This window comes from Homo sapiens, chromosome 1 (assembly GCF_000001405.40).
Source record: "Homo sapiens chromosome 1, GRCh38.p14 Primary Assembly".
Lineage (NCBI taxonomy): Eukaryota > Metazoa > Chordata > Mammalia > Primates > Hominidae > Homo > Homo sapiens.
In genome coordinates, this window is record NC_000001.11 from 114,555,494 (window position 1) to 114,832,884 (window position 277,391).

General features: G+C 39.6%; 6 protein-coding genes, 2 long non-coding RNA genes and 2 pseudogenes across 18 annotated transcripts, besides 22 other annotated features; 3 read left to right on the plus strand and 7 right to left on the minus strand.

Annotated features, from left to right (window-relative positions):
• Window positions 1-12,063: 12,063 nt before the first annotated feature.
• On the minus strand, window positions 12,064-26,122 carry BCAS2 (BCAS2 pre-mRNA processing factor). Its single transcript, NM_005872.3, has 7 exons — window positions 26,006-26,122; window positions 25,806-25,898; window positions 21,195-21,265; window positions 20,097-20,258; window positions 15,207-15,257; window positions 14,499-14,579; window positions 12,064-12,763 (listed from the first exon to the last, which is right to left on the minus strand). Exons 1-7 carry the CDS (start codon window positions 26,096-26,098, stop codon window positions 12,637-12,639), a joined length of 678 nt encoding a protein of 225 aa, NP_005863.1. The 5' UTR covers window positions 26,099-26,122; the 3' UTR covers window positions 12,064-12,636.
• Window positions 26,123-26,349: 227 nt separating this feature from the next.
• Window positions 26,350-32,126, plus strand: LOC105378914 (uncharacterized). The gene is made up of 3 exons (XR_947719.4): window positions 26,350-26,906; window positions 27,032-27,145; window positions 31,267-32,126. It is a non-coding gene; the product is annotated as an uncharacterized LOC105378914 (long non-coding RNA).
• On the minus strand, window positions 27,357-114,556 carry DENND2C (DENN domain containing 2C). Of its 2 annotated transcripts, NM_001256404.2 has the most exons (21): window positions 114,490-114,556; window positions 99,012-99,268; window positions 89,955-90,066; window positions 69,686-70,695; window positions 68,014-68,150; window positions 67,494-67,606; window positions 66,402-66,572; window positions 62,893-62,989; window positions 55,580-55,624; window positions 53,193-53,380; window positions 49,429-49,538; window positions 46,632-46,701; window positions 46,015-46,092; window positions 45,327-45,467; window positions 44,711-44,859; window positions 43,781-43,958; window positions 40,339-40,380; window positions 38,980-39,085; window positions 32,223-32,459; window positions 31,894-31,980; window positions 27,357-30,138 (listed from the first exon to the last, which is right to left on the minus strand). In NM_001256404.2, exons 4-21 carry the CDS (start codon window positions 70,489-70,491, stop codon window positions 30,107-30,109), a joined length of 2,787 nt encoding a protein of 928 aa, NP_001243333.1. In that variant the 5' UTR covers window positions 70,492-70,695; window positions 89,955-90,066; window positions 99,012-99,268; window positions 114,490-114,556; the 3' UTR covers window positions 27,357-30,106. The 2 variants fall into 2 exon arrangements, with proteins under 2 accessions (NP_001243333.1, NP_940861.3); NM_198459.4 differs by lacking the exons at window positions 66,402-66,572; window positions 89,955-90,066; window positions 99,012-99,268.
• Window positions 44,336-45,535: an enhancer, noted in NCBI's record as "BRD4-independent group 4 enhancer chr1:115142450-115143649 (GRCh37/hg19 assembly coordinates)". NCBI's record gives its function as "activates an origin of replication core promoter dependent on BRD2, P300/CBP, MED14 and CDK7 cofactors, and independent of BRD4, by STARR-seq in HCT116 cells {active_cell/tissue: HCT116}" and the evidence as "EXISTENCE:reporter gene assay evidence [ECO:0000049][PMID:35650434]".
• Window positions 66,041-66,241: a silencer, noted in NCBI's record as "peak379 fragment used in MPRA reporter construct". NCBI's record gives its function as "represses an SCP1 promoter by STARR-seq MPRAs in K562 erythroleukemia cells {active_cell/tissue: K562}" and the evidence as "EXISTENCE:reporter gene assay evidence [ECO:0000049][PMID:32103011]".
• Window positions 114,560-114,649: a silencer, noted in NCBI's record as "silent region_1221". NCBI's record gives its function as "represses an Ori minimal core promoter by ATAC-STARR-seq in GM12878 lymphoblastoid cells {active_cell/tissue: GM12878}" and the evidence as "EXISTENCE:reporter gene assay evidence [ECO:0000049][PMID:35858748]".
• Window positions 114,770-114,929: an enhancer, noted in NCBI's record as "active region_1547". NCBI's record gives its function as "activates an Ori minimal core promoter by ATAC-STARR-seq in GM12878 lymphoblastoid cells {active_cell/tissue: GM12878}" and the evidence as "EXISTENCE:reporter gene assay evidence [ECO:0000049][PMID:35858748]".
• On the plus strand, window positions 114,918-115,461 carry LOC124904354 (uncharacterized). The gene is made up of 2 exons (XR_007066465.1): window positions 114,918-115,157; window positions 115,356-115,461. It is a non-coding gene; the product is annotated as an uncharacterized LOC124904354 (long non-coding RNA).
• AMPD1 (adenosine monophosphate deaminase 1) lies at window positions 117,605-140,053 on the minus strand. 2 transcript variants are annotated; one of them, NM_000036.3, is made up of 16 exons: window positions 139,957-140,053; window positions 137,943-137,954; window positions 133,068-133,248; window positions 131,252-131,417; window positions 128,706-128,871; window positions 124,766-124,985; window positions 124,086-124,215; window positions 122,840-123,034; window positions 122,417-122,548; window positions 121,858-122,021; window positions 120,384-120,510; window positions 120,037-120,200; window positions 119,259-119,379; window positions 118,416-118,589; window positions 118,146-118,256; window positions 117,605-117,779 (listed from the first exon to the last, which is right to left on the minus strand). In NM_000036.3, exons 1-16 carry the CDS (start codon window positions 139,976-139,978, stop codon window positions 117,621-117,623), a joined length of 2,244 nt encoding a protein of 747 aa, NP_000027.3. In that variant the 5' UTR covers window positions 139,979-140,053; the 3' UTR covers window positions 117,605-117,620. The 2 variants fall into 2 exon arrangements, with proteins under 2 accessions (NP_000027.3, NP_001166097.2); NM_001172626.2 differs by lacking the exon at window positions 137,943-137,954.
• On the minus strand, window positions 142,134-142,431 carry RN7SL432P (RNA, 7SL, cytoplasmic 432, pseudogene; annotated as a pseudogene).
• Window positions 147,341-147,541: a silencer, noted in NCBI's record as "peak381 fragment used in MPRA reporter construct". NCBI's record gives its function as "represses an SCP1 promoter by STARR-seq MPRAs in K562 erythroleukemia cells {active_cell/tissue: K562}" and the evidence as "EXISTENCE:reporter gene assay evidence [ECO:0000049][PMID:32103011]".
• Window positions 147,408-147,457: a silencer, noted in NCBI's record as "silent region_1222". NCBI's record gives its function as "represses an Ori minimal core promoter by ATAC-STARR-seq in GM12878 lymphoblastoid cells {active_cell/tissue: GM12878}" and the evidence as "EXISTENCE:reporter gene assay evidence [ECO:0000049][PMID:35858748]".
• On the minus strand, window positions 148,976-161,278 carry NRAS (NRAS proto-oncogene, GTPase). The gene is made up of 7 exons (NM_002524.5): window positions 161,165-161,278; window positions 160,557-160,684; window positions 158,307-158,485; window positions 154,076-154,235; window positions 153,038-153,161; window positions 152,661-152,699; window positions 148,976-152,557 (listed from the first exon to the last, which is right to left on the minus strand). Exons 2-5 carry the CDS (start codon window positions 160,665-160,667, stop codon window positions 153,042-153,044), a joined length of 570 nt encoding a protein of 189 aa, NP_002515.1. The 5' UTR covers window positions 160,668-160,684; window positions 161,165-161,278; the 3' UTR covers window positions 148,976-152,557; window positions 152,661-152,699; window positions 153,038-153,041.
• Window positions 160,974-161,073: an enhancer, noted in NCBI's record as "active region_1548". NCBI's record gives its function as "activates an Ori minimal core promoter by ATAC-STARR-seq in GM12878 lymphoblastoid cells {active_cell/tissue: GM12878}" and the evidence as "EXISTENCE:reporter gene assay evidence [ECO:0000049][PMID:35858748]".
• Window positions 161,084-161,283: an enhancer, noted in NCBI's record as "active region_1549". NCBI's record gives its function as "activates an Ori minimal core promoter by ATAC-STARR-seq in GM12878 lymphoblastoid cells {active_cell/tissue: GM12878}" and the evidence as "EXISTENCE:reporter gene assay evidence [ECO:0000049][PMID:35858748]".
• Window positions 161,423-202,491, minus strand: CSDE1 (cold shock domain containing E1). Of its 6 annotated transcripts, NM_001242891.2 has the most exons (21): window positions 202,432-202,491; window positions 194,328-194,714; window positions 186,034-186,180; window positions 184,199-184,397; window positions 182,470-182,579; window positions 181,978-182,070; window positions 181,265-181,362; window positions 178,949-179,030; window positions 178,496-178,624; window positions 178,239-178,364; window positions 177,111-177,323; window positions 175,015-175,155; window positions 174,765-174,929; window positions 171,490-171,597; window positions 170,718-170,893; window positions 169,728-169,840; window positions 168,390-168,509; window positions 165,046-165,224; window positions 164,086-164,249; window positions 163,120-163,252; window positions 161,423-162,723 (listed from the first exon to the last, which is right to left on the minus strand). In NM_001242891.2, exons 3-21 carry the CDS (start codon window positions 186,169-186,171, stop codon window positions 162,676-162,678), a joined length of 2,535 nt encoding a protein of 844 aa, NP_001229820.1. In that variant the 5' UTR covers window positions 186,172-186,180; window positions 194,328-194,714; window positions 202,432-202,491; the 3' UTR covers window positions 161,423-162,675. The 6 variants fall into 6 exon arrangements, with proteins under 6 accessions (NP_001229820.1, NP_001007554.1, NP_001123995.1 ...); NM_001007553.3 differs by lacking the exon at window positions 186,034-186,180; NM_001130523.3 differs by lacking the exon at window positions 181,978-182,070.
• On the plus strand, window positions 172,227-172,327 carry RNY1P13 (RNY1 pseudogene 13; annotated as a pseudogene).
• Window positions 185,121-185,321: a silencer, noted in NCBI's record as "peak382 fragment used in MPRA reporter construct". NCBI's record gives its function as "represses an SCP1 promoter by STARR-seq MPRAs in K562 erythroleukemia cells {active_cell/tissue: K562}" and the evidence as "EXISTENCE:reporter gene assay evidence [ECO:0000049][PMID:32103011]".
• Window positions 187,201-187,401: a silencer, noted in NCBI's record as "peak383 fragment used in MPRA reporter construct". NCBI's record gives its function as "represses an SCP1 promoter by STARR-seq MPRAs in K562 erythroleukemia cells {active_cell/tissue: K562}" and the evidence as "EXISTENCE:reporter gene assay evidence [ECO:0000049][PMID:32103011]".
• Window positions 201,888-202,207: an enhancer, noted in NCBI's record as "active region_1550". NCBI's record gives its function as "activates an Ori minimal core promoter by ATAC-STARR-seq in GM12878 lymphoblastoid cells {active_cell/tissue: GM12878}" and the evidence as "EXISTENCE:reporter gene assay evidence [ECO:0000049][PMID:35858748]".
• Window positions 201,888-203,036: a biological region, named in NCBI's record as "NANOG-H3K27ac-H3K4me1 hESC enhancer GRCh37_chr1:115300157-115301150".
• Window positions 202,043-203,036: an enhancer, noted in NCBI's record as "NANOG-H3K27ac-H3K4me1 hESC enhancer chr1:115300157-115301150 (GRCh37/hg19 assembly coordinates)". NCBI's record gives its function as "activates a minimal SCP1, AML or CMV promoter by ChIP-STARR-seq in naive H9 embryonic stem cells {active_cell/tissue: H9 hESC(naive)}" and the evidence as "EXISTENCE:reporter gene assay evidence [ECO:0000049][PMID:30033119]".
• Window positions 202,408-202,697: an enhancer, noted in NCBI's record as "active region_1551". NCBI's record gives its function as "activates an Ori minimal core promoter by ATAC-STARR-seq in GM12878 lymphoblastoid cells {active_cell/tissue: GM12878}" and the evidence as "EXISTENCE:reporter gene assay evidence [ECO:0000049][PMID:35858748]".
• On the minus strand, window positions 213,986-225,192 carry SIKE1 (suppressor of IKBKE 1). Of its 4 annotated transcripts, none has more exons than NR_049741.2 (5): window positions 224,894-225,192; window positions 224,617-224,722; window positions 223,649-223,791; window positions 220,853-220,966; window positions 213,986-218,879 (listed from the first exon to the last, which is right to left on the minus strand). NR_049741.2 is itself a non-coding variant. In NM_025073.3 (5 exons), exons 1-5 carry the CDS (start codon window positions 225,112-225,114, stop codon window positions 218,778-218,780), a joined length of 624 nt encoding a protein of 207 aa, NP_079349.2. In that variant the 5' UTR covers window positions 225,115-225,192; the 3' UTR covers window positions 213,986-218,777. The 4 variants fall into 4 exon arrangements, 2 of the variants coding, with proteins under 2 accessions (NP_079349.2, NP_001095866.1); NM_025073.3 differs by having other exon boundaries at window positions 224,956-225,192; NM_001102396.2 differs by having other exon boundaries at window positions 224,944-225,192.
• Window positions 224,378-224,944: an enhancer, noted in NCBI's record as "H3K27ac hESC enhancer chr1:115322492-115323058 (GRCh37/hg19 assembly coordinates)". NCBI's record gives its function as "activates a minimal SCP1, AML or CMV promoter by ChIP-STARR-seq in naive H9 embryonic stem cells {active_cell/tissue: H9 hESC(naive)}" and the evidence as "EXISTENCE:reporter gene assay evidence [ECO:0000049][PMID:30033119]".
• Window positions 224,945-225,510: an enhancer, noted in NCBI's record as "H3K27ac hESC enhancer chr1:115323059-115323624 (GRCh37/hg19 assembly coordinates)". NCBI's record gives its function as "activates a minimal SCP1, AML or CMV promoter by ChIP-STARR-seq in naive H9 embryonic stem cells {active_cell/tissue: H9 hESC(naive)}" and the evidence as "EXISTENCE:reporter gene assay evidence [ECO:0000049][PMID:30033119]".
• Window positions 224,945-225,574: a biological region, named in NCBI's record as "H3K27ac hESC enhancer GRCh37_chr1:115323059-115323624".
• Window positions 224,975-225,214: an enhancer, noted in NCBI's record as "active region_1552". NCBI's record gives its function as "activates an Ori minimal core promoter by ATAC-STARR-seq in GM12878 lymphoblastoid cells {active_cell/tissue: GM12878}" and the evidence as "EXISTENCE:reporter gene assay evidence [ECO:0000049][PMID:35858748]".
• Window positions 225,455-225,574: an enhancer, noted in NCBI's record as "active region_1553". NCBI's record gives its function as "activates an Ori minimal core promoter by ATAC-STARR-seq in GM12878 lymphoblastoid cells {active_cell/tissue: GM12878}" and the evidence as "EXISTENCE:reporter gene assay evidence [ECO:0000049][PMID:35858748]".
• Window positions 234,459-235,368: an enhancer, noted in NCBI's record as "NANOG-H3K27ac-H3K4me1 hESC enhancer chr1:115332573-115333482 (GRCh37/hg19 assembly coordinates)". NCBI's record gives its function as "activates a minimal SCP1, AML or CMV promoter by ChIP-STARR-seq in primed H9 embryonic stem cells {active_cell/tissue: H9 hESC(primed)}" and the evidence as "EXISTENCE:reporter gene assay evidence [ECO:0000049][PMID:30033119]".
• Window positions 235,369-236,276: an enhancer, noted in NCBI's record as "H3K27ac-H3K4me1 hESC enhancer chr1:115333483-115334390 (GRCh37/hg19 assembly coordinates)". NCBI's record gives its function as "activates a minimal SCP1, AML or CMV promoter by ChIP-STARR-seq in primed H9 embryonic stem cells {active_cell/tissue: H9 hESC(primed)}" and the evidence as "EXISTENCE:reporter gene assay evidence [ECO:0000049][PMID:30033119]".
• Window positions 239,731-239,948: a silencer, noted in NCBI's record as "fragment chr1:115337845-115338062 (GRCh37/hg19 assembly coordinates)". NCBI's record gives its function as "represses an EF-1alpha promoter that drives an FKBP-Casp9 reporter gene in an ReSE screen in K562 erythroleukemia cells {active_cell/tissue: K562}" and the evidence as "EXISTENCE:reporter gene assay evidence [ECO:0000049][PMID:32094911]".

Below are 277,391 nucleotides of genomic sequence, written 5' to 3' on the forward strand. Positions count from 1 at the left end.
GGTTGAATTTTGTGGCATAGCCTGTGGGCTGCAATCCAGAGAAGGAAGGTGTAATAATATGTGTATAGAAGCTTCGTGGAGGAAGAGAGTGGACTTGGGCTGGATTCAGATAGAGAAGAATAATGTGGGCAGAAATAAAGGTATGAGTTCACCTACCTGATAACTTGAAGACCTCGGCTGGGAATTCATGGGAAGTAAGGTTTTAGATAGGTAGCACAAGGCCTACCTTACTAATCAACTTATATAACTTAGTTGGGACTTAGAATAGACATGGAAGCAGTGGCGAGCTACTGTAGGTTGTTGGGCAGGTTTGTGATGTTTATTGTACGGGATATATTGATAGCTATTTTTATTGCACAAAATGTCTATCGCTATGATACGTTTTCCCATCGCCAATTTCACACTACAGTGGCTGCTGTGGTGTGCTGCCCAGATCACCTCGCTCCAGGTCTGATGCATGCATGCATGCCCCCACCTTCTGGGAGAGTAGACGGCTGGCAACTCTCAACTAAGTCCTTCTCCAGGACTTGCGCTCAGCTGAACAGAACCACTTTGCCTAATGTCCCACCACCTTACCAGGAGCAGTGCACATTAATGACTGGTTGATGAGCTTTACAAAGGCCCAGCCTCCCCACCCCAGTTCAGAAAAACCTTGAAGTGTCCTCCCCCTAGCTTCAGAGCCTCCTGGCTGAGGCCTTTGTTGCAAGTGTAGCACAGTTCATCTCCTGCTCAATCCTGCTTCCTTTGCTCTCAACAGGTGTTGATCCCAAGAATACTTCCTAATAAACTTCCTACATTCTAATTTCCATCTGTTTTCTGGGGAATCAAACTGAAACATACATGATAATTACGTTCACTCAACTTTTCACTCAACTTTTCATCTATGCTACTCAACTTTTTCATCTGTGGTACTCAACTTTTCATCTATGCTACTTAACAATTAAACTGTAGAAACATTTTATGAGCCCAGATTTTGGCGTGAGGAATGTTCTTTAACAATTTTGACATTTGTAGTTTAGAACACCAAGATCTACCTTTTATAAAACCTGCACTCTCTAAAATCGCACACCCATTTTGGCACTATACATTCAGTTCAGTTTTTGTGGAGACAGTAGTAGATACAAATAGCTAAGCATATGTAAGGAATATCAATCAAAAGGAAATAATGAATTGGTGGTAACTATGTCTTAGCAGGATATACCATAGGTTGATGGAGTGCATTGCTCAGTGTCTTGTATAGTAATACTCTTGGAGACACCAGGTACTCCACGGAGGTAGTCCACAACTGGAAATTTTACAGAGTGTTGTTTTGGATCACAAAGAAACTGTGACACCATTTGATTTTTTTTTTTTGCGTTTATCCAAAATATCTTAATCTATATACTTGGCACTTAGCACTACTTAAAAAAAAAATCACCAACTATGACACTATCAGGCAGCTCTCAGCTAAGCACATTACTCTCCTTTAGTTTAAAAGCTTTAGAACAAAGTTCAGAAATTTAAAACTTGGAATAAAAATGGGCAAAAAAAATTGTAAAGTTGGTGGTAATAAAGTGATCAGCATTGTTAGAATGGTTACCTCAGAGTGTTCAGAACATCAAAGTACCCCTGCAAAACATCTTGCTGAGACAATTGGTCTTGCAGCTTTTTTGGGGGGCGGGGGGGATGGAGTTTTGATCTTGTTGCCCAGGTTGGAGTGCAATGGCGTGATCTCGGCTCACTGCAACCTCCGCCTCCCAGGTTCAAACGATTCTCCTGCCTCAGCCTCCTGAGTAACTGGGATTACAGGTGCTGGCCACCATGCCCAGCTAATTTTTGTATTTTTAGTAGAGATGGGGTTTCACCGTGTTGGCCAGGCTGGTCTTGAACTTCAGACATCGTGATCCACCTGCCTTGGCCTCCCAAAGTGCTGGGATTACAGGCATGAGCCACTGTGCCCGTCTGGTAGCTCTTAAGAGGGAAAGATGAAGGGTGAAAAACGAGAAATTGTCCGTCTATATTTCCAATGGTCTATGTCCTTTTAAAATTTTTAATTAATTAATTTTTTTTTAAAGACAGGATCTTGCTCTGTTGCACAGGCTGGAGTACAGTGGCATGATCATGGCTCACTGTAGCCTTGAACTCCTGGGCTCAAGCAATCCTCCCACCTCAGTCTCCCTAGTAGCTGGGATTATAGGCATGAGCCACCCTGCCTGGCTCCTACATCACTTTTTTGTCCTTATGACATCGGTTTTTAAAAATGTCCTTTCCTCTGTTTGCAAAGGGCAAAAATAAAACCATAATAAAAAATAAAGTAAAATGTACTTTCCTCAACACGATTAAGAGATACAGTTTTAGAGACAAATAACATTCAGTGCTCACTGAAATTATCAAATTTTTAATATGGAAATAGATGGGTTTATATGGCATTCTTTATAATACAACAAATTCTGTAAAGGGAAATATATTGAAAATGCTGGGTCTGTAATTGACAGATTGCCAAAGAATAAATTATATCCTGTGCTGTAATTATGTATTCAGCAATAATGAATACTAGGAGAAAATAGCAAAGTAGTAATTATACCAATTACAATTGATTAGTTGGTATTAACATAAAAAGATGTGCTCATTGTGTTATACTCTATTATGTCACAAAAGGCTCTGATGTATTAAAGATAGTTGATTTCTTTATAAAGTCCCTTTTTATAATTGACTAAACTCAGTGAGTTTGGAAGGAAACTGGGAATTTGTATAATTACTCATGATAAAAATTTATTATGCTACAATTTTCATTGTTTTATGCTACTGTAGTTTCTAATTTTCTAATCTGTTTTTCCTGTGTTATTGGTATACTAGCACTGCATTTAAAAAAATGGAACAAAGTAATCCAAAAGAATTGTAATAACTAGAACTCATAAGTATCCACTATTGTTTATTTTTTGTTAGAAATTGAGATTTAAGGTGGCAAGGTAATTGCTACTCTATATAAAGTAGAGCTCTGTTTCTTTACAAATCTCCAAAGTGTGAATTTAACAATTTAGCAGGACTAATTATTTTAGACTTCTGGTGAGTTGGACGCACTTCATAATTTTAACAATAAAAGTGAAGTCTATGTGGGATTAAATTTAAACTCTGAAAAAAATGCAAGGATCCTTCAATATATGAAACATCAGAGTAAATTTAATTATCTCAATTTTCTCAAGTCATGTAATGGAAAGCAGGCAGGTATAAATTGCTGCTGCATGGGTAATTTATTTCACTTTTTAATGACCTTGTGCCCTCTATGGTCAAACAAGAATACTACAGGAAATAAGCAGGCCCTCTTTTAAAAGTAGGAGAGCATAATAGATAGCAGACTGAAAAGAAGATCTTGAAACTTAGTGAAAAGCCCAAAATAGAAAATAAGCCAAATAACATTTAAGTGTGACTAAGAAGATGTTCTTAGGGCTAGTTTTAGTGAGTGGTAAAATTTAATTGTAATTATAAGCAAAAGTCTAATATATATGGCCATTGACAGAATTCAATTTAAGACCACTTTGTTGTACACACATCAATAGCGTATTCCTTTGAATGCATTTAGTTGTAAAGTGTGGAGGAAGAAGGGAACACTGAGCTAAGATGAAGCTGAGCTTTTTATTATCCTGAATTATGTACCCTTAAAGTCCATATCTAAATTCCTTGACCAAATGTTTTTAAGATCTAGAGAAAAAAAAATATGTTAGAGAAACTGTTGGCTGAGTGTGGTGGCTCACACTTGGAATCCCAGCACTTTGGGAGACCAAGGTGGGTGGGTCACTCGTGCCCAGGTGTTTGAGACCAGCCTGGGCAACATGATGAAACCCCATCTCTACAAAAACCAGAAATATTAGCTGGGCATGGTGGCGTCTGCTTGTAATCCCAGCTACTCGGGTGGCTGAGGAGGGAGAATCACTTGAGCCCGGGAGATTGAGGCTGCAGTGAGCTGAGATTGTGCCACCACACTCTAGACTGTGCAACAGAGTGAGACCCCGTCTCAAGAAAAAAAAAAAGATTTCTGGTTGGTAAAATGTGGTAACTAAAAGCAGAACTTGAAAGTTGCACACATCACTTCAGTTCCTATCTCATTGGACACAACCTAGTCACACAGCATATGTACATGGTTGGATGGGAAGCTAGCAGTTAAGTTTTTAGTTGAGCATCCATATGCCCAGCTAAAACTTCTATTATTATAGGAGAGGATAACATATATTAGAGGGGCAAGTATGTAGTCCCTGCTACAGTAAGTCACTGAGACAACAAGTTCTGGGTTTACCCCTTTCCTTCTCAAAGACATGTAAAAATACAACCAAGTGAGATATGCATAGGGATCATCTTGAATCTGTATGATATATTTAGAAAGAAAGTTATTAAAAACTGCAGGTTTTGGCTGGGTGTGGTTCACACCTGTAATCCCAGCACTTTGGGAGGCCAAGGCGGGTGGAATACTTGAGGACAGGAATTTCAGACCACCCTGGCCAACATGGCAAAACCCTATCTCTACTAAAAACACAAAAATTAGCCAGCCGTGGTGGCATGTGCCTGTAACCCCAGCTACTCGGGAGGCTGAGGCAGGAGAATTACTTGAACCTGGGAGGCAGAGGTTGCAGTGAGCCAGGATTGCACCATTGCACTCCAGTCTGAGTGACAGAGAGAGACCTTGTCTCAAAACACAAAAACGAAACTGCAGGTTATTTATTTATTTATTCATTTAATTTTTTTTTTTTTAAGATAGGGGTCTTACTATGTAGGTCACAAGCTGGTCTCAAACTCCTGGGTTTCAGCGATCCTCTCACCTGAGCCTCCCAAAGTGCTGGGATTATAGGTGTGAGCCACCGTGCCCAGCTAAAAACTGCAGATCTTAAGTTACAGTGAATAACAAATTACTTGGCCCACATCTCTCAACAAACCACAATAGCCAGCTTATTGACTTTTATGGCTATTTCCCAGCACAAACTATGAAACAGACAGACCATCCCAGTTCTCCACTACTAAAATTATGCCATAATAAATATAACCTATTATATTTTTCTTTAGAAAGAAAAAAATCCTAGGGAGTAGTTGGGTGAACTGTTTATCATACTGGGCCAGCTAAGTGAAAGGGGTTACCTCTCTCTCTCTATTTTATAGAGACGAGGTCTTACTATGTTGGCCAAGTTGGTCTTGAACTGCTGGCCTCAAGTGATCTTTTCCCCTCCACCTCCCAAAGTGCTAGGATTACAGGCGCGAGCCACTGCTCCTGGCCAAGGGGTTGCCTCTTAACTCAGGTAAGATCCAGGGTGTAATAGACATGTTGTCATTATCTGCCCAACTACTTCCTCTCCTGATAGAAGCGCCATCCTATCTTACTTTGGGGAGCTATTACTCCAATCCAATCAACTGCCAAGCATAGTACTCTACCCTCAATTCTACAGGTATATGATCGATATCTGGCCAATCACAGTGCCCCCAAGTCCTAGCTATACTTCTGACTCTAAGGACTGAACGTGAAATTTAGAGCACATCAATCAAAATCCTCTGAAATAATATATACTGATATATTTGCTTCCTTCTAAGGCTGCTAAACTGAGATGATGTAAGTCTGGAGCTGCCTGTGGCTTTGGCCTCTGTTGTATAGAGGAAGCCTATTTGTAGGAGACAATATGGCCAGAAAGAGAAACAGAGAGATGAAAAACAGGACGACACGGGATCTCTGGAATTATTTTTTATATTTTATTTATTGAAAAAAAATTTTTTTTGAGACAGGGTCTCACTTTGTCACCCAGGTTGGAGTCAGCTGTGTGATCATAGCTCACTGCAGCCTGAAACTCCTGCCTGAACCTCCCCAAAGTGCTAGGATTACAGGCATGAGCCACCATGCCCAACTGGAATCCCTGGATTTAGTTGACGATGCAGCTAGTTCCACCTCTGTGCTTACAAATTAAATGAACCAATAAATCCCCCTTTACTGCTTAAGGTAGTTTTAGTTAGCTTTCTGTCACTTGCAAACAGACTTCTAATATCCAGAAATAGACTTCTAAGGATAGAGGAAGTGAAGTGGGTCTAATATAATAAATCTTAGTTCTCAGGGTAGAAAGCAGGGTGAAACAGAAATAGAAACTTCTGTTCATGAACAGGTTTACAGAGTGTCCCATTAGTCCAACTTATTTTTGATTCTATGGTATCCAACAAATTTGTATTGAAATTAAATGAAATGTGGTTTCTGTGTTCTTCTGGCACTAAATAAACATAGTACCTTGAGTGGCAGTCTTATGAATAATTTTCATTTTCTTTTTATCTGCATTTTCTGATTTGCCTATAATAAACATATGTAGATTTTTCACCATGTTAAATCAAACATTTATCATTATTCTTTATCAACTATTGTATTAGTTTCCTCAACATTTATCATCACTCTTTACCAACTATTGTATTAGTTTCCTATCAGTGCCGTAGCAAATTGCTATAAAGTGGGTGGTTTCAAGCAAAACATATTTATCATCTTACAATTCTGAAAGTCAGAACAAAGTGGGTCCGCAAAGCAGTTTCTCCTGGCCAACACTCTGATGGGAGATTTGTTTCCTTGCCTTTTCTAGTTTCTAGACACCACCTGCATTCCTCAGCTCATGGTCCCCTTCCTTCATCTTTAAGGCCTGCAGGTTAGCAACCTTTCTCCTCTCTAACCTTCCACCTTCTACCTCCCTCTTAAAAAGACCCTTGGAGGTCCACTCCAGACCCTGTTTGCCTGGGTATCAGCAGCAGTGGCCGCAGAACAGCAAATGGTGCTGCCTGATCATTCCTCTGGAAGTTTCGTCTCAGAGGGGTACCTGGCCGTGTGAGGTGTCAGTCTGCCCCTACTGGGGGGTGCCTCCCAGTTAGGCTACTCAGGGGTCAGGGACCCACTTGAGGAGGCAGTCTGTCCGTTCTCAGATCTCAAACTCCGTGCTGGGAGAACCACTACTCTCTTCAAAGCTGTCAGACAGGGACATTTAAGTCTGCAGAGGTTTCTGCTGCCTTTTGTTTGGCTATGCCCTGCCCCCAAAGTCTACAGTAACCAAAACAGTATGGTACTGGTACCAAAACAGAGATATAGACCAATGGAACAGAACAGAGCCCTCAAAAATAATACCACACATCTACAACCATCTGATCTTTGACAAACCTGACAAAAAAAAAGAAATGGGGAAAGGATTCCCTATTTAACAAATGGTGCTGGGAAAACTGGCTAGCCATATGTAGAAAGCTGAAACTGGATCCCTTCCTTACACCTTATACAAAAATTAATTCAAGATGGATTAAAGACTTAAATGTTAGACCTAAAACCATAAAAACCCTAGAAGAAAACCAAGGCAATACCATTCAGGACATAGGAATGGGCAAAGACTTCATGTCTAAAACACCAAAAGCAATGGCAACAAAAGCCAAAATTGACAAATGGGATCTAATTAAACTAAAGAGCTTCTGCACAGCAAAAGAAACTACCATCAGAGTGAACAGGCAACCTACAGAATGGGAGAAAAGTTTTGCAACCTACTCGTCTGACAAAGGGCTAATATCCAGAATCTACAAAGAACTCAAACAAATTTACAAGAGAAAAACAACCCCATCAACAAGTGGGCAAAGGATATGAACAGACACTTCTCAAAAGAAGACATTTATGCAGCCAAAAGACACATGAAAAAATGCTCATCATCACTGGCCATCAGAGAAATGCAAATCAAAACCACAATGAGATACCATCTCACACCAGTTAGAAGGGCCATCATTAAAAAGTCAGGAAAACAACAGGTGCTGGAGAGGATGTGGAGAAATAGGAACACATGTTGGTGGGACTGTAAATTAGTTCAACCATTGTGGAAGACAGTGTGGCGACTCCTCAGGGACCTAGAACTAGAAATACCATTTGACCCAGCCATCCCACTACTGGGTATATTCCCAAAGGATTGTAAGTCATGCTGCTATAAAGACACACGCACACATGTTTATTGTGGCACTATTCACAATAGCAAAGACTTGGAACCAACCCAAATGTCCAACAATAGACTGAATTAAGAAAATGTGGCATATATACACCATAGAATACCATGCAGCCATAAAAAATGATGAGTTCATGTCTTTGTAGGGACATGGATGAAGCTGGAAACTATCATTCTCAGCAAACTATCGCAAGGACAAAAAACCAAACACCGCATGTTCTCACTCATAGGTGGGAATTGAACAATGAGAACACGCGGACACAGGAAGGGGAACATCACACACCGGGGCCTGTTGTGGGGTAGGGGGAGCGGGGAGGGATAGCATTAGGAGATATAACTAATGTAAATGACGAGTTAATGGGTGCAGCACACCAACATGGCACATGTATACATATGTAACAAACCTGCACGTTGTGCATATGTACCCTAGAACTTAAAGTATAATAAAAAATATATATTAAAAAAAACCCAAAAACTTGATATGTATCCAAATTTAGCATGCACCATTTTCCTTAAACTTTACTATGAGATCCTGAAAAAAAAAAAAAAAAAGACCCTTGGGATTACATTGGATCTACCCAAATAATCCAGGATAATCTCACTTTAAGAGCCTTAATCACATGTGCAAAGTTCTTTTGCCATGGAAAGTAACACATTAACAGGTTCCAGGGATTAAGATCTGGACATCTTTAGGGGCCATTTTGCAGCCTTCCACAACTATCTACATGTAAATGAATATGAAAGGTAATTAATATAAAAACTGTGAAGTAAGCACAGCCTACCTTTGTAAATAAAAGGCACAATTTCAATGGTTGGATGAAAGCTCCCAAGGAAAAATAAGCTGGTCTGGCTTCAGCTTCCCTGACAGTCACAAAGCCTATTCTGGGGAAGTGAGGGAACAAAGCTTTAAGTGATTTCTTGGAAACAAAGGGCTTAATATTGTTGGGGTTTCTGGCCAGGCTGGAACATGCATTTGGCAGGCATAAATTCAGGGATGAACTCCTATGAATTTTCTACTTGCAAGCTCTCCAAGAGTAGGTACATAGTAGAACATTTCCAGCAGGTCAAAGAAGGAACAGGAACTTCATTAGAACACAGAACACAGTCTTGGGGACTCGGGAGAAAGGGTGGGAGTGGGGCAATGGATAAAAGACTACAAATGGGGTGCAGCATATACTGCTTGGGTGATGGATGCACCAAAATCTTACAAATCACCACTAAATAACTTACTCATGTAACCAACCACCACTTGCATCCCAATAACCTGCGTGTGGTGGGGAAGAACACGGTCAGATTGTGGGCCAGTTTTCCCCTGGGCTGTTTCTCAGTGTAAAATGATGGTACAACGATAGCAGCCATCTTTGTGATGACAGCTCTCATGAGCCACAGTGTTCCAATCTGAACCCGTTGCCTTCTACGGAGTGTACATATATAATCCTGACAGACAGCCCTTCACCAAGCTCTTTGGAAGAGTCCCGTCACTGCTTCCCTGTGTTTGGCTGGAAGAGCACACATCCTTCAGCAGCCCCTTGAGAAATGATATTCAGGAAGTAAATGCTTTTGAGATCTCATATATCTCCAAGTGTCTTTATTCTACCATAACCCTTGGCTTATAATTTGGCTATGTAAAGAGTTCTAGGTTGGAAATAATTTTTTGTAAGAATTCCAAAGGCACTTCTACATTATCTTCTTTCTAGCTTCCAAAGATGTTGTTGAGAAGCGTGAAGACATTTTGATTCTTGATCCTTTATATGTAACAATCCGCCCCTCCGTCCCCCCTACACGCCTGCAGAATCTTCGTGTGCTTGGGTGTTCTCATATCTCACAAGTAACATGCTCCGGAGTTGGTCTATTTTCATCCATTGTGCAGTGACCTTTTGACTCTGGAAATTCTATCAATCAATCAGTTCTGGAAAATTCTGAATTATTTTGATGACTTCTTCCCTCCTGTTTTCTCAGGTTATTCGGCTACTGACTTTCCAGACCAGTCCTCCTATTTTCTCTTCTCTGTTTTCCATGTTTGTCTTTGTTGCCTCCACTTTCTTTGAGTGTGTCAACTTTAATTCCTAACTTTCCCATTGAATTTTAATTCCTGCTACCATATTTTTTAATTTCGACAAGCTGTTTTGTTCTGTTTCTTAATAACATCTTATATATTATTATGGCTGCAGTATCTCCTCTGAGGATTTTTTTTTTGAGACACGGTCCGGCTCTGTCACTCAGGCTGGAGTGCAGTGTCACAATCATAGTTCATTAAAGGCTTGAATTCCTGGACTCAAGCAATCCTCCTCCCTCAGCCCCCCAAGTAGCTGAGACTATAGGCGCACAACACCATGTCTGGCTAATTCTTTTATTTTTTGTAAAGATGGGGGTCTCACTACGTTGCCCAGGCTAGTCTCAAATTTCTGGGCTCAAGTTATCCTCCCACCTTGGCCTCCCAAAGTGCTGGGATTTAGACATGAGCCATCACACCCAACCTGAGGATATATTTCTTAAAAACAATTTTTTTCTTCTTGCATCATCTATTTCTCCATAGTCTTTCCCAGATTTGTTTTACTCCTTATCTTTCACAATGTAGAACTGCCTTATCTGGTGATCCTCAACTGTCTATTCATGTTTAAAAGTCGGGAGCTAAAGCACGGTTTAGAAGCTGTGTTGGTTGCGGGGTGGTTTGTTGAGCCTCTCTGCTCTGTGTCCTGGCTTGGTCATTTGTTGGGAAACTCTCAATTTCAACAACTGTAGTAGGTCTTTTCTCTTAGGCTGGTCAGATACTCCACAACTCTTCCAATTTCCTTCTGAGAGAAGTTCGAGGGTGGGCAATGAAGAGATGGATGACAACACTCCATATGCGTTCATTCCTACAATCCCTATCTTCAACACAGAAATGTGGCTCTCGCTAGGCGTGGTGGCTTACACCTGTAATCTCAGCACTTTGGGAGGCTGACTTGGGCAGATCACCTGAGGTAGGGAGTTTGAGACCAGCCTGACCAACATGGAGCAATCCCGTCTCTACTAAAAATACAAAATCAGCCGGGCGAAGTGGCACATGCCTGTAATCCCAGCTACTTAGGAGGCTGAGGCAGGAGAATTGTTTGAACCCAGGAGGTGGAGGTTGCGGTGAGCCAAGATCAGACCATTGAACTCCAGCCTGGGCAACAAGTGCAAAACAAAACAAAACAAACAAACAAAAAGAAATGGGGCTCTCAATTGTATTAAGGTACTTTCGAAAGTACTAACCATTTATCAATATCACAGATCAAAAAGTTCTAGGTTTATTTTGTATTATAATGAACATCCTTTTATTTTTTCAAAATTGAAAAATAATTTTTAGATTTTTCAAATTTATATTTATCAGTTATTGAGATGAACACCTCTCAGTAATTTTTTTTTTTTGAGACAGAGTCTAACTCTGTCGCCAGGCTGGAGTGCAGTGGTGCAATCTCGGCTCACTGCAACCTCTGCCTCCTGGGTGTAAGCGATTCTCCTGCCTCAGCCTCCCGAGTAGCTGGGACTACAGGCGCATGCCACCATGCCCAGCTAATTTTTGTATTTTCAGTAGAGATGACGTTTCACCATGTTGGCCAGGATGGTCTCGATCTCTCGACCTCGTGATCTGCCCACCTCAGCTTCCCAAAGTGCTGGGATTACAGGTGTGAGCCACTGACCTTGCAATAATTTTCAGTCAGTCTTTATACATTAAGACTACCTTGCTTCGTTTGAGACAGGGTCTTGCTCTGTCACCCAGGCTGGCGTGCAGTGTCACAATCATAGCTTATGGTGGCCTTGAACTCCTGGACACAAGTGATCCTCCTGCCTCAGCCTCTCAAAGCACTGGGATTACAGACGTGAGCCACCACACCTAGCAACACTACCTTTTGATATGTTGCAAATATTTTTTCTGAATTGGGCAGGAATCTTTTACACAATTTAATTCCTTACAAGTAGAGAAGTAAGAACATTAACTCTGGAGCTGGACTATTGGGTTCAAAACCTGACTGACAACTTTCTATAAAAAAGCTGACACTTTCAGCTATAAAACTCTGGCAAGTTATGTTATTTAACTGGTGTCTGTTACATGTCCACATATGAGAAAAACAGTAACCGCCTCCTGAGGTTTTTGTGAGGACCAAATAATTTTTATTCACATACATCTAGTTCATCTACCTAAAGTGTTCAGAACAATGTTCAGCACATATTAAGCTTGATATAACTGTTACCTATGATGATGACGATGATGATGATAATGATAACTGTACAGTCACTGTCTTTCTGAAGTTGTTTGGTGATCAAGAATGTGTTTAGAACTATCTCTTTATTAGACAAAGTCATAAACCAAAAATTTCCAACTTCCTGTACATGTTGAAAGCTTTAAATAAGGATCCTTGGATACAAAATATGGTCCACATGGCTGAAAATTAATTCTATGACACAATATTATTCTAAAGTCATCCTTATTTTGAAAGCCTAAAGATTTTCTTTTATGGCTATAAAAATACCACCAAGCTAGACATTTTAATTCTGTTGAGATATACAAATAGAATTACCACAGCAGCCTACACCTTCTATGATTTCTAAACACTTAAACATCAATGGTTTTGGGAAGATGCTGTTGTCCTTCAAAGTTCATTAAAAGTTCAGATGCCTTTTGTGAAAGCCCAACTTTTCTTCTACCTGCTAAATTGTCTTTTCAGAAGTCTTGCCGGATGTTTTCTTTGTTTGCCTCTCCATGTTGCTGCTTAATTTGATAGATTTCATTTTCTAGCTGAACAATAGTCCGTTCAATCTCATAATTCTTACTGACCAGGGATACCCAACTAGAATGGGGGGGAAGAAAAGAAAAAAATTACTCAATGTAAAACTTCTCTTAGAAGATTTTATTTTAAATGTATACACATGTTCACCCAGAGCTATAACACTAACCTTCACTTTTTTTTTTTTTTTGAGACGGAGTCTCGCTCTTGTTGCCCAGGCTGGAGAACAATGGCGCAACCTCAGCTCACTGCAACCTCCGCCTCCCGGGTTCAAGGGATTCTCCTGACTCAGCCTCCCGAGTAGCTGGATTACAGGCACACGCCACCACAGCTGGCTACTTTTTTGTATTTTTAGTAGAGATGGGGTTTCACCACGTTGGCCAGGCTGGTCTCAAACTCCTGACCCCAGGTGATCCACCCACCTCGGTCTCCTAATGTGCTGGGATTACAGGCATGAGCTACCATGCCTGGCCTAACCTTCACTTTCAACTTTCCATTAAAAAAAAATCAAGGCACAATTGTGGAAAAGTAGGTAAAGGGTACATGGAATCTCTCTGTATTCTTTTTTTTTTTTTTTTTTTTTTTTCCAGAGACAGGGTCTTGCTCTGTTGCCTAGGCTGAAATGCAGTGGTGTGATCACAGCTCACTAGCCTGGAACTCCTGAGCTCAAGCAATCCTCCAACCTCAGCCTCCTGAAGAGCTTAGACTACAGGTGCATGCCATCATGCCTGGCTCATTTAAAAGCATTTTTTTGTAGAGACAGGGTCTCGTTATGTTGCCCAGGCTGGCTTGAACTCCTGGCTTCAAGCAATCCTCCTACCTTGGCCTACCAAGGCACTAGGATTACAATGTGAGTCACCACACCTGGCTCTCTGTATTATTTCTTACAATTGCATGTGAATCTATAATTATCTAAAAATAAAAGTTTAATAAAAAAGCAAATTAGAAACAGATGAGAGAACTTGCAAACCAGAAGAAAGAGGAAAGAGTGATGAAGATAGTATTTAATCAACAAAAAGGAAAGAGGCAATAGTTTATTAAATTGAGGAAAAAGCGTGAAAGGGTACCAACGAGACTGGTAAGACGTACATGGAGACGGTGGAACAAGAATGACTTGAGTAATGAAGGGAGAAAGGGAATGGCCAAGCAAAAAGGAAGAGAGAAATGACACAAATATTCAAGATTATATTGTATAAAGGTATACATGTGTGTATGTAAAAGAACATTTTTAAAAATGCATAAACCTGAGGTACAAAAAAATTACCAAGTATGAAATCTCCCTCCCTACAAGATTTTATAAAATAATTTTTTTCCTTTTTTTTTTTTTAAAGACTAGGTCTTGCTCTGTTGCCCAGGCTGGAGTGCAGTGGTGTGATTATGACTCACTGCAGCTTCAACCTTCCAGGTTAAGCAATCCTCCTGCCTCAGCCTCCAGAGTAGCTGGGACTACAGACATGTGCCACCGTGCCTATTTTTTTTTTTTTTCCGTTTAAAAGGAGAATAAAGGTAGAGTTCTATTCAAGGCCAAAAATACTAGACTAAAAACAGGGTATTCTAAGACCAGAATCCTTTAGCAATGGTTCAATTTAGCAAAGGATCCTTCGCCAATGGTTCAATTCTCGTTTATAGTTCTCTTTAACACCTTATAAAGAGGCAGAGACGGGGAAGGGTGAATTCAGAAAATAGCATTTCTTTGTTACCTGTGGCATCCCATTTGAATGCTATTTGAATCATATTATTGAATCGACCTTAGAAAGGGCTAAACAATTTAAAAGATGATGGAATTATAGATACTCACTTTGACTCCATTTCTCTCAATTTAGATCCAGCTGTGAGTTGCATGTTCTTTCTCTGCCAGTTTAAATCTTGAATATGTTTTCTGTAAAAAATTATTTATACAACCCAATTACATTTTAATGTAAGACCTAAATCAACAGAAAACTCTATAACACAAGAGAATATCTTAATCCCATGAGAACAATATTATGTACAGTTATAGGCTAACTGTAGAAATTACCTTTCTTCTAATTATTTTTTGATTACAAGTTTCATAAAACATGCTCATTGTGAGAAATCACACACACACACACACACAAGCACACACAGATTACAAGTCTCAAGTCCCCCCTCTCATGCATGTCTCCTTTTTCCTGATAACTCCTGTTGAGTTTTTGCTGGGTGTCCTTCCAGGCTTTCCTATATGTGTGTGTAGAAATTGGTTTTAAAAATCAGATTATATGTGTTATTCTGCAACTTTTCCCACTCTAAAAGTGCCTTTCTATGTTTGCAGACTTGCAAGCTGCAAGTGGCAGAGATGTTTTCAGACCTCAGGCCTATTTCTCCTCTACTTAGGTAGGGCAAACCCAGTGTCAGATGTTGAACAAAGAGAGTGGATCAATTGTTTACTTTCATCTGGCTGCAGTCTCTTTGCTTTCTTTTTCCTCCTATTTTCTATTTATTAAAGGTTCACTTAAACTTCATTCTGTAATAGGAAAAAACAATTTACCTTAACTTCTGAAGTTCCTTCTGTGCGTGTTCAATCATATGAACTAGATTTCTGAAGGAAAAGAGGAAAATCAGATTAAAATACATTAAAATAGTACCAATTAAAAGTGAACTTTTTCAAGTTTTTCTGCCAAAAATCATATTTATGGAGCTCTGTGCCAAGAACTATGTTGGACACTCCATAATCGAGGACTGTCACTCATGCTGGAATGCAGTGGTGTGATCATGGCTCACTGCAGCCTTCACCTCCCATGATCAAGTAATCTTCCTGCCTCAGCCTCCCAAGGAGCTGCAATCCTCCCACCTTGGCCTCCCAAACTGCTGGGATTACCATGCCCTGCCTGATCTTGGAGTACTTAGGTTACTTTTTTTTTTTTGAGACAGTCTCGTTCTGTTGCCCAGGCTGGAGCGAAGTGGTGAGATCTCAGCTCACTGCAGCCTCTGCTTCCTGGTTCAAGAGATTCTCCTGCCTCAGCCTCCCAAGTAGCTGGGATTACAGGCATGTACTGCCATGCCTTGCTAATTTTTGTATTTTTTTTTTTAGTAGAGATGGGGTTTCACTATGTCGGCCAGGCTGGTCTCGAACTCCTGACCTCAAGTGATCCATCTGCCTCGGCCTCCCAAAGTGCTGAGATAACAGGCGTGAGCCACTGTACCCAGCTTTTTTTTGCGGAGGGGAGGGACAGAGTCTTGCTCTCCTGTTGCTCAAGCTGGAGTGTAGTGGTGCAATCATGGCAGCCTCAACCTCCTGGGCTCAACTGATCCTCCCACTTCAGGCCTTCAAAGTAGCTTGGATTACAGGCATAAGCCACCATGCCCGGCTAATTTTCATTACTTTTTTGTAGAGACAGGGTTTCACCACGTTGTCCAGGCTGGTCTTGAACTCCTGGGCTCAAGCAATCTCCCCACCTCAGCCTCCAAAGTGTTGGAATTACATGTGTGAGCCACACGGCCTTTTGTCACTTCTTAAACTGTCATGACTTCTTGTCATAGAAAAGATGGAATATATCTGAGTACCCACTTATTTTATTTCTCAACCCCCTTTTATCTCTATATTTCTGCATATACATTCACCTTGTCATTCTCTCCTCCTGTCTACTGCTAACTAGAGAGAGGTGAGAAAAAGAAAACTGTTGTAGAATGAGATATCAGTCCATATTTGCATGTAACATATGCATAGCAAAATAAAAAATAGATACCAGTCCAGGTCAGCTGTAACTAGCACAGGGGAAAAGTTCAATAATACAGAGTACCATATAATTATTTTAGAGAAGTAATGAAACAGATTTTAATCTCTTTTTTAAGTTTAAATAACAACTTTATTAAGATATAATTCCACATCATATCAATTTCCTCTTAAGGCAGTGGATCAATCACCTACAGGGTCCATTTTTACCACATCTGGCCCTAATGTGTTCTTGCTCTAAATCTAATATTGTTTCCTGGCTTTTGTGACTCAAATTTTCTGTTGCTCACCTGAGTTATTCTCCTACCTCTACTGACTGGTTTCCTTGCATTAGCTGCAATTCTCTCAAGATTCAGTCTTTAAACAGCTGTGCCTCTCTAGGCTTTCCCTCAGGTCATCCCCCTTTCCTTGACTTCGACAATCACTCCATGCTGAGCACTATTGATTTTAGTGCTCTATTCCAGACTTCTGACCACTAACAGGGAGCTTTCCTTTGAATTGGCTCTCCCTGAAAGTTTAGTTTGTCTTCTCCCTTCTCCCACCCTTCCTCTTAAATATACTTTGATAAAATATAGTACATCTCCTCTGGAGAAGTGTCCACTGAATTTGGAGGAGACAAAATATGCTTAGGGGAATGTGAAGCACTATAGAGCACTTTGTGATTAAATGGAAAACAAGTGATGTGCACAATAATTCTGTGTATAGTTACTCAGAAGAGGGAGACAATACTAGAAGCAGAATTTCAATCAGGGAAGAAGACAAGTAAGCAAACTAGAGCTGAGCCCTAAACAAGCTGAATTTGGGTATAACAGGTAAAGACAAGGGCAAGTAAAGGCCCAGAGGCAGGATTTGCAATAATCACCAGAGAAAGGACTAGTTTGGGTTGAGTTAAAAGTCTACAGTTGAGGTAGTAAGGAAAAGCCCTTGAATACCACGTTAAAAAGCCTGGCCCAGCCGGGTGCTCACACCTGTAATCCCAGCACTTTGAGAGGTTGATGCTGGAGGATCACTTGAGGCCAGGAGCTCAAGACCAGCCTGGCCAACATGGTGAAACCCCGTCTCCACAAAAAATACAAAAATTAGCCAGGCGTGGTGGTGTCTATAATCCCACCTACTCTGGAGGCTGAGGCAGAAGAGTTGCTTGAACCCGGGAGGGTTGCAGTGAGCTGAGATTGTGGCACTGCAATCTAGCTTGGGCGACAGAGCAAGATTCTGTCCCGCCCCCCGCCCCCACCTCCAAAAAAAAAAAAAAAAAAAAAAAAAAAAACTTGGCCTCTACCTTGCAGGTAATAGGGAATTATTAAAGGTTTTCAGGTAAGTTGACAGCAGTGTTCTTTTCAATGTCATATTTTTTCCTCTGCATCTATGCTCTCCATTCCTGGAATGTTTTCCTTGTTTCCTTCTAAACATCCCAATTTCACCTTTCTTCAACAACCTTCAACTTAATGCCCCATCTTTTTTTTTCTTTTTTTTGAAACAGACTACAAGTGTGTACCACCATACCTGGCTATTTTTTTTATTGTTTTCTATAGAGACAGGGTTTCACTTACGTTGCCCAGGCTGGTCTCAAACTCTTGGCCTCAAGTGATCCTCCTGTCTCAGCCTCCCAAAGCACTAGGATTATAAGCGTGAACCACGCCTGGCAATGCCCCATCTCTTAACGCTTAGTTTACAGACCACAGCACACAATGTAGCACTTGCCCCCATATTGCCAAAAATGGACTATTGGTTACTTGGCATAAAACTTATTATCTCTTCCATTAGATAAAGCTTCTTGAGAAGAATCACATTTTTCCATTTTGTGAAACAGATTTATTGATGTCGCTTACATTTCTTAATCACCCTAATCCCATTCTTTCTTCTTTTTCCCCCCTTGCAATATATAGATATATAAAAGAAAGTTAGTTGTTGGCTTTGTAGAGTTTCCCAAATTCTGGATTTTGTCCACTGGATCATTTTTATGTGGCTACAAATATTAAATGCATAATTCTGAAGATTTGAGAAACAGTATTATCATTTCATGGTTTTGCTTTATTTTATATAGCTATGTTTCAGGAAACATACTCTAACGAAAGTTGTACATACTGTTATGAAGTTCAGTGGCCTTTTTCTCTTAAATTGTGAATAGACACTCAGGAAATTTTAGGGCACAAAGGGGCCATGCAGATAATCTAACCACGGAATTTTGCAAGCAAGGAATCTGAATTCTAGATAGACAATAAATACTAAAGCTAGAGCTAGTTACATGGAACAGAAACAGGATGTCAGTGGCTTGTTTTGACAACAAATACTTGCTCAAATTTATTTGTAATCCCAAAATTACTACTTGTAGTGTTTTGCAGTCATTCATGGACATGTGCACAGTGGTGAAAAATCTGAGCAGCTGAGCATGCACATTTTCAGCTGAGGATGAACAAGGAGGTGCTTTGCCTTCTTGTTTTAGCTCTCATACAGAAATAACCAGAGGATGAAGTTCAAGTTCCAAGTCTGGGATCTGTTAGTGGGGCAGTTTCAAGAAAGTTACTTTACATTTCTCAACTTTGTTTTCTCTTTTATAAAATAAAGAAGTCTACCAGGATGAGTTTATTTTAGGATTTAAGATTATAATCTATTTGAGAGATATGTATATGTGTGCACATGAATATGTATATATTTCCCCTAGGAGAAATGGTACAGTATTTGCTAATTCAGTGTTCATAGGACTTAAAGAACATAACCCATGACTAATGAGAATCAACTGTTTAAGCAACGCTTGATAACATTCTATCAAGTGGTGCTCTGCAAATGGGACCTCAGAACTAGTTTTGTTACAATATTATACAATAAATGTCGTAGTTTGGTTTAGGTCCTGTTAGTACTCTTGAACTTTGAGGTGGGTTTCAAAATAGTGGCCTTTCATATGGGTTGCAGTTCTAGAACATAATCCCAAGACAAAGTCTAGCTATATTATTTTTATCACACTTCCCCTACCCATACTTTGTGGGGTTTTTTTGTTTGTTTTTTGAGATGGAGTCTCGCTCTGTCACTGTGGCTGGAGTGCAGTGGCACAATCTCAGCTCATTGCAACCTCTGCCTCCCAGGTTCAAGCAATTCTCCTACCCCAGTCTCCTGAGTAGCTGTGACTACAGAAGCGCCACCATGGCCGGCTAATCTTTTTTTTTTTTTTTAGTAGAGATGCGGTTTTACCATGTTGGCCAGGCTGGTTTCAAACTCCTGACCTCAGGTGATCCACCCGCCTCGGCCTCCTGAAGTGCTGGGATTACAGGTGTAAACCACCGCGCCCGGCTTTTCTTTTTCTTTTCTTTTTTTTTTTTTTTTTTTGAGATAGAGTCTCATTCTGTCGCCTAGGCTGGAGTGCAGTGGCAAAATCTTGGCTCACTACAACCTCTGCCTCCCAGGCTGAAGCAATTGTCATGCCTCAGCCTCCAGAGTAGCTGGGATTACAGGCACACGTTACCATGCCCAGCTAATTTTTTGTATTTTTTTTTTTTGTAGAAATGGGGTTTCACCATGTTGGCCAGGCTGGTCTCGAACTCCTGACCTCAAGCAATCCACCCACCTCTGCCTCCCAAAGGGCTGGGATTACTGGCATGAGCCACTGCACCCAGCACCTCCCATACTTTTAAAATGTACTAAAACTTTGGGTGAGATGGAAAGAAAAGAGAAAAAACAAAAAAAACAGAAGATGAAGAAAAAGGTTCTTACTCATTGTATACTTTCCAGGCATTACATCCATGCTGTGACATTAGTTCCAGATTCTCAATTCTAACTGCTTGATGCTCTAACTGGGCCATAGAATTGTTTACACATTCTTGCCATGCAGTAATGTCATTTTTTTGACCAGAGGAGGGGGCTGGAAGCTCATATCTGAAATTAAACAACAAAATAAAATAAAACCATCTATACTGCCAAGCCTTTACATCTCTTCTCAGTAGAATGTCCCATGAGTCTCCATATAGTATAAAAACTACAGAAGACTAAGGATGTAAACCTTGCAATAATAAGAAACCGATATATGCTAACAATCAATTTACAAATATGATTTAGCACCATTATGTTCACTTCAATGTGAACTGGTTAAATAAGCAACATTACATTCACATAAAAGATTGTTACATTAGCTATTAAATGTTACTGAAGAATATTTAATAATATTAAGATGTCAGTAATATATTAAGGGGAAAAAGCAGTAGACAAAAAAGTTTGCTACCATTTTTGTAAAATACTCACACCCACCCATCCACTAACATACCCATGCGCCGGTAGAGAAAAAAATGAGAAGCGATATGACTCCTTCTATTCTCTCTTCATACTACCCAGTCAGTCCTTCAACACTGCCTCTCTCTCTCTCTCTCTCTCTCTCTATATATATATATATATAGTTTTTTTTTCAAGACTGGGTCTCCCTCTGTCCCCAACGCTGGAGTGCAGTGGCACAATCTCGGCTTGCTGCAACCTCCATCTCCTGGGGGGTGTCAAGCGATCCACCTACCTCAGCTTTCCAAGTAGCTGGGTCCACGGGTGCGTGCCACCACACCCAGGTACGTTTATTATTATTATTATTATTATTATTAATTATTTTTGGTAGAGATGGGGTTTTGCCATGTTGCCCAGGCTGGTCTCAAACTCCTGGATTCAAGCAATCCACCAGCCTCGGCCTCCCAAAGTGCTGGAATTACAGGTGTGAGCCACCACACCCGGCCAACACTGCCAATATTAGCCAGCAAATACATTCTTCACAAATCTCAGCTCATTACTGAGTTACTACAAACTAAATTTTAATTTCCATTTTAATATTCTTACCGTTTCATACTGAGCAATTCAATTGGTTGTCGAGCAGCCAGTCTTTCAAATTCATTTCTCATTATGTCAGTCTGATGTGTAAATCAGAAAAAAGATTTCTAAGATCATGTTGACAACTAAAAATTAACAATCACCAAAGAACAGATTTAAGCTACACTACCCATTATAATGAATTGTTTACCTTTCCCTAATTCTTCTCTGAGTTAAATGCTCTCTAGAATCTGAAGCACACACACACACACTCACTCACTCACTTCACATTCAGGAAAAGTGGCATGTATTAAGGAGCCCACAGAGAAAAGGATTAATCCTAAACCAGTGGTTCTTAATTCCAGAAGCATATCAGAATCAGTTCGACAGTGCTATGGTTTGAATGTTTGTCCCCTCTGAAATTCATACAGAAACTTAATCCCCAATGTAATAGTATTAAGAGGTGGGGTCTTTAAGAGGTGATTGGGTTATGAAGGCTCAATCCATTCATGGGTTAATAAGTTATCACCAGAGTGGGTATGTTATAAAAGCCAGTTTGTCTTTCTCTTGTGTGCCCCTACCTTGCCATGTAATGCCCTGTGCTGCTTCAGGACTGTACACCAAGTCCACACCAGCAAGAAGGCCCTCACCAGATGCAGCCTGTGAACCGTACACTTTCCAGCCTCCAGAAATCCAAGAAATAATTTATTTATTTATTTATTTTTTTTTTGTGAGACGAAGTCTCGCTCTTGTCCCCCAGGCTGGAGCGCAATGGCGCGATCTTGGCTCATCTCTGCCTCCCGGGTTCAAGCGATTCTCTTGCCTCAGCCTCCCGAGTAGCTGGGATGACAGGCATCTGCCACTATGCCTGGCTAATTTTTGTATTTTTAGTAGAGACAGGGTTTCACCATGTTGGCCAGGCTGGTCTCGAACTCCTGACCTGAGGTGATCGGCCTGCCTCAGCCTCCCAAAGTGTCTTTTCTTTATATTCACTATCTTCTCTAGCAATTTTACTGTTCGCAAGTAAATGTAGTATAGCTGTTCCTCTTTAGGGCCAACGTCCTAACCCATTTCCATTCTGCACATTTCCTACCCTGAGGATAAAGAACTGCTTAAAATATTTCTTTGTAGTAATACTTCGGTTATTCCATGTAATTTTAATTTTCTGAGGGTTTCAACTATCTTAACAATTAGACTAAATAAGTATCAAAGGCCTTACAGAAGCCTGCATGAATGTTTAAAAGTTTTTATTAGGCCGGGCGAGGTGGCTCATGCCTGTAATCCCAGCACTTCGGGAGGCCGAGGTGGGTGGATCACGAGGTCAAGAGATCAAGACCATCCTGGCCAACAAGTTGAAACCTCATCTCTACTAAAAATACAAAAATTAGCTGGGCGTGATGGCACGTGCCTGTAATCCCAGATACTCGGAGGCTGAGGCAGGAGAATTGCTTGAACCTGGGAGGTGGAGGTTGCAGTGAGCTGAGATCACACCACTGCACTCCAGCCTGGCAACAGAGTGAGACTTCATCTCAAAAACAAAAAAACAAAAAAACAAAAAAACAAAAAACAAAAAACAAAAAATTTCGTATTAAGCATTTCTTTCTGCAGAAAGTATTTTGCAGGGGCTACTGCTAAATTACACACAATCTTAAGAAAATGTAGTTACCTAGTTTCCTGCAAAAAAAAAAACCAGGGCATTCTAGCTAGAAAATTCTGCAGTGACAGACAAGGAGTAAACAGCCAATTAAACACGAGGCAGTATAAAAATGCAGTATAAGTAGTCTTGAGCCATGTAGCATAGGAGGAACCCTTAACTAACTCACATGCTCAGTAAGTGATAAATCTGGAATTTTAGCTCATCTCTCTCCAAAGACTAAGCCAGTGTTCATGGAGCGGCAAGGGCAATCCCTGCTCATGGAGTAGTCTCATCTTAGCTTTGAGAGGCCTTCCTCAACCACCCAACCTGGAGTCGCCCAGTCACTTTATCACTATCATTCTCTGTGCAGCATTTATCAACAATTTTTCTGATCTATTTATTGTCTGTCTCAACACTCTAGATTTTAAGGTTCATGAGTATGGACCCTGCCGATACTGTTCTCCAATACCCAGAATGGAACAGACCTTCGTAAATAGTTGTTAAATGAATTAATGAAAGAGTAATTTCAGAGGCAGTTTGAAGAACAGTTAAGGTCTTAGTCAATTAGCCTCTCTAAGCTGCAGTTTTCCCAGCTAAAAAATGGGGATAGCAAACATAGTTATATAGTTTATAGAGCTGTTATGTGCACCAAGTAAGACAGTGAACCCAGTAAATATTACCAACTATTACTAAGAAAGGATGCCAGGTGTGGTGGCTCACACCTGTAATCTCAGCACTTTGGGAGGCCGAGGCAGGTGATTCACTTGAGGTCAGGAGTTCGAGACCAGCCTGGCCACAATGGTGAAACCACGTTTCTACTAAAAATACAAAAATTAGTTGGGCATGGTAGTGCGTGCCTGTAATCCCAACTACTTGGGAGGCTGAGGCAGAAGAATGGCTTGAACCCAGGAGGCAGAGGTTGCAGTGAGCCGAGGAGTTGCACTCCAGCCTGGGCACCAGAGCAAGACTCTGTCTCAAAAAAAGAAAGGATTAAATAATCAGTAAACTAATTACAGGAGAATCACTTGAACCTGGGAGTTTACTAATTAAATCATCAGTAAACTAATTACAAAGGTATTTAAGAGAGAAGGAAAAAAACTGGCAAAAGTATTTTAAAAAGTCTGTGATTGAATGCAGTTATCTGAAACCTTCAGAAATCAGTCCAATAAGGAAGCATTACTGTACTTAGTTCTTAATGTGGTTAACATCTACACCTAGGTACAAATATTTAGAAAAAGCATAGGAAAACACGTTCATAGGAACATACGTCTTCTACTTAAAACTCAGCCAAGGCTGGGCATGGTGGCTTACACCTGTATCCCAACACTTTGGGAGGCTGAGGTGGGTGGATCACTTGAGGCCAGGAGTTCAAGACCAGCCTGGCCAACATGGTAAAATCCCGTCTCTACTGAAAATACAAAAATTACCCAGGCATGGTGGCAGGCACCTGCAATCCCAGCTACTCGGGAGGCTGAGGCAGGAGAATCACTTGAGCCCGGAAGGTGGAGGTTGCAGTGAGCAGAGATGGCACCACTGCACTCCAGCCTGGGTGACGTAATGAGACTCCGTCTCAAACAAAAACAACAACAAACTTAACTAACAATTTTTTCATGTTACTTTAATGTAAATAATATCTTTTTTTTTTTTTTTCCCTTTGAGACAGGGTCTCACTCTATTGCCAGGCTGGAGTGCAATGGCATTATCATGGCTCACTGTAGCAGTCTTGAACTCCCAGGCTCAAGTGATCCTCCCACCTTGGCCTCCTGAGTAGCTGGGGCTACAGGTGCATGCCATCATGCCTGGCTAACTTTTTAATTTTTCTTTTGTAGAGAAAGGGTCTCACTATGTTGCCCAGGCTGGTCTCAAGTGATCCTCACACCTCAGCCTCCTAAAGTGCTGGGATTACAGGTGTGAGCCACCACACCCAGCTAAATACTGCCTTTTAATAATACAATCCTTTCATAAATAAACGATTAGGTATAATGGGAAAAAATCCTCCAAGCTGTACATACTGAAATACTTGAATCCAATAATTTAGAAATGATATCTTACATTTCATTTAGCTAACTAGACCCTAACTAGAATCCTGGGTGTACTTCAAGGTTATACATTTAAAATAGTATCATACTCAATGTGTGGAGTAGAACAGCATCTGACTCCTTAGGCAATCATGGACACTCCCTTCTCTAATCCTCTTGTCCTTATACATACCCTCCGCTATAGGTCCTTTACATATTATTACACATTTATACATACTATTGTAAACTTTTTGTTTTATATATCTAGCTCCTCACTGTATTGTATTTTTCTGTATTCAGAAACCCTATCTTTTTTGGAGAGGATGTTTGTCTTAAATAAAGAAAAGAAAAATTAAAAGAAAACAAAATATATTAAAAAAGAAACCCCATATATCTCTATGATCTCAGAATCTAGAATGGCACCTAGCACTTGTAAAGTATTCATATCAGTGAAAATTATTGCCTACATTAATCAGAAATGTGTTAATAAAAACATCGGATAGATTACAGAAAAAAGGAGAAGGCTGAGAAAAAAGTAGTATACACTTGGATATGGTTTGTCCTTTCAGTCGTATCACATACATTTGGTAAATAACTAGACTTTAATATGCCACTCTCCAGTGGTTCTAAAGAGCTTAGGTAATTAGGCTTATACATATTAAAAAACCCTAGATCACTTGCTGTAGAGTGAATCTTGGCAGGAGAGGGTCCCTTTGAGAATTTACGCATGGATCCTATCTCAAAGAATGGTAGCCACAAATTTTTGCATTAAGTGAGTTGTGGAGCCCCAGAAAGTCTTCCTATGGATCTTAGAATAAGAACCTCGGAGAAGACTTATCTATCTAGTTGTTTTCAATAGACTGACACCTATACAGTAGGTAAGTAGTAGCTATGCAGGCAATGGTTAAAACTGGAATTTAAAGCTCTCAATCCAAAATAAAGGTTCACAGGAATTCTCGTTCACACCTAGGCTCAAGACATACTTACTTCAAAGGCAGAATAATCCGGGGCTGTCAGGTAGCTCAGGTAGTTCTTAGTAGGTCGGTATCTGCGAGTTTCCTCCTCCACCAGCGCTGCAGCCTAAGAAAGAGAATAGGGACCAGGGTAGAAGTGGCAAATTGTAACATGTTTCTTTCAGTACCGAGCCAGCTAGCAGTGAGTCAGCTACAAAGACACCCCGCACTCACCGCTTCCCGCACACCAGGGGCTTCATAACCTTGATCAAAATACGGCAGCGCATCCACCACAACCTCTCCAGCCACCAAACCTGTGCCCGCCATTCTGAGGACCTCAGGTTTGCCTGCGTTTTCTGCGTCTGCGTAAACTCAGTTATATTTAATTACGCCGGCGCCTGACACTGATGTAATCACGTTCCCTCCGTATTGACGTTAGTGCATGCTCAGTTGCTAATTTTGAAGGCGGGTCCGCCCGGTATCTAGAAATTGCCGGGCTGGTTTGTTTTGGGCGGACGTGACGTAACGTCTTGGCTTGTCTGCGTCAGCGAAAGGCCTCAATTTCCTGTCCTCTGCTTACTGCCCCTTTTTTTGCCTGCGAATGGCGGCGATTTGAAGTTGGGGCTTTTCGTTTCCTCCAAAACATTGATATCTGGAAAGGGAGCCCCTTAACACTTTTGGAGGGAACTGGCTGCAGCATTTGGCGGGGAGAGATAAACTGGTTTCCCACCTCTGCTTACTCCCACCTTCTCCCCTTAATCTTCTCTTCCTCTGTGCGAGACTTTTTTCCTTTTTTATTGTAGACACAGGGTCTTTGTTCTGCTGCCCAGGTTGGAGTGCAGTGGCGTGATCATAGCTCACTGCAGCCTCAACCCCCCGGGCCCAAGCGATCCTTCCACCTCAGCCTCCCGAGTAGCTGGGCCTAGAGGTGCACACCACCATGCCTGGCTAATTTTTAATTTTTTTTGTAGAGATGGAGCCTTTCTATGTTGCCAAGCCTAGCCTCGAACTCCTGGCCTCCCAAAATGTGGGGAATACAGGCGTGAGCCACTGCACCCCGGGTCATTCCTCTTTTACTTCCTTGCTGTACCCCAACTATCCTTCCCCCTCGGTGCCCTTAAAACCTTTGCATTGGGTAAGTACATTTTTTAAAGAGACTCTAGAATTGGGCGCCAGTCTCCAATTAAAATTGTGAAGCTTTATGGTCTGCGTATCAAAAGGAACCTCAGTTCCTTAAAAATCCTGTCATTTTGCCTTTAGGACTTAACGGTAATAGAATGGCATTCCTCACTGCCTCCGAACCACTCAAGCTGCTGCCCATGCACTCTCTTCTGCATGGCTCCTGGACTAAGCAGCCTCCCTTTGATTAAGCAGGTAAAAACCAAATAAAGTTGTCAGACTATATGCCCTGCCCAGTGTGCAGTCTAGACCCAGCCTTTGTCTGCCAAGAGCCTGGAAATGTTGACCTCCGTTATTAAGCCTGGTCAGTCTAAGACTAATTCTTATTACCGAAGTACCATTAGGTAAATGTGCTAGCTATAGATTTAAGTGACATAAAAGATCTTAAAGAATTCTCCAAGGGATCTGTGGGGGGTTTATGTATTTATTCATTAAAAGATCTGTAAACAACATTTTATACAAATCTTGATTCTTTTACAAAAATATCCAGAATTCCTAACACTTTACAGAAAACACAACAGACCTAAGGAAATGAAGCAGCTTCAGGCTGCGAGGATGAAGACACCATTGCTGAAGCAAAGGTCTCCTCCTAGAGGGATAGCCAGGATCCATCACAGTAAACCCTTTTACCCCCATTTTATAAACATCCAATTATTAACTGTTCCTGCTGGGTTGGAGTGTAAGAAGAGACCAAATGGAGAGATGTCTAGTAGAAGCCCCACTGGGGGTAACCTGCTTAACATTAAAAAAAAGACAGGCTCAGTTCTATTCCCTGGACCCACATCTGTAGGAATTATATTATACAGCACCAGTCTTAAATGGTGTTCTGCTTCAGATTCATGCATACCTGAATGGGTTGTAATGACAATACTGTACAAGTCAATAAACTGTATCACAATACAACTTACACAGTTTTGTAAGGTTGAATAAATACTTTCTGTGCCAGTTAAAACCATCAGCAGAAACTGAAGAAAACAAACTGACATTTGCTATAACATTAATCAATGAAAAGTGCACCATCTGAACTTGAATTTGCCCATGAGTTTGAAAACACACACACACACACACACACACACACACAGGCCGGGTGCAGTGACTCATGCCTGTAATCCCAGCACTTTGGGAGGCCAAGGTGGGTGGATCACCTGAGGTCAGGAGTTCGAGACCAGCCTGGCCAACATGGTGAAACCCCCGTCTCCACTAAAAGTACAAAATTAGCCAGGTGTGGTGGCGGGTGCCTATAATTCCAGCTACTCAGGAGGCTGAGGCAGGAGAATTGCTTGAAGCCGGGAGGCGGAGGTTGCAGTGAGCCGAGATCACACCATTGCACTCCAGCCTGGGCAAAAAGAGCGAAACTCCATCTCAAAAAAAAAAAAAAAAAACCGAAACAAAACACACACACACACACATACACACACAAAAAAAACACTGCACCATCACTGAAAACTTTCTCTTTCCAATCACTACTACTACTACTTTAGATATTAAAGGTCTGGATGACTAAGTGGTATATGTTCAAGGAATGTTCATATTTTGAGTCTAATTTAATTAGAGCAAAAATTTCAACATTTCTAGGGGAATAAAAAGAGTCTCATCTAGGCACCTATAAAGTTCCTTATCCTCAGAGCTGAAAAGTGGCTCTGGTACACTTAATAGAAAATTTTTATTAATAAAAGAAATAGCTATATAATCCTACTGAGATGAAATTTCCATCTGTAGGACTAACCAACTTTTTCTGTGTCCATAAAAGTCTTGGCTTCAGTTCTGTGTTGTACAACTTTGGGCAACGTATTTAACTTCTTTGAATTTGTTTTTTTCTTTTTTCTTTTCCTTTTTTCTTTTTTTTGAGATGGAGTCTCGCTCTGTCACCCTGGCTGGAATGCAGTGGCGCGATCTCGGCTCACTGCAACCTCTGCCTCCTGGGCTCAAGCGATTCTCATGGCTCAGCCTCCCGAGCAGCCAGGATTACAGGCACCTGCCACCACACCCAGCTAATTTTTTGTGTGTATTTTTAGTAGAGACAGAGTTTCACCATGTTGCCAGGCTGGTCTCGAACTCCTGACCTCAAATGATCCACTCGCCTTGGACTCCCATAGTGCTGGGATTACAGACGTGAGCCATAGCACCCAGCCTCAGTTTATTAGTAAAATGGAGATGCAAATATCTATCTCATAAGGTTGATTTAAGGATTGGTTGAGATGATATGCATACATATACCACAGTGCATGGCACATGGTGGACACTAAAAAATAAAGGTGGCTCCCATGCCCTTGAAAGGACATTTTCATATTAGCTATAATTTCACAAAGTTTAAATTTATTTACTTATTTTTAAAATGTTTTTGTAGAGATGGGATCTTGCTATGTTGCCCAGGCTAGTCTCAAACTCCCACCCTCAAACTCCTGCCTTAGCCTCCCAAAGTGGTGGAGATTACAGGTGTGAGCCACTGCATCCAGCCTCCACAAAGTTTAATGTTGACATGTGAGGCACAAGCAAACTACTCAAATGCCACATAATTTGGAGGAGGAGTTGCAAGATGTCTAATTTTATAAGGTACTTAATAACAGTACCTTATAATATTACAAGTAGGGCTTCCTCCTAAGTGAGATTCCCCTAGATATAATATAAGGCAAAACAATGGAGATATGTGATGAGTCTATTCCTTAGCCCAGGTCAAACAGCCCATGGGTTTAAAGGGGCCATGATAGTTCAGTGATGAGAATTATGTGTATAAGGCTAGTGTTCTCCATTTCCATCATGTCTCTCTACTACCTTAAACTCAGCATTTCTCTCATTATTCTCATCTTTGAGCTATTTTTTAAATGTAACAACAACAAGGCTTTTCCTTGTGAAACACAACTACTTTCACAGACAAAGCACAAAACAGAGAATGAGCCCAAGAATCACATAGAAAAGGCTGCTATAAAAAAAAAATGGAGACAGAGTAAAGATGGCATGGTGCCAGACCATTCCCAACAATTCTCCAGTGATTACTACAGCAGCAACAGGAGAATCCTCCTCTAACAGCCTGACTCGCTCTTTAACCTTTTAAAATTTCAAGAATTTTGTAGAATACTTCATGGGATCCTGACCCTTAGAAAAATATTTTCTTTGGCACTTTCTGTTGTATATTCAGGATGGAGACAATCAGAGATTTCATTTCTTTTGCAGAAATTTCATTTTGCTTCCTAAAGGGAAAGAAAAGTACAGTGAATGCTCAATTCATTTTTATTTATTGTACATTATTTGAGGTAAGGGATTAACAGGTCAGTCATTCAGAACAGCCCAAGAGTTAAGCTGACATCTCAAACTCAGTTGATGTGTTTAACCCCCAAAACAAAAACAAAAATGAACCCCAAACCCCATATGTCTAGTTAATTGTAGCGGCAGAAAAGAACTCAGACATCATGTAATCCAGTGGTTTTCAACCTTGACTATAGGTTAAAATCACCTGGCTTCTCCCCAGAGATTTCCTGGAGCCCAGGGGAAAATTTTTTTTAAGTTCTCTGGAAATTATAAAATGTAGTCAGAGCTGGGAACCACTGATCTAATCTAACCCCATTGTATAAAGATGAAATAACAGCCTAAGGCCTAATTTGTCCATGGTCTGTCAGCTAGTGAAGGACAGGGCCTAATTAGGGGGCATATATTTCAAAGACAAAATATAAATATCGTAGCATATAGGTTATTCATTATTTTAGGCTAGCCACACCCCTGTTCTCTTGTATCATACTAATTAACTATTACTGAAAAATCATAAATGTGTTTCTGTATGAAGTAGAAAATTAGAGACTTGTAAGAAATCCTCTTTTGCCTCAGAAGTCCCTCTAAACCAAGTGTTTTTAATCTGGAGTACCAAAGATAGACTTCATGGGGTATATGAGCAGCCTAAAATTATGTGCAAAATTTATTTATATGCTGTAAATACATTTTTCTGGGAAAAAGGACCATGGTTTTTATAAGATTCTCCAAGGAATGTGTCCTAGAAATGATTAATAATGATGATATGCAAACATATCATGAAATAAATAAACTTATATCAGGGAAGTTCATCTCTGGGAAATGGCCCCACAGACCACTCTGATGAGGGATCCCAAATTTTGAGAAAAATGCTGCTTTTTCTCCAAAACACTTTGAAACTAGCATCATGGTTTATGGTCAGCCTATTTAAGGCTATATTGCTGATCTGATTATAAAGCTTTTGTGATGAGGCCCACTTACTGCAAAGCTTTTTCAGCCACATTTATTTTTTATTTTTATTTATTTTTTATTTATTTTTATTTATTTTTTTAATTTTTATTTATTTATTTTTTTAGAGACAAGAATCTCACTCTGTCATCTGTGGCAAGATCATCTTACTGAGGCCTCAAACTCCCGGGCTCCAGCGATCCCCCTCGGGCCTCTCAGCCTCCTGCGTAGCTAGAACTACAGGAATGTGCCAGCATGCCTAGCTAATTTTTTTTTTTTTTTTGAGACAGAATTTTGCTCTTGTTGCCCAGGCTGGAGTGCAATGGTGTGATCTCTGCTCACCGTAACCTCCATATCCTGGGTTCAAGCAATTCTTCTGCCTCAGCCTCCCAAGTAGCTGGGATTACAGGTGCCTGCCACTAAACCAGGCTAATTTTTGTATTTTTAGCAGAGATGGGGTTTCACCATGTTGGACAGGCTAGCTAGTCTCGAACTCCTAACCTCAGGTGATCAACCTGCCTCAGCCTCCCAAAGTGCTGGGATTACAGGCATAAGCCACCATGCCCAACCATGCCCAGCTAATTTTAAAATTTTGTGTAGGGATGGGGTCTCACTATGTTGCCCACGCTGGTCTCAAACTCCTGGCCTCAAGCAAACCTCCTTACTTGACCTCGCAAAGTGCTGGAATTACAGGCATGAGCCACCGCGCCTGGTCTTCAGCCACATTTATCTAACAGGAAAACACAGCAACTAACCAAGACTCCGCAAAATTCTATTCATCCCACTGGGCTCCGACTCAGGAATTGTTTCCAAATACTGGATGGCCCGGATCTCAAACAAACCTACAAGGAAAAACTCATGTTGGTGAAACTGTGTAACACTCCAGACTGGGAATTACATAAAATTCTGTGCTTATAACCAGTGTATTATTTCCAGGGCTAAAACAATATTACAAAATAATTCTCATAATAAACAACTCAGATTTTAAGCCCTTGTCGCTTTACAATACTTTTTATTCATAATATAGTAAAATCTTTCAAGGTATTCACTAAATAGAGAGGGAGAACTTTATAATGAAACTGACCTTTAACTCCACTTTTCCGAAGCTCTCGGTCCTGGATGAATCCTGCAAACATCTGAGTTTCCATGAAGAGATCCAGGAAGTGGCGTACACTTCGGGAGGTGTGGGACTTACGGAATGGTTCCCTTTGGAAAACACGCTCCCCACGCTCAGTGACAGTCATGTTCAAAGAATAATGTCCTACCAACTCCACAAAAAACCTGACAAATGCTTCGGACACCAGAGAGTTGAGTGTCACATCTGCTGCAACATGAAAAAGAAAAAAAGAAAAAAATCTCCTCAGTTATCTGTATCTGGAAACACTGGCTCTGGTTATGGAAGTCGTGCCTAAGAAGTTATAGATTAAAGGACTGAGAATAAATCTAGGAGTGTTCATTCTTCACTTTCTTTCTGCACGACCTAGAAAAGGCTAATTGCTTCTACCCTTCCCTTCATTTTCTTCCCATACATACTCCTTCTACATCTTGCAACCTGGCTTGCACATCTGTTGATTTCATTTTAACTGCACTTTCAAAGGCCACTGGTGAGAGCCAGCCAAATTTAATCTGCTTTTCTATTTTTATCTCCTTTAAGCTCCATGCTGCATTTGTGCTAACTACCTCCTCATTTCTCTTGTCCCCTACAACTCTATGCTCTTCTGATTTCCTGATTCCTTTCCTGACTTGATGACAAAGCAGTTATTTTTCTCTTGTCCTTTCTTTCTCTTCCTGAGCATGGTGCTCAGACACTCCTCTTCAACATTCCCTTCCGTAAAGGGCTAACTGGCACAGAGATAGAGCTGGCTATGATAATACTGTAATTCCAAACCTTAGTTTTCCAGCCCTGTTATCTCATCTTCTACATTTTCAGGCTACCTACGGGTGGTTATTATTTGGCTGTCCCATTAGCACATAAGTTCCATCTGTCTAAAGGTCACTATATCAGGTTCTTTTTGGAACTTGGACTATGAATCAATTAAACAAACAATACATATCTAAAGCTAAACCCATTATATTTCCCCACCAAATAAGTTTCCCTCTCAATATTCCCATTTTTTTAAATAAAGATTTTTTTTCCCCAAAATACAGACAAGGTCTTGCTATGTTGCCCAGGCACTTGTCTCAAACTCCTGGGCTCAAGCAATTCTCCCACCTCAGCATTCCAAAGTGCTGGCATTACAGATGTGAGCCACCATGCCTGGCTGACATTGCCATTTCATACTGCACTATAATTATTCCATAAAAATAGTGATTTGAGTGCTAAAGGTATGTTGTACTGTATTAAGTGCTTCTACAAACATAATAATCTATTATTTTTATTTTTCTTTTACAGAGGAAACTGAGATGCCAAATGATTAAATAAATTCTCCAGGGTCATCCCACCTAGTAAGTGAAGATGCTGGACTCACAAGTCAGGTGATTTTTAATCCCTATAATATACTACATTATATTGCCTTCCAGGTCCCAGGCTCAAACTTCAGATTCGACTTACACTCCCTCTTTTTCTTCCATATCCAAATCGTCTTTTTCCCCCCGCCCTCTTCACACTGTCTCTTGCTCTTTTCCCAGGGATCCACACAGGATGGGAATCAGGAACCTAAATTTAGTCAGAGTTCTACCATAAAGCAGTTGCATAATAGTGGGTGGCTCACTTTTCTCAGTTGGCCTGTCCATATCTATGCAGCTAGCAGGGCTGACCAGGTGATTTCCAAGGTCTCTTTCTGAATTACATTTTGACTGTAATCTAGGTTTTTGTTATATTTTGTCCAACACCCTTCCTTCTCATCTCTTTCCTTCTGCAGCTGAGAATCCATGTTCATCACTGCATTTATCTTTTTTCTTTTTTTTAATTAATTTTTTTTTGTAGAGATGGGGTCTTGCTATGTTGCTCAGGCTGGTATTGAACTTATCCTGCCTTGACCTCCCAAAGTGCTTGAGATCATAGGTATGAGCCACCACACCCAGCCCCAACACTGCATTTATCTTCAACACTTTTGCCTCACTGCTACATCTTAATTTCTTTCTTTTAAAAATTATGTTTTTCTATAATTTCTTTATTCTTTCCTTTTTAATGTATATACTTTACATATTCTTTGATATGTATGAATATTTTATAACATCACAAGTGAAATGAATAAATTCTCTACCACAAACAAAGCTTAGAAACAGAACATTACTAATGTCTTTGAAGTTTCCTATGCGACTCCAATGGCATTCTTCTTCTACTTTCCAACAGAGTGACCATGGAATTTTGTATTTGTTATTCCCTTGCCCTGCATTATAGTTTCACTATACACACATAAAACCCCAATAGCATATTAGTAGGTTTTTGTATGTCTTTGAACGGTATACAAAATATTGTATTCTTCTGCAACTTACTGTTTTATTCAATATATGTTTTTAAGATTCATTTTTAGCTGGGTGCAGCTAAAATGGCTCATGCCTGTAATCCCAACACTTCAGGAGACTGAAGCAGGCAGCTCACCTGAGCCCAAGAGCTTAGGACAAGGCTGGGCAACATAGACTCCATCTCTACAAAAAATTAAAGAATTAGCTGAGCGTGGTGGCACAGAAGTGTGGTCCCAGCTACTCAAGAGGCTGAGGAAGGAGGATTGCTTGAGCATAGGGGATAAAGGCTGCAGTGGGCCATGATCACAACACTTGCACTCCAGCCTGGTTGACAGAATGAAACCTTATCTCAAAAAAAAAATTCATTCTTAAGGCTTTATTCTCCTGAAAATGGATATTCACCCTGCTTTTAGTTTTTGCTATCACATATAATGGCACTATAAAAATTATTGAACTTGGCCGGGCGCGGTGGCTCACGCCTGTAATCCCAGCACTTTGGGAGGCTGAGGCGGGCGGATCACGAGGTCAGGAGATCGAGACCATCCTGGCTAACATGGTGAAACCCCATCTCTACTAAAAATACAAAAAATTAGCCGGGCGAGGTGGCAGGCGCCTGTAATCCCAGCTATGCGGAAGGCTGAGGCAGGAGAATGGTGTGAACCCCGGAGGGTGGAGCCTGCAGTGAGCCAAGATTGCGCCACTGCACTCCAGCCTGGGCGACAGAGCGAGACTCCGTCTCAAAAAAAAAAAAAAAAAAATTATTGAACTTGTTTCCTAGTGATCATGTGCAAGAGATTCACTAGGGTATGTATTTACAAACTACACTGTTGGGTTGTAGGATATGTACACCTTTAATTTTACTAGATAATGCCAACTTCAAAGTGGTTGAACTACTTGACACATTCTTACCAACACTTGATATTGTCAGACTTAATTTTTTTTTTTGAGACAGGGTCTTGCTCTATTGCCCAGGCTAGAGTGCAGTGGCACCATCACAGCTCACTGCAGCCTCAAATTCCTGGGCGCAAGTGATCCTTCCACCCAAGCCTCCTGAGTAGTGAGACTACAGGCACACATCAACACTCCTGGCTAATGTTTTAATTTTGTTTGTAGAAACTGGGTCTTGCTGTGTTACACAGGCTCGTCTTGAACTCCTGGGCTCAAGTGATTCTCCCACCTTGACCTCCCGAAGTGCTAGGATTACAGGTATGAACCACAGTGCCTGGACAGATTTTTTAGTTTTTGTGAATATGGTGGGTATAAAAAATGGTATTGCATTGTGGCTTACATTTACACTTCCCTGAATGTAAATGATGTAGTGAGGTTGCATGTCTCTTCAATTATTTATGGGCTTATCATGTTTCTTCTTCTTTGAATGTTTGTTCCTATCTTTTCCTCATTTTTCTATTGGATTGTTTATCTTTTTCTTACTGATTTGCAGGTGTTTTTTAAAAAAATAAATTCTAGACACTATTCATTTGATAGTTATATATATTCAAGATATCTTCACCTAGTCTGTAACTAGTTTTTAAAATCTCTTTTCCATGGTGTCCCTTGACGAAAAGAAAATGTAAAGATTTAACACAGTCAAATTAACCTGTCTTTTCCTTTATGGTCTCTGCTCTTTGTGCCGTATTTTTAAGAACCCCACCACTGTTTTATTGACATAAAATATTTTCTTCTATTCTTTTAAAAATATTTTCAAAAGCTTTGCTTTTAACATTTAAGTCTTTAAATTCACTGGAATTAATTTTCTGTATAGTGTGAGGTGTAGATCCATATTCATTTTTTTCATATAGAGACCAATTGTCCTAGTATCATTTATTATTATTATTATTATTTTTATTATTATTATTATTATTTTAGACAGGGTCTTACTCTCTCACCCAGGCAGGAGTGCAGTGGCACAATCTTGGCTCACTGCAACCTCCACCTCCCGGGTTCAAGCGATTCTCCTGCCTCAGCATACTGAGTAGCTGGAATTACAGGCGCGTACCACCACACCCAGCTAATTTTTGTATTTTTAGTAGAGATGGGGTTTCACCATGTTGGCCAGGCTGGTCTCAAACTGCTGACCTCAAGTGATCTGCCCACCTCCGCCTCCCAAAGTGCTGGGATTATAGATGTGAGCCACCGTGCCCGGCCCTAGTATCATTTATTAAATGGTCCATCCTTTTTCCACTGATACACAACGCTGGCTCTGACACAAATCAAGTTTCCTTATGTATATGCACTCTGTATTCTTTCTATTGCTCTATTTCTGCACCAAAACCAAACTATCTTAATTACTATCTTTATAATAATTTTTGATGTCTAGTAGTGCAAGCCTTCCAGTCTTGTTCTTTTTTGAGTGCCTTGGCTATTCTTGGCCCTTTGTACATACAATTAAATTTTATGGTTGGGCGCAATGGCTCACCCATGTAATCCCACGGCTTTGAGAGGCTGAGGTGGGTGAATTGCTTGAGCCCAGGAGTTCAAGATCAGCCTGGGCAACATCGTGAAAGCCCGTCTCTACAAAAAATACAAAAAAACCAGCCAGGTGTGAGGGTGCACGCCTGTAGGCCCAGCTACATGGCTGGCTGAGGTGGGAGGATTGCTTGTGCTCAGGAGGTCAAAGCTGCAGTGAGCTATGATCGCACCACTGCACTCCAACCTGGGTGACAAAGCGAGACCCTGTCTCAAAAATAAAAATAAAAATAATAAATAATAAATTTTACAATCAATTGCTGAATGGAATTCTAATTCTGTCTTGAACCCTCTCCCATCTCACTTTCTTCCCCTCATTCCACTGAATCTGCTGTTATCAAGGTCTTCATATTGTCAAATCCACTGGTCAAATCTTAATCGTCGCCATACTTGGTCTCTTTGCAGCTGTAGGCATAATTGATTACTCTTCTTTTCATGAAGTATTCTCTTTGCTCAACTTTTGCAATGTCACACTCCTGTTTGTTTTTTATTTTTCTTTTCACTTTTTGTAGAGATGAGGTCTCATTATGTTGCCCAGGCTAGTTTGGAATTCCTAGGTTCAAGCAATCCTCCTGCCTTGGCCTCCCAAAGTGCTGGGATTACAGGTGTGAGCCACTGTACCTGCCCACACTCCTGGCAGTTTACACACATACTTTCCTGGTTTTTCTCCTTCTTTACTGGCTGCTCCTCTGTTGCTGGATAGTTCTCCTCCTTCCAACCTCCAAGTGTTGGAAATCTAACCACGCCATTTACAACCAACACAGGGCTCAATCCTTAAACCTTTGTTATTTTCTAACAATACTCACTCTATACGATCATCTCATCTGGTCCCACAGCTTTAAAACAGCAATTTCTAAATGTTTGCTTTTAGCCCAAATCTTTCTTCTAAAACATTTCCAGTTGGATGTCTGCTTAAGTATTAAACTTCTAATAGGTATCTCAAACTGTAACATCCAAAACTAAACTTTTTATTACTCCTCTAAATCTGCTCCTTCTAGGCCAGGTGTGGTGGCTCACAACTGTAATTCCAGTGCTTTGTGAGGCTAAGGCGGAAGGATTGCTTGAGACCAGGAGTTTGAAATCAACCTAGGCAACGTGGTGAGACCCTGTCTCTACAAAAAATAAAAAGATTAGCTAGGTGTGGTGGTGCATGCCTGTAGTCCCAGTTGAGGCAGGAGGATTGCTTGAGCCCAGGAGGTTGAGGCTGCAGTGAGCTATAATTGCACCATTGCACTCCAGCCTGGGTGACAGAGCAAGAAACAAAAAACAGAAAAAGAAAAAACCCAAAACAAACAAACAAAAAACGCTGCTCCTTCCCTAATGTTCCCTGTCAGTACATAGCCTTTTCTCATCTGTAAAATGAAGATTAAATAATGATACCTGCTTCATAAAGATAAAACAAAATGTATGTCAAGTGCTTAGCATATGCCTGATACAGTATAAACACCCAATAAATATTATTTGCCCATTTATTTAACAAGTATTTATTGAGTACCTATTTACCGAATACTGTTTAAAGTACTAGAGATAGAGAACAAAATAAAGCCACTGTTCTCACGGAACTTATGCTGTAGAATATGAGATAGTGCTAAGAGCCTTGAATAAAATTAAAGCAAAGGGAAGAGGATAAGGAGCACTAGAGGAATGGGTACAATTTAATATAGGACAGTCAGGAAGGGCCTCAGTGAGAAGATGATGTGAGCATGGACCTACAGGAAGAAAGGGCAGGAGTCATGTGGATATCTGCGGGAATAGCATTCTATAAATGTAACTGAGCAAGTGCAAAGGTCCTGAAATAGAAGAGGACCTGGCATACTGAGGATAAGCAAGGAAGCTGATTATAGGATTTTCAGCGCACAGGCAATCTAATGCTACTTTGGTATATCCTTTAACATAGTGCTGGGCATTCAGTAAATATTTACTACCTTAACCCTTAACCTTAAGTCCTTGGCTCACTTGTCTCATACCTTGTGAAAAATTCTGCTCCTGAGTCAAGATTTCATTTCGTTCTTCCAAAATCTGCATCAGGGCAGCTTGAAGTTTTGGTGGTAGAATTTCATCCTCATCAGATACCTTAAGAAGAAAAAAAAATGGAGATTTTTCTTTGTTTGAGATTTGAGGGATTAAGTCTCAAATATGCCCTAGTTATTTCTCCAAAATTCCACAAGTGACTGTATATATTTTGGCTAAAGAGTCAGTCTGAAGTCTCCTTCCCTACATGAAGAATCTTTCATGTTTATGGTGTATATTTTAACTATATTAAAAAAATATATACTTTGTAAAATTTTCTGGCACTTTTCCACCAGATCTCTCTCATCTACAAGTCTTCTGTTATATTATGAAGATCATCCACAAATAGTGTTTCAAACATGATGAGCTAATTGATTCTGAAAATGTCCTGGGAAACACTCTTCTTTTCACCCTGTGTTTCAGAGCTCACACTCCTACATACAGGTTATATGCGGAGGGCTGCTCTGAGGAGGCTTTATGAACTCTTCCTTTCCACTTCAATATTCAGAATAAATGGTCACTTCATTTTTGCTCCCACTGTACCTTGTACAAATTTCTATTATACAATTTCTAAAACTTTATGTGTGTCTGTTTCTCCCCATTAGACTGTAAGACCTGAGGGTTCAAACTGTGTCTTACTCATTTTTACATTCTAACAGAATATCTAGAAATAATCAGTGCTTGGCCGGGCATGGTGGCTCACGCCTGTAATCCCAGCACTTTGGGAGGCAGAGGCGGGCGGATCACGAGGTCAGGAGATCGAGACCATCCTGGCTAACACGGTGAAACCCTGTCTCTACTAAAAATACAAAAAATTAGCCGGGTGTGGTGACAGGCACCTGTAGTCCCAGCTACTCGGGAGGCTGAGGCAGGAGAATGGCGTGAACCCAGGAGGCGGCGGAGCTTGCAGTGAGCCGAGATTGCGCCACTGCACTCCAGCCTGGGCGACAGAGCGAGACTCCATCTCAAAAAAAAAAAAAAAAAGAAATAATCAGTGCTTAATAAATGCTTTTAAAATGTAATTAAATTAGAGGCTTATGTGTCGACCCACCTGGAGTTGAAGGGTGGTTTTACCTCTTTTGAGAATGAGACATTTATGTTTCCTCCTTCCTCCTTTGGGATAGGCAGCTATAAACTGAAGCCAAATTTTTCAGGTCAATCTTGCATGATTGGCCATGGTGTCAATTCAAGTATGTGTAGGAACTAAAAGTTTTGCCTGAGTCATATTCTCTAAGTACTTTCACATATTGTCTGTCCAATTATCTACAGTAGACATTTATCCTAAAACATAAGTAATTACCTCCTTTGGCACTCACCTCCTGTAAGAACTTGTCTGCACAGAGATCAACTATCAGCACCTATGAAATAAAGGAGCCAGGCAAGTTCAACCAGAGACATTCACAGACAAATACAGGCAATGAGAATAGTTTTAAACAAAATTTACTCAAAGTTTCAGCCCATTTAAAAGTTAGCCAATCAACACAACAAAAAATAAATTGCAAGTAAAAGAATGATGACATGCACACCTATAGATTAAAAGAGACTAAAAATATGTCAACTAAATACAGTGTGTGGGGCCAGGCACGGTGGCTCACACCTGTAATCCCAGCACTTTGGAAAGCCGAGGCAGGAGGATCTCTTCAGCCCAGGAGTTGGAGACCAGCCCTGGCAACACAGTGAGACCCTGTCTCTACACATTTAGCTGGGCGTGTAGTACACACCTGTAGTCCCAGCTACTCGGGAGGCTGATCTGAGAGGATCATTTGAGTCTGGGAGGTCAAGGCTGCAGTGACTGTGATTGCGCCAATGCACTCCAGCCTGGGTGACAGAGTGAGACCCTGTCTCTAAATAAACAAATAAATGAATAAATAAATAAGTACAATGTGTGGACTCTGTTTGGAACCTGATTTAAACAAATTATTAAAAGTTTATGAGACAACTAGAGATTTAAACACTGGATTTTGCTGATATCAAGGAATTGTTGGATATTTTAGGTGTGATAATGGTATTGAGTTTATGTTTAAATATGCCCTTATGTTATAGAGATTCACATTGTAATATTTAGAGATGAAATTGTGTCAGGATATCCTTCAAAATATTATGGGAAAGAGGAATGGGTAAGAGTAAAGACAGGCCATGACTTGATAAGTACTGAAGTGGGGTGACTGGTACACAAGGATTCATTTCACTCTTCTGTTTACTTTTACATATGTTTAAAGTTTCCAAAATAAAAAGTTTTTTTTTAAATTTTTTATTTTTTAAAAGAAGGACAAGGCAGCGGAGTAATGGGGAACAGTCTTTTCAGTAAGTGGTATCGACACAGACGGTTATCCATATAAAAACAAATGAAGCAACCCCTACTTCACATTATACACACAAAAATCAAGTTCCAGGAGGATTCATAATCAAAAGTTAAAGGCAAAATAATGAAAGGCCCAAGAGATGATATAGGAGGATATTTTCATGAAGTTAATATAAAGTAACTTAAGCAGCTCACTAAAAACACCATCTATAACGAAAAAGATTGATAATTTTAACCACATTAAAATTAAGAATTTCTGTGCATTAAAAAACATCATTTTTGAAAATGAAAAGGCAAGCCACAGACAAAGGGGCCAGTACCCAGAATATAAAAAGACATGTTAACGCCAGGCGCAGTGGCTCACTCCAGTAATCCCAGCACTTTGGGAGGCTGAGGCGGGCGGATCACCTGGGATCAGGAGTTCAAGACCAGCCTGGCCAACATGGTGAAACCCCGTCTCTACTAAAAATACAAAAATTAGCCGGGCGTGGTAGCAGGCACCTGTAATCCCAGCTACCTGGGAGGCTGAGACAGGAGAATCGCTTGAATCCAGGAGGCGGAGGTTGCAGTGAGCCGAGATCACACCACTGCACTCCAGCCTGGGGGACAAGAGTGAGACTTCATCTCAAAAAGAAAAGAGAAGAAAAGGAAAAAAAGGCATCTTGAACAATAAGAGAGTAGGGGCTGGGTGCAGTGGCTCACACCTGTAATCCCAGCACTTTGGGAGGCCGAAGAAGGCAGATCACTTGAGGTCAGTAGTTTGAGACCAGCCTGGCCAACATCGTGAAACCCCGTCTCTACTAAAAATACAAAAAATTAGCTGGGCATGGTGGTGTGCACCTGTAGTCCCAGCTACTTGGGAGGCTGAGGCACGATAATTGCTTGAACCTGGGAGGCAGAAGTTGCAGTGAGCTGAGATCACGCCACTGCACTCCAGCCTGGGCAACAGATTGAGACTCCATCTCAAAAACGAAACAAAACAGTAAGAGAGTAAACAATGTAGTGGAAAGAGACAAAGATTTTTATAAAAGATGATATTCAAGAGACCAATAAATAGAAGGATGCTCAACCTCAACAGGAATCAAGGAATGCAAATTAAACCACAATATGAATAACACTACGCACCCACCAGATAGGCTAAATTATACAACTGATGATAAAAAGTGATGGTGAAGACGTGGAGCAACAGGAACTCTCATACACTGTTGAAGGGAATTTAAATTGGCACAACTACTTTGGAAAACAATTTAACTTTATTTATTAAAGTTGGAGATATGTTTACCCTATGACTCAGCAATTCAATTTCCAAGTATATACCCATTGAACTGCATGTGTGTATGCACTGAGGGTCATGTATATTTATAGCAACATTATTCATAACAACCTCAAACTGGAAACAACTCAAATGTTCAACTGTAGAATGGATAAGAAAATTGTGGTACATTCACACAATGGAATCCTATATACAATTAGAATGATCAGACTATTGTTGACCTCATCAACATAGATTAATCTTACAGATATAATGTTGAGAAAAAGAAGCCAGGCAAAAATATATATACCATATGAATCTATTTATATCAAGCTTAAAACCAGACAAAGCTGAATTACATTGCTTAGGGAGGAATGCCAAGGGGTAAAACTATAAAGCAAAAACAAGTAAATGAATACCATAAAAGTCAAGATAATGAGTACCTTTGGTGGGGGATGGGGATGGAAACAGAAAGAGGCATGATGGGGTCTTCTAGGGGGCTGGCACTGATCCCATTGTGGTAATATTTCCATTCCATTCTAATGCTCATTATGTATCTGTACATTTTGCTTTAACCACTTATCTATATGTGTGTTATATTTGAAATAAGGTTTTTTGGGTTTTTGTTTTGAGACAGCGTCTCCCTCTGTCGCCCAGGTTGGAGTGCAGTGGCATGATCTCGGCTCACTGCAACCTCCACCTCCCAGATTCAAGCAATTCTCCTGCCTCAGCCTCCCAAGTAGCTGGGATTACAGGCATGTACCACCATGCCTCGCTAATTTTTGTCTTTTTAGTAGAGATGGAGTTTTACCATGTTGGCCAGGCTGGTTTCAAACTCCTTGACTTCAAGTGATCCACCTGCCTCAGCCTCCCAAAGTGCTGGGATTACAGGCATAAGCCACCATGCCCGGCCTTGAAATAATTTTTAAAGTTAATCCAGAGTAGTGTACCCTTCAGAATAACACAAGAATGAGCCCAAGGTTACTACTGTAAATAAGATACAGCTTTGGATTTATGTGTACTATCGAATTTTCCCATCTTAATACTAGAAGTATTATAAACAGCAATATTATAATAATTTAATAGAAATATTATAAATAGCATAAAATAGTAATAACTAAATTAATAACAATTCCACCACTCTTAAGATCACTTATTTTTACTTCTCAATGCTCCAATATTAGGTTCCATTCTTCTATCTCACCTCTTCAATGGGTAGGTCCTGGAGCTGTGGTAAGGAGCAAGACAGGATTCCAATAAGGAATGGTGTAGGTGAGCACACGATGTCAATCATAGATGCTGGCAGGACTGGGATATAGGTATGCTGCCAGGTGAACGGATACAGTGTAGCTACCACAGCATGGCCACATTTTGACAGGGTGCTAGCCAGAGGAGAAAACAAATGGTGTCATATATAGAGTAACATAAGGAGGACATTTCAGTTATTATGTTAAAGAATTAAAAATTGATGCTGGTTAGTGATCATAGATTAAAAACTATGCAAACAGTCATTAATTTTTTAACATTTTACTTAAAATTTAAACTTACTTTACTGAAAATGTTCAATCTTAATCCAGCTCATTTCCACAATTTCTCATGCGAAAAATTAGTGTACTTAGAAAAGTATTACCAACTTTTGACAATAGGGTAAGCAAAATGCATTTAAAAGGGAAATTTATTACAACCCACAAAAGTCATTGGTATAGCCTAACGCAAGTGGCTTTTTGATGATTTACCATTTAAAATTATCCATGCCACTATATACCACTAGATAACTGAGAGACTGATCCTACATTTCAAAAATATGCCCAAATTTTTGTTCTCACTCATAGGTGGGAATTGAACAATGAGAACACTTGGACACAGGGTAGGGAACATCACACACCGGGGCCTGTCGTGGGGTGGGGGGATGGGGGGAGGGCTAGCATTAGGAGAAATACCTAATGTAAATGACGAGTTAATGGGTGCAGCACACCAACATGGCACATGTATACATATGTAATGAACCTGCACGTTGTGCACATGTACCCTAGAACTTAAAGTATAATAGTAAAATAAAAAAAAATGCCCCAATTTTAAAATTTGGAACAAATAAAACACCAGTGTGAAGTAACATATTTCACTTATTTCTTACCTTAGGCTGTTGGCAACAAAGATTACCCTACGCTCCAAAAGGAGAGAGGCACAGACCCGGATGAGATGACACACACTCAGGCACTTAAAGAGACATTTAAAATCAACATGTTCCAATCGGGAATCTAGTGGTCGGCAGAGTTCAATGGACTGAAATGCAAGAAGTTGAATCAGGTGAGCTAATGTTGGAAAACAATCCCTAGTGCCAACGCTATGGATCCTGTTATTCTTATATAAGTTAAATTCAAGAAAGGTCTGCTACACGGGGTCTGTGAAGCTTCCTATACTAATGCCAGGACCCAACAGCTTATTTTTGTGCTGTAAATCAAGATCCTGTATTCCTTCTGACAATAGTATATACAGTCTTCATTTATCACATGAAATTGTCATTACAAAGGGACTCAGTCTATGTATGGTAGAAAATCTCTGGGTCCTGGGTCTAGGAAGAACTATGTCACAGATCAACTGGATATTTCTCCAGTGCTTTATGGAAATAAAACATATTCTTTACAGTTTATGGAAAAGGGAAATCTATCCCCTTGGGCTCTGGAAACTGCCTACTAGTGTAAGTCCTGCTTTTTAGTGCTATCAAATCTTTTCAAAATGAGCTAACTTACCTCATCTCCAGCCCCAGGGAGGTAACTCTTAACTGTGATGGTGCGTCCAGGAGCTGGGAAAGGAGCTTCCATGACACTTCGCATGAATGGGTAAACAAGGGCTGGAGACATTTCTCTTCTCTTCTCTACTTCATCCAGAATCTATATACGCAAAGTGTTATTTTATTATGGACTAAGTTAAAAAATATAAAAGAATGCCATTACAGGAACTGCCAAACCTGGTGTACAAACTTTAAAATAACCCAAATAAAATTTAAGACAGATAAGCTTCTGCAATCAATAAAAGTTAAATAAGCATCATATCTCTTGGGAGGTATCATTATACCCTGAAGAAAAGTTACTAACATAAATCAACTTATTTTTAAAGGAGAAGCCCCTTTTCATCTCACTAAGGGAGGGGCAAAGAAGGTGACAGTGACAATGATATCCTGCAATTTGGTCTAAGAAAGACACGAGACAAGATAAGCTTTGGACTATGTTCTCCCTTAAGCTGAAAGTTCTAGCAAACCAAAATGAAGATGATATAGCAAGAGCAAATGGATTAGAGATGTAAGTTTAAGCCTTCAGGCACGTGGTTCCTAGTTTACTAATAGGGAACCTTTCTGAAGTAACATGTTAAACTCTATGCCACTTAATATTAAGAGCTCAAAAAGGACACCATTTTTCATACAGCTCATTCTCCACTCACCTTTGAAAAAAGATTGAAGCAGCCTAGGCGACTAACCATGCAGTATACCTCAGGGAGTCGCTTTCCTTTGCCTACTGGCTAAAAGATAAAAACAACAACAACAAAAAAATCAAGCCGCATACATTTTTATTAATACTAATTTGGACTATTAATTATCTTTTACTACTCTTTAGTACGGAGCAGTAACCAAGGCTCTCATCTTTAGTGAACACTGAAAGATGTGAAAAGTGCTAAAAATGATAGCATGTTTTATTCTAGGTTTAGTGAAGCCACCCAAGCAAGAAAAAAGCCCTAATATGGTTGGTGAGTAACTCAGAGCTCCTTCGAGTAGCTCATTGTACTCTATTTCAAATATATCCAGACTGAGATTCAGCCACTATGTCATCAGTTACTTCCTCTATTATAAACAAATAAAATAAATCCATACCCCTTCTCTTCTAGAACACTCCATGGTTAACCCCCACCTTCCTCTTGCTGTTTAAAGCTAATACAGCTTCCTTAATACACAGATCATTGAGCATCCCTCAAACTCATCTAGAGATAGTGTTTCTGAAGTTCCTACTCTGACTCAATTATTCCTTGACCAACCCTGTCTGTAACACAAATCTGATACTTACCAAGAGCTTCTTACAGTAACCAAACCACCGGCTTCCATCTTCACCAGTCAAGACAAAGGAGAATGTTTCACTGAAAAAAGAGCCAATAGTTAGTTTAGGATCCAAACAATTACTTATGGCATTCTCCATGGAACAAACAATTGAAAACTAGAGTCCAACAGTAGTCATTTTGTGATCTAGTTAGGATCCAAACAACCACTTACGGCATTCTCCATGGAAAAAACAATTGAAAACTAGAGTCCAGGTTTTCAAGTGATCTAAGAGGAGGCATAATATTACATTCATTGCAAGTTACACTCCTCCTAAGGAATGCCCAGGCCTTAAGAATATCTTGCCTTGTACTGGAGTGAGAGAATAGGTATGAGATAAGCTGTTGATGTTGGTTCCTTTTGTTTTCTTATTCATCCACTCTAGGTATTAATCGGGTTATTTTCATTTAAATTTTATTTTTATTTTTTAAGACAGTCTCACTCTGTTGCCCAGGCTGGAGTGCAGTGGTGCAAACAGATCTCACTGCAGCCTTGACCTCCTGGGGCTCAAGTGATCCTCCCACCTCAGCCTCCCAAGTAGCTGGAACTACAGATGTGTGCCACCATGCCCCACTAATCTTTTAATTTTGTGTAGAGATAAGGTCTCACTATCTTGACAGGGCTGGTCTTAAACACCTGCGTTCAAATAATCCTTCTGTCTCAGCCTCCCAAAGTGCTGGGATTATAGACATGAGCCACTGTGCCTGGCCTTATTTTCCTTTTGTTGAATGCCCAATTTAGTCAAACAGATAGGTAAGCTACAAAGACTTTTGATACGTTATTTCTCAGTTCCAAATTCTTCTCTTTAGTTCTGAGAGGCTGTATAGAGCAGCAATAGGCAAAGGATTATATCCTTAATATGTAAAAATTATTAAGAAAAATATCAACTCATTAGAAACATGGGCAAAAGATATGTGTTGATAATTTACAAAATGAAAACCTAAATATACCCAAGAAAGAAACTCAGACTCAATAATCAAATAAGTCCATTTTTTTTTTTTTTCTGAGACGGAGTCTCACTCTGTCGCCCAGGCTGGAGTGCAGTGGCGCAATCTCTGCTCACTGCAACCTCCGCCTCCTGGGTTCAAGCAATGCTCCTGCCTCAGCCTCCCGAGTAGTGGGACTACAGGCATGTGCCATCACACCCAGCTGATTTTTTATTTTTAGTAGAGACGGGGTTTAACTATGTTGGCCAGGCTGGTCTCGAACTCCTGACCTCAGGTGATCCACCCGCCTTGGCCTGGGATTACAGGCGTGAGCCACAGCACCTGGCCAAGTCCAATTTTTTTTTTTTTTAAGAGACTGGGTCTCACTGAACAGAACTTAATTTTCTGAAGACATATTTATTATCTACCTTCTTTCCTCCCTCCCTCCCTTCCTTCCTTCCTTTTATTATTATTATTATTATTTTTGGACAGGGTCTTGCTCTGTTGCCCAGGCTGGAGTACTGTGGCACAATCATAGCTCACTGCAACCTTGAACTCCTGGGCTCAAGTGATCCTCCTGCCTCAGCCTCCCGAGTAGCTACTGCACACCACCGTGTCTGGCTAGTTCTTTTGGTATTTTTTGTAGAGACAGGGACTTGCTATGTTGCCCAGGATGGTCTCAAACCTGGCCTCAAATGATCCTCCCACCTTAGCCTCAAAGTGCTAGGATTACAGGTGTGAGCCACTGCACCTGGCCTAAATCCAAACTTGAACAATATATACATGTCTGTATTTGGCTAAAAATAAAGATTGGAAGGGAATATGACAAAATATTTACAGTGATTACTTTTGAGTAACCAGACTGCCAGTGATCTGTAATTTCTGCTTTTTATTTACTCTTCTGTGTTTCCCAAATAGTCTAGAATAAACATATATAACTTGTTGTGGGGAAAAGCCAGCCACAGAGCAGCCAGGCCACTATGAAAGCTGCTGTTTATAAAGGTAGCAGTGCAACTGACAACACAAGAGCATCAACAGTGATGGCTGAGAGATGAGAGTGTCAATCAGGCTAAACTGCTTATGAGAGATAGTAGCTTAGTCTGGAAGCAACACGAAGTTGAAGTGCAGAGATATTTAAGCAACAGCTGAGGCTATTATCCAGAAGGTCATTACCATGTGATACGGTTCAATGAATAAAGCTTTTCAAACTAAATGGCATCATCAATAATTATAGTTTTGAACAAAGCAGGCATCTATTAATATTTACAAGCAGAATTCAGAGATTATGATAGTTTATTAATTAAAAGTAGTAATTTCCTCTAGATACCTGGAAGAAATCCTTTAATAACTTCCTTTCTTAATATACTACACTTCCCAAACTGGAGCCTCCCTTTGTACAGGTTCCACAGAGGAACATAAAAGCTGGGCTGTGGATTATTCTGTTAATTTGAAGAAGAAAGAAGATAAAGATGAAGACACTGCTCTGTTTTATCTCTGTTTCTAGGTTGAGTCTCAAAATCCAAGTCTTTTTTCATTTTCTGTCCACTTGGGAGCATTTCTGATTGTATGTAAAATAGAACTTTTTTTTTTTTTTGTAGAACTGGCAAACTGAAGAGACTCTCAAATTTGTTTTCCTTTTGACACTGAAATTATTCCACGTTTTTATTTTTTTAAGCCCCACATAGGAAATGTTCTAGTTCTGCTTCTTCCTTTCCTCCTACCACATCCTTGACTTGCCACAGTATTCACATAGCTTCACTAATGGCTGTACCCATTTCTCAAATACTCTGATTTATTTTTGCAGGTCTAATGAATAGAAATCAGATAAATTAGCCCATTTACCTCTTGAGTTCTGAGGTTGGCATCCAGTCCTTTGAATCAGGAAAACAAAATTTTGGAATAACTTTAAGTCTCTCTTCCATGTCTTTGGACTGCTTATAGCCATGATCATCCTGAAAAAGATAACACCATAGGTGACTTAAATTATACTATGTAAGTGGGGAATAGAAATAAAAAACTCAGCCTTGTCTCAGGAAAAAAGGTCTCTGATAAGCCTGAGTAGTTGCTGATAAGCCTCAGCATGGTTTTGTACTGCTTAACTAAATTAAAAAGTCAATTCTGGAAATCACTGAGGATGCACTGAGAACAGAGTTACTAAGAAAAAAGAATCCTGTTTTTACTTAGAAATGGTATCTGTGGATATCTCAGCATCTACTGTAAGAGAGATTAGTGAAAAGTTTCCTATCAAGAGGTAAAATCTTAATTCAGGATTCACACACTAAATGGGAACCCAGTATTTTTATGAACCGTGGGGTATAAGATAAAAATCCATTCTTCAATGTACTGAGAACAAAAACCTAGTCGGCTCAAGACACTTTCCAAACAATAATCAAAGAAGCTTTGAAATGGTAGATGAATGTTATTTAGAAAAGATACGGCCAGATGCACTGGCCTGTAATCCCAGCACTTTGGGAGCCCAAGGTGGGCGCATCACTTGAGCCCAGGAGTTGGAGACCAGCCTGGGCAACATGGTGAAACCCCATCTCTACAAAAAATAGAAAAGTTAGCTGGGTGTGGTGGCACATGCCTGTAGTCCCAGCTACTCAGGAGGCTGAGAAGTGAGAGGATTTCTTGAGCCTGGGAGGACGAGGCTGCAGTGAGGCATGATTGCGCCTTGTACTCGAGCCTGGGTGACAGAGAGAAACCTGTCTCAAAAAAAGAAAACATAAAAGATACTATTTTGAGAATCCACCCCATATATAATCATTTCCTTTAGCATAGAATCTTTGCTACCTAATTGCTGGTTTGGAACTTCTTGTAAAATTTTAGCATAGAAGATCCTTTTGCATAAATCTGGTACTGTACTTATATGACAGTCTAAATTTCAGTAAACCAGACATTTAGAAATTAGTATGACCTGTCCTCTATAAAAACAAGCCCTTAAGTCTAATTACCATATTGCCTTCAGATAACTAATAACAATGATCTCCCTTTTAATTTCTTTTTTGTTGTTGTTGAGAAGGAGGTCTTGCCATGTTGCCCAGGCTGGCCTCAAACTCCTGTGCTCCAGTGATCCTCGTGTCTCAGCTGGCCAACTAGCTGGGATTACAATTATGTGCCACTGTGCACAGCTCCTTTAATTTCTTAAAAAAAAACAAACTATGTAGCCATTCTGGGTCACTTAACAGTGCTGTGACATTGTACTTTCAGGCTACATTGAGAAATTTTATAAGAAATTAAACTTACTGATTATTTACTGCAGGGATATTTTTGAGGACTTTTTGAAAATGAGAATCCATGCAGGAAATGTCTCTTAGATTCCAGTACAGTTGTACTTCACCAGCTTTTTTAGTGAAACATGTAACTCAGGGTTATAAACCCAACAGTCCTAAAGTGGCCAAGCAGATAACTGAAATGAAAGAAGTCGTCCAAGTAATAAGCAGGAGAGTGACTAAATGTCCCTATTAAAGGGATCACTCCTTACTAAGGAAAACTACATAATTCAGATAGCATAATGCAAAATGAAAATGTGGAGCCCCTTGTTCAAAAAGCAGAACAAATTAAATATAAAACATCTTTTTTCTTCTGTGGCCTCTGTAATGGAGTTTTTATTTGCTATTTAATGTCACACTCCCTCAGACATGAGGATCCTGGGGGATGACTGTAGACTCTCCCAGACACCCAGGTGCTGCAGTCTGCAATCCGGTACACAAGTGGCCCACAAGGTGCTGGGTTTCCTCTCTGGGTAGCTGCAGAATTGAGACTCTGTGTTTCGACTAGGGGTTGGGAAGTTAAGCCAGGCATCTCCCCTTCCCATGGGGGCCACCATTCCAACCCACAGCAGTTGAGCAATCCCCAAGTAGTCACCCACAAGTGGCACCACCAGCCCAGGCCAGGGAAAGCTGCCCCATGCCTTGCCTGGAGATGTTGCAGGGCAATGCTGGTCTGATCCTAACCCTCCCAATGCCTGTGCCCAGCCAGGGGGAGAAAGTGGCAGTAGTCACTGAGTAGGGGTGGAAAGGGCACTTACTAGGGCCCAGGGAATCAGGCAGTGGAGAACAGGACAACAAGAGAACTCATCCTAGGGAAGCAGCAGAAGGTGACACCATGCATGAACTCAGGCTTTAAGACCTTGGCACATGCCCAGTTTTCCTACCAGACTTCATTTACAAAACACAAATTCAAAGATAAAATTATTTAGCATTTCAAGATGGTGACTGCAGATCATTAAACCCTACACGCAGGGCCCTTCTGAGTGAGGGCCTTATGTAACTACACTGGTCACCTGCTCTGAAGTCCTGCTCCTTATTAAGCTTCAACCCATTCCTGACACTTAGGAATGCAGGCTGTGTTGGCAGTCTTTCCAGTTTCTCAGGAAAAGGCAGAAATACAGATTTGTATGTGAAATTTGATTGTTAAATGTTGGCAACAAAAATTATTGTTGTTCTTTTACACAAACACTATGCAAAGCAAAAGAAACCCAACCATGTCTGTGGGCTTAACTGGTTCACAGGCTCAATAAGCTCTGTGAAACAGAGACTAAGAAGATCTTTTTCAGTAGTACTCCCATCATCTAATCCTGGCAAATATTAGGTATTTTTAAAATATTTGATTAAAAGAATGAACAATTTTTTAAAAAAAGGTAGAGAAACCAAATATTATTGTTAATAATAATGGCTACCAAAAATTAATACCTACCATTTATTGAGTACATACTATGTGCCAGGGATGGCATTAGCACTATATACATTACCTCACTAAATCCTTACTGATAATGGATAACATCATATTCAGCTTACTATATGCCAGACACTGTTCTAAGTGCCTTATATAAATTAGCTTATTTAATCCTCACTATGACTCAGAGGGGTAGATACTATTGTGATTACCCCCATTTTACAAATTAAACAACTAAGACACAACGTGGTGGCTCACGCCTGTAATCCCAGCACTTTGGGAGGCTGATGTGGGCAGATCACTTGAGGTCAGGAGTTCTAGATCACCCTGGCCAACATGGTGAAACCCTGTCTCTACTAAAAACATAAAAATTAGCGGGGTGTGGTGGCACACGCCTGTAGTCCCAGCTACTCAAGAGGCTTGAACCTGGGAGGTGGAGGTTGCAGGGGTTGCAGTGAGCCAAAACTGCACCACTGCACTCCAGCCTGGGCAACAGAGCAAGACTCCATCTAAAAAAAAAAAAGAAAGAAAAAGAAAAGTAACTGCTTAAAGTCACGGAACTAGTAAGTGGGAAATGCAGAGCTTTCACACAGAGTCCATGCTCTAAACCACTACCCTATTCTGTCACATTTATTATTCCCCTCCTTAAGGATGAGAAAACTAAGGTTTTGTAACTTGTTAAAGATTATTAAATGGCAGAGCCAAAAATTTAAAAAACTAACTAGGAAAATGAGCTTGTTTTGTTTTGCTTTGTTTTGCTGGGTTGCAGCTCATACCTAACATAAGATGTTTTCAAAGCCACCAGATCCTACCACAAGAACAGTATTGGTAAAAACTTGTTGAGATAACAAAAACCAAGAGGACAGGAAATACATGTACACAGAGACACAGGAACATTCCTGAATGCCTCTTGGCCTCCTTGTGCCTACCTTGCCAGGGAATTGTTGTATGACCTGGGGAATATAGCTTATTCCTGATGGTTTCTTCTGTAGAGACACCACCACAAAAAGTTCAAACAGCTGCTGCTCCTGTAATTCAATAAGATCCCGCTCCAAGGTCTGGTAGTGAGGATTCCTCTTGGAAGACGGTTGCAGTTGTGCTAAGCGTTTATGGCGATCTGTAATGAAATCATGGAGAAATGTTTTTTTCTCTGTAGCCCTACCTTCCTTTCAGCATCCAGAGGTCATGACCCACATAGGATTAATCTTCACACAGTCACTGCTGAATGAATGTTGAATAACCAGCATCTGCCACATAGACATACCTGTTAAGGCTGTGACATACTAGGGGGAAGAAGTGCAGACCCTCACAAGTGTGCAGGGGCCTCACTCCACTTCTGGCCAGCAGTGGGACTGACATTCCATGTCCCAACCAATACTTATGTATGTCCCAACAAATAATCTATGCTATCCCATCTTTCATGGCATCAAACCAGGACACATGGAAAATGTCACGAAAAAGCGCTAGACTGACAACAGATGCTACTGCTGGGAATGCCATGAAATCACAGGGTGCCAGGTGGCACGGGGCAGGGGGCAGAGATCTGATAAAATAATTCAGTCCTAAGTACAGAAAGGGGGAGTTTGATAAATTAAAATAAAAATTTTCCTCACATTGAAGAAACTGTCCAGTTCCCTTCTCTCCTTGCCACATATTACTAACAATGAATATATACTTGTATCAGTAAATGGTGCTACACACAAGAGAAAAAAATTAAGTGGAAGAAGACATCCATTAGCTGACTTTCTTAAAAGAATAAAATTATGGAAGCATACTATTTAAACAGTCATAGCAATACCAATTAAAACTGGATAGCATCTATCCTCTATTCTCATTTATCTCTAAATTTTGAGCAATCTGGGGTGGTCCCCACTGAAGGAAACTGTGGACTTGCAGAAAAAATAGTCTACACGTCCCAGTGATTTGCTTATGTATAATTCCGAGCCACTGATAGACTCAACCTCTAATTGTCTTTCCTTTCTTTTTGATACAATGCATTCTGTCCCAAAAGAAGTTATACTATAGATCAAAATATTAAGAGCATTTTTAAAAAATGCATCCTGGAATGGCTCCCCGGAATTATCCAGTACATTCAGTGCTCTAGTCAAAGCTTTACTTACCTCAAAGGGCTGAGTTCAAGTCAAGAAAATTTTAGGTCCTGTTTCTCAGTAGTAACAGCCCTAAATTAGTCATCTTCACACATCTAGGCTGAACCTGATGATTATTAAATTTCACCTTCAGTCAGGCTACAGAATCAAACACCTAAAGCAATTCAGGCCAGTGGAGGGAGCACAAGACTATTAATCATAAAATTAGGGTGTCAGATTAGGAACTGGAACTGCCCTGTACTCAGCTTTGATAATGCATGTCTTCTACTTTTTCCATGGCTTAGTATGACAGTCACTTAAATAGGAAGTAGATAACTTGCTGTGATAACTAGAAAGCATCATCGTTAGATGAAGGATGAAGGCACCATGAAGTGCTTGGACAAAGAGAGTCAGAAATGCATGGTGCATTCTATATTCTACTAGAAAGTAAACAGCACAATAATCTGGAATATAAATGCCTATAAATAACAAATAGATATTTCCTTTTTCAATGTCAGAGATATCAAAGTTACTTAAATAATTACACTTGAGTGGCTATAAAAAATCAGACATTTGGCTGGGTGCGGTGGCTCACGCCTGTAATCCCAGCACTTTGGGAGGCCAAGGCAGGCAGATCAACGAGGTCAGGAGTTCGAGACCAGCTTGACCAATATGGTGAAACCCCATCTCTACTAAAAATACAAAAATTAGCTTGGCGTGGTGGCACATGCCTATAATCCCAGCTACTCAGGAGGCTGAGGCAGGAGAATTGCCTGAACCCGGGAGGCAGAGGTTGCAGTGAGCCGAGCTTGCGCCACTGCACTCCAGCCTGAGTGACAGAGGGAGACTCCGTCTCAAAAAAAAAAAAAAAAAATCAGATATTTACTGCTCAGAGGATGATTCACACACTCTGTTTTGGCTGCCAGGAAACTACTGCATATATGTCTGGACATGCAGCTCTCTGCCGCTCCCCTAAGAATATTCCATCATAAGAACCATACTGTTTTGCCTCACTCCACTATGGGAGACTTTAAATGCTGTCAAACATCTGACAGTGTTTAATTCTGACTGTTTAATTCTCCAAACCTCAACAGGCTCTGAAAATAAGGAAATCATCTACAAAATGGAACTTCATGTGGGAAAAAACATGCTTAGTCACAAAGGTAGGTGCCACTCCACCTAACCCATGATCATCACAACAACGGGAGCAGCCCCATTGACTCACTCACTCTTTGGCAGATACTCGGCATCACTTTCGTTCCCACTGGTTTCACCTGAAAAGAGAGAAGGAGTTTCCATTTGTATTGTCCAACAGTAGGAAGTACATGAGGATGAGAACAATGTAAACCCACAAACCTGGGGACTTGGAGTAAGGAATAATAAAGCTGCTGAGCCTTTCTCCAAACCACTTGGTTGTATCAAGTTGGGATAGTTACCAAAAGAGAGTAAAAAGCTCAAAGAGGAAACTCCTCTACTACATCTTCTTCCCATACCCTACTTCACTCCTCGGCTCCCCTCTCATCCCTAATTCTAGAAACTAATTGCATTTCAGACCAGTTTTAAGAGTCTAGTTCAGAGTGGATTCTATTTCTATATCCACATAGTTGTTTGTATATTCCAAATAGAGTATCAAAGGCAAACACCAACAGGGCTAAACAAGAATCTAAACACCAACCAGACTATAAATTTAGAATAACAGGAAAACATGAGAACTAGGAGAGAGATATTACCAAGTCAGCCTACCTCTTCTATGGTGCCTCTAAGTGCCTCTAAACTACTTCTAGTCCATATGGATCTTTACTCCAAATTCTCACAGTACTCATACTGCTTTGAACTATTCTTACTTTCCCCAATCCGATTTTAAGTATTTTGGGGACAAGGGGCTATCTTGTTTTCCCAAGGGAGTGTTTTTGTATAATTCTGAGAGCACAGGCAACACACACACACACACACACACACACACACACACACACAAAGCAGCTTTTAAAATAAAACATTTCTAGATTAAGTTTGAAAAGTTAAAGCAAAATAGAAATACAAAGAAAGGGAAAAAATAAGGCCTAGAAGTCATAAGTGAAATTTGATTATATAAACTTGTATCTAATTTAAAAATCAGTATTAAACTCAAAAAGTGAACAATAAACTGGGAAAATATTTGTAAACACATTGCAGACACAAGGCTAAGTTTCTTAATATTCAAAGAACTGTTACAAATCAAGAAGAAAAAGCACAACAGAAAAAGGAATAAAGGGTGGGAATAGGCAATTCATAGAAAAAGATTTATAAGTTGTTGATAAACATGAAAACTGCCCAAATTCATAACGAAATAAATGTAAATTAAAACAATAAACAAGACATACATTTTCAACCATGATATTGCCATAAAAAGCTTTAATAAAGCATAGTATTTATTGATGAAGATTATGGGGAAAGAGGTATTTTCAAATGATGTTTGTAGAAACAAGCTGTTACAATCTGTTTGTGGGACAATTTGGCAGCAGTTATAAATTTTTTTTTTTTTTTTTTGAGACAGGGTCTCACTCTGCTGCACAGGCTACAGTGCAGTGGCACAATCTTGGCTCACTGCAACCTCTGCCTCCCGGACTCAACTGATCCCCCCTACCTCAGCTTCCAGAGTAGGCTGGGACTACAGGCGTGTGCCACCACACCCAGCTAATTTTTTTTTTTTTTTTTGAGACAGAGTCTCACTCTGTCGCCCAGGCTGGAGTGCAGTGGCACAATCTCGGCTCACTACAACCTCCACCTCCAGGGTTCAAGCAGTTCTCCTGCCTCAGCCTCCTGAGTAGCTGGGATTACAGGCGTGTGCCGCCACACTGGGCTAATTTTTATATTTTTAGTAGAGACAGGGTTTCACCGTGTTGGTCAGGCTGGTCTTGAATTCCTGACCTCGTGATCTGCCCATCTTGGCCTCCCAAAGTGCTGGGATTATAGGCATGAGCCACCGCACCCAGCCACCCAGCTAATTTTTGTATTTTTTGTAGAGACGGGGTTTCGTCATGTTGCCCAGGCTAGTCTCAAACTCCTGGGGTCAAGTGATCCACCCGCCTCAGCCTCCCAAAGTGCTGGAGTTACAGGTGTGAGCCACCATGCCTGGCCAACATTTTAAATCCATATGTTCTTTGATTAAGCTCACTGCTAGGAACTTATTCTACAAAAATAGTCTTATATAGAAATATAAGTAAAAGATGCATTTGCAGCATTGTTTGAAGATTTTTATGTAGACACACACACTTTTAAATATCCACAGGTTAAATAAAAGGTTAGAAACAACTAAACTGTCTACTAGCTAAATAAAATTTTACATCTATGCAATGAAATACAGTACAGCTATGTGGATCTCTATGTGTTGATACTGAAAGAGCTCTGAAGTACATTAATTAAGCTTTTTTAAAAAGGCAGGCATACAAAGTCTGAATAGTGTAAGAGTATTTGTGTAGAAAATGTATTTGCGTGCACATGAAATTTTCTAGGTGTGCAAGGAGGAGGTTTGGAAAACTCTGGCTTTTCATTTTATAATAAGGAATAAGAGAACATTAAAATAAATGCTGCCTATTCTTAAGATAGGTGGGAAAGACACATAAGAGATGTTACAGAAAAAATGCTTATTTAAATATTGCATATTACATATGTTTTATAACTCAAAATTAACCACCATGACAAAAAGTATAGTGTGACTATAAAATATTATTCAGAGAAAGAAATAAACACTGTGAGCTCCTGGTCCTATCTATAGTCTTAGTACCAGGTATCTCTTAGAAACTTAGGAAGTGTTTGGAAAGAAAGAAAAGAGAGAAGAAAGGGAGAAAAGGCAATATAACTGGAAAAGCCCTTATAAAAGATCACTTAATTGGCTTAATATATTCACATCTATGGGTTTTGATGATGTGTATTCTAAGACAATGAATGAAGGTTAGTGGGATTATGAGCCAAGAGAAAAATCTACTGAGAATCCACAGGGATCGAAAAAGTACCAGATTGTCCTCTTTTAATATGAGACTTCAACACACAAAATTATAATGACAGAATTGAAGAAGGCTGATAAGTCATTTTGTAATACCTGAAAACTGAAAGTTAAGAAATATTTAGGGCCAGGTATGGTGGCTCATACCTATAATCCCAGCATTTTCGGAGGCCAAGGCAGAAGGATCGCTTGAGCCCAGGAATTCAAGACCAGCCTGGCAACATGGTGAGATTTTGTCTCTACGAAAAATTAAAAATTAGCCAGGTGTGGTGGGCATGAGCCTGTGGTCCCAGCTACTCAGGAGGCTCTGGTGGGAGGATCGCTTGAACCCAGGAGGTTGAGGCTGCAGTGAGCCATGTTTGCATCATTGCACCCCAGCCTGTGTGACAGAGTGAGACTCTGTCTTGAAAAAAAAAAAAAAAACTGAAGAAATATTTAGGTTGGAATATATTCAGTAAACTCTAGCAGGGACTTCACAGTAGGTAAATATAATTATCTATTGTATTAGGCATTGTTGATATACAGACAAAAGCTTAAGGAGGAAAATGAAAATCTGAGAACTGTGATGACAAAGCCAGGAGATCGTCAGGCATGAGAGAAATTCCTCTGGTGCATTGGAGGAGTTGGTCACAGAGGTAGGTAAAGGTAAATGCTTATTTTATTTGAGCCACAAGTGAAGTGTTACAATGTAGAGGCTGCTCCTTTTTTCTTTACTTTTGTTTTGGACAGCAGAAGTTGGCTAGAAGTTGGAGGATTTTTTTTTTCTTTTCAACATTAAAACAGTTAAAACAAATTTTTGGCTCTTCAAAAACTTGTCTTAGAACCAAATTTACTACAATGTTCCTAATCCATAAGGCATAGACATACAAATAAATTAAGGGCTTGGTAATAACCTACTTAGAAATACCTGGGCGCAGTGGCTCATGCCTGTAATCCCAGTACTTTGGGAGGCCGAGGCGGGTGGATCACGAGGTCAAGAGATTGAGACCATCCTGGCCAACGTGGTGAAACCTTGTCTCTTCTAAAAAAAATACAAAAATTAGCTGGGCGTGGTGACACACGCCTGTAATCACAGCTACTCGGGAGGCTGAGGCAGGAGAATTGCTTAAACCCAGGAAGCAGAGGTTGCAGTGAGCCGAGATCGCACAACTGCACCCCAGCCTGGGCAACAGAGCAAGACTCCGTCTCAAAAAAAAAAAAACCTGAAGAGAGTAGTTATGAATAGACTGCTGTTAATCTGAGAAAATGTTAATGTTTTACAAGCACTTGTCCTGGCCCCAGTATATGATAATTTATGTGATTTGCAATGTGTAATTTATTTCCTTATCTGTAAAATAATGAAAATACTATCTGCCACAGAGTTATTTAGAAAATTAATAATAATGCATCAGAAAGGATGCAGCACAATACCTGGCACGAGTTTTCATTTTCTATGTCTAGTTTTAAATAACACACAAAAATACCTTTGACAATACCATTGTTGAAGATAAAAAATACACGGAAAAGAGATGATTAAACTGCTAAAAATCAAGATTTATGAGAAAGTTAACCGTTGATGATAGAAAAAGATAAGCTATGTGGAGCCATGCTCCTTGATTCAAATCTATGCTTCCTCCTCTGTCTTAGCTTCTTTGTTTGTAAAATTATAATAGTCCCTACCTCCTAGTGTTGTCATACGTTATACATGAGATAAAATATGTAAAGAAACTATTACTTCATTCCATAAATGGTAGCTACTATTAATAACAATGACCAAAAGTATTTCTTCCCCAGAGAAGATTGAAACATGTTTTAGTAATTGCCTCTCAAATTATGAAAACTCACGTTAAAAACAGTGACCAGTTGATTTTAATCAGTACATAGCAGGAAAGAGACTTAAGATGTAACCCAGAAGATTTTATTTTCATATAGTAAGTTGTTAGAATATAAAATAGGTTTTTAAGGGTAATTAAGAAAATTCTGGCTGGGGGCCGGGCGCAGTGGCTCACGCCTGTAATCCCAGCACTTTGGGAGACTGAGGCGGGTGGATCACGAGGTCAGAAGATCGAGACCATCCTGGCTAACATGGTGAAACCCCGTCTCTACTAAAAATACAAAAAATTAGCCGGGTGTGGTGGTGGGCACCTGTAATCCCAGCTACTCGGGAGGCTGAGGCAGGAGAATGGCATGAACCCGGGAGGCGGAGCTTGCAGTGAGCCGAGATCGCACTACTGGACTCCAGCCTGGGTGACAGAGCAAGACTGTCTCAAAAGAAAAGAAAAGAAAAAGAAAAAGAAAATTCTGGCCAGGTATGGTGGCTCATGCCTGTAATCCTAGCACTCTGGGAGGCCCAGGCAGGTGGATCATTTGAGGTCAGGAGTTCAAGATCAGCCTGGCCAATATGGTGAAATCCCATCTCAACTAAAAATACAAAAAATTAGCTGGGTGTGGTGCCGTGTGCCTGTAATCCCAAGCTTCTCAGGAGAAAGAGGCAGGAGAATCACTTGAATCCAGAAGGCAGAGGTTGCAGTGAGCTGAAATTGCACCACTGCACTCCAGCCTGGGTGACAGAGTGAGACTCTGTATCCAAAAGAAAAAAAAAAAAGAAAATTCTGTCTTTAGAAGTCTGCAAAAAGAAGAAACATTCTCCTCTGCTATGACTTAGCTGGTGTTTCTCACTAAGGAACTTATAAACAAAAACTGCTAAATTCTACATATTTGCCAGATGCATTAGTCCATTTTCACACTGCTGATAAAGACATACCCAAGGCTGGGCATGGTGGCTCATGTCTGTAATCCCAGCACTTTGAGAGGCTGAGCTGGTGGATCACCTGAGGTCAGGAGTTCAAGATCAGCCTGGCCAACACGATGAAACCCCGTCTCTACTACAAATACAAAAAATTAGCCGGGTGTGGTGGCAGGCACTTGTAATCCCAGCTACTTGGGAGTCTGAGGCAAAGGAATCCCTTGAACCCAGGAGATAAAGGTTGCACTGAGCCGAGATCATGCCATTGCACTCCAGCCTTGGCAACAAGAGCAAAACTCCATCTCAAAAAAAAAGACATACGTGAGACTGGGAAGCAAAAGAGGCTGAATTCGACTTACAGTTCCATATGGCTAGGGAGGCCTCAGAATCATGGTGGGAGGCAAAAGGCACTTCTTACATGGTGGCAGCAAGAGAAAATCAGACGAAGCAAATGCAGAAACCCCTGATAAACCCATCAGTTCTCGTGAGACTTATTCACTCTCATGAGAATAGCACGGGAAAGACCATCCCCCATGATTCAATTACTTCCCCCTGGGTCCCTCCCACAACATATGGGAATTCTGGGAGATATGATTCAAGTTGAGATTTGGGTGGGGACACAGCCAAACCATATCCCCAGACAACCAAGTTAAGAATCTTGCGTAAGTTTTTAAGAAAGTTCTAATGATTTATTATGAATGTTGACAATTTCTTAATTAACAATGTAAGTTTTATCTAGGCATCTGAAGGATAAAACTTATTATTTTTTTTCTTTTTTGAGATGGAGTCTCACTCTGTCACCCAGGCTGCAGTGCAGTGGCGCGATCTCACCTCACTGCAACCTCTGCCTCCTGGGTTCAAGTGATTCTCCTGCCTCAGCCTCCTGAGTAGCTGGGATTATGGGCACACGCCACCACGCCCAGCTAATTTTTGTATTTTTAGTAGAGACAGGTTTCTCTATGTTGGTCAGGCTGGTCTCGAACTCCTGACCTTGTGATCTGCCTGCCTCAGCCTCCCAAGTGCTGGGATTACAGGCGTAAGCCACCACACCTGGCCAGGATAATACTTATTAAATGACTACAAGTTGAGTACCACATACCTTCAGTCAAAAAAAAAAAACCAGATAAATCAATATAAATTATCCAGTCTGAAGAACAGATTGAAAAATTTTAAAATATCCTCAGAGAAAAAAAAAAAGACTAATGTTTTCCTAGCTACAACAAAAGAGTCTATACTGATAAATGATTATAAATCAAAGTAATAGTGATTCAATTTGTCTATGAAATTTAGTCTCAATGGTTTATGATTATTTTTTCATTCATTTATTTGTTCATCCAATAGTTATTACTTGGCAGAGAATAAAATAAAATGGATTTGAGAAACAATCCCTTATCTTAAAGAAGTTTATGCTTAAGTGGGATAACAGGAAAGTAAACCAAATTTTTTTTTTTTTTTTGAGATGGAGTCTTGCTCTGTCGTCCAGACTGGAGTGCAGTGGTGCGATTTCAGCTCACTGCAAGCTCGGCCTCCCGGGTTCACGCCATTCTCCTGCCTCAGCCTCTTGAGTAGCTGGGACTACAGGCGCCCGCCACCACGCCTGGCTAATTTTTTGTATTTTTAGTAGAGACAGGGTTTCACCGTTTTAGCCAGGATAGTCTCGATCTCCTGACCTTGTGATCCACCCGCCTTGGCCTCCCAAAGTGCTGGGATTACAGGTGTGAGCCACCACGCCCGGCCCCAAAATTTTTAATACACATCAAACATTAAGTTATATGGTGATTCTCCTCTCATATCCTGACAGCTACAGGATAGCTGGAACGAAAAACAATTCTTACCTTTTGTCGGAGGTAATTCCTTTCCAGTGTAAGAATGTAACTTTACCTTCTTCTTCCCTCTTTTAGATTCAAATATGTCATCTATTTTCAATACAAGCTGAAAAAAGACCAGAAAAATACAAATTAAGACCAACACCCAAAAGTTTCACAGTTTGATGACATTAATCTATTAGGGATTCTTATTCAGAGAAAAGACCTATTTTATAAATAGAAACCTTTACCTTTTTGAATTTTGGATTTAAAATGATGATCTTTAATTAGATGATATGTTGTTCTAATACCAAGTTCACATAACATGGGGAAGGAAAGCAGGAAAGGATATTGGATGAACCCAGCACAGGCTTTTAGATTCCTTGTCACTCCATGTCACAACATGCAGGAAATGTGGCTATTGCCCTTTGTATAGTGATCAAGCCTTTACTATTAAACTCAAGTTTTCACTTGCCTGGAGTAGGAAGTGGAACACTCATTTATCTGAAAGGCAGGGTGAGGTATAGTTATTTCTGCTCCCAGAAATTCTTCCCAAGGAGCAGATAAACATACTTAGAAAGCTTTTGTCAAAGGGAATATTCTAAGAGTACTAACATTATAATTTATTTTAGAAATATGTCATAAAATTAGGAGAGCCAAATATACTCAAATACAAAAACTATGTTTTTTCTTCCACTCATCAATCTATTTCTCAAGCAAGTAAAATCCAGACTATTTATTTTTAAATTGTTATATAATTGCTTCTCTCCATTTCATAAGTATTACTCATTAGAAATTTTTCTTTGCTACTGGGAGAGATGTGTGTGTGTGTAAGAGAAACAGACAGGAGACACACACAGAATGCGGTAAAAAAGAGGAAAGATTCGGAGCTGATCAACAGGTACTTTTAAAAGGAGGAATTGATCAGTTTTTCCATAAATACTTTTCTTTTTTTCTTAAAATTCCAAGCTTTTCTTAAGTATTAGTCCTGATTTAACATACTTAATGCCTAGAATTACAATTGTTAGGAACATTATATATGATAACAACCAATAAAGTTGCCCGAGAAAAACGCTCTTGTATTCTCTTTTGTCCTTGTTTCTCTAGCCATCCTGACAATCGACAGGCAATGAATCAGTCCAGTGCAAACCACTGTCCCCTGCCAACCACTCACCCCCCAAAAAACATGCAAGAAACATATGCTTCCAAAACACAGATTATTACAACATTTTTGGATGAGTTTGTGCTCTTAAAGATTTTTATCACTGCAATTCAAGTGAAAAATTGCCAATGTTCTTAAATATTACTATTACAAAAAACAAGAGAATCTAAAATAAAAAAGTACTAAGGGCTATAGGAAAGATGTATGGAAATAAATATATATTTGGGTTACATAATGACCCAAAATAGCATAATTATTAATTTGCATTTGAAAAGTAGAATCAAAAGTATATTCAAGTATAAAGGAAAGATAACTGTTCTAAAACTATGCGATAAAGTGATAAATTTAAATTTCTGTCATGAGCTAGGAAGAAGAGCCTTCTAGTTACAAGAAATACTGTAGAATATTCTTCCTAAGAAATGACGGAAATCATACTGCTGTACACACAACACAAACAATAAAGGTAGTAGGAAATGTACTCTAGCAAACAATCCCACACAGGCTTCCACAGCAGGGAAGGAAAGGAAGAGTGGGGAAGAGGCAAATGGACTAGATCAGTGAGGTGAAACTGTGAAGCAGTTTCCCTTCCAGGGACAGCTGGAGGCATTAAAGGGGAAATAAATGAAAATGGACTTTCTTATAGAATGTTTTCTAGAAGATACTCCAAAGCCAAAATTTGTATTGCATAAGGGACATCCTAAAAAGATTCAATCCAAGGAGGGTCACAGGTAGAAATGCTGTCATGGCTTGTTCCTGCCTGACAATTAAGAATTCATAATCATTTTTTTCTCCTCACTTCTCCAAAAACCTTCAGAAAAAATATTAGAAAGGGAAAAGTTAGATCCTATCACCTACAATCAGATACAGAACAAGTTTTGAGTACTTGAGATCCATAATACATAAAACATTGAGGCAAGAAATCGAAAGCACTATAAAGCTTCCCTGGGTCTCATTAAACTCTATAATCCATAATTCCTAAATATTTGTTAATGCCATTATAAGAACCACATCTTAAATGCAATCCCTTAAGGTGTTTGCATTCTTCTCCCTATTAACACACAATTTGTTGTTGCTGGGCCATGTGGGAGGCTGCTTTGTTGTGCCAACATGATCTACCAGAGGGCGCAGCTACTGCAAGATGCCTGGCAGTTCTTTAAGACTCTTTTTAAAAAAATATTCCTCATGATGCACAGAAAGATAAACAGTTACATTTTTTTTTTCACTAAGAGAGATCAGTTTAGCTTTAAAAAACCTCTATGTCTTTAACTTTTCACATAGTAAAGAGGAAGGGGCAGAAAACTGATAAGAATTAAAACTGTGGAATAGAATATTTCCCAAGGAACAAATCAACAGTTACTAACCCAAGAAACAGATGTGACTTTTGTTTAATGTTAAAATCAGGTACAAAAATTACATGTTAAATGAACACATATAGCTAATTCAGATGGGATTAAAGAAGGAATAATATTTAAGTGATCTGATTTCTTCACTACAGCAGAGTATGTGCATAGTATTTTGACAATCCTGAAAACACCCTGCATTACAGAAGAACAAAGTAACAGAGAAAGTTTAAAATTTTTTCATATAATTTCTTAAGTGTTTCTCCCAAAAGAAAATGTCTATTAGTCAGGTGCAGTGGCTCACACCTGCAGTCCCGGAACTCTGGGGGCCAGGGCAAGAGGATTGCTTGAGGCCAGGAGTTCAAGACCAGCCTGGGCAATATAGCGAGACTCTGTCTCTACAAAATAAGTAAATAAATAAGAAAAAAAAATATATGTCTGCCTGCAAGCAATCTCAATTTCTTCATTTTGGTTGCAATGCTTCTAGTAGAGATGATGTACAGACTTACTGCCTTTTCTCCCTTGAGGGAGAAGTCATTTATTTATTATGATTGCTGATAATTTCCATTCCCAAGTAATAGATTTGTTTTTTTCTTTGGAAATTTTTGCCCCAAATAAATGGCATATACTTTTTCATTACTGAAAATCTGTAAACTCAAGCACAAAACTGAACTCACTTTGGCAATCATATGAATGAGTGAATTAGAACAACACTGAAGCCATCCTGAGAGAACGCCCTTTTATATAAGATTCTGGTGCTTCCTTGAAATAGGCAGACGATTTTAATGAGAGCTAAGGTAACTGAAGTGAAGTCCCCATCTAAATCAATTTAAAAATCCACAACGAAACTCTGGCAAAAGCCATTCATGCACTTCTCTAGCATGAGCAAAAATTTAAAACATAACGCTGCCTTCTAAGTCTTCTAATCCCAGTAGGTCAGTTCTAACCTATTATTCATTTCGGTCTAAAGTTTACTTATTCTCATTCATGGAAATGCTGAAGTAAGAGTCAAAGAATGAAAGCACTGGAGTCTTTACCCTTGGAAGATTTTTCCTTTTCGTGTTTGCAACTTCACCAGCTCGGAAAAGCTTCCATTCCGTTAAAGTGACCGGCAAAGTTGTATCTTTTGTAAGCTTTGACCGCAAATAAGCCTGTGAGTTCTTTACTTCCATAGTCTTCCGGTGAAGGAACTGAGGTTTTGGAGGGAGCTAAAACAGGAGAAGATGTACTGGTAAGATCACCTAGTTTTGCTGTTGTTGCTTGTTTGTTTGTTTGAGATGGGGTCTTGCTCTGTCGCCCAGGCTGGAATGCAGTGGCACGATCATGGCTCATTGCAGCCTTGATCTCCTGAGCTCAAGTGATCCCCCCACCTCAGCCCCTTGAGCAGCTGGGACTACAGGCACGTGTCACCACATCCGGCTAATTTTTTCTTTTTTTTGGTAGAGATGGGGTTTTGCCAGGTTGCCCAGGCTAGTCTCAAACTCCTGGGCTCAAGCAATCCTCCCACCTCAGCCTCCCAAAGTTCTGGGATTACAGGTGTGAGCCACTGCACCTGGCCAGCATCATCTAGTTAATGCCTGTATTATCATACAAAGTCAAAGCTATTCCAGAAATGTATTTATCCTATATTTAATTTAAAATCATTTCAAATGAAGATAACATAATTTCTTTCTCACCATTTGTAAAGAAGTTTCTCAGGTTTCTAATCCAAAGTTCCACTACAAGGTAATCAAATTCCCAGAAAACAATGGCTCACAGTTTTCATGAACTCTAGGGAGCCTTTGCTTCTAGGCGTCTCACATACTTTCAGGGACTAGGAAGGTAATTTAATGGCCAAAGATTGATGTAGACTAATAGGGGGAGTGGGAACTATAGTAAACTGAAAAGTTCATGGCTGTCTAAAGGCATATATATTCAATTATTTTTGAAGTGTTAAAACAACAACCAAAAAAAAAAAAAAGCTGTATGTTATCCCAAAAAACAAAACAAAAATTAAAAAAACTACCACCAACATTAAAACTTACATTTCAGTGCCTCTTAGTTCTGGACCCAGTTAAATCCCCTTAATCTTTTTGTAGATACCATGAATAAGATTCTAATGTTTTCTTCAATTCATTATCTGGTTATACCTTGGGTGCTTTAAAAGCACTTTTAGCGGGTGGTAGCTTCCATGCTGAAGGGGATCTCCACATAGGTAAAGGCTGCACTGGAATATCTTCATATGGATTTTCTTTGGTGGGATCTTAAAAAATAATTTAAAAAAATGTTTACATGAACATAATTAAATGCAAAGATAACCACAGCTGGCAAAAGAAAGAAAAAGCTAACTATGTTCAGCTTTCTTATTCTACATTGCTGTAGGGATGTGGGTTTCCAGATCAACAGCAATTTAAGCTTATGGGTTCAACAGAGCTAAAAGAATTCTCAAAATAATATATTATAAACATGTACTTATAAGCTGAGCAGTCTATCACATTAGTTGTAAAATTCATTAGAGAATAAAATAATTTATACACCAAACGTTTCCATGCTAAAGAGAAAAACCTAGAGCAATATATGCTTGATTATAGAAGAAAATACCATCCTACAATTAAGGGCTTCACCAAATATATAATCACTAAATTTAACTGCAAAGTTGTCAACACCTACATATGATATCTTCATAGATATTGTCCTCAGACTGTGTGTAATAAAGTGCTGACCCAGAATTTCTTCCAAGTTCTTCACGAATCGTCTGTGAGTTCCGATTTCGAAAGTGCTGAATATCCTCAAATTCAAAGGATTTCCTTAAAAAAGGAGATATATTTTAAAGTTATATCTTTCAAAACTCTAATCTTTATTTTTTAAAATTTTTATTTATTTATTTGTTTGATTGTTTGTTTTATTATTATTTTTTGAGACAGAATCTCAGTCTGTTGCATAGGCTAGAGTTCAGTGGCACAGTCTTGGCTCACTGAAACCTCTGCCTCCCAGGTTCAAGCGATTCTACATTGCTGTAGGGATGTTGCACCTGGGATTAGAGGCGCGTGCCACCATGCTCAGCTCTTTTTTGTGTTTTAGTAGAGATGAGGTTTCACCATGACCGCCAGGCTGGTCTTGAACTCCTGACTTCAGGTGATCTGCCTGCCTCGGCCTCCCAAAGTGCTAGGATTACAGAAAATTCTAATCTTCTTTAAATTGGTATGGGAGACAGAAATAAATAAGTACAGAACTAGTGTGCAAAATTACAAAGGTGTTTTATCAGAGATCTAAGAATAATGAAGTAGGCTGTGCCTTACGAACACCATGAGAAAATTGGATGCTTGTAGCCAATCACATTCATGTTCTTCATTGGGTTCCTTTATTAAGCTCACTTTGTAAGGAAAAGTGGGGCTGAGGCCAGCATGCCCTAAATGAAGTGGAAGAATGTTACTGCTTCCCTACAGATTTTTTTGAATTTAATTTTTATTTTATGTTATTTTAGAGGCAGGGTCTCATTCTGCTGCCCAGGCTGGAGTGCAGTGAAGTGATCATGGCTCACTGTAGCCTGAGCTTTTGGGCTCAAGTAATACTCGCAAGTAGGTAGGACGACAGGAACACATCACTACACCTGGCTAATTTTTTCTTTTTTCTTTTTTTTTATAGAGACAGGGTCTCACTATGTTGCCCTGTCTAGTGTTTGGCTGGTCTTGAACTCCTGGCCTCAAGTGATCCTCCTGCCCCAGCCACCCAAAGTGCTGGGACTGAGCCACCACACCCAGCTCCTATAGATTAATTTTCTTTTTTTCTTTTTTTTTTTTTTTGAGACTGAGTCTTGCTCTGTCAGCCAGGCTGAAGTGCAGTGTCACGATCTCAGCTCACTGCAAGCTCAGCCTCCCAGGTTCAAGCGTTTCTTCTGCCTCAGCATCCCATATAGCTGGGACTACAGGTGCACACCACCACGCCCAGCTAATTTTGTATTTTTAGTAGAGACAGGGTTTCACCATGTTGGCCAGGCTGGTCTTGAACTCCTGACCTCAAGTGATCTGCCAGCCTCAGCCTCCCAAAGTGCTGGGATTACAGGAGCGAGCTACCGTGCCTGGCGCTGGCCCAGATTCTTAAAGATATATTAATAAAATGGAAGGTGTTCTGATGCTCTTATGTCAACAGATTATCTTAGCTATTACTACATTTCTACTTTTTTCACTTCTTATTTTCCTTCCACATTAATCAACACCTGCATGTTCAAAGCAGGGGCATCACCTAAGCTGGGAAATGGAAACTGGTTTGAAAAGGAAAAAGAAGCTCAATAATCCTGTAAGGAAAATACCTACAAGTCTTTATCTGTAGGATAAAAACATACCTTTTAGATCTTCCTCTGATTTTTCCACCATATTTCTTTGGTTCAGGTTCCTGAGAAGAGGCCAAAGAAGATTGTGCACAAGAGTTATTTTCACAGTATTTTTTGTCACAGTTTCTTTCTTTATACGGCGTAACACCAGATTCGGATAAATATCTGAATGTCCTACGAGGTTTTGGCAAAGGATTTATGGAAGGTCCACATTCTTGCCCCTCAGGTTCAGAGTAAATATTTTCTAAGCTCTTGGTTATTCCGTATGAACTATCCAGAACTCTGAAGTTCAGTTCTTTTTCTGAAGAGTCACAATGTTCTAAAGCCAAATTTAAGAGTTTATCTGGGGGAAGTGCTTCTATTTTCTTCCACAGTATTTGTGAGGTATAGAAGTTTCCTGGAGGTAATGAAGTCTCTGGATCTAAGACATCTTCTTTACAGCTTTCAATTTCTTTGACCCGAGAACATACCCAGTTGGATTCTGATTCATTTTTAAAGAAGTGTGTATCGTCATATTCATGTTTCTTATTTTCATTCTCACTTTGATCATGGCTTTTGGTATTTTCATTTATATCTAGACCCACATTTTCACGGCTGGTTACATCCAAGTTTTTGCTCTTTCTCTCAGCTATAGGATTTTTCTTAAGACGGATCTCTTGGTGACAGTTATATCTCACTCCAAAGTCCTTTGGACACCACTTTTCTGGATTAGATATACCATTAGCCCTTCCTTCCCATTGAGAAATTTTTTGTTTGATGTTTTTGCAGTGGCTTCTTGACAGTGTCTGAACAGTAGTACGAGAAAAACCAACATCCATGTTCCCAACTGGGTGAATGACAAGTGATGAATCTTACAAAGGTTCCATTACAAGTAAATGTGAAATATTGTATTCTTTATCCTGTCAGAATCCAAATGATTCCAGTATTTTCCCTTCATGTTTAACTTGTAAATCTCTTTGTAAAAAGAAAATTTTGATCAGTGATCCTTGTTGAAAATGGCTACAACCTGATCTTGAATAATCCTGTTAAAATGACACAAAAATATGTTAACACATTTTATAATTTCCTAATTTAAAACTCCACTAAAACATTGCCCACCTATCCCTACATAATTCATATACATTGCATATGTAAAAACATACCTGTAATCTATTAAGTAATTCAACTACATAAAGGCACTCCTAAGATGGTGAGATAATAATACTAACAAAACATTATTTGTGGTATTTTTCAGATTGTCAGCTTTAATGTTCTGCCATATTTAATTTCCTAAAGTTAGGTAGAATGAGGTTTTAGAAGAGATTATACATAGCAGTATACAATATTTTTGTAATAAATTAATTCTTTTTTTTTTTTTTTTTTGAGACAGAGTCTCGCTCTGTCACTAAGTCTGGAGTGCAGTGGTGGTGATCTTGGCTCACTGCAACCTCTGCCTCCTGGGTTCAAGTGATCTTCCCCCTCAGCCTCCTGAGTAGCTGTGACTACAGGTACATGCCACCACACCCAACTAAGTTTTTGTATTTTTCGTAGAGACGGAGTTTCTCCATGTTGCCCAGGCTGGTCTTGAACTTCCTGAGTTCAAGCAATCCACCCCCTTGGCCTCCAAAAGTGCTGGGATTACAGGCATGAGGTACCGCACCCAGGCATAAATTAATTCTTTATGAAACCTTCTCTTAATGAAACAAGGAGCATATATATACACAGAATTACATCTCAAAACCCCCCCAAAATTTATATATGTCCACAGCAAGAGCCAGTTAGCATGGAAACACACCAATAGCCAACTTTCTCCTCCTGTCCTACGTTGATTAATAATATCAGCCCATCACATAGCCTATTTCAACTTTACTATTAGCAGCACAGGATTCCATATACACTAAAGACAACTCAAGGTGCCCATGAACTATCAGTTGCCTTAAAATGTAATAACCTATTTGACGACTGGACTTCCCACATCTATGCTACCACACCCTTGACCCAAATCAATACAAATACTTACAGCCACTGTCACATTCCTTCCTTTCACACAGAGGCTTCATTCAGGCCCATAAACCGTTTCCTTATATGTAAGCTTCAGCGGAAAACTTTTCCTACCAACTGAGTGAAGACCTGATCTCAAGTTCTACTGTATACTTGTTAAAAATAGCAGTTGATTCAAAACTTCCTGAGGCAGGGATCATCCTTCCTTGAGCTTTGTCTGTGTGGCCTTGATTAACAGGCAGGAAAATATCTTAGCCCAGCTCTGTCAGTATAGCTGACCAAAACTGTTATATACAGAAAGCACACAAAAGTGTTATTCTTGGCAGAGCAACTGCTAACTAAGAATTCCATCAACTTTTATTTAAACCATTCCTACATACAAATTTCTGGGAAAACCAGCTTTGCCAGCAAATAAACTTTGGTGATAGTCTGACGCAAAAAAAAAAAAAAAAAAAATCCAAAAAACTTTAAGAAATTAAGCTCATGTGGATGAAAAAAAATAACTATACCCAAAGCCCAAAGCACCAAAACTGTTGCACAGAACTCTTGATAAAAAACTAATGCATACAATTTAAAGATCTAATCTGCTACTGTTGATTATTAAAACTGAAAATTCTTTTCTTGCTTCTGGTATTTATAAGGAATTCCTAGGATTTTAGGGTGTCTTTGAGACTCAGGTTTTCTTCACTATAGACAAGACAGGACTTTTTTCTCCAGCTCCTGGGAAGTCCCTAGAGGTTTTTGGTGGTCCTGGTTAACCCTTTCTTTATTTTTCTCTGGTTAATGTGTCTTAAGTGTGAATGGCTCAAATTGAGAAAAAAAAATGAAAATTGTCAGGGCTAAAAAAAAATTTTAACTTGAAAATTACTAGCAACATGGCTGGGTGTGGTGGCTCATACTTGTCATCCCAGGACTTTAGGATGCTGAGGCAGGAGCATCACTTGAGGCCAGGAGTTTGCGACCAGCCTGGGCAATATAGTGAGACTTCATCTCTACTAAATAAATAAATAAATAAATAAAATTAGCTGTGCATGGTGGCATGTACCTGTAGTCCCAGCTACAAGCTGGGAGGCTGAGGCAGGAGGACTGCTTGAGCCCAGATGTTGGAAGCTGCAGTAAGTTATGATCACAGCATTGCAATTTAGCCTGGGTGATGGAGCGAGACCCCAACTCAAAAAAAAAAAAAAAAAGGTAAAAGTCAAATGACTGGCAACAAATGGCTAAATCTACGGAATTCACACACAAATATAAATGATGTGTACTGATGGTGTTTCAGTTGAACAGAGTAGCACAGCAGGGTAAGACTCTCCTAAAATATGTAGGTATTTTCTTTCTCCTAAATGTATGCTTTAATACATGATAGCTTTCGAAAAATGAACTATTTCAAAAATAAAAGCACTTTAATGAATTTTAACTAGATCTATGACTGTTACTGATAACACAGAAAATCTTTCTTAGAGCTGATTTCACAGTCCCAATTTTTGCCAAATTAACTTATACCCTTTATAATGTGGCTTGCGTGTTCTCACATACAGGTTGTGATTTTGTCCCGTGTAAAAATAAGAGTTGCTCACTTCAGTTATTTTCTTACAGGAACCTCACATCTGTCCCTTTAACCTAATTATATTCTGAGCCACCTTGCTCCTCAGCGCCTCCTCTCCCATGGCTCTCCTAGCCTGCAAGATCTTATTCATCCCATTCCTCATCTTCCCAGTTTCTTGCCTTAACCTCCATTATTGGTAGACATCCTAACTCCTAAGTGCTGGCCCAACTTTCAAATCCTAGATCTCTCCCAAGATTTATCTTTTGAAAACTTCCTAAAGCCAACTTATTTGTATACTTGTCCTAGAGACTGCTTTCTCAAGCTTGCTTTAACAGTTCCAACAGAAACAGAGGTTGAGAAAATCTAACAGTTTCAACAATTTTAAAAATCATTTTGTCTTTTCTTTTAACAGCAGGAAATGAGTCAGAGACTTTTCCAGCTATTAAAAACTATTGAAGTCAGGTAGGATTCACAAAAAGAGAAGGTAGAGCACACATAACCACAATGGACAATCTCAACAAAAGAAACAACAGCGGTCATTCAGTTCCTCACCTGAACAATAGAAGTATAAACATAAAAACTCAAGCATGACTTTTTTCTTTTATGAGATGAAGTTTTGCTCTTGTTGCCCAGGCTGGAGTGCAATGGTGCAACCTCGGCTCACTGCAACCTCCGCCTCCCAGGTTCAAACAATTCTCCCGCCTCAGCCTCCTGAGTAGCTGGGATTACAGGTGCCCATCACCACACCCAGCTAGTTTTTTATGTTTTTAGTAGAGACAGGGTTTCACCATGTTGGCCAGGCTGGTTTCGAACTCCTGACCTCAGGTGATCCACCCGCCTTAGCCTCCCAAAGTGCTGGGATTACAAGCGTGAGCCACTGTGCCTGGCCAAGCATGATTTTTAGAAGCATAATCAAACAGCATACTTGGAGATGACTCTTAATCATGTCCCTTTCTTTTTATTTTCTATTGCTCTTCTGTGTATTTATTTTCATCCAAGAAATATACCAACTGTAGTTTATCAGCTTAAAATATAATTTATAACATAACCTATCATATATAGAATTCTGTGTTTTTAACATATTAAGAGAAACCAATCTGAATTCACTCCAGTAAATTAAATTCTCTTTGGGAAAGAGGATACTGATGTTCTATTTTACCAATTCAAGTCTTGGATAGGGCAAGTTTCTCACTCCAAATCTTTTAAAATATTTTATTTGATTAGATATAAGCATCTGGAAAAATAACTTGGAAGAATTTGGAACATTCTAAAACCTGATTTACAAAATAATGAAGGGGTACACTGTAAAAATAGTGAATTTTACCTTAATTAAAAAGAAAACTGGCTGGGCGTGGTGGCTCACGCCTGTAATCCCAGCACTTTGGGAGGCTGAGGCGGGCGGATCATGAGGTCAAGAGATTGAGACCATCCTGGCCAACACAGTGAAACCCCATCTCTACTAAAAATTAGCTGGGCATGGTGGCATACGCCTGTCATCCCAGCTACTACTCAGGAGGCTGAGGCAGGAGAATCGCTTGAACCCGGGAGGTAGAGGCTTCAGTGAGCCGAGATCGCGCCACTTCATTCCAGTCTGGCGACAGAGCGAGATTCGTTCAAAAAAAAAAAGAAAAGAAAAGAAAAGAAAATTTATGAAAGGGACCAGGGAAACTTCACTTCTGGCCATGATGGAGTAGCTGAACTAGGCTTGCCTTTCCCACATCAATAACTATAAAACTGGAAAAATATATAAAATAAGTGCTTTCAGATACTGGATAACAGACAGCTTAAGATTGTGATCCCTGAAAGAAGAGAGGAAAATGAGGCAGGTCCTATGATGGCCCAGCTTTCTCCCTGGAAACTCCAGAAAGTAGGGTCAGGAGGGAGAACCCAAACAGACATGGCAACCTTACCGAGTTGAGGATAACAAGATTGGAATATGGAGACTGAGGCAAATGGAATTTTCAGGGCACAGTATCAGAAAAGAGAGCAACATAGAGAAAAAGCTCCAGAAATCTACATAGAGTCCCCTTGAATCTTTGGTTGAATACTAAGTTGCTAATGCATAGGATAATACTACATGAGGCTAGACAACAAACAACTAGTGGAGAAAGAAAAACTATGGGAGATTTTTAAGCTAACCCAGGGTTCACTAGCTCTGGGAAACCTTCAAAGTCCAACAACAGAGGAGCAACCTCATTGAATGCCCAGGTAATTCAGAAGAGAAACAAGAGGTCATGATTTACCAGCAGGATGAAATTAACCCTAGAGTAAAGACTATCTTAGAGCCACCCTAACAAGGATTAAGTTGATTCTTATGAAATTTAAGTACTCACAAAAACAAAATTCAATAATTTTTACATGAAGACAACTAAATCCAGACACCCAGCAATGTAACATTTAAAATGTCTGGGCACTGTGGCTGATGCCTGTAATCCCAGCACTTTGGGAGGCCAAGGTGGGTAGATCACCTGAGGTCAGAAGTTTGAGACCAGTCTGGCAAACATGGCGAAACCCCATCTCTACTAAAAATACAAAAATCAGCTGAATGTGGTGGCACATGCCTGTAATCCCAGCTACTGGGGTGGCTGAGGGAGGGGAACTGCTTGTACACAGGAGGAGGAGGTTGCAGTCAGTCAAGATAGCACTCAAGCCTTGGCGACAGAGCAAGACTCCATCTCAAAAAATAAATTAAAAAAAATAAAATGAAATAAAATAAAATGTCCGTCATCTAATCAAAATTACTAAACATACAAAGAAACCTGAAAATGAGACCTATACCCAGGAGAAAAATCAATCAATAGAAGTAGAACCGGGCCAGGCGTGGTGGCTCACGCCTGTAATCCCAGCACTTTGGGAGGCCAAGGCAGGCGGATCATGAGGTCAGGAGATCGAGACCATCCTGGCTAACACGGTGAAACCCCATCTCTACTAAAAATACAAAAATTAACCGGGAGTGGTGGCGGGTGCCTGTAGTCCCAGCTACTCGGGAGACTGAGGCAGGAGAATGGCCAGAACATGGGAGGCGGAGCTTGCAGTGAGCCGAGATTGTGACACTGCACTCCAGCCTGGGCAACAGAGCGAGACTCTGTCTCAAAAAAGAGAAAAAAAAAGTAGAACCAAAATAATACAAAATAAGAGAAATCGAACCAAAACAACAGACATGATGGAATTGGCAGACAGGGACTTCAATTCAGCTATTATAAATATTTTCATAAATTTGAAGGAAAACATGAACATAAGTAGAGTAATGGAAGATATTTAAAAAAGACAACAAATAAAACTTCTGGAGCTTAAAAATATACTATCTGAAATGAAAAATTCACTGGATGTGTTGAATAGCAGATTTTAGTTGTTTTAGAAGGAATGACCAATAAAGTTGAATAAGTAGCAATAGAAACTGTTTTTAAAAAGCCTGAAGCACAAAGTGAAGAAAAAAAGCTAAAACAAAGATGAAAAACAGAGCTTCACTGGGACAACATCAAGTGGTTTTGCTTTACCCTACATATAACTGGAGTCGCAGAAATGAAGGGGTCGGGAGTGGGGACAAATATTTCAAGTAATAACAGATGAAAATTTTCTAAATTTGATGAAAACTCTAAACCCAAAGATCCAAGAGGCTCAACAAACCCCAAACAGGATAAACACAAAGAAAGCCACAAGGAAAACCATAACCAAGTTGCTAAAAACCAGTGATAAGGAGAAAATTCTTAAGAAGTCAGAGAAAAAAAATATATATACAGGGGAAACAAGGTAAGCCAGAAAACAAGGAAAATTTTTAAAGTGCTAGGAAAAAAACCAACAACTGCAAATCTAGAATTCTAGACACAATCTTCAAAATGAAGGTGAAATAAAAATGCTTTCAGTTAAACATAAGCTGTAAAAATTTGTCAACAGCAGGCCTGCATTCAGAGCCAGTGACATAATTTATGAGTCCAAGTACAAATTGAAAATGTGAGATCCCTGTTCAAAAGGCAGTAAAAGTGCCTTTAAAGGTACACATAAAGTTTTTTCTTTTCTTCTGCAGCCTTGCTTTCAACTTGTGGGGTTTTTTTTAAATTTTCTATTTAACATTGTTTTAAGTAAACAAAGAAAATTATGCTATTAGCAGAAATTTTACACTTATCTGTATTTAGTGCCCATTTTAAATGCAAATATGAGCACATTCAACTCGTATGCAGGATCACGTAAAAATTTTAAAGTTCTTCAAGTTGAAGAAAAAATGATACCAGATAGATATCTGGATCTAAAAAAGGAATGAGGAGAACAAAAAATGGTACTTGTGGATAAATATACAAGGCATATTTTTTTATTAATCTCTTTAGAAGATGACTTGACTAAAGTAAACATAATGCACTGTGAAATTTACAACAATGTGGAAATAAATGTAAGACAAGGCATAAAGGTAGGGATGGAAAATTGTGTATGGTGTTGTAAGTTTCTCTAACCCACAATGGAACTGAATTAAAAATCACTTTATGCCGGCGCGGTGGCTCACGCCTGTAATCCCAGCACTTTGGGAGGCAGAGGCAGGTGGATCTTGAGGTCAGGAGTTCAAAATCGGCCTGGCCAACATTGTGAAGCCCCGTCCCTACTAAAAATACAGAAACTGGCCAGGCGTGGTGGTGCCTGCCAGTAATCCTAGCTACTCAAGAGGCTAAAGCATTAGAATCGCTTGAAGCAAGCGAGGTTGCAGTAAGCCAAGATCGCACCACTGTGCTCCAGCTTGGGCAACAGAGTGAGACCCTATCTCAAAAAAAAAAAAAAAAAAAAAAAGAAAAAGAAGGAAGGAAGGAAGGAATGAAGGAAGGAAGGAAGGAAAAAGAAATCACTTTATATATGATATGAAGTGGTACTTTATACATAATTTGAAAGTGATGTGTTAAAGTTGTGTTATAAACCCTAATGAAACTATTAAAAGAAAAAAAAAGGAATGGCTAAGAAGTCAACAAAGAAAGATGAAATGGAATTCTAAAAAAATAATTGATGCCAAAAAAGCAGGGGAGTTGGAGGGGGAACCCTAAGAACGGTAACAACAATAGTAAAAAACTCACATGGAACAAACAGAAAATGAATAGCAAGATGGTACACTTAAATTTGACTATATCAATAATTATACTGTATATAAATGGGTTAAGCTCTAAGTACAAGGCAAAGATTATCAAACTTAATTTAAAAAGCAAGACCTAACTCTATGCTGTTCATAAAAAAATGCACTTTGAATACAAAGAGATAGATCTGTTAAAGAGACATAAACAGTAAACACTATCATAAGAAAGCTGGATTGTCTATGTTAATATCAGACAAGGTAGACTCCTGAGCAAGAAATAACAGCAGTGATAAAGAAGGACATTACAAAGAAGGTAATAGGTGCAATTCATCAAGAATACCTAGCAATCCTAATGTTCATGCACCTAATAAGAGTTTCAAAAATGTAAGAAGCAAGAAAATATCAGAACTAAAAAGCCAAATGGACAAATCCACAATTTTAGTTGGGGATTTTAACTTTTCAACAGTAGTTGATAAAACATATAGACAGAAAATCAGTAAATATATAAAAGATTTCAATATCACTATCAATCAACTTGACTTAATTGACATTTTAGAACACTTTACTCAACAAACATAAAGTACATACTCTTTTCTTTCTTTTTTTTATTTTTTTGAGACAGAGTCTCACTCTGTTGCCCAGGCTGGAGTGCACTGGCACAATCTCGGCTCACTGCAGCCTCCGCCTCCTGGGTTCAAGCAATCCTCCTGCCTCAGCCTCCTGAGTAGCTGGGACTATAGACGCGTGCCACCAAAAATACTCTTTTCAAGTGTGCATGAAACATTCACCAATAGACCATATGTTGGGCCATAAAATAAGACTCAATAAATTTTAAAAGACTGACATCATACTGAGAATGTTCTCTAGCCCAAAATGGAACTGAAAGAGAAATCAGTAACAAAAAGATATCTGGAAAATCCCAAATTATTTGGAAACAAATCTTTTAAAATAAAAAAGTTTAAAAACAATAAGTGAGGATACTACTTCTTGATATTTGAAACTGGAACACGGCCGGGCATGGTGGCTCAAGCCTGTAATCCCAGCACTTTGGGAGGCCGAGGCGAGCAGATCATCTGAAGTTAGGAGTTCAACACCAGCCTGGCAAACATGGCAAAACCCTGCCTCTATTAAAAATACAAAAATTAGCCAGGCGAGGTGTCATGCACCTGTAATCCCAGCTACTGGGGAGGCTGAGGCACGAGAATCGCTTGAACCTGGGAGGCGGAGGTTGCAGTGAGCCGAGATCATGCCACTGCACTCCAGCCTGAGTGATAGAGTGAGACTCCGTCTAAAAAAAAAAAAAAAAAAGAAAAAAAAGAAAAAAACTGGAACACACTTTACCTCATAAAAGTTTCAAATTACTATTTTAAATTTCTCTCTAGGTTAGGTGCTCTACCTTAACATTTGTTTAAATTGTCCCATTGCTAATCCTGCATAAAATGTACCAACCTTTTCAACATTGTGGTCTTCAACATTCTATACTGAAATTTGAGTGTCATCATTCCACCTAATAATATCTTTAAAAAGATCAATATTTAAAGTTCTCCCTTAAGAAGAAAAAAAGCATAAACCCAAAGAAACTGGAGGAAAATAAAAAATGAGTATTAATGAAATAGATGAACATAGGATAAAAATCAATGAAACAAAAAACTGCTTCTTTGAAAACATTAGTAAATTGACAGATCTCTAGGCAAAGCGAACAAAAAAAGAGTCTCAGGCTGCAGTGGGCTATGATTGCACCACTGCATTCCAGCCTGGGTGACAGAGCAAGACCGTCTCTTAACAAAAAATAGGAGAAGAAAAAGAAATAATACCAATCATATACAAACTCATTCAGAAAACAGAGGAAGTAGAAACAATTTCAACTCATTTTATGAGACCAGCATTACCTTACCAGGTAACTGGGCAAAAAACTTAGAAAAGAAAAATACAGAATAATATAACTCATGAACATAAATGCAAAAGTCCCTCTAAAATATTAGTAAGTCCACTGGGCGCGATCACTCACACCTGTAATCCCAACAATTTGGGAGGCTGAGGAGGGCAGATCACTTGAGGTTAGGAGTTCGAGACCAGCCTAGGGAACATGGTGAAACCGGTCTCTACTAAAAATATAAAAAGTAGCCAGGCATAGTGGCGTGCACCTATAATCCCAGTTTCTTGAAAGACTGAGGTAGGAGGATTGCTTGAACCCAGGTGGTGGAGGTTGCATTGAGCCAAGATCACGCCTCTGCACTCCAACCTGGGCAACAGAGCAAGACTCCATCTCAAAAATAAATAAATAAATAAAACATATAAAAATATATAATATATATATAAGCAAATCAAACTCATAAATAAATATACAGAAAGGATACCAGAATGCAAGGTTGCTTTAACATTAAAAGTCACCATGTTTATGGGATAAAGAAAACTATGTATTTATCTTAATAGATGAAGAAAAAGCATTTGAAAAAATTTACACTTTCAGCAAATCGGAAATAGAAGAGAATTTCCACAATCTGATAAAGTATCTATAAATAAAAAAACCCACTGCTGATATCACAATAAGTGGTAAAGACCAAATACTTTTTCCTTAAGAATGGGAAAAAGGCAAGGATGTCTCCTCTTACCACTTTTATTCAACATTGTAAAAGAAGTTTACAAAGGCCAGGTGCAGTGGCTCATGCCTGTAATCCTAACACTTTGGGAGGCCAAGGAGGACAGATGGCTTGAGCTCAGGAGTTCAAGACCATCGTGGGCAAAGTGGTGAATCCAGTCTCTACAAAAAATACCAAAATTAGCCAGGCATGGTGGTGCGTGCCTGCAGTCACAGCTACTTGGGAGATTAAGGTGGGAATGGGGGGAGGACTGCTTCAGTCTGAGAGGTCGAGGCTGCAGTGAGCAGATCTCGTCATTCCAGCCTGGGTGACAGAGTGAAACCCTGTCTCAAACAACAGCAACAAAAAAAACATAATGAATAAGGCAAGAAAAACTAAGTAAAAGGCATAGAGATTGTAAAAGAAGTAAAGCTGTTTTTTTTTTCCTGCAAACAATATGATTGTAAATGTAGGAATTCCTAAGAAATCTATGTTACAAGATATGAGAATTCATAAGAGAATTTAGCAAGGTCTCAGAACACATGGTCAGTATAGAAGAATTAACTGTGCCTCTATATACTAAGAATAAACGATTGGAAAATGAAATTCAAAATAACAGGTACAACAGCATAAAAACATGAAACATTGGCCAGGTATGGTGGCTCACAACTGTAATCCCAGCACTTTGGGAGGTCAAGGCAGGCAGATCACTTGAGGTCAGGAGTTCGAGACCAGCCTGGGCAATATGGTTAAACCCTGTCTTTACTAAAACAAAACAAAACAAAAATACAAAAAAAAACCTTAGCTAGGCGTGGTGGTGCATGCTAAAAGAGACTAAAATGTGGTTTTGCCATGTTGCCCAGGCTGGTCTTGAACTCCTGGCCTCAAGTGATCCGCCTGTCTTAGCCTCCCAAAGTGGTAGGAGTAGCTGTAGTCCCAGCTACTCAGGAGGCTGAGGCACAGGAATCGCTTGAACCCAGGAGGTGGAGGCTGTAGTGAGCCAAGATCGTGCTACTGTAACTCTAGACTGGGCAACAGAGCAAGACTCTGTCTCAAAAAAAAAAAAAAAAAAAGAAAAGAAAAGAAAAAGAAATACTTAGGGATTCAAGATGTGTAGACTGAAAACCACAAGCTAATGTGGAGTAAAAAATAAAGAATAACTACATACACAGATATTACACATTAATGTACTGGAATATTCAAGATTTTTTTTTTTGTTGAGACAGAGTCTTGCTCTGTCGCCCAGGTTGGAGTGCAGTGGTGGGATCTCGGCTCACTGCTGCCTCAACCTCTCGGGTTCAAGCAATTCTTGTGCTTCAGCCTCCCAAGACTGCAGGTGTATGCCACCACACCTGGCTAATTTTTATATCTTTAGAAGAGACTAAAATGTGGTTTTGCCATGTTGCCCAGGCTGGTCTTGAACTCCTGGCCTCAAGTGATCCGCCTGCCTTGGCCTCCCAAAGTGCTAGGATTACAGGCGTGAACCACTGGGCCTGGCTAGGAATATTCAACTTTGTTACTATAAAAAATTATCTCAAAATTGATCTACAGATTCAACACAATCTCCAGATTGTTGAATCTGTAGATTCAACAAAATCACAGCAGGTTTTGCTGTAGAAATTGACAAGTTGATTTTCAAGTTTATAAGGAAAGGCAAAGAATCTAGATTAGCCTAAATAATTTTCAAAACGAAGAATAAAGCTGGAGGGCATAGACTACCTGATTTTAAGACTTATAAAACTAAGTAATCACAACAATGTATATTAGTTGACAGGACAGACAAAAGGATCAGCAGAAGAGCACAGAGTCCAGAAATGAACCCACATATATATAGTCAATTGATTTCCACAAAGCTGGGGAAAGAATAATCTTTTCAATAAATGGCATCAGAACAAATAGGTATCTATCTGTAAAAAAAAATGAACCTCAACCTTTACCCATAACATTTACAAAATTTAAGTTGAAATAGATCATAAACCTAACTACTAAGAGCTAAAACCACAAACTTTCTGGAAGAAAAAAATCTTCACGACCTTGAGGAAGAAAAAGATGTCTTAGGACACAAAACACATTAACCATAAAGAAAAAGAATGGATACATTGGACTTCATCAAAATTAAAACCTTCTGCTCACTTAAGACATTGGCTTAAAAATTAAATGGAGCTGGGTGCAGTGGCTCACACCTGTAATCCCAGCACTTTGGGGGGCCCAGGTGGGAGGATCATTTGAGCCCAGGAATCTGAGACCAGCCCTGGCAACATAGTAAAACTCCGTCTCTACAAAAAATTTTTTAAAAAATTAGGCGGGCATGGCGTTGTGCGTCTGTAATCCCAGCTACTTGGGAGGCTGAGGTGGGAGGATTGCTTGAGCCTGGGAAGTCAAGGATGTAGTGAGCGATGATTACACTACTGCACTCCAGCCTGGGCAACAGAGCCAGACCTTGTCTCAAAAAAAAAAAAAAAAAGAGAAAAAAGAAAAAAAAAGAAAGAAAAGAAAGAATATATAGACAGAAAATCAGTAAATATATAAAGACTTGAATATCACTATCAATCAACTTGACTTAATTGGCAAGAAACAAAGAAATAAATGGCAAGCCACAGACTGGGAAAAAATATCTGCCATACATATATCTGATGAGGACTTAAATCCAGAATAAAAAATTATTACACCTAAAAAGTCAAACAACACAACTAAAATATGAGTAAGATTTGAACACTTTACAAAAGATTTATGAGTAGCCAATAAGCACAATAAAGCACATGAAAAGATGCACACCATCCTGAGTCACCAAGAACATGCAAATTAAAACACAAGATTCTAAAATTACACACCCACTAGAATGGCTAAAATTTAAAAGAATGACAATACAAAAGATTGGAGCACCTGCAACTCTCAAGTATTGCTAGCGTAACATGGTGCAACCCCTTTGGAAAGCAGTTTCTTACAAAATTTAACATATAATTGCTATATGATGAAGCCATTTGGCCAGGCGCGGTGGCTCATGCTTGTAATCTCAGCACTTCGGGAGGCTGAGGCCGGTAGATCACGAGGTCAGGAGTTTGAGACCAGCCTGGCCAACATGGTGAAACCCCACCTCTACTAAAAATACAAAAAATTAGCTAGACTGGTGGTGGGTGCCTGTAATAATCCCAGCTATTTGGGAGGCTGAGGCAGGAGAATTGCTTGAACCCATGAGGTGGAGGTTGCAGTGAGCTGAGATTGTGCCATTGCACTCTAGCATGGGCAGCAGGAGGGAGACTCCATCTTGAAAAAAAAAAAAAAAGAATTTTTATTTCAGTTATTATATTTATCAGCTCTTAATTTTCTATTTGGTTCTTTTTTTCTTCATATTCCAACTGTATTTTGAAATATTCCATCTCTTCATCCATTATATTAATTTTTTTTTTTTTTGAGATGGAGTTTTGCTCTTGTTGCCCAGGCTGGAGTGCAATGGCTTGATCTCGGCTCACTGCAACTTCGGCCTCCTGGTTCAAGCAATCTGAAGTGCTGAAATTACAGGCATGAACTACCTGGCCACCACTGCCTTTTTAATTCTATCAATATTAAGCTGGAAAGAGCATGGCTGCAGTTTCACATAGTTTTGGTTCACCTCTGTAATCAACTCTGGCAGGGCATTACTGCATAATATGTGGGACTGCATAATATGTGGGACTACACAATTTCTTTGTATCTCTCCTGTCCTCCTTCAATGCTGCTTTTGTAGCAAAAGCTGGGAGAAAGAGGACACAGCAGATAATTCCTGGGCTAAATGGTTTGTTTTTCCATTTGAGATTCTTCCAGATTCCAATCTACATTTCAATTTCAACGATTTACACCATTAACTAAGGCTTGTCTGATTTTCCCTTGGCTCCATAAAGTCTTACCATCTATGTCAGAGCTACTTAAATCCAGATCATGTGCTTGTCCCAGGTGTAAAAGTTCCTGTGGCCCTCTGCTCATTTATGAGAGGCTATTTTTACTTTGAAAATCAGTTCATGAAAGTTTATTTGCATCCACTGCTAGTCACTAGCCCGAGAGAAATATATGATTTTTATTTTGTCTAGACTGTTCTTGTTACTATCAGAGCAAAGGTATTTTTATGTCCTTCTACATCCTAAATGGAAGTCTTGAAATAATCAATGAAATAAGATAGTGTAGAATAGAATACATCAGAGTACACTGCATGTAAGTATTGCTTCAGAAATGTTTGTTTCAGAGGTGTGTGCATGTGTGTGTGACCATGGTGGGGTATGGTCAGAAACTTGTGGAAAGCGTCTGTTCTAGAGACATTAAGGTCCACTTCAGTGCTAAGCAGGAGTTCAGAGAAAAGATGCAAGGACACGAATCTTTAAAGAAAATAGTCTACAGCTAGATCAACTTCATGCACTGAAACTGTTCGGAAACCCGAAGGCTTTTACACATCAACACAGAACAAAGTCAGTCTCTGGAAAAATACACAAAAACATAAATTTTTTTTAAGTTTTATCACAATTTAACACAAAACACAATTTTAACATAATAAATAACTGCTGTTAAAGAGTAAAACACATGCAGATATTTTAATAACAAACAGCCTTTGATTTTTTAATTAAAGCTATTTAATAGTTTGAGTGCCTGTGTACTAGTCTCAATTTGTCTCAATTTATTGCTTACTGATTGCTATTATTAGCTTGACAATGCACAGAAATTCTGAAGAGAGAATATGTTCCTGTTATGTTTGGCTTCCTTAAAAAAAAATCTTTCTAAAATCTGTTTTTTAGAGAGCAGGAAAGAGATAAGAAGATTCTCTGAAGGTAGGAAAGCCATTCCTAGGTGAACAGAATAAATCACTTTGGCCGGGCATGGTAGCTCATGCCTGTAATCCCAGTACCTGTTGGGAGGTCAAGGTGGGAGAATTGCTTGAGCCCAAGAGACCAGCCTGGGCAACATAGCGAGATCCTTTCTCAAAAAAAAAAAAAAAAAGAAAAGAAAAAGAAAAAAAATCGCTTTGAACTCAGCAATTAGAGGCAATACTAACATAATGGCAAAACAAATATATAGCTGATACAGTTTGGATATTTGTCCCCTCCAAATCTCATGCTGAAATCTGATCTCCAATGTTGGAAGTGGGGTTGAGTGGGAGGTGTTTGTGTCACAGGGATGGATCCCTCATGAATGGCTAACTGCCCTCCCTAAGGTAACAAGTGAGTTCTTGCTCTATTAGTTAACACAACAGCTGGTTATTTGAAAGATCCTGGCACCTCCTCTCAACTCTCTTGCTCCCTCTCTTGCCATGTGACACGTCTCCTCCCCCTTCACTTTCCACCATGATTGTAACCTTCCTGAGGCCTCACCAGAAGAAGATGCTAGGGTCATGCTTCTTGTCCAGCCTGAAGAACCATAAGCCAAATAAACCTCTTTTCTTTATAAATTACCCAGCCTCAGGTAATCCTTTATAGCAACGCACAATGGACAAATACAATAGTCAACAAATACTTATGAAACAATTGGGAAAAGCCAACTGCACAGTTTTAAACCTATTTTAAAATGTCGTAGGTACACAAAACTTGTGTTTTTATGATGCATACAAAAATAAGATCATAATTTTGCCACTAAACTAGTTTCCGGTATATATCATATATATACACACATATATGTATATATATATATTTTTTTGAGATGGAGTCTTGCTCTGTCACCTTGGCTGGAGTGAAGTGGCACAATCTCAGCACACTGCAACCTCTGCCTCCCGGTTCAAGTGGTTCTCCTACCTTAGCCTCCCAAGTAGCTGGGATTACAGGCATATGCCACCACGCCCAGCTAATTTTTGTATTTTTGGTAGAGACGGGTTTCACCCTGTTGGGCCGGCTGGTCTCAAACTCCTGGTCTCAAGTGATCCGTCCGCCTCGGCCTCCCAAAGTGCTAGGATTACAGGTGTGAGCCACCGCGCCCAGCTAATAAAATTAAGCAGGTAAATATTTCATGGTGTGCAAGAGATAAGATAAAGTCTATACTCCTTAATATGACATATAAGGTCTTTCACCCTCTAATTCAAGCTCTGACTCTTGCCACTTGCCTTACTCACCAGCTACATATTTTCCAATAATGCCAAATAATCTGGAACTATTAGCAGTCCAAAGTTAGAATGTTCGAGTTAGAATTCAAACACTAACATAGATTTGGTTCTTGGTTGTAAATCATTAGTCCAATTAACCCTTCTAAGCTTGTTTTCTTATCTGTAGAATGATCACAATGTTTACAGATAATACTTACTGAGCACTTAATATGAGCCAGGCATAGCTCTACTAACTTTAACCATATTAACTCACCTAATTCTTGTAACAACCCCATGAGGTAGATACTACTGTTAATCTCATTTTACAGATAAGGCAATGAGGCACCAAGAGGTTAAGTAACAAATACATGTCTTAGCATCCTTTGGCACAACAGATACAGATATTTATTTTATAAGGTTGTGAGGATTAAATATCAGATAAAGTAAATAAAATGTTTAAGACAGTGACTGGAATACAGTAACTGCTCAATAAATGACAGGTACTATAAATTTCTCTCTGAATACACCATGTACTTTCAAGATCAGTTGAAAGTTTTTCCGTGAAAGCTTCCTTAGCCCTTTCCCCAGAGTTAATCACTCCTTTTGTGTGCTTCTATTACACCTATTTGCATATTGTTATACTTTTACAATTCTGAATTTGCCTTATAGCAAATACCTGTGTATGTCTTTGCCATGACCTCAAGACTCTTAACACTCATTCTTGCTGGAGACACTTAGAAAAAGAGGAAAGTCAGGGATAAGACTGAAGGGGAGGTAGTATGAATAGTGACAAGTAAATGCTTCTGCAATGCTGTCTTAGAAGACTTAAAGTAAACCTCAATCTCAGAATGTCACTCCTGAACTTGTTACAGCAGAGGATGCTAAGGCTTGTGTCAGGGAAAAAAATGAACAACATAAATTCTGCTCAGGAAGTTGGGTGGGAACTTGCACTGTTCGCATTATTTGGTTTTTCAAATTTCTATTACATTAACACATTATTTAATCGAAAGCCTCAATACATTTTTAATAAAGCCCACAGGAATATATCTTGCATAAGATTCTTCATTAAATGTGGCTAAAAATATTTTAAAACAAATAATAAAGGACCAGACTAATAGGGAAAAAAAGTGTCAAACAGGCTTCTACTTTTCAAACCTCTATCATCTTGTTGACTGTTCCTTGAATAACAAATCTTCAAAGCAAGCACATACAGGATACCAGCCTTTTATCTCACTCCTATCAGAGGAAACAGCCTTATAAGTAACTAAAAATGGTTCCCAAAATAACAAAGAAACTTTAAATAAACTCCTAATATTGCTTATAACACATAATATAAATTTCTCAAGCCATTACTGTGCCTATTAGTAAATCAAGAAATATGTAAGAATCTTTAAAAAATAAATTTAATTCTTTAACAGTTCCATCAAGTCTGTTGAGATATTTGTCATGGAAATTTTTTCAGGTTTTTTAAAATGAAAGAATGAAAAATGATAGCTGACATATGCAGATTATATTCAGAATTTTGAGGCATAAGCCAAAGACTTAGAATAATGCTAATTTCATGATTGTGTTACATGGTTGGTTATCCGCACTATTCATAAAACCTTCCAAATGACTACAATTCCTTTTCTTTGCTGTTTACTGATTGTAACGGGTACTACTGGAGGGTTTATTTGCCACAGCTACATGACCCTAGGTGTTATCCCCATAACTAATCCAATGGTAATTCCTGTTAACTCCACCTTTAAAACAAATCAAATTCCCACCACTTATCATCTTTACTGCTAACACACCAAACCAGGCCACCATCACTTCTTCCTCTCTCATTTTCTATTTCTAGTCAATTTTCACCTTCTGTGTTCATTCTATCTAAAATAAAGCTCCTTTTCCAACATGATTTTCTATGTCTTCACTCTGCTATATTTTCTCCATAGAACTTATCATTTATCTGAAATTGTGTTATTTATTTGTTTACTTCTCTCCCTCACTGGAATATAAGCTTTTTTACTACTGTATCCCCAGCACCCAGAAGAGTATGCACCATACAGTAATCCCTCAGTAAGTATTTGTTGAATGAATGACAAAATCCTAAATATAAGAATGCTTAAAAGGAAAAGGCTTACGAAAAATCTGCAGTGCCTATTACTTTAAGTGCCTCCAATGATTTGAAGCTGCCCCATTTGTAGAATGGGGAAGCTTCTTAGAATAGTTTAAGAATACGAGTAACACCAAAATAACTTATTTAAATAATTCACACCACAATAAGAATGTTTTTTGTATATTTACTATTTGCCAAGCACTACATGCATAATCTCATTCTATCCTCATAACAATCCTTAGAGGAAGATATCTTCATTTTCTAGATGAGGAAACTGAGGTTTAGCAAGTTTCGATGGCTTTCTAAGGTCATATACGTTGTTACAATTTGAAAAGCATAATTTAATAGCACATAACATACTACCTTCAGGATAGAAAGACATTTTGAGAAGGGGCAATATCTAAGTCAGGGGTCTCCAATGAAGAAAATAATTGATTTATATGTATTTATTTATAAATTGTAAACATAAAACTATAATAATATCATGAACATTATAAAGCATACTGAAACTAAAAATTTAAAGGCATGAGATTTAAAAAATCATTTTACTAGTTTAAATTAGTAAAAATTAAATATGTAAAAGGAGGGTATAGTAACCATTTCATTCTCACTGAAGTTTAACTACAAATATTTTGAGTAAGAGCAATGTGATTAAACGTGGTTTTTTTTGATACAGTGATTCAAAGATTTAGTCCAAAACTCAGTTTATTTCAATACTTGGTTCTAAGGGTGTTATAGATCGAACCGTGTCCCCTGAAAATTCATATGTTGAAGTCCTAACCCCCAGCACCTCAGAATATGACTGGATTTGGAGATCAGGTCTCTTGAGAGGTAATTAAGTTAAAATGAGGTCAGTAGGGTGGGCCTTAATCCAATGACTGGTGTACTTCGAAAAAAAGAGGAAACCTAGACACAGACAGACAGAGGGGAGACCATGTGAAGACACAGGGAGAAGACTGCTATCTACGAGCCAAGGAAACAGGCCTCACAAGAAACTTACCCTGTTGGCACCTTGATGTTAGATTTCTACAGCCTCCAGACTTGTGAGAATATCAATCTCTGGCGTTTGAACCACTCAATCTGCGGTATTTGGTTATGGTAGACCTAGCAAACTAATACAAAAGGCCACAGTAATAGAAAAAGATAACTCACCACAAATACATGGAAAACAATGAAAGAAGAGCTTCACTGACTGAATCAGAATACTTATTTGTCAATTCTATTCACCTTAAATTAAGCAAGGATTTTTGTTGAAATTTGACTAGTAAATTTTCATCTTCTCTAATGTTTATCATCTGTACTTTCAAACTAACTGAACATTTAAAAATTTTTAACAAACTGATTCAAAATCTAAGTGTGTAGATAGGAGAGCTTTACAGATAACACATTCTTTGTTTTGGGCAACATTAAGTAATAATTGATATATTATGAAATATCAAATTTTGTCTGCAAATCATGTTTCTTTAGAAAAACAATTTCTCATTCTTTTTTTTTTTTGAGACAGAGTCTCGCTCTGTCGCCCAGGCTGGAGTGCAGTGGCGCCGTTTTGGCTCACTGCAAGCTCTGCCTCCCGGGTTCACGCCATTCTCCTGCCTCAGCCTCCTGAATAGCTGGGACTACAGGCGCCCGCCACCACACCCGGCTAATTTTTTTGTATTTTTAGTAGAGACGGGGTTTCACCATGTTAGCCAGGATGGTCTCGATCTCCTGACCTTGTGATCCGCCTGCCTCAGCCTCCCAAAGTGCTGGGATTACAGGTGTGAGCCACTGCGCCCGGCCTGTTATTCATTGTTAAAACATCATGTTTACCTCGTAGGGACACACTGAACATGTTTAAGATAATTTTTTGCTGACAACCACTTGTCATTACAGAAAATCAACAATTTTAGAACACTTTTCTTTGGAAAAGGAAAATGGTGTGACATTTTAAGTTTTGCAACTTTAAAAAATACTTTTCCATAACGTAATCAAAAAACTAGTGTGCGATATATTTTCATGACTGTGACACTTCTCATTTTCAAAGGATTATAATGATTCTATTATTTAAGATATAATCTGTAAATCCACCTACTTGGACACATATGAACTGCTCTATGTTGCAACAGCTAAAAGTGCACAAACAAGTGAGGATGTCACCGCCAACTCCGTTTTGTTTGAGGGAATGTCTACTCTTCCCTTGGGGATCATTCCTTATATAAAGTCTGATCCAGAGAAAGCACCAGTGTCAAACTGTATATTAAATATTTAGAAAAGCTTAATTTATTTTTAGATGAAAATGAATACAAGTAGCATTTCTAATGCTTTTTTCACATCCTAATGTACCATCTTGTGTACCTCTGGTAGATCATGAGTCCATAATAAGGTATTCTGACTTACACATGCATTAGCTTTAATGTTCACCATTTCACCTAGGTAAACAGAGAATATTTAGGGCAGGCACGGTAGCTCATGCCTGTAATCCCAGCACTTTGGGAGGCTGAGGTGGGAGGATCACCTGAGGTCGGGAGTTTGAGACCAGCCTGGCCAACATGGCGAAACCCTGTCTCTACTAAAAATACAAAAATAAGCTGGACGTGGTGGTGCATGCCTGTAATCCCAGCTACTCAGGGGGCTGACGCAGGAGAACTGCTTCAACCCTGGAGGCACACAGGTTGCAGTGGGCCAAGATTGCACCACTGAACTCCAGCCTGGGCAAAAGAGTGAGATTCTATCTTAAAAAAAAAAAGAGAGAGAGAGAGAGAGAGAATATTCAGGGGTCTGCTAAAATAACCAGGTGGCCAAAAGTTGTATGAATATATAATGTAAACAACCCTTTCCTTTGTTTACTCAGAAGAAGGAAGAATTATTTCTTTTTTAATTTTTATTTTTAACTGATCAATTCCAATTGTGTATGTTTATGGAGTACAATGTGATTTTTTTTTTTTTTAGACAGAGTCTTGCTCTGTCACCGAGGCTGGGTGCGTGATCTCGACTCCCTGCAACCTCTGCCTCTCGGGTTCAATAATCCACTATTGTACAACCTGGTGACAATAGTCTCTAATATTCTCCTGGTTTCTCAAGCCATTTAGTTGGCTTCTAAATCACTTCTTTATACCATTAGGTAATGTTTGTGAAAGGAATGCACTGCCAAGTCTGGCTAATTTTTGTATTTTTAGTAGAGACGGGGTTTTGCCATGTTGGCCAGGCTGGTCTGTGACCCCTAACCTCAAGTGATTCGCCTGCCTCAGCCTCCCAAAGTGCTGAGATTACAGATGTGAGCCACTACGCCTGACCTGTATAGCATATATTTTAAATAATTATTACTTATTAAGTGTTTACATTTGCCAGGCACCATGCTATGTATCTACTTTCATTACTACTTTTAACTCTTTTTTTTTTTGAGACAGTCTCACTGTTGTCACCAGGGCTAGAATGCAATGGCGCCATCTTGGCTCACTGCAAACTCTGCTTCCCAGGTTCCAGCAATTCTCCTGCCTCAGCCTCCCGAGTAGCTGAGATTACAGGTGCCCTCCACCATGCGCAGCTAATTTTTGTATTTTTAGTAGAGGCATGGTTTCACCATGTTGGCCAGGCTGGTCTCAAACTCCTGACCTCAGGTGATCCACCCGCCTTGGCCTCCCAAAGTGCTGGGATTACAGGCGTGAGTCACCGCGCCTGGCCTTCATTTAATTCTTACAACAACCCTAACAGATAGTTACTATTACCTGCAATAGTAGAAAGTTTTATTATTTTGTGAATGGGGAAGCTGAAGCTGAACTGGTTAATTACCCAAACTAACACAAACCTAGTTCTACTTTACTCCAAAGTTTGTGCACTAAACCACTGTATATTATACTACTTGTTAGTTGGTAGACATAACAATAATATAAACTAATGCAACAGGATGTCAAATGCAACTTTTCCTGTGTTCTCCGAGTTTCAGCAGGGCCTCAAAGGCCAAAACCAAAACAATAGGAGTCGAATACCCCCATATTCTAAGAAAAGTGCAAGGCTTAGAAAGTGAGGTTGCCAAAAATTGGCTCTGCTGACATTAGTTCACTACCCTTAAGGCTGTATAAGAGAAGAATTACAATTTATTAAATTGTGAGGATTACAAGGGACAACAGAGAGGACTTCTTTAAGGAAACTAGGTGGTGTGTTTCCCTGCCTCCTACAGGGAAAGAGGGATATACCTCTTGCCTACCTCAAGACAGGGACTGAAACCTCAAGACAACCACTCAAAGTGCTTGAGGCATATCCCCAGACTTAGGGAAGTACAGAGACACAGGGACTGGTATCTGACTCCCACCTGGTGGATAAAAAGAGCTGACATGTAGCTAAATTTTAAAGACCACTCAGGCACAACAGTCAAATGAGAAATTTCAGCAGAAGTTCTACAAAATGCCACAGTGTGGAAAATGGCACGTAAAACTAACTTTAATAACATTAAGCTTTTAGAATTTAATTATATTAATGCAATGTTATTAACTGTCCATATAATTAAATAAAATGTCTCTTTTCACATAATTATCCTTTTTTTTTTTTGAGACAGAGTCTCACTCTTGTCGCCCAGGCTAGAGTGCAGTGACGTGATCTTGGCTCACTGCAACATCCACCTCCCAGGTTCAAATGATTCTCCTGCCTCAGCCTCCCGAGTAGCTGGGATTACAGGCGCCTGCCACCATGCCTGACTAATTTTTGTATTTTTAGTAGAGACAGGGTTTCAGCATGTTGACCAGGCTGATCTCAAACTCCTGACCTCAAGTAATCAGCCCGCCTTGGCCTCCCAAAATGCTGGGATTACAGGTGTGAGCCATTGCACCCGGCACTTTTCACTTAATTATCCTTTTAAAAATCCCCTTCAAAGTAAAAAATAACTGTCCCAAACTAGAACTTTTCAGCTACACAAATTGCTTCAAAACAACTTTAATGTAACCTAGTGTTTTCCTAGTGTTTTTGTTTTGTTTTGTTTTTGAGATCGGTCTCACTCTGTTGCCCAGAGGCACGGTGTGATCATAGTTTACTGCAGCCTTGACTCCCTGGGCTCAAGCAATTCTCCTGCCTCTGCCTCCCAAGTAGCTGGGAATACAGAGCATCCCACCACATCTGGCTAATTTTTAATTTTTTTTTAAATAGAGACAGGGTCTCGCTGTGTTGCCAGGGCTGGTCTTGAACTCTTGGGCTCAATCCTCCTGCCTCAGCTTTCCAAAGTGTTGGTATTATAAATTTTGAGCCAATACGCCTGGACAATAAAACCTAGTTTTTAAACCACAAATTCAGACTTGGTAAATTCTTAGCAAGACACTGAAAAATAAAGGCAGCAAAATCATTACTAAAGTATTCAAAGGTTGAAGAAATTTTCCAAAAGCTAAAAAGAAGCAATAAAAAAAAGTTTTAAAAGTCACAAAGTAATACTACTACTTTTCAGAAATTTTGAAAATAGAGGAAACAGGAGAAAAATACCCGTAAGTCTACTACCTCCAACATGGTCACTGGGACATTTTGGTGTATCTTCTGTTTTTTAAGCACATTTTTATACAGATGCAATTACAGTGTATACATAATTGTATCCTGCTTTTTTTCATTCAGAGTTATATAAAATGATGCAATTTTGGCCAGACTCGGTGGCTCATGCCTGTAATCCCAGCACTTTGGGAGGCCGAGGTGGGTGGATCACCTGAGGTGAGGAGTTCAAGACCAGCCTGGCTAACGTGGTGAAACCCTGTTTCTACTAAAAATATAAAAAATTAGCCAGGCGTGGTGTTGCACGCCTGTAATCCCAGTTACTCAGGAGGCTGAGGCAGGAGAATCGCTTGAACCCAGGAGGCGGAGGTTGCAGTGGGCTGAGATCATGCCATTGCACGCCAACCTGGGCAATAAGAGCGAAATTCTGTCTTAAAAAAAAAAAAGATGCAATTTTCAAGAATTTCAGCAATTTTCAAGAATTTCAGACTATGGCTGGGTGCGGTGGCTCACGCCTGTAATCCCAGCACTTTGGGAGGCCGAGGCGGATGGATCACGAGGTCAGGAGATCGAGACCATCCTGGCTAATGCAGTGAAATGCTGTCTCTACTAAAAATACAAAAAAAAAAAAAAATTTAGCCAGGCATAGTGGCGGGCGCCTGTAGTCCCAGCTACTCAGGAGGCTGAGGCAGGAGAATGGCGCAAACCCAGGAGGTGGAGCTTGCAGTGAGCTGAGATTGCGCCACTGCACTCCAGCCTGGGCGACAGAGCGAGACTCCGTCTCAAAAAAAAAAAAAAAAAAAAAAGAATTTCAGACTACAGACATAACAGGCTTTCTTAAGAAACACACATTCATAACAATTGTACAATGTAACTTTCTATTTCATTCTAAAGCTTAAAATCCAGAAGATGTATTTCTCAAATTTTCAAATGACATTACAAAATTATATATCCTTTGCATATTTTATCTCATTTGACAATAAAAGAGCAACAAAAGTAAAACTGCAGTAACATGGACATTAAATACATCTCGTATCCTTCACAGTGCCATTTAAAACACAGTAAGGGCATTAGCTGGGTGTGGTGGCAAGCGCCTGTAGTCCCAGCTACTTGGGAGGCTGAGGCAGGAGAATCACTTGAACTCAGGAGGTGGAGGTTGCAGTGAGCCGAGATCGTGCTGCTGCACTCCAGCCTGGGCGACACAGTGAGACTCGAGACTCCATCTCAAAACAAAACAAAACAAAACCAACAACAAAACATAGTAAGGGCTAGGCATGGTGGCTTACACCTGTAAACCCAGCACTTTGGGAGGCCAAGGCAGGAGGATCACTTGAGGCTAAGAGTTTGAGACCAGCCTGGGCAACACAGTGAGACCTTCCCTACACATACACACACACACACACACACACACACACACGCCAAGTATGAAACATGTGCCTGTAGTCCCAGATACTCAGGAGGCTAAGGCAGGTGGATCACTTGAGCCCAGGAGCTGGAGGCTACAGTGAGCCATGATTGCACCACTGCACTCCAGCCTGGGCAATGGAGCAAGACTGTCCCTAAAAATAAAAAATAAAAGTAAAAAGTGCCTGTAATCCCAGCACTTTGGGAGGCTGAGGTGGGCAGATCACCTGAGGTCAGGAGTTCGAGACCAGCCTGGCCAACATGGTGAAACCCCATCTCTACTAAAAATACAAAAATTAGCTGGGCATGGTGGCATGTGCCTATAATCCCAGCTACTTGGGAGGCTGAGGCAGGAGAATGACTTGAAGTTGGGAGGCGGATCCTGCAGAGCTGAGATCACGCCACTGCACTCTAGCCTGGGTGACAGAGTGAGATTTTGACTCAAAAAAGAAAGAAAAAGGAAAAGTTATTTCCAACTCTTCTTCCTGAACAATTTGGCCCTAATTAGGCAAAGCAGAGTAAGTAAGGCAGGCACACTTGCCTCATGCTAAGGAGCAAGGTAAGGAGAGCATCTGTGTAGGAGGGCTGCCTACTGTGGAAGTATCAGAGCCTAAACAAGGTAAGGAGTGCAGTCCCACAGAGGGGTAGCCCAGCATGGGATGTTAGAGCTTCAGCAGAATGAGGAGGGTATCCAGGCTGATAGATGGCCTGGTGCGGGGTTGTAAGAGTCAGGACAAGGTGAGGAAAGCATCCTAGGAGGGAGCCGACTGGCACAGAGTATTGGCAAGTGGACCTTGGGCTTGATTTCAGCTCCTTGGCTGGATGCCTGTGTGTAATGCACAAACTACCCAATCAAACACAGCACCCTGACTGAATGCTATGCAACTATTAAAAAGGATGAGGTAGAGATCTGTATGCAGATATGCAAAGATGTCCAAAATAAAAGTGGGGAAAAGCAAGTGGAAAAACAATTTTCAATACACTTTTTAAAAAGGATATACATATATCTATATACCTGCTATACATACATCTATATACAAGCCCTCCCCTCACACATGCACTGCAATAATGTGAATTTGAAAGTTACACAATTGACTCTTATTCTCTGTCCAGCCCCCTTTTCTCAAATGGGGGGTGGGCAGGCTATAGTTCTCTTCCTCAAATTGTAGGAGATGGGTAGTTAGGAAGCAATCATTTTCTGACCATTTGAACTTTTTCAATTCAGTATAGTAATCCCTTGGTATGTGTGGGGATTGGTTCCAGGACCTCCTTCGGATACCAAAACCCATAAAGGCTGAAGTCTCTTATATAAAATGGTGTCGAATTTGCATCATAAAACCTACTTACAACTTATAGCCTTACATTTACTTTTTTTTTTTTTTTTTTTTTTTTTTAAAGAGGCAGAGTCTCCTCATTGCCCAACCTGAAGTGTAGTGGCTATTCACAGACACAATCATGGTGCACTACAGCCTTGAACTCCCGGGCTCAAGTGATTGTCCCACCTCAGCCTCCCAAGTAGCTGGGACTACAGGCCCCATGCCTGGCTCTATCTCCCACATGCTTTAAATAATCTCGAGATTACTTATAATACCTAATGCAACGTAAATGCTATGTAAATTACTATTATACTGTATTGCTTAGGGAACAGTGACAAGCAAAAAAAAGTCCATACGTGTTCAGTACAGATGCAACCATCCAGTTTTTTCTGAATCTTTTCGATCCGTGATTGGTTGTATCCACAGGTGCAAAATCCATGGATACAGAAAGCTGACTGTATATGATCAGTTGTACCAATAAAGTTTTTTTTAACTTCACATTGGTACTTTTTTTTTTGAGACAGAGTCTCACTTTGTCGACCAGGCTGGAGTGCAGTGGTGCAATCTTGGCTCACTGCAGCCTCTGCCTCCTGGGTTCAATCGATTCTCTTGCCTCAGCCACCCGAGTTACTGGGATTACAGGTGTGCACCACCACACGGCTAATTCTGGTATGTTTTTAGTAGAGATCGGGTTTCATCATGTTACCCAGGCTGGTCTTGAACTCCTTAACTCAAGCAATCCGCCTGCCTCAGCCTCCCCAAGTGCTGGGATTACAGGTGTGAGCCACTGCGCCCAGCCTCCTATTAGTACTTTTTATACTATTAATATCAAACCATATTTTTAAAATGTTTTTTCATTATCCTTATAACAAGACTCAAGATTTTTATAAGATTGAATTTTTTGGTCCCCATTTATTAAATTACGGTGGTTATGCAAGAAATTGTCAACAATGGTACCAGTGAGAGAACTTGGGGTAGGGAAACAAGTTATTTACTTTTTATTTTATAACTTTTTATAATGATTAAACGTTTTGTGTTTTTTGTTGTTTTTAAATGTTATAACAGGATCTGAATGGTGGAATAATGGACCTTTTAAGTGGTATTTGTTGTATTTTTCTATATTAAGTAAAACCCTAGTAAATGTTTTTTAAAAATGAACACATATGATGATGCAGAGATATCACTTCCAATAATTTATCCTAATGAATTAAGTAGACAAATTGACAAAGATATATGTACAAGAGGAGATTTAGAATATTATATAACTGAGAATAAATTTCCAATAGGTGATGATTAAATGTACCATGGTAAAGCCATACTCTGAAATACGATGAAGTTGTAACATGATCAAGATCTATTAAGTAAATGAATGTTATAAAAGGTTGTGTAATATAAATTAACTTTAATCTGTAAGAATAAATAGAATTTATAGTTAATATGGATACGCACCAAAAAGCTAACAATGATTATCTCTGGGTGATGTAACTATGGTTGAATTTTCTTTTGGTTTATCTGTATTTTCTAATTATAAAAAATAAACAGGCCAGACACGGTGGCTCATGCCTGTAATCTCAGCCCTTTGGGAGGCTGAGGTGGGTGGATCACGAAGTCAGGAGATCAAGACCATCCTGGCTAACATGGTGAAACCCTGTCTCTACTAAAAATACAAATAATTAGCCGGGCGTGGTGGTGGGCACCTGTAGTCCCAGCTACTCAGGAGGCTGAGGCAGGGGAATGGCATGAACCCGGGAGGCAGAGCTTGCAGTGAGCCAAGATCACGCCACTGCACTCCAGCCTGGGCGACAGCCTGGGAGACAGCCGTCTCAAAAAAATAAATAAATAAAAATAAGCATAAATCACTTTTATAGCATTTGTTTCAAAAGGAGATAACTTACTTTTTAAAGATTCATCAAATACTTATTGAACACCCACTTCATACAGAGTATTGTGAGAATTAAAACAGCAAGAACAGTGATTACACTTCATTAAATATTTTGTTAAATACTATGTGCCAATCACTTCAATCACACTATCACAATTAATTTTCATAGCACCTCTTTGGGGTACTATATAAGATTAAGTTTTGGTACATACAGCCGGAACTGGAAATAGCAAGTGGTTTAAGCAATACCGATGTTTGTTTCTCTGCCACCTAAAAAAAAAAAAAAAAAAGACAAAGTAGGCAGTCTAAGATGTCATCAGGTCCCCAGGTGCCTATATTTCTGCTATGCCACCCTCAACATATGGATTCTGTCTTCAAGATCACTTCATAGTTCACACACGGAGCTCCAGCTATTACATCCACATTCCAGGAAGCAAAAAGGAAAAACGCTCTATTTAAGCAGCCTTCCTGGAAGTCCCATATAACACTTTTGCTATGGCTTATTGACCAGGACTTAAGTCACATGTACAAACTGCAAGCCAGGCTGGGAAATATAATCTTTAATCATTTTATCCTGCAATGTGCCTCAGGTAAACTACTGAGTTCTATTACTTAGAAGAATGGATATTAGATTAGGCAAAAAATCTCTGCCACAAGCAGGTATTATTATCCTCATTTGCACACAGAAAACAGAGGTACAGAATCAAATGGTTAAATGGCAGAGCATAATTTGAAAGCTGTCTATATACCTTTCACTACACACTCTGTGTCCCATTAGAAAATTATATGCATCAAAATAAAATATAAGCACACTCACAGGACATTTATATATGATTAAAGGCAGTTTATTACTAAATGAGATTATTGATAGATGAGAAGTCATCTACAAAATGAACAAAACTAAGAGCGCATTCCTGGCAAATGGAACATCAGCAACAAATTATTTATGAAGCACCTATGATGCACCAAGTGTTTTCAAAAACCTATAAAAAATTTTTTTGTTGTTGTTTGAGATGGAGTCTCGCTCTGTTGCCCAGGCTGGAGTGCAGTGGTGTGATCTCGGCTCACTGCAACTTCCATCTCCCGGGTTCAAGTGATTCTTCTGCCTCAGCCTCCCGAGTAGCTGGGATTACAGGCGCCCACCACCATGCCCAGCTAATCTTTGTATTTTCAGGAAAGACGGGGTTTTGCCATGTTGGCTAGGCTGGTCTTGAACTCCTGACCTCAGGTGATCCACCCACCTCGGCCTCCCAAAGTGCTGGGATTATAGGCATGAGCCACTGTGCCCAGCCCAAAGCCTGTAAATGTTTTAAAATGTAACATACATAAAGCACATAAAGTCCACTAATCTTACATGTACAGCTCAAAGAACTTTTATATATATATGTATAAATATATATATATATATAATATGTATGTCAGTCATATTGTTGCATATAGCAGTCGGTTTTTCTTCGTTTCTGTATACTATTTCATTTAATGGTAATGCCAGTATTTATTTATCCATTCTCCTGTTGACTGATATGTGGACTGTTTCCAGGTTTTGGTTATTACGAAGAAAGCTGTTCTAAACAATTTTTTTCTTTTTTTTCGGAGATGGGGGTCTTGCTCTGTCATCCAGGCTGGAGTGCAATGGTACAATCACGGCTCACTGCCAACTCAACCACCTGGGCTTAAAGTGATCCTCCCACCTCAGCTTCCCAAGTATCTGGGACCACAGGTGTGTGCCACCATGCCTGGCTAATTGTTTAAAAACTTTTTTTGTAGAAATGGGGTCTTACTATGTTGTCCAAGCTGGTCTTAAACTCCTGGCCTCAAGCGATCCTCCTGCTTCAGGCTCCCAAAGTGCTGGGATTACAGAAGAGAGCCACTATGTTCAGCCTGTTATAAACATTCTTTTTCTTTCTTTCTTTTTTTTTTTTTTGAGACAGAGTCTTGCTCAGTTGCCAGGCTGGAGTGCAGTGGTGCGATCTCGGCTCACTGTAACCTCTGCCTCCTGGGATCAAGCGATTCTCCTGCCTCAGCCTCTCAAGTAGCTGGGACTACAGGCATGCACCACCACGCCCAGCTCATTTTTTGTATTTTTAGTAGAGACGTAGTTTCACCGTGTTGGCCAGGATGGTCTCGATCTCCTGACCTTGTGATCTGCCTGCCTCGGCCTCCCAAAGTGCTGGGATTACAGGCATGAGCCGCCGCACCCGGCCTAAACATTCTTATATGTATCTTTGATAGACACAATCACACTTCTTTTGGGTATTATCTAGGAGTAGAATTGCTGGGTTATAGAATAGGCATATGTTCTGGGGCTGGAACGCAGTGGTGCAGTCTTGGCTCACTGCAACCTCCACCTCCTGGGTTCAAGCAATTCTCCTGCCTCAGCCTCCTGAGTAGCTGGGACTACAGGTGCATGCCACCACACCTGGCTAACTTTTGTATTTTAGTAGGGATGGGGTTTCCCCATGTTGGCCAGGCTGGTCTCGAACTCCTGACCTCAGGTGATCTGCCCACCTTGGCCTCCCAAAGTGCTGGGATTACAGGCCTGAGCCACCGCACCTGGCCAAGTAGGCATATGTTTAACTTAAGTGGACACTGCCAGAGTTTTCCAAAGAGGCTGTACTAATTTACACTCTCACCAGCAATATATGAGGTTGCAGTCACTCCTCAGTCATACTGGAATTGTTAGTCTTTTTAATTTTAGCCATTCTGGTATGTAGTAGCATCTCACTGTGGTTTCCATGTCAACTTTTCAAACTCATTTTTTTCTTTTGTTTGTTTGTTTGTTTCTTATCGTACCATATTTATTTTTACTTTATTACTGTACCATCATATTTTATTTTTTAAGATTATTTTTATACATCATCATGTTCTGTTAGAATTGAGCTTTATAAACTCCAAAACATTGGTAATCAAGCGTAAGTCAGTTCTCAGACATTTTAGGTAAGTCCTCATGTATCACAGATGGCAGTTTAAGTCACGAAAGTAGACAAAAGATGGTAGAAGTACTATCAATGTGTGGAATCATGGAAGCCAAAGGAAGAGACTCTATCAAGAAGGAAAGAGTGGTCAACAATTGACAGATACATTGTCAAAAGGTCAAGTAAGATAAAAACTGCAGTGTCTGTTGGTCATTAGGACTTGGACAAGAGCAGGTTCAGTGGCATGGAGGCTGAAGGAAAATAAGTGAATTGAGAATTGGATGAGAAAAAAGAATGCAAATATCAACTGTAGACAATCCATTCAAGGAGTTTATCCAAATAGACGAATAGACAATAGAGTGGAGCTGGACAGGAACGTGAAGTCCAGGAAATCTTTCTAAACTTGTTTCTTATACAAGTTTAATCTTGTTCAAACACCAGTGGGAAGGAGTCGCTAAAGAGGAGAGAAGAAAAGAAACAAGGGTATAAAGCAAAGACCTAAAGAAGGAGAGAGAGCATGGGCCTCCAATGGGACCGGAAAGATTATCAGCATCTGCCAGGAAGAGGGACAGGTCTTCCACTGGAACTGAAGGTAAATGATAAAAGAAAGATAAGAGTGCAGGTAAATTTCCAGGTTTAGGGGCTATACACTGATGAACTTTCCATCTGATGGCTTCTATTTTCTATTTTAACAGCCACAGTTATCTGCTGAGAGTAAAGTGAGAGACAGAAAAGCCAAAGGTTTAAGGAGAAGGAAGAAGGTTTAAAATAGGAAGTGTGAGGAGAAAAGGTGCAAGAATACACAGGTTCCCTAAGCAGAGAGTTTTCAGAGTTATGAAAAAAACCTTTGAGAATATTCATCATGATTAGGGACCATAGATAAGAAGAAAAAGCATCAGATAAAGAGTGGGAGAAAGACTGGTGAGAGGTAACAAAACCAGGATAACATCATGAGAGGAAAAAATTCTAAAAAGAAAAGAAAGATGCAAACCAGTGTCATACAAGTAAGGAGAATAAAAACTGAGAAACGATCCTTGCATTTGGTAAGAGGGCATTAAATAAATGGTTTCTAAAGGATGGTGAAGGCAGATAACAGCAAAAATTAAAAAGAAAATTAGTGAGGAAATGGACAAAGTATGAAGACAACATTTATTTGAAACTCAGTAAGAGGGATAATAAAAACAAAAAGAAGATGCAACTTCAAATGAAACATTTTAAAGTTGGGGAAAATCGATATTTTTTAAAACTGCAGCAAAAAATAATGAAAGATATAATAAATACATGGAAGAGGGAGGAGAAAGTCTGATGGAAGAAAGGTGCTACGACTCACAAGAGGGTCAAAAGAATGGCAGTACTACTTTGCAACAGTTCTTTAGTCTTAATACAAAATGATAACTTAGGCAGAGGAGGATTGCTTGAGCCCAGAAGTTCAAGACCAGCCTGAGCAACATAGTGAGACCCTGTCTCTGTTTTTAAAATTTTTTAAATGATGATAAGCAATGTCACTTAATCATTCTTCAAACTAAAAGAAGAACTAAGCTGCAAGAATTCATTCTCTTTTTGGAGTGCACATTAAACTCAGTTATTGATGTGATGCATCGCTTCTCAGTCTTCTGGCTAAGATCAAGTGTATTGATGTGATAGGGCACAAATGAATCTCTTGGCCAAATATTTTTCTTTAATGTTTCAGGTTTCTCTTCAGGAAAATAACAACTGAAAGTCTGGTAATAGTAATAAGAACTAACAATCTCTCTATATTTTATTTTGTTCAAACTTTCTTCACTGATAATGCCATGTTCAAGATGCAGTAGTGGCCAGGCGCGGTGACTCACGCCTATAACCCCAGCACTTTGGGAGGTAGAGGCGGGTGGATCACTTGCGGTCAGGAGTTCGAGACCAGCCTGGTCAACACGGCGAAACCCTGTCTCTACTAAAAATACAAAAAATTAGCCAGGCATGGTGGCCGGCACCTGTAGTCCCAGCTACTTTGGAAGCTGAGGCAGGAGAATCACTTGAACCCAGGAGGCAGAGGTTGCAGTGAGCGGAGATCCCACCACTGCACTCCAGCCTGAGCTACAGAGCTAGACTCTGTCTCAAACAAAACAAAACAAAACAAAAAAAGTGCAGTAGTGATGCTTGAAAGATACAGTAGCCAGATATAGACAATAGTACCAAGTGTCATTTGTCATAACAATGTCTTTTGGAACCCTTCAGCATATAGCTTCAAAGGTAGTTCACTAGACTGCCAAAAGCAGCAACTTTGCAAATTTTGTTATTCTAAAATATTGAAAAATATCTGCCCAAGAGATTCCTTTCCTTTCCTTTCCTTTTTCCTTTCCTTTCTTCCTTCCCTCCCTCCGTCTTCCTTCCTTCCTTCCCTCCCTCCCTCCCTCCCTTCCTTCCTTCCCAAGGTCTTATCCTCTTGCCCAGGATGCAGTGCACTGGCATAATTGCAACTCACTGTAGCCTCACTCTTTGGGCTTACGCGATCCTTCTACCTCAATCTCCCGGATAGCTAAGACCACAGGAACACATCACCACGCCTGGCTAATTTTTTTATTTTTAGTAAAGACTGGGTTTCGCCATGTTGCCTAGGCTGGTCTCAAACTCATGGGCTCAAGTGATACTCCAGCCTCAGCCTTCCAAGTGCTGGGATTAAAGGCATGAGCCACCATGCCTGACTGAGATTGCCTCTCAGCTAGAAAAATTCTGGATTCATAAAATCTGCTTAGCTCCTTATCTCAACTATCAAACTCCAATGTGATATAGTAAATAGGTACAGTTAACTCTGAATATTTTAAAATGTTGGTTACTCAGCAAGCTTCCTTTAATATAATTAACAACTTTCAATATATTCATGAGATTCAGAAAGTTTTCTGTGCATACCAAAGCTTTGCAATATATAAAACAGCAGTTTCAAACACCATTCTTAGCCCTTAGAACAAACAGGACAGAAACGGAGCCCAGCAGTGACTTGCTGGACAGTATGTTCACCCACACCCAGCCTATTGTTTTTGCTGGAGGGAAAGCTCCAAGCTTTCCTGCTGCCCTGGACATTCAGAAGAAAGCAGGAGGATGTCTATACTTTCAGCTGTATTGTTTTGACTACTGGCTGTAAGTTTGCCTGTCTCTAATTCCCTCCCTCCCCTTGAGTGTTGGAAGGTGCTTTGAGGAGATACTCATTAAAACACACTGTGAGACTTGCACGGGAGGCTGGACAGGGGGAGGGAACACTGTTAGTAGCAGCTTCAAACAATGCTTAAAATAACTGCTTTATATTTTCTAACCACATTTGCTATTCAATTGCTCATAATTATTTAATAGTTTTTTCCCAGTTTAATTTCTGAGGATCAACAATTTATTTTTTAAAATTCTGTAAATATACCCATACAGCTGTGGTTAAATTTAAACAACAAGAAAATCCTGCCGGGCGTGGTGTCTCATGCCTGTAATCCCTGCACTTTGGGAGGCCGAGGCAGGCAGATCACAAGGTCAGGAGTTTGAGACCAGCCTGACCAACATGGTGAAACCCTGTCTCTACTAAAAATACAAAAATCAGCCGGGCATGGTGGCTCGCACCTGTAATCCCAGTTACTCAGGAGGTTGAGGCAGGAGAATCGCTTGAACCCGGGAGGCGGAGGTTGCAGTGAGCCGGTATTGTGCCACTGTGCACCTGGGCGACAGAGCGAGACTCCGTCTCAAAAAAAAAAAAAAAAAAAAGAAAAGAAAATCCTCCTTATTATCTTCACTACCTAAAAGCACAGTACAACTTACAATATCAGCGACCCCATCGATTTGGATTGCAAAATCTGCACCAGACTCTACCCATCTTGCAAGCACTGCTGAAATGTCCAATAATGGTAAAGAATAGAGCTATGTCATCACTAAGAAGTATAATTTTTAATTTCCAGCTGATTTAGCATCAAAAATCATGAGCACAACTTCCATGAATTATAGATGAATACTTTTTTCAAGAGATATGTAGCCATTTTTCCCTTATGCCACTGATACACAACTAAATGAGACAATAATCTTTCTCAGGAATGATTCTTGAATAAATAGGAAACTGAGATAACTTTATCTCTTTTTCTTTCTTTGAAAATATTTGAAAGGGCTTATTTAAAAGTCCAGTATGCTATGTTTCCAAGAATCTTTTTAACTTTAAAGGTTTTTAATTTTCATTTGCAACATTATATGAAGACATGGGTCTGTCATTTTACTCAGATTTTGCCCATTTGACAAAGCCATATTTTAAATAATCTTCATTGAAAGTCTTAATAGTTTTTCTCAGGTGACCATTTCCCTCAATATTTTTGTTCTTCCAGATCCAGTCATTGCACATACCTCTGTATTTTTTACTTCGTTTTTTTCTTCTAATAATGAAACAACAAATTTGAAAGGCAAATTGATCCAATTTGATTTAAAAATACAATTATCACCAGACTCTTGAAAATATCACACTTGACGAATGCAAAGTTCAAAAATAAAATTTGGTTCAACGACTCACCATTTTTAACAACAGCAGACAAAATTCTCCCACTCTTTGCTCAACCCTGATTTATGTCAATAAAACTATACATTGATAGCTATCACATTACACTCATGATTAAATTGACCATCACTCTAATTCACATAATTTTCCCCTTTTGTTCCAATTACCCCTTATAGTTTAAATAGGGCCCAGGGAAAAGGAAATTTTCAGTAAATACTGTTGTGGAGCAGCCTATGTCATTTCCTCACAGAAGGCTCTATTATTATAGCCTTAATAGATCCTTATTTAATCAGAATATCAAAGAGTACAGATAAATATTTAAATACAAAATTATGCTTTACACTGCTAAGTAACCAATTCAAACACATCCCACACAGCTGGGAGATTTTGTTTTTTACTCCAACAGAAAAAAAGACAGAGAAAAATGCAAATCCCTTTTAAGTAGCAGCAAAAATAACTCTCTCTCTCCCCCACCAATCTGTCCCTGAATTTTAACATCCAAACAAAAAATCCGCAAATATGTCATTTCTATGAATTCAAACTTGAAGGAAAAAAAATAATAATTTCTCTCCATATCCTTTGTTGTAAATATTTATCACTGCTATGAAAACTACGAAAGTTAGACATTTAACTTTAAAAAGTACAGCACAACCTTCAAATAATATAAATGGATTAATATTGCCAGAACTAAATGCTAAAAACTCTGTTTTCACGCCACTAACCAGAAGTCTAAGATTCATAAGAAAAAAAAAAAAATCTTGAATTTATTCCTCAAAAATAGGGGCCAGGCATAATGGCTTCGTACCCCCAGCGCTTTGGGAGGCTGAGATGGGAGGATCCCGAGGTCGGGAGTTCAAGCCCAACCTAGACAACGTATTGAGACCCCATCTCTACAAAAAGTTTTTTAAAAAATTAGCCAGTCTTGGTGGCGTGCACCTGTAATGCGAGCTAACTGGGAGGCTGAGGTGGAGGGATCGTGTGAGCCCAGGGGTTGGAGGCTGCAGTGAACTATGATTGTGCCACTGCACTCCAGCCTGGGTGACAGAGAAAGACCAAGAAAAGAAAAGGAAAAGGAAGAAGGAAGAGGGAAAAGGAAAGGGAGGAAGGAAAAAAATGGGTAAATACCTGGAATAGATAGATGTGAAAAAGTCAGTCCTTTAAATTTTTTTCTCTTATCATCATCTACTTAATCCTTCAGTCTTATAATTTGCTATACTGCTTATAAAGTGAAGACATTATCATGTTTTCTTTTCTTTAGGATAAAACTTATTCATTCAGGGCAGAAGAAAAAGAGAATAAAATTCCATCCTGTCCAACCCTCTGGGAACCAGTGCAGAATACCCCTTCAAATTTATCTTTTATTTCACCCAGGTTTCAATGTCCCCACTTTCACTGAAGCGAAAAGATCAATGTTTTATTGATTCAGTAAAGAACACTGAATATCAAAAAACATTTTTCAAACATACTTTTTTATTCTGACTCTGTACAAGTTAATCTATTTCTCTGTATCTAAAGTTCCAAACCAGTAAAGGGAGTATTTTCCATTTAAATGAGAAATGGGGGATGAATGAAAATGTTTTAATTATTTTAAGAAATGTACTAGAATTTAAAAACAGGAGGTATGATTTCGAAGAACCATGATTTTTTTTTTCTAAACCAAGCTTACGAATTCAAATATTTCAAAGATCCGTTAAGGTTGGCAGACTATGGCCTACCTGTGGGCCAAATTTGGCCCACTGCCTGTTTTTGCAAGGCCTCTGAGTTAAGAGTGGTTTTTACATTTTTTAATGGTTGGGTGGAAAGATCAAATAAGTATAACATTTTGTGATGTGAAAATTATATGAAATTCAAATTTCAGTGTCCATAAATAAAGTTTTATTGGAACACAGTCCATGCTTATTCATTGAAGCGTTGTCTATGGCTGCTTTTTGGCAGAATTGGGTAGTTATGACAGAGACCGTATGGCACACAAAGTACAAAATATTAATATTTGCTATCTAGCCCTTTACAGAATATTTGCTAACCCCTGCCTTAGAAGACCATACTGCTATTCTTTTTTTTTTTTTTTTTTGTCTTGTCACCCAAGCTGGAGTGCAATGGCACGATCTTGGCTAACTGCAATCTCTGCCTCCCGGGTTCTAGCAATTCTCCCACCTCAGCCTCCCAAGCGGCTGGGACCACAGGCATGTGCCACCATGCCAGCTAATTTTTTAAAATTTTTTGTAGAGACGAGGTCTCCTTATGTTGCTCAGGCTGGTCTAGAACTCCTGGGCTCAAGTGATCTTCCCATCTTGGCCTCCCAACGTGCTGATTATAGGCATGGGGACACAGTCTTTTGTTGTTTTTTAAGCTTTGTCTATGACTTCCAAGAACTAAAGATCCAGTGATGGGATAGGAATATGCTTTCGAAGCTTTGATTGATTGTGAACGGAAGCTGGGCACAGTGGCTCATGCCTGTAATCCTAACACTTGGATAGGCTGAGGCAGAAGGAGTGCTTAGGCCCAGAAGTTTAAGATCAGAATGGGCAACACAGTGAAACCCCATCTCTACAAAAGAAAAAAATTTATGTATTTATTTATTTATTTAAATTTTTTTGAGATGGAGAGTTTCGCTCTTGTCTCTCAGGCTGGAGTACAATGGCACAATCTCAGCTCACTGCAACCTCCACCTCCTGGGTTCAAGTGATTCTCCTGCCTCAGTCTCCCAAGGAGCTGGGACTACAGACACGCGCCACCACATCCAGCTAATTTCTGTGTTTTTAGTAGAGATGGGGTTTCACCATGTTGGCCAGGTGGGTCTCAAACTCCTGACTGAAGTGACCCACCGCCTTGGCCTCCCAAAGTGCTAGGATTACAGGTGTGAGCCACTGTGCCTGGGCAAAAAAAATTGTTTTTTAATTAGCAGGGGGTCAGGCCGGGTGTGGTGGCTCACACCTGTAATCCCAGCACTTTGGGAGGCCAAGGCGGGTGGATCACCTGAGGTCAGGAGTTCGAGACCAGCCTGATCAATATGGTGAAACCCCATCTCTACCAAAAATACAAAAAATTACCCAGGCATGGTGGTGTGCGCCTGTAGTCCCAGCTACTTGGGAGGCTGAGACAGGAGAATCACTTGGACCTGGGAGGCAGAGGTTGCAGTGAGCTGAGATCACACTACTGCACTCCAGCCTGGGCAACAGAGAGAGACTCTGTCTCAAGAAAAATAAAATAAAAAATAAAAATTAGCAGGGGGTGGTGGTGCATGCCTGTAGTCCTAGTTTCTCAGGAGACTGAAGCAGGAGGATCCCTTGAGCCCAAGAGGTCCAGGCTGCAGTGAGCTATGATTGCATCACTGTATTCCAGCCAGGGTAGCAGAGCAAGACCCTGTCTCTTGAAAAAAAAAAAAAAAAAGTAAATAAGTTATATGTGCCATGCAAATAAAGAGACAGAAAAACAATTCCATAATAAAGCCAGAAGATCTACGTTCTTGTGTAGCTGTGAATTTGCTATAAAGCTTTTTACAAAGAGAAGCTCCAATAATACTTTGGGCAATACAGACAGTCCCTGACTTAATGATGGTTTAAATTAACAATTTTTCAACTTTATGATGGTGCCAAAGCAGTATGTGCTCAGTACCCTCCTTAACTTATGATGGGGTTACATTCGGATAAACCCTTCGTAAGTTTATCACATGTTGACTAACAATATTTTCAACTTATGATGGGTTTATTCAGACATAACCCTATCGAAAATTGAGGAGCATCTGTACTTCTGGAATAAATGAGTGACTTCCAAATGAAATTTTAAAAGAACAGGACTCATTTGGATGTAAAAGTTGTTCAACTTTCAATTAAAATCCATTTCATTGCTTTATAATAATAATTTGTTGGACAAAATTAGCATAGATAAATAATTCCTTCTACTTACATAAAGCAAATCATTTATTCTTGGCCCTCTTCTCTTCTAATTCTACATACTCCCTTGAGCAATTTCATCTGCTCTTACGGCTTCAATTAACACTTACTGGCTACCTCTGAAATCTGAATCACCAATTTTAGCCTGGCTTCTGGACTCTAGATCCTCTCTCGACATCTCCACTTGAATGCTCCAAAGACAATTCAAACTCAACATGAATTCAAAATGGAAACAATTATCTTCCTCCAATATTAAAAAATAAAACAAGACCCTTCATCCAAACAGTTTTCCAAGCTAAAAAACTAAGTCATTTACTTTTCTGTTCCTCTTTTGAGCCAATTGATTTTAAAGCCCTGTCAAATTCTACACCTTCACTATCTATCCTCTCCTCTCCATCCCTATTACTATTTTCCTACTCCAGGCCCCTATCCTCCCTTATCTGGACTATTTCAATAGCAACAGCCTCCTAACTTATCTCCCTACCTTTTGTCTCTCTTCATCCAATTCAGCCTCCAAACCATTTTCAGCTTATCTTTCCTAAACACCTATATCTAAAATCCTTCACTGGCTCTCCATTGTCTTTAGAATCAAGTCCAAAGTCCTTAGCACGATACTCTGGCTCTTCAAGACCTAGCATCAGAAGACTTTTTTCCCTCTTTTTCTGAATCATAACTTTTTTTTTTAAAGACAGTCTCACTCTGTTGCCAGGCTGGAGTGCAGGTGCACGACCTCAGCTCACCGCAACCTCTGACTCCCTGGTTCAAATGATTCTCCTGCCTCAGCCTCCCAAGTAGCTGGGATTACAGGCACACGCCACCACACCCGTATAATTTTTGTATTTTAGTAGAGATGGGGTTTCGCCATGTTGACCAGGATGCTCCCGATCTCCTGACCTCTTGATCCACCTGCCTTGGCCTCCCAGAGTGCTGGGATTACAGGCATGAGCCACCACGCCTGGCCCTAAATCTTAACTTTTTACTTACCTAAGTCTGTAATGTTATCTTATATCTTGTACTTCAAAGTATTAAAAGTACCTTTAACACCATATTTTTTAGTGAAACATTCTGCCAAACTGAACTAATTACTCATTTCATTGTTCCAAATGAAGGGAAGTGAAATACCACATTACCTAGCAATTTTAGTGATCCTAATGCAATCAGCAAGGAAGCTTTGCAATTTTATTTTTTCATCTTATTTCCAGGCACCATCTCCTTTAGCCAAACCACCCATTTCTACACACCCTGGCCTTCAGTACAATGGACTACAACACATTCCTCAAACATACCATATACTTGCACACTTATCCCTGGTTTTCATTCATATCTCCTGTTTCCTGACCCAATTTCAGCAAACTCCTATTCATCCTTCAAAGCCAAATTTAATATCTTCTCTCTAATCGTCCTCCCTACCACACGCAGAATGATTTTTCCTCATCAGTGGTTAAATTCTATCTATACTTCTTTCTTTTTCTTGCAACTCTTCAAACGTACCTAAATCTATACTTCTTTACAGCTCTTATCATGCTGAAATTGTAGAGCCTTATTTACATGTTGGGTTATAAGCTTCTTAAAGACAGGGAAGCATTTTCTCTTCTTGAATCTAATACTTAATTTACAGTCTGAGAACAGATATTTTTAACTTCTTAATGAAAGAAGTTATGAGGTGCTTTTTAATGAAAAATAAGCACCTCATATTGTTAAGATAATGCCATAACTGTTGTTACTGAGGGACTGAGAGCTTAGAATCATCCCCATGTCATTCACTGGCAACAATAACAAAAAAAGGGTTCCCACAGATAAACTATAATTACATCGTTTTAATTGCAATAAAACTGGTATTGCAATACCAGTTTATTTTTTCCTCTTTCTTTCCTTCTTTTTGAAATAGTTTTTTATAGACCTCTTTTTAAAATACCTATTAGATGTCATTTGTATCTCACTCACAGAATTTGAAACTCAGTATAGCGCAAAGGTTACAATCAGGTCCTTGGAGAATGACTGATTTGAATCCTACTTTTGCTATCTAGGTTGTCTAATCATGGGCAAGTTACTCAACCTCTCTATGCCTCTTAATGAGATAATCATAATAACATCCCTCATGGTGCTGTTGTGAGGATTAAGTAAGCTAATACATGTAAAGAATTTAGAATACTGCCTGGCACAGACTAGGTACCAATGAATGATAGCTGATGTTGTTATTGTTACCATCCGCTTTAAAAACAGCTTTTGTTTTTTCAGTACTTATTTTAGCCCACTTGGTAGAATGGAATCTCCTAGATGACAGGAATTACATACTGCTCTTACATAAATATAATCTTGTGCCTATTGTGTAGTAGGCCCTCAAAAAACAATGTGAATGTAAGGTTTCAGACCTCCAAGATCAAGAAATTGTAAATCACAGAAAAATTTATACATGGAGTACGTTTAAAACTCATGTTTTAAAGTAGCTTCAAAAGACCCATCCTCCACTGAATTGCTGAAACATGTTTAAGTAAAACTTCTAAAGCAACACACACAAAAATTACATTCACTAGTAACTTTCCCTCTACTACTTCATTTAATTTGATCTTGGTATCCAGTGGTCTAAAATTCTTGCCTATAACTTAAGACTCACTACAGACCATTTAAAAGTAATATAATTTCCAGCTTTAGAAAACTGCTTATTGTCATTAAGAAAAATAAATATTCTTCCTTTATTGCTGCATTTAAAAAACGTACTGCCACATTCAACACACACACACACACACACACACACACACACACCCCAACTAATGAAAGACCAAGACACATAATTACTACATTTCCTGGTTTCTGCCTGGCAAACTCAGAACAGGCCTACAAGTATCCCCAGCAAAAGCCTACAGGTTACAAAACTGCCATTTTCTTTTTTATTTCCCATCTCCCCGCTAAAATCCCTCGCACACATATCCATAGTAAAGAACAAAAACGTCTATAATAAAGGCTGTATGAAAAAATATGGCTATATATTAACAATATTTTGGAAGATTTAAATCTTCCTATAAGCAGCCCGTCAATTCACAAAAACAAATTAAAGTCTTGATTTGGAACAATATTCCCAGCTTACTTTAGCAGGTATCTTAAACTACAACTATTTAGCTAAGACAAAGAAGTAGATTATTTGATTGCTACAGACTTCGCGGTAAATGATTCAGCAACAGTGTATAGATAACACCACTGTGCTATTCTAGAAAATTTCATCAATCATTTAAAAATAGGACACACTCAAACAATGGGGGTCACTTTGTGGGAAAAGTTTAAACAACTTATTTACACAGTAAGCAAGGATCTATCACTTTATCTAAAACACTGCAGAAGAATCACTAGCTTTAGGGTAAACGTTTGTAAAGTGCCTACTATGTACCAGGCAAGTAGTAGTTGCTTCACAGAATATACACGCTCCACACGCACGTTCAAATATCTGACATTTGTAGAATACTGTCACTCATCTGATTTGACCCTGAGAATACCCATAGGCATGAACTTGCCAGTTTCACAGTTACGGAAAGAGAGGCCCAGGAAGTTAATTTGGCCGAGGTATCACATCTGGTTCCGCGGGTTCTGGCCCTAGACTTGAGCCTTTTGACTCATAATCTAATCATCAGCTGCTATACAGCTCTAGTTACTCAAAAGCTCTTAGGTGTTCCACTGTCAGACTTTTAAATTAAAATTCTACTTGACAACTTTCGGTATTGTGCGTATTAGATGCTGTTAAGAATCAAAACACCAAAAAAAGCAAAATATTGTTTGGAAGTGCATCGTCCCAGCATGTCGAAGTTCAAGCTCACTGGCTAATTTTGGAGAAAGCCCGCGTTTCCCCAGGCTGCCGGGCGCTCCCTCCCTCTTCCCCAGCAGAGAGCGGCGCCCAGCCTAGGGGTCCCCAAGCCCCTGAGGTAGCGAGGAGGTCTTCAGCCAGGCTCCGCCACAACCCGTGCGGCCACGAGAGGACGTCCCAAAGCTGGGCCCAACAACCGGTTGCTCCTCCGGACGGAGGAGGTGCCGAGACAGCGGGGCGCGGAGACACCACCTCCGCCAGCTCGGCTCGCACCGTCCGAGGACTACGCCGCGGCGCCACAGCCCCGCACCCGACGCCCAGAAGGGTGATGCCGACAGCCCCGAGAGTCCGAAGCCCCTGCGGCTTAAAACCCCGCGCCGAATCACCCCGACTCTTACCTGTCTGTACCTCAACGTTGTCTCCTGTGGCCAAGCTAGTCTCCCGGGTATCACTCGGGTCCGCTCCGTCCCGCCCCCGCAGGCCCTGCCGAAGGCCCCGTCCCGGCTGCAGCCCCACCCCCTAGCCCCGCCCTCCCTGGCAAGGCTCAGTTCTTATTGGCTCCTATTCCCACCCCTCACGCTATGCCCGCCTCCGACACCGCCCCGGCCGGCGGTGAGGGGAACCACCACGCCTCAAGTCCGCTGTATGGCCAGAACCTTGCCAGGACCTCGGTCACTGCAGTTCCAGCAGGCGGGCGACCAGTGTCACCGTCGTCCGGCCAAGCCCTCGAGCCAGAGCTCCATCGCCTTCGCCTGCCGTCGCATCGGCCCCACGGAGACGGCCCTATGCTTCATGTGAAGGTTTACTCTTCACAACTACTCAACAAGATAAAGCCTGGCTTAATCAGGGAATCCAAGCACTGTTTCCTAGGCTGACCTCAGTGAGCAAACAATTGCACTACGGTGCCAACTTGAAACGTCAAGAGAAGCAAATAACTCTCGCGGCACCTCAGGCTTGGAATCTCAGAACGGGGGTGCCTTGATACTCCCAGTGCGTGAGGTCAGCCCCCACGCCCTGTTGAGACACACATGCCTAAGCGCTCCGCCTGCAACACGCTCTTGCTTAGGTATGTGCGTGGTGTTGTGCCTACTGCAAGCTGTAACCCAGTTTCACCGAGGCTGCGGGACAAGGATCAGTTGAGCCTGTTTCCCAGGCACTCGCTAACCACCCCACCCCGCCTCGCCCCGCCCCACCCCACCCCACCCCACCCAGCCAGAGCCTCTTGGGTCTGGTGACCAAACTCTTCCTACATTTGTTCACACAGAGGTACCAAAATAGAAGACTACCAGAAAGAGAGGTGTTTAGTTACGTATCACGGATGACTGTCACAAGCAAACTTAACCCAAACAATAAAGGTAGCATATCCCAAACCGTTGTGAAACTATCACCTGTAGACAGTAAAACAGAAATTACATTCTATGATGGGGGAAAAAAAAGTAATGACATACTTAAAAAAAATCATGTCCCAATGAGGAAATAAATGTGGATATTGTTTGTAGTAAATTTTGCACACTGATCATTATGGGCTTCCCCCACCAAAAAAAAAAAAATTCTTATATAATGTGTCTATCTATTTATTTATTGAGACAGGGTCTCTTTGTGTCACTCACACTGGAGTGCGGTGGCCCAATCATAGCTCACTTGAAGTCTCAACTTCCTAGGCTCAAAGAATCGTCCCACCTCGGCCTCCCAAGCAGCTAGTATTATAAGCATGCACCACCACCCCCGGCTAATATTTTTATTTTTATTTTTTTGTAGAGACAGGGTCTCGCTATGTTGCCCAGGCTGGTCTCCAACTCCCGAGCTCAAGCAGTCCTCCTGCCTCAGCCTCCCAAAGTGCTGGGATTACAGACATGAGCCACTGCACCCAGCCCAGAAATGTATTTTTTGACCCCTGCATTCAGGAAGATTATTTGGCAAAATAAGGCAGGTTGAATTCCAAGTATCACGTATGAAACCAAATTTATAGATTAATAAATGAATTCACATGTATGTATTCTACTGCCCTCTCATGGGTAAGATGGAGATATACATAATGGTAGTTAATGCCCTTTGAAGTCTGAGAATACAGTGTTTAATGTAGCAATTTGTACTATTTTGATGATGAGGAGGCCAAGGTAAAATAAAATCTGGTTCTTTAAAGGGTTCACAAATACTCAACAAACAAAACTTCAACTTCAGAAATCAGGAAGAGATTCTTACACCAGAGCTAGTACAAACATGCCATCAGGGTTACACCTATGCTTATGGCTGCATGTGTAGAATATAGAAACGTGCAGAAATTTGCTTTCAATTTTTTTTCCATTTGAAAGTTCAGGCTGGGCACAGTGGCTCACGCCTGTAATCCCAGTACTTTGGGAGGCCAAGGCACATGGATCGCTTGAGCATAGGAGTTTGAGACCAGCTGGGGTGACATGGTGAAACCGCGTCTCTACAAAAGGTTCAAAAAAGTAGCTGGGTGTGGTGGCATGTGCCTGTAGTCCTGGCTACTCGGAAGTCTGAGGTAAGAGGATCACCTGAGCCTGGGAGGCCGAGGCCGCGGTGAACTGTGATTACACCACTGCACTGCACTCCAGCCTGGGTGACAGAGCAAGACCCTGTCTCAAAAAAAAGAAAAAAGTTCATTACTTTTGAAGACATTTCACAAAATTCTATTTTTTACTTGTAGCCACACTATAACTTCATGCTGAGGACAACTAGAGGATAGGAATGAAATCTTATTCTGTATACCTTTGGTGTTTAGAATAGTACCTGATAATTTAGCTATTTGATCAATAATTGTTTATTGAATAAGTTGAATGAAATGTCAGCCCAGCCACTAGATGCCAACACAGTTGTATGTGTGGAAGTATCATCTGCCCATTTGGAATTTCACCTGACCTTAAGTAATAGGCATGCTTCTTAAAAGTTATATGTACATTTTACTTTGGTAAGCAAAATCATTTAAAATGTACCAGTTTAGCTCACTATAATCTTATTGTCAATTACATCCTTAAAGCTAAGAATCCTTTTGTAAGATAAATTCTCCCTCAATATAATAACTCATAAATACTGATTTTCTATATTGAGGTACGCCCTCTGGTTTTGTCTAAAAAAGCCACTATTCACTTATACCTTGTCAAAGAACTTTTTAGTGGTTCTAAGTGCCTTAAGCAAATTTCATGCTATAAACCAGAAGCCTATCTCCCAAAAAGTCATTTGCTTGTATTTTTGCCCAGCTTTAATAGATATTTTGCCTGAAAGTCATAGAGACTGCAGTCAGAGAAACCCACGTTCCCACTGCTACCCTTCACCAGGTATATCCTTGTGCAGGTTATTAACCTTATTAGCTTTAGTGTACTAATTTCCCCCAAAATGGAGATAATAATATCTACTTTATAAAGGTTGTGAGAAGGATTAAATGAAATAATTTCAGTGGAACATCTAATACTTTCCTTGGTTTATAGTAGGGACTCAATAACAGGTAACTATTATTATTCAAACTCTACAATGAAATTCTCACTCATATTATTATTTGGTTTACTTTTTTTTATTCTGTTGATTTAAGACCCTCAGCAATTAAATTGAGTTCATAACACCAGGTTTCATAGCGATAGGCCATGCGGATTTGGGCTACATTTGTCCTCCGGATATCATTTCCAGCAGGGCCTTCCTCAAGGTAATTGTCGCCCAGAAACTTTACTTTCTCCTATAAGAGAAAAGGATGGCAGAATGATTGTTGTCTCTTTTCACCCTGGTATAGACAATAATTGCATTCTTTACAAAAATTCCTTCCTTATGTTAGCCACTGACAAAAGAATAATAATAATAGACCATTAAAAGCACCCATCTAGTGCCTCAGTGTTCACAGTCTGCTGAGAAATCAAGTGTATTTTACTTCCCTGGCCCAAAAGGCACAGGCAAAGAGATAGAATAATCCCTTCTAGTCCCTGTCCATAGTAACTGCATATGATTCGTGGAACAATTTTTCTACATGTGTTTCCCAACTACTTTTTCGGTATTCAAGTTAGCAGACCCTATACTCAGAAGGGAAGCCATTTGAAGACAGGTCTACCTCATGAGAAATTCCACACTGCAAGACACTGTTCCTTGCCACTTCGCACATATCACAGGTGCTCAGCTTGAAGACTTGTGCAGCAATAGCATATTCTTCCATTAGGGGCTCCTGCAGTTATATTAAATGAGGAAAAAAGAGGAGTGAATTAATAAATAATATGCATCCTGCCTGAAAAAATAATGAAATACCTTTATTTGACTTTCAAATTCTGGACGGGAAACAACAGTCCAGCAAAATATGCTTGTATTGCCCAAGTCCATACTATACCTTGGTAAAGTGGAATTGCATTGGGTCATCTGTAGACAGTGAGATCATTAGCCCTTTCTGAAGGAAATCCAAAAAAGGATTTTTGGCATACTCTAGAAATAGGCTATTGTTACTTAGTGGTGACATGGCGATGGGAATTTGGGCTAAGAAAAACAAGTACTGTAGCACGGGACTCTGAAAAAGAAAAGTAAAAAAATATTTAAAGATGTTGAAAAAGGAATACAAACTAGAAACACTACAATCTCATGGTCTGCCTTAAGCTTCAGCTTTCAACAAAATTATCACTTGTTCTTCAAGTCTCTTAGTAAGGAGAATTTAGGAGTTTTTCAATGTAAATGCTATTTAGAATAAATGTACTTAGGATACATTAATTTTCAGAAACATTGAGTCAAACCAGATTGTTTATTTGATCTATAATGGCCTACGTTAGATGGTCTGTCTCAGGCAAAAGACTTTGCCTTGAAACATTATTTTTTCTCTCTCTCTCTACAAGAAAGTTCTGACTCTCACAAAAAAACATCTTGAAGCATGCTATAACAAGAAATCTGGCAAAAACTAGCTTAAGGAAAGCCAGGCCATCTCTGAATTATCCCTTGTCAGGATTCTAAGCTAGAAGTCAGGAGATCTGCGTTAACTTTTATCTGACAGCAACTAGCAAGGTAATCTTGAGCAAGTCCCTTTACTTCTTTCTGTAGAATGAACTGCACTAAACTAAAAAATCTTTTATGCTCTACTTGATTATGATTGCAGTGTCGATAATGACTTGTGACAGTATGGTTGGTTAAGGGAAAAAAGATTCCTCTAGCTCCAATGTAAAAGTTAAGAAGAGAGCTTCCAACTCACCTTTTTTAAATTTAGGCCATGAGAGATATCATCTGCTATCATGAATGCTGTCATGAGATGGGTGAGGGCTCCAGCTTCTCCACAGTGAGGTCGGAACAGAAACGTATTCATGCCTCGTTCCCTGGGGAAATAGAACTGCTATTGGAATCGCAGGTTCTGGGTATGGAGTGATTCACAAGAAAATTCAGTAGAAAAGTGAACACTCTGGAAGGAAGTAAGCCATCCAAAGGATTCAGCAAAACAGTCCCAAATCATAATCTTAATTCTTGCTAAATACAAAGTTTCCAAAAAGAGGCAGCAGAGGATATGGGGGTAAGGAAGCAAATAAAGTGTTGATTGCCTGGATGGAAATACGTTCAGTCTCAATAGGAAATTTACCAATATCAACATCTCATCATTTATTCTATTCTATTCAAATTTTAAGGGAGAAATGTTTCCAGAAAACTCCAGTATAATATTCCTCTACTTATTCCTTACCCAAATATATCAAGAAGGGCAAAATATATGAAGTTTTATCATTAATTGCACAATGATTAGTATAAATTCCTAAACTTCCCAAAAAAAAAGGAACTGTGAAAGTTATTGAAAGCATCGAAATACCGATTTCTGCCCCAAAATAAATAAACTGAAGAAAAAAGTTAAGAGAAAGAAATTTCTGATTTGGGCCAATTGGAACCATCACAGTAATGCATGAGGCCCCTGACCACCTTAATTGCCAATATATGTGGAAAGAGCTGTGTCAAATAGACCCTCCTAGCTCCAGCTGTCTCCTACTTACTTTCTCAGGCTGTTGAGCACCATGATGTTTGCATACATGTAGTAGGCATAGTAAGTGTAAGATGGATTCTTTTCCAATGTCCACTCCTGGGGCTTGGGACTCTTGGAGGAGAACATGTGGCCACTGTGTTTGGACTCATCATCCACACTGTCAAAGCCAGTGATCTGTTAGGAAAAGTGAGCCATGCAATGGGTTCAGTCCAACTTCAGGGTCCCAGTCCTCACACAAACTTTCAGGTCCAAAGGCACAGACCAAACATAAAGAGATAAGCACCAAGAATTAGTCATGACCAGGTAGGAAGGCTGGTTCATGAGCAGCAGTATGAAGGCCTGAAGGGTCATGCTTACATGCTTGAGGAAGACACTGAGTTCTGGGTCAGCCTGGGGGTTGATGGTGGCCTCAAACACTGGCATGAAAATATTCTCCAGCATTTTTCCAAAATGTGGAAGGAAATTCTTGGAACGGAACACATCACTAGAGGCAAGAATGAAGAGAATTTAGGAGAAAAAAAGATTTTTAGGACTGATAGCCCCAGTATGAGGGAACCAGAGAATCGAATGTCATGCACAGGAAAAGACGTGGTATATCTATCCTAGGTCCATGCTCCTCATACATTCTTTTTGGTCCCCTATAGAGAGGGATTCAGTTTGGGCAGCACATAGGAAATAAAAATTTTTTGGTGGACCCTATGTCCCCATCTTTTTTACAAACCTTTGTCATAAGAAAACTAAACCTTCACAGCTAAGTCCTCATAGAGGAATATGCAATTACGTCATAAAAGCTTCAATATATGTGTGTAACTACAAGACAGTGAACAGGAAATGATTACCAAGAATACCTCTGATCTGCAATTTAACAAACTCTGATATAGCATTTAATATATTCCAAGCACTCTTCTAAGTGACCAGAAATATTAGCTAATGTAATCCTCATAACAACTCAATAAGTTAGGTATTGTTTTTAACCTTGTTTTAGAGATGATGAAACTAAGGCACAATGGGGTGATATAACTTAACCCAAGGTAACACAGCTAAATGGTTGTGTTACCTTGATTTAAGTATTGCCAGGATTCAAGTATCACCACTCTGGGTCCAGAATCTATACTCCTAACCAACCTACTGCCTCTCTGCCTATTAGGAAGTATTATCCCAGTCAAAAAATTACTTTTTTTGGTTAAAGAGACAGGATGAAACTCTTGCATTGCAGTAGGTCACACAGAACACAAAGACAGGTAGCCAGAAAACATATAAACACCCAAGTTAGATAAAAGATCAATGATACTGAACAAACTGAAAGAGAAGCCATCCCTGAAGGCGATGAATGATAGCAGGTGGTATGAAAGGGAGATGATGTCCTCAGCAATACCATTGATAAATACTCATTGATTGTGGAGAACTTGAGCACTTGTAGGTGGGACAATTGACAGACAGTAGTAAAGGTTCTGATACAAGAAAGCCACATCCCAGTAGAGATGAGCATGGGAAGGAATGGACTTGACACAGAGAAGACCAGGTGAAAGAAAATGTATACCAAACTGTACATAGTTCTTATTCTATCTTAGTTTTAATCATTCTCAGTGAGTTATTTATGATCTTCATAAAGCTAGAGGACTGATCCGAAATGATCTTCTTAACTCCTGTCTGTGGTTAAGAGTGCTGTACCCAGAGTGGACAAAACCAAGCATGCAGGACCCGATAGTGAATGCTGTTTTAACAAAGCTGATTTATTTCTAGATGGGCAACACGTTCCTTGTTCATACAGGGGACTTGAAGCAGATGAGACAAGGGCAGGCTCTAGAGTTTCTGATGGGCAGGTACATACTAGATCCTGGGAACCTGGATCATCCATGTCATGTTGGGGCAGTGGATGCGATTGCAGACGAACCAGGAGGAGAGTTTGCTCCACTCATCAGGACTGCGGCCATAGATGGACAGGCGGGGCTCAGCATGCTGGTACTTGGCCTCCACCAGGTCCGCACCTACCTCCTGCAAAGCCAAGAGAGAAGTCCAAGCCAGGGATTCCCACAAGTTCCTCTGGGGTTCTAGGGAGAGGAGATTCCCTTTCTAACTCTTCCTTTCAGAATCTGAAAAGGCTAGGTCCTTAATCAATCTCAAAACCACACCCTTAATTTCTCTACCTTAGCAATAGAGGTCTTCAAAAATCATTAGAGTGGATGTGTCAGAGGAAATCCTTATATTCATTTGTGTAGTGTTTGGCCCCAGGGATCGCTCCCTCCCTCCCTCCCTTCCTTCCTTCTTTCCCTCTCTCCCTCCTTCCTTCCTTCCTTCCTTCCTTCCTTCCTTCCTTCCTTCCTTCCTTCCTTCTTCCCTTTCCTCAAGAACCATGCCAGATACCATAGATGTGATTGGTTCCGCCTCACCTTGATGATAGTGGCAAAATATTCCCCATTAATGTAATTGTCTGTCTTCAAGTAGAGGTCCCGTAGCTCACTTGCTCCTACAGGATTATATTTGTCATTGAACTTATCAAAACGCTGGAAGGTCTGGCGTCCCTGAATCAGGAAAAAAGAGCAGAGATGTATTATTACCAGAGCTGTCTGGACAGAGAGAGCTAGGAAATAGTCAAGCAGAACTGGGGTCTGGTAGTGGGGGAGGGCATTGGGCTCCAAGAATGGAATTTGGGACAGGTGACAATGAGCAAACTTCAAAATTGTCTGTGGTGCTTTCAGGCAGCGTGGTAAGCCAAGATGGTTAAGAGACCTCTGAGAAGGGAGGGCTTGTAGGAGAAAGACATGTGGGGTTCTGAGTATTAGAGTGAAACTGACATTGCCGTTTCAACCTACAGCATGAACATCCAGAGAATCAACAGTCAGGTCATAAGGATGCATTTTTAATTTAGCAAAAAGTTCCTTTAGGGTCAGATTCTTCTCTTTGGTGCTATAGACCACTCTGTCAGCATCAATTTGGTAAGATTTCTTAATAAAACGCAGCAGATGTTTCTGGTTCATGCAAGCGGCTGCATGGATATGGGTGTCCACCTGTATGTATATTCAAAGAAAGAAAAAAACATCAATCAGCCTTAGTTATGCTACTCTGTTTAGAGGATATGGTGCTGCAAATCCCACTGCGTTGGGACAAAGTGAATAATGAGGATGTGAGCTGACAGTTGGTGGAGGTGGTCCAGCAATAAAAAATCCATTACAACTGTGGCGTGCCCATGCAAGGATGTGAAAGGTTAGGCTAGAGGCAATAAGAATGCTTGCTTCTTCTGTATATCTGTACATCCAATTTATTTCCTACGTCTGATCCACACATTCTTCTGGACCATTCTTCACTCCTAAAACACAGCTGGAAGTGAAGTAACTACCATAACTTTCAGCCCCTAAGGAGAAAGGATTGAAATTATGAAGCCATGACACAGTGATGGCTTTTATGAGGTAGATATTCTTATAACTAAATTTTATACACTGAAATTTCAGCAGATTAAGTAATTAGTCCAAAGTTGTATAGGCAGCTGAGCCAGGATTTGGGCCTGAATCTCTGCTCATATATTTCCTATTCCCACTTCCTTGTAATCATTTTAATGGTCAGAATACATCTTGGAAGTGTGTCTAGTTTATTGGATTTCACAATCTCTAGGCTAGCTCATTTGATATTCACAATCCTCACGTGAACTGGATTGTGCAGGTGTAGTTCCCAATTTGACAAATGAAGACACTGAAATGAAAATATGTCATCCCTTCCTCCAAGGTCTTACAGTCAGGAATTCAAAGAAAAAGGACTAGAAGGAAGATCTTTCAAATTCTAGAATGGTCATTTTTGATGTTTTGTTGTTGTTGCTATTTTCGTTGTTGAGGATAACTATAATTTTTTGTGCCAAAAATGTGGCAAACCTTTCTATGGGGAAAACGATAGAAATGGCACTTAACCCTAACCCATTGGACATAATCTATTATCTGTTTTTACTAAAATCCACTGAACCTGTAGAAATCTTAGATTAATCAGAAACACACTCTTTTCTTGTGCTTCTCAATAAATAATTGAATTGTTTTTGCCCAGGAATTACCCCTGAGCAACTAAAATGTTTACCTTCCTGCAGTTATAAAAATCTCGGTGGGGGTTGTTTTTCAGCTCCTTTAACTCGTCCATCTCGTTAAGCATCTGATGGACCTGGAACTTGGAGGAGAGGAACTTCAGGCGCCGGTGGGTATAGGTCTTACTGTGAAAAATAAAATCACATAATTCCAAAAAGTTTCAGGCATTCAAGAAAAACAGTCACAATTTCAAAACTATCAGGACCTTTATCATTCATAGGAAATAATTGTTGGAACAAACCTTTTAGTTTACTCTGCAGTTAATCCCACTGAGAAGTAGTGGGCTCCAAAGGCTTAATCTTTTCAATAATGTTGGACATAAGAATGAGGGAGAACTTGGAAAGGTATCTTAAAACTCAATGGAGAGAGTGTTATTCAAAGTTTGGGGTCAGCAGATTCGAGTGTGAATCCTGGCTCAGCCAGCTGTGTCACTTTAGGCAAGTTACTTAAGTCATCAAAGTCTCAGCTCATAAAACTGGAATTATGAAAATAACCACCTCACAGTGAAAAGTGTAAGCAATAAAAGGAACAATGTGCATGAAGGGCTTAATACAGTGTTTGAACATAGTAAGCATTTAGTAAATACTTAGTCTCACTATCAGTAGAAGTAGTACTAGTTGTTGTTTAGGTCTTGTAGTACTAGTTGTTGTTGTTTAGGTCTCACTAAACACTTACACAGGTCCTTGAGCAATTAAAGCAAGTAAAAAATTCATATCGTCTAAGAAGGTGTCCAGATTTGGGTAAGGAAGTGGCTTAGGCTCATCTTTGCTGACTGCTGCTTCATTAGGATAGACGTAAACTACACCGTCCTTCATTTTGAGGTGATAGCCCAGGTTTTCAGGAAGGTTGTCTGTTCGGAAGGGGTCCTCTCCCTTCTTCACAGGAGGAGTAAAGACTTTTTCAATCAAACACAGAGTAATATATTAGCACATAGGATGAACGACCACATAAAAATAACCAAAATGTGAAATACTACAACATCTCATTAGCTTGGAATCCGGTACTTAAGTTGTAATTATCTGGAATTAAGCTAACCTTTATTTTTGCATTATTTTTTAAAGGTGACATAATAGTATAAAATAGCTATAAAAATAATATATTGGCCAGGCGCAGTGGCTCGTGCCTGTAATCCCAGCACTTTGGGAGGCCAAGGCAGGCAGATCACCTGAGGTCAGGAGTTTGAGACCAGCCTGACCAATATGGTGAAACCCCGTCTCTACTACAAATACACAAATTAGCCAGGCTGTGGCGGCGTGTGCCTGTTACCTCAGCTACTCAGGAGGCTGAGGCGAGAGAATCATTTGAATCCGGGAGGCATACGTTGCAGTGAGCTGAGATAGCACCACTGCACTCCAGCCTAGGCGACAGAGGGAGACCCTGTCTCAAAAAAAAGAAAAATAAAATAATATGTTGTCTAGTGTAAGAATGATTTTTCAAGTTCTTTGGAAGAACTATTTACATAAAGTAATCGATATACTACTTACAAACAATCTTCATTATTTACTGAAGTTTGTCATCAAAGGCTTTCTGTTTAGAGCATATTATTAGCTCTTAGATAATAACATAAGAATAAAAGTCAAACTACAGTTAAAAAAATAGAGTTTAGATCTTTACCTTATTTAAGCCAATCCTTTTTATTAGGCGTAATTTAGAGTGTTTTTTGAAATAAGCTTTTAAAGATCAGTCTTGGGTTCCCAGTAAAATAATTGAGTAGAAAATGCCGTTTCCAGGCTGGGCACAGTGACTCACGCCTGTAATCCCAGCATTTTGGGAGGCCAAGGTGGGTGGGTCATTTGAGGTCAGAAGTTCAAAATCAGCCTGACTAACATGGTGAAACCTCATCTCCACTAAAAATACGAAAATTAGTTGAGTGTGGTGGTGTGCGCCTGTAGTCCCAGCTACTCAGGAGGCTGAGGTAGGAGAGTCTCTTGAACCTAGGAGATGGAGGTTGCAGTGAGTGAGTTTGTGCCACTGCACTCCAGCCTGGGTGACAGAGTGAGACTCCATCTCAAAAAAAAAAAAAAAAAGAGAAAAAGAAAAAGAAAATGCAATTTCCCCACAGCCCGTTACCCACACAGGCACAGCCAGTCTCCACTCTAGACATCCTGCATCAGAGGGTCCATTTGTTATAATAGATGAATATACATTAACACCTTGTAATCACCCAAAGTCCATAGTGCACATTAGGGTTCACTCAAAGCCTATGGGTTTTGGCAAATGTATAATGACATGTATCCACCCTTATAGTATCATACAGAATAGTTTCACTCCCCTAAGAATCCTCTGTGCTCCACCTAAAGTGGTTTTAATGTAAAAAAGAGATATAAAATAAATTATTATTGTAAGAGTGATAATTCTTATGAGAATTATTTTTCCCACCTTTTAAAGCACATACAATTTCTGCTAAAGGAACTGAGAAGAGATTAAGTGGATGTGTTCCCTTCTTTCCACTGCTAGCGATTTCAGCCTAAGGAAGCCATGAACACATTTCGCACCGTCAGAGCCTTTAAGAATTCATCCTTTTGACTTTCAACAAGTATGGTCATTTATGCCTCTTCACTGCTGTGCCCGAGGAAGGCATCAGAAAGCCTCCTGTTTACAAGTGATGCCCACAGCAGCCAAAGTGAGAAAAATAGCATAGGGAAAAAAAACAGTCTGCACATTTCCTATTCAAAATTGGGAGATAAGGAACATAAGAGAAGTGAAACAGCGTGTTACTACAATATTTGTTACTACTATCAAATATTAATTTTGAAATCCTTATACTTAAGGATTAATAACTCACTATTAATGATATAATTATTATTGAAGCGTAACTTAGGAGAAATAAAGACAAGACAAACTAAATGTCTATATTATAGAGGATGGGAAAACCACTGTTATGTGTTACCAAACTGGAGACATGTTTAATATGATTTTAATATTAAAAGGAATTACAGACAGGGAGTTGTAGAACTGGAGATCTTTAATAATATTACAATTTGGAACTTCAAAAATCTTTTTTTTTTTTTTTGAGACGGAGTCTCCCTCTGTCGCCCAGGCTGGAGTGCAGTGGCGCGATCTCAGCTCACTGCAAGCTCCGCCTCCCGGGTTCACGCCATTCTCCTGCCTCAGCCTCCGGAGTAGCTGGGACTACAGGCGCCCGCCACCACGCCTGGCTAATTTTTTGTATTTTTAGTAGAGACGGGGTTTCACCGTGTTAGCCAAGATGGTCTCGATCTCCTGACCTCGTGATCCGCCCGCCTTGGCCTCCCAAAGTGCTGGGATTATAGGCGTGAGCCACCGCGCCTGGCCTCAAAAATCTTAAATATTTGCCTCCCCAGAAATTTTAGTTCTAGGAGTGTAATCCTAAAATTGTAAGACAATTACAGGAAGATGTGTATATAAAGATGCTTATTGTACCTTTTTTAGAAACAAGTTTTAAAAAGTCAGAAATTTAATTGCCTAAAAATAGGAATTAAGTCAATTATGTTCCAGTTATATAATAGAAATCTGTAAAATTATTAAAATCTGATTGTTGAAAAATACGTACTTAACTTTCTACAAGGCAGAAGGTAAAAACTGAGATAAGTAAATAAAGTGCTATGGAAAGTCAGAACATGTAGTTTACATCTATCCAGAAGGCAAGAAATGATAGTATTTGGGCTGCCTCTTGAAAGATTGGGTTGGCTCTGGAGACTTGGGCATGTGGTGAATAAGTGAGGGGAAGGACAGCCTGAGCACAGGGAAGCAGAGCAGCAATCCAGGAGCAGGAAGGTGTTGAACTATGTAGGGAACGAGAAATATTTCCAACCAGAACCAACAGTATAAAAATGGAGCAGAGAAAGTAAGTTCAGAAATAGGTTGAGTGTGCAAGTTCAAAAATAAACAGGCCGGGTGTGGTGCCTCATGCCTGTAACCCCAGAACTTTGGGAAGTTGAGGCAGGCAGATCGCTTGAGGCCAGGAGTTCAAGACCAGCCTGGCCAACACGGGAAAACCCCATCTCTACAAAAAAATACAAAAATTAGACAGGCATGGTGACACACACCAGCAATCCCAGCTACCCGGGAGGCTGAGGCAGGAGAATCGCTTGAACCCAGGAGGCAGATGTTGCAGTGAGCCGAGAGGGTGCCGCTGCACTCCAGCCTGGGCAACAGAATGAGAGCCTGTCTCAGAAAACAAACAAAATGTAGTTAGGGGGCCAGAGGGTGTGGGCCTCAAATGCCAGGCTAAAGACTGGACTTTGCTTTGTAGGTAGCAAGGAGCAGCTAAAGGTTCTTGTCAGGAGAAGGATGTGCTCAGATCTGTGTTTTAAAAATTAGCACCAAAGTAAAGATGAACCAAAAGAGAGGGAGACTGAAATTTTGCAGAGTAGTTACGAAGCTCTTGCAATAATCTGGGCAAGGAGAAGGATAAGCCTGAATGAGGGTTTAGGGAATGGTGAAGAGAAAAAGTTCAGAGAGATGTTGTGCAGACTGAATCAAGTGATTGGACACGTGAGGAAATGGGGCCAAAGATGATTATGACTATGATATTTTTAGACTGGATTACTTATAATCTAGAGGCATATTTTAAATTTAATATTTAGTAGTTTAAATAAAATATGTTTCATACATTATGTAAGAGAATTGTTACCTGGATAGAAGCTCTCATTTGCTACCCAAGCCTCACCATCAATGTTCCGCAAGTATTTGGAAGGGGTTTTAGGGAACCTCTGAAACGACTTCTGCATGTATTTCTCACGTATGCATAGTGCCCGATACAGACCTTTGCAAACAATTTCAAAATCTTCAACTGTAACCTGCCAAAAAAAAAAAAGTCAGCATATCAGAGTCAATCCCACGAAAAACTGAGAAGTGAGTAAAGCTTATCCTTGGCACCTCCCAGCTCTCCTGTGTATCGCAGCCCATTCTGAGACTCACCACTCACCTGGCTGCTTCTTAATTGACTTGGGACCTGGATCTCCCTCCCAGAGCAGGTCCTGAAGCTTTTCTAGCTTCTTTATTTCTACCAAACTTACCTGTCCTACTAGTCTTTCCCTTGTAGTCCTGTATTTGTTTGTTTCTGGTTTTTGTTACATAGCAGGGATTATCTAGCAAATAGGATTAAAAGAATCCATTCCAACATGGTATATACTTTCTTCCTTCTAAGTACGTGTGAACATTTTAAGTACAAGACAATACCTCAACTGAAAGACCATGTGACTCAAATTGTGAGAATTCAAACCACTCGGTCAGTGAGGGAAATATTTTGGGATGAATAAGGGGTCACAAATCTCTCAAACCCATGCACGGCTTTCTTCAGCTACGATGGATCACAACATCATTCTGTGAGAAGTTAGTCGTTTAGATGATTTTAAAGAGAATTTTATTTCTGGGTAAAACTTGAGAGATTCTAGAGGAAAGCTTTATTAGAGCTGCTGGAAATTTCCCCTGCCCCCATTCCCAACTCCTGGTTGGGCCAGGCATGCCCAAGTAGTTATAACTTGAAATCACTGAATGTTCATTATCAGAACCCAAAGACTTTTCCTGTGGGACTACCATATGCTTGTCCCCAGTAGTTTAAGGTCCAGATATTGATCCTGAATTAGTTTAACTATTTTAAAGACCTGCTGTCCTTGGCCAAAAGCGTCTGGCACAGATGCTAGGTCTGGGGGTCTGCTTCCCTGCTTCCAATGGCATGCGTAGCTCATTGCCACCTAATAGGCCACTAGTCTATCAGGTCCTCAAGAATGAGAGCTGGGTCTTATTCACCTTCATGTTCTCAGCACACAATGCCTAGCACAGAATAGATGCTCAATAAGACTGATTAAACTGAATCGAGTGTTTACCAGGAATTAATAATCTTGAGAACTGAGCCCTGATTTCCTCTTTGCCTCTCTGTTTAAATTACTAGGGTGAAGACTAATTTGGGTACAGACTACAACCAGGTAGAGCGTAGAGTGTTGCTCAGCAGCCCAGCCACATTCAGCCAACTGGTAGAGAAACATACTTCGTTTTTCCCAGTCTCCAGGTCAAGGTTTCAGGTGCCCTCCAGCTTTCACAGGAGGAGAAGTACTCCTTGACTTGTGTACATTTTGTTCGTCCTCCTAACTTCTTTGTTTTTATTCTTGTTTTCATTTCTATCAAGCATGCAGGTATGAAGTTTATCTCCAAATGTTTATGTTATTTTGAATTCTGGAGTTCTCCAAACTGTGTTTCCCCTGTACTCATCTCTATTAGGCATTTCCTTTTAGTTATTTAGTGTCTAAACCCCCTGCCATTTAGAGAGCACCCATGTTATACAGAAAATGAATAAACAAGAATGAGGTGCATTTAATTGCCTTGTCACTTTTAAGTATCTTAGGACTGACCCTAAGTGGGTCAGTTACATGAGAAGGGGACCCAGCACTGGTCATTAAAACTATATTTGGAGCATCGACGGACGGCTGCACAGCAGTTTCACCAATATGATGCTGATTCTGCAAGTCCATGTGGCAGAGATTTATTAATTGACCAACTGTTCTGGATGAGACAAGCAGGTCAAGTTGTTTGTGACATGACTTTACTATCCCTGTGGCATCCTAGAGTCTGTTCCAAGTAATGATCTACTGTGTAACCATCTGTAATGAAATTGGAGAGTTCAGGTCGTCAAAAAAACAATAGCCTCGTTAGGATTTTCTAACCTCTCTCTCATCTTCCTTCTTTTCTCTGGTTCCTTCTTTTTTCTCTTCCCTCTCTCTTTCTCTGGATCTGTTTTCTTTGGTTGGTTTATGCTATCTGCAACCCTTCTCACTATCCTAGGTCTGCTTGGGTCCTTCTTTTCCCCAGAGACTCCGTGCCTCCCCAGAGGCTCCCTTTTCTGATTTATGACAACATCAGTGAGACTTGACCACTCTACTGCTCTCTTTGGTCCTTTTTGCCAAAATCTGTCCATTGTATTCTGTAACATACACACTGCATTCTACTCCATATTCTCCATGTGCAAGCAAATGAGATAGAGGATAAATTATGTGGGATGATAAAAACAACAGAAACATAAGACATACCACCATATTAGTATTGAAATGCAATAATGAAGTGTAACAAAGGACAGGTGAGCTAATACCTCCCTCAACAGGAAAGAGAAGAAGGCAAGGAGCTAGAACTGTCAAGCTGAATGGCTTCCTGGTTGCTAAGTCTGAGTGGCAAGGACCAACTCACCCCAGAGGCATAGTCACCAGTAATCTGCACTCTCTGAAAATCAGGCACGGTCTGGTAGGTTGGAGATGAGGAAATGTATTCATCAATGTGGGACAGTTTGGTGGAAGATGTTTCACTTAGTGGAATGGACAAATTAACAGTCTTCCGTCCTTGGAAACGCTTTTTTCTGGGTTCGAAATTTAAAAGTAAGAGTTAATTTTGTCTTCATCAGGCGTTTCATTGTGATAGATAGATGTTTCTCTATACAATTTTATTCTGAGGACAAAAAGTAAAAATTAAAATGTGGTTGGGTATCAGAAACAGGATCCAAGCATAGTGGGAGGAGAAATCACTGAAGACACATGACCTTGTGCCCCTCTCCCTGGTCTACCTTGGAATGGCCTTAGCAATCCTACTAGAAGACCTTCACCATGACACCCTTCTTCCCAGGCAGTCCACTCCCAGCAGAATAGGCAGTCTAGGAACTACAGAAAACACAGGCTATGTCAGTTACTACCTGTATCATTTTATTCATGTTCCTTAAACATGGATAAAGGAGCTCCCATCTACCCATCTAAAACAAATGGTGCAAAAATGACTACCTTATAGGATTTCTATGAGATTTAATGTATATAAAATGCCTAGCACAGTACCTGGAACTTATAAGGTATTTAATATTATTTTCTCAAATCAACAAGTATTTGTTGAGTTTGACCCAAGTTTATTGCTTTGACCCAAGTCCTGTGTTAAGTCCTATGGGGGACACCAAAGGAGATGGATTGCTGTTCTTTCCTTAAAGATGTAAAATCAAGAGAAAGACAGCAGAATAGTCTTTTCCCCATGAAGCTGGTGGGATGGGGGGAGGACCTAAGGAGGGGGTTCCAGCAAAGTAGTTAGTATAGGTTTGAGGTTTGGGGACTAAAGTGTGGCTGGTAGTGAATCCTAGAGTGGTTCAAATAAAGGAAAATAGACTTGGTGGAGAGGGATTTTCAAAGACTGCTCGGGGGAGGCAGCAAGTATGCATCATAGACATGGGATGGGCAGGTCATGAGGGCAGAATTGGAGAGCAGTATTCCTAAGGCCAGGAGGTGGTCAGACTAACTGGAGGGCAGGATTCATGTCAGGGAGCATAACACTAAGGTTGGCTAGGGACAGAGTCTGAAGATGAAGGCTCTTGAGTCCCAGTTTATATTACCATTGTGTGTAAATTGAATATGTTCACAGCAGCCATTTGCCCACTTTGGTCTGAAATAATTCTATGGTATCTCGAAGTCCTCTTGCTTAGATGGGTAGGGAGGCTTCAATCAAGGGAGATATGGACGAGATAGGAGGCCCACTGCTTTCTTCTTTTTTCATCATTGGCCCCTCACTCTACTCACTCTAGCATATACAGTGTTGGGGGGAAAAGGAATTTTTTTTTTTGAGACAGACTCTCGCTCTGTCACGCAGGCTGGAGTGCAGTGGGGTGATCTTGGCTTACTGCAACCTCCACCTCCCAGGTTCAAGCGATTCTCCTGCCTCAACCTCCCAGGTAGCTGGGACTACAGGCATGCACCACAGTGCCTGGCTAATTTTTGTATTTTTAGTAGAGACAGGGTTTCACCGTGTTGACCAGGCTGGTCTCAAATTCCTGTCCTCAAGTGATCCACCCACCTCGGCCTCCCAGAGTGCTGGGATTACATTTGTGAGCCACTGTGCCCAGTCTTAGGAATTGCTAACTCTGGCAGAGTTCTTCCTCTGAGTTGAACCATCATTTGGATAAATTGAACCATATCTTCCCTGGCAGATACCCCTCCTTAGGTGCCAATATACTAAGCACTCCCCTTACACCACTTACCTCCTGGCTTCTGTGGAGGTGGACAGAGTCTCCAGATGGAATATGTGTGCTTGCATCTCATGATGAGAAATCGGACAGATCTCATCCACATCAAAGGGGGAAATCTCCTGACGACCTCCTTCATCTTTGACTTCAGAGGCAAACACTTTTTCAGCAAAGTTGCGCATTGCATCATCAATTTCTAAAAGAGGTTTTCACATATTAGTGTTCAAGCCCCTTTTCAAAAGTCAGCTGAGAGTTTCTGCTATGTGTAAGGCATGGGACAAGGACTGTGCTGCGTGCATGGCTCTCCTGCTTTCCAACCAGGGTCCAACACAGAGCTCAGTGCCTGCTCTCCTTTTAGTGGGTTTCTGTGTGGGTACCTTGAAAATATGCTCTCAGAAACATGGGTCAGATTCTCATAGCACATTTCAGAACAGTCCTAAAGATGGTCCTAAAGATGAGACCGGGCTGTTGTAGGACTAGCACCTCAGTAAGATCACCTGTTTCTGGCAAGGCTAAGTTTGATTTCATAGTTTGAACCATGCAGCACAGTTCTTCCCATTAGGTTGGTGGAGTTTTTCTGATGGTGTTAAATATGTGGATAGGGTTATTGGTCCTTGGAGTTTTTCTTGCTAAGGAGAACCAGTGATTCCGGTGATCTAAGTAGTTCTGAGAAATAAATGTGTACTGTAGGGCCTTTCTTCTACTTAAGACAGATACTGTGTTTCTCTCACACATCAAACCTTGTTTTTTCAAATCCAGACAACTTGGTGATATGCTGCTGTATGCAGGGAGGGGACCACTAACATTTACTACCAAGTGCTGGAAGTCCCATTTCTTGTGGACATAGGCCTCAATAATGAATGAACCTTGGAAGGCCAATTTTACTTGTACATACCCTAATTTTCCCATTCTTAAAATGGGGGGAAATGATGCTTCTTAGTTTGGCAATGAATAACCCCAAGACCCTCAGGATATAAGAAAACCAGTGTCTCTGGGCACACTGGCTCATCCCTGTGATCCCAGCGCTTTGGGAGGGTGAGGAGAGTGGATCCCTTGATGGCAGGAGTTCGAGACCAGCCTGGCCAACATGGCGAAACCCTGTCTCTACTAAAAATATGAAAATTAGTTGTGCATGGTAGTGCATGCCTGTAATCCCAGCTACTCAGGAGGCTGAGGCAAGAGAATCATTTGAACCCGGGAGGCAGAGGTTGCAGTGAGTTGAGACTGCACCACTGCCCTCCAGCCTGGGTGACAGAGCAAAACTCTATCTCAAAAAAGAAAAGAAAACCAGTGTCATCATATAGGATGGTGATGGCCATCAAGTATCTGCCTTTCTGTTAAGTTCCACTGTGTTCTCCAGATCCTCAGTGTTTTCTGTCTGAATAATTATTACCTCTAATACTTTTCCTGGTATTTCCAGAAAAGAGCTGGTAGCAATAATGACAATGGCAAATAGCTAGCTATTTGGAGCAACAGTAGAAGACAGAAACATTCCCCACAGGATGACAGAGCAAACTGTATGTAGAGAGAAAGATGCCCCCAGCTATTAATGTCTATACAGACCTGCAAAAGTCCATATTTTCTATTCTAAATTAAGTAGATGTCATGTGTTCAAGCTCCCTGCTCTGCACTTAACACCTCCTACATCTTCCTCTATTTCCATTTCTTAATCTGTAAAGTGGGAATACTAATACCTACCCAACCTCGCTGGCAAGGCTGTTGTGACACTAAGTGAGATAATGTATGTGGAAATGCCTTAAGACAAATAAAGCACCAGATTAAATTGAATGATGTAATGTGTAGCATTGGTCAAACAGACATTTGGTGTGTGGGGTTAGCTTTGGACTATGAATGAGATAATACATGATATGACTTAGTACATGATGAAATGTACATTGGAGATGACAGGAATTGATTCATAACTTCCCCAACAATAACAGTCAGGTCAGCCAGTTTTTAAAACCTGGTTTGTTACAGCAAAGTTAACAGAGAAGCCCACTATGTTGGCCAAACTTCATGCATCTATTTGCCTTGTTAAACTCAAACAACTGAAACCGAAAAGCATCTTTGGATGCTATAAGTAGTTCTTTGGCAAACATCATGATCCATGAAGGAACAAATGGAACACCAAGTAAATGCATTCGATGGCCTGATAATGCCTCCACACCCTACTGCCAACTGATCCCCAGAAATAATGTCACTACTTCCTAAGCATCACGAGCAAGCACATGCATCTCAAGGGAGAGTGGCAAGCAGAAGTTGGAAGAGGCTGCATGTACCATGAAGGGCAAATGGAAACAGGACAGTTGGTTATAAAGATGAGAATGAGGATGATGATGAAACTGGTCAGTCATGCTGGGTCTGCAGCAATAATGCTGGAGGCCTCAGGAAGGACAGTATGGAAATGGATGCCCAGAAACCAAATCCTACTTGCTTGGTATCTGGCTCTTCCAGAACAAGCATTCATTGTCTGGGACTGCACATTTCTATTTGTTTCCTATTTTAAAACAGTATTGTTTTTACTAAGATTGTATCTCTCTAAGCCACTGTAGACAGTTGAAAATTAGAAACTCTACTCTTAAGAAGCAGCTTACATGATGACCAGAAATTATATGGTTGATATTTCCTTCCACTGAAGCAACCACTTGTTTTGACTTCATGTAACCACAGCTGAAATTTGACTCTTAATTCAAGAGTTCTGCCTTTCAAAAATACCTCGGGGAGTGGGCCTGGCATGGTGACTCACACCTGTAATCCCAGCACTTTGAGAGGCTGAGGTGGGAGGATTGCTTGAGGCCAGGAGTTCAAGACTTTGGAGCCTGGGCAACATAGTGAGAACCTCACCTCCACAAAATTTTTTTTTTTTTCAAAAATTAGCCAAGCATGGTGGCATACGCATGTAGTCCCAGCTACTCAGGAGACTGAGGTGGGAGGATCGTTTGAGCCCAGAAGGTTGAGGCTGCAGTAAGCCACGTTTGCACCATTGCACTCCAGCATGGGCGACAGAGTACAAACAAACAAACAAAACAAATTTCAGGGAATGGTGGTGATTATAGAAAGGAAAGAGTGAAACTTATATTTCAAAAGATAAGTAGATAGGCTGGGTGCGATTTCTCATGCCTCTAATCCCAGAACTTTGGGAGGCTGAGGTGGGCGGATCACCTGAGGTCAGAAGTTTGAGACCAGCCTGGCCAACATGGTGAAACCACGTCTCTACTAAAAATACCAAATTAGCTGGGTGTGGTGGCACGTGCCTGTAATCCCAGCTACTCCAGAGGCTGAGGCAGGAGAATTGCTTGAACTCGGGAGGTGGAGCTTGCAATGAGCCGAGATTATGCTACTGCACTCCAGCCTGGGCGACAGAGCAAGACTCCGTCTCAAAAATAAAAATAAAAATTAAAATTAAAAAAAGAAAATGTGTGTATTAACAGCTGGATGGCCTTGGGCAAACCACATAATAACTGGGAGCCACAGTGTTCATCATCATAAAGGGGAATGTTAATAATAATAACGTCAACTTCAGAGAATTGTTATGAAGATTTAACAAAAAATACTTTAAAACTATGCAGTACTGTCCAGAAGTTGGAGATTACTATTATTAACACAGGAAGTGCAAGACTCTTGAGAAGATGAATATCATGCTTTCTTCTTAACAGGTCCAGAAAAACATGCTTGTTTCTCAGCAGTGCTTTATTAATGTGTAGGAAAGACAAGGTTGTAGGCCTTCGTCTGCCACATTTCATCTCCCAAAGGAATTCAGAGGCAGACCTACTATCAGTCAGCAAAAGGACAAGTCTAATTTGAGATTGAGGGGAATATACAACCAAAGTTATAGTTTTATCTCAAATAGGTTTTTAAGGCTGGGCACGGTGGCTCACGCCTGTAATCATAGCACTTTGGGAGGCTGAGGTGGGTGGATCACTTGAGGTCAGGAGTTCGAGACCAACCTGGCCAATGGTGAAACCTCGTCTCTACTAAAAATACAAAAATTAGTCAGATGGGTGGTGGGCACCTGTAAACTCAGCTACTCAGGAGGCTGAGGCAGGAGAATCACTTGAACCCAGGAGGCAGAGGTTGCAGTGAGCTATCGCACCACTGCACTCCAGCCTGGGCAACACAGCAAGACTCCATCTCAAAAAATAAATAAATAAACAAACAAATAAATAAAATAGGTTTTTATTTTATCTGGTCACAAAAATGAACAACAATTTTTTTTTTTTTTTTTGCGCTGGAGTTGCTTTACTAAGGCAAGATTCAATAGGCCCCTTTGGCTAATCTATGTCATTTATTTCAAAATATTAAACAGGCTGGGTGTGGTGGCCCACACCTGTAATCCCAGCACTTTGTGAGGCTGAAGCGGGCAGATCACTTGAGGTCAGGAGTTCGAGACCAGCCTGGCCAACATGGTGAAACCCTGTCTCTACTAAAAATTAACCAGGTGTGGTGGTGTGCACCTGTCATCTCAGCTACTCGGGAGGCTGAGGCAAGATAATTAGTTGAATCCGGGAGGCAAAGGTTGCGATGAGCAGAGCTCACACCTCTGCACTCCATCCTGGGTGACCATCCATCTCAAAATAAATAAATAAATAAATAAATAAATAAATAAATAAATAAATAAATAAGTAAAAGCACTGCATGAGGTTTTCTTTTAAAAAATTATATATAATTATATATATATATATGTTTATACACACACTAGAATCCAGAAAAGCCATGAGCTTATTTGCTATGCTATGGGATATCTATGGTCATTATGAATCTTTGTTGACTTTCAAGGCTATTATTTAATAAACACTGCTGAAAAATAGCCATGTTTCTGAATTAAGGAATAGTATCATTTTTTTAAATTGATACTCTGACAAATGGCAGCAAAAGTAATGCAATACTCACGTTTCTCTTCAGCTGTATGAAGTAAAATAAAACAAGATAAAATATGTGAACAACTTTCTGTAATCATGGTGGCTATTAATCACTGCTTTGGGGTAGACACATGTAGATTGCTGTTATTTCAGCTCAGCCTTCCAGCTTGTCTACAGTTTTCTGCCATCAGAAAGCTTGGGAATATGGTCATTATACAGCTCTTCATTTTCTTTTCTTTTCTAATATGTCTCTTAACATTTATAAGTATACTTTTTAAAAGGCACTCTCTATAAAATATGATTTTTAAAAATATCTGATGAAGAAAGATGGGAATGCTCATATGATGTTGGTAGTAGTAAACTTAAAACAGCTCATTTGGTAAACAATTTAGTAACACCTACCAAACAACCATTTCTGAGAAGCTATCCTACGGAAATCATCCTTAAACATGGAAAAAGCTTTAGGTGTCAATATTGTTATCAGAACATACTTATACTTAAAAAAACCATAAAGAGGCCGGGTGCAGTGGCTCACGCCTATAATCCTGGTACTATGGGAGGCCGAGGCTGGCAGATCATGAGGTCAGGAGATCGAGACCATCCTGGCTAATACAGATATTCACTGTGTTATATGTGAAACACCGTCTCTACTAAAAATATAAAAATTAGCCGGGCGTGGTGGCAGGCGCCTGTAGTCCCAACTACTCGGGAGACTGAGGCAGAATGGCATGAACCCGGGAGGTGGAGCTTGCAGTGAGCCAAGATCGCACCACTGCACTCCAGCCTGGGTGACAGAGCGAGACTCTGTCTCTAAAAAAACAAAAACAAAAACAAAAACGAACAAACAAAAAAAAACCCCCAAACCATAAAGAACCTAAGGGATTAATTAAGAAAATAGAATATGCAGTCTTTTAAAATGGTTTTTAGGAAAGGTTTGGGATACCATGGTAAAAGGATAAGTTGTAAAGTTAAGCCAAAACATTATCCTGCCAAAAGCAGGATATAAAATTACATGTGCAATATAATAACAGTGCCTTTTTAAAAAAAACTCTTTAATTTTACACAGAAAATAGATTGAAAAGAAAAAAAAACACTAAAATGTTAAGAGTGAATATCTTTGGATAATGGATGTGCAGATTTTTAAAATTATTACTTTTGGCTGGGTGCAGTGGCTAACACTTGTAATCCCAGCACTTTGGGAGGCTGAGGCAGGCAGATTGCTTGAGCTCAGGAGTTTAAGATGAGCCTGGGCAACATAGCGAAACCCTGTCTCTACAGAAAATACAAAAACTAGCTGGGCGTGGTGGCAAGTGCCTGTAGTCCCAGCTACTCGGGAGGCTGAGGTGGGAGGATCACCAGATCCCAGAAGATTGGGGCTGCAGTGAATCGTGATCGTGCCACTGCACTCCAGCCTGGGCAACAGAGTGACACCCTGTCTCAAAAAATAAATAAATAAGTAAAAAATAAAATTATTACTTTTACTGAATTTCCCAACTTTCAAAACGAATGTTTATTACTTTTATTTTTTCAGCACAATTTCTATTTCACATGAAACATGTATTGCTTTTATCATTTAAAAATTATAACATTATTATTTTAAAAATTACTCTGCGTACAAACCTGGACAACAGAAAGCTATTCTCGTGAACCATCAGAATACACACATGGGTTATTTTTGTCATGTTCATGATTTTCAGCCAATACCATAGCTAGAGTCATTATGTAGAAGCCGTCTCAGAGCTATGGCAGCACAGGTTTTGTTTAGACTAGCAGAATAGATATTAAATATTTCACAGAGTTTTCTACTGGGATCATCAAAGATGCAATATACATGATAACAGTTTTAGAAACTTACCCACATCCCAAAACTAAAAACAAACAAAAAACCCTTGAAAATATTTTGTGTTTTCCTGAAATGTATGTTAAAGCTATCACGAACCCTAAATGAATGATCAAAGCTGATATGGTAGCTAAAGGAACAGTTGCTTGTCAAAAAAAAAAAAAAACAACAACAACTGAGCTCTCCAAACACTTTGTACACCTACCTGGGAGTTTGAACAGAGGCATTGTTGCTGAAATCCTTGATTCTAGGATAGCACAGTAGAAAAGAAGAGAGAGGAGACTGTGGGGTGACTGACTGACACTATAAAATATCCTGACATTCATTTTATTATTTTGCTTTGCCCCCGGAAATTTGATTCTTCTCTGCTAAGTGGAGAGAGATGAGCTTTGGACCTATTTATAGCTTGAGGCATTTGATAGTGAAAAACAGGTGAAGCTTTCAGTCTTTACTTTGGGATTAGAAGATATCTGTGGTGGGCCAAAAATTGCATTTCAATACTCTCTAAATCTTCTTACAGACTGGATCTTTGGCAAGTGTAGGACCACTGATGGTGATATCCCACCCTAGTGAAATACAGTGAAGTCTTTCCGGTTTCTGAAGCTATGATCCTCAGGGTTTCACATCACGCAAACAGCTTTCTGTGGTTGGTGAATATGCTGGTACATTCATCAAGCTCTCAACAGACACACACGCACACGCACACACGCTCAGGAATGCATGTTTTTATTAGTAATGTGTCTGACTTAGCAGAACTTCAGTTGACAGTTTAATGAATTAAGTGTTAAATTTACTTCAAGTCTTTTACAGAAACTCAACTGTCCTCCAGAGTATCCAGTTACCACTTCTCTACCTATTGTTATAATAAGAACAATAGCTTTGTTTTGTATAACATTTTATTGTATGTAAAACATTTGGCAAACATTATCTATTTGATACTAATTACAATCCTGTAAGGCAAGTAATACCTTATCCCTGTTTCCCAAATAAGAAAACTGGGGCTCTGACAGGTATCTTGCTCAAAGTCATTCTGTTCATCATAAATGGCAAAGCCAAGGCTCTCTGGACCCAAATCTCACGCTCTTTCCATAATAACACACAGTCTTAGTTATGACTGTATATATGTGTGTGTATATATATGTATATATGTATATATATGTGTATATACATATATTTTTTTCGAGACAGAGTCTCGCTCTGTTGCCCGGGCTGGAGTGCAGTGGCGCGATCTCGGCTCACTGCAAGCTCTGCCTCCCGGGTTCACGCCATTCTCTTGCCTGAGCCTCCCGAGTAGCTGGGACTACAGGCGCCTGCCACCATGCCCGGCTAATATTTTTTGTATTTTTAGTAGAGATGTGGTTTCACTGTGTTAGCCAGGATGGTCTTGATCTCCTGACCTCATGATCCACCTGCCTTGGCCTCCCAAAGTGCTGGGATTACAGGCGTGAGCCACTGCGCCCGGCCAGTTATGACTAAATATTTGATAGTTGCTGCTAGGTAAAGAAAGTACGCTGCTAGACTCAGCAGAAATTTTAAATTATAACAGCTTATATTGAAGATGAGCTTGGCACTTCAGATTAGCAACAGAATTATGGGCATAGACCAAATGATCTTTTTACTATTAACTATTTCTTTTTGAAAATTGGGACAAGCCTTTTTGTTGGCAAAACTTAACAATATTTTAGTGCTTAGCCTTATGGCCAACCTCTCAATCAACAATATTGCAACACATTACAAAGGTGTTACTGAACCAAAATATTTGTTCATTTCTTTCCAACTCCTTTTTGTTACATTTTTACCTGGATTTCCCAACAGTATCCACAAATTGATACATCCAAACCAAGCATCTTCCTCCATGAACCTGCTTCTCCTTCAGTAATTCCTATCTTTATATAAGTTACACTCCAATTTTCTCATTCCAATTGTGTAAATACCCTAGTTGCCTACCCAAAGATCATTTTCCCTACCTTTCTTACAAACAAAAACTTCTTTGGTTTGAGCATTAATGTGCTCAGCCAAAAAACAGCATTTGCTAGAATCCTTTGTGGCTAGAAGCGGCCATTTGACACAGCCTGGCCAAAGTGATGTAAGCAGAATTGCTGGGTGGGATGTCTCCAAAAGTTCTTTTAAAAGGGACCAGCTCAGCTGGCATATGTTTTGCCTTTTGCCCTTCCTCTTCTTCCTGCCTGAAAAAGGAAATATGTGGATAGGGGCCTCCAAACCAACCATTGTTTTAACACAAATGGTGAGCAGGACAAGAGCCACATGAAGACTATCTGAACAGAAACAAATAATTAGGGTCCCTGATGGCATCCTAAAGCCACCATATTAGTCCAGGACTTCCCATATTTAGAATTCTTGTTTAATTAAGGAATTTTTTTAAGAGACAGGGTCTCACTATGTTGCTCAGGCCAGGGTGTAGTGGTTATTGACAGGAGTGATCCTACTACTAAAATCAGCACAGGAGTTTTGACCTGCTCTGTTTCAGACCTGGGCTAGTTCACTCCTTAGGCAACTTGGTGGTCCCCCGCTCCTGGAGGGTCACCCTGTTGATGTTGAAATTAGTGTGGACACTTGATCAGCATAGATTGCTATAGCCCAGAACTCCTGGACTCAAGTGATCCTCCTACCCAAGCCTCCTGAGTAGCTGGGAGTACAAACATGCATCACCATACCCAGCAAGACTTCTTGATACATAAGAAAAATGGTTGGGCGCAGTGGCTCATGCCTGTAATCCCAGCACTTTGGGAGGCCGAGGCAGGCAGATCACGAGGTCAAGAGATCGAGATCATCCTGGCCAACATGGTGAAACCCCGTCTCTACTAAAAATACAAAAATTAGCTGGGTGTGGTGGTGCATGCTTGTAGTCCCAGCTACTCGGGAGGCTGAGGCAGGAGAATCACTTGAACTCGGGAGGTGGAGGTTGCAATGAGCTGAGATCACACCACTGCACTCCAGCCTGGTGACAAAGCAAGACTCCATCTCAAAAAAAAAAAAAAAAAAAAAGGGAAAAGTAAATTTGTTTTAGTCACTGATTAGTCAGTTTTTTTTATTATTAGAAGCCAATGTAATTCTACCTGATAAGTCATGAGTTACCTCAAAGTTGGATAATTGTAATAGATTCCTAATTATTTCCCCTGCCTCCAATCCATATTGCATAATACCACCAGGTTAAATCTTCTGAAAAACCACTTGATCATTATATTCTCAGTTCGGAAACATTCAGTGACTCTTTTTTTTTGAGATGGAGTCCTGCTCTGTCACCCAGTCTGGAGTGCAGTGGGGTGATCTTGGCTCACTGCAACCTCTGTCTCCTGGGTTCAAGCGATTTTCCTGCCTCAGCCTCCTGAGTAGCTGGAATTACAGGTGCACGCCACCACGCCTGGCTAATTTTTGTATTTTTAGTAGAGACAGGGTTTCACCATGTTGGCCAGGCTTGTCTCGAACTCCTGACCTCAAGTGATCTGCCCACCTCGGCTTCCCGAAGTGCTAGGATTATAGGCATGAGCCACCGTGCCTTTATTTTTATGACTTTCTTAAGAAAGTTTTTATGTAAGTAATCAAAAATGTAGTTCAAGAATGTTTATTGTAGCTAAACATTTATAATAGTCAAAAGGTAGGAAAAACCCACACGTCTACAATAAAAGATTGAATAAAGCATGGTATAACCATAAAATAAAATGCCACACAATAAAATAATGATGTAGATGAATACATATTAACATGAAAAACATTCACAAAATGTTATTAGTGAAAATAATATTACAACAATGTATATATAGTATAATCTTGTCTTTGTAAAAAAAGAAAAGTATTAATTTACATATCACTCTAGGCATTGAAAGCAGCTTGTGTAGTTTACACTCTTACTCTTTCTGGGTAGTGTGATGATGGTGATTTTTACCCCATTCTTTTGGCTTATGTACATTTTCTGCCATGAACAAGTATTATTTCTATCATCAGGAAACAAACTCTAAATTTAAAGGAAAACAATAATAAAAATCTCAATTGTATCATCATCCGCAGCCTTCAAGGAAAATGCCCAGAAATTCCCTCTAATGGGAAAAGTCTATCTACTCATTCTTTTTCTCTAATTAAGCATGCTTTTCTTCAGGCACCAGCATATAAGATAAACTAGCCTCACTGAATTCTATTTTTGTTTTAGTTTTAGCAAAAATATTGTTTTCTATGTCTTTTTTTAAAATTGTACTTTAAGTTCTGGGGTACATGTGCAGAACGTGCAGTTTTGTTACATAGGTATACATGTGCTATGGTGGTTTGCTGCACCCATCAACCCGTCACCTACAGTAGGTAGTTCTAATGTTATCCCTCCCCTAGCCCCCCACCTGTTTTTTATGTCCTTTAAAATGATTGGTGTGCAAATATTTCAGCTATATCATGGACCACATCAGTTGGAGCTAACCTAGGGACTTAACCATTGTTTACAACATTATTTTAGTGGAAATCATTCTAAGATCCAAATATCAAATTTACAAAGGTACTTTTTAAATAGGAGATTTCTTGTAGTTCATTGAGTTGGAGATACCTGAGGCTCTGCGGGAAGCAGATGACGCTGTACAGGACTTAACTGTACACAGATTACTGTGCCTGGCTCCTTGTTGTCCAGAAAGCCTTTACCTCCATTCTGCTATAGCAGGTCTCTCTCCTTGCTGTGAAACTTGCTGGGGCTCCCACCTCTTTCCAACCTGTTCATCACCCCACATCCTTCAATGCCTCAATGCCCACAGTAAGTTGTGGTTGAGAAGACAGCATACCCAAGAGTTCTGTGGGGCTGAGGGTGACCATCGGTAAACTGCCAGCTCCATTTTTTTTTGTTACATTGCTTCAGTGGGAGCAGTTCTGAGTTCATTACAACTTCCAGTTTAGGAATAGAACTGGAACATAGTTGCCAGCAGCAACTATAGGTTTTGTCATCCTCTTAGAGGTGTGTAACAATTCCTTTATACTTAAGGAATGCGTTTTGGTTTGGAGCATAACCAAACCTGTGGAATGATGAGGAATTTTATGCTACTTTACTGCATTCAGTCTAATTTTCCTGTCAGTAATAATTTCCCACACACGCCTAAAAATAAAGAAGTCAAATTTTTGAGACACATCCTTTTCCGTGAGACAAACTGACTTTATTTCCTGTCTCTGGAATGGAAATGAAATTCAGCAATTTGCTTTAAACAAAACAAGCTGTACTTCAGCAGTGTACTATGTTCTGTTAGAGGAGAGAGGGAGGGAGGCATACTATGGGGTCCCTGCAATAAAAACAGTGTTAGATAGTGTTCTAAGTTATTGTTTCTTGTTGATGTTGTTTATACTATATATTATTTATACTATATATATATTCATACTATATATATATTATTTAATTTTCACAATAGTCTTTTGAAGAACTATTATTTCTTCCATGTTACAGTTGAAAAACTTCAGGTGTGGAGAGGTTGACTTGCTCAAGGTCATACAACTAATAAGTGGTAGAAGTGGCATTCAAGGCAAGGTATTCTGGCTCCAGAGTGGGGGCTCTTAAGCACTGTATTATACACCATCTCACTATTATGTAGAGTGCAATGAACATGATTGTGTCTATAGAATATTGGGATCTGGACTAGACATGAGGATGTGATCTAGTGATTCCCAGTTTGATAGATGGTTGTAGAAGTAGATTGGTGAAGTCAAGTGGTTTTCATAGTTTTACGTATGAAATCTTTTTTTTAAACTAAAGATTTTTTCCCCCCACTAGAGACAGGGTCTCACTCTGTGGGCCAAGCTGGAATGCAGTGGTGCTATCATAGCTTACTGCAGCCTCAAACTCCTGGGATCAAGTGACCCTCCTGCCTCAGTTTCCTGAATAGCTAGGACTACAACAGGTGTGGGGGTAGCTAAGTTTTAAAACATTGTAGAGACAGGGTCTTGCTATGTTGCCCAGGCTGGTCTTGAATTCCTGGCCTCAAGCGATCCTCCCACCTTGGCCTCTCAAAGTGCTAGATTCCAAGTGTGAGCCACCATGCCCAGCCTCAAACTAAATCTTGAATGAAAGCCTAAAATGAAAGAGATGAACGTGGAATTAATCTGGTGTGAAACTTGTTGGGAACTCCCACTTTTTCCCAACCTGCTCTTCACCCTACCTCCTCCTCCTTCCTTGAAGTTGGGGGACAAGGGAGGAGGAGCAGAACCACAGCCGTTCAGCCTCTCTGCAAAGTCTTCTTTACACTCCAAGGACTTTGAACAGCATGGTTTAAAAACTACTAGTGGCTGGGCATGGTGGCTCATGCCTGTAATCCCAGCACTTTGGGAGGCTGAGGCAAGCAGATTGCTTGAGCTCAGGAGTTCGAGACCAGCAGGGGCAACATGGCAAAACCCCTTCTCTACAAAAAATCAGCTAGGCATGGTGGTGCACCTGTAGTCCCAGCTACCAGGAAGCTGAGGTGGGAGGATTGCTTGAGCCTGGGAGGTGGAGGTTTGCAGTGAGCTGAGATGGAGCCACTGCACTCCAGCCCGGGTGACAGAGCCAGACCCTGTCTCAAAACAAAAACAAAAACCAAAACAAAACAAACAAAAAAACCTACTAGTGAATCAAAAAAAGCAGATTCTGGAAATCGGGAGACCTGGGTTTGAATTTTAGATAAAATCAATACATTTTTAGGGGATTCAGTTTTCTCATCAGTAAAATGGAGATGATTCCTACTTGATATGGATGTGAAGGATAAAATAAGATATGCAAAAGCACTTTGACATTTTTGAAGCAATATAAAAATATTGGTTTCTGTTTCTACATAGCCTTGACTTGAAAAGGAGAGGCCCAAGTAGCAGTGAGTTGTGAGTCAGTATATGCTGCATCTTGGATAGCCAAGAGGACTTGCAGGAAAATCAGGGAAGGTGACTATGGACAGTGTCCAGAGGTCAGCAGCCAGAACACTGAGGTTAAACGAGCTATATCAGAGTAAACACCGTCCTTCACCTTTGAAATAATCACAAAATTGCAATTAAGAAATTTTGTTTTAGAGGTTTCTGGGGAGACTCAGTAGAATATAAAAGATTCATAAGGAACCAGTATCTGTCAGATTCACTGCTGTATGCCCAGAGCAGCACAGGGGCTAGATACATAAATAAATTAGGTAGGAAAGTCTTAAGGAAAATGTACCAAACCAGTGTAACAAAAACATTTTGTTAGGGCTTATGGCTATGCCTCACAGGGGATCCAAATATGGTTCTCTTAGAGAAACACAGGCCTTGGTAATTCTACTTCATATGCCATGCTAGTTTTATTTTGAACTTTAATAGTAAATGTCAAACCCCTCAGCTTCACAGCCAAAACAAGCATACACTTAAAAGATCTCTTCTTCTAACTTTCAACATGTCTTTACACTTCATACCATTGATTTACAAAAATATTCCTATCAGGAATGTTGGGTCTCAGTTATAAATGTGAATTGATTTATAAGAAAATGTTTTAAAATCAAGTGCAAGTTTTCTTTCAGACTTAACTACAATCCACACATTTCAAGCTCCTACAGAAAGTATCAATAGCGCCAATTGTACCATGTCCACAGCATCCATTCTGGAAGATTGCTTTTCCTAACCTGGGTATTTCAGGCTGCTGCAAATAAAGAAGCCTGCTAGTAGGCAACTGCTAGCTACAACCACATCCTCCCCTATGAGACATGTAGCTACGTGCCTCTATCTTTAGAAACATTTAATAGCACGCTAAGTCCCAGTGTTGCAGGTGCTACCCATTTTTACTTCATATGGCTTCTACAAGTTGATGGTAATCTGAATTTATACTAGTTAAGAAACTAAGTTCATTCCTCCCCTTCATTCCCCATTCCCACTCCCGCCCCACCCCCAACACCAGTAGTTTATAATAGACTATTTCGGTGCAAGTGTGAAGTAAATCATATGGTAGAATTCAACTGCAAATAAGAATGGTCAACTCAACTCTTGGTTCATGAATCTGAACCCTCTTATGTTCCTTTTGCAACTGGAAAGAATATTTCTATTTTGTATGTTCCTGAAGTTCCAGCTGTCTTTTATTAAGGTAAAGGGTCACATTTCACTGCCCAGTTACTTTTAAAAGCATTACAAAGCATACCCTTCCCACTTGGAAACTGGACAGTGATTCTCTCTGTGCTCTCATGGAGCTGGACATCCTCAGACAGTTTTGCGAAATGATCACTAGCAAGGCCTCTTGGCCTCTTCTCATGTATTTATGGGTATCAAATAACTCATGCAACTATGTTGGCCTTTCAGTGACCTTAAATATTGCTTATGAGAACAGAAACCTTAATAGCACAGAGATGCACAGGTGGTTCCCTCATATTCCAAATAAACAAGCTTCTTTAGGTACCTTCTCATTATTTGTTTCTGTAGCTTTATTTTGCTGAACAGAACAGCAGTTCTCACCAGAAAACATCCTTTCCTCTTTTCCGTTATTAGAGGGTCAAACATTAGAACAAATTTTTGTAAAATGTATATGAAAAAGAAATAGAACTGTGGACTTTGTATGTTTCTCTCTCAAACTATCACCTAGGTCTCTATATGAGGTGATAGTTTGAAAGATACAAATTCCCTAATTCTATTTCTTTTTCAAATACATTTTATAATTAAAATATTTACTCTTTCTAGTTGTCCTAGCTAGAAAAAATATTGTCATTTAAAATTGGTTTTCCCAAGCTTACTTCAGCCACATGTTAATGACCTACCTTCCCTGCCTCCTTTTCAAGAAAAAAAAGTGAAAAAAAATTTTGATGTCTTTGGTAGAGTAAACCAAGGTCTCCAAAATTAGTATTCCAGTGTTAGTTGAAAATGCCTAGGTTTGATATTATTCTTTTTAAAGTCTCCTTAAGGTTGGGAAATCTGATATATCCTAATTCAACTCTTCTATTTTGCAATTGAAGAAACTGGGCCGGCGTAGTAAAATTATATCGGGCCTCAAGTTCTCCAGCCCCTAGCATCAATGCTCCTCCACCTATACCAAGATGGCTAGATTGTGCAGTAATGCAAAAACGAGACAAAAGAGCTCCAATGGCATCTTAATGTATGCAAATCTGACAAATAGCTATGAATCATCCCCAAGGTAATACTTTAAAGCAGGCTTTGATATATTTGATGTTATGATGAAATGAGGAACTCAGATATTCCAACACTTCCAAATGTCACATCCAAAAGTTTGAAATTAATATTAGCATTCTATAAAGGCACTTCAGTGAATATAAGAATTATGACTAAGCCAAGAACTTCCAGTTTTTATTTTTTAAACATCATTTAACAAGAAAAAACATTCAACCAAATTAAAAAGAACTAGGTTGGATTAATTTACAATAAAATAATCAACTTAAAATATCGGCCCTTCCATTTAGGGCCAAGGAGGCCAATAGTTCCTGTTTAAACAGCAGAATTGCACAATTATTTTTACCTATATTTGATGGCACAAAAAAATAAAAGTCTTACAACTTCCACGGACATCCTCCCCTCCCTCCAGAGCAGAGTTCATACAATTCCATCTTAGGTCAGTACTCAGGCTTTTAAAAATCATCTTACGTTTTGAAATATAATACAACTACTCTGGTAACAAGAATACTTTTAAAACAATTCTTATAGAAAACAAATACCTTAGATAATTGTGTGGCACATTAGACTGCTCAAAGAAACAGCAAAGATGAAAAATAATGTACAAGAATTATAGTCCCTTGTTTATAGAAACCATCCAAATAAAATATTTTCCCTAATTTTCCTTGCTTCTTATAATTTATTAGCAGAGATGAATTACAAGAAGCAGAACGCACCATTTTTTGGTTCTTGGTTGTAGCTGCCAACTTAGGAGTTCATGACTATAAATATAAAGCAAATATGATTATGCTCACAAGCTCTGGAATGGTAAAAAAACCCCACATATCTCTAAAGTGTTTCTCTATCCTTGCTTTCAAGTCATGACAAAAAAATTCACAGCAGTTTAAAGGATGGTGAAAGACTAAACATGGGCCCACTAAAATAGAGATTAATTTTACCTATTACACTCCTATAGTAAAAATTGTAATAAGTATGATATTGTATTAAGTAACATTCTATAGTAAGCCGTTGGAGCAAATACAGCATTTAACAGGTTCATTTACAGATCCGGCATGGTAGCCTTCAGACAGAACATCTTATTTTCACTCTTGAACATGTAACCTTTAAAAAAACCAAAAGGAATATGTAATTTATGACAGCTGGCCAGGCACTTAATTTGGGGAAAGAGAAGGATTTTGAGGTAAACTAGAATTCTTTTCAGCAATCACAAACATAGCCTAAAAACCACGTTTTATACCACACTGAAGTTATTCAGCTTTTAACTATAAGTTTGTCACTCCTTTGTGCCAAAATTCACACCTAGGTGTAACTTTTTTTTTGGAGACAAGTCTCTCTTGTCACCCAGGCTGGAGTGCAGTGGCACGATCTCTGCTCACTGTAACCTCCACCTCCTGGGTTGAAGTGATTCTCCTGCCTCAGCCTCTCAAGTAGCTGGGACTACAGGCACGGGCCACCATGCCCGGCTAATTGTAACTTCTTAAGGTATTCAAAGAACATACTCAAGTCTGAATTTTGGCCCCATTTAGAAACTTCTGTGCTTAGAACATACTTGGAAAACTCTAAGTACATACATACAAGGGCTATTGGCACAAGAGCCCAAGATGAGTAACTATCTTTCTCCCTAATTTGACATCAAATTTAATAGATTTTTAAGAAAAAGAATCACTGCCAGTCACAGACATTTAAAAAAGAAATGACTGAGGTGATAAGCCTCAGGAAAATTACAGAGTAGCACTGCTCCAGAAGGAGCAGAAACAGAAAAGCAGAATTTCCATTTACAAATGATGACAGTACTGTGAAAGCTCCCAGAATTAGCAGTAAGAAGCACAACTCTGCAGGTTCATTATACTCTGGACACAGTATATGTTTCTTCTCTTCTGAATTTCAAGGTAATATGACATTTGCTTAATAAATGAAAATTCATAATATAGAAGATGGAGGACCTCAGTAAGTATTTAGATATTAAAGACAGGAACAAAGTGGCCATTTTGGAATTAGTCTTTTATCAAAAGTTATCCAAGTCTATTTTTCATGAGAATTACCAGGGTATTATCTGCAAATTAAAATGCCAAGCCTCCAAATCCTCATAGGTATCAATTAATTATATTTTCCATTCCTGTCTCAACAATTTCAACTTCCTGTTTTGAGCAAACTCATCAGCTTAGATTTATCAACATCTTGTTTTAAACCCTTCAAAGAACATTATGAATAAAGAGAATTTAAAACGTTTCTCAGCTGAGACATCCTCATTCTCAAATGAGAATATTGGCTTAATTTAGAGTTTCTACATGGCTAAAAGAAAAAAAAATGTTTAAATACGTGATACTGAGTTTTCCAGTCATGGTAAAGGGTTTGTGCTAACTGACCTCTTCTTTCCTTGCAGGGCTAACTGCAGCTACCTAGCAAAATTACTAGCTGGAGTTACTGGTGCAATGAGCAAATGCAGAAGAATTTCTTTCTCTGTGATGCTAACTGGATTGTTCAAGTTTTGAAACTGTGACCCTGGTCCATTAGCACCATGCTTTACTCAACTGAAATAATCAAGCCCCTATTGCTGTGGGGGAAGCTGTAGAGGGTGGGGTGAGAAGGGGATTGAAGGCAATTATATACATCATTAAGATACCATGATATACAGTGAAAATGTAATTTGTTAATATACTATATTTGAGGTTTGAAAATCACTGATCACAGCTATTAAATAACAATGCACCAAAGTTTTACAATATTTGAACATCTGCAAATGTAGAGCTTTCTGGTATGACACAAATTTGAATACAAATGGAAGTTCATTGAATATTAGGTTTATCAGTAAGCTAGGGGAAACAAATTACATACATTGTATAGGTAGTAACCTATGAAAAAAGTGGAGATTAGGTAAAAATTATTAAGTGAAATTATTCATGTGCTTTCAGTTTCATCTTTCTCCTGGGAAAGCCCCAAAACAGGCCTCTGGAAAACCAATTTCATACATGTACAAAATGGCATCTGCTCTCAAATAGATATAGCTTTCCTTCAATGGTAGATAAGTCACAGACGTATCTCAGACATTCATTTCATGCATAAGGATTTTTGAGACATCTATTCCACTGAAATATTATAAAGGAAGTCTACAAACCACTTCTAGGAAAAAGGCACTTCACTGTGAAAGTTGGATTTAATTACGTCAAAGTTGTGAAGACTAGGATAGACTCAAAATTCAGTATTCATTTTTGTATTTATGAATCTAGAGCAGATGCCAGTTTAGAGAATAGAGCCGATAACATTATAAACAAACCAAACAGCAATAATAACTATATTCTTGGCAAAACAGTAATTTATGACATTTCTCCAAAAATTAGCATAGTTCTAAGTTCAACAGTAAAAAGAAAAAAAAAATCACCAGCAGTTGCTACTTTAGAGCTCAAGACACTGTTTTCAATAGAATTTCACGTTTGCGGTTTGGTTCTCTGTTTCAGACATGAACTGCTTTTCAGATGAAAAACCTGGGGTGGCAGAGGTGTGTTTGTGCTGTGGAAGAACCCAGGGCAGAAAAATAACAGGGAGTAACAAGAGGTGCATTCTCTGGTCAGACAGCCAAGTGAGGAGGTAGTTATTCTGAGAACTTCTCAAATAGAGATTATTGTACTAAACTACTGAGAGCTGGGGAAGTAGCAGGAGCTTCTCTGTGAGACTGAAGACAGCAACAGGAATACTTCTCCTCCAGGGAAGTCAGGACCAGGGTGTCAGTGCAGCTGAAATAGAAACAGAATTTGTATAAGTGACACATTCAGAGTATAAGAAAAACAAATATACAAAATTAACAGGAATGAGAATACATTTCCAAACTTGTCCTACCTTGAAAGTGGCTCTTTTCTGACAAAACTTTAAAAGTATCTGTAAAAAAAGAACAGAAACCATGTCCTTATTAACTAGTTTCAAAGTAGTGATCCTTCAAATTCCTGGTCATTGCCAGGAATAGGGTATGCCTACATTTCATAAATAATGTCTTATAATTTCTAATGTTACCAAAAATATAAAGATACCTGTGGAATAATCAAATGTTTTAAACACTTTAGACCTCAGTACTTTCAGAAAGGGTGTCATATGGAAAATGTGCAGAAGAGGATAGGCAGAAACTCAAAAAACATATAGACAATAACACCAGCACTCCTCCAAATTGCCCAATACTATATACTAAGATTTGTAATTATGCCAAGAAACCATATGCTCACCTTGTTACATCACCACACATGGCAATCCCATACAACCCTGAGTCCCATCATCACTGCTGTTGAGTTTTTTCATTCGGTACTGGCGTATTTCTCTTACCAGTGTGTAAAAAGCATCTTCAACACCCTATAAAAGGAAAAAATGAAAAAAAATGAGAGAGCTAGCTCAACGGACACAATCCAAATTATAAGCTCTCTTGCATTTGTATCTCTTTATGTGGACATAAGATTCCAATTACTAAACGAATAGCTGATAAAATAAAATATGGTGATTTAAGGAAGAGAACACTAAATTTCACATTCCTATTGAATCACAAGAACAGGCTGATATAAAAATGGCACATTTTGCCAAATAAACATTCATGCAAAGGAAAAGGGTAATGTGAGAAACACGGAACAAAACTACATTAAACTAAAGACTCCATTCAGGAGGCTTAAGCCATAAACGGGCTGGTGTTGACAGAGAAATAACTAATGTTTATAAATATTTTTAGTCAAGGATCTTCCCAAGAAATATTTGTGGATGTTAATGCAGGAGTAAACATGCCATAACAGAATATTAGTAAGTTCATTTTGGGTTTAAACAAGCGTTAAGAAAAAGAACACTACTAAAAATGCCTAACAACAGGCTGGGCGTGGTGGCTCACACCTGTAATCCCAGCACTCTGGGAGGCCCAGGTGGGAGGATTGCTTGAGGCCAGGAGTTCGAGACCAGCCTGGGCAACATGGTAAAACCCTGTCTCTACTAAAAGTACAAAAATTAGCCGGGCATGATGATGTGCCCGTAGTCCCAGCTACTTGGGAGGCTGAGGCAGGAGAATCACTTGAACCCAAGAGACAGAGGCTGCAGTGAGCTGAGATCACACCACTGCACTCCAGCTTAGAAGATAGAGTGAGACTCTGCCTAAAAAAAAATAAAAAATAAAAAAATAAAAATGAAAAAAATGCATAACAACAAAGAATATGAATATGGATCACATCTCTACCAGAGTTAATCAACTGATGCAAACTCTTGCACAAATGCTGAAAGCTGTACCATACCTGTCTGGTCTTGGCTGAGGTTTCAATGAATGGAATCCCGTAACTCTTGGCCAGTTCGTGGGCTTGTTTTGTATCAACTGTCCTTGTTGGCAAATCACACTTGTTTCCCACTAGCACCATAGGTACATCATCCGAGTCTTTTACTCGCTTAATCTGCTCCCTAAAAACGGGAATATATTATCAGAACATAAGAAAAACAAGATTAGGCTGGGTACAGTGGCTCATGCCTGCAATCTCAGCACTTTGGGAGGCTGAGGAGGGCAGACTGCTTGAACCCAGGAGTTTGAGATTAGCCTGGGCAACATGGCAAAACCCGGTCTCTACAAAAAAATACAAAGATTAGGCTGGGTGCAGTGGCTCATGCCTGTATTCCCAGCACTTTGGGAGGTTGAGGTGGGCAGATCACAAGGTCAGGAGTTGAAGACCAGCCTGGCCAATATGGTGAAACCCCATCTCTACTAAAAATACAAAAATTAGCCAGGTGTGGTGGCAGGCGCCTATAGTCCCAGCTACTCGGGAAGCTGAGGCAGGAGAATCGCTTGAACCTGGGAGGCGAAGATTGCAGTGAGCCAAGATCACGCCACTACACTCTAGCCTGGGCGACAGAGTGAGACTCCATCCCCCCCAACCCCCCCCAAAAAATATATATAAAATATATAAAAATAAATATATATTATATATATTATATATAAATATATATTTATATATAATTTATAATATATAAATATATATAATTTACACATATAAATATATATTTATATATATTTATAAATAAAAAATATATATACAATATATATTATAGCTGGGTGTGGTGGCGCATGCCTGTAGTCCCAGCTAATTGGGAGACTGAGGTGGGAGGATCACCTGGGTCCAGAAAGGTCAAGGCTGCAGTGAGCCATAATTGTTCCACTGCACTCCAGCCTGGGCAACAGGAAAAAAGAAAGAAAAGAAAGGGAAGAAAGAAAAGAAAAGAGAAAAGAAAAAGAGAAAGAAAGTGAGAGCGAGAGAAAGAGAGAGCGAGAGAGAGACAAGATTTCAGGAAGGAATAAATGGCTAGGGCAAAAAAGAAACTAGCAAATTTTATGTAGCCCTATTAACTTGTAGTATTTTTGCTTTTTTCTACCACTTAGAGAAGACATTGTATACTAAGGAGACTGCTTTAGACTTGTTGCAGCAGCCATCAGGAAGCCATAAGTACAAGCTCACCTTCTAATGGGAGTGGATGGGTATTTTATCCTGATACATGACCTAGTGAGGCTCCTGGATTCTCCAAAGAGCTTGGCTCTGGATTTAACTGGCAACTAGAAATCACCCTTTAGATTAAGGTCTAAAGTATAAAAAGTGAAGCTCACTGCTGCTAAATAACTAGGTGTGACAGTATTTAATGGAAGGCAGTCTATCACTTTTCAAGATGGGTGGTGCTCAAACATTTTCTTCAAATAAATTGTAGATGAAGCTGGGCATGGTGACTCCCGCCTATAGTCTTAGCACTCTAGGAGATTGAGGTGGGAGGATCACTTGACCTAGGAGTCCGAGACCAGCCTGGGCAACATGGTGAAACCTTGCTTCTACAAAAAATACAAAAATTAGCTGGGCATGGTGGCACATGTGCCTGTGGTTCCAGCTACTCAGGAAGCTGAGGTGGGAGGATCCCTTGATCCCTGAGAGGTTGAACCCTGAGAGTGTCATGCCACCGCACTCTGGCTTGGGCAACAGAGGGAGACTCCATCTCTAAAAAACTAAAACAGGCCGGGCACGGTGGTTCACACCTGTAATCCCAGCCCTCTGGGAGGCCGAGGCGGGTGGATCACCTGAGGTCAGGAGTTTGAAACCAGCCCGGCCAACATGGTGAAACCCCAAGTCTACTAAAAATACAAAAAAAATTAGTCAGGCATGGTGGTGGACGCCTGTAATTCCAGCTACTCGGGAAGCTGAGGCAGGAGAATCTCTCGAACCCGGGAGGCGGAGGTTGCAGTGAGCCGCGATCGCACCACCGTACTCCATCCAGCTTGGGCAACCAGAGCAAAACTCCGTCTCAAAAAAAAAAAAACAAACAAACAAAAAAAACAAACCTAAAACAAAACATTGTATCTGGAAGCCCAAGCGATAAAATAGAAAACATAAGAACTGCTCTTAGTAAAGGGAGGCTGAAGCATCTAGAACTCCTGACAGCACCCCTTTCAATGACATGTAAGGCACACCACACAGCACACCTGGGAAACAATTGCTTTAGATTGTCTTGACCAACACAATCCAACAGTACTTTATGTGATGATGGAAATGGTCTATATCTGTACTGTTCAACATGGTACCTACTAGTGGCTATTGAGCATTTGGTAGTCAAGGAACTAATTTTTAAATTTTATTTAATCTTAATTAACTGTAAATAACCACATACTGCACAGTACTGTTTTAGTCTCTACCCCTGGATTACCCACAAAGTCATGTATCTGAACTACATTCCACTGGCTATTTGCAAAACTGTGCTTGATGGTAATAGCCTACATTAAGGGATAAGACAGCCTAAAGTACCTGGACCATGTCACTGTCAGGTTACTACTGATTTTTACATTAAACAAGCCTCTTTGAGGATCCATGGGAAAATTTCCTTCTAGTCCGAGCAACTTAACGGCTTTCAGCATACAGATACTGAATCTTTCAGCTGGCTACTTTCCTTTTCACAACAGTGACCAAATTTGTAGTCCACCTTTAGAAAGCCACTGGAACTTCATGCACAATCACAGAATATGCTCACTCCTAAATTTGTTTATTTTACCCTTATTTTTTTGGTCTCACTTAAGCCTATTTTTCATTAATCTTATCTTGCTCTACTATATGCATTTTCATAAGATGTTTTAAATACTCTTTGGTTTGAGCTAAGGCATATAGAAAAATGAATAAATTTCTTGTAAGAAAGAAGAAAAATGACTTCTAGAAATTCAAAAAACATTTATTAGATGCATGCCAAGTGTGGGCATTTTATTAAGTACTGCTATTACTTTTAGACAAAAAAAAAATGGGAAGTACAACAGGTTAGGAAAAGAACACTTGAATTCAGTGTTGGACCAATCTGCTTTTGAGAGCAGACATCTTCACATGGATAGAAAATAAGCCAAGACTCAAGCCTTTAGGCAGAACACTTAAGTAGCATTTACTGTGTGCCAGGCACTATTCTGAGTGATTTGCGTATTTATTAAAACTGTAATCTTCACAACTCTATGAGGTAGGTATTATTATTTCCATATTATAGGTTAGGAAAGCCACATAGCCCCTGAGTCACGTCGCTAATAAACAGAGCTAGGTTTCAATCCAGGCAGAGTTCTCATTCTTAACCATTATATTATTCTGTTTAAGAACACTGTGCTAAGAAAAAGGAGCTTTGGGTTTTTGGTCCTGGCTCTGCTACTAATAACAATCCTGACTCCAAAACCTAACAAACGACATTCTGAACTCTGTTTCTGATTCTGCAAAATAAGAATATTGTACTAGAATTTTTATGGTCCAATCTAGCTTTGAAACTTTATGGTTCTATGGACAAAGTCTATCTTTATGTTCCCTTGCTTTGTTTTCATCTTTATGGACTTCCTATTTGCTTACTCCTATCATTTTATTTTTTATTTTTTTTGGAGACAGAATCTTGCTCTGTTGATTAGGCTGGAGTGCAGCAGTGCAGTGGAGTGAGCATGCCTCGACCTCCTGAGCTCACGTGATCCTCCCACCTCTGCCTCCCGAGTAGCTGCCACCATGTGTGACTAATTTTTTTATTTTTATTTTTGTAGAGACAGGGTCTTGCTCTGTTGCCCAGGCTGGTCTCCAACTCCTGGGCTGAAAGTGATCCTCCCGCCTTGGCCTCCCAAAGCACTGACATTCCAGGTGTGAGCCACTGTGCCTGGCCTATCTTTTCCATTACATACTGAAAGATGTTTCTTGGAGATGTTTTCCTCTCTGAAATTCCTTCGTGATCTCTAATTACAACAACTCTGGTTCCAAGTCATTCCCAGTAGCAAGCTTCACTTATGTATTATCAAACTTTATAGTAACAGTATATTATGTAAAATAAATTCCAGTATTAACTTTCAGTAATTACCCTAGATTCTCAATGTCAAACAACCTAAAACCAACTCTTCCCATAATTAAAAAGCTCTATCTTCCCTAGTGTGGTAACCTCATTTCCCCATAAAGATTCAGAACACAAAGATCATCCTTTCAGAGAAAATAATGCTCCTAGTACCTGTAGAGGTTAATATCCGCAAATGACTTGCTATTATTGATGGCAAATACACAGAGGAAGCCTTCGCCTGTCCTCATGTATTGGTCTCTCATGGCACTGTACTCTTCTTGTCCAGCTGTATCCAGTATGTCCAACAAACAGGTTTCACCATCTATAACCACTTGTTTTCTGTAAGAATCCTGGGGGTGTGGAGGGTAAGGGGGCAGGGAGGGAGGGAAGTTCAATTTTTATTAAAAACCACAGGGAATGCAATGCTATTGCCAAGGTTAAATAAGCATCTAACTATTCAAGCCCATTTCTGCCTATCTGGTTTGTCCCTCAAATTGCTAATATATAATCACAAACAAAAAGTATCCAATATCACCCTACATAAAAGAAAACCCACCAAATTCTATATGCCTGCAGAAAAGAAATATGGTCACTGTGTTCCTGGAAAAGATTAAGAAAACACAGTAACTCAAATGACAACTCTACTGCAGCCAGGAGGCTACAGATTAAGTACCCAGTGTATTTCACTAAGCTATGAACTGGACTGTTTTATTTGTGCTGTTTATTTTACTTAAAGAAATCTAAACATACCTCCACCAATTATAACCTGGCCCTATATACATCATTTGTGTTTATGACTAAATATACAAATACCTTTGTTTCAGAGAAGGTTTTTTTTTTATCATGACAGATGTACCTTTGGGAAATATTCCTGAATCAAATTCTTAAAGGTTCCAAACAAGGTATAGTTATGTTTAATTTCTCAGGAAGACAAACATGCATAGATCATATAAAAAATACTTTCATTTTGGTTTTATGGCAACAGGACTTTTACTTGTATTTTAATGTCATCACACTTGGAGAACTCTCTGGAGTACTGGAAGTGCTCTATACTGTTATCTGGGTGGTAGCTACATGACTATATAGAAACGCAAAAAGCACTGGGCTGTAGACATAAAATTTATGTATTTTACTTATGTAAATTGCTCAATAAATCAAACATTTAAAAATATTTAATTAAAATATTAAACATTTCATGTAAAATATTAAAGCTGTTAAGCTCAAAATAAAGATTTTGCCAAGGGTTAGCAACCAATTTTTTATAGTGGCTACATTAGAGTTAGTTTTCATCAATTAAACACGAGTAGCCAGATGGTAGGGAGGCCAGGTGTTGATTAAAATAATCTCTAAAGTTAGGCATTTCTAAACTGAACAAAATTACAAAACCCTTTATTTATTTATCTATTTATTTATTTTTTGAGACGAAGTCTCGCTCTGTTGCCCAGGCTGGAGGTCTGTGGTGTGATCTCGGCTCACTGCACCCTCTGCCTCTGGTTCAAGCGATTCTCCTGCCTCAGCCTCCTGAGTAGCTGGGATTACAGGTGCCTGCCACCACACCCAGCTAATTTTTGTATTTTTAGTAGAGACGGGGTTTCACCATGTTGATCAGGCTGGTCTTGAACTCCTGACCTTGTGATCCGCCTGCCTCAGCCTCCCAAAGTGCTGGGATTACAGGCGTGAGCCACCGTGTCCGGCAAAACCCTTTATTTAAAGAGCCTTAGGTGCCACTTACTGAAGACAATCTGTACCATGAACTCTCATAATAACAATAGAATCCCTAAGTACTATTACATAGTGCTTTACCATTCATAAATAACTTAAATATATTATTTAACTTTCCATAACATCCCTGTGTGGTAGGCAGGACAAGTTTATGGTAATTTAAAACATGAGGAAAATGAGGTTGGGAGAGATTCAGTTGCTCAATATCACACAACTAAATAAACTGCAAACAGGGACCAAAATCCTAGGCATAAAGACTAAAAATCTCAAGTTCTTGCTACTCCAATCATCTGGTCTCAGCTGCTTCAACTAGCTAATAAATAAATATTGAAGAACACTCATCTCTGAATCCTTTATCTCCATCCTATTATCTCCCATACAATCAGACAGTCTCGCTACTATGGCCTGTGTTTCTCATGTAATAGAGCTGTTATATATGAAGAAACTCATGAATGAACTCAACACTGAGTTTGCAATAGTTTACAGAACTGTTAAAAACTGGACAGGTTTTAGAAACTTCAGCAGCTAATAAAAATGAACTGTTCTCTATAAACACGTTAAGCTTATTGCATAACTGAATGTATACCCAAAATAACTTTTTACTTTCTCTCCTCTTATTCCTTTAATACAGAATATGGGTAAAGATGATCCGACAAGTGAGAGACAGGATCAGGTCAGCGGGCTACCACTGGGCCTCACCTCTATGGTGGGATCATATTCATCTACAAAGTGGTTCTGGATTAGCTGGATTGTCAGTGCGCTTTTCCCAACACCACCTGCTCCAACCACCACCAGTTTGTACTCAGTCATTTCACACCAGCAAGAACCTGTTGGAAACCAGTAATCAGGGTTAATTGGCGAGCCACATCTACAGTACTTTAAAGCTTTCTATAATCAATGGAAATGAAAACCCTAGTGTGACCTTCCATTTGGTTCTTAAAGTGACTAGAGAACGCAAAAACACCGGATTAATATCGGCCTCACACTTCTGGAGTAGTTTTCTAGCAACCCCCATCCTTAGCTATTTTTCAACAGTCCTTGGGCCCCGCCCTCAGCCTAAGCAATGGAAATCCCCCTTCCTATTACTCCCCGAAGGCTTCTCAGCTCTAGCAGGAAGCCTCCAGGCCGCAACTCCTTCCCATTCTCCCTTCTGTCTCCAAAGATCTCCCCACGTAGGCACCAAATGGAAGGACCCCCGCCCAAGGCCTTTGTCTCCAGCTGATAGATTCTGCTCCATTTCTGGCATCAGTGAAACGCCTGAACATTCCACAGCCCAAAGCCGAACACTATGCATGAGATAAACTTACCTCAAGCTCCACTGCCTCTGCTTTGGACAGATTTAGGACCACAGCCGGGAAAAATGTTGGAGACCCCGGAACCGCCATGAACAGCCCCCACCAAGGAGCGGCACTTCCGGCCCCGCCCGCTACGTAATCAGTCGGCGCCCCAGGCGCCTGAGTCCCCGCCCCGGCCACGTGGGCCTCCGAACCACGAGTCATGCGGCAGGCCGCACCCAGACCCGCCCCTCCCACACGGGACGTTTCAATAATGAAAGCGCTAGGTGCTAGTGTCTCAAAAATCAGTAAAACTTTATTCGCTTCCATTCTTTCGCCATTAACAGAAAACTGGAGAAAGCAAAAATGTTTCGTGTTTACAAAGATAAACGGCCTCTTTACCCAGAGATCAAAACCTCAAACGACAAGGGGGAAGATAAAACCGCCCTCCCCCACATCCCCTGAGCTGACCCTTGTCATCTTAGACAAAGCCTTCAGTCCACTGGCCAGGGACCCTGTATATGGCCAATTCAAGAAGAGGGCCAAGAAATCAGACCCATCCATTCCCGTGATATAAAGTTGAACAGAAGCTACACCAAGGGTCAAGTGTCTGTATTTTACAGGACACAGTAACCAGGCGGCTACTTATAAAAAAAAACAAGATTCATTTCAGGCACAACTTTTTTATTTTTTTTTGTTTTGTTTTTAAATCAGTAAAAGAAACCGGGTCCTAGAAGCTGCAGTGATCTAAGCAGCAGCAAGTTTGTGCATTCATTTTTTTTGTTTTTGTTTAAATATGTTTAAATTATCACACTGCTGGCACTCCTCATTTGCATGAAATTCTGCACCATACTTACTAATTGTAGTAAAGTTACCCCCCAACCCACGAAAAAAAACCTACTCTGGAAGAAAATTTTCACTGAAATATAACCAAACTTCTTTAAGTGGATTGTGACAAGATTATAAATGATATGAAAAATAACATTTTAAAATTTGGCCATCAACTTTAAGAAATGGTTTGCCTATACAAATTTTTGTAATTTTTAAAAGATAATATATTCTACCCTCATATGGTCCTCAGAATTAAAGCATAATGAACAGGAAGAAAAAGGAAAAGAATGCAACTGAGTGCTAAGGCAGAACATCTTGCCAGAAGTAATTAATGAAGGTAGAGTATATAATGAAAAGTGCAGAATTTCATAGGGCCAACAAGATAACAGTCTATATTTTTCACTTACACAGGCAAAGTGGATTCTGCAATTACCAGTTGCGTTAAATGCACCAAATAAAGCTCCTAAAATTGATACTATAAGGCGCCACCTTAAGTTTTTCCAGGCTGCAACTGTGCATTATTTAAAATGGTTTTCTTAAATTTATTTATTTTTTTAAACATAACACGAGGAAGGTGTTAAAACTGGTGTAATAGCTCAATAGAATAAGTATTCCAGATTTCGGGAGGGATGAAGAGGGAGATATTCAGAACCCTTCACCAGATTCCCCCCAACTTGATCATAGTGGATTAATGGTGTGCTTTGTGGATGTGGTTAGTCAATGACACCAGCTTGACGGATCTTTCTTTCTGCACCAAACCCCTGTGGGGGGGAGAAAAAAAAAACCCTGCAGTTAATGATTTGAGCGCACAACAATCATAGTACATTCACTATTCCGAAATGAAACTACAAAAGCATTATTTTTAATCATCTTATGCAGTACTAATTCTTTCCTAGAGGAGAAAATCCACAGTAAGCACTCCTGACCCATTCATTACCTAAACTGTCTTCAAAGCATCAAGAAAAGAAATGTGCTTCTTACTGTAAGCAACCATTAGGTTAGGGGGCTGAACCAATGTGTAGAAAGTCCTAACTAGTTATAAGCAATATGGAAGTCTCCCTGCTTCATTAAGTTTCCTGACCTATTGTTTAAATAGGACCACATATTTTATGTTGGTCTATCAGTTGGCCTCCCCCAAGCCTTGTATGCCCTCATACCATTGAGTTATCTGGTCCCCTTGGCTGACGAAGAACCATTAGGCGAGGAGCACTGGCATCATCCAGAGTGATATTCTTCAAGCGATTGACCAACCGATCAGGTCGAGGAGCTGCAACAGCCTTGGGGCCCTCACTGTAATTAAGTCAAAAGATGAGAAGAAACCACACTTGGTGGGCAGACAGCAAGCACTTGCAAAGGAGTGTGTTTTCCACCTAACTGCCCAAATGACTCACTTTTTATGATGGGACTCTTGCCTCATATACCTAGCTAGAAAGACAGGACAGACAAGTTTGTTTATGTATTATTATCCCCAACTCAAGGTCCCAACTTAATAGGAATGGAAGGAATCATTTGCAGACCCTAGACTTGAATGCAATCAAGAGTGACCAGTTCCACAGATGCATAAAAAAACAAGGTAGCAGATGTGGTAGCTAACACCTGTAATCCCAGCGCTTTGAGAGGACAGGGCAGGAGGAACACTTGAGCCCAGAAGTTCGAGATCAGCCTGGGCAAAACAGTGGGACCATGTCTCTACAAAAAATAAAATTGGCTGCATGTGGTGGCGCATGCTTGTAGTCCCAGCTACTGGGGAAGCTGACGTGGGAGAATTGCTTAGGCCCAGGGGGTTGAGTCTGCAGTGAGTCGTGATAGCGCCTGGGTAACCGAATCAGACTGTGAGACTGTCTCTGGGGAAGCAAAGCGGCATTATGAATCAGCATGGCTAAACTATTAGAATTTTAAGTAGCATATAACCTAGAAATGACTTAATGGAAGAAGAAGAATTTGGCAAAAATTTTAAAAAACATGTACTAAACAATCTTTTTGTATTCAACTAGAAGTAGGAAGTATCAAGAAATAATAAGTGGCAGAAGACAAGGCACAGAAAAGTGATGTGACAAAACAGAGACTATAAAGTTGAGACACTCCAGGGTAGTTACTAATCAAACCACAACAACAAAACTCACCAGACTCGCCAAACATTACAGGCGCTGCACTTGCCAGTGCGCTGATTAAGAATCACTGAGAACTCCACCTCATCTCCTGCCTGTAGCTCAATGCCATCCTGAACTTCTTTCACATGGAAAAAGAGCTTCTTGCTATCTCCTACTTCATAGTTAATGAAGCCAAACTGAAAAAAAAAAGTAGGTAAAAAAGAGAGGGCATGCCACACCTCACTCTGAATGAAGCACAATGCCTGCCCCTATCTAAAAGGATGTATAAAACATGGTATTAATGTTGATACTCCAGTCCAGCTGCCTGTGGCAAAACCTGTCAGGGAAGAAATGTATCTCTGAAAGTGCCATTCACTATATCACAAACTTGAACCAAACAAATAAAACTTGCCTTGTTCCTTCGTATATTATGAACTAAGCTTTTTGAATTAAGCAAACTCATCAGGAAGCTGTTACTTCAACATATATATTGTTTGGATCCCCTCTAGAATTAAGCTGGGTTATAGTAGCAGCCATACAAAATGTTATTATTCTCTGTACTGATGAAAAACATTCTGAGGACTCAGATTTCCCTGAGATCTCAGGAGTAAGACTAAGTTTGTTTGCCCTAAGCTTATTTTTTAAGTACTTTTGAACGTGGTTTCTGTGTTTGTGTGATATGCAAAAGAAGCTCTAAGCAAAAGTGTACAAAACCATATAGTCCTTCTATTCTGGAAATCTCACCCCTAACTTATTTTCCCCATTGCATAATATTAGTTACTAATACCAATCTTACTTTCTCATTGCTAATATAGTCACTTTTTGTGTAGTTTTCTGTTTTTATTAAGCTACCTCAAATGACTGAAAAAAGGTGAAGTAGAAATAAAAAAACGAATGAATGTTGATGATTTCCCCTTGGCTGAAAATATTTGAAGGTTTTGGTTACCAACTCATAGAAGGATCAAATTCAGATACAGAGATGCTGGCACTTACCTGATCTTTCACACATTCCACTGTGGCCCTGCGCAGGGGTGTGATGTTGTAAGCCATAGTTTGTGCATTTTGGCCCAGGACACACAATTGGAACTTGACGCTCTCCCCTTTCTGCAGGCAATCCCCTTTGTTGGCCATCCCAACGATGCCAAATGGATAGACCTCACCTTTCATATCGCCTGTAAAACAGGTACAAAGTCTAAAAGCTAGTATTTCACAACAGTCCTCTGCTGATGACCCTAGGAAGTTTATATAACTGCTAAAAATGTGTTATGTTACTTAAAATATATTTACATTTTCAGTACTCAGAAGTTTCACCTTAAAGCTTAAATGAAATCCTAAATGTTAAATACTACCATGGAACCAAATGAGAATGTCACAGCTCCCATCAGTACTTTATTAGCTGATGAACAATTTTAAACTGCATTTATAAATTAAAACAAAAAATACTGTCATTTACAATCCCATTGCCTAAATTTTAAGCACTATGGGTTGCCAATATTCACAGGACTATCTTCTTCCCAAGTTCACAATATGAGCCAACCAAAAATACTTTTGTCCCATACTCAATGAGCCAGTAAACAACTAGGCGGGCACAGGCAAAAACAATTTAGATAAATTTGACACCCCACCTCCTTTTTTTTTGTTCGAATTCTGGCTCCCTCACATAGGTTCCTTTTTCCAGATCAGAGACCAAAAACCATTTTCCTAAAGGGCCGGAGAGTATTATTTTAGGTTTGCAAGTCATCCTGTCTAACCAACTCTGCTGTTGTAGTGAGAAAGCAACGAAAAACAATATGTAAACAAATGGTTGTGGCTGTGATCACAAGAAAAGGCCACCATATATGCTGAGCCCTGCCCTACAGTATGAAGTTGCCTGGAGCCCGGTGCAGGCTACAGATAAAAACTATGCCAAAGAATTCAGCTGCCTAACAATTTTCAGCATCCAGGCAAATGTACTCAGTCAACAATAGTGGAAAACATGAGAAAAACAGGTGGGAAGCAGAAGCTTCTAACCATCCTCTTGATGATTACAGGGTAAGTGAAGAATTTTTGTCATTGTTATTGTTGAGACAGGGTCTCGCTCTGCTACCCAGGCTGGAGTGCAGTGGCGATCAACGGCTCACTGCAGCCTTGATTTCCTGGGCTCGGGTGATCCTCCCACCTCAGCTCCTGAGTCGCTGGGACTACAGGCACACACCATGACTGGCTAATTTTTGCATTTTTTGTAGAGACAGGGTTTTGCCATGTTGCCCAGGCTGGTCTCAAACTCCTGGGCTCAAGTGATCTGCCCACCTTGGCCTCCCGAAGTGTTGGGTTTACAGGTGTGAGCCACCACACCTGACTTTTTTTTTTTTTTTTGAGACGGAGTCATGCTCTGTTAACCAGGCTGGAGTTCAGTGGCATGATTCAGCTCACTGCAACTTCCGCCTCCCAGGTTCAAGTGATTCTCCTGCCTCAGCCTCTGAAGTAGCTGGGATTATAGGCACCCACCATGATACCTGGCTAATTTTTGTATTTTTAGGAGAGACAGGGTTTCGCCATGTTGGCCAGGCTGGTCTCGAACTCCTGACCTTCAGGTGATCTGCCTGCCTTGGCTTCCCAAAGTGCTGGGATTACAGGTGTGAGCCCCTACTCTCGACCCCAGCTGACTTTTAATTTTAAATACAGGAACCAAAAAACTTTGAGGAGATAATCCAAAGAGATCAAGTCATGGGAAGAGTGATTAGAGGAAGCTGGTCTGACCTCATGCAATATCAATAATTACCATTTATGATGCACATACTGATTCATACTTTATAGAACCATCTAAGGCTGAAGGTATTACCATTTTAAAGATGAAGAAACTGAGCTAGCAAAGATTTAAGTTATTTGTCCAAGATTATATGCTAGAACGGTGTCCAGATCTAGGTCTGCCCAACTTCAAAGTCTTAGTATAAGTTACAGTTGTGTTCCTGAATAAAAGAGCTAGTTCTTACCAAGTGGGAAAATGTAATCTGTCTAGTCCCGGGCTTAGAGATGCCTAAACAAAACCCTTGCTTTGGACTATATCCCACCAGGCTTAGAGATGCCTAAATAAAACCCTTGCTTTGGACTATATCCCACAGCCAGTGCTGAAGAATGAGTGGACTGGGAAGTGGGGATGGAAAAGGAAGTAAAAGCAGCACGTTAGGAGATGGAAGGGCAATTTGATATCATATTATGAGTTAAAGTTAGTAGTCCATACTCCCATGGCCTTTTTAGGGGTGTGATGTCATGGCATTTGTTTAAAAATTCATATTTAGAGGTGGGAGAACAGTGGTTTTATGTAGAACAGAAATTCTAAGAATCCCATGTGGTAAAGGAATAGGTTATCAAGGTTCATTTCCTTCTCCCAAATGACCTGCTATTCAGCACTTTATGTTCGCTGACTCTTAGATGATGCAAGGACTTTATTCTCTTTGTAAACCAAGCCATCATCTTTTCTTTTTAAAATTTTTTTATTATTAGTTTTTTTAATAGTAGAGACGGGGTTTCACCATGCTGGCCAGGCTGGTCACGAACTCCTGGCCTCGTGATCCGCCCGCCTCAGCCTCCCAAAGTGCTGGGATTACAGGCGTGAACCACCACGCCCGGCCTACCAAGCCATCATCTTTGGTTGGAATACTCAAGCCCTCTCATCTACTCCACATCATGTAATTCTGCTATCCTAATCATCTACAGAGTTCTCTCCTATTTCTATCATGTATTTATTTTATGCATACAGATCATACAAAGTTGGCCTTTCTGATGGTGACTGTTGGGGGAACAGCGGCACTGGAACTCTGGGAATTCTTGAAGATAGATGGGGAAAAAAGAAGAAGAAAGTAGAGAATGAAAGGAAGCCTGAGCTAGAAACGAGAAATAGGATCCTCATAGAACTCTAGCTATTAAGAAACAGATTATGTACATATGTGTAGTGTAGGGGGGAAAAAAACAGTAAACTTTTACAGGAAGCAAAAATACAGAACTGAATGCTTACTGATTTAAATACTAATGAAGGAACTGAATATTTGATTATCATACACTCAACAGTAAAAGCTTTGGTTATCAGAGTTTGTTGTTAAGTCTATCTCAATATAACTCATAGTTGCTCATGTATCAGTCATGTGCTCACAAAGCAGTCACGTTTTCACTATTTAAACCCAGACTGACCTCATTTTCAAGGGGTATAAAAATAAAAAGCAAGCATGAGAGAGGTCACTTTTCCTTAATTCAGTTTTAAACCTAAAAACAACTGCAATAAGCACCATATTTTAAAACTTTATAGGTGCTCATCTGAAGTTATGGCAAATTTCAAACAGCCTGATAGTGATGATCCTTACCCTCCTCCACAATCTCAATCATTCCTTGGTACTCAGTCTGTGTTGGATCAACACTCCTCAGGGGGCGAATTACTTTGCCAGAGTAAATGGTGGGATCAGCTTCCTCAGTAATGCCATTCACTACAAAACAAAGGCAGGTACATCTTTCAATTTTATTTCATCTCTACTACATAGAAAGACAAGTAAGCAAAAAATAACAGCACAAATGTTAACAGGGTAGGTTGGCTGGCTGCTATTGAAATGGGGTAGGGAACCTGAAGCCAAGTTCTATTTTTAGAACAGCTGCTGGACTTTAAATACTTCTAAACTACCAAAATGCCTGCTTTTCCTAAATAGAATTGTTTAAATAAAATTGTTTAAGGAATTAATAAGTATTCATAAATAAAACATGCCTTGATCTCTTACTTTTTCCAGGTGACCATATGTCATTTTTTAAGAAGCCTTTCCTGGTCTCTAAAATGTAAATCACAATACTTACATACTGTCCTGATTCATCTTTATTACATGTATTGTTGTCTTTCTAAACATCATATACAGTATTTTACTCCTCTAGTCTGCCCCATATTTTCCACCAAAAAATAAGGTCAATGAATACAGGGATGTATCTGATTTCTTCACTGCTGTATCCCCAGTGTCTAAAACATAACACACACTTAAGAGTTCAGATGAGAGCCAAAAATAAGTTGCAGGTCTTTTAAAGTCAGAGATCCAAGATCCTAAATTACAATTAATTTTTTTAACTTCCCATTATTTTTCACATTTAGATTCATTCTTCTTCAAAACAATCTTCTAGGGAAATGCCTCTCTTCCCTACTCCATGGTGATGTATACATATCTTGGGGTTATTTTTGTTTTTTTCAGACAGTCTTGCTCTGTCACCCAGGTTGGAGTGCAGTGGTAGGATCATCATGGCTCACTGCAGTCTCAACCTACCAGCACAAGCGGCCCTCCCACCTCAGCCTCCCAAGTAACTGTGACTACAGGCATCCACTACCACAGCTGGCTATCCTGGGTTTATTTTTCAAAAGAAGACAATGAATTGAAAATATAAAGCAAATTTCCTAAAATATCTAGGCCAATCCTTCTCAAACTTCAGTGTATACCAGAATCACCTAAAGGATTTATTAAAAAAGAATGCCCACTCACAGAGTTTCAGTGGGTATGGGATAGGGTCAGAGAACGTATATTTCTAACAAGCAACCAGGTGATGCTGCTGTTCTATGGAATCGCACATGAGAATGACTGATGTAGAATAATTAGGCCTCATCTCCCTCTACTACTCCATCCTTTATCTCCCACTTAAAAGCACAGGCTGAATAAGAAGTCACAATTTATTACCTGAGTGTGTTTTGTTCACTTTTTCTGCACTGACTTTGTTGCCTTTGCCTTTGGACAAGCTATACTCGACCATGTCCCCCAGTTCCAGGCTATCAACATCACCAGAGAACTCACTAAGGAGAAAGGAAATGACATTTAACTAAACATTACCATAAACATCAACAGTAACAGGCAGTCTTTATTTTACAGTAACAGTCATGGCATGGCATGCTTATTTACATTAGACACCATTTTAAGTAATTTCTATGTATTGACTCATTTAATCCTCAAGAATGCCCCATGAAGAGGTAACATTATCCCTAACTTCAGGATAATGAAACTAAGATACCAAGAAGTTATTTGGTAAAAATTACACAGGTATAAAGTGGCAGGGCCTGGATTCAAAAACTGAACTGTCTGGTTCTAAGAACCCTTACTTTCTATTTTTTTTTTTGAGACAGAGTCTCACTCTGTTGGCTAGGCTGGAGTACAGTGGTGCGATCTCAGCTTACTGCAACCTCTGCCTCCCAGGATCAAGTGGTCCTCCCACATCAGCCTCCTGAGTTGGTGAGACTACAGGTATGCACCACCATGTCAGGCTAATTTTGGTAATTTTTGTGGAGATGGAGTTTCACCGTGTTGCTCAGGCTGGCCTCGAACTCCTGGGCTCAAGGGATCCACCTGCCTCAGCCCCCAAAGTGCTGGGATTATAGGCATGAGCCACCACACCCAGTCAGACCCCTTACTCTTACACTACATTATACACCAAATGGCCAACTCTATGGTACCAACACAAAAAATAAGGTGGCACAGGCCTTTCTATTTCTTTTGGCCACAGGCTCTGTATATAGTAAGATCAGTGATTAACTTCAGTTTATATCTTGCCATAATTCTACCAATATGAAATCTGAACCTCAACAAGTATAATCAATCAATACTAAATGTTTTTTATTCCAACACCAAAGAATGGATGGTAAGTTAGCTGTAAAGTTCCTGAAAGTCACGCCTTACCTGTAATGGAAAAAGATTTCCTTATCATGATTGGCTGTTTCAATAAATCCAAAATTATCCTTCAGAGTTGCCACATAACCCAAGAGCCTCTTGGAGTTAGAATTACGACCTAAAAGTCGCACACAAGTTGCAACCTGCTGTCCAGGCCTCTGTTTGTCACTAATACTAAATTCAACCTGTGAAAATTAAGGATGCTCATTAACACCATATCACTTCCACACCAATCTCCTTAACTCAGAAAACAAGACCTATAACTCCCCCAGCGCATGCTTTTCATTCCAAATATCCTTTGTTATTACTTCAATGAAATTGATTTTCACCAAAACATTTATGTCTCATCCCACTTTTCACAAAGGATCAAACTTTTATCTTTCAGTCTGTATTCCTTATAGATTCTGAATTTCTCTAGAGGGCTATCCAAAAACCAAACATATTAAGTATGAGAAAAAATGAACAACAACGTAAAATCTTTGGTGTGCTTTTACTTTGATAATGTTTCAGTAGTAACTGTTTTAACTTTCTTACCAATAACGATTTTATTAAGCATGTTTTATCTAACGTTTAAACAGCTAGATTAACAAGGCTTTGATTAACAAAGAGCTTGACAGACACTTTTAATAAGCTGCTTTCAAATACAAGATATTCATGTATTTCTCTTAAACACAAAATATATTTCAGCAAAACTTGATAAAATTTGAAGAACCCATCCTGCAGGATTTATGATTAAGATGACAACTCTTAACCCTCTCTCGAATGAGCAGAATTATCTTGCCTTATCTCCTATTTGAGGAGAAGTAGATCCTTCCACATCCTTGGCTTGAAAAGCAATAGTCAGTTTCACCCCACAGTCATCATAAGCAATAATGCCATCCTCAGCCTCCTAAAGAGATACAGTCAAAAACAGAATGAAAACAATCTCAAGAACAAAAACCAATAAAAACAACTATAGTTCTTACATATTCTTGTGCCAAAGGATTGGTACAGCTGTAAAAATGTCTTATTCCAGCATTTTCTAAAAGATTATTCATATGAATAAAAGGTAGTCTTGCCTTAAGCCTAGCTCAGTCTGCTGTAATTTTTAATTGGTCTTTCAATCTTAAGAATCTAATTTTTGCTATTGAGGAGAAAAAAGCTTACTGAAAATGTTTAATACACCTGCGCTCCTCATAGCCAATCAGAAATTAAACTGGGCATGTTACTTCCAAGGAAGTGGAAATTCTATAAGGGCAAGAAGCTTTAGTATTTCCTAAAGAAGCTGCTGAAGTATCCTCTTTTAGTAGCACACAGCACCTTGCACAGTATTTAATATATAATGTCAATCAATATACTTAACAATGCAGGATAATTTGGTGTATGATCTAGCACAGTTCAAGTACTTGACATAAAGTAGATGATTAAAAATTATGACATACTAGTATTTCAACAATTTTTTTTAATACCAGACTTCAAGGAGAAACAACATTTCAGTCATCGTACGTGTAAGAATGATTAACTCTTAAAAAATCTAAGGGCTGGTCTGAAGGTAGTGGGTTATCTCGATTGTTCAGTCAGTTACAGATCGAACTTCCTTGTTCTCCTCTTTCCCCCCTTCTCACTACTGCACTTGACTAAAAAAATAAAAGTCTAAGAAAGTTCAGGTGTGTCGTATTGAATCACACCGTTAAGTAATGACAGTGTACAGCAACTACATAAATTATACTGATTTTATGGTTTCAACATTTCTATGAAGATAATGCCCATGTCCCTACTCTAGCCCTGACTTCCTTCCTAAACTCCAGTCCTCATTACAAACTACGATATATTCAAAACCAATTCATTTTCCTCTTCTACCAATCACATTCCTTCCATAACTGCTATATAATAATTTATTGAACACTTACAACATTACCAGGTATTATGTATTATCAAATTAATCTTGTACAAAATCATCTCCATAGTTTCTCTTTTCCCTCATTTTACAAATTGGGGAAATCTGAGGAATTAAGTAAACCTTACCAAGGTTACAAAACCCAGCGCAAAATAATCCAGAGGATTTGAGTTTGGTTAAGAACAATGTCAGTGAACTCAGGTCTGACTCCAATGTCATCAACTTTTCCACAACCAAACTCAAAAGCTTACTGTTCACCTTTTGCTCTTAACTCACCAACTTCAACATCAACAGCTGACAATATACTATACATCAAATATATTAAATAGAGATAGGAGAATCCCTGCCCTGAGGGAGTCCAGTGCAGCAGAGACAGATTCATTAACAGGTAAATGTTATATACTGTAAGAAGCATGATGACAGAGGATTTACTAGGGTACTGTTGGACTAAGAAAGAAAAAAAAACAAAAAATGGCAGGGAAAGTCTCACACAAAGGCTCTCTTCATCAAGCCAGTTTTGCCAGACACATTTGGGAAGCAGAGCATTCCAAGAATTAAAAGTTATTAAAAATAAGCCCAACTGAAGTGTATTTTTATTTTTGTTAACAGTATCATCTGTCACATGCGAAATTCCTATTATGAGCTAGGTACTTCGAGGGCTTTTTAAACTATTACACAATCATTTTTGAAATTTAAAAACTGAAGCTCAGAGGTGAAATAATTTCCCAAGCTACAGTAAGTGATAAGCAAGATACTAGCCTTGCTCTTTCTGGCTAATAGCAATTATTAAATTATAACATGACTTTCCAGTATCTCTCATGTACCTTCACTTGTCTATAGTCACTATCTGTGTGCCTAGTTCAAGGACTACCTTAACTATCCAAGTAATTTCATAGTAATCCTTTTCATCTTTTGTCTTTCTCCATCCCATCTAGGCTTCATATTGCTGCCATTACTCTCCCAAAGCACATACCTGATGTCATTATCCAAAAGAAATCTTTTCCTTGAAGTACAGAACAAGGTCTAAATTTTTTTTTTGGAGACGGAGTCTCACTCAGTCGCCCAGGATGGAGTGCAATGGCGCCATCTCAGCTCACTAAAAGCTCTGCCTCCTGGGTTCACGCCATTCTCCTGCCTCAGCCTCCCGAGTAGCTGGGATTACAGGTGCCCACTACTATGCCCGGCTAATTTTTTTGTATTTTTAGTAGAGATGGGGTTTCACCATGTTAGCCAGGATGGTCTCAATCTCCTGACCTCGTGATCCGCCCGCCTCAGCCTCCCAAAGTGCTGGGTTTACAGGTGTGAGCCACCGCACCTGACAATAAGGTCTAAATTCTTTAGAGCAGCAATCAACACCCTCCCAGTCTAGCTGGATCCTGATTTTTCATCCTTATTTCTCCTAACCTCCCTCACCAACAAAAACCCACACACAAAACCAAAAAAAAAAAAAAAAAAATTCCTGTCGGACTAGTTACTCATTGCTTCCTAAAGAAACCCTGAATTTTTCTCATCTATACTTTTACTCTGTGAAGAATGCTCTTTCCTGTCTCCATCTGTTAGTAAAACCATCACATACCCTACCAGTTAATTTTCACCAGAGCACTATCGCTGACCTTCAATAGCAATATTTTATATTCTATATGAATTACTTGTTTCTATAAAACTCTCAATTTGTTATTAACTTGAAAGGAGAATTCATCTCAGACATCTTTCTATTTCCTATTTAGTGGATTTTTCAATAAATGAAATTTAAATGTGTGAACTGAGGATACACCCAACTTTGAAAGTTTTAAATTGCCTGGAAGACAGTACTATCATTTTATATAACTAGTTCTCTACTTGGAATGAGTTTGCCTCCCAGGGGACATTTGGCAATGTCTGGACACATTTTTGGCTGTCACAATGGGAGGCAGGGAAAAGGGGTCAGAATACTAACTTCCAGTGGGTAGAGGCCAGAAATGCTGCTAAACATCCCATCCCCCACAGTAAAGAATCATTCATCCCAAAATGTCAATAATCCCAAGGTTAAGAAACCTTACTTTGTTTAGTTCACTGTTAATATGACAGAAATTCTGAAAGAGACAAACTTCCGCTGATTATATGTACTCTATTACTATGTGCTGTTAAAGCAGAAGAGAAATAAACAGCTACAAAAATCATTTGGATTATGCAAAACCTACCTTCTCTTTGCCTTTATTTGGGCTAGTGGTTTTAGGATTGGAAAAAGTGGCTTCTTTTTCTACCGTGCCCAGAAAACGGTGATCTGAATGGGAATGAAATGAAACCGTGCCCTTGGGAAGTTTTTTAATCCTAATAGCATGATTTCTTTGAGCAGAGAGCATATCCTAAAAATGATAAAACAAAATTAACTTTCAATTGAAAAAGAAAGCATCAAGAAACACCTCCCAACTTTTCTCAGAAACAACTCACAGGAACCACAGTAAACTCTACTTCATCTGCAATATGGAGCTGGTTCCCATCCAGAATTTCACTGAAGTGGAAGAACATACGAACATCACGATCCACACACTTGATGAAACCAAAACCATCTCTCATGGCAGCAATCACACCCTGAAACCCAAATAATATTTTCACTGGCTGTGAAACTTGTCAAGAAGGCAACATTCAACTTTACAACCACCATCAAGTTAAATTCATCAGGAATTTTCTCTGATGTGACACAAATACTGTATCCACATTTGAACTGTTCTCACTTAAGTACAAACTCATTGCTTTCAACAAAGTAACTTAACCTGAGCAATTTTCTAAGACTCTCCAATTGCTACTTCCTGGCAAATATGCACTAGAAAAAATTACCACATGTGAACGTAAACACGTGAACACAATGTATTTCATAAAAGCCCAAGTCTAATGACAATATAATCTCCAGAAACTTCACTAATTTACAGACCATAATTCCAAAGTAGACAAAGGCACTTCTCCAGTCTCTACCTCAAAAATTGCATGAGTTTAGGCCCAGGAAAGAGTTAAAATTTACATCTGAAGAATAAAATATATGCAATCTTTTCTCTTTTTTTTTTTTCCTTCTTACTAAATTATCAGCTTTGTAAGGCTTACTGTATCAAGAGTACCTGGAACATGGTAGATACTCATGTTTAATGAAACAATGAACACAAATTATCAATCTGCTATTGTATTACATACTACATATCTGCTCACTGCAGAAGTGATTCTGTAAGTTTTAAATATGACCTAAACAATATTTTGACATTTAATCCTTGCCAAGTCCTGACAGTAGCCAAGTTATATTTTCCATACCGTAAAGCAAAACAGATCTTGCCTTTGAAAATGTAAAAAAAAAAAAAAAAATCACACATTCAGACTTACAAACTTTTAAAGTTAAATACACTGTGTCAAATACAACCAGTTCTTCAAAGGCAAAGGATTAAAAAAAACTCAAGAAACTTAAATTTTCATTCAATGTACCCAGTTCCACTGGCAACACTGAGTTATAGTGTAGATGATATGATCCCAAACGTAACTAAATGCAAATTATGTCTGAGAAAATGAGTTCATAAAACATGTTTGGGAAAAAATCTGGTTGGTTTATGCCACTCCCAGACACAAACTCTTAAAAAACAATTTGTGAAGTTCTGCCAAAACAAAACCTTTTTGACTCTGGTTTAATTGCAAGCTTGTCCAAACCATGGCCTAGGACAGCTCTGAATGTGGCCCAACACAACAAATTGTTAAACCTTCTTAAAACATGATGAGATGTTTTTGCAATTATTTTTTTGAGACAGTCTTCCTCTGTCACCCAGGTTGCAGGGCAACGGCATGGTATTGGCTTACTGCAACCTCTGCCTCCTAGGTTCAAGCGATTCTCCTGTCTCAGCCTCCTGAGTAGTTAGGATTACAGGTGCCCACCGTCACACCTGGCTAATTTTTCTATTTTTAGTAGAGACGGGGTTTTACCATGTTGGCCAGGCTGGTCTTGAACTCCTGACCTCAAGTGATCACCCGCCTCAGCCTCCCAAAGTGCTGGGATTACAGGTGTGAGCCACCGTGCCTATGATTTTTTTTTTAAAAAAGCTCATCAGCTATCATTGCTGTTAGTGTATTTTATGTGTGATCTAGTGTCTAGATCATGGGTGTTCAATCTTTTGGCTTCCCTGGACCACACTGGAGGAAGAATTGTGTTTCCTAAAAACAGAAACCACTAATTAAATGTCTTAGGAAATAGTTTGGGAAAATCTACTTTCTACAATGATGAACTTGAATTTTCTTACTCTTCATATTAAGGGCCTGAGAATCACTGACTCTAAAAATATCTTAGTAATCCTGTCCAGATTTCCATTCAAAAAATTTTTTCACATATATTTCCAAGATAACTGCCAGAGATAACCCAGACTGACTCAAATGTGTATGATTCTTAATCACCTTAACAAGGTAAATGCCCATTAGGGTCATTTAACTTAAGAAAAATTTTAATTTAGTAGTATAAACTTGAATATAACATTGGCTTTCGCATATTAGATACATATCCAGTAATATCCAACACTTACCATTTCTCGGGCTTCATTAGTGAACTGAAATGTATTTGACAGAACTTCTATATTGGTTGCTCGCTCTAATTTGTCACGTCGGTCTGTTGAAATATTAAACCTAACATGGTCACCTTCCAGCAGGGTCACCTTGGATTTCGTATCTTTGTCTCCAAAGGGAAGTTCTTTAGGGATCACAAAGTCAACTTTGATGCGTCCTGGCAATGGGTCATTCTGATGAGAAGGAAAAACGATTTTAGCTGGAGATTTCTCATCCTTCCTAGTTCTAAGTCAAACAAGAAGAACACATAGTAAACCCATGTTATTTTTAACTTAGTTCCCTGAAGCGAAAAAAGGTGTTGACAACATAAGTCCAATGTGAAAGCTTCATGGTCTATGGTCACACGAGTCAACCATAAAATTACAACAATGCAATTAAGACCCAGCACTCTGGTACCAAAAGATTTTATTTAAGGAATTTTTCCAGGAATGACACCACTTGTGTCCTCACCTTCCCCACAAACTGGAGGGGTAGGGCAGGGGCAGAGGAGGGAACAAATGTACACCTGAACTGCAGTCTAATCCAATCAGGTGCTTTCCAATTTAATTAGCATTTTCTTCTTTGGCCTTTTTTCATCACCCAGTAAAAAAAAATACATATTTGGCTGGGCGAGGTGGCTCATACTTGTAATCCCAGCACTTTGGGAGGCCAAGGTGGACAGATCGCAAGGTCAAGAGATCGAGACCATCCTTGCCAACAGGGTGAAACCCCGTCTTTACTAAGAATACAAAAATTAGCTGGGTGTGGTGGCATGCCCTTGTAGTCCCAGCTACTTGGGAGGCTGAGGCAGGAGAATCGCTTAAACCCGGGAGGCGGAGGTTGCAGTGAGCCGAGATCGCGCCACTGCACTCCAGCCTGGCGACAGAGCGAGACTCTGTCACAAAAAAAGAAAAAAAAAAAAAAAAACACCATATTTATGAATATATAAATCTGGTTTCTCTTTTAGTTTAAATATACGTAACAAGAGGTCCTTAGTTGTTCCACTACCACATTATATTAACTGAATAAGATAAAATCTCAGTATACCACACCATATTATTCTATTACTACTGAGGCGAAATAGGACTCTCCTGAAAAAGATTATTTACCTGGTTTTTACTGGGTACTTTTGGGATAACTTTGGTTACAGTTCCTTCAAAATGTTCAATGCTGATATCTTCAAAAATGACTGTTCCTTGAGGCAATAGTCTGACATCTGTTGCAACTTCTTTACCCTAAATCAGAAGGGGTTGGAGGTGGTGGGGGGACAGAGGAAGGAAGAATCACATAATTTTAAGTGTTTCTTAAAAACATAAACCAACTCTGATCTTAAAAGGCCAAAGATCAAGTTAACTGACTGTCTTACATTTCTGTCCTTGATTGTGAATTCCACATCATCGCCAGGCTGTAAGGTTTCTAAGTCACCCTTAAATTCACTATAGTGAAAGAATATCTCTTTTACAACATCACCTCTTTCAATAAAGCCAAATGCCTCCTGAAGCAAAATAAAAAACCAAGAACATTATTACCACTCTGTACAAATTTATGATTACAACTTAAAACCAGTAATTTTTGTAAAATTATACTGTAGTCACAATAATATAATTTGGTACAACCTAATATTATCAATTAAACAGCCAATTTTAAAGAAGATAATGTATTAGCAACCAAGGAATTTTAAGAGACTACTTTTGAGGTTAACAGTGAAATATTTTAAAAGGGTAAGATAAAAAAGAAAAAAAAAAACAAAGGCTGGAGTTTGAAGTACAACATTTCAAGTGGCCAAAGAAAACTCAAGTTTCTCAAATTTAACACTTACCTTCATGGCACAAACTACTCCCTGACAGCGGGCTTGTTTCTTTTTCAACAGCATAATGTTGCGAGCACTTACAGCACCAGTACTAGAAAAAAAATAATTGCAGGGAGGAGGAATGAAACAGGGATTAAAAATGTATTGGCCTGCTTAGATATGAGTCTAAAGAAACTAGTTTCCTGGGGCTTTAAGAATTCTATCATCACTAAGAATAAATACAGGGTTTATGACATTTGATTATTTTCATATGGCTTTATATGCAAAGGACTTTAACTCCTTAGCCTTCTACGTTTGGCAAATATATATATAGGTCATCTTTCTCTGGGACTGTTGTTGGAAGATTTGCTTTTTTACAAACTTACACATGGGTGCGTGATGTTCTACTCTGTTTTTCTATTTCAACAAAATAACTGAAATAAAGCCACAAAGCGAATGCTACCAAAGGTGGGGAATACTAAAGTCTTATAAAGGTTATTCATTAAACAAACATTTGTGTAGGTATAATCTGCGGCAAAGTAAGGTACTGGTGATACAGAGATAAATAGGAGATGGTCTCTATTTTCAGTGAGTGCTAAATTTAGTAGCTATCTCATTAATTATTTCTGAGTAAACAGCCATAAAAGTTGAGTAAATGAAGTGACTTTAAGAGAACTTGCTATGCTTTTAAAAGTAATGATATCCACCTCCATTGGAGAATGGAAACAAGTTAGAGACACCACATGTTGCTTTTATGCCTTCATATTTGTGTAGCAGCGATGTAAATTCAATTTTGTTTTTAAGATAACATAGACTGTATAAGACATAATGGTACTGTTAGTCTAAATGTTTTAAGAAAAGACCTATACACCAAGCAATTACTTCCCTTAATTTTTCACAGACAAATAACCCAAAATGTGCTTTTTATTTAAAAAAATGTTACAGACTAACAAAGACACCAGAAAAATTCTACCTGTTTTTGTAACTTACTGCAGTGAAAACGCTTTAGAGTCAGATGGGAATTTAAATGCCTGCTATTTAAAAGCAGTATGAACATCGACAAGTAACTTTGTGAGAACTTATACGTCATTTTACAGATGAAGAAACTTACCAGGTAAGGCTGTTCTGAGATTAACAACTATATAAATTGAGGCCTTCAGACTGTAACTAATAATAACCACACCTACAACACAATCTGATTCCTTCAAGGCTTGCCAAGAAAGAGATAAGGTTCAAGGCAGATAATCCCAGACATGCTCTTAGGACTTTTCCCTCCACATGCTACTGGAAGGTACATTACTAGCACTTTCTCCAACTTTCTATTTTAATTTCCTTCTCCTCTTGCATCTCTCATCTCTCCTATGCCAAGATAAAAATAATATTCTCCCTGGGCTTTCTTAACTACATTTTCCTTAACTGTGTATGCTGATGAATTCTACAGCTCTATATACTTCCCCTATAGGCAGGAAATAGACCTTAGACTTAATAGGTCTAAGTCTCAGACCTATACACGCAACTGTAGATTTGATATCTCTACCCAGATATATCACAAACATCTCACACTCAAAAATTGCCAAGATAAGTATGATTCTTTTCCCACCTTGAACATTCTCCTTATGTCTCCTTAGCCCAGTTTATGGTACCATCATCTGCCCAGTAGGCCAGGCCAGAAAAACAGTATTTGGGACTCCCTTTAATTCCAACCCCACCTTTATCAAATCAATTAAGATTGATGATTCTATCTTCTCAATATGACTTGACTCCTCCACCCCATCCTCTTAGTCTATCCATATCAGGCGGTCATCTTTCACGTTAACTCTCACATCACTGCCTCTGGTCAACAGCATCCCCACCTTTCAAAAGTCTACCACTTCCACCACCTCCAAAGATCTAAACCAATCACACTTCCTTGTTTTAAACAACGCAGATTCCTACATAGAAGAATGCTCAAACTTTACCTTCTGGTCAGTTCGACCAAACTTTTGGCCATTTTCCCCCAACATGTCATGATACTTCTAATCATAATGCTTTTTTCTCACCTCTCTATAGTGACTATACCCCTCCCTCAAAACTTACCTCAAAGCACTATTTTTTGAAAAACCTTCACTGATCTCTAGAACAAGTCCTTAAAATGCCTAACAATGTTTTAATTATCATCTTCCTCTGAGACCCTGCATCATGGCTGTAATACAATATTCATAGACCTCAAAGCATTAGTTGATGAATTGAAAGTTCATGAAAACTATCCAGACTTACAAGTTAGGTTTTTAACTCTATTCAAATTTCTTAATGGAGGGGGGAAAAAAAAACCGCTTAGGTGAGAAAATTTAAAAAAAAAGAACTTACTGTTTATTGTTATCAATTACAAAGTTTATTTTATCTCCAGTTTCCAGCTGAACGTTCCCTTCGACATCTTCAGGGGTGTAAGTCAGATAAAACACTTCCTGTGAATTAATAAATCATTATTACTATTTTGGCAGGATGCATATTCACTGTATACTGTGATTTACTTACTTAAAAACCTCTTATACTGGCATTTTAAGCCAAATTTCTTAAAATTAAATGCTTTATGACAAGTCACTTTATTCATATAAACACACACTTCCCCTCCATGGTGCTGATGACTTCTGCGAGTCCACAGCTGAGCAGCAATCCAACTTCAAAAAGCTTACACACGTGGAAGCATTTGCCCAGAGACTATAGTTACATTTCAAAAAAACAATTTTATATAAGGCATTCCAAACAAAAAAAGCTGGTGTTAGTGCTTAAAAGAAACCAGAAAAAGATCCCCCCCACAACCCCCAAAAAAGTGATTAAAAGGAACATTTTACCTTAATGTTCTAACTAAGGTCATACTTGGGCAAACTAAGACACTTGGAAGTCCTATGGAATTTTTCTTTTTAAATTTTTTGATTATGCTGCATTTGAAGCCTCTTAGAAACCAAATTTAAAACTGATTTTAACAATTGCAGCTTACGTTTTCTATTTTGAATTTTAAAGTACGCTTATAGATCACATGGTGGATCAGGCAAAGGTTTAAGAAAAATACACAAGTTTACCCCATTACGTTCGTAGCATACACTCCCTGTTGGACTCTGACCCGGGGCAGCTGGAGATTTACTCTCTAAGTTGTGAGGAACAGCGCACACAACCTACCAGTCAAAAAAAAAAAAATTTCCATTGCTAATCATTTCAGGAGCAGCACTGTGCAATATAAACTGAATTTTAATATCCTCTATACTATATACAGGGATGCATTTTAATATGATCCACAAGAGGATGTCATGCTGCCAAGTTTCAAACTTACAGTATGTAAATTGACTGTAAGCATTGACTCAGGGTTATATGTAAAAACCCAATTGAGTCTTGACCATATTTTTATTTCAGGTCAAGAAATGCCAGTGCTTTTGATTAATTTTAAAATAGTAATCTTTATATACTATAGCTCTCTTTCGTGCAAACTGAGGAGATGGGGAGAATCTTCCTTTTCTAATGTGAAAGATATGCAAATGCAGGGCCCTAAAAAAACACAAAGCATCAAAGTCACTAACTTGTCCATTCATTCGTTCTTCAGGGAGGATTTCTTGTTTTATCTTCACCAGTTTAACAGCAATGGGTTTCCCAGTCCGTCGGTCCGATGATACTTCAAATTCAACATCATCTAAAAATAAATAATGTGTTATGTTTGTTGAACTGATTTTTGCGAAACGATATATTGCTTCCAAGCTATACTTAACATAGCATTTGAATTGCCTTAGACCAGTGGTTTTCAAAGTGTGGTCCCTGGACCAGCAGCATTAACATCACCTGGGAGCTTAAAAGAAATACTGGGCCTAACTCTAGTCCTAGCCAAAGACAAACTCTGGGGATCAAGTATAGCAATCTGTGTTTTAACAAGCCTTCCACTAATTCTGATACACACAAATGTTTCAGAACCACCATCTTATGCTAAGATAGCCATGTCTTAATCTTAGTTTTTATGGCATTTACACATACTACAAATGAGATGACTTAACAATCATAACCTTTGGCGAGTTTTTTTTTTAAACTCCTCTGTACCTCAGTTTTCTCTTATGTAAAAGGAGAATAATTCCTAACAGGACTGCCATGAGGATTAACCAAAACAATGTTCCTATAGCATGCATCTTGTTAGCTATTATACTGACTCTTTTCTCAAACGTTTTTTAAAAATGCACAGAGGCCTCATAATTTCAGTCCTTTAGTAAGCCAAACACTTCACATGTAAAAACTTTTTTTTTTTTTTTTTTTTTTTTTTTTTGAGACAGAGTCTCCCTGTCACCCAAGCTGGAGTGCAGCGGCACGATCTCAGCTCACTGCAACCTCTACCTTGCGGGCTCAAGCGATCCTCCCACCTCAGTCTACTTAGTAGCTGGGACTACAGGCACATGTCACGTTCCTCAGCTAATTTTTGCATTTTTTGTAGAGATGGGGTTTTGCCATGTTGCCCAGGCTGCAAGCTGGTCTTGAATTCCTGAGCTCAAGCAATCCACTTGCCCTGGCCTCCCAAAATGCTGGGAATACAGGCATGAGCCACCATGCCAGGCCTGTGAAATAATTTGTATGGTGTCAGCCACAATGAATTTCCATATAATCTAAGAGGTGACTTTTTTTTTTTTTGAGACGGGGTCTCGCTCTGTCGCCCAGGCTGGAGTGCAGTGGTGGCATCTTGGCTTACTGCAAGCTCCGCCTCCCAGGTTCACACCATTCTCCTGCTTCAGCCTCCCGAGTAGCTGGGACTACAGGTGCCTGCCACCACGCCCAGCTAATTTTTTGTATTTTTAGTAGAGACGGGGTTTCACCGTGTTAGCCAGGATGGTCTCTATCTCCTGACCTCGTGATCTGCCCGCCTCGGCCTCCCAAAGTGCTGGGATTACAGGCGTAAGCCACCGCGCCCAGCTTCTAAGAGGTGACACTCTAAGGATTACTTTTTTCAGGTACTACCCAAAATAGTACCTGACAGAATAATCATAAGTAACATTACAAAAGTTCAATATTCGTACTGGCTTAAAATCTTACGGGTAAACAGTCATCATTATGGGGAAAAACAATGAAATCTTCCAAGCATTTATTGTAAATATATGCAAATATAATCTTTCAAGGATTCTGCTGGTTTATACAGATATTCTTCACTAAACAGTACAACTAAAAGTCCAAAATGTTTTAATTTACATAAAACTTTTTGAAAAACACTCATGAACAAATTGATATGCAAGACAAATTTTGTGATTACATTTTTACAAAGGAGAACTGACAGATTACCTCCTACTTTTAAGTCTTGCAGGTTGCCATTATACTGTGAACAGTGGAAGAAAAGTCTAGCTTGACGTTCTGAACACTGAATAAATCCGTAAGAGGTTAACAGTTTTTCAATAACCCCAGTTTCACGCAGTGCTGCTGAAGTACCATTAGGGTACCCATTATGTCCATTGTTGTGGAGAAGGTTTGGATCAAAGCTCATCTGTTTTAAAAAGAAAAAGAATATATACATATCTGTACATTATCTCCATAGCATATTAAGTCTGGTTAATAAGTCACTAAATCTTCCATATAAAAACGCAAAAAAAAGTAAAATGAAGGGAAGATTATAGACTTTATTACTGCAGCATTAATTTAGCTAATAAAACATTTCAGAGGAAACAACTTATTATATTGGGGAATTGCCCCAAATTATGGTAGAATTTCCACTTATCAGACAAAAATAGAATTTCTGGGGTTTAATATTAAGGTATAGCAACTACATTAGCAAATGCTGCCTTTACATGAAGTGAAAATTACTAAAACAACAATTTCAGAACAAAGGTAATTAATATTAAGAGACAGCGACCACAAACTACCAAAGACTCTTAAGAGATTTGGTAACGCTATTTTGAAACTTCAGCCAATACCTTAATACTGTTTAGTAAGTCATGCATTTGGAAGGCATATTTCAAGTTAGTAGAGATTAACACAATAAAATGAACTTTCTATGCAATACTTAAACTAGAAAATTTCAGAGTAATTCATGCTTAGGTCCTTTAATGAAAGACTATCCAAAATAGTGCAGTAGAAAACTTCTGAAACAACAAAACTCCAAGACAGCAAAAGCATTTCCATTTTAAAAATGCTGAATCATTTCACAGGTACATTTAAAGAAATCTTTACCTAAAAGAAACCCTTCACTTTTTACATACTGATGAAATCTGTAACTATCACTTCGTTCCCATTCTTTAGTGAAATAGGAGCTATTTAAAAGCAATATAATGGAATCTGCCTAGGTCATAAAATACTATCACATTGGATGTTCCATTTCCCTTCTTTGAGTAAAACAACAAAAACTATAAGTGAAGCACAAAACAGGACGAAATCCTTAGCAAAGCCTAGGTCTATAATTTACCACAGTAATGACATTTCTAAATCATTACAATTATGTTTTAGACCCTTTCACTGAAAATCTGATTTATAAGTATTTCCATTTAAGTGGAATGTTGGGCATTATTAATAAAAAGGATATATTTTCACTAGGAAAAAAGAGTAACAAATTCTAGAAAGATAAACCAAAGTTTGAGTCAACGATATGTGTGATGGTCAAATCACGTAAATCAAAGCCACCACACCTGTAGGTGGTTACGTCCTAATTCTTCTACACTAGCCACTGTTCTGTGTTTAACATATATTAACTCATTTAACTTTCACAAAAGCCCACAAGAAAGTATTGTATTCGCCTCATTTTACCAATGAGAAAACAGACACAGAGAAGTTAAATGACTTGCCAAAGTCAAATAGTAGAAGATTCAAACCAAGAAGGTCTGGCTGTAAACCAGGGCTTCTCAAATGAGAAGTTAAAATATAAAATCAGACTCAGTAGGTATGGGGATTTGAAATTTTCCATCTTTATTAAGATCCAAGGTGATAATAATGCTTCTGATTCTTAGATATACTTTGGGCAGTAAGACCCTAATCTACTGAAGTTATCTTTCAAGAGTGAAGGTGAAAAAAATGATTCGGGAAGTTAGAAGGTGAGTCGGCAAGATATTTCAACCAGAATGAGTGGCAATCCTAGGTCATGCTCTTAACACAAAGCAAGGTAAGCTGAGATGACTGCTTTCCTGACTTACAGATCTCTGATAAGTTGGGGTCCTCTTTTGTTTTTTAGTCCCAGATGAGGTAGAAGATGAAGATAAGGGTAAAGAAAGTGAAGGAGGGGCTGCAGGAGAGGGATGAGGATCTGATGACACAGTAAAAACGTTCTCCATCTCAAACAGCTGTTATAACATAGCATAATGTTGATAACTATGATCAATAACAATTTAATGCACATTTCACAGTCAATATATATTTTTAGCTTGGGTTTAGCGAAATATAAATTAGATTTCTATTGACAGGAAATACATAGAATTAACATTACTATAAAAGGTGAAATGTATTTTTTTTAAAGCCATTAAAACATACGATGACATCAACAATTCTGAAAATGCCACAAAGACTCTTGATGGTTGTTGGAGTGAGACTATTCAGTCCAATTTCTTTTCAATGCCGATCAACTTTAAATAGAACCTATCATTTTTAGTCACTAGTCTCCCTAGAGTACACACTGATAACCCAATGGGGTGCAGAAGAAAATAACTGGGACTATTTTTCTGCCCAGAGATAAAAATGAGCTTTTATAAATATTTACTATGTATTTATAGTCTAGGTTTCACCGAGTTGGTATGTCAGATGGTCTATGAGTATCATGTATTACTCAGGTATTCTGAGGAAAGAGTGGAGAACTCCAAAAGAGGCCAACAGTGAAGTCCTCACTCATTTGCTCTTACCGTATTACCGTATGCCCGATAAGGAGATATATAAATTTAGTTATCTAGTGTAACTAAGCTACCTTCACAAATAAGACAAATGAGGCCGGATGCAGTGGCTCACACCTGTAATCCCAGCACAGGGAGGCCGGGGTGGACATGAGGTCAGGAGTTTGGGACAAGCACGGCCAACATGGTGAAAGCCTGTCTCTACCAAAAATACAAAATTTAGCCAGGCATGGTGGCATGGGTCTGTAGTCCCAGCTACTCAGGAGGGGGAGGCATGAGAATTGCTTGAACCCAGGAGGCGGAGGTTGCAGTGAGCCGAAATTGTGCTACTGCACTCCAGCCTGGGCAACACAGCAAGACTCCATCCCAGAAAAACAAAAAAGCCCAAATAGACAAATGGTTGAAAGATTCCCGCAGAAGAACCTCAGATGGAAGATAAGGCAAGCACATGCAAAGAGCAAGGGAACTGACATTTCTATTCCTAGTACTAGTTCTTCAACCTCCACATTAAGAAACCATCTAACGAGATATGGTAAGTATGCCAAACAGTTAAGATCAAGACTATGACATGGACTTAAATTAGTTGCAATACAACACACAAATGTAGATTTCCCTGATACTAATTCATGATATTATAAAGCTTTTTAAAATTAAACACTTAAAAACCAGCAATCCAGAACATAGTATTTCTAACAGAACATTTCTGCACAAGTAAACTTTTTATAATATCCCTCACTTCACATTTTTCCTATTTGTACCACTGTGTTTTACAATGCAGACACAGAATTATAATTACACAATTTGTAAACATATACACATATCGAAAATACATGTTTTTAACTGACAAGCAGTATAAAATTAACTTGAGAACCATTATTCTAGATCACTGAGGGACTTTCAAGCTGTGCTTCTTTCATGTTTGTTTGTTTATTTAATTAATTAATTTATTTTTGAGACACAGTCTTGCTCTGTCACCCAGGCTGAATTAATTTATTTTTGAGATGGAGTCTCGCTGTCACCCAGCCTGGAGTGCAGTGGTACGATATTGGCTCACTGCAACCTCTGCCTCCTGGGTTCAAGTGATCCCTCTGCCTCAGTCTCCCAAGTAGCTGGGACTACAGGTGTGCGCCACCAAACCCAGCCAAATTTTGTATTTTTAGTAGAGACGGGGTTTCACCATGTTGACCAGGCTGTTCTCGGAACTCCTGACCTCAAGTGATCCGGCCCCTGCACTGCGCCCTGGCCTCCCAAAGTGATGGGATTACAGGCGTGAGCCACTGCACTTGGCCTCATGTTTAGACTATAGTTCTGATTACTATTAAACAAGAACACAATGATATGATCTGAAATATATATGCCTTAAAGCTGCAAAATATCCCCATTCTCAAGTCTCCAATCCTGCCACACATCACTGCAGGTAGGAGATAGAAATCCTCTTTTTCTCACCCAAAGGGAGACTGAACCAGAATTAGAAAGCATCAAAGCTAGCATTTTAAGACTCTAAGTTGTTCCCCAACAAGAATGTTGGAATCTGGGCTCTACTGTTCGAGTCTCCGTCTCATCCCTAGACACATACCAAAAGAGTTGAAAAAGCCTTCCCCTTCTCCCAGAATCTTTGCTGACTAGAGCTCTCTTTCCCTAGCCTTTATCCATTTGGAGGAAGCCTTTATTTTATTTTTCCAAAGGGAAACACACCACTCAAACAACTTTAGATAAGTTGATGTGACATGTGACATGTTAATACTTTTCAAAGAATTCCTAATAATTTGGCTAAACTATATTTTAATGGCATTGCAAATATTTCTTAATCAGCACCATCAAAAAACAAGCAAAATGGAAGTTATCACAAAAACAATTACATGAAAGTATAGGACAAATGGAAGTAGATAATTTAACAGAACCTTGTTTATAAAAAATTAAAGATGCTAACAAAGGTGGTGGTAGGAAGGACCCAGTAGGTAAATGTTACTTGACTTCTTCTTTAAATAGGGGGGAAAAAAATCCACAATTTAGTTGCTTGCCTAACAGCATGTAAAAATGTATTCAAATGAACCGAGTTTAATGTCTTAAAAAATATTTAAAAACCAGCCAGGCTCAGTGGTTCACGTTTGTAATCCTAGCACTTTGAGAGGCCGAGGTGGCAGATCACCTGAGCCCAGGAATTTGAGACCAGCCTAGGCACATGGCAAAACCCTGTCTCTACAAAAAAATACAAAAATTAGCCAAAATTAGCTGGATGCCTATAGTTCCAGCTACTCAAGAGGCTGGGGTGGGAGGTTCACCAGAGCCTGGGAGGTCAAGCCATGATCCTGACACCGTACTCCAGCCTGGGTGACAGAGTGAGACCCTGTCTCAAAACAAAAACAAAAACAAAACAACAAAAACAAACAAACAAAAACCCCAAAACATACACACACACCCCCATGGATGAGTATATTTGTAAAATCTTTGCAAGGGCGGAACTTTCTAGATTTGAAATCAATTAAAAAAAAATCACAAGGGACTGATATCTGATTATACAAAAAGCACAAGCTTTTATACTCAAACCTGGGGGAAAAGTGTAAATACACCAGAGTAGATAGGGCAAATCAGTACAATTAAATTACCAGAATATAAGCTTCTTGAGGGGCAGAACTTTCAATTCAAAGCTAAATCCCTAGATTTTAGATAAACAGTGCCTGGCACAGAGCAGGCACTCATATGTTGAATTACTGATTAAGTGAGCAAATAAATCATTCTTGAATATCAATTATTAAACTTTATACACAAAAGCTAAAACATTAAACATTAAAAAAAAACTTGAATTTTTGCAATAAAAAATCCAGATAAAGCAAATTAATACTTTCATATACCAAACTAGCAAAGACGTAAGATTTTAAAATAATGAAAAAGTGAGCTAAGAACAACACACACACCACTTTTATGGTAGTAAATTGGTACAACCTTTTAGAAATGCAATTTAGCAACATGTATCAAAATGTGGAGATATTTTTCTTAATAACTGCATTGCAGAAAAGCTCTCCTGGGGAAATCTGAAATGTGAAAAAAGCTTTATACACAAGTATTTTAACAAATATATTTTTGTAGCAAATTCCTGGAAATAATATAAAGTCTAACACACTTTATAGCTCAAGACGTCATTGTAACTTATGTAATGCTATGTGGTCATTGGAAACAATATGTGGAAAATGCTTATTCTGTAATAGGAAATGAGACATAAGATATTTATACAGTATGATTTCAAATGTATTTAAAGACCAGAAAATCTAATGTTCACAGATGAGAAAACACTTAGCCATCTTAAGGGCACAGCGCTAAAAATGGCAAATGTGGGAACAGAATCCAGTTCTGACTCCATTCTTAACCACTGCCTTATTCATTCAACCACAATTAAGTTCATACAATGCATCAGCATTATTTTAGGTTCTACTCATATAGTAGGTAACACAACAGACAAATATCTCCAGCCTCATAAAGTTTAGACCTTCTACCCTTTTCTACATATTTACTTTTAAACTGAAAAAGTCATTGACAAAATTAGTCCTCCTTTAATAAAAGCAGAAATGGAACAAATCTCAGGTCAAATTTAAACTTCATTTGTAACTCAAGAAATTGATTAAAGTTCCCTGAAGAACATAAAAGTCAAAAGACTGGCTTTCAGTCCTGACTCTCAAGTACTTTTAACATCTCTGGGATTTTTTCCTCAAAAGTAAAGTGGGAGCACCTAACTGGTTTCCAAGTTCCTTTGGGGAGAGGGGGTGGAAATCTATGCTTTGTAATTTATTACAACATCTAAGTTGTTTTTCCCCCCTAATCTGGTCTGCTTGGCTTCTACTGATTGACAATCAATTTGGAAAAGGTAGCCTATTTCACCATAAGATCTTTAGAAAACTACTCTGTATTCTCAGACATACCTCCCCTTGACTTCCACTGTTTCTTCCAATTTTCTGAACACAACCATTTTTAACACTAATTGCTGTCTTCTGGATAGGTTCTAAGTAATTATTCATTAAAGTGCATTTCACTACTATTCTTAATGTACCCGACCAATATAAAGTACTGAGTGATTACACTCCTTGATTCTGTAGACTGAAGTTTTATAACTTTGTAAAACTAAAACACATCCCCATCATTTCTTCACAAATCACATTAGCGAAATCAGGTTTTCTTTCAGTTCCTCCGTAATGGATCGTTTGTTCCCAAATAAAAAAACTATAACCTAATGCTTTTAAAATGCCTTCTGTTGGTTAATCTAGTATTCCAATTTGGTGACTAATTTTAAATTATCAGACTCTTTGTAGTTTATCTTTTAATCATTCATTCTCCTACCTTAACACCTGTCTCACAGAGTTGTTGAGATGGTTAAATGAGTTGCTGCACGTAAAAAGCCTAAAATAAGTGCTTACGTAGCACATAGGTACTCACAGAACTACTCATTAGGTCTCTGAAAAAAGCAGGGCGAGGATAGCATCTGGCAGCATACACCTGGAGACTTCTCTAAAATCAGTCTCTTACTAACTGCTATCCATCCAACATTTCTCCATATTGACCATTATGCTATCATGAGCTAGTCTGCCAAGTTATTTATTCACTGGCTCTGGGGTTTTTGCTAGGGATGAAAAGTAAGCTCAATAGTTCCCACATCTGACTGAAAAATCAGGACATTTACAGTTCCTGTCATAGGTCTCTATTTGACTACTATCACACACCTAGCAACTAGCACCCTAGCAACCGCCAAGTAATCCTGTTATTTTCTCACTCATCTGGGGCCTCAGTTTTCTCTTGCTTTGCTATGTTTCAAGTATGAAAATTATTGCATTCAGCAGAAAAAACTAGGAGCGCGACAGGAATTTTCTAGTTTTGCTTTTCTCTTGTCTGTCACCTTTAGACTAACCTGGATCAAATCATTCACCAAACAATTCAGGTCTATTTTCACATCTCAAACAAATGCTTTATAAGCCTTATTCTTTCTTGCCATTTTATGGCTAATTCTACCCTTCTATATATATTTGTTCCTAATTACGTACTATTTTTACTGATTTTACAAAACCCCCCTTTAAAATCTGGGGGTTCCATTGCATTACCAAATCTGTTTTCTTAGCTGTGTGCCCCCTTTAACTGAACTATTTCACAACTGTACAACCACAGCCATGTTTTACTGCCAATAATCTTCATCCCAATTGTGGTTTCTTTGTACATATGTAAACATGTAATTTTTAGACAGCTATGGATGCATTTATATATTAAAATGTTCATGTAGTAAACTAATATTCAGAATACAAAGATTACACTAAACAAAAAGGACTTCGTTAAATCTATTTCTATAAATCATGTCAATGAAATGAAAGCCTTAATATCTAATCTTGCCAGGCACGGTGGCTCATGCCTGTAATCCCAGCACTTTGGGAGGCCGAGGCGGGTGGATCACAAGGTCAGGAATTCAAAACCAGACTGGCCAACACGGTGAAACCCCGTCTCTACTAAAAATACAAAAATAAGCCAGGCATGGTGATGCGCGCCTGTAATTTCAGCTACTCAGGAGACTGAGGCAGAAGAATCACCTGAACCTGGGAGGCAGAGGCTGCAGTGAGCCAAGATCACCCCACTGCACTCCAGCCTTGGCGACAGAGCAAGACTCTGTCTCAGAGAGGAAAAAAAAAAAAATCTAATCTTTTATGCTTCAGAACATAAAATTGTGGTTTCAATTTGTGTTAATCTTCCCTATCTAATCCAACAGAATCCACAACAATTAGTCTAAAATTATTTTTTAAAAATCAGCTAAGGTAAGAAGAAACAAATAGAAAAACTAAATGCTACAATTACCTTAAAATTAAATAACAGTGTCTGTTTATGAGACATAGATAATTTTACTATAGTTTTTAGTTGTTAAGGAATAATTCTAGTGCACAGCAAGGTCACTGACACTATTACATAATCCTTCAATAAATTGGAAATAAAGTCCTAAGCGCTTCTTGAAATAGCAGTGAAGCTTTTGTAACTGAATGACTTATTTTCATTCTTCATTTTATTTGACCTCTGTAGCATCTAAAAAAATGTTTACCATTGACTTCCTGAAATTATCGTTGGTGCTTTTTCCTGACTTCTATGTCTTTGCTCTCTTCATTGGTGCTTCTTCCTTTTATTACCTATACACTGATGACTCCTTTCTGAATTCCTTTATGTCTAACTTTAGAAAATCTGGAAACTAAAGATTAAAAAGGAAAATTGCTCTTCATAAGCCTACCCTCAAAGTTAACCACTGTTCAATATTCCATACTAGTGTATTTCCTTCAACTTCAGATTGCTATCTAATGAACACAATAGATTTCCATAACATATTTTAATATCAGTAAGTTACTACTCTAACTTCCCTATTCCTATGAACAATGAAGGTTTCTAGTTTGCACAACTGGATTTGATAAAGCCATTCTCTCCACATTTATCTTCAGATTCAATTGGTCCCCAAGTCCTCACTTCTAAATCATCAGAACACCTAGCACCTACCTTTTTCTCTACCTACACCTTAGCTTTTATCTTCCTTATACTTGATCCACTGCTTTTGACAGGTCTTCCCATCCTCAGCCTTTCCCTCAAAAGTGTCACCATTTGTCTTTTAAAGGTACACTTCTGAATATTACTTTAAAATGTGAAGCAATAAAGCTATCTTACTTTTGGGGGAAAAACCCTTAAGCCCTTGCTTATAGACATCTGATGGCTCTCCTACGGAATAAAGACAAATGCATTGGGCCAAGCCTCCAGCAAACTTCCCTTTCATAACTCTCCCGCAAAATTATATTCTCTACTCTGTTCATAATGAACAACTTAATATATACCATGTGCTTTCACGTAGCCCTGAATCTGCTAATTCTGTTACCTCTATACCTCTACCAATGTCTCTTCTACCTCTTAACAAGGTACTACTCACCTTCAAATATCCCTTTTCTGTAGGCTTTCTTTACCCTCCTCCTTACCTCCAAGGGAACAGCTTCAGTTATATTCTTAATATTTTATTAGTATCTTTTAGCCTATATTGTGATATTGTGTAACAAATTGTTCTAAATCATTAAGTCCATTAGTATCTTATTCATTCGTTATATTTCAGCACTAGCAATGCCTAACAATACAGTAGGCATGTCAACCATTTACAAATGTGCACTGTATACCGTTCACAAATATGCACTGCAAATGTAGGCATGGATATAAAGTAAGGTTCTTTCCTCAAGAAGCTAACATTGAAGACAGTAGAGAGAAAGAAACAGACGTCAGTAGCAAATATCACCAAAGTTTCACAGACCCTCATAGAAAGACTGCAATGCACATTCTTATTTGAAATCCTAACTTCTAAATAGTACAGACGGAGCTTCTCTAAGAGACCAGCAAGTCGAGAGATCAGCATGTATTAATATAATCTGGTATGAAAAATGTTTGACCATAAATACTGTCCTTATCTAACAAGAGATAGTGTTGATATTTCATACTAGTTGAGAATAGAAAAACTGTCTTCTGAATACCTTTAGAAAAGAACAAATAAAGATTTTATATTTGACCAAATAATCAGGAAATCTAGAATTATGGAACTGATTCTTAATAGGAAATTACAAACCTACCTCGCAGTGATACTCAAATATTGCACTTTCAGTAGTATTTGCTGATTCTTCTTTTTCAGCACACGTTTCAAAGGATGAAAGTTGCTAGTATTAAAAAAAAGAGCGAGAGAAAATGATCTACCAAGCTAATAAAGAATACAACTGCTGCTGTACCGGGCAATCTCACAGTACAGCACTGAAGAAAACAAAGACTACTAGCAGCGTTGGGAAGTGCTCTTTCAAAGCTGTTGAGTAGGCACAAACTTCTTGTTTCAGATCAAGTGTTGTGTCTTCAACTTAAGTGTACTCTTCTTTGGTCTTGTTAGTTGTTACGAGGTTTGTTCCTTGCCTGATCTGAACTTGAAGCAGCAGTTTCAGGTGGTAAAGTCTGTTCTGTTACACTTCATACTAAAGGTAAAAAATGAAGACATTAAGTATAACATACATAAAATAATCAGGGACAGTGGGTGAGAAGAGGGACAAACTCATTTCATTAACTTAGAATCATGGGTCATGCAAGTAATGCAGGAAACTTGGAAGCATGCTCATCTGATGTTATTTGGAGCAATCTCTCAAGTACTAGCAACTACCTCCTTTGGTATCTCATACCCAAGACCTCAAATTATTCCATAGTCTTTATTGACCTCTTCCCCCAAATAAGCTCAGTTACATGGCATAATGTTTAATTTAGTGCAAGTATTTTATAAGGATCTAGCTCTGTGGAAAACATAAAAGAAGTCCCTGCCATGAGAGCATAGACAATCTTGCTGAAAAGACAAGATGTAAACATGGAAAAAAAAAACAGAGTATAGGACAAAAATGCCAAAAATTATTTTGCTCAATTAGTATCTAGGTATCTATTATGTCACAGACTATCTAGAAATATTATTTATTGTTTATCCACAACTGCATGTCCATCAAAGCAACCAAGGCTTTTAAATAAGTGGAATTTGAAGTGAACCTGGAAAATCAGGCAGAATTCTAGGAGAAAGAAAATAGCTGAGTATTCTAGGCATGAAACAGCACATAAGTCAAGCGAGAATATGCCACTAAATTCTTTCTTCAGAGCAGCGACCATGCATTCTATGATTTTCTAAGCCCAGCATCAAGTGAAGTCTTCTGCATGAATGCCTGTGGCAACATGTGTGGCTTGTTGTTTCAGAGGAAAATCAACAGGCTAGCCTGGCTAGAACAGAGAGCTGGGCTGAAGTGAAATAGGATATGTAGTGTGACAGGTGTAGCGGAGCCCGATTATGAAGCATTTCAACGTGATGTAACAGGAAACAGTGCCTTAGTTTTTGATGAAAGTGGTATTAAGTCTTGAAATCCTAAAGGAGATGACTTAGTAAGCAAACAGAAATCTCATTTGCACTGCTGCAGTAAATAGATGAGAAATGTCTATAGAAGAGAAATAAAATTTATTTATCAGTAAAAATCACATTTCTGCTTTATATTAGCTATAAAATAAACAACAATTTTGCACTGACTCCAAAGTTACAAAATGGTGTTAACGAAAATTATTTCTACAGAGATAAGAAAAAGGTGTACGTGCTGAGAAATGGATATTTGAAAACATCAGAAGAATGATTATCAGGTGAGAGGTCAGAGCTGATTAAATAGCTCAGACCAGAAGAGCCTAATCGCAATCACTGGTACTAGTAAATACCATGAACAAGTTATTTAATCTCTCTAAGTTTCACTTTCCTCACATGTAAAATAAAAACTCAATAACAGCTGATCTGGCCATTTTCTATTCTCTAACATCCCATGTTCCTTCAAATATCAAATGTTACATACACTTGTCTGATCTTTCAACTTTATTTAGATCATTCTCCTATTACCCAGACTAGATATATGTCTCAGGGTAATGGTGCTCAAATACTTGGGAAGCTTTAAAAAAAAAAAAACAAAAACAAACCTATGCCCAGCCTCCACTCAGAGTAATACAACTGGTTTGAGGTAGGGCCACTTCTTTAACTATCTTGATTCTTCCCCTCTCCATCACCATACCCAATGTTGCAAGTTGTGTTAGTATTTCCCTCGCTATATCTTTTGTATTCATCTCTTATCCTACTAAGTGACATATTTTAGCTCAGGTGTCTAATATATCCGCCAACTTCCAGTGTGCACACTTTCCATTTTCTGTCACATACCACCACCAGACTATCAAAAACTTGAATTTTGGCCAGGTGAGTTGGCTCACGCCTGTAATCCCAGCACTTTGGGAGGCCTTGGCAGGAGGTCTGCTTGAGCCCAGGAGCTCCAGACCAGCCTGGGCAACGTGGAGAAACCCCATCTCTACTAAAAATACAAAAAATTAGCCAGGCATGGTGGTATACGCCTGGAGCCTCAGCTACTTAGGACTGGGAAGTCAAGGCTGCAGAGAACAAGATAGTGACACAGCACTACAGCCTGGGAGACAGATCAGAACCTTGTCTCAAAAAACAAAACAAAACAAAAACTCTCCAATTTCATTTCTCATCTCCCCTGTCAAACATCTTCAGTTATTTTTCCACCATTCTAGATGGGAAGTTTTTAATCCTGGCTATCCACCCACCCCCAGCAACCTTAAACAAACAAACAAACAAAAACCAACAAAATCAAAGCCTGAGTCCCGTACAAAGATTCTAAATTTAACTACACTAGGTTAGGTGCCAGGCCTTGTTATCTCCCCCCAACCCCTGCTCCAAGTGTTTCTGACTTCCAGCCAGGATTAAGAACTACTATTCCAGGTGTCTCTATTCTACCTTCCATCCTTACTCTCTACTGTGTTCCAGTTCTACCAGAAGTCCATTACCTCGCCTAATCCTTAAACACAACTCTTGGGAGATTCCTGAATTCTAGCCACCTTTGCTTATATGGGTCTTCCCACAAAAAAATACTATGTTGTGATCTTCAAGGTGACAAAAAAGCCTTTCTTGACCATTCCAGCAGACTCATTCATTAATTCCTACTAATGAATGGGGCAGTAACATCCACTGCCTGCACCAAGCAATTTGCAGCAAGTGATACCAAGCAATTTCTGTACTTTGTTTACTTCATGTTTTTATGTATCTTGTTCCTCCAATTCTATTTCAAATTTCTGAGAGGTAAACTCAAATTTCTTTATCACAGCCTCCTTTCGCACCTAATCCAGTGCTGCCATATACAACCAAAGGAAAAAGGTAGTTAATCCTTAATAAGCAAAAGGACGCCACAATTCAAGTGTAAACAGTTATGCCACAATTCAAGTGTAAACAGTTATACCACCTTTAATTATATAGTTTTAATTATCCAATCAAGAAATAATCTCTTCTTTAAAAAATACAGACTGTGTATATTGGTTTTATCTTAATGCTTTAGGTGTATTAATGAACCCAAAGAACTCAACATGGAGAAAACAAGTTATCTTGAAACACTTGAACTGGATTAACCCATTCCAGGTTGTCGTATCACATTAAGAACTGTCAAGTCCAAGATTCAGTAACACAAAAAAAGAGATTTCTGGAACTGAAACTCTGGAGTACTGCAGGGCCATTCTTAGGCACTAATGAGGTCTATTAGGAGCTATTAAAGCTCAAACGAACCCACCAACAGTCATGAATAATTTACTGGCCGAATTAACATCTTCACAGCTTCTATAGTTAACTAAATGTTTTTCAATTAAATTAACACTTACTGAAGAACTTAAAGGTATTGGTCAGGCAGTTTAATATAAATAGCTATCCACTCATGCCCGGATTAACATTAATTGGTGCTACTAACCACCTCTTTTGCCTTAACCCTAGGAACACAAGTGCATCTCCTCCATCCCCCTAAAAGCTTGAAACTTAAGTTGCATGAAACACTGGGTATTGGGCTGGGGTGGTGGCTCTCGCTTGTAATCCCCAGCACTGTGGCAGGCCAAGGTGGGAGGATTGTCTGAGACCAGCCTGGGCAACATGGTGAGATGCTGTCTCTACAAAAAATTTTAGAAATAAAAAATAAATTCACTGGGTGTGGTGGCATGCACCTGTAGTCCCAGCTACTCGGGAAGCTGAGGCAGGAGGATCACTTGAATCCAGGAGTTTGAGGCTGCAGTGAGCTATGACTGTGCCACTGCACTCTTGCCTGGGCGACAGAGTAAGACGCTGACTCAAAACAATCGCCCCCACAAACCCACCATAGGGTACCAATAAAAACACTAGGGAACAATTTAAATGTGTATCTGAGAATCATACTGTGTGCTAAGTAATCAACTCCTTTTCCCTTTGCTCAGCATGGAAATAGTATTATTACTTAATCACTGCAATCTCCACCTCCCGGGTTCAAGCGATTCTCCTGCCTCAGCCTCCCCAGTAGCTGGGACTACAGGCGTGTACCACCAGGCCTGGCTGGCTAATTTTTGTATTTTTAGCACAGATGGGGTTTCACCATGTTGGTCAGGCTGGTCTCGAACTCCTGACCTCAAGTGACCCACCTGCCTCAGCCCCCCAAAGTGCTGGGATTACAGGCGTGAGCCACTGCACCTGGCCACCACCTGTTTTATTTCATGTCTTCCTCGGCTGTTTTACCTCAAAGGCCTAGCATAAGCCATGACATAGTCGGCACTAAATGAAGAGGTTAAACTAACACATTTATGTGGTAAGTAATCCATCTAAAATGTATCACACTACCTAGTTTATTATTTTGAAAGTATGTGCAGCACTCACTTCGGGAAAAGTTAATGAAAGGCTAAGCCAGTCTACAAAAGTCTGCTCACCTAACCCACTTCCTTTAGGCAGTATCTTCTTTTAGGCAGGAAAAAACAAAGACCCAAATAGGTAGCATAGGACTGAAAAGTTTCTCTATTGCCTGACATTTCATTGAGCACCACATTTTATAACTGAAGTGCTTAATAGGTCTTAATTCATTTTTACTTTAGGATCTAAGGTAAACGATAAACTCTAGATAATTAACCAACCTAAGTCATCTGTTGAGTAAAAATAAAAAATCAAACTGACACAACTATCTTTTTGTATCTGTGTAGTAACAACTGTGCTGGATTAATTATCTAAACAGCTACTGAGATATTTAAAATTATCTATCACTTAACTGCTTATATATACACCCAGAAACCTAATAGTTTTAAGCAGGACAAATGGCAGTGTGGGAAGATGCTGAAGAAACATTCTAGACACATCAGAAAACACCACAGACCAGCAGTTTCCAACAGAAATACAGTGTAATTATAATTCTAGTAACCATATTACAGTCAAAAGAAACAGAAGGAATTTTAATTAAACGTCTTATTTAACCAATTATATCCAAAATGTTATTCTCTACAGGCAATCAATGTAAAAAAATTGACACTGTTACATTCCTTGAAATCCAATGTTATTATACAATCACAGCACATTTCAATTCAAACTAGTCACACTTCAAGTGCACAACAGCCACACGTGGCTGGCGGCTACCATGTTCCACAGAGTAGGTATAAACTGAGCAGGGGTCTAAAAAAGCACTATTGTGCCAATTAGCAACAGGAAGTAAATGTAAGGGTCTTGAGCAAAGATTTTCACTAATAAAAGTAGGCAGTATCTAGCATAGAAGCTTGTTGTTAATAAATTGGAGAAAAAGAAGTGCAAATAACTGGTTATGTACCGGCTGTAGCTGCAAATCAACGGATAGCTTACATGTGCAACATAGGGGAAACTGATAATTTTCAGCCACACACTGTTTTACCTCAGCATAAAAGGACATTAAAATATTAAAAAGTTTTGTGTTGTTTTTAACTAGGTACCCACACATGCAAGTGGAAAACATTCTAATATCAAAACAAAGGACTTTTTAAAATCCTGACTGGGCAGAAGGGATTTAACAGCAAGTCACTCTCACCATAGTAGTTTCACCACTTACAACAGTCTAGCTATTAAAGCTTACAAAATAGATCTCAAAGTGCTTCCTCTTCTGTTTTCTGCAAGGACAAAGCTAAGAAGAAGGCACATCAATTCTTTGTGTTTACTTAACAAGATCAAGATTTTTATCTCATTTTGCAATACAGTCCTGAAATTCAACTCCTCAAAAATCTGTCCAAAAGAACATCGTTCCAAAATTTCCATGTTTTAACTACCTTGTCGAAAGTATGGCTCTCACAACAGTTTCAATAGACTTAGTGCCACTGAACTGTACAATGAAAAACACTGGAACACTAAATTTCATGTTATGAATGCTCCAGCATAATTTGATATTTTAGCATTTTGTTTGTTTAAAACAAAAATCGATGGCCCTACACGATGTGTCTTCAGGTGGGGAGAAGGGAAAATAAGGGTAGAGGGTAAAGCCAGACTGCACGTCAGCTTTCACGCTTTCAATTTTGATTTGCTAGGACTTTACCAGATTTTCACCCACACTCGCTAAAGGTCACACTTAAGTCAGTACTTACAAAAAAAGAAAACCTATCTTCTGTGCCTCAAATACTTTAGTTTTCAACTCAGCTGCTATAAATAATCATCTCGATGGTAAACATCCAGAACAGCTGCAAAACCAAACTATTACCTTCTCTTTTATTTTAGTCCCAGGGCTAAAACGAAACAAAAAGAAGGCCAAATATTTATCTAAGTTTTATGACTCAGGTATATCCCTACTGAAGTATATAAAGCCCCTCCTTACCCACACCAAGGATATCCATTATTGGTTAGTACCAAAAGAAAACCAAGGTATGTATTATAGTGCTCCTCAATGCAATATCAAGAATGTTTGCCTTTAGTTACTCAAAATGAAAATTACTCAGCATTTTAGTATAGAGTAGCTTATATCTGTGGGCTATAATTTGAAACCTACATTCTAAAAAAGTAGGTTAGTAGCAGTGGCTGAGAACTGCCAGTTCATACCAGCCTGATGAAAATTTAAGCCTCTCAAAAAGATTTAACTACCACAGTGCCTTTGAGCATTCTCCCTCTCCGCCCTGTCTCCCAACTGTTTAAAGAGCGCCATATTCTTTTACTCATTTAAGGTGCAAAACACGAAAATTAACTTGCCCAACAACGTTCAGATATTCTTTGCAGATTCAAGCCTGTTTCAGGGAGCGTTCTCTGCTTCACCTGTGAGTTAAGCAAGACGGCCGCCATCTGGGTGTTTCTAAGGGAAAACCTTAAAGCAAAAGAACCTTGGCACTAAGATTTCGTATTGATAAAATAGCATGGCAAAAATTTGAAGCTGTCTCCGACGGGGGAACTCTAAAACATTCTACATAGAATGACGAAGCCAGGCCGTTCATTGCACAATGTGGGTGGGCCAGGCGCTGGCACCATGAGAACTACAGGAGGTGGAAGGGAGGACACTACTGAGCTTTCAGGGCGCACGCCCATTCCCCAAGATAGAGGGGTGGGAGCCACGTGCCTAAAAGATTAGGGACTGGTTCCCTTTCTCAAGACGCCGAAGGGGAGACAATGAGGGGAAGGTTGGGTGCTGAGACCCTGCTCTAGGTGACTGGAGTAACGATGTCAATTCCGCCACACTACTGTGCCAGATGTGGCTGGGGAAAGGTGTCTTTAAACACTTCCCCTAAGATATCTAGATGGAGCAGGGTCTCAGTCTATACACAAAGAAGGCGCCACTGCCGCACTGCGCTCTGGTACTGGTAGTCAGATTCCCAAGCAGGTAACGGCCAGGAAACTACAGGGTCCAGAGTCAAAGTAGGCCCCTCTTCTCGGTCTCAGGCTCTTCCAACCTCACACAAAGGACCGCGCCACCACCCCCTCGCCCCGCCCGCCGGGACATGTAGTTCCCGTTTCCCCAGACAAGCCGCAGATGGGGAAGCAGCCAGACTACAGATCCCAGCAGCCTCCGCGCCCGAGCCCCGCACCCTCTGCCTCCATCTTGGCTGCTGTCGGAGCCTCCATTTTCGCTCCCTCCCCCCACTTTAGTCACCACCACCACTACCACCACGCGCAGCCGGCTGGCCTCAACTCCTCGTTTCAGCTCTGCGACCTGACATGAGGCCCAGGCAGTTGAACGGGAGACGTATGAAAAAGCCCAGGGCAGGGAATCGGGGTGCATTCTTCCCCACCTAGAGCTCTACGAGTGCCCACCTTGACTCAGAAGGCTTCTCGTTAGCCTTGGTCTTATTCTCAGCCCTTCCCCTGGGTTTCTGCTACCCCCAGTTGGACCCTGAGGTCGTACTCACCCCAACAGCTCAGCGCCCCCTCTCCAGCGCCGCCATAAGCAGCACGGCCCGGTACGTAGGAATAAATCTCGCTTCTCTCGCGAGAGTTGCGGGCTCCGGGCGCGTGCACGAGAAGGGGCGGAGTGAAGCGTACTCTCAACACGCTTGCGCAGCAGGGCTAAGTGACGCCAAGCAGTTTGCTGCACTTAACCACAACCAACATGGTGGCTGCATTACATTACATTCCTTCTTGGGTGTGCTGCGGGAAGCAATCTCGGTGTTTACTGACTCCTCCTGGACACTAGGGGTGGCGGGTGGCTTTAGGCGTCTCTAGTCTTCGAGCGTTTGAATACGTTTTAGCCCACAATAATGGGGTAAACCTTGAAGGCCAACAATTCTGATGGCATATTCAGGAGTCATAAAAAATGATTTATCTTTTCCCAGCAAAAATCCGGAAGGACCTCACACTCGTTTCTTCTTATAGTGCAAGCATTCTTTCTTACGTCTACTGTTTTAGAGGAATTTCATTAGTATAGAGTCAGCTTTGTAGCAAGGTAATTTAGAAATCTAAATGAGACCTTTGTTTTCCACGAAAAACATTGCAACAGATGCACAAGAGTGAGCAAGGCTGCATAATCACTAAACAAAATGAAACAAATTCAGTCAACTGACCTTTCAAGTTACGAAAGATATTCCTGTTGTGTCAGGTAATCAAAGAGGGTGGATCAGTAATTAAAAGGTTGAAATAAGAGCAAAGAGATGATTCATCCAATGGGGGAAGAAGGAAGGAGAAAAATGGGTAATTATGACCACAGGAAGTTCAATGGATTATCCCCTGCCAGACAGTAGAGCATGCTCCTCTGGTGAGAGGAATGCTTTTCCCAGATTCAATGCTTCTGTTTTCACAGATTCACTGGCTCTCTCACTTGACAGTATTGGATAAATAATGAGCAGCCAGTCTTCTGAGAACTCTCCTACCCACTTTTTGCTTACAACACATTTATTTGACATGTTGTATGTGTAACCACTGGGAAGTATACAGTTGTAAAGAAAATCGGATATAGACTTGTCCTCAAGGAACTTTTAGTCTAGCATCATTGATGATCACAAAAACAAATCTAAACATACACATTGGAATAAGTGCAATGAAGGAAAGACAACCTTCAATTCAACCTCTTGAATTCTAAGAGGAGGCCGTGTCCCATTTCTGTTCAAAAATTTCCTCACCACCTTTGTTGCTGGTGTCCAGTCCCATGTATAACACCTCAAAACTGCCTTTTTGCTCTCTTTGATGCCTTCCCACGCTTTCCTAAGCACAAATATTTGCTTCATTTTCAATGCTTTCATAGCTCACTCTATTGTAATTATTAGTTTTTACTAGGTAGTAATACTCTAGCACAGAGCTTATGAAATTCATCTTTGCATCCCTGGTTGTTGACAGTGCCCGCTCTCAACAACTCTCAAAAGCTTGTTGAATAAATAGCACTGGACAACAGTATGATAAGTTGTTAGAAATTGGAATATATTTCTGGGAAACTACAGAATGTAAATTTTTTTTTTTTTCAGATGGAGTTCACTCGTGTTGCCTAGGCTGGAGTGCAATGGCATGATCTCAGCTCACTGCAACCTCCGCCTCCCGGGTTCAAGCAATTCTCCTGCCTCAGCCTCCTGAGTAGGTGGGATTACAGGCGTGCACCACCACACCCGGCTAATTTTTGTATTTTTGGTAGAGACAGGGTTTCACCATGTTGGCCAGGCTGGTCTCGAACTCCAGATGTCGTGATCCACCCGCCTCAGCCTCCCAAAGTGCTGGGATTACAGGCATGAGCCACCGCACCCGACCTAATTTTGTATTTTTAGTAGAGACAGAGTTTCTCCATGTTGGTCAGGCTGGTCTCCAACTCCTTACCTCAGGTGATCCGCCCACCTCGGCCTACCAAAGTGCTGGGATTGCAGGCATGAGCCACCACGCCTGGCCCAGAATGTAAATATTTCAAACCAGCTGTTTTGTTTAATTCACCCAGTTCTTAAATCGAGATCTCCCCTTCCTGCAATACAGCTGGTCTGTGTATTCTAATCTAATGTTATAGAGAAACTGTACCAGGCTCTTGCGCTAGATATGAGGTCATGTGAAACTAATTAGGTAATTAGGTAATTCTACTTTTAGTATACATTCTCAAATATCACAGCAATAGGAAATGTAAAAAAAAAAAAGTCTTACTAAATTATATCAATACAATTACTATTAATAAGGAAGGATAAAGCCTTGATTTCTACCATTACACATAGCTTCTGAAAACCTTCTTTAATTATATAATCATTTCATCATCATCATTCTGAATATATCCCAATTGTCTTTAAATTCCTTTAAATTCCTCCTTGTTCCAAAATTAATATCAATTTACATTTAACACAAAATGCAGTCTGTATAAACCGAGAAATATACATTTTAGCTTCTAATGCATTAAAGAAAGTAACAGGTGGAACAATTTGATATAAATCACAAGTTAAAATGATTTACTGTTTCTACAAGTAAAACCCACAAACAGAAGTAGGTTTCATTATTAGATCACTACATAATGATTTTTTTCAGATGAATTTTGAAGTCAAATCAAAAACTGAAAAAATGTGGTTATCTTTTTATGTTTTTTTTTAAATTAAATCAGAAACTTGTTAAATCACTTTGGAAAACCATCTCCTATGCAACAGGGTGACATGGATTTTGGGAAGATAGTCTGTTAAGGAACCATCAGAAAAAAATTTGAGAAATTATTTTTAGTTATTCATCATATTTAGTTTTCTACTCTGAAAAACTTAGACAATGAAATTGATAATGATTGTGTGCTTTTTTTCCCTCTACAATCATCAATAAGTACATTATCTCTGAAGTCTACTTTAGAATCAAAAGTAAGCATTTCTTACAGTTTGTAAGGTTTTCTTGAGCAGCGGTGGGTGAGATTTTTGTCATTTCTCTGTCGAATGAGAAAAATTAGGTCAATATAGAGCTTTTTTAAAAAAATTAAATAAGGCTAAATTTATTCCAGATTTTAAGAGTTGTTTTTATTCTGACATGTCCTCCCTGTTTAGGGAAACTAAAGAGGATCTTCTTTTATAAAATTATGATAGGCTGGGCACGGTGGCTCACAACTGTAATCCCAGACTTTAGAAGCCAAGGTGGGAGGATCGCTTGAGCTCAGGAGTTCCGGACCAGACTGGGCAATGTAGCGAAACCCCGTCTTTACAAAAAAATTGAAAATTAGCCAGGCATGGTGATGCATGTGTGGTCCCAGCTACTCAGCAGGCTGAGATGGGAAGACTGCTTAAGCCTGGGAGGTCATGGCTGCAGTGAGCCATAATCGTGCTATTGCACTTCAGCCTGGGCAACAGAATGAGACAAGGTCTTAAAAAATATTTCATTAAATAAGATAAAATTATGATAATAGTGCATGGTAAAGAGGTCCACATCCAAGGTTTCAGAACAGAAATAATACTTCTAGAGCAAAAACATTCATAAAGAAGAATTATTTCCATAAGAATTAATGTAAATAATTAAGATTTGGTCCTATAGGCCTACAACCCAAAACTTTTTATTCTTTAACCAGCCTCTAAACAGTTAAAGGGCATTATATAAATAAGAATAACATAATACCACTAATGTAATAAAATATTAGAATTTAAATAAGAATGCAAAAGCTTTATATAATGCTTCCCTTTAAAATGTTAAAATTGCACTTAATAGGATAATTATGTGGACATGCTAAAATGCTGCACCAAAAGTAACCATCTAACATTGTAGCTCTGGGAGTCAGTTAATAGAGGGAAGGGTAGAGCAACAGAATATTTATAATTTAACTTAAACTGAATCCTGATGAAATCCAATTGTATTTAACATAAATCCAAACTCTTTTACTGTGCTCTTCAAGGCCCTGAATGATATAGTCCCCACCAAATTCTCTAACCCCTGGTTAACTGGTTCTTCCTATATTGTAAGTTTGTTCCTACTTCAAGGCCCATGAATTTACTGTTGTCTCTGCCTGGAATGTTCTAGCCCAAATCTTTGGGCACTTTCTCATCATTCAGATTTCAGGTCAAATGTTAACCACTTTACAAAGGCCTTTTCTAAAGTAAAAGTACCCACTAAACTATCAGTTTCCATTTGTTTATTGCTCATCCCTCTGAACTACAGCATAAGCTTCAATTCTCTAGTTCATCATTGTATCCCCAAAACCTGGCACAGTGACTTACGTATACAGTAAATACTTAAACAATATTCATTGAATGAGTAAATTTCACTTATTTTATTGAATCCAAGGCAGTAGTGATTGTATGGTAGGTCATCATTTATGGATTACTAATAAGAAAATATGTAGCCATTGCTATAAAGACACATGCACACATATGTTTATTGCAGCACTATTCACAATAGCAAAGACTTGGAACCAGTCCAGATGTCCATCAATGATAGACTGGATTAAGAAAATGTGGCACATATACACCATGGAATACTATGCAGCCATAAAAAAAGATGAGTTAATGTCCTTTGTAGGGACATGGATGAAGCTGGAAACCATCATTCTCAGCAAACTATCGCAAGGACAAAAAACCAAACACCGCATGTTCTCACTCATAGGTGGGAATTGAACAATGAGAACAGTTGGACACAGAAAGGGGAACATGACACACCAGGGCCTGTCGTGGGATGGGGGAGGGGGGGAAGGATAGCATTAGGAGATATACCTAGTGTAAATGACGAATTAATGGGTGCAGGACACCAACATGGGACATGTATACATATGTGACAAACCTGCGCGTTGTGCACATGTACCCTAGAACTTAAAGTATAATTTAAAAATAAATAAATAAATAAAATAACCCTAAAGCTCTAGAAGAAAATATGTAGCCATTTTCATTATTGATATGGTTTGGTTGTGTCCTCTCCTGAATCTCATCTTGAATTGTAGTTCGAATAATCCCCACATGTCATGGGAGGGATCCAATGGGAGGTAATTGAATCATGTGGGCAGTTACCCTCATGCTCCTTTTCTTGTGATAGTGAGTTCCCATAAGATCTGATGGTTTTATAAGGGGCTTTCCCCCCTTTGCTCAGCACTCATTCTCCTTCCTGCCACCAAGTGAAGAAGGATATGTTTGCTTCCCCTTCCACCATGATCATAAGTTCCCTGAGGCCTTCCCAGCCAAGCTGAACTGTGAGTCAGTTTAACTTCTTTCCTTTATAAATTACCCAGTCTTGGGTGTGTCCTTATAGCAGTATGAGAATGAATTAACACAACAAATTGGTACCAGGAGTTAGTGGGTCACTGCTATAAGGATACCCGAAAATGTGAAAGCGACTTTGGAACTGGTAACAGGTAGAGTCTGGAACAGTTTTGAGGGCTCAGAAGAAGAAAATGTGGGAAGGTTTGGAAATTCCTAGAGAATTGGGGACTCAGAAGACAGGAAGATGTGGGAAAGTTTGGAACTAAAATGCCGATAATAATATGGACAATGAAGTCCAGGCTGAAGTGGTCTCAGATGGAGATGAGGAACTTGTTGGGAACTGGAATAAAGGTGATTCTTGCTATGCTTTAGCAAAGAGATTGGCAGCATATTGCCCCTATCCTAGAGATCTGTGGAACTTTGAACTTAAGAGAGAGAATTTAGGGTATCTAATGGAAGAGGTTTCTAAGTGGCAAAGCATTGAAGAGGTGGCTTGGGTGCTCTTAAAAGCATTCAGTTTTATGCATTCACAAATATATGGTTTGGAATTGGAACTTGTATTTAAAAGGGAAGCAGAGCATAAAAGTTTAGAAAATTTGCAGCCTGATGATGCAGTAGAAAAGAAAAACCCATTTTCTGGGGAGAAATTCAAGCTGGCTGTAGAAACTTGCGTAAGTAATGAGGAGACAAATGCTAATCATCCAGACAATGGGGAAAATGTCTCCAGGGCATGTCAGAGACCTTCATGGCAGCCCCTTCCATCACAGGCCTGGAGGCCAAGGAAGGAAAAATAGTTTCCTGAGCCAGGCCCAAGACCCCCTGCTCTGTGCAGCCTTGGGATATGTGCAGCCTTGGGACACGGTGTCCTAAGTCCCAGCTACTTCAACTCCAGCTGTGGCTAAAAGGGGCCAAGGTACAGCTCAGGCCATTATTTCAGAGGGTGCAAGCCCCAAGCCTTGGCAGCTGACACATGGTGTTGGGCCTGTGAGTGTGCAGAAGTCAAGGATTGAGGTTTGGGGACCTCCGCCTTGATTTCAGAGGATGTACGGAAATGCCTTGATGTCCAGGCATTAGTTGGCTGTAGAGGTGGAGCCCTCATGGGGAACCTCTGCTAGGGGAGTGAAGAAGGGAAATGTGGGGTTGGAGCCCCCACACAGAGTCCCCACTGGACACTGCCTAATGGAGCTGTGAGAAGAGGGCCATCATCCTCCAAACCCCAGAATGGTAGATCCACTGACAGCTTGCACCGTATGCCTGGATAAGCTGCAGACACCTAACGCCAGCTGTGAAAGCAGCTGGGAGGGGGGCTGTACCCTGCAAAGCCACAGGGGTGGAGCTGCCCAAGGTTGTGGGAGCCCACCTCTTGCATCAATGTGACCTAGATATGAGACATCAAGTCAGACGAAGGAAATCATTTTGGAACTTTAAGGTTTGATGATTGGTGTAATGGATTTTAGGCTTGCATGGGGACTATTGCCCCTTCGTTTTGGCCAATTTCTCCCATTTGGAAAGGGTATATTTACCCAGTGCCTGTACCGCCATTGTATCTAGGAAGTAACTAACTTGCTTTTGATTTTATAGGCTCATAAGGGAAGGGTCTTGCCTTGTCTCAGATGAGACTTTGGACTTGGACTTTTGGGTTAATGCTGGAATGAGCTAAGACTTTGGAGGACTGTTGGAAAGGCAAGATCATGTTTTGAAATATGAGGATATGAGATTCGGGAGGGGTCATAGGCGGAGTGATGTGGTTTGGCTGTGTCCTCACCCAAATCTCATTTGGAATTGTAGTTCCCATAATGTCCACATGTCGTGGGAGGAACCTGATGGGAGGTAATTGAATCATGGGGGCTGTTACCCCTGTGCCACTGTTCTCATGATAGTGAGTGAGTTCTCACAATATCTAATGGTTTTATTTGTATTTATTTATTTATTTATTTTTGAGACGGAGTTCTGCTCTTGTTGCCCAGGCTGGAGTGCAATGGCACGATCTCAGCTCACTGCAACTTCGGCCTCCTGGGTTCAAGCAATTCTCCTGCCTCAGCCTCCCAAATAGCTGGGATTACAGGTGTGTACCACCACGCCCAGCTAATTTTGAGTTTTTTTTTTTTTTTTTTTTTTTTTTTTTTTTTTTTTTTACTAGAGATGGGCTTTCACCATGTTGATCAGGCTGGTTTTGAACTCCTGCCCTCAAGTGATCCACCCACCTCGTCCTCCCAAAGTGCTGAGATTACAGGCATGAGCCACCACTCCCAGCCTATCTGATGGTTTTATAAGGGGCTTTTCCCCCTTTTGTCAGCACTCATTCTCCTTGCTACCATGTGAAGGACGTGTTTGTTTCCCCTTCTGCAATGATTGTAAGTTTCCTGAGGCCTCCCCAGCCTTTCAGAACTGAAAGTCAATTAAACTTCTTTTCTTTATAAATTACCCAGTCTCGGGTATGTCCTTATAGCAGCACGAGAACTGACTAATACAATTATGAAATAAAACTTTCACTACTTAGAATTTTTATATTTATTGAAAGGGCTATTTTAAACTTTTTTTTTTTTTGGAGACAGGGTCTCAGTCTGTTGTCCAGGGTGGATTGCAGTGGCATGATCTCAGCTCACTGCAGCCTCCATCTCCCAGGCTCAAGCAATCCTCCTGCCTCAGCCACCTGAGTAGCTGGGACTATAGGCATGCACCACCACGCCTGGCTAATTTTTGTATTTTTTTGTAGAAATGGGGTTTTGCGATGCCCAGGCTGGTCTTGAACTCTTGGGCTCAAGCAGTCCTCCTGCCTCAGCCTTCCAAAGTACTGGGATTACAGGAATGAGCCACCTGTGCCCTGCCTAGACATAGATTTAAATCATGTCTCCCTTTTGTGTGTATATGAAGTAAAAAAAAAAAAAAATGGCAAAATAAATTTGTTAAGGTATTCCTAAAACTTCTTCACAAAGTCTAACTCTTCTGAATCTCTTTCTTTTCAGTAATAAATTTGACCATATTTTAAAAATTCCATTCATCATGAGGCAACATAAAAAAGTTTAAAAAATCAACAGACTAGTATATTTGCATTATATAAAAAATGTATTGGTATCATGAATATATAATACATTAATAAGAAAAAGCCAAAAGGAAAGAAAAGGAAAATGGAGAAAATACTTGAAGGTCCATATTTTTTTTAAAACCTGTATAGGCAAATACTTGAAATTATACCCAGCCTCATTAGAAATCAGGGGGATGAACTTTTTTTTTTTAGATTTTTACACTTACAGAAGAGGTAGAAAAATAGTACAGAAAGTTTCCATAAACTCTGTACTTGCTTCTCCTATTTTAACCTTACATAACTATAGAACAATTTTCAAAACTAGGAAATCAACTTTGACATGATAATATGACTTGAAATACAAAATTAATTTGGGCTGCACCAGTTATTCCAACAATGTCCATTTTCTCCTCCAGGATCAAATCTAGGATCCCACACTGCATTTAGTTTTTATGTCTCCTTTGTCTCCCTTCTATGACAGTTCTTTAGTCTTTGTCTTTTACAACTTTAACACTGAAACAGGCTGGGTGTGACGGATCATGGCTGTAATCCCAGCACTTTGGGAGGCCGAGGCGGGCGGATCACTTGATGTCAGGAGTTTGAGACCAGCCTGGCCAACATGGTGAAACCCCGTCTCTAGTAAAAATACAAAAATTAGCTGGGCGTGGTGGCAGGCCCCTGCAATCTCAGCTACTCTGGAGGCTGAGGCTCTAGAATTGCTTGAACTCAGGAGGTAGAGGTTGCATTGAGCGGAGTGAACTCAGGAGGTAGAGGTTGCAGTGAGCCTGGGCAACAGAGTGAGACACTGACTCTCTCTCTCTCTCTATATATATACTTTAAAACAGTATCAGTCAGCTATTTTGCAGATTTCCCTCAATTTGGTTTTGTCTGATGTTTTCTCTTGATTAGATTGAGGTTATACATTATTTGGAACACTACAGAGGTTATGTGCCTATCATTGCTCAATATCAGGGGTATATAATGTTGAAGTGTATTATTACAATTATTATTATTGAGATGAGGTCACGCTTGTCGCTCAGGTTGGAGTACAGTGGCATGATCTCGACTCACTGCAGCATCCACCTCCTGGGTTCAAGCAATCTTCCCACCTCAGCTTCCCAAGTAGCTGGGATTATAGGCGCCCACCACCACGCCCGGCTAATTTTTCCATTTTTAGTAGAGACGGGGTTTCACCATGTTGACCAGGCTGGTCTTGAACTCCTGACCTCAGGTGATCCACCCACCTCGGCCTCCCGAAGTGCTGGGATTACAGGTGTGAGCCACCTTGTCCAGCCATTGAAGTGTATTATTAATGATGTTTACCTTAATCAGTTGATGTCTGCCAGGATTCTCCATTGTAAAATTACTACTTTTCCCTTTGTAATTAGTGAGTATTTGGGGGCAGGGCAATGCTTTGGTAATGTACTGAATTGAATAGTGTCCCCCCTAAATTCATTCCCACCCAGAACCTTAGAATATGACCTTATTTAGAAATAGGGCCTTTGTGGAGGTAATCAAGTTAAGATAAAGTCATACTGGATTAGAGTGGGCCTGAATCCAATGAGTAGCGTCCTTAGAAGAGAGAATTTTATACACTGACTAGAGACATGCAGGGAGAATGCCATATGAAGACAAGAGATTGAAGTGATACATCTAGAAATCAGGGAACAGGAATTGCCAGCAACCCCAGAAGCTAGGAGAGGGGCATGGAACACATTCTCCCTGAGACTTCTAGTCTCCAGGACTACGAAAGAATAAATTTGTTTTAAGCCACCCAGTTTGAGTTCATTTGTAATGGCAACTCTAGGAACTAACGCAAACGTATATAAATATCCTGTTTTTGCTTAAATTTTAGCCCACTATTCATTGGTGCATCTTGCTGAATCTTTCTGGTTCATAGATATCCAGGTTTTCCCACATAGAATTATTTTGAGCCCACCAAGAACACTGATAATGTAGCATTTCCTCAAAGAGTGCTTCATGGTTTCCAGGATTTTATTCTGAGCTGCTAAAAGCCACTGGAGTAGGTAGAATTCCAAGCTGGCCACCAAGATTCCCACTGGTGTCGTACGTGTCTTGTATCATCCCATCTTAAGCATAGGTGAAACGTGGATACGAGAAGCTGTATCACTTATATCTCTTTTATGGCAAAGGGATTACTGCAGATATAATTAAGATCTCTAATCAGTTGGGTTAATCAAGAGGGAGATATTCTGGTTGGACCTGACTTAGGTGTATTCTTAAAAGGGAGTCTATTTGCCGGGCATGGTGGCACATGCCTGTAATCCCAGCTACTCGGGAGGCTAAGGCAGGAGAATTGCTTGAACCCGGGAGGTGGAGGTTGCAGTGAACTGAGATCACGCCATTGCACTCCAGCCTGGGCAACAGGACAACGGGAGCGAAACTCCGTCTCAAAAAAAAAAAAAAAAAAGGAGTCTAGAGGTGGGAGACAAGAAGTCAGAGATATTTCCTGTTGCCCTTGAAGAGAGTCTTCTAGTTGTAGAGCTGTACTGAAATGGATTTTGTCAATAATTACGTGAACGTGGGAGAGAGACTGGAGCCTCATACGGGATGCTGGCTTCAGCTGACACCTTGATTTTAGCCTTGTGAGTGCAAGAGAGGAGAACCCATTTGAGCCCTGCATGGACTTCAGACCTACAGAACTGTGAGATAATACGTGGATGTTGCTCTAAACTGTTATTTGTGGTAATTTGTTATATAGCAGTAGAAAACTAATACAGCCAGCCATACTCCAAATTTGTGTGGTGGCACACTCTTGATAAAAAGGTGTCAATGGAAAGAACAGAAAATGGCCAAAACCCATGTTCTTTTTTCACATGGTCCTGAGTTTGACTGAAATATTCAGATTGCCTTTGTCCAGTCATCCACCATAAGTGCAAACCAATTTTGTATATGCTTACAATCAACCACATCGGAACCTGTACCTGTGTAAGACATATCCCAATATCAAAGATGTTAAAATAAGAAATAGAAATGAATGTTACAATCAGTAACATACAAACATTCATCAATTAGTTCCACACATATTTATACGAGCCTAGATGAAATTTTGAGTGAAGTTGTAGCTAATTGAAACTCTGAAGGTTCTGCCTCCTCTTCAGCATTACAGGAGTGACAAAACAAAAAGCATTATCTGCTTTTTCCTATATTAGCAGATAATACCCCTTAATTCACTCTGAAAGTTGCCATGAGATATTATCAGTGAAATAACTGCAGAATGTGAAATACGTCATCTTATAGTTAAATGTGTTTAATATAAATGAGACACAGGAAGGGAGAATTAAAAATTAGTAAGTAAAATATTAGCAAGGATTTTTTTAAAAAATGTATAATTTATTATATATGTATGTATTCCTTAACAATATGTTGTATAACCCAACAATGAAATATACATCAATGAAAATGACAGCTATAAAACAATAAAACTTGTGAATTCTAGAGACATGTTGAGTGAAAAAAACCAAATCCTTAGACTACATAGAGTATGATACAATTTTTTTGAAGTTCAAAAAGAAAGAAAACTATAAAATAAGTCACTTTAGGGATACATATGTATTTTAGGTCTTTCTACATTCGAACAAATCTATTAAAAAGAGAGCGGGGGGGTCGGCAAAGATAGGAGAAGAGCTCAAATAGATAAAATACAAGCACTCATAATGTTATTCTTAAGTTAGGTGATGAGTTATTATGCTTGATAATTTATTTGCATTCCCCATTTACCCTTTTATAAGCATCAAATATTACATTTAAATATAAGTCCCAAATTATGTATAAAGTGTTGATAAAATTTATATCTGCATGGCTGTTCCTAAAACTATGCTTATTTTATCAAGCAGAGTTCTTGGTTTTAGGCAATTCAGGTTAGTTTTAATAACAGCAAAAAAATGATTTTATTAAAAGTAATTCTCAGGATCTCTAGGACAGCCAGCAAACAAGAATTAGAGGTTACAGGCCAGGCACAGTGGCTCACGCCTATAATCCCAGCACTTTGGGAGGCCAAGGCGGGCGGATCACCTGAAGTCATAAGTTCGAGACCAGCCTGGCCAACATGGAGAAACCCCATCTACTAAAAACACAAAAATTAGCTGTGCATGGTGGTGGGCACTTGTAATCCCAGCGACTTGGGAGGCTGAGGCAGGAGAATCGCTTGAACCCAGGAGGTGGAGGTTGCAGTGAGTTAAGACAGTGCTACTGCACTCCAGCCTGGTTGACAGAGCAAGACTGTCTCAAAAAATAAAAATAAAAAAATAGAATTAGAGGTTATCGCTAACTAAATCACTTTTGCTGTACCTCTGTGGAGATGAATGCAGTAGTGTTGTTAATCACCATCTTCAAAGGAATCTGCATGGTTCCCTCCTTCTTTGTATCACTAATTTTAAAATTGAAGGCAGATGTTTCTTCCTTAGCTGCAAAAGGAGGCTGAGAAAACATTACCTGGTACTTTCAAATTCTTTAGGAGGAAGAAATGCTCTGCCTCATTAGGTGAGGGATTCCTTAAACACAGGAGTTAGGATACTGGGCAGCCAAAAGAGAAATGACAGATGTCTGCTACAGCCCATTCTCTTGGCCATTCAATGTCAACACACTCCTTCAGCTAATTCTTCCAAAACTATATTCAAGGGGAAAGGACTTGACAATATAAAGTCACAGACATGTCACAGTCACAGACACTGTTAATTGCTTTCTCAATATTCTTTCTTCTTGCTAATACTGATTTTATTTGGGACAGCTATGTACCCTGCTTTCTTTGCAGGTACCAGTGGCCATTTAACTGGTCAGGCAATTAAGTCAAGGGAAAATCCATTTGGGATTTCTGAGAAAGCTTTGCTTTCCCTCATAAAAGGCGATATATATAGCTGGCACAGGCCATTTCCATTTTTTCTTCCTTGCCTTCAACATGGCCATGACATTTGGCTTGGCAACAACTTTCTAGCAAACACAAGAAAACAGCATGAGGGATGTAAGCCAATATGGTAAGGAGGCAGATTTGAAAGACAGAACTGCACCTTTTCCTGTATATAGTAAGAGTCACTGATTAAACATTATTCCTTTCAGTTGAATCACACATACTCTCAGCTACACCATTCTAGAAAATAATATCTCATTAGTTAAGACTCCATTTATTGAATTCATAATACTTTATAAGCTGTGGTGTTTCTTTTGCACTAATAAAAATAGATTTTGCTAATCAAGAACCACTTGAACTCCCAACAGTATTTGGCATTTAGGCATCTCAAGTTAGTTAGTGATTAAAAATGTGCTTAAGACTCTGTCTGGGTTTGAATCTTGGTTCCAGTTTGGACAAATAACCACCTCCTTGTGCCTGAGTATCTGCAAAATGAGGTACAGTTAAAATGGAGTTTATATAATACAGTACCTGACAGGTAGTAAAGCACTCAATAGATGGTAGCTATTATTGGCAATACCATACATACTTTGCTTTTGTGGCACCAAAGTTTTCTATTTCCCTCCTACCCATTTATTATCTCTATTGAATTCTCAAGTTTAAAGTCCCTCTTCTGTATCTTATACATACTATAATGGATTTATCACACTGCATTATAATTTTATATATATACTTGTCTCCTGTACCAGACTTTTTCATTTTTAAATTCATAAGTACTAATGAAGTGGTTGGCACATAGACTATTTTCTTTTTCATCTTTTAGAGTGCTAACTATTACACAATGGGGCCTAGACTAGATATTTTAAAATCAGTGTCTTTAGGAATTGTTTGAGATGATTAGAATACAAATTCTTGAACTTCATCACCAAGTTTCTATTTCAGTAGGTCAGGGAAGCACATTTTGAAGAACACTAAAATAGACCTTCAATGTTTGAATCCAATTATGCATAAGGTATTAATATAAGAATTATACATAAGATATTGATATAATACTACACTAATATAAGGTACTATTTGTAGAGTTATACACTGCTGAATATACTGTGCTAATTACAAAGTATTTATGACTCTTGTGAGGACCACTTGACAAGGTTGCTATATATATGTAAAAAAACCCTCTGCACTTCCTCATTTGACTTACTACTGAGTAAAATTAGCTTATCTTCTCAAAATGCAGTTTTTGTTAGAAAATATAATTTTGAACTAAGATTTTTGCAAACCAGGCAAGTTCTTCATCCACTCAAGGAGAAACTTTAAAATCCACTTAAAATGAAGAGCATTCCTCCCCGACTCAATTTTCTAACTACATATTATCTTCATAGCATTAACACCAGCCAGAATTTATATTATGTAGAGCACTAAAAGCTTCTTAGACTTGTACCTCAGGCTTTTAATTTTGCAGGGGGAAAAGTTAGTATGTCGATTTATCCTAACACTTGAGATATAAAGAACTTTATAAACAGCTCTAAAGGAACATAAAGCACATAAAGGGACACCATATTATACCTTGATTTGATTACTTCATCATTTTCACTGAAATCTGGCCATGGTAGGTTTGGCCGTGGCTGCCAAATGGTATAGAGTACCTGCCTCTTGAATGGATTTATGGGGTCACTTAAGGTATACTTCGAGGCAGATGGCTGGGCTAATAGTTACTTACTTACTCTTGGGAAATGAAATAAAAAATGCTCACACTTGGAAGTGTTTTTTTTGTCAAATTCTATGCAGGATATCAAACAGAAATTTGAAAAATTCTTAAATGACATATACCTATTCATTAACACCCACTGCTCTAGATGACATCCATTAGTTATTACTGGGATCAGATGCTTTTAGGACATCTTTAAAATATTTTGTTATTTTAACTGTAGTTCTTTATAGCATTACGAAAGAAATATCACTCACATAAAGCACTAACAACTCTTTTTAGTACTGTGTCTCTCCCATGCAGTATGGTGCTTAATGTTACTGGAAAATATTGACAGGTTTAGCATTATTTCAACTAATTCTGGGCAAATCTAAATAGAATAGTATAACATGAAGAAATTTATAAATTTGAAATGTGAGTAAACTGGGACGGGAATGAGTTGATGAGTGAACCCAGTTGACCACTGGGCATTTGAATCTCAATGTTGCCTACACAGCATTATGAGTGTAATAATTTTCATTAGGTAACAAAACTGCTTCCTCACCTTTTTATATAGCTTAAACAAAAAAAAAGAAAAAAGATAAAAAAAAACCCTGCTTCTATGTAAACAAAAAAAAAGAAAGCCAACTATTAGTGCTAGGAATGAAAGACATCCAATCCAAGTAAGTGATGGTTCTTAACTATAAAATGGAAATTGTATAAAAATTAAAATAGAATGTAGAACTAGTAGGATAACATTGAAAAACTGACTACTTATATTTGTTTTTTTTATTTTGTGTGTGTTTTTGGCTGATTATATTTAATAAAAGCTACTTTTAGTATTTGAACTAAGTGCACATGTGTGCATTCACATACACAGGACAAGCTCCTCAGCTTTGAACAATATGAACTTTGGACAATATGACAACTATAGCATCACTGGGCAAAAAAAATAGCTGACTTATTTCCAAGTGTGTTTCCTGGGACTAGCAGTAGGTTCTCTCAAATTAAAAGTAAAGGCACCAGGCTATAAAGTGCCAATTCTTAGCACCAGAGAGACTTAAAATGTCACAGGTGAATGACATTACAAATCAGAGAATCTGCTGATCTAGTTCTGTGGAATTGTATTATTTTTGTCAAATGGAAAAAAAAAATCAAGGTTTATGCCAAATAGATTTAAACAGTTAAATCTTTCCTAAAATTTCCTAGAAGTGTATTTTACAATGCTATGTAAAATAAATTGCTGGCTTATAAAAAATGCTCAAAGTTTCAGAGATGTGAAAAATAACAAAGAACTGAAAACATAGTTTATATAAATCAAGGTCCCAGAAATGAAAATTAAAAGTAGTCTCTTTGAGAAAGGAATGGTGAAATTCAGCATGTAGTATTCACATTAACACATCTGAGAACTGTGGACAGCCAATATTGACTGGAATTCTAAATTGCCACCTGATACCTTTAATTAAGATTAAATCAAATCTGAGGCAAGACACTTAATGGACAGTACTTGAATGGGAAGACAGTAACTTCCTTCCTTGATAGACAATCTCCAGCCATCATTCAGAGTTCAGTTATTTGATGGCTTGGGAAGCAGTGTCCATTGAGTTTTCCTTTCTGGCTTGAAGAGACTCACTGCTGATGGACAATAATTCTCGAAGTTCCTTATTTTCAAGCTGGAAAAAAAAAGGCATGTTTATTTCTGGTATTTTTACTGTCCAACTGCATTACAACAACACATTATTTTGAGCCAGGAGCAGAAAACATTATTTTAATTTTAAAAAATTTATGGAAACAAAAAATCCACTAGTTGAGAATTTCCTTAAATACTACTTTATTCATTTAACAAACATTTACATGTAGGATGTAGGCAATGATACTCTTTTGTAGTAGTAATTTACTGAGTAATTTCTATATACCAAGTGTTAGGATTACAAAGGAGAAACAAAAAACAAGGTCCTCTCCATTTAAGGAATTCACTGTTATATTCTTCTTGGTTCCCACAGTTTTACTATTATTTCTTTTATTTAAAAAATTCCTAATAATCGTTTCACTCTGATTAATCTCCTCTCCTGGATATCTTACAGTTCTAGAGAAATGGAAGGAAAGGGGGAAAGAAATTACTTATTGAGCATGTAGCTGGGTACTACTTGGGTGCCCTGTATATGTTATCTCACAATAATCTGTAGGGTAGGTATCATTGCCTACATCCATATATTTCAGATGAGGATACTCTGGCTCACAAAATTCCTAAAAGTTGTCCAAATTCAGACAACTTGGATGTGGTATTGCTGGGGTCTGAATCTGGTGGTCGTGTATTTTCTACTTGAAGTATTAAGGTAGAATTTGCCCCACATTTCCTTAGGGCTGTTTCCGTAAGTGAGGTAAATCGGGGATAAATAGAAGGTCATGCTATCATTTCACTAGCTCCTAATTCCTACTTGGGACCTGTCACTACCTTTGATTTCTAGAGAGGGTAGCTTCTGCTCTTCATCCTTATCCTCTGCAGAAAACTCTGGTAAACCAAAGCATTTTTAGCTTCACCAAGATGTGCGGAAGTCCCAGCTAGAGTAACTAAGAGATTAGAGCCTGTGGTCGACGAATCTTCTACCACATGAAGTGCTTCCTTCGGTATTTGTATCTGTCTCCTAGCATTTACATATTATTTAATATCATATAATACTAGGGTTATCCCTTCCACTAGACTCTGGGCAGGTATCTGTTTTTTTCTCTCTGGTATTTCTCAAAGGCCCCAGGACAGCACCTTGTAATAAGCAGCATTCAAACCATTCACTGAAATGCTTTGCTTTTTTTTTTTTTTTTTTGAGACAGGGTCTCACTCTGTCACTCGGTTGGAGTGCAGTGGCATGCATGATCGTGGCTCACTGCAGCCTTGACTTCCCAGGTTCAGGTGATCCTCACACCTCAGCCTCTGAGTACCTGGGATTACAGGTGTGCACCACCACACCTGGCTAATTTTCTGTATTTTTTGTAAAGACAGGGTTCCGCCATGTTGCCCAAGCTGCTCTTGAACTCTTGGGCTCAAGCAATTCACTTACCTCAGCCTCTCAAAGTTGAAATGTTTTTCCTTAACAATTTTATGAGCACACTAATACCCCGAACTTTTTTTGTAACATATTCCTATTCTAATCAAAATATGACATAAACATAGCTTTTAAGAAATCAAGACTACAAGGCTTATACAAGCAGTTCTTTGGCTTTGTACCCCAAATGCAACCACTTTTAACACTTTTATCTATTTCTTTTGGTATTTAATTCTGTAATTCTAAATAATATGCTTATACTGCTATTTCCTGATCATCAATTTTAGACATTATCTACTTCACTTCTTATTATGGCAGATGAAGGATTTTATCTCACATATAACTTCTCCCCTCCACTCCCTCTACCTTCCCATATGATAATACCTCAAGTTCTTGCCAATACATAGTTGGTATTTCCATTGATTGCTGTTTACTATATTTCCTTTCTTCAAAAGGGTATAAAAGGGTATGAAGGAGGAGTTTTAATTTTAAATCATGAGCACACAGAAAACATCAATATATTACAGTGATGGGATAGTGATGGCATATCTTCCAGACTCGGAAAACTATGAAATACTGTGAACCTAAATTAGCTACAATCTTACCTCTAATTGGGCTAATTTTTCCTGAATCTTACAAAACTGGTCATCATCCACCTGAACTGCTTTCCTCATCACTTCTCCCATTTCACAGATTCTGTCAATCTGACTCTCAATTTCCTGTGAAGATATTAAGGAAACAAAGGTGGAAAAATCACCTGTTCTGTAGATATAAAGAACGTAAAAGCATGTGCATTACGATTTTTAAAAGTTCATTTAATCTATGATACAGAAGTTACAATGGAGTTTCCCTACAATTTTAGTCCTCAGACATGAAGCCATAGTAAAGTGACCTTGTATTCACGGATATTTTTTTTTTTTTCTTTCAAAAAATCAATTGTGGAAGACAGTGTGGTGATTCCTCAAGGATCTAGAACTAGAAATACCATTTGACCCAGCAATCCCATTACTGGGTATATACCCAAAGGATTGTAAATCATGCTACTATAAAGACACATGCACACATGTTTATTGCGGCACTATTCACAATAGCAAAGACTTGGAACCAACCCAAATGTCCATCAATGATAGACTGGATTAAGAAAATGTGGCACATATATACCATGGAATACTATGCAGCCATAAAAAAGGATGAGTTCATGTCCTTTGTAGGGACATGGATGAAGCTGGAAACCATCATTCTGAGCAAACTATCACAAAGACAGAAAACCAAACACCGCATGTTCTCACTCATAGGTGGGAATTGAACAATGAGAACACTTGGACACAGGGTGGGGAACATCACACACCGGGGCCTGTCATAGGGTTGGGGGAGTGGGGACGGATAGCATTAGGAGGAATACCTAATGTAAAGGACGAGTTAATGGGTGCAGCACACCATCATGGCACATGTATACATATGTTAACAAACCTGCACGTTTTGCACATGTACCCTAGAACTTATTTAAAAAACAAACAAAAAAAAGGCCTCCTTAAGGGGATCCTCATTCCAGTTGTATATGTTCTATTGATACCACTACTAAGGAATACAGTTTTTTAAAATATATATAATGTTTCTTATATTTAAAACCAAGAAGTGAAGAGTAGAATGCATTTTCTGTTTTCGCTCTTTGCCCAGACATCAAGTTGATAATCATATGGTTATCTGTGATATGCATCAGCTCATAAGTAACCCTTTGGTATGTGAACATGGGGAATTTTAAAATACTGGGCTCTTCAATATGGATTTGTGTTACACTCATGTCATCATCTCATGCCTTCCAAGATTTCAAAGGATCTGATGGCTGTAATTGCAGAGAATAAATGAGTAATCTTTAGTCTATTTCAGAAATAGAAGGCCACATGATTCCCTTTCCATAAAGGACTAAGGTTTCATCCAATGCCAACTCTGGTAAGGCCTTAGTCATTTTTGTGGGTGAAATCTGATTCGATGCAAGCAATGTTATTTTCATTTCTGAAAATTATCTATGTCCAGTGCATCAATCCCCCAGTAGGTCCACACTCCAATAAAAAGATTTGAAATGGAAAAAAAAAATCAATTGTAGTTTAACTACCCATTGGATGTTGGATACTATCTCTAAGTGGCTGTTTAACTTAAATTTGAATACTTTTACTGGCAGGAAGCTTACTACATTCCAAGGTGCTTTATTCCATCTTTGGACATATCACTTAGAAAGTTTATCTATCTGAGTAAACTCTGTCTCTTTCAAGGTTCAAGTTTTTTCCTCCATACGAGAAGAAAATCTATTTTTCTCTTCCAGATGAAAGCCATTCAAATATTTAAAATATCTGTTTCCTAAAACTTTTAAGTCAGTAAAATGCATTCAATGGAATTTAAGATGAAGCTTATATTTCACTACATCTCACAGAAGTAGTAGGCTCCAACCCTATACATCTAGAATTAAATGATACAGTACACAAGAATGTACAATGACAACCATGAAGCACCTATAAACATAAGAACAATTACTGAGTCTCCCAAATTAGCAAAGAACAGAAACTATGCCATGTTTGTTTTTTTAAAAAACCATACTTCTCTCCCCTAACAACATAGTATGATACTATGTGGTTCAGTTTATAAAAGGTTTACTGACTGCCTGCTGTATGTCAGGTACTATGTTAGGAATAAAATGTGAATTCATGCGCCTTACAAGCAAGGAGCTTAAGTTAAATGTATAAGTAATAACCAACCAAGTGTTTACCAGGCAGCTTCAACACTAACTGGCATTATGTTTGGTGGGAGCGCTAAGAATTAATGAACATTTTCAAAAGAGATCTTGGTGAGGGAGGGGGAACCTTAGTCCCACTCAAATAAAAGGATCTGAGCAGCCCCTATCCTCCTTCTTTCTATTCATATCTTTACAAAGCCATGGCAAAATAAACAACAAATGTGATAAACATGAAAGGAAAATGAGCTTACTTTTCTTCAAAAACAAGCACACATGGCCAGGCGCAGTGGTTCATGCCTATAATCCCAGCACTTTGGAAGGCTAACGTGGGTGGATCGCTTGAGCCCAGGAGTTTCAGACCAGCCTGGGCAACATGGCGAAATGTCATCTCTACCAAAAAACAAACAAACAAACAAACAAACAAACAACCCCACAAAAATTAACAGGGCGTGGTGGTGTGCACCTGTAGTCCCAGCTGCTCCGGAGGCAGAGGTGAGACGATGGCTTGAGCCCAGGAGGCAGAGGTTGCAGTGAGCCGAGATCGTGCCATTACACCACGGCCTGGTCGACAAGAGCCAGACCCTATCTCACAAAGCAAAAAAACAAGCACACAATCTAAAACAATCTCAAGATTTCAATTTGGTTCATTTCGAATTTATTCAAAGTTTCTTACTGCAGAGTGAGACTGGTGAGCTTTCAGGACTGGTTCAGCATCCACCGCTTTTTTAGCAACCATTAACTGTAACATCTGTTTCCGATATTTGCTCATGATAAGTTCCAAAGCATCCTGGTGTTCCTCCAAGGAAATCCATAGCTCTGTCAAAAAATAAAAGAACTTGGCAGTGATGTCTGAGAGACAGTTCCCAAATCCAAAGTCTTAACAGTTGGAATTTTGTAACACTATATAGATAATATGAATCTAAAGTTGTAAATCAATGTTTAAGTCCGCAAAACTGAACAGTTAAAGTCTATGTGAAAGGTAACTTTCTAGGCAGAGAAGCAAAGTCTTGCAGAAACAACAATGGATGTATCATCAGAAGACATGTGTTTGAGTTCAGTTCTGTAACTTGCTTGGTTAATACTCATAAGTAAATCATTTAGCTTCTTCTGAGCCTATTTCTTAACTGCATTGTGGTAGATAAAAATGAAGATATGAGAATACAGTAGAATGATATATGTGAAACCCCTCTGGTAAACAACTATTAATACCACAATCATTAATAATGTACTAATCAAGCCTAAGAATATATACCCTTAGAATAAAATTCTGCTGCTTCACCTTGCACAAACAAGAACATAAACAAAACCTTAAATCTTACCTTCAGTGTTTATATTAATACTTAAACATTAAATTTTAAGTCCATGAGGCTATGAACTCTTTTGTTACACATCTGAGGATGCTTAAAAATAAACCATGCAATAATACCAACTCTACACAGCACCTCTTTGGTAAGCTGCTGCAATATTAGTCAGATGACCTTGAAAAGGGTAATCTAACAAACTTTATTGTTACTGGGCCAGATCAGGAGGACTCTCCTACTAAAAGTACTGACCTGGAAATATATGTACACTTTTGTAAATGTTTAGGGCAATTTTGCAATAACTTTAAACTATTACCAGATATGAAAAGGCCTGACTAACCTCTGTTTTCCTGTTGCAAGTCTCTAATCTGTGTGTTCTCTTGGGACAGCAGAATGTGAGGTTTGTATTTGGACATGTCCTTCATATCGGATGCATCCTCTTGATACTGGACAAATAGAGACAGACTAAGCATGCCTTAAAGAGAACAGCGGCAGATGCAACTGAAGAGGCAGAAGTTAGGGCTCCAGGGCAGGATTCTCAGCCCCGACCCAGGAAAATGGTCTCACCGCCGCCCTCTGAGACCGGGAATAAATTCCAGGCCGAGTTCCCACTTTACCTCGCTCTCCACCCTTCAGTGCCCAGAATCCGAGAGCACTGGACTCCTACCCTCTGCCTGACCTGGTCCGGAAGCGCTGTCCCCGCCTCCCGCATAGCTGCTACCCGCCGGTGCAGCGCCGCCGACTGATCCACCAGCGACTCGGCGGCCGCATCGTGCTCCCGTAGCCTCTCCAGCAGCGTCTTGGCGTCTGTCAGGATCTTCTCGATGGTGCAGCTCATAGCAGCAGCACCACCCCAGCCCCTGCCGGGCTCAGCTACGCGACTCGCTCAGATCTTCTGGGAGTCTGTCTCAGCATTACAGGCGTCATTTCCGGGCACGTTTACAAGGTGTCTTGGTAGGCGCAATGGGCGCCTGCGCAGTGGCAGCCTATTTTGCGGGTTGACCCGCTTTAACCTGCGGCTTCCTTGCAGTCCTTCCTTGCGCGGAGCCCCAGACCTACACTTGCCACGCCGTTGGTTTCCAGTTACCACAGCCTGGTGGTCAGGCTATGATTAGCTGGGCAGTGGGAAGGTCTCCTTTCCCTACTGGTTTTCATTGATGTGGGTTGTTCTTCAGTCACAGTTAGTTTCTTTTTATTTTCATTATTTTTTTCTTTTTTGAGACGGAATCTTGCTCTTGTCCAGGCTGGAGTGCAGTGGCGCGATCTTGGCTCATTGCAACCTCTGCCTCCAGGGTTCAAGCGATTCTCCTGCCTCAGCCTCTCGAGTAGCTGGGATTACAGGCATGCGCCACCACGCCGGCTGATTTTTCTATTTTTAGTAGAAACGGGGTTTCACATGTTGGCCAGGCCGGTTTCGAACTCCTGACCTCAAGTGATCCGCCCGCCTCGGCCTCCCAAAGTGCTGGGATTACAGGTGTGAGCCCCCGCGCCTGGCCTACTTTCATTTAATTTTTTTTAAATTGTGGCAAAATACACATAAAATTTAATATCTCAGCCATTTATAAGTGTACAGTTCAGTTGTACATTCATATTGTTATACAGCCACCATCAGCATCCATCTCTAGAACTCTTTCATCTTGCAGTACTGAAGTTCTGTACTCATTAAACAATAATTCCTCATTCTTCCTTATCCCCAGCTCCTGGCAGCCACCATTCTACTTTGTGTCTCTACAAATCTGACTATTCTGGGTACCTGACATGAGTGAAATCATACAGCATTTGTATTTATATAACTGCCTTATTTCACTTAGTGTAATGTCCACGAGTTTCATCCATATAGTAGCATATGTTAGAATTTCCTTCCTTTTTAAGGCTGAATAATATATATATACCACGTTTTGTTTATCCATTCATCCGTGGATGGACAGTTGGGTTGCTTCCACCTTTTGCTATTGTCAATAATGCTGCTATTGCAACTGGCTCACGTCTGGCTGCTTGCTGCCTAGAGGCCAAAAACATGAGAAGTGACCTGTGGTGAAAGCTTTACTAATCAAATGCTCGCAGATGGGGAATGGCTAGGCTCATGCCTTCAAAACAGCATTCCACTTTTTTTTTTTTTTTGGTCAAGGTATCCCAGAGACAGTATCAGTGTCCAAACTTTAATTTTGTCCCATATCAATGCCAGGGTGGTGTGCTACCTGCCCTGAGTCCATCATGTCCCTCCTGCGGCCAACTGACTTAGAGTCAAAAGAGTTACAGCCAATTAAACGTTCTAGGTCAGATGGGAAGGAGGTGGGCAGGCACTCATTAACCTTAAAACCCCTCTTAAGCAATGTTAAGAGGCAAAAACCAAAAGGCAAGGGTTACAAAATTGACTTATCTATAAATTCTATGCATTGAGCTGCTGTAATCTTGGCTTGTTGCAATTAGCTATACAAAATGCAAGCATTTTGTTTAGCTGTTTTGGCATCTGTGTCATCCTTGATTTGTAGGGTCTGAACTAATTTTAGCTCTCAATACTGGCCCTTACAACATTACGTTATAGTCTCTAGGCATGGCGGGATTGAAGAGTTTCAACTTTTGTAGGTAAAACAAAACAGAAAGAATTAACAACATTTCAAACACAAAGGTCATAAACCCTGCCTAGTTTTGAGAATAACAGGAAAAGAAGTTCATAGGTAGCTAAACACTTAAATTATTTAGTATCAAGGCACAGAATAAATTATATTAATTCAGATAGAGGCAGAATTGTTAAATGAATCTTAATATTTTTGAACACAAGACTGTCCCTGTGTCTCATGAAAGCAGTTTACTTTGTCGCCTTTGCCTGAGTCTAACGATGAGGCTTTGGTTAATTGCAGTTTAGTGTCAGATACTGGCAGGAGTTGATGCCTTCTTTGGATGAGATATGTGTAAGTCCCTATAACTTAAAAGCACAAGGATTAGTTAATATCACCTGATAAGGACCTTTTCAAGGAGCTGGAGGTGTGATACCGGAGTCTATGACCTGACTGGAAGCTGTAAAAATATTTTACAACCTTGCAGTGATTAATTTTTATAGCTTCGATAAACCCCAGCAATAAGTCAGAGACTTAATTTACGATTTTGATTTTGAGGACATTGGTCAAAGATTTTAAAAGCCTCAAAACATTTGATCAAAACAAGATAATATTCATTGTAAAAATAATAGTTACTCATTTAACCAAACTGATAATTAAAGACTTTAAAGGCAATTGAGAAGGTTACCAGGACATAAAAACCTGAACCCTTTTAAATCTCAGTTTTTCTAGGCAATTAAAAACCCATTAAAGAGAGCATGGGAATTATTTGATAAAACATTAAAATCTTGTTTCTTAAGCAAGTTACTACACAGGCAAAAAACCCCTTCTGCTGTGTGACTGCTTCTCCTTATGGGAAGACCATGTAGGTAACCTGAAAGTCATACTTGAAAAAAGTGCTTGAATTTAATCAGACACAAGAAGAGTGTATTCATGCTTATGAGTATAGCAAGGGAATACATCTCTCTGAGCAATTGCGTGAGAAGTTTCCTGATTACAACGAAAATCACATATCAAGAAAAGCCGGGAGTACAGAATCAAGTTATATTGGAGGAAAACACTGCTTTTATAGACTTCTAAGATAAAACATTTCAGCATCAGGCCCCAACAGTTAGAATCAGAGGAAAAAGAATTAGAGGAGCTGATGGAAAAAGTTGAAGGAGAGTGTCCTTTTCAAAGGGAGGAAAAAACTGAAAACAGCCAGACACAACAAAAGCTGAACTTCTGAGATATGAATCTGAGAAGTTTTAAAAAAAAATAGGTGATAGAATTAAAAAGCAAAATTTCCTTTAATTTCATTAAGAGTAAACCAACACCTTAGGAAAACCTTATTTAAACCTAGGGAATCATTCATTATTTTTATTTTTATTTTACTTTAAGTTCTGGGATACATGTGCAGAACATGTAGGTTTGTTACATAGGTATACATGTGCCATGGTGGTTTGCTGTACCTATCAACCCATCATCTAGGTTTTAAGCCCCACATGCATTAGGTATTTGTCCTAATGCTCTCCCTCCCCCTGCCCCCCACCCCCCAACAGGCCCGGGTGTGAGATGTTCCCCTCCCTTTGTCCATGCGTTCTTATCGTTCAACTCCCACTTATGAGTGAGAACATTTGGTGTTTGGTTTTCTGTTCCTGTGTTAGTTTGCTGAGGGTGATGGTTTCCAGGTTCATCCATGTCCCTGCAAAGGACATGAACTCATTCTTTTTTTTTTTTTTTTCTTTTTGAGACAGAGTTTCACTCTTGTTGTCCAGGCTGGAGTGCAATGGTGCGATCTCGGCACACTGCAACCACTGTCTCCTAGGTTCAAGCGATTCTCCTGCCTCAGCCTCCCAAGTATTTGGGATTACAGGCATGTGCCACCAAGCCTGGCTAATTTTATATTTTTAGTAGAGATGGGGTGTCTCCATGTTAGTCAGGCTTGTCTCAAACTCCCAACCTCAGGTGATCTGCCCGCCTCAGCCTCCCAAAGTCCTAGGATTATAGGCGTGAGCCACTGTGCCCGGCTGAACTCATTCTTTTTTATGGCTCCATAGTATTCCATAGTGTATATATGCCACATTTTCTTTATCCAGTCTATCGTTGATGGGCATTTGGGTTGGTTCCAAATTTTTGCTATTGTAAATAGTGCTGCAATAAACATACGTGTGCATGATTTATAATCCTTTGGAATGATTTATAATCCTTTTGGTATATACCCAGTAATGGGATTGCTGGGTCAGATGGAATTTCTGGTTCTAGATCCTTGAGGAATCGCCATACTGTCTTCCACAATGGTTGAACTAATTTACACTCCCACCAACAGTGTAAAAGCGTTCCTATTTCTTCACATCCTCACCAGCATCTGTTGTTTCCTGAGTTTTTAATGATTGCCATTCTAACTGGCATAAAATGGTATCTGATTGTGGTTTTGATTTGCATTTCTCTAATGACCAGTAATGATGAGGTTTTTTTTATATGTTTGTTGGCCCCATAAATGTCTTCTTTTTTTTTTTTTGAGAGAGAGTCTTGCACTGTCCCCCAGGCTGGAGAGCAGTGGTACGATCTCGGCTCACTGCAAGCTCCGCCTCCCGGGTTCACGCCATTCTCCTCCCTCAGCCTCCAGAGTAGCTGGGACTGCAGGCGCTCACAACCACGCCTGGCTAATTTTTTTTTTTTTTTGTATTTTTAGTAGAGATGAGCTTTCACAGTGTTAGCCAGGATGGTCTTGATCTCCTGACCTCATGATCCGTCCGCCTCAGCCTCCCAAAGTGCTGGGATTACAGGCGTAAGCCACCACACCAGGTATAAATGTCTTCTTTTGAGAAGTGTCTGTTCATATCCTTTGCCACTTTTTGATTGGGTTTTTTTTTTCTTGTAAATTTGTTTAAGTTCCTTTTAGATTCTGGAGTTTAGCCCTTTGTCAGACGGATAGATTGCAAAAATTTTCTCCCATTCTGTAGGTTGCCTGTTCACACTGACGATAGTTTCTTTTGCTGAGCAGAAGCTCTTAGTTTAATTAGATCCCATTTGTCAATTTTGGCTGCGGCTGAAATTGCTTTTGGTGTTTTAGACTTGAAGTCTTTGCCCATGCCTATGTCCTGAATGATATTACTTAGGTTTTCTTCTAGGGTTTTTATGGTTTTAGGTTTTATGTTTAAGTCTTTAATCCACCTTGAGTTAATTTTTGTTTAAGGCATAAGGAAGGGGCCCAGTTTCTGTTTTCTGCATATGGCTAGCCAGTTTTCCCATCACCATTTATTAAGTAGGGAATCCTTTCCCCATTGCTTGTTTTTGTCAGGTTTGCCGAAGATCAGATGGTTGTAGATGTGTGGTGTTATTTCTGAGGCCTCTGTTCTGTTCCATTGGTCTATATATCTGTGTTGCTATCAGTACCATGCTGTTTTGGTTACTGTAGCCTTGTAGTATAGTTTGAAATCAGGTAGTGTGATGCCTCCAGCTTTGTTCTTTTGCTTAGGATTGTCTTGGCTATATGGGCTCTTTTTTGGTTCCATATGAAATCTAAAGTAGTTTTTTCTAGTTCTGTGAAGAAAGTCAATGGTAGCTTGATGGGAATAGCAGTGAATCTATAAATTACTTTGGATAGTATGGCCATTTTCATGATACCAATTCTTCCTATCCATGAGCATGGAATTTTTTTTTCCTATTTGTTTGTGTCCTCCCTTATTTCCTTGAGCAGTGGTTTGTAGTTCTCCTTGAAGAGGTCCTTCAGGTCCCTTGTAAGTTGTATTCCTAGGTATTTTATTCTTTTTGTAGCTATTGTTAATGGGAGTTCACTCATGATTTGGCTCTCTGCTTGTCTATTATTGGTATATAGAAATGCTTGTGATTTTTGCATATTGATTTTGTATCCTGAGACTTTGCTGAAGTTGCTTATAAGCTTGAAGAGTTTTTGAGCTGAGATGATAGGGTTTTGTAGATATACAATCATGTCTTTTGCAGACACAGAAAATTTGACTTCCTCTCTTCCTATTTGAATACCCTGTATTCTTTCTTTTGCCTGATTGCCCTTGCCTGAACTTCCAATACTATGTTGAATAGAGTAGTGAGAGAGGGCATCCTTGTCTTGTGCCGGTTTTCAAGGGGAATGCTTCCAGCTTTGCCCATTCAGTACGATATTGAGTATGGGTTTGTCATAAATAGCTCTTATTATTTTGAGATACATTCCATCAATACCTAGCTTATTGAGAGTTTTTAGCATGAAGGGATGTTGAATTTCATCAAAGGCCTTTTCTGCATCTATTGAGATAATCATGTCATTTTTACATGGTTCTGTTTATGTGATGGATTATGTTTATTGATTTGTGTATGTTGAACCAGCCTTGCATTCCTGGGATGAAGCTGACTTGGTTGTGGTGGATAAGCTTTTTGATGTGCTGCTGGATTTGGTTTGCCAATATTTTATTGAGAATTATCACATTGATGTTCATCAGGGATATTGGCCTGAAATTTTCTTTTTTTGTGTTGTGTCTCTGCCATGTTTTGGTATCAGGATGATGCTGGCCTTATAAAATGAGTTAGGGATGAGTCCCTCTTTTTCTATTGTTTGGAATAGTTTCAGAAGGAATGGTATCAGCTCCTTTTTGTACCTCTGGTAGAATTCGGCTGTGAATCCACCTGGTCCTGGACTTTTTTTGGTTGGTAGGCTATTAATTACTGCCTCAATTTCAGAACTTGTTATTGGTCTATTCAGGGATTCAACTTCTTCCTGGTTTAGTCTTGGGAGGTTGTATGTGTCCAGGAATTTATCCATTTCTTCTAGATTTTCTAGTTTATGTGCAAAGAGGTGTTTATAGTATTCTCTGATGGTAGTTTGTATTTTTGTGGGATCAGTGGTGATATCCCCTTTATCATTTTTTATTACATCTGATTGATTCTTCTCTCTTTTCTCCTTTATTAGTCTTGCTAGCCGTCTGTCTATTTTGTTAATTTTTTCAAAAAACCAGCTCCTGGATTCATTGATTTTTTGACGGGGGTTTTTTTTTTGTCTCAATCTCCTTTTTTGCTCTGATCTATTTCTTGTCTTCTGCTAGTTTTTGAGTTTCTTTGCTTTTGCTTCTCTAGTTCTTTTAATTGTGATGTTAGGGTGTTGATTTTAGATCTTTTCTGCTTTCTGATGTGGGCAATTAGTGATATAAATTTCCCTCTAAACACTGCTTTAGCTCTGTCCCAGAGATTCTGGCATGTTGTCTCTTTATTCTCCTTGGTTTCAAATAACTTATTTCTGCCTTAATTTCGTTATTTACCTATTAGTCATTCAGGAACAGATTGTTCAGTTTCCATGTAGTTGTGCAGTTTTGAGTGAGTTTCTTAATCCTGAGTTCTAGTTTGATTGCACTGTGGTCTGAGAGTCTGTTGTCATGATTTCCATTCTTTTGCATTTGCTGAGGAGTGTTTTACTCCCAATTATGTGGTCGATTTTAGAATAAGCGCTATGTGGTGCTGCGAAGAATGTATATTCTGTTGCTTTGGGGTGGGTGGAGAGTTCTGTAGATATTTATTAGGTCTGCTTGGTCTAGAGCTGAGTTCAAGTCCTGAATATCTTTGTTAATTTTCTGTGTCATTGATCTATCTAATATTGACAGTGGGGTGTTAAAGTCTCCCACTATTATTGTGTGGGAGTCTAAGTCTCTTTGTAGGTCTTTAGGAACTAGTTTTTATGAATCTGGGTGTTCTTGTATTGGGTGCATATATATTTAGGATAGTTAGCTCTTGTTGTTGTGTTGATCCCTTTGCCATTATGTAATGCCCTTCTTTGTCTTTTTGATCTTTGTTGGTTTAAAGTCTGCTTTATCAGAAACTAGGATTGCAACCCCTGCTTTTTTTTGCTTTCCATTTGCTTGGTAAATATTCCTCCATCCCTTTATTTTGAGCCTATGTGTGTCTTTGCACTTGGGATGGGTCTTCTGAATACAGCACAGATAGGTCTTGACTCTTATTCCAATTTTCCAGTCTGTGTCTTTTAATTGGGTCATTTAGCCCATTTACATTAAAGGTTATTATTTTTATGTGTGAATTTGATCCTATAATCATGATGCTGGCTGGTTATTTTGCACATTAGTTGATGTAGTTTCTTGATGGTGTTGTTGGTCTTTATATTTTGGTGTGTTTTTGCAGTGGCTGGTACCAGTTTTTCCTTTCCATATTTAGTGCTTCCTTCAGGAGCTCTTGTAAGCAGGCCTGATGGTGACAAAATCTCAGCATTTGCTTGTCTGTAAAGGATTTTATTTGTCGTTCGCTTATGAAGCTTAGTTTGGCTGCATATGAAATTCTGGGTTGAAAATTCTTTTCTTTAAGAATGTTGAATACTGGCCTCCACTCTCTTCTGGCTTGTAGGGTTTCTGCCGAGAGATCTGCTATTAGTCTGATTGGCTTCCCCTTGTAGGTAACCTGACCTTTCTTTCTGGCTGCTCTTAGCATTTTTTCCTTCATTTCAACCTTGGAGAATCTGACGATTATGTGTCTTGGAGTTGCTCTTCTCAAGGAGTATCTTAGTGATGTTCTCTGTATTTCCTGAATCAGCATATTGGCCTGTCTTGCTAGGTTGGGGAAGTTCTCCTGGATAATATCCTGAAGTGTGTTTTCCAACTTGGCTTTATTCTCCCCGTCACTTTCAGGTACCCCAATCAATCGTAGGTTTGGTCTTTTCACCTAGTCCCATATTTCCTGGAGGCTTTGCTCCTTTTCTTTCTTTCTTTCTTTCTTTCTTTCTTTCTTTCTTTCTTTCTTTCTTTCTTTCTTTTTTTTTTGAGATGGAGTTTCGCTCTTGTTGCCCAAGCTGGAGTGCAATGGCATGATCTTGGCTCACCATAACCTCTGCCTCCTGGGTTTAAGCAATTCTCCTGCCTCAGCCTCCTGAGTAGCTGGGATTACAGGCATGTGCCACCACACCCAGATAATTTTTGTATTTTCAGTAGAGATGGGGTTTCTCCATGTTGGTCAGGCTGGTTTCAAACTCCCGACCTCAGGTGATCCGCCTGCCTTGGCCTCCCAAAGTACTGGGATTACAGGCGTGAACCACCACGCCCAGCTGTTTGTTCCTTTTCTTTCTTTCTTTCTTTTTTTTTCTAATCTTGTCTTCAAGCCTTATTTCAGTAGTTGATCTTTAATCTCTGATATCCTTTCTTCTGCTTGATTGATTCGGCTATTGATACTTGTGTATGCTTCACAAAGTTCTTGTGCTGTGTTTTTCAGCTCCATCAGGTCATTTATGTTCTTCTCTAAACTAGTCATTCTAGTTAGCAGTTTCTATAACCTTTTATCTAGGTTCTGAGTTTCCTTGCATTGGGTTAGAACTTGCTCCTTTAGCTCAGAGGAGTTATTACTCACCTTCTAAAGCCTACTTCTGTCAATTCATCAAACTCATTCTCCATCCAGTTTTGCATGCTTGCTGGAGAGGAGTTGCAATCATTTGGAGGAGAAGAGGCATTCTGTTTTTTGGAATTTTAAGCATTTTTGCGCTGTTTTTTCCTCATCTCCATGGATTTATCTACCTTTGATCTTTGAGGCTGATGACCTTTGGATGGGGTATTTGTGTGGAGGTCCTTTTGTTGATGTTGATGTTGTTGCTTTTTTTTTTTTTTTTTTTTTATTCACAGATGACATGGTCTTTTTTGTTTTTTGTTTTTTTTTTTGTTTTTTTTTTTTTTTATTGATCATTCTTGGGTGTTTCTCACAGAGGGGGATTTGGCAGGGTCATAGGACAATAGTGGAGGGAAGGTCAGCAGATAAACAAGTGAACAAAGGTCACTGGTTTTCCTAGGCAGAGGACCCTGCAGCCTTCCGCAGAGTTTGTGTCCCTGGGTACTTGAGATTAGGGAGTGGTGATGACTCTTAATGAGCATGCTGCCTTCAAGCATCTGTTTAACAAAGCACATCTTGCACCGCCCTTAATCCATTTAACTCTGAGTGGACACAGCACATGTTTCAGAGAGCACAGGGTTGGGGGTAAGGTCACAGATCAACAGGATCCCAAGGCAGAAGAATTTTTCTTAGTACAGAACAAAATGAAAAGTCTCCCATGTCTACCTCTTTCTACACAGACACAGCAACCATCCGATTTCTCAATCTTTTCCCCACCTTTCCCCCCTTTCTATTCCACAAAGCCGCCATTGTCATCCTGGCCCGTTCTCAATGAGCTGTTGGGCACACCTCCCAGACGGGGTGGTGGCCGGGCAGAGGGGCTCCTCACTTCCCAGTAGGGGCAGCCGGGCAGAGGCGCCCCTCACCTCCTGGACGGGGCGGCTGGCCGGGCGGGGGGCTGACCCCCCCACCTCCCTCCCGGACTGGGCGGCTGGCCTGGTGGGGGGCTGACCCCCCCCACCTCCCTCCTGGACGGGGTGGCTGCCGGGCGGAGACGTTCCTCACTTCCCAGACGGGGTGGCTGCCAGGCGGAGAGGCTCCTCACTTCTCAGACGGGGCGGCTGCCAGGCGGAGGGTCTCCTCACTTCTCAGACGTGGCGGCCGGGCAGAGACGCTCCTCATCTCCCAGACGGGGTGGCAGCCAGTCAGAGGCCTCCCCACATCCCAGACGATGGGCGGCCGGGCAGAGACGCTCCTCACTTCCTAGATGTGATGGCGGCCGGGAAGAGGCGCTCCTCACTTCCCAGATGGGATGGCGGCCAGGCAGAGATGCTCCTCACTTTCCAGACTGGGCAGCCAGGCAGAGGGGCTCTTCACATCCCAGACGATGGGCGGCCAGGCAGAGACGCTCCTCACTTCCCAGACGGGGTGGCGGCCGGGCAGAGGCTGCAATCTCGGCACTTTGGGAGGCCAAGGCAGGCGGCTGGGAGGTGGAGGTTGTAGCGAGCCGAGATCACGCCACTGCACTCCAGCCTGGGCGCCATTGAGCACTGAGTGAACCAGACTCTGTCTGCAATCCCGGCACCTCAGGAGGCCGAGGCTGGCGGATCACTCGCGGTTAGGAGCTGGAGACCAGCCCGGCCAACACAGCGAAACCCCGTCTCCACCAAAAAAATACGAAAACCAGTCAGGCGTGGCGGCACGCGCCTGCAATTGCAGGCACTCCGCAGGCTGAGGCAGGAGAATCAGGCAGGGAGGTTGCAGTGAGCCGAGATGGCAGCAGTATAGTCCAGCTTCGGCTCGGCATGAGAGGGAGACCGTGGAAAGAGAGGGAGAGGGAGACCATGGGGAGAGGGAGAGGGAGAGGGAGAGGGACAGGGAGAGGGAGAGGGAGAGGGAGAGGGCAATGTTGTTGCTTTCTGTTTGTTAGTTTTTCTACTAATAGGCCCCTCTTCTGCAGGTCTGCTGCAGTTTGCTGGAGGTCCACTCCAGACCCTGTTTGCCTGTGTATCACCAGCGGAGGCTGCAGAACAGCAAAGGTTGCTGCCTCTCCTTCTTCTGGCAGCTTCATCCCAGAGGGGCACCGGCTTGATGCCAGCTGGAGCTCTCCTGTATGAGGTGTCTGTCAACCCCTGTTGGGAGGTCTCTCCCAGTCAGGAGGCACGGGGGTCAGGGACCCACTTGAGGAGGCAGTCTGTCCCTTAGCAGAGCTCAAGCGCTGTGCTGGGAGAATGCTCCTTGTCAGGATCTGCTGCACTCTTCAGAGCTGGCAGGCAGGAATATTTAAGTCTGCTGAAGCTGTGCCCACAGCCTCCCCTTCCCCCAGGTGCTCTGTCCCAGGGAGATGGGAGTTTTATCTATAAGCCCCTGATGGGGCTGCTGCCTTTCTTTCAGAGATTCCCTGCCCAGTGAGGAGGAATCTAGAGAGGCAGTCTGGCCACAGCCGCTTTGCCACACTGTGGTGCGTTTGGCCCAATCTAAACTTCCCAGCCTCCTTAGCACTGTCAGGGGAAAACCGCCTACTCAAGCCTCAGTAATGGTGGATGCCCCCCCTACACCAAGCTTGATCATCCCAGGTTGACATCAGACTGCTGGACTGGCAGTGAGAATTCCAAGCCAGTGGTTCTTAGCTTGCTGGGCTCTGTGGGAGTGGGACCCGCTGAGTGAGAACACTTGGCTCCCTGGTTTCCGCCCTCTTTCCAGGTGAGTGAACAGTTCTGTCTCGCTGGGGTTCCAGGCACCACTGGGGTAAGAAAAAAAAAACTCCTGCAGCTAGCTCGGTGTCTGCCCAAACAGCCGCCCAGTTTTGTGCTTGAAACCCAGGGCCCTGGTGGTGTAGGCACACAAGGGAATCTCCTGGTCTGGGGATTGGATTGCAAAAACCGTAGGAAAAGCATAGTATCTGAGCCAGATAGCACAGTCCCTCACGGCTTCCCATGGCTCGGGGAGGGAGAGACCCCTGGCTGCTTGCGCTTCCCCGGTGGGGTGATGCCCCACCCTACTTTTGCTCGCCCTCTGTGGGCTGTCCCCACTGCCTAACGAGTCCCAATGAGACAAACAATATACCTCAGTTGGAAATGCAGAAATCTCCCGCCTTCCGTGTTGGTGTTGCTGGGAGCTACAGACTGTAACTCTTCCTATTTGGCCGTCTTGCCAATCTCTGGGGATCATTCTTTAGAAAGACTATTGTAAACACTTCCTTTTAAATTATAGCTAACTCGGCTGGGTGTGGTGGCTCACACCTGTAATCCCAGCAATTTGGGAGGCTGAGACGGGTGGATCACGAGGTCAGGAGATTGAGACCATCCTGGCTAACATGGTGAAACCCTATCTCTACTAAAAATACAAAAAATTAGCTGGGTGTGGTGGCGGGCACCTGTAGTCCCAGCTACTCGGGAGGTTGAGGCAGGAGAATGGCGTGTACCTGGGAGGTGGAGCTTGCAGTGAGCCGAGATTGTGCCACTGCACTCCAGCCTGGGTGACAGAGCCAGACTCTGTCTCAAAAAAAAAAAAAAAAAATTATAGCTAACTTAATCACACACAAAATTCCTTTGATAAATTCTCCTTCACTATCCTTGTCATAACTTACACGTAACTATGACATGCTTGGGGTTCCTAATTTGTCCTCTTTCCTAAATAATCAGTCATTTTGCTTTAGGACAAAAATTTACCGTACAAGATCCTTTTTCATAAAAACTATTCTCTTTTCTTTATGGCATTCCTTACCAAAAATATGCCATAACTTTTTTCACATCTCGCTCCCCTACTTACTGATTTTTTAACCTTCTTCAATAAATAACTTTCAAGTAACCTCCAAATGACACAATTTTTTTCAATAAGAACACAACTTACAGAAGCGTATATCAGCTAGAATACTTATCCTTTGAAACCTTAAATTTTAGTGCAGAAAACTCTGAACTGTCTGATGGATGTTAGCATTTTATAGATGAAACCATTCCACAGTTTTAGAAATATGTTTTTCTATATCATAAGCTTTTCTTAATTGGAAATTACCCAGACATTAAATGAGAATTTATTACTTAATTCAAAATAATTAAAAAATTTAAAATTATACATAAAGTCCACTTATAAGCATTTATCTTACTTACATGTACTCAATTTTTTCATTTTAACAGTTTCTCTAGATTACTTGTGAAAACCGAGATATTACACAAAACTAATTATTATTTGAATTTATTTCCCAGTTAATCATTTTTAAAGTCGGAATAGCAGGTGAACACTTAAGTAAGAACCTTAAAGTTAAATGCCTTTTGCTGTTAACTCAGAAGATTCAGCTATTTTCATTGAACCAACAATATTAAATTAGTCTTATTTGACAAAAAAAATCACACAAAGATTATTCTGTTTTTGCCTGGGTTTATAGTCTCACAACCTTTGTGACAAACCCTGACATCTTAATATAGAGACAGAGACAAATATAAAATCATTTGTTCAATAAACTCAGACAAAAATGTATGCTGACAATTCTGATGACATTTCTATTTTTACCAATTTTTTTTTTGAGACAGAGTCTCACTGTTGCTCAGTATGGAGTGCAGTGGCGCAATCACAACTCACTGCAGCCTTGACCTCCCCAGGCTCAGGTAATCCTTCCAGTTCAGCCTCCCGAATAGCTGGGACTACAGGCATGTGCCACCACACCTGGCTAATTTTTCTATTTTTTGCAGAGACTGGGTCTTGCTACATTGCTCAGCCTTGTCTAAACTCCTGGGCTCAAGCTATCTTCCTGCCTTGACCTCTCAGAGTGTTGGGATTATGGATGTGAGCCACCATGCCTGGCCTATTTTTGTCAATAATTTTAAAGCCAGTTTTATTTACCAGAGATTCATGTAAATTTGAAAAGCATTTGGACTTAATTTATGAGTACCCATTTACTTTTAAGCCAGTTTTGTAGCATGCTAGACACAACGTATAACATAATACATGTACATACCCATAAGCTTATCAAAACATGTATACATACATGCACAAAGGTCCAATAGCTTTTACCTCAGAACCCTAGCCTTAAGATAGCAATACAAACTCACCACTTTACAAAAGATAGCTGAATCCAAATTATTTTTCTGATGAAATTGGAACCTGTTCACATGGCTAAAACCTGATAGGTAATCTAAGGAAAGCTGTGGACCAGAATTTGGGTAAAGCAGTTTTCATGGCAGTTTTGATTTTAAAAACATCTTTTACCTCTTTTTTTTCTGTCAGTTTCAAATAAGTTTCTAATGTTTCCATTTTAGCCAGAACTGGCTGATGTGTATAAGAAAAATGAAATCTCCAAGTAACCTTGAAACAGTAAGTTTTATTTCAACACCAGTAGCTTAATAACAGGTTCAAAGTAGGCAGAAAAGAAAATAAATTGATAGCTTTAGAAGACTTCTTAACTTTATAGTTGCAGGCTAACCATTTGAACTGTGAATTTTCCTTAGTATAATTTGCCCATTAGTTAAAAATGTGCACAAAAACTGGCAATAATATATAACCAGCTGGAGTCCCAGATAGTCTAGGAAAAAGTTCACATGCTTCCCCACTACATCCCCCAAAGCTTGACACAGTTACAGGAAATACTCTGGATTCCCCAAAAGGATGACAATATCAGGGGCCAGGAGATTGAAAACTGTTACTCCCCAAGAAGGACAGGAGCAGCCTCTCTTGCTGCCTTCTGACAAGCAGATGAGACTGGTCTTATTGGGTGGGACAGAGACTGTGCTAAAGTACTCTGGGATGGAGGGGTAACAGTAAACAGAGACACAAACACAAACAGATCTGATGTAGACCCAGCATTCCAAATTGATCCTAAAGAGGGAAGACTGGAGAAAAGTCCTGAGATCTTGTGTGAAACCCAGGTGGCACCACAGAGTGACCTGCATTCAGTCCAGATGTCACAGAGGCCTACACAGCACCACAGATGACCTATACCAGGTCCATGTAGGGGAGACATGAAGGGGAGAGAAGGGAAAATCCCCAAGACAAAAGCAGTCTTGGCAACTGCTGGGAATTCCCTAAGGTCCCAGCTGTGAGGTCAGCTAGCCATGAGAAGCTGGAGTTTGCAAGTGGACTCTGTCCTGCCCAGTAGCATGGGTGGGTAAGCCCTGGTGCACGCCACAGCCAATTGCTCCACTCATTGGAAACCAAGTGTACAGGTTGAGTCGATCAAAATACACAGTTCCTTACCTGGGGCACCAGATTTGTAACCAGAATGCCCTTTGGCCATTCCCCAACTGCTAGCATTAGTCGCTAATGCTAAAGTTGCTCTTCTTTCACCACACCTTGCTTCTCCTGTATTTGGCCTCTGAGTGCTGAGCAGTAGGACTTAAGCCAGTCACACTATGACCATGAGTGTACAAATATTCTTTAAGTCCCTGCCTTCAGTTCTTCTGGGTAGATACACAGAAGTATAACTGGGGAGGCATGAAGTTGAAAGGAGTTCTACATTTCAAGATAATCCAACACTTCCACCTCACCCATCAATAAACCAATCTTTAGTGTTGTTTTGTGGAAATTATACAAATTACCCAAGACCGCTTTTACTTGTTCTGAATTATTTTCATTCTGGTCTAATTTCCGTCTGTCTCCTGTTTCTTGGCTACATTTGCTCCTTATTATTTCACTCTTGCTCTTTGGGCCAGAAAGCAATTGTGGGTCTCCCTAACTTTATGCTCAACTCTCAGACTACCCTATTTACAATTCCACTTCTGCTTCTTTTTGGGTATATACCTTGCCCCAGAGATCCTTTGAGGATTGAAATGCCAAATCTGACCCACAAGGCAGTGTTCCTGCCACACCTGAACTCTAGTGAGGGAGGGACTTGTACATTTTATTGCAAATTCCTCTTCCAATACCATGCCCATTGCTATAGCCATACCACACAGACAGGATAACAGGCTTACTTTTGTCACTGAACATGAGAAATGCTGCAGAAGTATGGGAGTACAGGGCTCTGCAAGTAGAAGGTGAGCCCATTGGTCCAATAACAGAGGCAAGGGCAGAGCTACTGTACTTTATCTGGCCAGTACCACTCACACAGCTCCTTTGAGTCATGTCCACACATCCATACCATACCTGTTAATGCCACCTCTGGAAAAAATTTTCAATAATTCAAAATGCAAATCTTTATAGAAACTTATAATCTATGGTGGGAAGCATAGATGGAAAGCATTTCATGTCCCATACTGCATTTACTAAGTATCCTATTTTACTCCTTTCTCCTTTCCCATATGGTCAGTTTTGAGCTCTCAGAGCTGGTTTTTTCCCATATTGATGCCAATTAATGGCTGGTTTTCTAGGACTTAGGCTTGAAAAACCAAAGGCCTTCATAATTATGGTGAAAGAAATACTAACAAGATAAGGAGAAATGTTTAGTCTTCTCCAAGAAGGTCAGTAAATAGATACTAGTTTGTATCATAAAATTCTCCTTGTAAATATTAATTTTAATTAAGAGTCTTGTAAGACACTATGACTTCAGAGATTGTTGCTGTGGCCTCTGAAAGTAACCTTTAATATCTAAAATTCTGTAATTCTGATTGGTTGTCTTGATAATTTCTTGTCCTGGTAATAAATTTTAATTGAGTTCCCTATTTTCTAAAAGGTTTAAATACACATTGTAGTAGATTGAATTGTGTTTCCCTAAAAGATGTGTCCAAGCTATAACTCCTAGTACCTGTGAATGTGGCCTTATTTGGAAAAAAGGTCTTTGAAGATATAATTAAGGAAGGGATCTCGAAATGAACTCATCCTGGATTAGAGTGGGCTGTAAATCCAACGACAGATGTTCTTATGAAACAAAAGAAGAAGACACAGGGACACACAGGAGAGAATGTCATGTAAAGATGGAGGCAGAGACTGGAGTGGTGTCTATAAGCCAAAGAATGTGAAGGATTTCCTCTAGCCATCAGAAGCTAGGAGAGAGGCATGGAATGAATTCCATCAGAAACTCCAAAGTAACAAACCCTGCTGACACCCTGATTTCAGACTTTTGGTCTCTATAACTGTGAGAGAATAAATTTTTGTTGTTTTAAGCCACACAGTGGTAATTTGTTATAGGAATCCTAGGAAACTAATATATACATATAAGGTTGATTTCTGTAAATGAAATGACAGGGAGTATATGGGAACTTTCTATTCTTTCTCAGTTTTGCTGTGAACTTAAAACTTCTCTTAAAAAATAAAGTTTTTTAATGGTTAAAAGTCATCTACATCTTTCATTGATTGCTTAATGATAATAACATTATATTTGCCTAAGTAAAAATGATATAATTGTTACTCAAAAAGGGTATTATAGCATTTCCTTTTCAAACCAAAAGAAGACTGTTGGCTCTTCCTGCTTCTTTCACATACCCGGGGGGAAAACTAAAACCAACAACTCAGCTAGATTTCTTTTTAAACAAAAAGTCTGCTATCTGTGTCTAATTTTAATTAAAAGAGAAAGACTCCTTGCCAGCTACCCCCATGACCATCACTGCTGCTGCCACCACATAAAAGGAAAAATGGTGATACCAACATGGTAGACACCCAGAGGGTCTCACAGGCTCTACAGACATGAGAATGGTAGCTGAGAATTTGGCTAGGGATCTTACCAGAGGAGTTCACTGCAACTTCAGGAGGTGCCAAAGTGGTCCTGGAGCTGAGGACTCCAAGGAGCATTGTCTAAACATGGAACAACATGGGTGGTACAGCTCTGGGGAGGTATGAGATCTTTACCACCACCATCGCCAGTATGATGAGGGAGGTTTGCCAGATCCTCAGTGAGCCTAGAGAGGATGGAGCAAACTAGCCCAGGAATGGATTCTGACCAGCAACACCTCCACAAGGCTAGGGTTGGGTTGAGACAGAGGGGCACTCTTCACCCTCAACACCAAACATCCACACTCCATCACAGATTAAAGCAGGGAAAAGAGAGGGAAATCTGAAAGACTAAATCATACATAAGAATCCTATTCACCTTAAGAGACAGTTCAATTACTTAACCAGACCAAATTTATCAGACTCAATTAAAAGCTAGGGGTTTTTTCCCCATATCACCTAATGGAGTGGGTATGGGGGCTCACAAGAAAAAGCACATTTGTTATAGGAAATCAGCTAAAATTTCTTTGCACATCTATGTGCTAAAAGTAAATTTGTGACTCCACTGCACACATTTTTACATATTGATCAAAATTTTTCAGCATGCTTGTGAAAGATTTGGAGCAAAATAGATGAGAACCAGTGGAGTGAATGAAGAAATGTTAGAGATTAAAGTAGAATTTCTCAACCCCAGCAATACTGACACTTTAGACCTAACAATTCCATGTTGTGGGGTCTGTTTTGTGCATCTAAAGATGTTTAACACCATCTCTACCCTCTACTCACTAGATGCTAGTGGCATTTTCTTCCAGCCATGACAATAAACATGTCTCACAAAATTACCAAATATTTTGTAGTGGGCAAACAAGCCCCCATTTGAAAACCCCTAGGCTAAACATTACTTTCTCAGAGTCTTATAGTTTTAGTTTGTACATTTAGGCTTCTTATCCATTTTGAGTTAATTTTTGTATATAATGTGAGGTAGTCAGTTTGCTGCCAAATGAGTTATAAAAAAGCTTTGAATTTTAATATATTTTTGGATTTTGGAAGTATATTTAAGGGACTGTGAGCTTGTATTATCCTGTCCTCTGGTCACAGCTGGTCAAAGTAGACATGGACAAATCACCTGAGCTAGAAAGATTGTCATTTTAAGGACTGTAGGTTATATCTGTATTGAATAATGATGCTTGGAATTGTATATAGGTATTTTAGTCACCTGTTTTAGTCTTGGAGATGTTGAGTGTATTAGTCTGTTCTCACATTGCTATAAAGAATTACCTGAGACTGGGTAATTTATAAAGAAAAGAGGTTTAATTGGCTCACGGTTCTGCTGGCTGTACAGGAAGCATGGCTGGGGGGGCCTCAGGAAACTTACAATCATGGCAGAAGGCAAAGAGGAAGGAGGCATGTCTTTCATGGCTGGAGCAGGAGGAAGGGAGAGAACGGGAAGGTGTTACACACTTTTGAACAATGAGATTTTGTGAGAACTCACTCACTAGCATGAGAACAGCAAGGAGAAAATCTGCCCCCATGATATAGTCACCTCCCACCAGGCTCCTCCTCCAACACTGGGGATTACAATTTGACATGAGATTTGGGCGGGGACGCAAATCCAAACCATATCATTGAGTGAAAAATAATACTATTTAATGTTTTGGGGAGGGCCCTGACACAGTGATAGACAACAAATTAATATGCCTCCATTTTAGATACATGTTTGGGTTAGTAGTATGAATTATGTGCATCTTTTGCCTGCAATTTCATCTTTTACAGAACTGGCTGCCTACAAAGTTGATTGTTTTCTTCAAATTCCAGACTTAGGCTGCTCTATGACAGACTATAATCATTATTTTCTTTGGGAGTTGTGTGTATTTTTGGTTTAAATATTTGCTCAGGACAGGCGCAGTGGCTCATGCCTGTAATCTCAGCACTTTGGGAGGCTGAGTGAGGCAGGTAGATCACTTGAGGCCAGGAGTTCAAGACCAGCCTGGCCAACATGGCAAAACCCCATCTCTACCAAAAATACAAAAATTATCCGGGCGTGGTGGCGCACATCTGTAGTCCCAGCTACTTGGGAGGCTGAGGCAGGCGAATTGCTTGAATCTGGGAGGCGGAGTGAGCCAAGATTGCACCACTGTACTCTAGCCTGGGTGACAGAATGGGACTTTGTCTAAAAAGAAATGAACAAACAAAAAAATCCCTCAAAAGAGATTGGAAGAACAGACCAGAAGAGAAGCATGCAGATCTGAAGTCCTTTTCACTGTAACCTGGAGGACAGTGTGTGAAAAGGAACTATACTGTGTCTGTCATAGCAGTGCCTAAGCAGGACAGTCAGTGAACAACATGGTCCTAGTTAAGGCTGAATAAATCAGACTTTGGGAACTGTACTGTCAACTATAATGTATTGGCTTCCTGGAGCCAGGGTCCATATCATGCTTTGCATGGCAGGAAATAGGAGTGCTTTCCTGAATACAATGCATGTTCCCACTGTCAATCATCCTCAAGGAAGAAATGTGGCCCATAGGTAGAGAAGGACAGACTTTTCTCTGGCTGGGTCTGTGAGAAAGATAAACTATGGTTTGGGGAGGAAAAGACAGCATTGAAGGGACTTCTGCTGCTGTAGTCCTGACCTTGAGAGGGAAGCTGTATTCTATAATTCTGTGACCAACTGAAGGGTAAAGGGAAAGATGACTGCTGAGAAACCCTCTGGGGTCAAGTATGGCCAGTAGATTCTAGAGTAATGATAGCTGTGTTTTGTTTTAAATAATCATCTTTCCTGTGTTATTGTAGTTCTTTTATCTTGAAGTCAGCAGTTAAATTTATAACAGTATAGCCTAACATTTCCTGCACTTTGGGATTTTAGGGAGATGTCTATGTCTATACTTGGGGTAAGGTATTAAGGGGATACCTCTGGTAGGATGGAGAAATGACTTTGAGAGAGTAGGAAGAGATATTGTGAGAAACAAAGAAGTCGTCTGGAGTAAGAGATGGCAGGAAACAGTAAGAATATGTTTGTGGAAGATGTAAACATTTCCCAGGGAGTCTTAGAAATGCTTGGGGAGTAGACAAAACTCCCCGAAGTTACATAAGATGAGGGCTTAGACTGTGTTAACAGAACCTGGGCAACATAGAGAGACTCTGTCTCTACAAAATATTTAACAATTAGCTGGGTGTGGTGGTGTGTGCTTGTGGTCCCAGCTACTAGGGAGGCTGAGGTGGGAGGATCGCTTGAGCCCAGGAAATTGAAGCTGCAGTGAACTATGATCATGCCACTGCACTCTAGCCTGGGTGTTAGAGGTGAGACCCTGACTCAAAAAACAAAACAACAATAAAAAAGACTATGTTAATAGAACATTAAAGAGAAAAGCAATCCCCTTGATTCCGAACTTGGGGGATGTTTGAAGGTTATACTTGTAACCCAAAGAAACTTGACTAAGGCATACCAAGATATGTTAGGACCTTTTAGAGGGCAAAGATCTGGGGCAAACCCTTGATTTGCCAGCCTTGGCAGGGTAGACCTGAATGTGGGGAGTGAGGAGCTTCCCCTGATTCCACATCTTTAAGTCAGTCTGGCATACATGATAATGTTAGCTGTAGACGGTCTGATGCTGCTTGTGTCCTATCCTCTCCCGCTTTTCACTATTAGTTAAAATATATCTAACCATATTACCATCTGACTCTGATTCTTGGCTTCATCTCTTGTTTACAGTTCTGCTCTTGTTCATCGGACCAGCATTCATATTTGATCTTCCCTGTTGTATTCTTGGCCTTTTCCCAAGGAGTTGTCTCAGATCCACCTTAGGACTTCAGGTCTCAAAATCAAGGTGTGTTTGGGTTGATAAAAATTCTCTAAAATTAGATAGTGGTGATGGTTGTACAACTCTGAATATATTAAAAAACACTGAAACGTATATTTTATCATGTACTTTATTTTATTTATTTATATATATATTTTGAGATCCTCTCACTCTGTTGCCCAGGCTGGAGTGCAGTGGTGTGATCTTGGCTCACTGCAACCTCCACCTCCCAGGTTCAAGCAATTCTCCTGGCTCAGCCTCCCAAGTAGCTGGGACTACAGGCACGTGCTGCCATGCTTGGCTAATTTTTTGTATTTTTAGTAGAGATGAAATTTCCATGTTAGCCAGGCTGGTCTCGAACTCCTGATCTCAGATGATCCACTTGCTTCGGCCTCCCAAATTGCTGGGATTACAGGCATGAGCCACTGCGTCTGGTCTGAAACATATAGTTTAAATGTGTGAATTTCATAATATGTGAATATATAAGTATTTATTTACATATATATATTTTATATATATATAACATATATATTATATATAAGTATTTACTTACATGTAAGTATGGTATGTAAGTAAAACTGTTAAAAACATTAAGCTCTGGATCACTGGCCAGTGCACAATAAAAATAATAGTTTACATAGCATTCACTGTATACAATATAATGATCTAAACTCTTCATTTATAATTCTCGCAACAGCTCTATGAGGTAGATATTATCATTATCCCTACTTTTACAGAGAAGAAACATGAGATGCAGTGAAGTTGTGTAATTTTCTCTAGGTCTTACAGCTTCTATGTGCTCAGAGCCAAGAGAAGAGCAGGGAATCTGGCTTCAAAAGCAGTTCTCTTTACCACTATGCTATAGTGTGCTGTTAGGAAAGTGTGGGAAGTTTAGTGTGTCTGTTTTACCCATCAAAAAAGGAGATAAAGTTAGGTGCTAAGGATGAGAGTAGGAGCAGTCACTGAATGATGCAAATGTTTAGAATAATTACTGAAGGGAGTCAGAGGGTGTATCATTAATCTATTGTTGCATAATAAACTACTCCAAAACGTAGTGGCTTGAAACAAAAACCATTTATTTTGTTCATGAACCTGCTGGATAGTTTTGGTCTGGGTCAGGTTCATCTGATTCTGGTTTGTGATTTGTTGGTTGGCTGAGTCTAGTTGGTCCTGGAATGATTCACTCACATGTCTGTCTGGTGGTAGGCTGGCTGTCAACTGTGGTGATGAGGGTGACTGAATCCTGTGTCTCTCATCCTGTATCAGGCTAGCCCCGGCTTGTTCACATGGCTACAGGATTACGAGATCATTCTAAGTTCCAACATGCAACTGTTTTTTAAATCTCTGCTTGCTCATATATGCCAAAATGTTTCATTGGCCAAAGCAAATCCTGTGGTCAACCTGCATTCAAAAAGTAGTGAAATATTTATTATTATTATTATTATTTCAAATCCCCTACTTTAAGAAGCATGGTGTGGAGAAATAAATCCCACTTCTTTAGGGCAGGGAAAGAATGCATGGCCATTTTTTTTTAATGCCTCCTTTTAATCATGCAAACATATATGACAGTAAATATTAAATAAGAAAAAAAAAATGGTACTATTAAAGGACTTCATGCCTTCCACAAACCTAGAAGGTAAACAAGTGTCTACTTGTTGGAAAAAACAATTGTAATTTCCCAAGAATATATCTGATGGAGAACCAAGTTTAGATGGCCATATCGGGAAGATTACTCCCAGTAAATAGATCTCATTTGCTATGAATCGTGGACATTTAACAACATATGCAAAATGTTAAGACTTAGAATTGTATTTCCCAAGGTCTTTTTTTATTTTTTTTAATTGATCATTCTTGGGTGTTTCTTGCAGAGGGGGATTTGGCAGGGTCATAGGACAATAGTGGAGGGAAGGTCAGCAGATAAACAAGTGAACAAAGGTCTCTGGTTTTCCTAGGCAGAGGACCCTGCGGCCTTCCGCAGTGTTTGTGTCCCTGGGTACTTGAGATTAGGGAGTGGTGATGACTCTTAATGAGCATGCTGCCTTCAAGCATCTGTTTAACAAAGCACATCTTGCACCGCCCTTAATCCATTTAACCCTGAGTGGACACAGCACATGTTTCAGAGAGCACCGGGTTGGGGTAAGGTCATAGATCAACAGCATCCCAAGGCAGAAGAATTTTTCTTAGTACAGAACAAAATGGAGTCTCCTATGTCTACTTCTTTCTACACAGACACAGCAACAATCTGATTTCTCTATCTTTTCCCCACATTTCCCCCTTTTCTATTCGACAAAACCGCCATCGTCATCATGGCCCATTCTCAATGAGCTGTTGGGTACACCTCCCAGACGAGGTGGTGGCCGGGCAGAGGGGCTCCTCACTTCCCAGAAGGGGCAGCTGGGCAGAGGCGCCCCCCACCTCCCGGACGGGGAGGCTGGCCGGGCGGGGGCTGCCGCCCCCGCCTCCCTCCTGGACGGGGCGGCTGGCGGGCGAGGGCTGCCCCCCCTCCCCACCGCCTCCCTCCCGGAAGGGGCGGCTGGCCGGGCGGGGGCTGCCCCCCACCTCCCGGACGGGGAGGCTGCCAGGCGGAGACGCTCCTCACTTCCCAGACAGGGCGGCTGCCGGGCGGAGGGGCTCCTCACTTCTCAGATGGGGTGGCCGGGCAGAGACGCTCCTCACCTCCCAGACGGGGTCGCGGCCGGGCAGAGGCGCTCCTCACATCCCAGACGAGGCGGAGGGGCAGAGGCGCTCCCCACATCTCAGACGATGGGCAGCAGGGCAGAGACGCTCCTCACTTCCTAGACAGGATGGCGGCCGGGAAGAGGCGCTCCTCACTTCCCAGACTGGGCAGCCAGGCAGAGGGGCTCCTCACATCCCAGATGATGGGCGGCCAGGCAGAGATGCTCCTCACTTCCCAGACGGGGTGGCGGCTGGGCAGAGGCTGCAATCTCGGCACTTTGGGAGGCCAGGGCAGGCGGCTGGGAGGTGGAGGTTGTAGCGAGCCGAGATCACGCCACTGCACTCCAGCCTGGGCACCATTGAGCACTGAGTGAACCAGACTCCGTCTGCAATCCCGGCACCTCGGGAGGTGGACGCTGGCAGATCACTCGCGGTTAGGAGCTGGAGACCAGCCCGGCCAACACAGCGAAACCCCGTCTCCACCAAAAAAATACGAAAACCAGTCGGGCGTGGCGGCGCGCACCTGCAATCGCAGGCACTCGGCAGGCTGATGCAGGAGAAGCAGGCAGGGAGGTTGCAGTGAGCCGAGATGGCAGCAGTACAGTCCAGCTTCGGCTCAGCATCAGAGGGAGACCGTGGAAAGAGAGGGAGAGGGAGACCGTGGGGAGAGGGAGAGGGAGGGGGAGGGGGAGGGGGGAGGGGGAGCAATGCATGGCCATTTTTGCAATCTGCTATAGAAGGAGAGGTAACAATGGTTAAAGATTGATGAGGGGTGTTAAGGGTCTAACTAAAATTAGAAATTATACTTTTGTCATAGCACAATCCCTATGATTTTACATTTTCTGTAGCATGGCTCAGCTTCTTAAAGGCAGATTGTGGTACTAGAGGTGGAAGAGAGTGAGACCTTTGGGAATTAGTCATGGTACCCACTCAAAGAAGGTGGCAGTGGACCTAGGGATATGGTATTTCGTGGATAGGGTGATATCCACCTGATGTGGCACTGGTGCTTAACAAAGGCAGTCCCATGCAGTAGAAGGTAGCGAGTAGAGATCACTATTTTAGTGAGATAGACGAGGCTAAACAACAAGAATTCCAGATAATTTTTGACCAGTCATTTTTGTTGTCACATGTGATGCATTCCTTAGAACATCCATAAATATGAGTGTGGAAGATAGGTGACTTGAAGAGAGAGTGAAGGCAAAAGCCAGAGATACACTAAATCTTAAAATTCTGTACACAATATAAACCACAATTCCCAGGAAGAGAGTGGCTTCAATTTTTAATAAATTGGAAAGTTGGGTTAGATAAGCATGCTTACTTTATTTTTTTTCGTTTCTTTTTAAAAATTTGTGAGTGGTTTGTGTATGTGTGAGAAGTACTGGCAAGGTTATACGTTAGCTTTGTTACTCCTGGATGGGTTCATAGTGGTGGTATAGTCAAATTTCTCTACTGGACTGATGCCAAGGCTTCTGCTTTTCCATTTGCAAGGTTGCATATGTTTTTAATAAAGGTTTATAATTATAATGTAATTTCTAAACAATGTGAACATTTTTCAAGTATCACTAGACATTGTTTTTCCCTGTAAAACATGCCGTAAGGCGAGGTGCAGTGGCTCATGCCTGTAATCCCAATATGCCTCTGTAAGCCAAGGCAGAAGAATTGCTTGAGGCCAGGAATTTGAGACCAGCCTGGGCAATATAGCAAAGGCCCTGCCTCTGCAAAAAACTATACATAAGAGTAACTGGGCATGGTGGTGTGGTAGCTACTGGGAAGGCTGAGGCAGGAGGATTGCTTGAGGCTAGGAGTTCCAGGTTGCAGTGAGCTATGATTGCACCACTGCACACTTACCTGGGTGACACAGCAAGACTCTCTCTGTAAAATAAGGAAATAAAATAAAACATAAAATGTGCTATAGGGATTCTTTGGTGAATTTGATTTGATGACACGTCTTTGTTAAATAAGATGAAAGTAGTAAGTAGTAACAAAACTTAAACCTACTATCTCCAACCAAAAAGCACAAAAATGTCTTAAATAATAACAATCACAACAATAATGAACATTTATTGAACACTTTATATGTCTTAGGCATCTGATAAGCATTTACAGGTATTTGCTCATTTATTCTTCACAATATTTTATGAAATGACTACTAGTAAAGGGTATTGGTGTGTTTTAAAACTTTCTAAAATGTTCTTCAAATGTGATAATCGTAAGTTCACTCATACTAATCAACTATTAAATTAGTATGAATTTAAAAAAGAGAAGGCATCCTTGACCAAAAGAGATTCAAATTTTCAGTTCAGATATTCCTTAAAAACTATATGATAAAAATCTGCTGTTATGCCATCTTATCAGTAATATTACTCATATTAAAATAACAGAACTTCTTTGAATTGATTTTATTCTTGATTTCCTGCCAGAAGATTCCCCTGGTATTTACTTTTTAAAAATGTCCCATTAAGCTTTACTTTCAGAACATTAACCATTTAAGTAATTAATTTACACAGTTTTATTAAAAGTTTAAAGTATTACTAATTTCATTCAACATTATTGTTGTTTAGTATATTCATTGAAATTTAAACGACCATTGACATATGGAATATTTAATCAGATTTTCTTAGCCATTTAAAATTCACTCAAGGAATAATATATAATATAATCGATGGAAGAGTAGTGGAAATTCAATTCAATTGTTAAACAATTATTTTAGGCCAGGTGTAGTGGCACACGCCAGTAATCCTAACACTTTGGGAGGCTAAGTGCGGGGATCACTTGAGACTAGGAGTTTGAGACCAGTCTGGGCAAGGTAGGAAGACCCCTATCTCTAAGGGGAAAAAAAAAAAGCTGGGCGTGGTGGCACACACCTGTCGTCCCCAGCTACTCGAGAGGCTGAGATGAGGATTGCTTGAGCCCTGGAGGTCAGGGCTGCAGTTAGCTGTGATCACTCCAGGCTGGGTGATAGAGCAAGACTCTGTCTCAAAAAAGAAAAAAAAATTCTGAATTATCTAGGAGAAAGAAATACAATGTATGCTTAAGCTGTAGACAACACAACTGAGCCATTTACTGAGATTATTTATGTTTGTGTTTCCTTGGGACTTCAGTGCGATCTCTCTCAGAGAATTTCTTCACAGAGTCTAAAGATCTTTTATCTTCCTATGTTTAGTTATTGAAGAAATGCTTTTTCTAGCATATCTTGGATAAGCAAGTATCCTCTGAAACTCTATCACTCTCATGGAACAGAGATTCATTCTAGGTTTAAACCCCTCTAACTCAGTTAGTAGTTTTGAATACCTTTATGAAACTTGACTTGGTTTATCGAGCTAAAAATTAATGGGGCAGTTCCTTGGCCTTTTGGGATTTGCAAGATACACATGGAATTCTGTCTCTAGCTACTCCTTTTTGCCCATTTTCATGGTCTTCTCCCTGACGGATGGTTGCATGTCCCAGTAGATGAGACCTAAATGCTAGTCTTACATTTATGCCATTGTTCTGCCCCTGGTAGCACTCACTCTGCCAGTTCTTTCGATGGTCTCTTGTATGAGATGGGCCATGTTCAAGGACAAGTCAAGAAGTCCCAACAGGTTACTCCTAGAACATGAGGATTATGATTTCCATGTTAGGCCCCTTTCTTTCCTGTGGTCATATGGCCATACATATTGTGATCAGTGTTTTGAGAAGAATAGTCCAGTTTATCTCCCGTGTAAATTTATTTCTTCTTGAACCATTACATGAGGTTAGAAGTGTATACATTTTAATTGTAAACACACCTACCAGCTATGTGATGATGGAAAAGTCATTTAACTTTTCTGAGCCTCAGTTTCCTCGTCTGTAAAATGAGAATAACACAGTACCTGTGTAATGTGGTGCTTGTGAAAACTAAAGAGGCAATATGTAGAAAAAAACAATTATAGTGCCTGGACCATAAATAGATTGTACCAGTCTGTTTGGGATGATTGCAAAATTAAACAGTACAGAAAATTAAGCTGTGGAACGTGTCAGTTTATTAAGAAATGATGGCTGGGTGCAGTGGCTCATGCCTGTAATCTCAGCACTTTGGGAGGCTGAGGCAGGGTGGATCATCTACGGTCAGGAGTTCAAGACCAGCCTGACCAACATGGTGAAACCCTGTCTCTATGAAAACTACAAAAATTACCCAGGCATGGTGTTGCATGCCTGTAGTGTCAGTGACTCGGGAGGCTGAGGCAGGACAATCGATAGAACCCTGGAGGTGGAGGTTGCAGTGAGCTGAGATCACACCACTGCACTCTAGTCTGGGTGACAGAGCGAGCCTCCATCTCAAAAAAAAAAAGGAAATGACTCAGTCGGGCACAGTGGCTCATGCCTGTAATCCTGGCACTTTAGGAGGCCGAGGTGGGCAGATCACTTGAGGTCAGGAGTTCAAGACCAGCCTGGCCAACATGCCAAAACCCTGTCTCTACTAAAAATACAAAAATTAGCTGGGCATGGTGGTGCATGCCTGTAGTCCCAGCTACTCAGGAGGCTGAGTCATGAGAATCACTTGAACCCAGGAGGCAGAGTTTGCAGTGAGCTGAGATCGTGCTGCTGCATTCCAGCCTCATCAACGGAATGAGACTCTGTCTCAAAAAAAAAAAAAAAAAAAAAACCTCAATGAAAACAATCCTATGGTGAGGCAGAAGTAGAAAAACTGACCATAGTACTGGAAGCATGAGTCCTGCTCTGATACTCTTCAGGCATTACCACAGATATCACCTTACTCTGTACAGGTATCCGTCCAGATTCCTGGGAAGTCTCTGCCCAAAGTGCCATGTAGCAACCGCACCTCTTAAAGGCAGTTCATCTGTCTGAGACTGTTAGAGCCTTATGCTTTGGACAGCCCAAGTACCAACATCCACTAAACATCTTTTGTGCCTTAAAATGGACAGTAAGCCAGGTGCAGTGGTGAGTACCTGTAGTCCCAGCTACTCAGGAGACTGAGAAGGGAGGATCACTTGAGTCTAGGAGTTTGCTACTGCAGAGCTATGATCTTGCCACTGCACTCCAGCCTAGGTGACAGAGTGAGACCCTGTCTCAGAAAAAGAGAGAGAGTGAGAGAGAGAAAAAAGGACAGCAAAACATGCCATCAAAACATAAGACCTCTGCTTCCAACCTTCAGCCAAAATGGGGTAACCAGGACTTGATTTATCCTCCTGCCTGCTTAATTGTTTTGAACCAACTAAAAAATTGCACAAAATATATGTGCAACAATGATTTTCAAGACAGTGTGTATCAGGTAGCACTGGAAAGTGATCCTGAGAGGGGAAACAAACAAGGTGAGGCCTGTGATTGCCCAATTGACAACCTAGAGAGAGATTCCGGGCACGGCATGGAGAGGAGCTACACAGGCAGAGCCTAGTGGTCTCCCTGAGTTGAGAAGAAACTGGGGGTCTGAGGGAGGCCCAGGCATCCCAGAGTTCACAAGTCAGAGTACCAGAGAGGAAAAAGCTTCAGTGAGACCAAGACAGAAAGCAAGAATGAGTGAGAGAGAGAGAGTGAGCTCTGGAGATATGGACGGAGCTGGGTTTAGGATGAGGCAAGGGAGATACTTAGACAACAAACTGTAAGGAGACACTCATATATGGGTACTTGCTTGAGCACAAGCAGGTGAGAAAACTGCATGAGGCTGGACAAAGACCACTTAAAAAGATTAGAGGGAACCATATTTGAAACTCTTGAAGCAGAGACTAAGGGAAATGTATTACTCTTGTAAACCAAAAATAAAATTCTAAGCCCCCCACCATCTGAATGGACCCTCCTCTTAGCAAGGGTATTCCAAAGTTAACCTGAAAAACTAGTTCAGGCCATGATTGTAACGGGGAGCCAGACATGCCTCATTATACCCCTTTCCCTTTTGAAATTACTGATAGAACACACTCTTTAAGTTTGATAAGAAACATTTACAGCTTATTCTCTTTGAAGCCTGCTATCTGGATGCCTCATCTGCATGATAAACCTTGGTTTTCAGAACCCCTTAGCATAACCCAGGCATTCCTTTCTATTGATAATAACTCTTTCAACCAATCAGAAAATCTTTAAATCTACCCGTGACCTGGAAGCCCCTGCTTCTAGTTGTTCCACCTTTCTGGACCAAACCAATGTACATCTTACATGTATTGATTGATGTCTCATGCATTTCTAAAAAATATAAAACCAAGCTGTACCCTGACCATCTTGGGCACATGTCGTTAGGATCTCCTGAGGCTGTCATGGGTGTGTCCTTAACCTTGGCAAAATAAACTTCCTAAATTGATTGAGACCCATCTTAGATACTTTTGGTTTACACCCTCTACAGTAGCAATAGCCAGAGTATCAGCACTTTCGCACTGGTTCCCCAATCCATAATTACCAGAGGATGATGTAAAGTGGGGCTAGGTGACACAAGCACATGTAGTGGGTTTGTGACAGGAGAGAAATCCAGAGCTTAGGAAACCTGAATCTTTTTCCTAAGGCTAGTGAGCATGTCTCCCTTTTGGTATGGAGGGAGACACTATGTCATCTTTGAGGGCTGTTTGCTGTTCAAACATCTTTGAAAAGGTAGTATGAATAAAGGGAAGTAAGTGCAGAAATGTGTAAGACACTTGGAGAATTGTCTCTCAACAATTACCTTCCTGTATTATTACAAAGGCACACTATTCCCTTATGGGAATTGTAAACTCAAAGGACCAAGGTGAGGGGTGGGGTGCATACAGGTATTATAAATAAGTTTATTGAGCTAAGTGCTAATAATAGGGAGTGGCAGGCTCTGTGGTGAAGATGAATTCAAGAAAGCATGCTCCTCCCTATCCCCATTTCCTGAAGACATTTAGATTAAACAAACTTTAAATAATAGTGCTTGTCAAATAAAACTACTGTCACTGTTCACACTCAGTGATGAGCATGACCGCTTCCTTACACATTTGTATTTGTGTACTCTCTACAAGAATCTTGAAAAAATACATATCTACATATATATGTGTATATATGTGTATATATATGTATATATGTGTATATATGTATATATATGTGTATATATGTATATATATGTGTATATATATGTATATATACGTGTGTGTGTGTGTGTGTGTGTGTGTGTGTGTGTATGTGTATATAGTTTTTTTAGAAAGGGCCTCGCTGTGTTGCCCAGGCTGGAGTGCAGTGGTGTGATTATAGCTCATTGCAGCCTCAACCTCCTGGGCTCAAGTGATCCTCCCTCCTCAACTTTCTGAGTAGTTGAGAGTATAGACATATGCCACCATGTCTGGCTAATTTTTAAAATTTTCTTGTAGAGACTAGATCTCACTATGTTGACCAGCCTGTTCTTGAACTGCTGACCTCAAGTGAACCTTCTACCCCAGCCTCCCAAAGTGCTGGGATTACAGGCATTAGCCACTGTACCTGACATCTATTGATAATTTTTAAGTTGTCCTCAATGATTTTTCAGCAAACATTTAAATAATTTTAATTTTTGTTAATATTAAGTAGAAAATAAACATTTTATAAGATGAGAATTGACTAACTGGAATAAACATTTAATTATATGATTTGATAAATTTGGTTTTAATGCCTAATTGAATAAAGCACACCATGTATTTACAGATTTTAGTCAGTGCATCTGAAAAAATTTGGGAGTCCCACAAAATATTCCATTTATATTGAAAAGAATAATCCTGACAAATATACTTGCTTTATCTGTTCTGAATTCATGTGCAATGTGGACCAAAATGCCCAATCTCTAATGCCAAGCCTTATAAAAAAGATAGAAAGCCCTATGGATTAGGTGCTTTGGTTCATTGTTAAGGGAGATTTCTTCCAAACCAGTATTTTCAGGTATGCTCTTGTCTGATACTCTGGAGGCATAACCTAGGGGAAAGTAGCATGTTAAGGTTTGGGTTGGATGAGAGGTATGCATTTATTTTGGAAAGTAGGAGAAAGACTTTTATGAATATAAGCATATTATCAGGAAGATCAATTGTAGAAAAACGTTTCTTGTGGATCTAGAGGTTGATTATTAATTAAAATTACACAAATTGTTAATTAAAAAAACACAAAGTTGTGTTTTTAAAATATTTATTTTTAGTTGTGTTTTTTAAAAATATTTATTTCATTTATAATTACATATTCATCAAGGTGCTTGGGAGATTACTTTCTCTTTTCCCACAAGGCAGTCATTTCCAGTAGAGACAACAATTTTTTTTTTTTTTTTACCATTGATCCCTAGCACCTGCAGAGTGCCTAAAAATAAGCAGGAACTCAATAAATAGAATGAATGAATGGTGCTCTTTGGGCCCCTTGGTCAAATACTCTTATTTTGAATTTGAAAGCTCCCAAATTTGATTCTGATGTCCAGCCAGGTTTGGGGATCATTGCTGTGATATGTGATAGAGCGTCCTGCTTAATACTCTGGGCTGGGCAACATGTGGAAATATGACAGAAGAAAAGCCAAGTACTTATTAGTTATTAGTTGCTGCATCTTCCAACATTGTTTTGTTGCTAGCTGTAGAAATAAATTCTGGTGGATTTGAGTGAAGGATTATTTATTTTAAGGATATTGGGTTTCCTACAGAATTATTAGGAAGACTGGAGAATCAGGTTACACTTGTGCAACCAGGAGCAACATTCAAAATCATGTTGCAGGCCAGTGTGGTGGCTCACGCATATTATCGTGTTCTATCCTGTGTAGTATTCCTTGTATACATGTCTTCCCACATGGAAAGGACTTATGTTGCATTCATCTCTGTGTTCCTTTAGTGGCCAGTGAAGTGCCTGGGGTGTAGTCATGTGGCAAGAGGTTTGGGGTAGTCAGTAGTAGTTGTTGAGAATCTACTATTGAGGTGTGTTGTGAATAGGTGTAAATTGAACTAAATTAAATTTGTCATTGGGGGTCTGCTATCTCAATACTCTGATCTGAAAATTCGTGAATCTAGAGTTCTTATGTAATGCATAATAAATCAGTTATTGGTACTACAAATTCTTTAAACTTTGTTCTTATTTTCTTTCTTTCTTTTTTTTTTTTTGAGATGGGGGTGCCACTCTGTTACCTAGGTTGGAGTGCAGTGGCGTGATCTCAGCTCACTGCAGCCTCTGCCTCCCAAGCTCAAGTGACCCTCCTACTTCAGCTTCTTGAGTAGCTGAGACCACAGGTGCATGCTACCATGCCTGGCTAATTTTTTGTGTTCTATAATCTTGAAATACTGATGACTAACTGATAATTGTAGTGAATATTTCTAAAATAATTCCCTGACACTTAAGTTACACCAACCATAAGTGAATAGGATAACATTAATTGACACTAAAACAACTATGAACACCCTCTTTATACTAATGCCCTTACTCTTGATCACATTTATTCTTTTTAGGCTAAAGAGAATGGGTCAATTTTTCACTCTATTTTTAGTGTTTGATTTCAGCTTGATAAAATACTTAAATGTGTATTCCAAGTGAAAAATGAGGTTGTTAAAGGTTAATGCTTTGGTGCTTTTAATAACTATCGGTGCCACTTCTGCATCTTGTCAAAATGATACAATTTTATTTTGGCAGGACCCAGAAGAATTCCTAACAAAGAATTACTTGATTTAATTAAAAAACAAGAAAGAGCAACCATCCTTCTCCATAGATAGTCTTTAAAATACCCATTCTAATTCTAGAACTAATATAAAGAGGAGTGCCAAATAGTCATAAACACTGCATTAAAAATGTGAATAACTTTTTACCCTTGCAATTAGAGCCCGAGCTGTTCTGTCAGTGCCCCATTACACAAAACAGACTGGCAACGACAATGAAACAGTCTCCACATATGATGTGTATTTCTATAATATTATATCAAACATATGATTGTTTGGAGAAAGGGGGATATAATGAAAAAAAGTCTTAGAGTTTTTAATTCTACATTTTAAAGTGCATTTATACAAAATATCTGACAGTCCAAAATCAATGGTGAAATTTCCAGGTAAAGGTTGTCAGGGTCATAAACGGTGAAACCACAAGTTCTCCTTTATATTGTTCAGTTCTTTAATTCATACAAGGGTGATTCACCTGGCCGTTTGACCAGGTGTTCCTTCTCCCTACTCCCCATTTCCCAGAATAAGATCCTTAACAGGTGCTCATATACCTTGACACTTTGGAGAAAAAGTACTATTTCCCCAGAAGATTTTGACTGGTATTATGGAAATATATTGGGCAGTATTGTTTTCTAAATTATCTAGATAGGAAAACTGTAACTAGAACACTTTAGAAAATTTTCCTGCCCTTGAAATCGAGATTGTCATGAGATTTTATTTATTCATTGGCGATTTTATTAATATGATTTTTAAAATGTAGTGCTAATCAATAAGATTTAGAAAATATATTAAAGTTATACCTGGGTAGAAATGCCTCTGTCATTTTCTATAGATTTCTGAATTCTGAAGTCTGTACTACACTAGAGTACTAGAAACAACATAAAATGAAGAGAATATTTTAGAAAAAGTATCAACCTTGGACTCAATAAACATCTATTAAGTGTCTCTTACATGCAAGTCACCATATTAAGTACCAGAGAAACAAAAGTAAAAATGACCACTGCTTGTAAGCTATACACAATCAATTGGTTAGATACATATGAATGAAAGCAATTACAGCCCAGCAAGATAAAGTACTAATAGATGCATAAACAAATTGTCAACTACTAGTGCTCAGTTTTTCTTCTACAAAATGAGAATAAGTCTTGAATTCAAAATAGAAGGTGTAAGATAAAGAACGCCTTGAGTATTCTGACTTTCTTGAATCCTAGATGCATCTCAGTTGATTAACATAGCCATTCATTCTTGATCATTTATTCACTTATACAATAAATACTTATTGAGTACCTATTGTGAGCCAGGCCCTGTGATGGCCCTGGAGACACAACAGTAAAGAAGATAGTCACAGACCAAGAGTCTAATGGAATGATAATGAAAAAAAGATCATGAATTGGATCATCAATCACAGATTAGAGCCTTTTCCTGTTTCACAGCTACAGATTGATCCCTTTAGCTAGCAAAGTGCAGCTGTGAATTGTGAAAAGTGCTAGAAAAGCAGCTCAAAGAACATATTCAATTGATGACCAGTCACTGGTATCATATGTATATGAAGCTGGCATCCCACGATTATTCCTTATATTCTGATTAGCATTCTAGTTTTTTGCCTCATCTTCCTAAATTAATAATATTCTCAACTCAATAAAATGTGAAACTTTGGAAAGAAAGAATTACAACAGTGCAATATATTTTTCTATAAACCATTTAAAACTTTCTGGCATTCTCATTAAATCTCAGTAAATAATCTTTTAAAATTGGAAATTTAAATCTAATTTTGTTTTGGGGTACACAAATTGGTAATTTTGCTTGTATCATCTTACACCATGTGTTTTATTTTTTAAGACAGGAGTTTTTCTATGTTGCTCAGGCTCGACTAGAACTCCTGGGCTCAAACAATCCTCCTGCCTTAGTTGCTTGAGTAGCTGGGACTTCACGTGTCTGGCACAGTAGTGTGGAAAGAAATATATCTTATTTATTTATTTATTTATTTTTGAGACAGAACCTCTCTCTGTTGCCCAGGCTGGAGTACTGTGGTGCCATCTCGGCTCGCTGCAACCTCCGCCTCCCCAGTTGAAGTGATTCTCCCGCCTCAGCCTCCCTAGTAGCTGGGATTGCAGGCACCCACCACCGTGCCCAGCTAATTTTTGTATTTTTAGTAGAGATGGGGTTTTACCATATTGGCCAGGCTAGTCTTGAACTTTTGGCCTCAAGTGATCCGCCCACCTCGGCCTCCCAAAGTGCTAGGATTACAAGTGTGAGCCACTGCGCCCGGCTGCAAGAGATATATCTTAAACTGAGAAATGTATCTTAAACTCTCTCCCATGCCTTTTCACTCAGTCAACTAAAAATTAAGTAGAATAGAAAAAAAAAGTCTCTAAGGGTGTCTTGATTAATAGGAAACTTTAAAAAATAACTTAATAGACATAAACAAGCAGCCGAAAACTCAGCTTTTCACATTAGTGGATAAAAGTACTATTAAAATAATCACCCTTGTATAAAATAATTCAGATAGATTCTAGAAGAGCTATGCCAAGAGAAATGCTGTAGGTCTCTAGGATTTTATCATAATAAATGGAAAACAACAACAGAATAACTTGAATAATCTTATAATTAGTGGCAGTAGCTTTTAAAGGGTGGTCACTTTGCCCAGATCCTGTTTTTTGTTTAGACTTTGTATGGCAAGTGTTTCATAAATGATTAGAAGAGGTGGTTTCTGTTTCATTAATGAGGATGATGATAATGGTTAATTACTAAACTGGAATAAACAGTCCCAAACCAGAACACAGATGAAAAGCCAATTATGTAGAAATAATTCAGCTGTATTAAATATGATTTACCTTTCCTGTTACGAACCTTAAATATGTTTTAAACCATTGAGAAAAAAACCACTCAACCATCTATCTTGTAACTATAATTTATACTGCTTTTTTGGGGGATTGAAAGCTCTATCTAGTTAAGTTTTTAAATTCAGTGAAATAACTCCAAAATATGAAATAGAATTCACTTGATCTAAACATAAAGTGAAAATCAGTACTTTAGGAGACATTATGTCTGGTTGCATAATATGAGTTCCATCTGTAGGGCCTGGCTTAAAAAAAATCGGGTGAGAGTCATATGACACAGATTTAACCATTTCAAAGTGAACAATTCAGTAGCGTTTAGTACATTCACCATACCATGCAATTACCATCTCCATGTAGTCCTAAACCTTTCATCACCCCAACAGGAAAGCCCATACCCAATAAGCTGTGTACTCCCCATCCTCAAGTCCTGGCAACTACCAATATGTGTTATGTCTCTATAGATTTACCTATTCCGGATATTTCATACAAATAGAATAATATAATATGTATCCTTTTGTTTCTAGCTTTTTTCACTCAATGTAATGTTTGTGAGGTTCATCCACATGTATCAGTACTTCATTTCTTTTTATGGCTGAGTAATATTCCATTTGATGTATATATCACAGTTTATTTATCCATTAATTTCTTTTCTTCTTCTTCTTCTTCTTTTTTTTTTTTTTTTTTGAGATAGAGTCTTACTCTATAACCCAGGCTGGAGTGCAGTAGCTCGATCTTGGCTCTCTGCAACCTCTGCCTCCAAGGTTCAAGCGATTCTTGTGCCTTGGCCTCCTGAGTAACTGGAATTACAGGAATGCACCACCAGACCCACCTAATTTTTGTATTTTTAGTAGAGACAGGGTTTCATCATGTTGGCGAGGCTGGTCTCGAACTCCTGACCTCAAGTGATCTGCCTTCCTCGGCTTCCCAAAGTGCTGGGATTACAGGTGTGAGCTGCCATGACAGCCTCCATTCATTTCTTGATGGGCATTTTATTGTTTCTGTCTTTTGGCAATAGTAAACAGTGCTGCTATGAACATGTGTTTCTTTGAATACCTGTTTTAAATTCTTTTTGTTATGGACCTGGGAGTGGAATTGCTTGATCATATGGTAAATTCTATATTTAACTTTTTGAGTAGTCATGAAACTTGTTTCTACTGCATTGAACCATTTTACATTCCCACCAGGAGTGCGTGAGATTTATAACTTTTCTACATGCTAACCAGTACTTATTTTCTGTTTTTTTTATAGTCATGCTAGTGGGTGTGAAGTGGTACTTCATTATTGTTTTGATTTGCATTTCCCTAATGGCTAATGATGTTGAGCATCTTTTCATGTGCTTTTGGTTATCTGTATATCTTTGGAGAAATGTCTATATAAGTCCTTTACCCATTTTTAAATTTAGTCTTTTTGTTGTTGAGTTATAAGAGTTCTTTGTGTATTCTGGACATTAGACCCTTATAAATATATTATTTGCAAATATGTTTTTCCCATTTTGTAGATTGTAGATTGTAGATTATCTTTCTACTTTCTTGGTAATGTTCTTTGATGCACAGAAGTTTTTAATATTGATGAAGTCTAATTTATCTATTTTTGTATTACTTGTGCTCTTTTAATATCATATCTGAGAAACCATTCCCATATCCAAACTCGTGAAGATTTACCCCTATGTTTTCTTCTAAGAGTTTTATGATTTTAGTTCTCATTGACACATTTTGAGTTTACTTTTTTCATATGGTGTGAGGTAGGGGTCCAACTTCATTCTTTTGCATGTAGAGATCTATTTGTCCTAGCACCATTTGTTGAGACTATTCTTTCCTGATTGAATGGTCTTGGTACCCTTGCCTAAAATCAATTAGCCATAGATGTATGAGTTAGAATCTGACTTTAAAATTATTGCAAAACTAAGTTGACTTTTTTTGTTTTGTTTTGTTTTGTTTTTAGAGAAGGGTCTTGCTATGTTGCCCAGGCTGCTCTGGGCCTCCTGGCCTCAAGAGATCCTCCCATCTTGACCTCCCAAAGTCCTGGGATTACAGATCCACTGTAATCCAGGGCATTCAATGTGCCCTGACACCAAGTGGACATTTTAATCTTACTACAGAGATGCTCAAAAATTTGACTTCAGATTAATAGGGTATGTAAGAATTTTCCAGATACATATTTTGGTCTCTTGACTTTGTTCTTATAATAAGATACAGTAGAGAAGAAGCATTCTATAGTTGAAATAGCATTCTCTCTAGGATGCCTAGGTTTGAATCACATCTGTGAGTTTGCTAGTCATTGACCCCAGCCAAACAATAATATCTGCCTTTATAAGAAAATGTCTAGGAGTTTCTTGTTTGAATTAATCATCATGGTGCTCATTACATGTTGTCAAAAACCTCAGGCATGCTTCTGAGTTTTGCTTTTTACTGTAATGACAACTGGGTGAAGAAGGGTGTCCACTAGATTTTTTTCTCCATGATAAAGCATATTGAGGAAGAAAGAAGTTTGGTGTTTACTTTTCTATTGTACATGATGTTCCCCCTACGCCCTTCTAATCAGTGACGCAAACTCATACGAGTTATGAAAGCTGATGGTGTACACCTTTTTCCAACTCTATATTCTGTGACATTACACTGGTAGCTTGAAATTGGGCATGGTGGGAGTATATATACTAGGAAATTATCAAATGCTACAGATAAAGTTTGATTTTTTCCAGTGAGCTGTTTTGCCAGCACACCACTGCTTCTCTTCCTTCCTTGTCTTACTCATTTTTAATAATTCTTTAAGACTTAGTTTAAATAAAACTACATTTCAGAAGCCTTCATTCACCTCTATAGGCAAGTGTCCCTCTTCTCTGCTTTCATAGAAAACAGTACATAACTTTATTGCCTTTTCAAGGACTTTTCAGGGACCAAATTCTGTTATCAGTTAGGGATCAATTGGAGAAGCCAAACCAGGGATTTTAAGAGATTTATTACAAGGCATTGGCTTATGCAATTGTGGAGGCTGTTTGAGCAAGTCGAAAGTCCATAGGCTGGTGGTCAGGAAGGGATCACAAGCTGAAACCCACAGGCATGAACCATTTGGAGTCTTCTTTTTCATTCTCTCGCCTCCCTGCATCATTAGTCTTTCCCCCCTTCACTACAAAACAATTTCCATCATCTTACGAACACAGCCTACTGCTTCATGTGAAGAGAGGCAGAGAAGTGGAATGCTATCTAGATTGAGTTGTGGGGTCTGGGGAGATTTTTTGCTTTATTTTTTTCACAAACTTCTGGTCAGATAGATAGAAAACATTTCTACCCATTGTGTTTCACTACCTCCCCTCGAAATTACTCTTATTAATCCTTAGAATCTGATTTCATTCTTACCACACCAGTAAAGCTGCTGTGATCAAGGTCATCAAAGAAGGCACTTTTGGTTGTTCAAATCATCCAATTCCAGTGCATTTTTCCCTTGTCCATTTTCACTGTAGAGACTAGAAAAATTAAACGGTCTCTTTCCCAGAGCTTCCCTTGCAGTTTAGGTTGGTCACGTGACATAGTTCTGACTAATGAGATGTAAAAGAATTCTGGGGGTAAGGGCTTCTTGGAAAGTTGTTCTGTTTTCTTTTATTAGTTTATTTATTTTAGTTTATTTTACTTTAGATGTTTATAGATAACTATCTTTACAAATAGTTAGCATATCAAGGTTCTAAGTTTTAAAAAATTTCTTCCATTCAAGAATAGGTTTAGAAAACCTATTCTTAGACCAAGATTCAGTTCATCTTTAATGTGTCCATGGATGAAGAACCTAGTGAAGGATGTAATGTAACTTCACTTGTATATGATGTTGTTCAATTTACCTAACACTTTATGGGACAAGCTAGGCCTACGTATTAAAGGTTATCATTCCCATGTATTGCCAAACAGGCTGGTACTACTTCAGCTGCCAAAACAATCTCAGCATCCCCTCATTCAGGACATGATCACCCTTGGGGTCACTGTACTGATCTGAGAGGGCAGACCCTCACACATGGGGCTAAAGCCTCAGAAAAGAAGAGCTCTGGACTTTCCTTCTCCTACTACTCAGGATTAGTTCCATGTGGATTCATGTCAAGTTTTTCTATTCTTGATAAAGGACATATGTTGCTGGTACCACACCTTTGCCTTTTTTTCCTGCCTTGCACATAGATGTGAGTCCAGAGCAATGATACCCACCTTGCAACTAGTAGAGAAAGTCCAAGGAAATCCCAGAGAAGCAGGCCCTGACGTTCAGCTACCAACCAATGTCTTTAGCTGCTTACATACAGACGTTTTGTTGTGTGGGGATAAAAAAGCAGAGCCCTATTTGGGTTTAATTGGATTTTTGTTTCTTGCTTCTGAAATAAGTTCTAATGAATACAATCATCAGTAACTTTCATTTTGCTAAATCCAATAGAAAATATTTTTCTTCATTTTATTTAGCTTCTCAGTAGCATTCCATACTGTTGAGTACCTTCTCCATGAAACATATGTCCCTTCTGATTTTTTTGATACCACTCTATTGTTTTTTTCTTTTACCTTTTTAGCTATGCAATCTATTTTGTGAGTTTACTCTGAAACTAACATTTAAATATTGAAGTTCCTCAAGGCCATGTCCTACTACTTCATTTTAATGTCAACATGTCCAAAATTGAATTATTGATTTCCATTAAAAATCCATTGTTATTCAAATCTTATTTATCCTTACTAAACTGTAAATTGATCCAACAATCCATCAATGCGAAACCTGGAAGTCATCCATGATTCATTAGTCTCCATCATTCCTACTGTGGCAGATACTATGAACTGGCTCACCTGACGCTATTGTAATAAACTTTCTAGGAGCTGGAAAATGAAATACTCATTTTCTAGCCTCCCTTGAATCTGAGTGGTTAATAACATACTTTTGATCAAGGAGCTATTGATGGATGTTTCTAGAAGTGCTTATGTTTCTGGATAAAATCTCACTAAAAAAAATCTTTGTAACCCTCCCTCTATCTTCCTTACTGGAACTCAGCAATGGTGCCTGAAAGTATGGCATTTATCTTGTGACTGTATGTTTGAAAGCCATACCTAATGATGAGAGAGCAAAAGATAGAAAGATCTTATGACATTGATGACATCATAGAACTACTATACCAGCCCTGGACTACTCAGATTCAGACTCTTAGTTAAATGGGAGAAACACTTCTCTATTTATTCTTAACATTTCTCTATTTATTCTCTATTTATTTCTACACTGTAGTAGAATTTTCTATTATTTGCTGCCAAATGCAATTTCTCATTCTAATCATCCAATCATTAGAAAAACCTACAGATTCTACAGCAAAATGTATCTTGAATCTGTCAACTTATCTCCATGCCCTACTTCAAGTCACAGCCATCATCCTAGTTTTATATACTGTGATAGTCACCTAACTAGTCACTTCACTTTCTCTCTTTCTCTCCTCCATTCTAGTCCCCATATAACATCCTGAGCTATTTGGAAATTAAATTCACTCAAGAAGTTAGGAGTAGAGGAGAATTATATCAATTTGATAAAGAGCATGTATAAAAATCCTACAGCTAACATCACTGAATGAAAAACTGAATGCTTTCTCTCTAAGACTAGGAACAAAGTGAGGATGTCTTCTCACACCATTCTTATTCAATATAGTGCTGGAAATTCTAGCCATTGCAATAAGTCAAGAAAAAGAAATAGAAGGCATATAGATTGGAAGGAAAGAAATAAAACTGTTCCCATTTGCCAATGAGATGATGGTCTGTATAAAAAATTCCAAGGAATTAAAAATTCACTCTGGAAATAACAAGTAAGTTCAGTAATGTTGCAGGATATAAGACAATACAGAAAAATACAATCACATTTCTATATACTAACAATGAACATGAAGAAACTGAAATTAAAAGCAGTACCATTTACAATCACTCCAAAGAAAATGAAATATGTAGTATGTACTTAACAAAACATATACAGGATTTGTATTCTAACAACTATGAAAAAATAACTCAAAGACAGCCTAAATAATTGGAGAGATATATCACATTCATGGACTGGAGGACTCAACAGAGTAAAGATGTTAATGTTCCTCAAACTAATCAATAGGTTTGTGAAAGGAAAATAAATCTTAGGGCCCCAAAATCACTAAGCTAAAGAGAAAAGTCAAGCTGGAAACTGCTTATGGCAAACTTGCCTCTCATTCAATTCAAAGTCACCTCTTTGCTCACTGAGATAAATGCATATCTTATTGCCTCATTTGGAGAGGCTAATAAGAAACTCGAAAGACTGCAACCATTTGTCTCTTACCTATCTATGACCTGGAAGCTCCCTCCCCGCTCCAAGTTGTCTCACCTTTTCTTTGAATTGCCCCACTTTTTCTGGACCAAACCAATGTTCATCTTACATATGTTTGTTGTGGGAAGTCAGGGACCCCGAACGGAGGGATTGGCTGAAGTCATGGCAGAAGAACATAAATTGTGAAGATTTCATGGACATTTATTAGTTCCCCAAATTAATACTTTTATACTTTCTTTTTTTTGTTACTAATTTTTTTACAAAATTACAATATTGTAATAGCAATAACAATAGCTCCACATTCGAGTTCCTAACAAGTGTCAATGATGTGATAAGGCAATTCATTGATTATCATGAAAACCCATGATTACTACAAATTAACAGATAAAGAATCTAGGCACAGAAAGGTGAAATAATTTGCTGAAGGCTACTCTTAACCACTGTACTCTAATATTAAAAAGTCTTCTTGGCTAATGCGATTGGGATCAGTTACACCTGTCTTTACTGCAGTCTCTGAATATAAATTGTGAAGATTTCATGGACACTTATCACTTCCCCAATCAATACCCTTGTGATTTCCTATGCCTGTCTTTACTTTAATCTCTTAATCCCGTCATCTTCGTAAACTGAGGAGGATGTAGGTCGCCTCAGGACCCTGTGATGATTCCGTTAACTGCACAAATGGTTTGTGGAGCATATGTGTTTGAACAATATGAAATCTGGGCACCTTGAAAAAAGAACAGGATAACAGCAATGTTCAGGGAACAAGAGAGATAACCTTAAACTCTGACTGCCGGTGAGCCAGGTGGAACAGAGCCATATTTCTCTTCTTTCAAAAGCAAATGGGAGAAATATCACTGAATTCTTTTTCTCAGCAAGGAACATCCCTGAGAAAGAGAATGCATCCCTGAGGGTAGGCCTCTGAAATGGCCGCTTCAGGGGTGGCCATCTTTTACGGTCGCAGCTGTAGGGATGAAATAAGCCCCAGTCTCCTGTAGCTCTCCCAGGTTTATTAGGACGAGGAAATTCCCGCCTAATAAATTTTGGTCAGACTAGTTGTCTGCTCTCAAACCCTGTCTCCTGATAAGATGTTACCAATGACAATGTGTGCCCGAAACTTCATTAGCAATTTTAATTTCGCCCCAGTCCTGTGGTCCTGTGATCTCGCCCTGCCTCCATTTACCTTGTGATATCTTATTACCTTGTGAAGCATGTGATCTCTGTGATCCACTCCCTATTCGTACACTCCCTCCCTCTTTGAAAATCGCTAATAAAAACTTGCTGGTTTTGCGGCTTGTCGGGCATTACGGAACCTACCGACATGTGATGTCTGCTCCGGACACCCAGCTTTAAAATTTTTCTCTTTTGTTCTCTGTCACTTTATTTCTAAGACCAGCCAACACTTAGGGAGAATAGAAAAGAAACTACATGAAATATCGGGGGTGAATTTTGCCCGATATCTGGCTGAATTTCCCCCGATACATGTTGATTGATGTCTTGTGTCTCCCTAAAATGTACAAAACTAAACTGTGTGCTGACTACTTTGGGCACATGTCATTGGGACCTCCTGAGGCTGTGTCATGGGTGCATGTCCTCAGCCTTGGCAAAATAAACTTTCTAAATTAACTGAGACCTGTCTCAGATATTTGGGGTTCACAGATTTAATACAATTCCTATAAAAATCCCAGTGAATTTTTTTAGCAATAGACAAGCTTATATTGAAAGTTACATGGAAAAAGCACAAGTCCTAGAAAAATTAAAATAATCATGACAAAGAAGAATAAAATGGGAGAAATCCCTCTACTTAATACTATGGCTTACTGTAGAGCTATAGTAATCAAAACAGCAAAACTGTATAGTGCTGGTGGAGAGACAGACACATAGAACAATGGAAGAGAATAGAGAATCCAAAAATTGGCCCACATGAATATTTCCAACTGAATTTTGACAAGGGTGCAAAAGCAATTTAATGGAGGAAGGATCACCTTTTTGAACAATGATGCTGGAGCAATTGGTTGGATACCAATAGGCGAAAAAAAATAAGAAAAGAAAAAGAACCTTAAGACTCACTCTCACTCTTTATAAAAATATTAACTAAAAATGAATCATAGACTTAAATGTAAAAGTTAATATATAAAGCTTTTAGAAAAAAAATCAGAGAAAATCTTCAGGATTTGGACTAGGGAAAGAGTTCTTAAATTAAACATCAAAAGTAGAATCCATAAAAGAATAAATTGATACATTAGACTGCATAAAAATGAAAAACTTTCACTTTGCAAAAGACCCTCTGAAGAAGATGGATAAGCTACAGACTGGGAAAAATATTTGCAAATCATATATGCAACAAAAGACTAGGAACTAGAATATATAAAAAGGCAACAGTAAAAAGATAACCAATTGGAAAATGAGAAAAAGACATGAATAGACATTTCCCCACAGAGGATATATAAATGGCAAATAAACACATTAAAAAATGTTTAGCATTATTAGCCATGAGAAAAATGCAAGTTAAAACCACAACCTATCAGAATGGCTGAAATAAAAAATAGTGATAATACTGAGTTCTGGTAAAGATGCAAAGAAACTGGATCACTCATACATTGTTGGTAGAAAGGTAAAATGGCACAGCTATTCAGGAAAAGTTTAGAAGCTTTTTATAAAATAAAATTTCCAACTACCAATAAAACCCAGCAATTGCACTCTTGGACATTCATCCCAGAAAAATGAAAACATGTATTAACACAAAAACCTGTACATGAATGTTCATAGCAACTTTACTTGCAATAGCCAGAAACTAGAATGAAATAACAAGTCCTTCAATGGGTGAATGTTTAAACAAACTGTGGCAAGCCCATACAATGGAATATTAATCAGTAATGAAAAGGAGTGAGCTCTTGATATATACAACTTGGATGACTCTCCAGGGAATTATGCTGAGTTAAAAAACCCAATCCTATTTGCACTGAAAGGGCTCCTAGTTAAAAAAAAAAAAAAGCCATTCATAAAAGATTATGTAATGTACTAACCTGGAAATAACAAAATTTTAGAAATGGAGGACGGTTAGTGGTTTCCAGAGGCTGGAAATGGGAAGACGGTGGAGGAAGAAAGGTGTGGTTTAAAACGGTACAACATGAGGGATCCTTGTGGTGTTGCAACTGTTCAGTACCTGAACTGTGGCGATGGACACATAAACTTGCAAGTGACAAAAATCTTATAGAACTTACACACGTACATAACTGCAAGTAAAACTGGGGAAATCTGAATAAGATAGGTGGTTTGTATCAATGTCAATGTCTTGCTTGTGGTATTGTCCTATAGTTTTGGAAAATATTACCATTGAAGGAAACTGGATAAAGTGTAAGAAAGATCTCTCTGTATTACTTCTTATAACTGCAGGTGAATCTACAATGATCTCAATGAGAATTTCAATTAAACAAAACAACAAGAGAAAACAAAACAAAAAATACGCTTCAGACTGTGTGCCTTCTTTACTTAAAATCCTTCAATGATTTTCTATTACATTCAGAATAAAATTCAGACTCCTCTAAGGCCCTATACAGTCTGGTTCCTATTTTCTCTCCAGTCTCATTTTGTTCTAATCATGTCTTTTCTCATTATTCACCACACTGGACTTCTTTTGGTGTTCGCACAGGCCAAACTCTTTCCATACTTACGAACTTTGTATGTGTTGTTCCCACTAAAACACTCATCCCTCAGTTTTTATTGTGGCTGTTTTTTCTCATCTTTTAGATCTTGGCTTGGATGTTACCTCCTCAAAGTCCCTTCCCTAATGACAATCAGTCAGTCAAGAAAAAATAATAAATATTAAACATAAATAAATAAAACAAGTGGATTAAATCTGTAACTCTTTATGTCATTACTGATAAGGCAATAATGTTAATATTTTTAATATTTTAAATGGCATATATCTATCTATGTAGGCTACCTGTGTATTGATTGACATTATAAAAATGATAAACTGTAAGAGATTTCCCCATTCATGCTTGTTAAGGAACACCAGTGAAATGTGTGATTATAAATAAAATGCTCAGGTGATAGTAGCCTGTGCAAAACTTAAAAATATGTTCTATTGGCCAGACGCGGTGGCTCATGCCTGTAATTCTAGCACTTTGGGAGGCCAAGGCAGGTGGATCACAAGGTCAAGAGATGGAGACCATCCTGGCCAACATAGTGAAACCCCATCTCTACTAAAAATACAAAAATTAGCCGGGCATGGTGTCACATGCCTGCAATCTCAGCCACTCGGGAGGCTGAGGCAGGAGAATCGTTTGAACCTGGGAGGCAGAGGTTGCAGTGAGCTGGGATTGTGCCACTGCATTCCAGCCTGGCGACAGAGCGAGACTCTGTCTCAAAAAAAACAAAACAAAACAAAACAAAACAAAACAAAACAAAACAAAACATGATGAGGCTCCATCTCTGCAAAAACTAAACAATACAAAATATTTTTTTAAAAAAGAAACAAAAATTTTTTTTTAAAAAGAAACAAATGTTTCTGATAAGTACTTTAGAAATTAAGCATTGCTTTAAAAAATCAAGTATTTTGATAAAAAATATCAATAGCAGAAGAATGAATTCTTTTGCTATTATTCAATGTGAGGTTGCCAGTAGAGTGTCGCTTCTTTTAAGGCATAATTTGGAGCCTATTTTTGGAATATTTTTTAATCAACACAAAGGAATTGTAATGATATGATTATTATTTTTTGGCTCACTGACTAAAATTCACAGGCACAGGCCCTATTATTTTAAAAAGTAAACAAAACTCCATGTAACATGACTTACAGGTTTTATCATAATCTACCCTGTGTAGATGAGGACCCTTGAAAAATTCAACATGAATATAGTTGTTGGGAAGCCAGAAACAGGATGAGGGCTAAGATCATATGCCAGGGAAAGTCGAGGCGTATATTGAAGCAGTGTGTTGTTCCTATGAATGTGGAATTGGGCAGGACTGAGACCAAACCCTAGAGTCAGATAAAAAAGGTGAGTCGGCCGGGCATGGTGGCTCATGCCTGTAATCCCAGCACTTCGGGAGGCTGAGGTGGGTGGATCAGGACATCAGGAGTTAGAGACCAGTCTCAAAAAAAAAAAAAAAAACAAATGGTGAGTCATCAGATCAGAGGAGATGTAACCAGGAGAGTCAGAGTTTACTGGCTGAAACTGTTTGAAACTTTGCCTCTTAAAGGGATGAGACTATGAGCTTAGTATCTAACACACTTTGTTATTATAAGTGATATTAAAAAGAAATCATGATCAAGTTATTTATATATTCTGTACAACTGCTTGGATTTTCATTGATTCTCATTTCTGCTACCAATTAGCTATGAGAACTTGAACAAGTACTAACATCTATTTGTGTTGCAATTTGTCTTAGCCAAAAAAGAGCAAGTTGGATTAGAATGTACATATCTAACATTGTATCAATATATGGATCATTCATATTTCTTTTTTTCTTCTTCATCTTCTTTTTTTAAAATTTTTGAGACAGGGTCTCACTGTGTTGCCCAGGCTGGAGCACAGTGGCCCAATGGTGGCTCACTGCAGCCTTGACCTCCTGGGATCAAGCGATCCTCCTCCCAGCTCAGTCTCCTGAGTAGCTGTGACCAGGCACATGCCACCATGCTTGACTAATTGTTTTTTTATTTTTTGTAGAGACAGGGTCTTGCCATATTGTCCAGACTGGTCTCAACCTCCTGAGCTCAAGCAATCCTCCCACCTTGGTCTCCCAAAGTGCTAGGATTACAGCCATGGCACTAGCTAAGAGATTAATTTTTTTTTTTTTAAGACAGGGTCTTTTCTGTCACCCAGGCTGGAGTGCAGTGGTGCGATCTTGCCTCACTTCAACTGCCGGTTCCTAGGTTCAAGTGATCCTCCCACTTCAGCTCCATGAATAGCTGGGATTACAGGCCTTACCACCACAGCTGTGCTAATTTTTGTGGTTTTTTTTTGTAGAGATGGTGTTTCGCCATGTTGGCTAGGCTGGTCTCGAATTACTGGGCTCAAGTGATCCACCAGTCTCAGTCTCACAAAGTGCTGGGATTACAGGTGTGCACCACATATTTCTAATTGGTTGAAAACTTTATTTGTAGGTAATGCAAAGATAAACATCAAGATGAATCATTTTAGCATCTGTACTAATGAAGTTTGAATTAATCAGGGTTTGTTTCCTCTTCCTTTGTATTTTACTCATTAGTTTGTAGAGATCTAATGTTTTGTAACCAAAGTGGAAGAACGTCAAATTCAATAAAGAAAACAAAATATTTATTAAGTAAACAACAAGGAACTGTGGGAGAGTGTAACTTGGAGATTCCAAAGGGCTCTATCCCTGATGATCTGGTTATCTGATTTATGTCAGCTTGTAATTGTCCTTGTTTTGACCCAAGAGATGATTGTGTGGGAAGTTTGTCTCTGAGAGCTAATGCATGGCTCTGCAGTGTGTCTGGAGTGTATGAAGAGTGCCACCTCTCCACCCCTTCTAAAGAGAGAAGGACTTATCTTCTCTAGCTGGAAAGTGACATTCTTTGCTGACCACCAGTCAGGAACTCTGTGCAGGGACAAGGGTATGAGACCACTCTCCCCACTGTGCTTTTATTGACTATGCAAGTTGAGCTTGACTCTTTAAAGGGAAGAATACTCTTCCAGTCAAAGCCTTGATAGAACAACCAGTTTCTCTAATTGGGTTTTGTTGCAAAAGAAAAATAGATTCTTACTGCACTGATGCAAACAACTATATTGCCACAAGTTAAGAACACTCACAGATAGTTTCTGAATTCTAGAGGAAACAGGCAGAGAGAAACAAACATGCTCCACATTTTGTTCACAGAAGTATACCTTACTCAATTATTAAAGGCTGTAAATAGTTCAAAATAAGTTTCCTTGACTCTGAAAAAAACACGGATCAGCAATATTCCAAGCAAAAGTAAAAAAGATTTGCTTCAGTTTCTGAGTTCAGTCCATTTAGTTAACTCTTGTTTTGCTTGATATTTGTGAACATTTTAGCTCTTCATGAGTCTTGTACATTTCCCTTTATTCCAATGTTACAATCTCCAAAAATTATCAAAAACCAAACCTGTATTTGAGAGCATCTGTTACAGTTCTACAGCCTATTATAAACCACCTTTGGAAAAGGATTACAACAAGACAACAATTGTCTGTGAATTACAAAATGTCCAGGGTAGTTACAGTTAGAAACCCAATTGACAAAGAAGTTTGGTTATCTCTGTGGTTTACAATAACTTAACATAACAACCTTAATTATGATTGATAGCATATACTTAGACATTAAAATTTTAGAAATCCCATACAATTTTGGAACATATATTAGTATTATTCACCAAAATATGACCTAAATAAAATTGAACATCATTTTGGCAATCTCATGTAACTAAATATGTCAAAAAATCCTGTTTACTTCTTTTCTGGATGTTTCAGGGGCCCTCTAATCCACCCAAAAAGCCAGACAATCAGGAAAGACAATTTTGAAACTGAAGTTTCATTTTGGGAAGGCTGTTAAAGGTGTTTGATTTTTAAAATACTTAATGTTATGAAATAGAATTTAGATTATAATGTTATTTATTTTGCCAAAATGATGACTCAGAAATTGTAAAGAGACAAAAACCTTTTACAACCCTTTACAAATTTTGCTAAAGAGCAGATTCATGCCTAAAGAGTATCTTTTTGAGCTTTTATTTTAATGCTCAATTTACGGAAAAACCATATAATACCTTTTTTGAATTTACTCAATATGGTCACACAGAGGACCACTTCTGCAAGATTAATTTCCACAATCCTTACACTACTTTTGTTTGAACCTTCAGCTTTATCACATTTAATGTAAAACAATCTTTTAACCCTAGGCAAGAATTTATATTTCCATGCCTTCTTATAACCTTTTATAGAAAAACACATTTTACTGTTCTTACACATCTCACATGTAAATCTATTTTCAGTAGTTTCAATTACATGTTATAATGGTAATTCCTGGCAATTTTTAACCTTAATGTAAAACCTGGTAACTTGTTTAATTGTGTGCTATGTGCAACCAAGGTTTGACTCCTTCCAGCATAATTAAGGGCGTGTTTAGTTCTACATGTCCCCAGGCCTCACCAGTTATGAAGCCAGCAAGTCATATAGTTCTTAAAACCCAGAAAGTAGTTTATAACACTTAGCAAACCTTGCATATGACCTGCATAATTTAGTCCACCTATTTACATTTTGATGACATCTGCTTTTTACCAATAATCTTAAAGGCTGCTTTTATTTCTCAAAGATTAAAGTCATGTGAACTGAAGGGTACCACAGCTTTTATATTCCCTTTAAAACCTACATGATCCAATTGCTTGTCTTCTTTTAGGCCGATGAATTAGAGCTCTTTTTACAGACATCACACACAGCACACATATTGCTACACAAACAGGCAGAAGAAAACCCAGTCCCCAGGTGGAGCCCTTTAAGAGACAGGGCTAGGAAAATATGCAGATATCAAACCAGAAAGGACTTATTTCCTAAAGCAGGATTGCTAAAGAAAGCCTTGCCACGGGTTACAGGCCACGACCGCAGGATGTAAAACAAGATGAAGGCCTGCAGTGAAGTTTGCTATGACCCACACAGACATGCAAAGCACACCAGATTGTCTACAGCTTAAGACCAGCCTCACAAAGCCTTTTTCACAATTAAAACTTTGCAGAGAATATAAACAGTGATCCTCATCATTCCAGCTGAGTAAAACACCTTCTAAAAGGAAAAAAACTTTTAACTGCTGATGGCGTAGGGAAAAGGATGCCTGGGGGGAACAACCTCTTATTCTTATGCAAGTGGTTCCTCCACTGGGGAGAGAAGCTTAATTACTGTCCAATGGAGTTGAACCCCTTGGCCAAGGAAGGGGAAAGTCTCTGGCAGTGAGTGGCAGGGAATGCCAGCTAGCTGTTCGTTCAGGGCCCTTGGGCCATGCGTTTCAGCCCTGGCAGGGAGGGGAAGGGGAGGGGAGGAGAAAGCAGCTGCTGGCCTGTCCATCCCAAAAAAGGAAGGAAAAGACCATGGAGACCGAAGCTGACCTTCTCAACCCCCAGAAGTGATGGGGGTGGGGTCACAGTTTCCCCTACCCTCAGAAGTCCGAGGATGAAAAGGCTTAGAAACAAGAGGGAAAAAGTCTTTTTTTTGGTTTGCATCTGCTTCACCACTTCTCAAGCCCCATGTTGGGTGCCAAAGATGTTGTAGGACTCTCTCCTTAGTTCAGCTAAGAGGTGGGTCCTTGTCACACGGCCATGAAAAATTAGGCTTGCAGACAATTTGAAGGTTGAGACTAATGGAGTTTTTTGGACAAAAAAGAAAAAGGGGAAACAGGGACTCTCCGCAAAGCCAGAGTCCCTGCTAGTGTGCTTCCCACCTCACAGATTGAACCCTGGGTTTCACCCAGGTAGAGGTGGGGCCAGGCTCCTCCCCACTGCAAATGGTGTGAAATTCTGTGGCTCCACCCCAGTGCTCACTCCTCCCAGTGCACAGGCCAGTTGGAATT

Bases quoted from the DNA above. Each gene is read 5' to 3' on its own strand.
- BCAS2 (NM_005872.3), bottom strand. From the start codon at position 26,098: ATGGCGGGCACAGGTTTGGTGGCTGGAGAGGTTGTGGTGGATGCGCTG. The intron at 21,266-25,805 runs GTAAGTATGTCT...TTTACACATCAG, and splicing joins CGGATTATTCTGCCTTTGAA to ACTGACATAATGAGAAATGA. The intron at 12,764-14,498 runs GTGAGTATCTAT...CCCCCATTCTAG, and splicing joins TTGAGAGAAATGGAGTCAAA to TTGGGTATCCCTGGTCAGTA.
- DENND2C (NM_001256404.2), bottom strand. From the start codon at position 70,491: ATGGATGTTGGTTTTTCTCGTACTACTGTTCAGACACTGTCAAGAAGC. The intron at 67,607-68,013 runs GTAGGTGTTGAC...TTATTTTTTAAG, and splicing joins TATCTATGAAGATATCATAT to ATCCCACCAAAGAAAATCCA. The intron at 62,990-66,401 runs GTAAAGACTCCA...GTCTTTTTTCAG, and splicing joins AAAGGAAAAATCTTCCAAGG to CTTGTATTGAAAATAGATGA.
- AMPD1 (NM_000036.3), bottom strand. From the start codon at position 139,978: ATGCCTCTGTTCAAACTCCCAG. The intron at 122,022-122,416 runs GTGAGGCGGAAC...TTGGCTTTGCAG, and splicing joins ATTTTGCCACTATCATCAAG to GAGGTAGGTGCGGACCTGGT. The intron at 120,201-120,383 runs GTAAGCATGACC...TTTTCCTAACAG, and splicing joins TCAGTGTCTTCCTCAAGCAT to ATCACTGGCTTTGACAGTGT.
- NRAS (NM_002524.5), bottom strand. From the start codon at position 160,667: ATGACTGAGTACAAACTGGTGGTGGTTGGAGCAGGTGGTGTTGGGAAA. The intron at 154,236-158,306 runs GTACTAGGAGCA...TCCCGTTTTTAG, and splicing joins GCGGATATTAACCTCTACAG to GGAGCAGATTAAGCGAGTAA. The intron at 153,162-154,075 runs GTATGGTACAGC...TTCCTTTTATAG, and splicing joins CCTCAGCCAAGACCAGACAG to GGTGTTGAAGATGCTTTTTA.
- CSDE1 (NM_001242891.2), bottom strand. From the start codon at position 186,171: ATGGAGAACGTTTTTACTGTGTCATCAGATCCTCATCCCTCTCCTGCA. The intron at 163,253-164,085 runs GTGAGTTTTGTT...ACTTAATTACAG, and splicing joins TGTAATGTTTGGCGAGTCTG to TGAGGGCCCCAAGGCTGTTG. The intron at 162,724-163,119 runs GTATGAGGGCAT...TCCCCCCCACAG, and splicing joins GGGGACCAGATAACTCAATG to GGGTTTGGTGCAGAAAGAAA.
- SIKE1 (NM_001102396.2), bottom strand. From the start codon at position 225,114: ATGAGCTGCACCATCGAGAAGATCCTGACAGACGCCAAGACGCTGCTG. The intron at 223,792-224,616 runs GTTAGTCAGGCC...ATTTTTTGACAG, and splicing joins CTTGCAACAGGAAAACAGAG to AGCTATGGATTTCCTTGGAG. The intron at 218,880-220,852 runs GTAAGATTGTAG...TTTTTTTTCCAG, and splicing joins AAAAATTAGCCCAATTAGAG to CTTGAAAATAAGGAACTTCG.